General features: G+C 46.6%; 5 protein-coding genes across 11 annotated transcripts in view; 3 read left to right on the top strand and 2 right to left on the bottom strand.

Annotated features, from left to right (window-relative positions):
- Nucleotides 1-10,892: 10,892 nt before the first annotated feature.
- On the bottom strand, nucleotides 10,893-29,430 carry SKA1 (spindle and kinetochore associated complex subunit 1). Of its 2 annotated transcripts, XM_087772812.1 has the most exons (8): nucleotides 29,233-29,430; nucleotides 28,241-28,342; nucleotides 26,604-26,728; nucleotides 25,794-25,885; nucleotides 22,949-22,999; nucleotides 22,717-22,854; nucleotides 17,721-17,890; nucleotides 10,893-12,046 (listed from the first exon to the last, which is right to left on the bottom strand). In XM_087772812.1, the coding sequence occupies exons 2-8, from the start codon at nucleotides 28,326-28,328 to the stop codon at nucleotides 11,898-11,900; spliced, it is 813 nt and encodes a 270-aa protein (XP_087628938.1). In that variant the 5' UTR covers nucleotides 28,329-28,342; nucleotides 29,233-29,430; the 3' UTR covers nucleotides 10,893-11,897. The 2 variants fall into 2 exon arrangements, with proteins under 2 accessions (XP_087628938.1, XP_087628937.1); XM_087772811.1 differs by lacking the exon at nucleotides 22,949-22,999 and having other exon boundaries at nucleotides 29,233-29,428.
- Nucleotides 29,431-29,696: 266 nt separating this feature from the next.
- Nucleotides 29,697-60,459, bottom strand: LOC104010855 (tetraspanin-36). 2 transcript variants are annotated; one of them, XM_087772838.1, is made up of 7 exons: nucleotides 60,169-60,459; nucleotides 36,436-36,627; nucleotides 34,781-34,855; nucleotides 34,212-34,307; nucleotides 33,481-33,633; nucleotides 32,674-32,757; nucleotides 29,697-31,242 (listed from the first exon to the last, which is right to left on the bottom strand). In XM_087772838.1, the coding sequence occupies exons 2-7, from the start codon at nucleotides 36,556-36,558 to the stop codon at nucleotides 31,156-31,158; spliced, it is 618 nt and encodes a 205-aa protein (XP_087628964.1). In that variant the 5' UTR covers nucleotides 36,559-36,627; nucleotides 60,169-60,459; the 3' UTR covers nucleotides 29,697-31,155. The 2 variants fall into 2 exon arrangements, with proteins under 2 accessions (XP_087628964.1, XP_009461305.1); XM_009463030.2 differs by lacking the exon at nucleotides 60,169-60,459 and adding an exon at nucleotides 52,982-53,189.
- Nucleotides 60,460-60,522: 63 nt separating this feature from the next.
- CFAP53 (cilia and flagella associated protein 53) lies at nucleotides 60,523-84,633 on the top strand. Of its 3 annotated transcripts, none has more exons than XM_087772770.1 (9): nucleotides 60,523-60,635; nucleotides 61,249-61,478; nucleotides 64,068-64,241; nucleotides 71,376-71,679; nucleotides 76,193-76,411; nucleotides 77,484-77,700; nucleotides 78,218-78,320; nucleotides 79,790-82,654; nucleotides 83,357-84,633. In XM_087772770.1, the coding sequence occupies exons 1-8, from the start codon at nucleotides 60,573-60,575 to the stop codon at nucleotides 80,028-80,030; spliced, it is 1,551 nt and encodes a 516-aa protein (XP_087628896.1). In that variant the 5' UTR covers nucleotides 60,523-60,572; the 3' UTR covers nucleotides 80,031-82,654; nucleotides 83,357-84,633. The 3 variants fall into 3 exon arrangements, with proteins under 3 accessions (XP_087628896.1, XP_087628897.1, XP_087628899.1); XM_087772773.1 differs by having other exon boundaries at nucleotides 60,534-60,635; nucleotides 61,302-61,478; XM_087772771.1 differs by lacking the exon at nucleotides 79,790-82,654.
- Nucleotides 84,634-85,869: 1,236 nt separating this feature from the next.
- On the top strand, nucleotides 85,870-239,677 carry MYO5B (myosin VB). Of its 3 annotated transcripts, XM_087772767.1 has the most exons (40): nucleotides 85,870-86,090; nucleotides 116,880-116,990; nucleotides 120,727-120,898; nucleotides 123,161-123,305; nucleotides 139,134-139,290; nucleotides 141,505-141,648; nucleotides 142,601-142,682; nucleotides 146,684-146,791; nucleotides 148,981-149,090; nucleotides 150,693-150,958; nucleotides 156,768-156,849; nucleotides 158,375-158,515; nucleotides 167,112-167,234; nucleotides 168,499-168,582; nucleotides 173,947-174,096; nucleotides 174,767-174,864; nucleotides 179,394-179,480; nucleotides 188,027-188,138; nucleotides 189,367-189,578; nucleotides 192,891-193,047; nucleotides 195,280-195,519; nucleotides 200,353-200,592; nucleotides 205,312-205,396; nucleotides 206,804-206,952; nucleotides 207,756-207,875; nucleotides 209,016-209,153; nucleotides 212,640-212,702; nucleotides 218,723-218,974; nucleotides 219,803-219,900; nucleotides 225,923-226,000; nucleotides 228,603-228,801; nucleotides 229,409-229,502; nucleotides 230,699-230,842; nucleotides 231,824-231,975; nucleotides 232,312-232,401; nucleotides 234,394-234,544; nucleotides 235,680-235,965; nucleotides 237,101-237,275; nucleotides 238,519-238,599; nucleotides 239,376-239,677. In XM_087772767.1, the coding sequence occupies exons 1-40, from the start codon at nucleotides 86,064-86,066 to the stop codon at nucleotides 239,526-239,528; spliced, it is 5,556 nt and encodes a 1,851-aa protein (XP_087628893.1). In that variant the 5' UTR covers nucleotides 85,870-86,063; the 3' UTR covers nucleotides 239,529-239,677. The 3 variants fall into 3 exon arrangements, with proteins under 3 accessions (XP_087628893.1, XP_087628894.1, XP_087628895.1); XM_087772768.1 differs by lacking the exon at nucleotides 225,923-226,000 and having other exon boundaries at nucleotides 85,871-86,090; XM_087772769.1 differs by lacking the exon at nucleotides 225,923-226,000 and having other exon boundaries at nucleotides 85,872-86,090; nucleotides 218,723-218,962.
- A 5,594-nt stretch (nucleotides 239,678-245,271) lies between these two features.
- ACAA2 (acetyl-CoA acyltransferase 2) overlaps nucleotides 245,272-245,383 on the top strand; it is a 19,626-nt gene continuing 19,514 nt past the window's right edge. Inside the window, exon 1 of the mRNA XM_087772817.1 lies at nucleotides 245,272-245,368. Within this exon, the coding sequence (XP_087628943.1) occupies nucleotides 245,353-245,368 (16 nt within the window). The 5' untranslated portion in view covers nucleotides 245,272-245,352. The remainder of the gene's footprint in view (nucleotides 245,369-245,383) is intronic.

The raw sequence follows: 245,383 nt of genomic DNA, 5'->3' as shown, positions 1-245,383 counted from the left end.
GCAAGGACTACGTGATTTCACTGTGACATCTGTTTGGTGACGCACAACATGGTTCATCACCAGGAAAGGGTCTGGATCAGCCAGGGCTGCTTTTCTGTGAGTGGAAGGAGGCATCAGCCTTGGCTTACACGGCCCTGCGGAGCCTTGAAGGCATCTCCAGTGCTGGTTTAACCTCCCTCGTCCTCCCAAGCTTGCAAGATGGGCAAGACATTTCCAGCTGAAGCACAGAACCAGAATAACCAACCAGGCCACCAGTGCCAACTGGTGCCTTCGGACTGGAGAAGACTCTAGCTACCAGACAGCTTCTATGGTAGCAAGTCCTTTGGCGGCAATTGGAGCCCGGGCAGGGCAGCGGCAGCTGATGAGGCTCAACCTCTGCCAGGCCAGAGGCAAAACCTGCTCTGGGCCCAGTCACGGTGGCCCCAAGGAGGATTCGTGTGGCTCCCTTGTAGAGTAATTCTCTAACAGATGGCTGGGTGGAGAAAAATCAACATCCTCCTCCATCAGCGCCAGGTGAAAAAAACAACAGCATTACTTATCGTAAAAAAGGAAACAATTTTCTAGGGCGATTTCTCTTCCCCGAGGCGTGGGGTGAAGTGCGGCAGCGTGCGTGCAGCTCCTCGCACCCAGCCTCCATCCCAGCTCCAGCAGCAGCTCTGGAAGCCCGTCCTCCGGCACCGAGCAGCCCTGTTCCTCTCACCCGCCTGGGGGACTTTATTCCTCCAGCTGCCTTTCTGCAATGCCTGGTGTGAGCCCAGAGGCCAGGAAGCCCACTCAAACCCAGGGAAGCTTTGGATCAGCTGCCCTGTCCACCTGCTAACCTCTGCTCCAGCTCTCATCTCGGGAAGGTCAAGGTGGCCCCAGCTCCATCCACACATCCAGAGGTGCACCTCAACCCAAGCGCACAACCTGCTGCTCCGCCACCAGCCCCCAAGCAAGGCACGGCCTTTTTTTTTTTTGCATGATATGGACTGAAAACTTCCATCTGAATGACATTCACCGCCAGCACGTGGAGTCAAGCCAGCTCATCCTAACTCTTTCCTCCACTGAAGAGCCGGTTGGCATCACCAAGATGTTTTTCTGGAAACCTGCCCTGTTGTGGCACAGACTTGGGCTGGGGAGGAGAGGCAGGACGGTGCAGGAAAGGCAATGCTGAAGGTCAGGCCTTCAGCAGAAAAGAAAAATGGAAAGAAAAATCAGAAAAGAAAAATGAAGCTGGAAAGCCCAGCTGAAAAGGCAGGACGGCCTGCAGAAGGCACAGAAGACATCAAGCATCAAACCTTGGCATCGCTGTCACTGAAGCCCACCAAGTGTCAATGACAAGGCATGTGGAGGAGGAGGAGGAGGAGGAAGGTGCTGCAGGATTTCAGAGACCTCCAAGATATATGCAACAGATTAATCCGTAATTTGATGTTTTCAGCCAGGGAAAGTTTGTCTCATCAGCTGAGGAACTCCATGACCTATTTGGACACTGTCTATGTGTTTGTGGGTTGTGTGCTCCCACCTAACAGCTGAGACGAAAGCTTGGCCGCAGCAAAAGAGAATAAAAGACTATAAATGCTCCCACGGAAAAGATGACTTGAACAGGCCGAGGAACTTTGTGTCTGGGCTCTGTCGTTAATTAAGCTAATTCAGATAAGTGAGCCATTCAAGTGATATTAGGCCAGCCAAGAAAAGCCACAGCAAAATAATCAAGGCTTTAGAAGAAATGTCTTGAAAATACAGAGCAGATTTCTGATGGCTACTGTGAGCATGTACGGAGCCAGAAGGGGCCAAGGGCCTGGAAGCCCAGGACTGCTTTTGAGTCAGAGGACGGAGGATTTGGTGGCCGCGCCGAGCAAGAAAGACCCTTCAGTGGCTGGCCCTGTGTGAAGTTTGGTACAACGGCACATCCCGTCAGCCCAGTTGAGAAAATGAAATAGTTGGGCTGGAGACTTCACCCTACACCAGAGTTAGGTGTTAGGAGGTAAAACCGGCAGAAAGCAAAGGATAAGAGGTGCTGCTCAAGCCATCTTATGGTCCCTCTGTCACCTCCCTCCGTGCTCTTTGTGCCTTGAAGTGGTATTTTGTAGAGCTGGAGAAAATAGGAAATATCTTCCCCAGCCACCAAGGGAAGATCTCCCTGCACGGGCTCTGCACCCTTCACGCGGGGCAGCCCGGCTTCTCCCTGCGCTGCCAAAAAACTGAGACCTCAGCTTTGACTGGATGAAAATATCCCAGCCGAAGGCAGATGAAGGGAAATATTGAAACCGGCATCAAAAAAAGCTGCGCTACCATCACGGCAGTGGTGAGCTGAGCAACGCCTTCAAAAACCTGCGTTTTGATCTTGACCTGCTCGAAAGTCGGCTCTGCAAAGCCCAGCAGCTTTGCATTCCCCGCCACGTCTGAAGAGCGCACTTCCAGCTTTAAACAAAAGGGTGTTTTGCTGCGCTTTCTGATACTATTTTGTAGAGCATCTCTCCTATGCTCTCCTTTTCCAGGTGAGCTTCCCAAGGTTAATAAATAACATGGTCACGGGGCTAAAAAAAAACCATGCAAGGGAGCAAATCTGAAGTGCAGGTGGGAGAAACACGGATGCATGTGACTTCATGCGGGGAACGGCTCCTGCAGCATCATCTGCATGGGACTGGGAGGCAGGGAGCCACGGAGATGGTGCACTGGAAAACTTTCTCATTTTTTCCCTGCTTCTGAGCACAGACACCTCAAAGCCCCAGTCAGCCATAACCAGAAGCAGCCCAACACGGAGAAAAACCCAGAGTCACAGAAAACGCACATCCCGTGTGCTCAGATAAGGACCCAAATTAAAAGATGCCAACCATCGCTAACTGAGCAATGCTAGTGGAAGAGTGACGGCTTTCAGCCTGATGTCCTGAAGGACCATGAGTTTAGTCCATAACGTCTGGCCCTACTAATGGTGTCACCAAACCCCGTGGAGCAGAGGGGGAGGCAGATTCCTGCCAATTTCTGGCAGCAGCATCCCCAGCTGAGGAGATGCCGGGACAGGGAAGGAGAGGGGGACCGGCTTAGAGAAGAGGGCAAAACACAGGGCTTGCACCAAGCAGCGCCCAAGGCCGGGCACAAGGATGGAAGGTTTTTCTCAGCCGTGGCTGGATTTAAGCTGGATATTGGGAAATGTTTTTTTCTGTTAAGGCAGAAAGATCCAGACTTCCCAAGTCAAAGGGGCAAAGGTAAAGCCAAGTGGGTTTATCGTGGAGCTTGGCAAGTCAAGAAGCGAAAACCATCGCTCCTCGGAAAGGGATTTGCAAGGCGAGAGCTCGGGGGAGCATGGGGAGGTGGTGGCCAGGAATGAAGCACTTTGCACTGCGATCTTAACTGTAGGCTCACGGTGTGGCCTTGGGAAGTACTGTAATGCCCTGACAACCCATTTTCCTTTTGTACAATAGGGATAATAATACTAATCCATGCTTAGGAACCACTCCGGACATTAACGTTAAGGCATAATCACAAGAGAACCCCTCCTGGTTCGTGTTGCAGCACAAAATATTAATAATAGGAGCTCAGCCCATCCCAAAGCAGGAAGACGCCCCACGAGCACATCGCTGCAGGTGATGGTGCAGCCAAAGCATCTCCAGACCCCTCCAAGAGGGAGGGACAAGCAGCTGTGGGACCAGGCAGGGATGGAGGAGCCCCGGAGCCGGGCACCCACCAGCAGAGCCATCCCTTCGATGCTCTTGTACTTGATTAATAAACTAGGGGTCCCACCCCACGGGCTCGGCTTGCTCTTCGCGTTGGAGGCTGTTTAAATTTTAATTGGCGCATGCATATACATTTATACCCAACCGGCTCTGGTCTGAGATGTTGCCATGGCATCTCCCCAGCCCAAAGCACCGGCGTTCGGCTGCCGGATTATTCACGCTTGGCCCTGCTGAGCGAGAGCAGGGGGTTCGCAGCCCGGATGCACCAGCACGGGGGAAAACAGGCCTTTTTTTACATTCACAGAGCTTTAAAGAATCAGTGAAATTGCTGCTGTTCTGCCTAATTATCCACTTCATTATCAGCAGGGGAAAGCAACGCTGAAACTCCAGCAATTTCCAAATTTCCTGGTTGCTGGGAGGGGAGAAACGAGGAGCTCGGTGAGGCTGGTTCACCAGGAGAGCCCCAGCACCGGGTTTGGGATGCACCCTGCGACGAGACCCTACGGCAACTCAGCTGTAGGGTCAGCACTTCCCCAGCTGCTCATATATAAATTCCCATATATCGCCTCACCCTGGGTGCAGCCTGCGTTTCCCGGCGGGGAGCAATCCGGAGCCTTTCTCTCCTTAAGCAACCCAGTGACAACCAGAAGGAAACGCTGCTGCAAAGAATAAACAGAAAAATCAACGTATTTCCAGCTTGTAACAGTCAGCACCTTATTTAATTAAAAAACCCTATTAAGATCAGTGTGATTTCCCAGAGGGAAAAGCATTTAAATTACTTTGGTGGCTGATGCTTGCTGCAGTTTAAGGCTGACCCCCACCGCACCCGAGAATGAAGAGAGGAGGAATATTTTTAACGCTAATTCCCAGGTTACGGGGCCACCTTCGCTTTGTTGAGTCTTTCCAGGAGGCTGCATGGGCTGATAATTTACAGCCTATTTACTTGGACACATTGAAATGAGGAGCCTTTGCACCCCGTGTAAGTTTTTTAGGGTTTTAAAAGCCTTCTGACCCCTAGGATATTGCAGGAATATATTACTGGGCATTGCTAAAGAGCTAGAAAACGCTAAGTGTAATTTGGATTTAAGCTCAGCTGGAGGCATCATCTAGAAGAGCAGTTTTTTTCCCCCGTTTTCCTCACAAGGCACCTGGAGCTCTGACCAGGTAGATGACACCGTCCTGAATTACGGATTCATTTGAAGGCGAACCTGGTTTATCCACAGCGAGTGTCATCAGAAGACGTGGATTTTGGGCAAAGTATTATTTAGATATTAGAAGCTCAGATGGCAGCAGCAGGGAACGAAGGGTCCCGTTAGTATTTTATTTCATTACTTTTTTGCAAGGGTGCAAAATCAGGCCGTCAGACCCTCGCTCCAGGCTGCCAAGACGACCGACACAACCACACTCTTTCCAGATGGAAGCAGACAAGAGACTAGCAATAAACCCGCTCTTAATTAAACATTTGTCTTGCAATTACATACTTCGGAGTAATTATCACCATCAAGACAAACACCAACTGGATTACACAGAGAAGAGACAGACGGTAAAGGTTAACGGGTCTTTTTCTCCCTCCGCAGTTATTCCCGAGATCTTGCAGAGGGAAGGGCAGGACATCCGGAGAGCCGCTGCCACTACGAGGGAGGAATGAGCCCAGTCAAGGAAGAGTTGGTCTGAACTGGCAGATTTTGAAATTACAGGACAGAGAGGATGGATGACAATTTCTTTGAGGTCTTGGTCCAGGCTTGGTGCAACCTAGACCGTGGCCAACAGCCTCCAGTGGTTGTGCGTCATCCCTTTTTAGCCATCCTCACCTCCATCTTCTGGCTTCTCTTTAATTTGTCCTAAGGTGCAACCAGGACCTCACAGAGAAAGGGTCCAAGCCAATTCCCTGCTGTAATTAGCACGTTGACCGACAGCTTTCCATTTCAAACACAGAGTTCTCATTTGGTAAACCCAGTTATCTATATTTTTTTTTTAATTAGCTGGCTTTGCAATAGCCAGACATAATTGATTCCTACTTTAATCTGTGCTCTGCTGTGATCATCAGGTCTCCTCCAACATATCGCTGCTGGCCTTACCTCGATTTCTCCTTAGCACAGGTATCTCTGTCATCATCCTGAGACGTGGCACGAGGAGAAGGTGAGGCGGCCCTGTCCGGCACCCTTGGGCACATGAGCTAGGGAAGAAGAATTACCTGTAAATCAGATTTTAACAAAATTCACCAACCCAGCACCTTGAAGTTCTGGATAGTTCCTTGGATCCAGCTGTAATTGAGAAGAAGGGGACGCCCGGAGATGAGGTCTCCCTGGAGAGACCACGGCGAGAGGTAAGCAGGGAGATACTGGACGGAGATTTAACACCCGCATGTTCCCACAGCGGGTATCGCGCAACCGCAGCAACTCTGCCAGTCTTCCCGACATCCTCATGCAGCTCAAGGCTGCTCTGGCACGGCTGAAAGCATCACATAGAACCTCAGACTATTAAAACAAAATAGGAAAATATGGATTATTAACATCAAGCATTTGAATAGTTTGAATAAATCTCAGACTCGCACACCAACTGACTTGAAAAGTCACGCTTACTCACAGCCGTCTCCCCCGAAGGAACCATCCAGAAGCAAGTTGCAGATCTCTTCCCTCCTCTGAGTGAATCATGTTTCTACTTTGAAAGCAAAGGTTGCAAAGAAAAGCAACCTCGGTGCGTTCCCAAAGGTTAAGCTGATTTGCTGAGCCACAGCTGAATTATTAATGATTAGCGCTGCGGTTTCTATTACAGAATGAGCATACAGGTAGCAATCATTACGTCAGCAAATCTTTTAAGCCAGGACAGCTCACGTCTATGAAGAAGCTCGTCTGACTCCTGGCCTGCTTGGGCCACGGGGAGGTTTAATTATTTAGGTTTCTCAGCTGCTGCATAAATATCAAACATAAAACATCAGTTCATAATTGAAACGCTGCGGCTCGGCACACGGCAAGAGAAGCTGCGTCAGCAGGGAGGAGCGAGACGAGGCTGGCCAGCGCGAAGAGATACGTGGGAACGGGGGCTGAGCTGCTCCCATCAGCAAATTCCCCTTGAAATAAAAAAAAAAAAATTAATAAAAAAAAGTGAAAAAGGCAAACTTCAGAACAGATCAATCCACAAGACTTTTACTGAACACGAAAAAGCCCTAAAATGTTGTCAGGAGAGTTCAAGCAGCTCCATTTGACAAAGTGACTTAAAGGCCTGGACTTATCATCACTTCTTAGTCTCACATCTATTAAATACGAAGCACTACTAAACTGGAATAGAACAAATTTGAGAGCCATCACATTGCTATTCACCGCTTTGATATTCCACTGCTTTATTTGCATTCAGTAAATCCGTGAAGAACTGAAGAAATGGGAAAACCTATTTTCCTAGTGCAATTCTCAACAGGAGGAAGCAGAGGCTACGACCTCATACATCAAAGTGCAAATACACTTAATTGGTTTCGATCATAGCTTTCCAAAATACTTGCTCTTATTTCAGCTTTGAAAGCAGAACGTGTAGGAATAAACTTGTTCCGTGTTTCTGTCTATACATATAAAATGCATAAAAAATGCATAAGTGCTTCTGCCTATACATAAACCCCAGCATGTTTAAAGCAGTTTCATTTAAACAAGTTTTTCTGCATTTTAATTGCATCCCAATTCCCAGGAAATTCCCTGTGACACAAGTTAGCTTAATAAAAAAAAGATTTAAAAAAATTAACCATTTAATAAGAAGGCACCATTTAGTTTTTGTACTTTGCTGTGGAAAATGGTAAACCTAATTAGGAGAATATTAAGCTTTGCAGCTGCTTAAATATATATTCTCTTGGTTATCACCCGCACAGGTTCCAAATTGAGCCCAGCTCTTGTTTTTGGTTGCAGTCATGTCTTAAGGGGTCTCGTCCAGTAAGGATCAAGCACTCAAGGAAAAAAAACACGCCTATAAATGCAAAACTGGATTAGAAATAATTCTTGCTCATACGGGGCAGGGGAAGGCAAGCAGATTTGCCTGTTTTTCACGTGATTGCAACCACGATGGCGTGTCAAGATTATTTAGTCCCTTCAGCCATAGTAAGCACTGTCGTAGAGAAAAGTTTTAAACATTTTTTAATTTAATTTTTTTTAAATTAAGAGAACAATTCACTTGATTAAAGTGTGCATGGGAGAGACACCTTTCTCCACTCAGAGACATCTGTCAAAGTCCTCGATATCAATTATCTTCTTTACCCAGCATTCCCTCGCACAGTTATTCATCGGCTTTGCTCAGGATTAACTCCCTATAAGCAAAGATCCAGCATGAATGACATGAAAACGCTCATTTTCTGTTCCTCCTCGTGGGCACTATGAAAGGGAACATGTGCTCTCACAGATGGAAATCGCTGCCTCCTGAAATAACACGCAGCTAAACACCGAGCTAAATACTCACGGGTAAGAGCGCTTTGAGCATCGATTTCAACAGATAATTATTTCCATCAGTGCCTCTTCAAAAGAGGAGTTAAGGAGAACAAAAAATGCATTTTTTTAACCAACAAAACAGCAAAGCAACAGGAACAAAGAGCATTTTAAGAAGCAACTTTGCTTTGTCTCAACTTTTAAATGCATGTGTGAGTCCCCAACAGGCACAAAACCCAACCCCCCTGGGACCCCGCATGTCGCTGGCTTTCTTCTTCCAAGCGGCACAGTCGGGCAGTTCATCAGTCCTGTTCCTGCCAGGCTTTGACAACGAGAAAGCAACGTTGCGCAACGGCGTCTTTCCCGTCCTCCAAACCCCGCCACCGCGTGCAGGGCAACAGGATTCAGTTTGATTGCTGACCGTCAAGGCCAAATTTAACAGACATTTATTTATAACATCTTTCCGCCTCTGCCCAGGACGTTTACCGCATCATATCAGATGAATGCAAACATTAAGCTCCGTATTTTGTCTAGACCAGCCCAAGGAGGTAACTTTGCTCACCAAATACGTATTCATCAACCGCTTCTCCTGTTCCTTACGGCTCCCACGATGTCCGGGGCGGGTAGAGAGCAATGGGTGTGAAAGCACGAACCGAGCTGCGTCCTGAAGAGAACAGATTAAGGCTGCGGAAAGAAGACGATTCCTTTCTCGCGGATCAGGTAATTAAATTCCTGTTACCTCAGTTTTATTTCCTTGTTTTCAGAAGCTGAAATATCAGAGAAGCTGACATTTGGAAGAGTGCAAGTTAGCACTGGAAAGCTGCAAGTTAGCTATATTTTGGAGGAGTATTACATTAAACCATCTGGCAGGCCTGGCAGAAACACTGATACCTGGCACTATTGCCAATTGTACGCTGAGGAAAGACACGGGGAGCGCTAGCCAAAGAGAGAAATAAGGTAGTCATCTTTGGAGGCAACCATTTTGTCCCCAAACCACTTTGGAAACACCAAAAACTCATTCAACAGAAGAGACAGGAACTCGTTAAGCGCCTGCGACACCAGGGCGTTACGCTTTTCCAGCTCGCAAGTCAGCGTGAAGTTTTTGAGGGAGGAAGGTGGAAGGGTACAGTAAGCGACCACAATCCATGGCCAGGCTTCCTTGTGAGAAGTAAAAGAAAGAAAACAGAATGTTAGGATAGGGGATTTAAAATAATGAGCACATTTGTGAGAATCTGCCCGAGGGAAAATAGTTTAGAAAATTAAAAACTCCATAGTAACAGACTGAAAGCTGTTAACCAACATCTAATTAATCACAAACTGCAATCCCCACAACGAAACATTAAAAGGAATTACAGGCAGGAGAAAAATATTCATGCAGCAACTAAGCTTACCCAGACCAAAACAAGTACTAAGAAAAAAAAAAAAAAACAAAAAACAAAAACCCACATAGTGATGACACCTGAACAAAAAAAAAATCCCAAACTTTTGATGCAACTATCAGGACTTTACTGTGAATATGCCAAAACCAAGGTTATGTTGTATACGATCAGGTTTTGTTTTTTAATATCTAGCAGAAGGCAATCTCTAGGACCCCAGCCTCAACCTAAATATAAAAAAAAAACCCTGTTGGCAACAAGCAACCATTGGGCTGTGGTGAGCACAGTCCCATTGCACGCTGGCGCAAGCAACGCTCGGCCATTTTAGAAGCACAGGTTAGTCTTTGGCTACAGTTTGCCTTTATACCAGCTGCCAGAGGGCACGGTCACTGTGAGCTTGCCCGATTTCTATTGCTCTCGCTTCGCTCCAGCCTTTAAATCTGCTCGTGCAGATTCTGCGTCTGGACAAAAGGTCCCGCAGAGCTGCCGCAGCTGCGCGTTTCCTGTCCTTAGGGCTACACAGGGCTTTCACGATCCAAAGTCCTGCTCATTTGAACGGTGAGGAATCAGACCTTTTGAAAACAGCAACTTCTAAACAATCATTAAGAAAGGGTCTCTCATCTTTCCCTGATTATTATTATAATTAAAACATTAGAAACCTGTCTCTCAGTCTCATTTGCCCATCAATAAATTCCTTTTTAAACCCGCCGTAACCATCCCGGATACTTAGACCTCTCCTTACAACAAAGCGTTCACTTGGACACGGTTCTTTGGGGGCCGTGTGGGGCTCTTTTTGCTTCTTCCCCACCCTTTTAAAGTTAAAAGCCCAAAATAAATTGCAGAGGAAGACAAGTCAACATGCTGTAAATATTGAAAGAGCCCCACGTCCAACAGACCGACCTCCCTCTAGGGACGCCTATGCAACGGGATCTCCTCCTGGTGCAGGCTGGAGAGCTGAGGGGTCGGATGATCAGAGGAGAGCAGAAGAAAACAGAAGCTGCTGGCCAGTCTGGAGCAAGTCACCTGGAAATGTCAAAACCAAACATGAAATAAAAGGCAAGCCAGTGCAACTGCTTTATGAAGAGATTGCTTTTTATTAAATAGAAGGTTGCGAGTCCTGAATCTTGAAAGGCTCTGAAGAGTACATAAAAAGCTGGGCAAAACAAAAAGCAAGCAAACAAAAAAAAAAAATAAAAGGACCTGATGATCCATAGACCCAAACCTTTACACTTTATTTAATATAAAATAAGCTTTGCAAAAAACAGATGGACTCAACCTATGGGAACCGATTTTGCACATCCTCCCATGCTGTGTGTTTATCTGAAATATATTCCAATACGATGCAGAAGAGAGACCTCAGCTTGGATCTCAGCGTCCCAGGGCAGAAGAACAAAAACACCCCCCCCAAAACCAACCACCCTCCACACACAAAAAAAATGAGAATCTGGGATTATATAGCACTCACCAGGATCTTTTTATTGAGAAAGCTCAAAGCTCATTCAGGGTCTTTTGCTCATTAAATTGTCACCTTAACACTGACAGGGTACAAGAGGAGGTATTTTAGATTAGATGTTAGGGTAACAGCAGATACAGGCTTACGGAAGAAAAAGACCATAGCTTTTCTTATCGAAACAGTTTTGATTACCTGCAAAGTCAATATTTATCACAATAAATCACTCTGGAACTTACTACGCTACTAGGTCATTTGAAAGTAAGCTTCTATAGTAAAAACTGTGATGAGTTCAACCAGTATTTTCAAAGCGAAAGTCAACATTTTCACTTAAAAAACCCCACGGCTCCACTGTTTCAGTCTAATGGGTTGGTCTGAGGGGAAAAATCTGGCTGCATGATGAAGTATGAAAACCACATGGCTAACAGAACTACCGATCGTCAGTCTGGAAATGTTTAAACCACCTCAGATCTTCCTGTTCGAGCGACGCAGGAAACTCCAAACCATGCAATTAGGATAAGAAGAAAAAGATTAAGAAAAGGAAATCTGGAAATTGGTTTGAGGGATTAAAAAAAAGAAGAATCAAATGCTTCCTTTGAGTAGCTACAGAGCCTTAAACACAGTCTCCAACTCATAAACACAAAAGGAACATTATTAACATGCAGAGAATTTAACTTTCGAGTGCTGACCTGAAAATGTGATTAAAACCACCTGTGACCACAGGTGCGCCAATTGCCTCTCTGGTTTGCATTTGTAATTTACCAAAAGACAGTAGTTCCTCTCAAGTTTTCAAAGCAAAACTTAAATACTCAAAGGCCATTTGATATTGCCACTCCTAATTTAGGATAGACGTCTGAAAAAACACTTCTTGGTTCCCCACTGCTGCCTTTTAGAAAATAAGAGAGCTGAAGAGGAACGCCCACACATAGAATCTCTCCGCAGACAACAAAATCTCTCTGCATCTCAAAATATTTCTGCCTTCTGTATCCTGGGTAAGCAGAACATGGAAAGCTCATTAGCAGATGACGTAGCGGACAAGTCTTGAGCCACGAACTTCTCTCACTCTCTGGCAGTGACGCAGGATATTGAGGATCCTATGGAAGCGCTTGTCCACTTTCAGTTGAGTGAACTCTTTGATATCAGCCTCCACAATAAAAAATTCACCTGGAAAACAAAGAATGCCTTTGCTATAGAAATGACTATGTTGTAGGATACACTTAACATTTCACAAGTCACAATACAACCTCTTTTTAACAATTCTACACGTTGATGAAAAAATGTAATCAGTGGTAGGATGGCCTTACACTATCTCAGGAACTCTGTTCTACTTTCTAAATTTGTCACCAGAAAGAAGAATTACCAGCCTTCCCATTAAGTTCAACCACCCTGCGTCGTCCACAGGCCCCATTCAGTGAGAATCATAGAACCATAGAATGCATTGGGATGGAAGGGACCTCCAAAGCCCATCCAGTCCATCCCCCCTGCCATGGGCAGGGACATCTTCAACCAGATCAGGTTGCTCAGAGCCCCGTCCAACCTGGCCTTGAAGGTTTCCAGGGATGGGGCATCTCCCACCTCTCTGGGCAAAACCCGTTCCAGTGTTTCACCACCCTCATCGTGAAAAATTTCTTCCTTGTATCCAGTCTGAATCTCCCCTCTTTTAGTTTAAAGCCATCCCCCCATGTCCTATCACTACAAGCCCTGCTAAAAAGTCTGGCCCCATCTTTCTTGTAGGCCCCCTTTAAGCACTGAAAGGCTGCAATCCGGTCTCCCCGCAGCCTTCTCTTCTCCAGGCTGAACACCCCCAGCTCTCTCAGCCTGTCCTCACAGCAGAGGTGCTCCAGCCTCTGACCATTTTGGTGGCCTCCTCTGGCCCTGCTCCAAAGCTCCATGTCCTTCCCGTGCTGAGGACCCCCGAGCTGGACGCAGGGCTCCAGGGGGGTCTCCCCAGAGCGGAGCAGAGGGGCAGAATCCCCTCCCTCACCCTGCTGGCCACGCTGCGGGTGAGGCAGCCCAGGAGACGCTTGGCTTTCTGGGCTGCGAGAGCACATTGCCGGCTCATGTCCAGCTTTTCATCCCCCAGCACCCCCAAGTCCTTCTCCTCAGGGCTGCTCTCCATCCCTTCATCCCCCAGCCTGTACTGATACCGGGGGTTGCCCCGACCCAGGTGCAGGACCCTGCACTTGTCCTTGTTGAACCTCATGAGGTTCACACAGGCCCACCTCTCCAGCCTGTCCAGGTCCCTCTGGATGGCATCCTCCCTCAGGCATGTTGACGGCACCGCTGAGCTCGGTGTCATCCGCAAAATTGCTGAGGGTGCACTCGATCCCACTGTCTGTGTCACTGATGAAGATATTGAACAGCACTGGCCCCAGTACGGACCCCTGAGGGACACCACTCGTCACTGGTCTCCATCTGGACATCGAGCCATTGATCACTACCCTCTGGATGCGACCATCCAGCCAATTCCTTATCCACCGAACAGTCCGCCCATCAAATCCATATCCTTCCAATTTAGAGAGGAGCATATTGTGAGGGAGCGAGCTCCGGCAGTTGTCAGCTGTATCTACTACATCTCTCAAACCATCCAGGCTCCTCTATCAGGGTATAAAGTCTGTAGCAGTCCAAAACAGCACCCAGGGCCAGAGAGGAGACGTTCCGCAGATGTGCCAGAAGATGGGGGTAATAGAAAATCAGTTGACAGCACACCTTGAAGAGCCTTGATGGCTAACAGTAAACGCTTTGAGGCCTTGCCCGTAGATGTTCTGCTCTTACTGACATCCAAAGCACTGACCTGACCACAACCCAGGAGATGCCCAGGGTCTGCCCAAAGATCATAGCACAGCTTTACAGAGAAAGGAATTGGCCCTTTGCAAATAAAAGGAAGGAGCCCTGCATACATCTGAGCTATGCAGCCCACCGTTCCCATGACTTCCATCAGATTTGGAAAAGAATAATTCTTCGTTGATTAAGAAAATGCAAGGAAAAGACTAACCGCATGGAAAGGCATCCTCCCCGTGTCTCTTTAAGAAAATGGCATAGGAAGGTCCTGCATCAGAGCTGGCGGCCCATCCCTTCTCGTAGTTGATTAACTACTTTGAAAGGAAATTCTCATTATCCAGCGCTTGTAAGAAACCAAGGCCTTGACTGGAGTTAAAGCGTTTAAAATGCCCGCAACAGAACGCCAAGAGAAAGTCCCCACAAGCTAATAGCAGACACGGGGAAGGAAGGAGTTATTCTAAGGACTCCACAGCTAAATTCACCAGCTGTGACTTCACATTCAGTCTTCATATGCTGCTGAGATAGGAGATAATTATAGATCTCGTAAAATGACTGTACATTTAATACTTCCTGTAACACGGAGTAAGGTTTTAACCACGCATCTTCACAAAACCGTAAGAATGAAAAGCCATCTGAAACCAGCAACATGCTAATTCAGGTATAAGGAAGAAACGTCCAATTATCTTGAAGGAGAATAAGTAGAAGGAAATAACATATTCTTCTGTAGTGTGCTTCCAAGTCTTATGAGAAGTTGCAAGGCTAGGGGTGTTCTAGCTCGGGAAAAGAGGACAGTGTTCTCCCTCCTCCTTTTACCCTTAAAGTAAGGCAGAGGCAGCATCATCTTAGATAAGATGGAGCATCTCTTCTTGCTATTTATTGGAGAGTCCTTCCAGTGTAACTAAGGAGAAAGTAGCTGATGCTAGCTAGAAAGCTGAAGATGCCAGGAAAGCTTTTATTTATTCATTAAACAAGTACAATGGAGGTTTACACAGGCAAATCTACGTTTTTATGTAAACGCTTCATCTTTAAATTTCATCTTGTGAGTGATCTAACAGGACACGCGCTCCACTCTGAAGGAGCATCCAAGGATGCGACGGCCATTAGAACTAAGGTCCCGGAGTGCTGTTTATAGACGCAGGGTTCCTCAAAATATTGGGTTCCCCAAAATATTGCCTGTTGAAGAATAAGGGGCCACGTTTTCTCACAGGCTGGGCCTTTGAGAGTTGGTGACACAGATGTCTAAGAGGAAACAGAATCTTCCAGAGACAATAACTGTCAAAAGCTGGAGGTCTTCCCCTAGATGGGAACTATACTGGAATTTCAGAGCTTGCAACGCTGCCGAATACACATACGGATGAAAAGTAGAAAGTTTGTTTACTAGGAAAAGAAAAAAACCTGCATAACTGCTTAAAATATAACTACGGTTGGATAGAGACCATTTGCAATTTCCAGTAATAGGGCAATACCCCTAAACGGTGTTAGGAAGCCAGGGATAATCCACATACCGGTTTCACAGTATGTTATATCTGGGGGAACACTGGAATATCCTGAATCTGTGCAGAATACGATTTCTTCATATATTTGCCCAGAATTCAGGGCAGCAACGTGCAGCATAGCAGGATCTTTTTTATGAAGAAACCAGAGCTGGCTGAAGGGCAGTGGTTTGGTTGGAAACAGTAGGCCCATGCGCTAAGTAACTAGCTAAACTAACTGAATCACCTTACTGACTGGGAAGTTACCCTGATAAACCAGGCAGCATCTTTTCTCCTCTTGAAATCAGAGGAAGAGGTCGGTTGGCAATCAGCCCAGGCTGAGAAACTGTGGGAATCCTAAGCAGAGACACTCACAGCAGAAATTTAAGCAAACAAATCAATGAATGCACAACCTCGTCCTGAAAAATGCAATGGATAAAGACATTTAATCATTTTGTGCTGGCCAGATGAGAGCCATCTGACAGCCTGCCAGACCTTTTCTCTAGACTTTCTAGATGATTAGTCACAACAAACAAAAACAAAACAACCTACCACATACACACACACACACACACGCTCTCTTAGATGCTGAATGTCCTAGTTCCCTAACTGAATTTTCCAACATAAGCAAGAAAATAAAGACCATCTCTCAGGTACTTGAAGAAATTAAAAGCCTCAGTTTTTCAGACTTAAAAAAAACTCCTTTCTGGTAGAAACTTCTCTCTGACTAGTTGTAGCTTTCTCAAGTTGCTAGAACGGCTCCTTCGTTGCAGCCGAGGCTGCCGTAGATCACAGTACAGACTGAGCAGCATTCCAGGCCTAGGAAGGCCCTTCTAGAGTTTAGCCTCTCCTCTATAGCCATGGGCTCAAACTCCTTACCGTCATCCTGAGGACAGTAACAGTTAAAGCAAAAAAATACTCTTAACTTAAAAATGATGAAGCAAGTATTTTAAGAAATTCCAGATTAATACGAGCCATTGTTAGACTGAAGCAGAACTTGTCTAGAAAAAACTCCCAAACTATCCAAGGCCAAATCAGAAGTGAGTCACGTGAAGTCTAGTTGCATGCCTTTAGCATGTTTTTATTAAAGTCCTTTACAACACTGACTTTCATATGACATGTTTATCCTATAGGTCTCAAAATAAAGTGCCAGGCATCATATCAGAATTCCTTCCCTACAGAAAAGATGCATTTAGAATCTAGAAGTTAGCGCTGTTATCTCCATACCATAAATATTGAGTCTTGATCAGCAGCAAATCCAAAGGAAGGAAGAAAAAGTCGTAGTTTGTCAGAAGGTGACTCCTGAGCACCCAGTGAAGGTGCTTAGGGCAGAATGTTCTTGCATTCTGTCCAGGGCGAAAATCGAGAGGCGGGCGCCAAGGTCTTGTCAGAAAAAGAGCTCTCTTTCTATGAGACAGAAGAGAGTTTGCTCCACGCTTTATGTCTGAACTTGGAAACACGAGGGCATTCTAAGGACATCGCCAAGCTTGATACGTGCAGTACACCCCTCCAGGAATAATTACATACTTGTTCTCAAAAGGAAAGGAATGTCAAAAAGGAGATTTTAATATTAGAGATTTACTGTGCCACATATCTTTGGAAAAACAAACCTGTGAGTACAACTTGCTTTTAAATTGAGAGAGATTTTGGTGCATTTTCACTCCCCCTATGCTTTTAGGAGGAGAGAACTTTTTAAGGTTTTAAGACAGCCCTGTCTCTTCCACAAAGTCACCGCAGCATGACTGATTACCCAGATTTCCCAACTTCAGAACACATTTTTAACAGTTCGTGTCCATTCTAGCTCAAAAACGGAAAACACCGTTTATGCAGTTTGGTTATCAAACTAGGAGTTTCCAGAACTTGTAGTGATTCCGAATTAAATTTTTGCACGCTCAAAGTTTTTGCTACAACACACCGTGAAAGTGACATGTTTTCAGTGAAAATAAATAAAAAGTAACCGAATCAGTTATGGGAAAACCCTTCAGTCACAACAATAACCCTTGTTGCTACACTATAGGACTTTATCCAGAAGGGGTGACTGGATTTTTATACTGACCACCCAGTTCTGTATAGCAATAAGACACTTTTATTCCTTATGGCCTAGAATCTGATCTGGAGATGAACCTCATTTCTGTTCTCCTCCCTGTATCTCAAGGGAGAACCACAACTTTCATTGCTCCGGACTGTCGAAGCGTTGTTCGCCCCCCTGGAGCAGACAGGAATTCTTCCGGGCCAAATCTGATTTAGACTGTGGCACCCTGTGCTGGGAAGGGAGGGAAAGCCCTGCTAAGTCTACAGATTATTTTTTTTTTTCCCCCCTCTTCTCTGTCTGAGAATAAGCAATAGCAGGTTTTCTAAAATTTTTCAGGACCGATGGTTTTAAACACTCCCACAGGTTAAACCATTCCACCAAATTCCAGAGTGCCTGGATGGACTGTTTTCTGAGAATAAGATGTTATAAGTTACACCGTAACATGAAAAGCACGTGCTGTCATTAGTCATTCAATATTTTGTCTGGTATTTTTATACTTGTGCTGCAATATCCAAATGCTATGAGTTTGGTACAAGCAAATCTAAAAAAATACCTTTTGTATCCTTAGTTTCTTCTTCCAGGAATCTGTGGTAGAGATTTCTGACTGCCGTATTCATAGATTTCAAAGGCTGATGCAAGATCTTGTACTTGCCCACCACAGCCTTGTTCATATCTTGAACAACTGCATTAATCTGATCATATGTTAAACGACCTTTCATATACCTACAAATAAAAATAAAAATCAGGAACCAGAAAGTCACAAATGAAGTTCCGTGTTTATTTTGCCCTTTCATCAGCCGTAATTGAACATGCTATTCCTAGTTAGAGGCAGTTTCTTCTGCTTTGTGTTAATGAATAAACATCGTAGTTAATTTTGTTCGTTTCCTTGATTGTTTAAGAATGTTAAAAAGCCAGAAAGATGAAACATTAGGAAGTTAAATTAAGAAGTAAAAAATATCCAGTGCTTAAGCTGTAAGGAGCTTTTCAAAATGGAATAAAGGTTGCTTTTATAGCATACCACTTAAACTACAAACGCACAAAAATCAAGCAACTTTGCAGAAAACATAACACAAGCCAAAACTGAAATTAAATGTTTCTGCCTAAGAGTGCAATTTGGTTCATATCATAATCCTAAATAACCTGTATTTGATCTTACAGCCATTCCTTTGGGGTTTTTTTGGAAGAAATATCACTTTTATATTGTTTTCTCTATTTTATTGTGCAGCCTACTGAGCTAAACACAGTTCTGCACTACCAACATCCGCTTCTGAACTTTCAGAGCATTTCATAAAATGAGTACTAAAATAATAAGATCTGTTGATAACAGCCTAGAGGTACAGGAAGCACAGAAGAGAAAAACAAAGCGATGTGGAAATATTAGAACACTGGAATATTTGCAAGTCAGGCTATTCAGCATTTATAGATGTAAAGGCATGCATTCAGGGAAAAGGAAACATGCTACAAACTGAGAAGCCATTATATAAAAATGAAATCTGAAACTCATAGGACAAGCAGTAAGCTAAATATAAAACAAAACCGCAGAAAACACTGCAGTAAAAGCCAGGGCAACCTTGCAACTCGAATTAGCCTGTGATCACCATTCAGCCACTGCAACGACCCAAACTCGGCCGTTTGCATTTGGTTCGGTATCAGTTTGCAGATGTGTGGAATTGAGAAAAGCATTAAAATTCAGTTTAAGAATGAATGGGGTTCTGTAGGTCAGGACATCAGGCAGCTAAAAGCTGTGGGACAATAAGATTGAAAAGATCAACGAACAGGAAATTTTTCTCTCCTTTTAATCTGAATGGAAAAAACTCAATCTTTGGAAAACATACAAAGAATTTAAAGCACAAATAGCTAATCAATTATAAAGTCAATATTCCAAACGACAACGTGGGCAGGCATTATACAATTGCCAACTAAAAATAAGTGCTTGCTGTAGAATTTAATAATAGCCAGTCCCCACCGGGGAGACAGGTCTGCACGGGGTGCGTAAAAACTCCTGAAATCAAAGCAACTTCTCTAATTCCAGACTGAATTGCTACTAACTTATTTGTAGCCGGTTTTCAACTTTATTGATATTTTGATTAATCCAAATTCAAAGTTGGAGGTGCAGCCATTTTTATAAAAACGCTCTACTTGGCAGACATGACATCTTTTCAAATAAAAGCAGCACTACCACCCCTGAAATGCAGTCATGCTCAGCATAAACAAGTAACACAGCCTATAACCAGAGAAGGGCTTTGCCTGTATACATTAACTGCTATTTATTGCTCTCTCTGCGTCCCTTAGCCTATTTATAAAGTCACAGGGGAACATGCAGAGCTACGAAGATTAAAGCCAGAGGTATAAAATACCTATATTTAAGTTCCTATGCTCCCGCTATCAAAAGACATAAGAGTGAATACACTTAATAAAGCCAAGAGAACACCTCAGCTCATCCTGACGCAGAAACAGAGAAGCAAGATTCAGTTGCCTAAACCCCAGAACCTAACGCTCTTTGAGAGGCCCTCGGGCATCCAAGATGCTCACACAGGGCCAGCAGACGTGCTGGGGTTTACAGAAAATTCAGTAACCTGGCAGTACGTGCTAAAGCATCTGCAACGGCACCAGCCAGTTCTGCTTAGGCAACTGCGGAACACCATTAGCAGCGAGGCAGCTGAGCCCTTTTCTGGTTTTGCCGACTGTACTGACTGGGCGTTCGGCGACAAGAGTGAGAGTGGGGGCACTCGGTGAGCGCGGAGACCCCCGCGTCACAGACGCGTAAACGCAGGCACCTTAATCTGAAACTAAACTCTGTCAAGTGGAATTTTTCTTCTGTGCATAACTCAGGATCATAAAAACTCCAGCTGTTCCACAGTCTTCTCATGTTTCTATCCAGCCATGGCTAGCACACCCATAAACGCTGACCTTTATTTCAGTCCATACATACGCTAATATAAAAACAAAGTTGAGAAGTTCCAAATTCATCCATTTAATTTAGATTTAAAGTAACTCTAAAATCTGCTTCACTACACCAAAAGCAAAAACATTCAGAACTATTTTAAAAAAAAAAAACAAAAAAACCAAGTGATCCAATTTCTTTTTTTAAGCCCCAGAAGCCCTTTTCAAAACATTTTTTTTCCCCATACTATGAAAACCAAAGCACAGTGCTCTGTTCTTCAAAGAAACTAACAACATCAATATATCACATATATACCACTGGAAAAGAGATAAATCTCCTAATGGCCAGCCCTGCTCCCTCAAAAACGCTTAGGCTAAAAGAAACATATATTCTCCCAAGTTACCATCTTCTGAGACTTTAGAGTTCTAATGAATGCGCAGATTCTAAAAATATCTTACACGGTAAGAATTTTAGAGAGAGAATAAAGCCAGCATTTTCCTTTGCCTTGAATTCAAAGTTAAGTGAGACATCCACTGCGCAATTTCCTTTTTCTTCCTCCAAAAAGCGTCTTTCTGCAACAGATTCGAAGGCTAAGATAATTTGCAAGTTTTTTCCTGTGCGAGAGTATTGCATTTGATCGAGGTGCTCCGTATCCGCGCTTTAACACAGCAGGCACTTTCGTTAAATACCCGCTGCAGAGTTCTAAAAATATGAAGTCACTGAAGACTGTATATCCCTTTTAGTGCCCTAATGATGTTAGGGATAGATTCTTCTTCCCTTTCAGCACAAAGTGGGGGGAAAACCACCTAGGTTTTTCAGTTACAATCTACCACAGCTGTGGTAGGAAGGGAGAGAGGAATGAGACTCTTGGCTGATTCAAAACCCACGATACCCAGCTGGTAAGGGATTTAGAGACATATGTGGTGCATATGCACAGTTGTGCTTTATTAAGTCCCTCAGACAGGCTTAGCATAGGCACAGCGGCACGGCTCCGGGACCGGAGCTGGATAAAAATGCAGTAGTATCCTTTGGTACTATTGCCAGCAGATCCTAGAGAGATCCTTCATCAGAACCAGTGCTGATCTGGAGAACTGGGAGATGAACCTGATTCTCATTCTTCTAGGGGAATATGTTAGGAGTGAGAAAATTTGGGTCACAAACAGTTGCTGCTTAGATTTGATTAAATAGTATGTGAAACGGCAAGCTTAGCGGACTCCCCCAATCCTGTATTACAACACTGCCAGGCAACAGAAAAAAAATCGGTAGATTAATAGATCTATTTAAATTCATGGAAATCCACGGAACAAAGAGGCTTTTCCCATCTGAATAAAAATATTTCTATAGCCCCACAAGCAGAGTCTAAGATGCAACCTTTCTATAAACCAGCAATTAATATCAGAGTATCCAGCTGGCCTCTGTCCCCATTCTCCCCACCCACGAACAGCAGTGGAAAACCTTCCACTTTCAAGGATAATGGAACACTTTAAGGGGTTATCAGGGAAGATCATAGCTTTAACCGGAGGTTGAAACAACATGTGGCTGGAATGGTCTATGTCTACTCTTGCCTTAGCAGAGATAAAGACGAAAAATTCCCATGCTCCACCTTTACCTTTCCAAAATTTTATCAGGAGAGAAGTACCTAAGGGAGTAAACCCACCAAACACTAGAGATGACCTGCAGAATAAAAATACCAGGTGCGTGCACTTATAAGAAATAACCAAAAGAGTCCTTCATTATTAGCTCAACATTCAGGCTCCTCCATTTTTTGGATCGAGCAATGTGGTGGAAGAAAATGGACGTTGCTCACCTGAAAATTTTGAAAGCTATAGGAAAGATGATTTAAAAGCCTCACGTAAAACACAGACTCAAAAAAAAAAACCAAACCCATCTTATTGAAACGAGTGTTGTCAGGCAACAACCTGAATCTAGAGTCTAGATAACAATTTAGCCTTAGGCATCAACAGAATTTTCTTGGTTTTGCAGAAATACTTGTCATTGGCCCCAAAATGCCATTTAAGCAGAGTTATTCCTACATGACAGATTTCAGACAAGGGTATCTATTAATCAGGTCCTGATGGCAGGGGAAAAAACCCACAGCTTTCTATTCCAGAAATTTGGGATGTTTCAGTAGGAGGTGTTTTTTGCTTTTAACAAGTCTGATTTCTTTTCCTGTCTCAAAACAGATTGATAAGTCAAGACTTGAAGTTTTCAGAAACCAATAGTCGGGTCAAATAAAACCAGCATTTATCATTATTTTTCCTTTTAAATGTAACCATACCTTTCATCTTATGAGATGATGGCTTTTTTTTTTTTACATGTCAGTTCTCAAAACAAGAAGAGAACCCATCTGTTAGCCAGGATATTTCTGTTCATACAATTCAAGTGACTTTGGAGATCAGAGGTTTGGGTTTTAACTGATTAGTTCTGATCTTCCCAACATATACCTAAAAAAGAACCTAATTAGCTCTATTCATTTCATTTTCAGGTTTGCCAGTATTGCATATAAACTATTTGGAGCTACCATCATGATGTTGCATCCCGTGGAACATTTAAAATTTCAAAACATCTCTGTCAATCTCAGTTCTGCAAGAGCTCCCTTTCTCAAACCTACGTTTGCCACCCAAATTGGCACGACAGGGTCTAAGAAAAGCCACGCTTAACTTACGCAGGAACGCTTTCAAATTCTTCCACAGTTATTAAGGGTGCTTCTTTAATAAGTCTTGCCTCTTTTGCAGGTTTCTTTGCACGTTCGGGTTCTACGACTTTTGTTTGTTCTTCACATTTCACAGTTAGCCCAGCGATGCTGTAAAATGAAGGAATATTAAGTGTATAAATAGCAGATAAGTAGTAAGGAGAATAGCATTATATTGTGTTATCAAGTCTGCTTACGCACAGACCTAAGTTCCAACCCATCTGTTAGGCTGGATGAACACAATTCACGATCTTTCCTGAAAGAAAAATAAATAAAGCAAGCCTACTCCATTTCAAATTGCATGCTTTAGCTGACTTCATTATAGCTCTTCATTTCTCAGCTAGAGAGGCTGCTAGCAGGTGAACTGGCAGCAGCCCAAATGCAGCGCAGAGCAGTTAAGAATTCAATGTACCATTACATTTCACAGAACATGAGGCCTCGCTTTTTATCAGATGAACCACAGCACAGAGCTGCAGCCTAACAGGCGGATTTGAAATACTTCACAGCTCTTTGAAAGAAGTTCAAATCTTGGGAAGCCTGACTCATCCATTAATCTTTTGAAGCAAAGAAATTCAACACCATCCAGCAGGCTGGGATAATTTTTTTTTTTTTCGGCAAGATCCCAAAAGCTGAGGAATTTCCTGCTTTGAGTGATTATTAGAGCATTACTTTTATAAATTCACCCTTCCTCCAAACCCTCAGCTTAGAGCCTCAAACACCGAGTTATTTGCCAGCCACCCACCTAGCTGCTCTCCTACTCATCGGCAGAAGGACAGCAAAGAGGATGTATTTGGCCAAATTCACCATCCTCTGACTACCACAAGCACGTTACGGGGCCGTGATGCGCAACAGAAATCACTAAAGCAGTGCCGAGCTGACCTGTCACAAAGAACTGATCCTCTGCTTTGACCTAACCTTCCCACAAGAAGAGATCTCCGTGCGACGTGGGGCCCTACGGATGGCACAGAGGGCCGGGATTTGATGTGTCACTTGATGTGACACCCCCAAAACCCGGTGTCCCATTTCCCAGGGAAGACGGCTGCAGCGTGGAGGACAGCGAGTGCCACCTGCTGGGCTCCCCAACTGCCGTGACACAGTGACAGGGGAAGCTCTGCTTTTGGCATCTGGAAGGGAAAGGCCTTAGATACATTGAACTTGCTTTTTATTTCAGTGAGATTCTTCCGGTAAATAAGAAAAGCAAAAGCAAGAACACAGGAGAGAAACAACAGCTAAAGTTCCAGTCATCTGCGTGGGCATTCTCATTCTTTCTGAGATTTGAAGGCCTGTCTCACCAGTGTTCAGCTGCTCGCTCTGCTCTCTGCATTACTTATCTCATGAGATTCACTCAACCATCAGCTCCCCAGGCATTTTGGGACACAGAGGAACAGAAACGGAGAGGGTCAACAGAGGAAGGTTTGGGGAAAAGGACTGAAGACCCATTATCACCGATACAGATGGGTTCTGACCAATTATGGTCTGTCGGACACTGACAGAACAGCGGTTGTAAGCTGGCAGAGCACAACCTGTAGAAAACGATTAGAAAAACATGCTTAGTTTTACACATGTGGTTCTGTCTAGAAAGGGAAGGAGCAGCTAAACTTGTGTCACGATTAACTTCTTGATCAAAAGCAGGACAAGATTGGAAGTGAAACCAAGATCCCAAAGAATCTTTTTGATATCAGAGGTAATACAATCACTAAACAAGCCTCGTTTGCATATAAACAATTCCCAGAAGTGAACGTGAACTTAAGGTAAAGGTTTTTCCTAAATTAAGAAAGTAAGTTCTGAAAAGAAGGCTGAAGTCCAGTGACAATTTCTGAAGAACTTCCATTCTTTCACACATAAAAAAATAAATTCTGCAACATCTAAATCGAAAAAGAAATTGAAAAGGAACAAGATATCTCTACACACATTTTAGGAGGCTGTTTCCTAAACTGAGGGTTCATGTCTGAAGGGCAGCATTCAGAAAAAAAGCTTCTGCGCAAGTCATCTCTTTACCAGGTAAGATTAATCCAAGTTTCAGTACAAGCAGTACCTACACGGATGACAATATTGCTACGCACTAAAATTACAGTTCATTTTTCTCTTCTGTAACCTTGTTTCCACATCCTTAACCTTTTATTTTGCTGGAATACACCTGTAATGTTTTCGGCCTGAGGTTTGCGTGGCATTAGGAGCGAGACCAGGTAAAGCTGATAGATTCGGGGCACATAAAATAGACTGAGGCATTGCCTTCTGACAAGCTACAAGGGTGGAAACAAGCTCTGGGATCTGCAGATGTTAGAATCTAGAAGAGACCCCCATCTGGCACACGCTAACATCACTCAAAAATAAAAAGCAGTTCCAACAGGCCAGCGAAGGAGCTGACCACTCTGAGAAACCTCGTCGGAGTTATAAACTCTTAGAAGCCTTCTGAATAATAGCTGTCATTTCACATACTTGTGTCTCACTCTCTCACTCGAGCTACTTTATTCTGAACAGCTTCACGGTACAGCCCTCTCAAAGGCAGGTGGATGTCATTACCAGCTAAAATAAATGCCAGGCTGCTGCAGGGAAAGGAGAATAAAAATACCACAACCATAATTCAAATCCCCACAGAAATATGATTGAGTTAGAGGATTTTTTTTTTTTAATGATATTTGGAAAGGGCAGTGTTGAATTTCAGTTCTAGGGACCCGGCATTTGGATCACTAACCCACCCTTCAATCCTGACGTACCGCAGCTACCGAATCAGTGTGTTTCCAGTTCTAAAGCAAGGAACGCTCAGATTTATCGGAGAACTCGCTTTCTACTATAATTTCACACCTGCCACTGGAAGCTTCCATCTGAACAGCTCAGTATTTTATGGGTTTTTCCTGAGGGATTTGTTAGGGTGCTAGCGCAAGCCTGGTAGCAATCAGTCACGAGCAAACTCTAGAATCAATACATATAACACCCTTAGCTCCCAAAAGTTCACAGTTAATACACGGTAAAAGGAGCAGAGCTGGACAATGCTGCAGCTGGACACTGCCGGGAGCGGCCCGCTACCTCCACACTCAGGTACCACATACCAGCTCCGAGTTGGTTTAGGCAGATAGGGAGGAATGTTTTCACGGAGGTGCTGTGCTTCATTTTGCTCTCTCTCAGCAGACTTCTGGAGCTCCTGAAATTAATGTTAGACTTCATCAGAAATCTGACACTTCATGTCAAGCAAGTAGTTTACTATTAGGGCGATGCTAAAATAATTTTTTAACTGTGTCAGGTGTTGTTTGCTCTCTCCCCATCATCTTACCTCTTTACTTCCTAATTTCTCCAAAAGCAACTAGCAAAGCTCAGGAAAAAAAAAAAAAGCTAAGAGTGAGAAAACACAAGGTTAACTGTCCTTGCCCTCAAAGTGAAATTTGAGTGGGCAAGAAGTAAATCTTTAACAATATACCCTAGCAGGTCCGGGCAGGGGAACGGTGGTGGTGATGACGAGATACTACAGGAAAACTCATCTATGTTCCCCAAACAACACTTTCACAAAAGACTTAACACACAAAGGCACTGCAAACGCACGCTAAACCAACAGATAAATATTCTAATTAAATTGTTTTCATGGCTATTGCAAGGATGTAAAAATAGAACTCCTCTTTAGATCACAGTATCTATTATGATAAAGATATACTTTCAATGTGTGCAAATTTTATTTTTTTGAAGCTTAGCATTCACTATGCTGGAGAGCTGCTTAATAAACCACCAGTAAGCCCATTCTGAGCGCCAGTTCCACTTATAAGCAGCCTCACGCATCCAAACTTAGGATCTAGAAAAGAACGACTACGCGCTTATCAAAGATTCCTTTGAATCCTTCGGTATTTTATGAACAGGAAAAAAAAGATTACTTTTAGCAAATTTTTCAGTTTTTCTTGATGTTGAACTTCCGCTTCCATTTTATTCAGGAGCTCATGCAAGAGAACCTTCTCATCTCCTGTTTTACAGAGCATAGACTTGAGGGATGGTTCTTGACCTGTTAAAGAGAGAGTGTTCAGCCAAAACAAAACCAAAATCCCATTTCCCTCCCCTCCACAAGCAGTGATTATCTACTAACTCTATGCTCCCCAACCACCGTATCTTCCCAGGAGAAGCAGCAATATTCACTGGTCAAACAGTCAACCTCCTACTCCATACAGCCCACAGGGTTCAAAGCTGCTGTGGGAACAAAGGCCCCTCTCCAGCACGATGCTGGAAAGCGCTAAGCTGTACCCACTACTGCTGCAGGGGGAGGACATGGTTTTTAAACACGGCCTGACTTTCACAACTGCTTGCCTGCAGCACCCTGTTCTCCTTCATGATCTCCCTCTCTTTAGGGGAGCTAGAAAGCCACTGCCCTCTTTGGAAACGGTTATAGTTCCTCTTCAAAGAGGAGGTTAGCCTAGCTGACCCTCCCAACCGACATTTCAGTGATCCTGTGTAATGTCTATTTGTGCCTAGCAAAGGAGATGAACCTAAAACATGCAGATCCGTTTCAGTACCTCAGTTTAAGTAAGTTTGCTACCCACTGCATGTTTACATCAGAGCCAGGCACTCCTGGAATGCCAGAACAAGACACCTGTACAAACCTCCATCTGTGCCTTTGCACATTTTTGTAATTAGGCTTAACGTACTCACCAAGATATTACTTCTCCCATCTGGAGCTTTCCCCACCACGTATATAGAATATAGGGTGCATTAACCCCCAGTCTGCAAGTCCCTCAGAGGAGCATACTTTCATTTTGCTCATGTTCTCTGCTTAGCACCTGGTTCCTTGATAATGCTCCCATTTTTGAATCATAGAATGCACTGGGATGGAAGGGACGTTTAAAGGCCATCCAGTCCATCCCCCCTGCAACGGGCAGGGACATCTTCAACCAGATCGGGTTGCTCAGAGCCCCGTCCAGCCTGGCCTTGAAGGTTTCCAGGGATGGGGCATCTCCCACCTCTCTGGGCAACCTGTGCCAGTGTTTCACCACCCTCATCATAAAAAATTTCTTCCTTATATCCAGTCTGAATCTCCCCTCTTTCAGTTTAAAACCATCCCCCCTTGTCCTATCGCTACAGGCCCTACTAAAAAGTCTGTCCCCATCTTTCTTGTAGGCCCCCTTTAAGCACTGAAAGGCCGCAATCCGGTCTCCCCGCAGCCTTCTCTTCTCCAGGCTGAACACCCCCAGCTCTTTCAGCCTGTCCTCGTAGCAGAGGTGCTCCAGCCCTTGGATCGTTTCGGTGGCCTCCCCTGGCCCCGCTCCAACAGCTCCATGTCCTTCCCATGCTGAGGACCCCCGAGCTGGACGCAGGGCTCCAGGGGGGTCTCCCCAGAGCGGAGCGGAGGGGCAGAATCCCCTCCCTCGCCCTGCTGGCGACATTTTGCCCTCCTTGCTCACTTTTGTTGTTGTTCTCTATATTTTCCTTGATTTCCACTTTGTGTTACATTCCTTCTGTAATTAGAACATTCCCATTTCCTGCAAGGAGGCACAAACCAAAACCCTCTCTTCATTTTCTTTACCTATGCTTCTTAATTGAAGAGTCTTTTTAATAGTTGAAATCTTTGTGTTGATGTAAAAGCATAAATCTTCCAGGTCTGAGGACGCCATGTTCCTCTATTATACTGAAGGGAAATAAAAAAGAATGCAGTGATTTAAGACCTAAGTTGCAAACACGAAGCACACAAACAGAATTTTAAAAAGACCCTGATGCGTCAAAGAAGCAAAGGGAACTTAAATGAATCCGTAAATGTAGTAACTACCTCTTATTTTACTAAACTGAAAACAGGAAAGTGCAAAGTGACTGGCATAAGGCAAGACAAAGCAATTTCCCCGAACTCTGGAGGTAAACGTGGTGTAATATCAGTACAACGATTCCTCATGAAACTGGATAAGTCTTTATTATATTAACGTGTTCGCTACTAATGGAGTTGGAAATTTACTGCAATACACAACGAACATCTGGTTTGTATAAAGAACTGCTACAAGGCTCTCTCAGGGAGCTTGGATCAATGATCAATATTTAAAGAGGGGGTTTGGTCTTTTTTTTTTTTTTTTTTTTTTTTTAAGAAAAGACCAGTAATTAAACAAAAGAAAATGTGCACTTGCTCGCTAGCAGAGTATGGAGGCACAAAAAGTAGCATTATATATAGGTTACTCTAGCGTAAGTGTACTTATTAACTCTATTATAGAAAATAACTGATAAAAAACATTGCTGAAATAAGCCTTCCCCCACGGCAGTGTAACAACCCCTTTGCCTGGCGGCCCTTGTGTTTACAGCGCTCACTGGGCCCCCTCTGGTGGTTACCTCACACTTGAAGCTTTTATTTCGCCCTTAGTTTTAAAACGCCACGAGCGAGCACGCTTGCTTAATTAGTTATTAGAGACTTGCCGCCTCCCGCGCCTCCCGTCCCTGAGGGGAAGCCGTTACCGCCCGCCGCAGCGCCCGCCCTCCCTTCGCCCCTCACGCTCCGACCCAACGCGAGCGTTCCCTCGCCCAGCGCCCCGCTCTCACCGCCGCGACGCCCGGAGCCGGCTCGTTCGGGGCGGCGAGGGGACAAGCGGCTTCCCGTGGAGGGACCCCGACCGGCCCCGCCGTCTCTGGGCGGCAGCGCCGGTTCAAACCCGCCGCGCTCGGCCGGCCCACGGAGAGCGCAGGCGCGGGAGGCGGCCGGCGGGGAAGGCGGGAAGCGGGAGGGCGGGAGGCGGCGGTGCTGAGGGGAGAGGCCTCCCGCGGCGGTGCCGCCCCCAGGAACTGGGATTCCACCGAGAAAAAAAAAAACCCACAGCATTTATTAATTGGTTATATAAATTAAGTTTATTTCGGCATTCAAGAGAAGACAAAGCCCTCTAAAAGTTAAGTCACTTTTCAATATACACGTACTGGCATGTCTCCTAGAAATCATCATCACCCATTGCTTTTTTCCTCTGGCGGGGGGGGGGGGGAAGATAAATAAAGAGCTTACATTTACCCCAAACTCCTTTTCTTCTAATTAGCTACAAATAGAAAGGTTTATTGCTGAGGATAGAGTGCTTATCCCTCCAAATTAAAAATAAGCAAATACACTGTCGCTTTTCCACAATTCGCTTATAAAGAATAGCTCTGCGTTCCCTCCCTCCCCACATCACAGGTCTAAAAACAACCAAAAAAAAAAAAACCAAACCCTGAAGAACTGAGAAGCAGATGAACATAAATGCGTTACGGAAGGACCATTTGTAAAGCAGCGACGCAATCCAAGAAGCGACCGCATTCAGGAGACCTTTAAGGAGAAAGGAAAACTAGCAAACAAGGAGTCGCGTGATGCTGTCAGACAGTAGGTTATTGAAGTTACTCGATGCCGTCAGACAAGAGGTTATTGAAATTGCTTGGTACAAGAATGCGTCATCTTAATATTTTTAGCGGTGAAAAGCGGTCAGACCTTCAGTGGCGGCGGCACTAACCCCTCCAGCAGTCCTGTCTGCACGACCACACCGAGCCAACGTCTCCTGTGACTCCCATCTTCCAGCCCGTATTCATCTCCATAACTCTTGCAACTTCTACGTTAAACATAGTCTGTCTCAAACAAGAGAGGGTTTTTTGTGATTTGTCTGTCTGGCAAACCATAAAAGCATCAGTAAAAGGAGAAAAAAAAAATTTTCAAAAGCCCTGCTTCATAAGCAATTTTTAATGTCAAATAATAATAAAAAAAGGACCAAAAAAACAAGCCAGAGAGATGTCCCAAGCCCAAACGCTCAAAACACACATCCCCTCCTAACCTGGGATTGTTCACATTTGCTAGCTGCTTCAAAAAACAACTCAAATGCCTGTTCTAGACTTGAAACACGGGGTTGCCTTGCACGAACAACCTCTGCAGTAAACTGAATTACAACGTATGACCTTAAGAAGGAGGAAAAAAAAAACCAGAAACATCATCAGATATAGAGAAAACTTATTCTAACTCCCCATGCTTATGAAGAATATTTGAACCTGGCATTCAAAAGTTTCTGTCGCTGTTTAACCACGCCATGGGAGTCATCTGATGTTTGTGCAGACAACTGAAACCCCTCCTGCAGTTTCAATCAGTTTAGTGATTAAAAATAACATTTCTTTTGCCTGTTTTAAGGGTAGAGGAAAGACCTGCAGAAGAAAGATTCTTTCTGGAGCCTATCACACCATCTCGTGCTATATAAAGTCACAAATCCAAATCTACAACAACCTTACAGAAAGCTGTGTTATGCAAGATCGGGGTACGTTACTGTTGGGCGCTGACTATTGAAACTGCCGTTGTGCATCACACGCAAGAAACTTTCCCTAGTCAATACACAATGTTCTTTCTGTTTCATGTACATAAAATAATGTATTTAGCAAGATGGTCATAAATTCTCCTTTAGCGTCCATGTTTAGAAGTCTATTTTATCATCGGGAAGCAAAAAAAAACAAGGTGATCTTTGCATTTTATTAAGCAAACACCCCTGAGTAAAGAGGCTGATATCCACTGTCTTCTCTCTTGCAGGTAAGCACGCAGACACTCAGCATGCCGAAGAACTGGAAAAGAGAGGGAGAGAGATTTAGTTCTGCTCTATTTTGTTTCAGCCATCAGACCCAACACCTATATGTTCATTAGGCTTTTTCATCATAGCAAGGGTGTTCTTTTTGTATTAAAAAACACGTAGAAAATACATCTATAGAAAGTGATTTTTTTTTTCTTTTGCATATCAATTTCTAATAATAGTTCCAGCTCAACTTTTTCCTCCCTGGTTTCTCCCATTAATTTACACATCCACATTAATTCCTAGTTATCTTACTGTGGGAAAAAATTCAGCGAAAGCATGGGATTATTCTGGACTTAAAATGAATGCTGTAAAATATTTAAGTATATAAAATATGCAAATAAAGACAGTGCAGAATATGCTAAGGCAATCTTTAGAGGTGATCACAGGAGAGATCCTGGTGGGAGGGTTCATCACAAATAGTAACAGGACATGTAATCAGAGTGTAGAACTCATCACTTTTTTTATAGAGGGAAGGGAAATGATGGAAACGACATCGCTGAGCTGTTTAAGTCCATGAGATCAAATGCCGTGAACAAGCACCTCTCTGCTTGGGCCAAAATTAAGAAAAGGGAAGTTTAGCTAAGCCAAGTCCCAGTCCTGAGATGACATCTGGAGAGATTTTGTCTTCTGCATCGAGTTCAGGAGTGGGATGTTAAACAGTAGGTGTTCTGTACTGGCTCGGAGAGCAGATATTCAAAGAAAAAAACACTTTTCTGTTATTAAATGCTTCAAATCTCTGTCAACAAGGAACAGGTTACTGATCTTGGAGAAGAGGTACAGGGAGCAATGGCAAGCAACGGCAAACCGCCAGGCTAAAATTTACAGGTCAAATCTTCGAAGAAATGCCTACGCAACTTTGTGATGTGCCAGTTGCGAGGAGTTTTACGTCAGGGCTTTTCAAATCTAGTTTTCACCCACAGGATGATCTGGTTTCACATTTCATTTAATTCACTCTTAGAAGTCTATAAATAGCCCCTCTGGTTTCATTCCTAGTCATATTTCTAGTCCATTTTGATTCCAGGTCTCTAAGCACAGGACTATTCATTGGGTTATATCTAAAAACAAACTTCGATGAGCAATTTTTAAAATCCCAGTTAAATATAGCAAAGCTGATTGTTTTAATAAAGAATTCTAGATCTAGGCCTTGTAGCACACCCAGCTTTTTGTACTTCCTACCAAAGGACCAAGATGGATTCCCCGTTGACTTGCCATCCCGAATCCCCTACTAGCTTTTTGGATTCTTCCCCTTACCATCAGGCAGATGAAATGGGGAAAGTTAAAAGAAAACAAGTGAGGAACAGAGGACTGGGTCTACTTCAGAGCCAGGAAAAGGCTGTAGGCTAAAAGGACATGGTAGAAGAAAAAGCCCTGGAATTAAAGGATAAACTATTATTTTCCGTGAGGGAAGAGGTAAAACATTTACCTTTACAATGGCAAACCCCAGGATTACAAGCATAGCATAGCTGATAACGCTCTGCAGCCCAGACTCCAGCTCCTGGGCGCAACCCTGCCATGAAAGAGATGGGTGAAAACAAATGAGAAGATGTAATTCAGCTGGATGTTTTTTGGCTTTTTTTCCTCCCCGACACTTCAAAGGAAGCAGGACCTCATGAAGCCCGTCTAACCAACCACTGCAGGCCTGAGGGCTTCCATTCTTGTCTTCCAGACCCGATGGCTTGTCGTTCACCTCTTGCTTGGGGAGAGGCACTGACATCTGCTGCTTCTCAGAATCTCCTCTGGCTCAGGTCACTTAAAGAAGTGCCCAAAACTCAGAGCCAGGAAGACCAGCAATGGTATCTATAAAAGGCAATTTATGGGCTCGTGCCCCAGGCTGAAGAACCTGGGATGCAGTTGTCCAGATTCGCGGTCAATCCTAGCAGAGCCTCTTCCCCTACCCCAGATCTGTTTGAACAACTACGTGCCCCTACGCTCTGGCCTTGTCACGTTGCTTCCGTAGCAACACGAAATGGAGGCCTGTTACCAGCAGACAGACAAGATCAAACATCCAGACTGGTGCCCCCTCCGTCATCATCTAGGAGCTTTTATAGAATAATATGAGAAGGAAGTTAACCAGAGGAAAACCATGGGGAGAAAAGGGTTTGGGGCACAAATTGCTGGAAAGAACTGGATGAAGTTATCCTTAAACTCTGTCTAAAGTGCCTTCCTCATCGGTTCTGGCTGGCTGAGAATGATCGTGGCCCAGCTGTGAAACTGTGCCCTTTATCCTCACCCGTGTATTGAGTTCCTGCGGCTGATCCAGACGCCCTGTGCAGTTCTTCATATCTTGCCTGCAGCAGCTCAGAGGGACGCTGTTGTTACCGGTGGAATTAAACCACTGTGTTGCTGTCCAGTCGCTGTAGTTCTTTACCCCACAACAATGAAGCTGCCAAACACAGGATAGTTACGGGGATGCATGAATATATATGAACCTCAACGCTAACGTTGAGTTGAACCTCTCTTACGCATACGGGGCAAGAGCTGCCCGCAGTATGCAGCAGATTTACAAGCAGCAGTATTTCAGGCAAACAGTAGTAGATAAAATAGATCAGCTTCCCTTCATACACTATTACCTCCTTATTAGTTTATTCTTTGTGAAAGCTCTAATATTAAAGTGACAGGTTGCAGGATAGAGTCTTCTGTCATCTTTCTATTTTACGGTACAGGATTCTCAGCAGCAGTTATTCATACGTACTCATTTGTCCTGATCCAAAGGCCGCTCGTGTCAACAAGATCATTCATTTATGTGAACTTCACACCAGGAGCCTGAAAATGCCAACTCTGCAAAGTGGGGAGCACCCTCAATTGCCTTGGAGAATCAGATGCTAAACACCGCTGCGGAGCCGAGTTCCCGGACACGACCGTACTGACCCTCTTCCCCTCCCTTCCCAGCCCAAATTCCTTGGTTAGGACCCAACTGTTCTTTTCTAAATAATTCTCGGGACAATTTAAATGTTTTCTTACCTGTTCTTGCAAGTAATCCACAACAGTAGAGTCTGTATTTTTCCCGTCATACTTCTCAAAGACTGAGCTCATTGTGCCTTGCACGTCAGTTTTTACCTATTTAGAGAAGAAAAAAAAATACATATTGTTTTAACAGGAGAGCTAAGAATTTTATCTAGTGGAAACTGAAAAAGATCTGCATCCCAACTAAGTCAGGGGAAAAAAAAAATGAAAAAAAAAGAAAAATAAAGCGATGTTTTAGATAAAATGCAGGTAGCACTTAACCAGAATCACGTTCCTGGACAGAAGCTTGCCTCCCCTGATGGAAGAGCCCTCTTTTCTGAGCATCAACAACCGTTTAATCCAACTTAGAGATTGTTGCGATGCCTTCCAGGTACTTTATGTATTCGCCATGTTTCCGACAAAGGCGGATCCACATAGCGGATGGTGACATCCCTATTCCCACTTGCCCTGCAGATTTCAGGACAGGGGATGAAGTGCAAGAAAGCTGGATATACTGGAATGCTCTAACAACACAAGATCTATTCTTTACTGTTAGGTTAGTTAGGAGACGCTGATTCTTCGCTTACCCTTTCCCTGTAAACAAATCCCAGGACAAAAGCGGATACTTCTGCTATAAAGATAACCAGGATAATGGCCAAGAACTGAAATTAAAAGAGAGAGACTGTAAGGAAGAATTCCACAGCATTTGAACTCAATTGCACGTTACCCATCACGTTAATTTATGGTGCTAAGTTATCGTTAGCTGTTGTTGCCTCTCCAATTAAAATGATTTCCAGAAAATAATTCAGGCGATTACTGTGCACGGCTGGGACTATGACTGCGGTTCCACAGGATCTGTGCCCAACGCAGGCAGCCTCCTGAACGCTACCACGATGCGATCTGTGTGAAGAGCCTGTGAAACGCTTCACGAGGCAGCTGTCGAACAGGACGCTGCACGAAGAAACCAGCAGCTTAGTTAGGTACGCTGGGCACCGCTTGCTGAGCTCATATTGCCTTCAAGGCATGAGCTGGGGGTGCGAAGTCACTTAGCTTGAACTTTTCTGGGTTTTTATAAATCATTCTAGAAGAAGCGGGGGCATACTTTCAGGATTCAGAGAGCTAAAGTCAGCACAAAAATACTTTTTTTTTGTTTTCTTGCTTTGGAAATTCATATCTCCTCCTGTTCCCTCACCATCGTCCTCAAAACATGCTACTCTCCACACTCATCTCCAGCAATCATGGCCGAGCCATGGAACTGCCCACGACTGCGGGTATTTGTCTGTAGAAAGCAGCGCAACTAATAATTTAGCCTGCACCTCGCTCACCATCAATCAGTGCGTCACAGCAGAACGTAACTCCCATGATGACGCAGGGCTTCAGCAGTATATTTCAAAATAATATTTCACTTTGTTCTGTGCCTGCTGAGAGGGTCTAGCATAGTACCTCCCATACCACGCAACAGGGTGAAGAAGGGGACGTCACAACAACCCCTGGCACCGCTGCAGGCGTGGGGAGGAGTGGCTGGGAGCTGCCCGGCGGGAAAGGGCCTGGGGGTGTTGGTCGACAGCCGCCTGAACATGAGCCAGCAGTGTGCCCAGGTGGCCAAGAGGGCCAATGGCATCCTGGCTTGTATCAGGAATAGTGTGGCCAGCAGGAGCAGGGAGGTGATGGTGCCCCTGCACTGGGCACTGGTGAGGCCGCCCCTTGAATCCTGTGCTCAGCGCTGGGCCCCTCACCCCAAGAAGGCCATGGAGGGGCTGGAGCGTGGCCAGAGCAGGGCAGCGAGGCTGGGGCAGGGTCTGGAGCACAAGGCTGGGGAGGAGCGGCTGGGGGAGCTGGGGGTGCTCAGCCTGGAGAAGAGGAGGCTGAGGGGAGCCCTCATCGCTCTCTGCAACTGCCCTGAAAGGAGGCTGGAGCCGGGGGGGGTCGGTCTCTTCTCCCCAGGAACAAGCGATAGGATGAGAGGGAACGGCCTCAAGCTGCGCCAGGGCAGGTTTAGGTTGGATATTAGGAAAAACTTCTTCACGGAAAGGGCAGTCAGGCCCTGGCACAGGCTGCCCAGGGCAGGGGTTGAGTCCCCATCCCTGGAGGTATTTAAAAGCCGGGTAGATGTGGTGCTTAGGGACGTGGTTTAGTGGTGGGCTTGGCAGTGCGGGGTTAATGGTTGGACTCGATGATCTTAAGTCTTTTCCAACCTTAACGATTCTATGATTCTATGATTCTAAGAACGTGCAGCACTCACCAGCCCGAGACCAACTCGAGACTCCCGGAAGGTGGCGCAGCAGCCGATCAACCCAATGATGAACATTACCACTGCAACGCAAATAATGATGGTGGCTGGCAAGAGAGCATACTTGTCCTGCATAAAGTTGTCGTAGCTCTTGTAGGTGTTAATGACATATGCCCCAACATAGCTGAGACCAGCTGCTGCTGCCTGAAATGCAATGAAGAAAGTTATTAGCAGTTATTTATTAAGCATCTGCCCAAGAAAGTAAATATGGATCTTTTTGTAACAGTGCAATTAACATTTCAACTTCAGAAGTAATGACTACAGTATGCAAAGATCTAGGAAAAAAACCATGCTGCATCTGAAACTAGCTACCCATTCCAACTGTAAACACAGAGAAGACAAAATTCACTTCCCGTCAATCACTCCTCTACTAACGAAGCACCACTTTAGCCGAGCTGAAAGACGGGAGTCTATCGATGTGCATCAGCCAGTATATCTGCAGAAGGCCAAGTTCACGCTTCCTAGCCAAGATCACCTACGTCCCACCCAACACTGCATTTGGAGGGATCAACTTTGAAGATGATCACCATAGGGGTGGGGTGTTGGTTTTGGGCTTTTTTTTGAGAAAAACTCATCCTTTCCACTCTCACAAGAGCATTAACCACTAAGACAGGCACAAACGTTCTTGATCTCAGCAAAACACAGTCCGTCCTTTTCCTGGAGGAAAGAGATTTCTGCATCCTCTAAAATAAACTCTCCTCCAAAAGGATGTTTTGCCAGTTGAGGCCAACATACAGCGCACCAGTGACAGATGCCCAACTAGCAGCCCTGGAGACCGAAGGCTTTTATCCGCAGAACTGGGTACGGCCCTGGAAATAACACCGACGGGCTCAGCGATGCCTTGCCACCGCCTCACCAATGGCATAAAAAAAATTCTCTTAAGAGTTACAACCACTCATCCACCCTCTATAATCCTGCGGCACAAGACTACGCCTGTAAAAATGAAGCACCATCTATACTCACATTCTGGAAATTTGAGGGAAAGTCTGTTTTCAGTAGGCTACAGCTGGATTTCATCATGCAGCTTGCGAGCAGCCCCTAGTGCTACACATTTTAATTAAATCCAACACTCCTCACACTGGAGCTAAGACCTGCTAATTCCTTTACCTTGTTTAGCTCCCCCTCCAGCCAGGTCTGGCGCCTGCCCTTCAATTACCTCCAAGTGCAGGGGACGTCCTTCATTTCAGACAGCTCTCGTCTCGCATTCCTGGACGTTGCCTGTACCTCAAAATTACCGGGATCAGATGCACCAAGCGATGAAACCGGGATCAAACTAACCCTTAGAGCCATTTAGCACACGTCGTGCAAGATCCTGCTGTTTGGGGCTCAGATATGCCAGGTCCTCTCTAAAGCGAGAGATCAGGAAAAGGCATAGGATCACTGATTCTCAAGAGGTTTTTTTTCTTCTCCACATGCATTGGGTTTTCAGGTGATGCTAATGATTAAAGCAGTTCCCAAAACTTCCTTTAACTTTCTCTCTCATTGAGGAAAATCTCTTTCCCGTTTCCCTGTCTGCAGGCATACAGCGACCAGGGCTTCTTCCTCCCACCCCTTTTTTAGGGATGCAGGGAAAGGATGAGATCTCTTTGGCTCCAAGGGCACCATTCCCCTTCTCACTTCACCACCGGGAGCAACCGCACCTCTTCCTCCTCCAACACTACGCTCTTCTACTGAAAGCGGGACAGAAAAAGTCCCTGGAGCGGTGGCAGCGCTAAAGGTGGGGCTGGGGACGTGGCACCTCCATCCTGCCTTGCCTTCAATGGCACAAAAAGAGCGAGGCGTACGACTCAAAAAGTGCATCCCGTATTTCTGCCCTGGAGACCTGGATGCATGTCCGACTGTCCACCTATTCTCCATTCCGGAACAGCATCCTCTGGGCAAGGGCAGCTATGGAGAAGGAAGCAACGCTCCTGGGCTAACTATCCATCACGTGGAGAAAACGCGATTTGTCCAATATAGCCTTTATTTCTAATATTTTCTAGGATTACTGAGCACCGCGATTGGCCATGTTGGCCTCGAGCCGAGTGAAAACAACACAGAATTACTAGAAACTTTTAAGGGCTTTTTCTAGGCTCAAAACACTACAGTACAAGCAGCTCTGCTCCCAGGTTTAAGATGGAGTTTGTGTTTTAAGGTAATCTACAATACAATTAGTTTTTTCTTTTTTGTTTTTTTTTTTTTAATGTCTCATTAAAAGAAGTATCTTAATTCAGTGTTCTTCATCTGGAAGAAAGAAAAAGCCACTTTTCCATTTGCTGGACTAAAAGATGTATTTTATTTGAAACAGATGCTAAAAAAATAAGCCTAAAAAAGTTACCCAGATAGAGAGAATTCATCCAAGTTAAAATATTTCAAAGGGAAAAAAAAAGTAGCATCTCCCTGAAAGTGTCAGAGAAACTTGGAAATTCAGAGACACCCGTGAGGAAACTCTGCTTCCCACTGCCATCCCTAGAACCAAAACCAACCTACTGCAGCAAAGCCAAAGCGAGGGAGCTGTTCCTTTCCTCCGGGTGAGCTCCCTCTGGAAGGCCTGGGAGGTTTGCAGGGGAAAAAAATATGCTGCATCTATCTCGTTTATAACTTTTTCCTTATTCCTTCATAGCTTTTGTGCAGTGTTAATATCCCAAACCTAATGAACGCAGTATCCTGGCTTCTGAATCAGAGCACGGTCACTCAGGACACAAGATTCAAGATGGGATGCAGGAGCTTTTATTAACCGCAGACGTGCTCTGCTCAGCTTGGAAAGCAGCTCATAACAGTTCCTAAAAGGGTTCAGAGTTTGGCCCCTGCTCCGATGGAAGACGTGGAAAATATCCAAGTGACCACAGCAGGAACAGCGTGATGCTCTGGGTTGACTTAAAAACTTCTCCCTACTTTTGCACGGTGAAAAATATTACCTGAATAACGCCACAGTTACTGTCACAGTCATTCCATCCTGAGCGTCGCACCTGACTGCATTTGTTGCTGGGTTTTGAAGCCTTCCTGGTGAACACGGGTATGGCTGGAGAGTAATGGTGTTCTGGTTTCTCCGGTTTTGGGGAAATTTCAGGCAGGGGCACCATGACTCCCCAGCATCCGCCAAGTCATAATCCTCCACCATGAATACAGACACAACGTGGCGATGGTCCCGGCCACCGTGCCTGTACCCCAAAAATCACCTCGTCCTTGGTCTCTCTGCTGCTGCCATCACCACAAACCTAACCCAGAGCTGAGTTATGGCTTTACAAATTCCAGGCTAGAGAAAATACTCCCAGGTAGTCACCCTGAACCAAAGGTGGAGCTGGCCGCTGGCAGCACGAAGCCTCCTGCACGTGCACTTTTAAACCAGGCGCTTGCATCTGGGCACAGCCACTGATGAGAACGTTTCTCCTGAGGCCATCAGCCTTTGGTGCAGCTCAGCACCCAGGCTGGGGTGTCCCACCACAGTTGTCATCAGCCGCTGAGTGTCCACAGCCCCAAGAAAAAAAACAGAAGGACCTTGAGACCCTCAGAAAGGTTCACGATGGAGGAAGGCAGTCCCTGGGGAAATGGAGCAGGACTTGACCGCAGGAAAGGCGGCTCAGCCTGAATAGCCAGGGTACAAATAAAACATAAGCCATGTTTTTGGCAAGTAAATGAGTCATCCGCATTCAGCAGCAATATCATGTCAAAACGTGCACAGCGAAACAGCCTTGTGGCTTAATGTGTAAAAGTTAACGTGCAAAATGTGAAGTTGATCGTTTGTCATATTCAGAGAATGTAAAGCCCTGCTCTTTCATAACTCCAGTCCCAGCCTTTGCAAGTAGTTCTGTACTTCTAAAGACAGTCTAAAGACAGTCTGCTTCACAATTTAATCTTCTTCTAGGATGTTTTACACAGAAGAATCCTCCAATATTTCCATTCTACTTCTGCAAGCGATTTAGACAACGGATGCGTTCTTCACCTCTCTACTTTACGCCTGGTTTTCTACCTATTTTCAGCCTACTTAACACACAATGCAAAGGAAGCATGTGCAGGAAATGCTAAATACGAACCAACGGCGAGAAACTAAAAAACCTTGTTGATAGTAAAGGACTACCACAAATTCAACAACACATTGTGAAGCCAATTCACAGAAGCCTTATAAAGCCAGGACTAGCAAAGCTCCACAACAGTAAGCCAACATCAGAGGGTCCAGCGTTGAGTTCAAGGAGATTCTTGCCCAAATTTTAACAATGCAAATATAAACCGGCACTATCACAGCAGGTTTTATTGCGACATTCAGGATTGTCTGGGTTCTGGTCAGAGACAAAACACAGCCAGCAAGAGGTCTATTACAATTTCCGAACTTCTGCTTCCAAGCAGAAGAAGGAAGCGTAATGAGGTAAAAATAGAAGACTTTGGGTAAAGATCTAGCTTAAAGTTCACATTTGCACATTAAGTTCACATTTGCACATTACGTTCACATTTTTTCCCCACAGACTGAGATACAGCCACGACTTCACCCGTAGGTTTTAATTCAAAGTGAAGATTTTGAAGCCTGAAGAGCAGGGTCACTCAGGAGTGGAGGGCATTTCAGGGAACGATCTGTTCCCTGTTCTATTTTTGTAGATGAGTCCCAGAGCTAAACTGCGACAGCGGAGGAAAAAAATATTTCAGAACATAAATCTCTGAGCTCTCCCCTTAAGCCTTCCCAGTACTTAAGGCAAGTTCAAAATCCGATGGAGGGATTTTCCCCCAACATTGCAAAACCTTCAGCCCATTCCTAGATCTAAGATTACATTTCCCTAGAAGTATGACAAGAAACGTCCTTTGCACTGCTGAAGACAGACCTTAAGTCAAAAGTGTAAAGTACACCTGATTAAACAGGTTTCTGTTGGATCTCAAAAAAAGGAATCTTCCATAAATACTAAGGCCAGTTTAAGTAATTACTTTTGGGGAAGAAGAGATCAAATAATTCCTTCTTTATGATTAGTCCAACACCTTCTCAAACACATCTAAAATTATATACAAGGTTGGCAGAATTATTCCAAGAAATTCACACTGGAAATTGTTATTGTTCTTTACAATTTTTTTAGTCTCCTGCTTAGAAGTTTTCTTTCAGAAGAATTCAGCACAGAACAGGATCATGCGACGCACGGAGAGGCTTGGCCCAACGCAGCTGGCACAAACCCCAGCGCAGGCAACCAAGGAGCGATGCAAGGCTGATGCGGGAGAACCAGTTCACCTGGTCCGCGGGGCTGCATCGCTGCCTGCACGTCGCTGTGGTCCGCCAGCGACGGCAAGCAGAACATCCTACCCTTACCCCTTCCGCCTCAAACATCCCCAGCTGACTCACTGGGGCTTCAGGACACGCTGCTGGTATTTCTTTACAAGGCTGATGATACCCATAAAACAAGCTGAAGAGATGAGGTAAACGGAAATTTTGCAAGAAAGCCCCTTTTCACAGCTGGGCGACAGAGCTGCGACCGTCTCTGGTGTCTCACCCGTCACAGCTCGCATCATTCAAGGACCTAACACCGGAATTAGTTGCTTTTTCATATCCTCTGCCCCTGACAGAAAGCAGAGATCTTAAATGATTTGAGTGCGAACAATGAACTCCTCATTGGGGTTGAGTGAAAAGAAAGCAAAGCCGTAACAACCGGGTTTTCCCAAGCTGATGTTTGGGCAGGACCGGGGCAGGGTTACTCACCAAGTAATGAGTAACGCTCATGCACCTCTTCCATACTTAGCCCAGCCGGCTGAGCCAGGGAGGCAGGTATACAGTGATGCTCTGCTGCAGGAACGTATGTAACAACCTGGAACTCTCTCCAGCCACATAATGCACACACAGCACCATGAATATTCAGTCTTGCCCGTGAAACTAGATGGCTATGAGGAACCCGAGCTGGCTCACTGATGCAGAACAGGACAGCCATTGAAAAACAGCAGATTTTATATATTTTTAAAAAGTACAGCAAGTTTGCCAGTGACGCCAACCTGTGTGGCACTGTTGACACGCTGGAGTGACAGGATGCCATCCAGAGGAACCCTGACAGGCTGGAGAGGTGGGCCCGTGCGAACCTCATGAAGTTCCACAAGGCCAAGTGCAAGATGCTACACGCGGGTTGGGGCAATCCCAAGCACAAACACAGGCTGGGCAGAGACTGGATTGAGAGCAGCCCTGAGGAGAAGGACTTGGGGGTCTTGGTTGATGAGAAGCTCAACATGAGCCGGCAATGTGCTCTCGCAGCCCAGAAAGCCAACCGTCTCCCGGGCTGCATCCCCCGCAGCGTGGCCAGCAGGGTGAGGGAGGGGATTCTGCCCCTCTGCTCCGCTCTGGGGAGACCCCCCTGGAGCCCTGCGTCCAGCTCGGGGGTCCTCAGCACGGGAAGGACATGGAGCTGTTGGAGCGGGGCCAGGGGAGGCCACCGAAATGCTCTGAGGGTGGCACAGCTCTGGTGTGAGGACAGGCTGAGAGAGCTGGGGGTGTTCAGCCTGGAGAAGAGAAGGCTGCGGGGAGACCTGATTGCAGCCTTTCAGTACTTAAAGGGGGCTTAGAAGAAAGATGGGGACAGACTTTTTAGCAGGGCCTGTGGCTATAGGACAAGGGGGGATGGTTTTAAACTAAAAGAGGGGAGATTCAGACTGGATACAAGGAAGAAATTCTTTACTGTGAAGGTGGTGAGGCACAGGCACAGGTTGCCCAGAGAAGCTGTGGATGCCCCATCCCTGGCAGTGTTCCAGGCCAGGCTGGACGGGGCTTTGAGCAACCTGCTCTGGTGGAAGGTGTCCCTGCCCATGGCAGGGGGTTGGAACCAGGTGATCTTTCAGGTCCCTTCCATCCCAAACCGTTTTAGGATTCCACGATTTTTGCCTTGAGTCCCACCATCAGAAGGGGAATTTTTTATATGCTGATGACCATGAGCCCCTGCCCTTCTAGAGGGACTTATGGCCATGCAACTTCACGACGCTTTCTCAGTGTCACAGCCATAGAAGGGTCCCCTTAAACTTCCCTCTATACATCTGCTCTGAAAAATAATTAAAAAAGAATACAAAATTTGCATCTATCAGTCAGGCAGAACAGATACTTTTCCACCTTCCCTTCTTTATTTTAATAAGTTGACCTTACGTGGTGGCTGGGAACAGAAGTTTGCGTTCGTTTGCATGTATCAGCATAGGCTTCTTTCCTCCTCCCGCCAAACCTAAATACAATACAGTAGAAGAGCCAACCTACGAAATTAAAAGGCAGTGGTTGTTGTTTTGAGGTTTTGTGGGGTTTTTTGGAAGGTTTCTCCCAGCGTCCTCCAATTTCAGAGTGTTGATTTGATCACTTGGTCTGTTAATGTGGACCAGAATAGGATTTTCTTTTTAAAAGGCTGCTCAGTTAAACATAGAGTAACAAAGCTATAGCGTTAAAAGGAAAAGCTGATAAAGAAACCTGATAAGAACGGGTTAAATTGCAAATTCACCAAAACAAGCGTGTTCGGCAAGATGCAGCCTCTATACAGTAAAAGAACTGAGACAAGGAGACTTAAAGGAATTTCTCCCACATCAGACAGGACTTTCCCAGGGCCAGCACCAATAATCCGCCACAGCACAAAACTGGGACTGATGTGACTTTGTCCTGTATCATTAACTTTTTATGGGCAAAGAAAGATACGGTAAATAATACCGTTTAAGGAGCAATAGCAGTTGTTTTCTGCAGCAAACTATTACAAATGCATACTGGAAGAACCATCGATAGCCACACAAACACTTTCTGAACCATTCCCTTCTAGTTCTTCATTAGGCAGTCAGCTCACGGAGGTGTTTTAGTTAATTTTAAGGCTTGAAACCCACTTTTTTTCACCAGTCTCTTCGCAGAGCCGTGACTGAAGTCAAAGCACCTCACCCAACACAATACCCGATACTGATGTGTTGCCTTCACATCCAACAACTACATTCACTGGGATGCTATCACCTTTTCAGCAATTTTAATTTGCCAGAGGACGGAGTAGGATATCGTCTTCAATTATTAGTTTGCCAAGTGGTTGCCACTCCGGTGTTGTCCCTGTGCCCCCCATATCGAGAATCAAGCCCCAGCAACACTGGGCTCAATTACAGCTGCACACCCTCCCCCTTAACGCAGAAGATGCTCCTTGTCTTTGGGGTTTTTTTGTGTATAAAAAAGGTTTTCGATTTATCTTGACAGGTAAATCCTCTGCTCAAAAGGGTTTGCACGACATTTCCTCCATAAATAATTTATTTTATTAGCCAACAGCCAGCACGCATGGCAAAGGGAGTGATTATTTCTGGCTCCCTCGCTGCTTTACTGTACTACAAGTTTTATTCTTCCCATTCACCACCAGATTTTCCAGTCCTCCCTAGCTGCTGTGTTACTCCATTTCCATGGAGTCCACAGGTTTTCTAGTGACTTCAAGGGAAAACAAAGGCACTGAGCATTTCCGAGAAAGCCTTCTTCATTTTATGCTCGCTTCAACGACTTTACAACTCCTGTTTAAAGCTCCACTTAGCCCCCACGGACCACGCAGCTCCCAGACCTGACAGTCTCCCTTGGCCCGAGGCAGAGCTGGTTTTTCCCCAGCACTTAGGGCAACCCTAGCTCAGCAATTCCCATCCCACTTCCACAGATTCCTCTCCCCTTTCCTGTCTCGGATTTAAAACTCTGCCAGCTGGGAGGGACCTCCTGGCTTCGGCTACCATTTCCTACCCCGCTTACGGTATTCATTTCTCTGAACGATAAATCAATTATTGCTGCACTTGTGTGATCTGGCTTCATCCAGGACAGCGCGTGACCCTCCACCTGCGGCGCAGAGCGGCGGGCGGGCTCCTGCATGCCATCAGACGGCCACGCAGGCAACAACTGCTACGGAGGGGATGTACCCACCATGTGCTGCAGCTCCCAGCCACCGCCGGACAAGCTGGCCGTGCACCAGTGCAGTACAAGATCACAGAAGCACAGAAGGGTTGGGGTGGGAAGGGACCTCTGGAGGTCATCTGGTCCAACCCCCTGCTCAACCTAGAGCTGGCTGCCCAGGACCACGTCCAGATGGCTTTTGAGTATCTCCAAGGATGGAGACTCCACCACCTTTCTGGGCAGCGTGTGCCAGTGCTTGGTCAGCCTCCCAATGAAAAAGTGTTTCCTGATGTTCAGAGGGAACCTCCCATGTTTCAGTTTGTGCCCACTGACTTTGGTCCTGTCACTGGGCACCACTGAGAAGAGCCTGGCTCCATCCTCTTGGCACCCTCCCTTCAGGTGTTTATGTACATCAGTAAGATCCCCCTGAACCTTCTCTTCTGCAGGATGAACAGTCCCACCTCTCTCAGCCTTTCCTCACAGGAGAGATGCTCCAGTCCCTTCATCACCTTCGTTGCCCTCTCTCCAGTATGTCTGTGTCTCTTCTACTGGGGATCCCAACACTGGACCCAGCACTCCAGGCGTGGCCTCACCAGTGCTGAGCAGAGGGGAAGGACCACCTCCCTCCACCTGCGGGCAACGCTCCTCCTGATGCAGCCCAGGATACCCTCCGCCTTCTTGCAGCAAGGGCACGTTGCTGGCTCATGGTCAGCTTGGTGCCCACCAGGACCCCCAGGGCCTTTTCTGCCAAGCTGCTTTCCAGGACACGCACAGCTCTGCTCTGCTCCCCGCTGTCCTACAGGTCCTTTAGTTTCTGAGGCCTTGGAAGCCCATAGCTTCAAGTCAAAAAGCAACTTCAAAAAGCAACTGGCAATTTAAAAACCTAGCGCACACATTTCTCTGTTCCCTCAGACTCTGAAGTTGTGAAAACATTGATTTGCAAAATAATACAAAAATACTGAACTCAGCAAGTTGGCTTCAGATTGGAGCAAAAAGCACCAAAGGTGTGAGCCCCTACCGAGCTGTCCTCGATTGCCAGCAGCACCAACAGCCCCAGGAGAGCCTCAGAATCATAGAATCATAAAATCGTTCAGGTTGGAAAAGACCCTTAAGATCATCAAGTCCAACCGTTAACCCAGCACTGCCAAGGCCACCACTAAACCATGTCCTCGAGCACCACATCTGCCCTTCTTTTAAATACCTCCAGGGATGGGGACTCAGCCCCTGCCCTGGGCAGCCTGTGCCAGGGCCTGACAGCCCTTTCAGTGAAGAAGTTTTTCCTAATATCCAACCCAAACCTGCCCTGGCGCAGCTTGAGGCCGTTCCCTCTCGTCCCATCGCTTGTTCCTTGGGAGAAGAGACCGACCCCCCCCGGCTCCAGCCTCCTTCCAGGCAGTTGCAGAGAGCGATGAGGGCTCCCCTCAGCCTCCTCTTCTCCAGGCTGAGCCCCCCCAGCTCCCCCAGCCGCTCCTCATAATACTTGTGCTCCAGCCCCTGCCCCAGCCTCGCTGCCCTGCTCTGGCCACGCTCCAGCCCCTCCATGGCCTTCTTGGGGTGAGGGGCCCAGCGCTGAGCACAGCATTCGAGGGGCGGCCTCACCAGTGCCCAGTGCAGGGGCACCATCACCTCCCTGCTCCTGCTGGCCACACTATTCCTGATACAAGCCAGGATGCCATGGGCCCTCTTGGCCACCTGGGCACACTGCTGGCTCATGTTCAGGCGGCTGTCGACCAGCACCCCCAGGCCCTTTCCCGCCGGGCAGCTCCCAGCCACTCCTCCCCACGCCTGCAGCGGTGCCTGGGGTTGTTGTGCCCCAAGGGCAGGACCCTACCACTGATCTCGTGCCAGTCATTAGCCACAATTTCAAAACCTTTAAATCACAGTCTCCTCACGTGAGCTACAGCGGTGGGACCTAACCAACAAAACTGTACTGAGCCTACTTATACAAAGCCATGGGAGGCTCCTCAAAGTACGTTATATCTGAATATTCAGCTGCGATGTACAACTACGGGGCATGTTTCAGCTTGCCTTCAAAGCACGCTGCACGGCTGCTCGGTGGGTACGGTGGGAAGCGCTTGCTTTTTCCTTTTCTTCCTCAAATGAAAACAACGAGCAGCAGCCAAAAGGCTCTGAAAACCTGCGGCTCTCTTTCAGGGGGGAAAAAAAAAAGAAAAAAACAACCTAAGCCAACATCTGCTTGCAGTTTTTACATGCTGCAAACCCATGCACTCAAGAGGGGATTCTGGTTTTAGTGGGTTTGTTTTCAAGTTACATTAAATGAATGTTCTCCTTAGAGTTGTCCAAGCACGTCGTCTTCTGTTCCCCAAGCCTTCTGGGCTTATTTTCCCATCCCTAAAAGCCAGCGTGTGTCCTACAAAGCATAAGTGGTGGGATGTCCTCGTGGAGACGCTGCACACCAGTGCAAAACAAGGAATCCTGCCCCAAATCCTCTGACTTCTAATGCTTAAACCTCTGCCTTGGGGTCAGCGTGCTGCTGCTTATCAAAATCACAGAGCATCACGCACCTCTGAGGACAACAGGACCACTGTTAGGAGAAAGCAGCACCACCTTTTTCACTCTTATTCTCCCCAAATACAGACACAGGCTGCAGGGCAAGAGCCTGCTGCGAGTATAACTTCAGCATGGATGGATTTATCAGCCGCTGCCAAGCCGTGCTGGATCTGAACAGGCGGTTCAGACACAAAACACCCTCTAGTTCAATATTTGCTTTCAGAACCACCCTAGTTCCTCAATAAGCTGTTCCTGGCTCAGCCACCAGATCTTGTGACTTCCACCTCGCGAGCTACGAACCGACCAGCAAAGACGTGCACCTAAACCACAGCGGAGCTAATCCTAAAGCCTGGGGAAACTTCTCGGAGCTGGTAACGGGGCAGATGCCTCTCATCTGCCCTGAAATATTGCTTGTCACCCAGCTGAAAGGGAAGGGACGTGGGGAGCAGGGCCACGTGGTAGTTGCGTGCCTCTTCCCGTAAGGAAAAACGCAGGTTGGGATTCTCCTGACCCAAAGGGATCCTGCCAGCTCCACGGTAGAGCAAACGCACCTTGGCGGTGCCACGCTTTTGGGAAAAATGAAGGAAATGCCCAGTTCATCCATCAACTGGAGGAAAGAGCTGCTTTCTCTTCCCCCTGGATAAAGCGTCCTCAAGCTCTGAACTTCTTGCAGAGGGGTAACAAAACGGGACCTCTTGAGCAGCTGTAATTATCAGAGGCACTTCAACATCAGACCTCTGGTTTTGGAGAGCTGCAAATGAGACTTGCAGAGACCAAAGTGCGTTTAGGACTGGATCCATAGCCCCGCCATCCAACAGGAGCCTTTTCACAGCCTCAGGGACTGCTGGGGACAGTCAGACGAAGCTTGCTGCCCAGAAGCGCACAGGGAAGGGTAAAGTTGCTCACGCCATACGTGCATCACCATCTGAACACTTCCCCTTTCCTGACCACACAGCACCAACATCTTAGTTTTAATTTTGTCCGTGAGGCCCCTACACATGCAGCAAAATGCATTTTCCTGAAAGTCAGTTAAGTTCTGCTTCCTGATTCTGGCCGGAATAGTTTAAAATAAGGAGGAACTTTGCTTTTCAAGGCATGCTCAAGTGGATCACGCCAAAGCGCCCGAGCCCGGTACCAAGCCCTGCCATCAGCCCCGTTCAGTGGCCACTCCGGCTCTCACGGCTGTTTTTCCCCTCATGGTTCAGAGTTCACAGCAGAGCTAGAAACGAACCCGCTGCTTGCTGCTTCCCACCCAACGCTCCTCACGCGGGGTCAAAATGTCTCCATCCCTCCCCAGCTCATCGCCCCGTGGGTCCCGGGGACCCCACCAGTACCACGGCTCCATCAGAGGGGCAGAAAGAAGGAGCCCAAGGGGGAAGCCTGTCCTGAGCCCTTTCAGAAGTGGATGAATGACCACAGCTTCACTTGCTGGATGTGCTGAAAAAAAAAAAAAAAATAAAGCTCTTGATTAAGCAGTTTTTTCCACCACGGATGCTGCTGTGAGTCAGACCGACCCCGCAGCTGATCAGCATCGTTTCCCTCGCCCGGAGCGGGGAGGAGAGCTTCCACAGCTCTTCCATCTTCCTGTCAGGCATCGCACGCAGCGTTAAAACCCGGCAGAGCTGCCTGTCCCTCGCTGTCACGCGCAGCAGGCAGCTACAGGCAGGATTAAGGATTTGCCTAAGATCAGATGGAGGAAAGGTGAGAAACAGGTCACAGGGCTGCTGACACCCAGACCTCTAATGACTCCTTGGAGAATACCTCCATCCTTAAAAATAAATGTGTTTCTAGCACCAGTAATCTCCAACATAACCTTTACTATTCGCTACATTTTCAATTCCATTTAGGGACTAAAAAATCTTCCCATTAGGGTTTTTAATTTATTTTTTAAGTATCCATCTGATTTCTCTCTGACTGAGGCTTCAGAGCGAGCATTCCCACACCACCCATCACCAGCGTGAGGGATTTCAAACCACTCGCAAACGCAGGAACTTTTTTTACAGATAGGTTGATCCCTCCTTATTACTAAAAATGATTTAAAAGTGATACCACAGCGGTATTGTGATTGCTTGAGCTTCCAGTGGACCCTCTCACATCACTCAGCAAACCACTGGAAGGTTGAAAACAAGTAGCTTTTGGTCTTGGATGCACCAAGAGCAAAGGAGAGAGATTAAGCACAGACTCCTGGATGCCCAGACCAACCTCCTCAAAGCAGAGAGGACACTAATACCCCAAAACACATTTGATTCGTGCTCACTGGAAACTCCTGGCTCACAAATCCAACGATATTTGCAAAAACCACCTACTGTAAGGTGGAGAAGGGAGATGGGGGACAGTCGGCCACCGTGAGCTTTGCAGTGCTGGGACGTTCTCAACGGGGACCAGATGGGGATCACTCTCCTGGGCTTCTCCTCCTTGGACAGTCCTGTTGCTGTCAACAGATCAAATTCTGCTCTATCTGCACCGGTCCTGCTAAAACCACCCGGGCAACAACTTCTCTTTATCCTCCTCTCTGCTGTCAGGCAAGTGAAGCAAGGCTGGGGATGTGCCCGCCTCTGATAAAAAGTGAATGGGAAACCTGGGCAAACCTGCAGCGACGTGTAAGGTGGCCTTTTGGCGATGGAGTCCACAGGACTCCTGCTGGATGCCAAACCCTTTCGGGAAGCAGAGATCTGTTTAGTGACAAGCCAAGTCCCCTCACAAGACATTGCCAAGAACATGGGAGTCTCCTCCGACCGTTCTTCTCCCTCTTTTGGGTTACCTGAGTTAAACCAGCACCCCATCTTCACCTAGAACAGGCCAACGCCTATTTACCAAAATAACCACACACTTGGGCCTAATTAGTAGGTGCTAAAAAGCAAAATTGGAGGTGGGCAGATCTCCCTCAGCTTGAAGCACCACCCTTGGTAACTGCGTAGTTAAAACAGCTTCCATCAATGCCTGGTTTGTGGGGGTTATGCACACCCACAGCCCCCCCAATCTGCTCCCCATAGCAGAATGACCCCCAGATACGACGCTGAGCCCGGTGGGTAAGAGAGAAGTTGCTTTTTTACCTCAGTTAGGAAGCTCCTATTTGTTATTCTGCAAAATCTCTTTCTTTACTCCTGCCCTGATAACGATCAGAGATCCAAAAGAGGATTTATTGCCTTTTTTAGGACATTTCTAAGCAATAACCTCTGTTAAAGCACCCTAACTGCACTGGCTGCTGAATATACAGGTGGTGAGTGATTTTCCATAATCATTTCCAAGCTAGGCAAGATTTGCAGCATGCAATGCCTGAGCACGAATTCCTCCTTAGAGAAGTCTAATGTTCTTTGTAAATCTTGTGTTTTGATAATGATCGGGAGCCTTGTACTTGTAGAGCCCCAACTGTTGGAAATGTTCTGAAGGAGAATAAAGGAGTCGGTTCCTCCTTCCCCACCCTCCTAAAACCTGAATTCCAGGTTCTGCAGTTCTGCTGCAGGAATGCGATTGCCACACTGCAATGGTGGCGGCAACGTCTAAATGCCCCGGGCTTTGGGGCTGCGTTGCTTTTCCAGCGGCGGGGGAAGGGCTGGTCTGGGTCACCCCAAATTCAGAGGCTTCAGACATGTAGAAGGGTAATTACTGATCGTCCATGGATCCGGATGACCTAATAGCTTCAATCATGATTAGAGAGTTCCCCTCCAGCAGAAGAAAAGGTACTGGAGATACTTCTAGGAGGACATAAGGCTGTTTGGTTTTTAAAAGCCAAGCACTGCTGCTCATCTGAGGCGTACCTGAGCTGAAGCTCGGGGGATTTCCACACACACACGGTGGGATTTTCCAATGTTTCTCTGCAGGTATTTCCAAAAAAACCTCCACGTGACAAACATACGTGGTGAGAAGATCACATTACTTGAGATGCAGCAGTAAACATGGCCTCCTGCACCGTTCGGGCTAAAGATACGGGAATTACCTGGCACACGGGCAGCAATAAATTGTGCTCAGCCCCGCTAAAGGAGCCACAGGACTGGAAGGGGGCAAGCTCGTTGCTACAACCAGCAGCAAGTATTTACAAAACAGGGCACAACACCCTGCGAGACCTCAGGGTTTAATTCAAGCAGTATTTCTGTTTTGTTCCCCGCCCCAAGTAGCTTCTCTCTTTGGGAAACCTCTGGTTCTCCTCTTTAATTCTTCCTTGCTTTAGGAAAGTCCTCTGCCATCCCCGTTACCCAGCCCCGCTCAGCCGGGCGATGGGGGAAGAGCAGAGCAGGGGGTTGCCACTGGGCTGAGCCCTAACCCGGTCTGTCACCGGCACACTGAAAGCATCCCGTGTAAAACGCCATTTTGAAAATACCCAAGTGCCACAAAGCAGATGTGAACACCCAAATCACGCTACCGATACGTACGAGGTTTAACCGGGCTCCTTCTCCGAGAGCGGCACGCAAGTCCCTGGCTGATGATGGGGGGGTTACGCAAACCTCCCCGCGCAGGGGAAAAGCCCAGGACTGGTTACCAGAATCATCGCCGCCTCGTCGGAGCGGCCACCCACCCCAGGCCCCGCCGTCACCGTCGCGAGGCGGCCGTGCCGCGACCCTCCCGTGCTGAGCCCCCCAAACCAACAGGGGTTCAGCTAAAAAGTACACAACCCCACCCTCTTTTTATTTATTTTTTTGTTTTAATTGCTTGTAAGTAGTTATTGAGGAAGTGATTTGGAAAGGTGTCACTGTACCAAAAACATAGTTGGAACAAAGTTCTCAGCGTTTTACTTGCTCATTTTGCTCAACCTCGCTCCAACCCCCCCTCGCCCTGCTGCAGCCGAACAGCTCCATTTGTTTCCAATCACAAAACTGGCTTGCAGATTGCTTTAAGACACGCCTTTAAAAACCCTACTAAAAAACCCTACTACGTTAAAAACACCCTGCAAAAACCCCCAAACTCCAACACAACTTTTTTCTCAGAAACTTCAAAACCTGGACCTTCCCCTTCTTTAAAAATATATACGTAGGGTTGCCTATAGAAATGATTAAGAGTCACCTGCACACCGGTAAACTAAATGCTCGATTAACTCTGTAAACCCCGGTTAACCTGAAGACGGCCATGTCCCGCAGCACCGTCTCCCTCTGCCAGCGCCCTTCATCGCACCCAACGCCCGGGACCGCCACCCCCCCGCGGGTCAGGGTCCGCATCCCCGCACCCCCCCGGGGTCCCTGCATCCCGTGGCGGTACCCAGAAGGCGAGGCTCAGCAGCAGCAGCACGGTCTTGGAGGTGATCACGCCGCAGTCCATGTCGTGGGGTAGAAGGGGAAGCTCTGGGACAGGCGAGCGGGGACCAGCTTTGGGTCCCGCGTGGGGCCGCCCCCGTGCCCGCCCCGTCTCTTCCCACCCACGGGGGCGGCGAGTGTTTTCCCGTGGCCAACAAGGCAGCGTCCCACGCAAGGGGGTTGGAGAGCGCCAGGAACAAACGTCAAAGCAAATTATTGTTGACTTCGGTGTGGTTTGGTTTTTTTTTTTTTTTTCCTTCCTTCTGCAACTTTCAAGCTTAAACTGAGATTTTGTGAAAAGCTCTCACTGCGGCTAAAAGTTTTCCATCAAATCTGCCTTCCAGGATCGCTAACCCACAGCTGAGCGTCTCCCTTCATCCAGCACTTCTCACCCTGTTCTTGGTTTGGCACTGGGTCGTGCCCATCTTTTCAATCACACGCACCACGAATAGCGGGAATACAGCTCCAGCACTCGCCAGGACGTCCTAACCACTGAAATGCGAGGCTGAGCAGCCACAGGGAGGGGGATTTGAATCGGGAGGCTGCAGAGGGCTGCAAACGTCGTTTTATTTCCATTAAAAACAAGCCGAAGGGGTAGGGCTGGCAGGCAGGGGTTTGTTTTGCAAAGATCGCTGGCAGCCCGGACTGAGCCGAACCCAACTCTCCGCTCGGACGCAGGATGCAGCGATAACAAATTTCCCGTCTTTGCCCCTTCCTGGCGAAAATAGATGTGATCCAGTTTCCTTCGGGGGATATGGATTTTCGAGGGTTGTGCTGATGTAGCTCTCCAGCGGGAAATCACGGAAAGGGAGATCACGGACAGTCTCTACCCTCAGCCCGTGAATTTAAGGCAGGCAAAGCCGCTGCTGCTTTGAAAGGCAGCAGAAGGGCCTGTGCCGGCTGCCGAAATCACCGAAATCCCCACGCAGAAAGTGGGGTGAAGCCCATCTCCAAAATTAAATTCCTTTAAGAATAAAGATCAGCGCAAAGTCAGGCCTCGACGCCAGCGCTGACAGAGCTCCTCCTGCCAGCCAGCCTGTCTTTGCCGTGATAATTTCTATTACAGCAATAAATATGAACAAAGTGTATAATTTCTTCATTTAAAAAAAAAAATCAGCATTTTCACTTTTCCTTGCAGTGTGGCAGGCTGAAGAAAGGAAATCACCTGAAAACCATTTATCTTCATAATTTTGTGGGAATGACTGGTAATCTGGGGGAAATACTTTGAATTAGAATGAAAGGGCAAATTCCAAAGTTTCCTTTGAAATGAAATGTAAAGGAATGAAAAAAAAAACCAACCACCAAAGAAACCACCTTGCCAACCAAACCCCATCTTTCTCTAATATTTCTTTAAAGTATTGTTTCCATTTTTGTCGCTTGTCAGTTCTCTATTTTATTTAAAAATAAAATAAAGGTAGTTTCACAATGAGAAGGAAATAGCATTGTTAATCAAAACGTTACCAGCTGTATGCCGTTTCTTTCAAAGCGAAATGTTATTAAAATCAACGCCTTTAATCTGATTTTTTATTAAAGGTGGTCTAGAAAGTAACTTGCCAGAACAAGGGTGTGCCCGGAGAGACGTATCCCAACCGTCGCAAACAGCCCTGGTTATGATACTCCGCACCGCTCTCCACCAAATTAGTCTTAAAATCAAGAGATTCCTGTTGAACATGGGATTTTAAAAAAGCAGTAAGCTGGAAATTTCACGGTCAACTTTGGAAAGGAGTGGGGAAAAAAGGAAATTAAAAGTATCTAACATGATAACAGAAAGATAACCTAAAAGGAGGCTCGGTTTCCAGAGCTGCTCTCTGCCTTGGGACCTTTTGCCCTGGATTAATCGGTTGGGTTTAAGCCTGAAATTGGTTTAGGAAACACGATGGGAAAACAAGAGGTTTCCCGTTGATTTATTTATTGCATGTTTTGCAACACGTAAGCTCTGCAGTTTGCACTGGAAGCCGTAACATTTGGTAGGAAAAGGACCTTTACTTTTTCCCTTATCCACCAGGCATCAATGATGTAAAGATAAAAATTCCCTTCTGCACATCAGACCACGTATCCAAAAATATCTCTTTTTAGGTTTCTTCCCGCTAGACTAAACAACTAGTCAGCTCTGGTATTTTCCAGATCCGAATCTCTCCCATTGAGCCTCATTTTTCTTGGAAGTGTCTAAAAACGGGGAGCGTGTTCCCCGAGGCTTTGGCTGTGCCGAAGAGGAGGCCGGAGCCCTCTGGCTTCTCCCGCGGCGTTGTGGCGCTGCTGACTCACTTCCAGCTTGTGATCGTCTATTGCTGCAGATCTATTTCTGCCGAAGGAACTGCTTCCGAGCCAGCTGTTCTCCATCCGCTTCTCCCAATGATTCCTGCCAGGGTGGGCAACCCTGCCCTTGTCCTTTCTGCGCCACATCCAATTTTTCAGCCCTTTCCTCCAAATCCATTCCGAAACTCCGTCCTTACCCCAGTCCCAGCCCTCACCACCTCCACGTGCTCTCCAGATTTAAATTCTCCATTCTCTCCTCCAGGTTATTACTGAAGTTAAAACCCGCAAGAGGCAGGTGCGGAAGCCCAGGTGACAGCAAACCGTGGGTGACCGTCCCCAGGCCAGGGATGAAGCTGCCATGGGGTGCGGGGAGGTGTTGAAAGCCTGATCATATAATATTTATTGCTTCTTTCCCCACAAGGCCTGGTACCCATCACAGAAGGAAATGAGATTAAAGCGAAACCGTTTGTCCTTGACAAATCTACGTCGGCTCGTATTCATCTCTGTATTTTCTTCTTAGTTGCTTACGAACGATTTCCCGATTACTTATTCCGTGGTCTCTTTGATGTTGTTTTTCAGGAACTGAGGTTAATTGGCTTGTCATTTCCAAGCCATTCCCTTTTTTTTTGTTTTAAATGTAGCCTATATTCCCTCTTTCTCAGCCCGCCAGCACCTCACCTCCCTCCTAAAACCCCCATTGCAAACAGCTCTGAGATGGCTGGAAAACATTTTTGAAGTCCTCTAGGATGAAGTCCATCGCACAAAGTTCATTTGAGAACCATCAGTTTATAAAAGCTCAGCGTAACCTGCCCTTTCCTCGCTCTCCCGTTGACTCTAACACTTTATCCCCGCTTTCCGCTGTGCCAGCTGACGATTGCGCCGGACATTTTGGTGACCAGTGGTGCAATGGGGACAGAAAATCGGTCTCCGGGGGTTGGCATGGGAGGATGACACAGAGGCACCTTTCGTAGTACATGATCTTATTTCTCAGAATCGTTTGGATCTCTTGAAAAGACTCATGTAAAAATAACAGCAGGAAAAGTTTACAGTCCGCAGAGATAGCTTTTTAGCTAAGAACATTGAAATAATCTTTTATGGAGACCACAAAATTAGCAAAAAGTGAAGTCTGAGAAACTCAAAACTCAAATACTTTGAGTTCCTCTTTAAATACTCCAGCTGGGTCACACACTCAGTTCTTGTCCCAGTCGTGAAAAAATGTGTTTCCCAGCAACAAATATTCACATTGTCTCATTTTTACAGTAGGAAAATTGTTCCCGCACGGAGTTTAATTAGGAAGGCGAGGACTCTACATGGCTCTCCATCCCACGCCATCAGAGAACCCGCCACGGCAGCTGCACTCACTGGAGCGTTCACGTGCGAGGATTTGCAGTTTAGACCTTGCCATAGCGCTAGACATAGAATTTTGATTTCTACCATACTTCAGTACTCCGCTGAGCAGGTACTATAGATAACGCCCCGCCGACCCCGAAGCTGTGACTACAGCGATTTCAAGCCTCACGCTCTGCTCTGCTCCATCGACCCTGATTTGCTGGGAGGGAAATTTTGGCTGCCCCACTGGTCTTAACCCCACTTGTTGATCTGGTGACCGAGGACGTAGGTGATGAAACCCAGAAAGATGCCTGGTTAGGTCTTCCGTGATATTTCGTTGTAGTTACGAGGTACGGCTAAAGCAACTCAAAGATGTTTTGGTCTCTGGATCCCAGCGGCAGCAGTGAAAAGTTGGCACCTAAAACCAGATGAGGCTCCGGGACTGTGTCCAGCACAGGGCTTAAACCAGTAGCTCTAGAGGGATGGGAACACCGACAGCACTGGGTACCGGCAAGCCCGGACAGGAGGAGAGAGTCTTCTCAGAGAAACCTGGAGCATGCAGGGAGGAGAAGGAGGAGAAGCTTGCTGAGGAGAGCACTGGCAGGTCAGCTCTTGGGGCAGGGAGGTAGGGAAGGACCACAGGCAGCTTTTCAGAAAAAAGTGCAGTTTTAATGGCCGAATCCACCAAATTGGGTAAATATGCTTCTGGGGCAGCCCTAAGATACACTGTCTGTGTTCATGATGAACTTTTCATGCTGGGATTATTCACCCCTCCTTCAAGCTGTGTTCCCTTTTTGTGGTTACTCTTTGCTCTTTCAAGGTTGAGAGAAAGAAAAGAGAATAACGTCTTCTCTACTCGCCCGTGGGTGTGGAGAGAGGAGAGCAGCTGATCTTCTCTCCCACTCCCTTCCGCTCTGCAGGTCGGGGGTAAAAAAGAGCATTTGTCTGGCTCAGACGCGGTCGGGGAAGAGCTCTGATCACTGCAATTCTACATTTAAACCACGGCGACCAAGCATGACCCGTGCATGCAGCTGATAGCACCAGCCAAGGCCAAACATAGACCCATCCCATCACCTGGCTCCTTTATTCACTCAGGAAGTTCACAGATTTCTTGTTTCAGCTCCTAATATTTGAAAGCTGACCAGCGACTCCTGGGCTTGAACTCAAAAATTTCTCAGCCTTCACACAAAGCTCAGAGTTGATTAAACGTTAAGAATTACTCATCTCCAAATGATGCGCCAACACTAGAAGCTTGCGTCTTGCTGCCATGCAGTTCCATGGGGACCCGCACGGCCGCAACAGAAGCGTGTGCTTTATTACAGATAACCCCGAAGAATGCTGATAGTCAACGCTGCTTAACGATGAAACATTTGCAGGACTCAGGCTGCAGAGCTTAGTACCAGCACGAATTCAAATTAATCACGAAGGCGAGAGATGAGAGCCAAGACGTAAGGCTGCTTTCCTGGGAGAAACCGCACATTCCTGCCGCAGCTGGGGCCGCGTGGCTCTGCACCAAGACACGCGGCGCCGGCTGGCAGGTACCGGCTGCAAGACAGGGCTGAAGGAAAGGCTTTATTTTTAACTTGTATTTTTAACGTATGTTAGTATAAGTTCCGAGCTCTGCTACTCATGCGGAGCATGTCAATGGAGGCATGTTTGTGTGACTCTCCTATCCCCTTTCCTGACTCAGCCAGTCATGTGGATCTGAGCAAACAGCAAATCCTCCAAAAAAATGAATAAAAGTACCCCAAAGACATAAAAATCAGGAGTCACGATTTCCCTAAGCAAGTATTTTGAAGACTGGCTGAAGGCACTGGCAGGAAGGCTTAGAAGGGAGCATGACCAGAGGAACCTGAAACGGTCTGGAGCGTGACCGCTGAGGAAACCCCGGGGGGAATTCAGAACCAGAGAGGAACTGGCAACTTCTCAGAGCCCCAGCCTGGGAAGCCCAGGGCACCTCTGAGGGGAGAGAAGGACTTTTGATTCTGTAGAAGGAAGGGACCTGGTGCACCCAAGTGCTGGCTCACCACAAGCCCACACAAAAGGAATAGGCAGCCACTGTAGCAAAAGTTTTGTCTTTTATGAGGGGTGGGGATGACTTTGGTTCCCTTAAAATTAGTTAATTTTTCTTCTGGAAGAAAAAGTAAAGGGTTTCTTTTGTAGAAAGAGAAGGGGGAATTGTTCATCAGCTGATATCAATCAACTTCTTACGCTTCCTCGAAGAGCAGAAAGGCCCTACTGTCCTTGTTGGGTTTTCCCACCACAGATTTTGCTCTTGAAAAATGGCTCTGGTTTGTCGAGTTGCTTTAACTCATCGCGTGGCACTGTCCTTCCCCCCACTCATTCCCAGCCCTTCCCTCCTGCCAACGTTCGCGGTCTCGCCGCTGAGCCAAGGCAGATCAAACCTGAGGAGCCACATCATCCCGTTACTAGGGTTTAACTACATGAGCTGTATCTTTGTGCCGATCTGTCCGAACGGGGAGAGGAGAGGTGACTCCGTCCCTTTATGCGACCGGCTGCACTCCGCTTAAAGCGGTTTCAAACCTCAGCCCACATCTAAAGCTCTGGCAGCGACCAGGATCCCCTGTGGCACATAACTTAAGAGGGATCTGTTTTTTCATCGAGCGTTAAAGTCACAAGACATCTGTCATGCCTTTGGACTAAAATCAGCTTTTTCAGGAGGAAATCTTTTCAAAGCTGGTGGAGGGACTTCACAAAAAACATTAATAGGGAGGCTATTTATTTATTATACATAAAATGAATCTGTGGTTTTGTGTAAAAGTTAAGGCTAAGGCAACATTTCCCATTGAACGCCCCATAAAATATTAGGCAAAACTATTAAATTCAGCCCTCCCAACACTTAGATACGAGAGTTTTCAGCAGGAAAAGCCACAGTTCCCAGCAGTGAAGTTGTTTCCCTCTCCCAAACATCTCAAAGACTAAGTCACGATAGGATGACAGCGTAAGTCTCTACCGAAATAAACTTGAGATTCCAGTTCAAGCACTACCACGGTGGCATAACACGTACTCCAGAGTGTAAATGCTGTGTATCATACAGCGTGCTTTGATCAGGTGAGGATCCCATCACTGATACCTGAAGTAATTGCACTGCAAATTGCAGTGGAAGGAAAACAAGCTTTACAGTCAACTTTAAACATTGACCTTTCCTCCTCTGGATCATTTTTTCAACTCGTTATCAGCCAAGTCCTGATTATCTGCAAGAAAGCAAAGTTCTTGGCAGTATCTGTGTTCCTGGGCTTCAAAGCTTCAGCAACGGCTTTATCCTGTGACTTCTTTGGGGGCAATGAACTCGAAGCAATCGCTGATCCACAGCCAATGTTGCCTTTCCCATTTTCCTCCGCTCCGGGCAGCTCCGGAGCTCGTTGGTCGGCAGGACACGTACCACGGGAGGCCTCTACCAGGGGCCTGCCCGTCCTGACCAGAGAGCGGTGGGGTTCACACCGCGACCGCCAACCCACGGGCATGGAGAACCCATGCTCGCCATTAAAACTCGATCTTCTCTTTTATTCTCTTATTAACTCAAAACTTTTCCACTCTCGTACCCACCTGTGCCAGCCTCTGCTCTCACTAGGCGTCACCAGCACTTCCCAGCGAGGTAACGTTACGCTGTGGAGGGGCACATGGCTCTGTGGGGACATGGATGTTCTGTCACCCTCCGAGGACCTGCGGCCCCGCAGCCCAGCGCCCACACGGCTGCCTGCGGCCCGGGAGCGGGGAGGGCCAGGGCCAGGGCCGGGGCCGGGGCCGGGGCCGGGGCCGGGGCTGCCTCAGGCCGCCATGACAGCCGCCCCCCCAGCCCCACCGGCGGGCCCCCCTTCTTCCCTTCTGCGCTTGCGTCGGACGGCGTCTCCTCAGGGGCGTCCCCGACGTCATGAGGTCACTTCCGCCGCTGTTGCTGTAGCAACGGGCGGCGCGTCCAGGCGGCCCGCCTCTCTGACCGGGCCGCGGCTATGGAGGCCCGGCGGCGGTGGCGGCGGGAGGTGACCGGGCCCGTCCCGCACTCCTTGGCGCTGGTGAGGGACCGCCCCGGTGCCGGTGGAGCCCGCTCCGCTCCCGGGCGGTGCGGGGTCCTTGGGGCGGGCACCCTGAGAGGGGCCGGCGGCGGGGCGGGCTGAGGGCCTCGGCAGGACCCGCTGCCACCCGCTGCGGGTCCCTGGGGGAACCGGTCCGGCTGTACCGGTGCGGGGCGAGGTCGCTCCTTTGGGGGTACGTGGGCCACGGGTGGGTGCCGTGGGGTGCGGCGGTGTGTGAGGGGCTCCGGGCTGTGGGAGAGGGAGGTGGCTGGAGGTTACCCGCGGTGAGAACGTTTGTTTGGTGTAAACCAGACCCCAGCCATCCTCTCAGCTAAATAGGGTAAGATGTAAACCATAGCCTGGGCAACAGGCAAGTGCTGGCACCTGAAGCCATTTCATGCTCTTGTACTGGTGTCGTGAAGGCAAGGCTTGTTGGGATTTACCCTGAACTCATCATTTGGTGTTAGGTACTTATTTGGTCATGAATTCAACTAGAAAAAACAAAAAACAAACAACCCAGAGTACCTGATTATATATTTTCACCACTGACATATCAATGATCTTAAAGGTCTTTTCCAACCTAAAGGATTCTCTGACACGCTTTCTTTTACAGAGAGCTAAGCCTCCTAAAGAACAAACAAGTGAAAATTTTGTCTCGGCTCGCAGACAGAAAGAAAAGGAACTCCTGGAATATACTGGTTTCTTAAAGCTTCACAACCAGTGTCGCAGCGTCCATGAGTGGCAGCAACGCAACGAACAAAAATGGCTCCACGGCGTTGTGCAGAGAAAGGTGGATGCGACGATGCAGGAGTACCTGGCAGGGACTGATGAGAGACGAGAGAGGTAGCAAACGAGTAGCTAATACCAATATCTGCCCTACTATTTTCAACTTAACGGTACGCTTAGAGGAGCGATTATGGGGAAAACGCTCAGTTGAGCTCAGCTCTGTGCGTTACACTGTGCGTTGTGGCTTGGTATTCGTTATTCATCGTAACAGAAAGCGTAGGCGTGTTTAATTGGCAGTCAAGCAGCGATGTAGAGCAAACAGTACTCGTTACTAGTATTAGTCACCGAGCCAATCGCTAGAGATACGTATTCAAACACAGTAACTAGTACAGTTTAGGTGGCATTTAGAGCCTTGTCTGCCAAATGCAAGATAAAAGTAGTATTATAGCACTTGCATTGCTTGATTTTTAAAGAGAACGAAGAGTACGTTGATAAAAGTGTCAGAAGGTCTAATTGTTGGGTGTAACTGAGGGTTTTGTTGCAACCTCATTCATGTTTTGGTCCTACCAGTAATACTTTGCAGCACAGGCAGTTGAAGGAAACGAAAATTTGGCAGAAGTCTGTCAAAAATAGTAAAGGTGAGGCATATTACTGTCTTGTAAAGAACAGAATTGTGCTCTGCTGATCTTAGAAAAAAATCGCATGGTTTAATTTCTCAGTTACTCGTTCCTGTTAAGTGACTCTGGAGCTGTGAAGGTCATCAGTTTGGTATCGCAATCTGATGTGTCTTCATAGGACAGGAGTTGTACACCAATTGCACAGAATCATTGAGGCTGGAAGGAACGGTCTCTTCTCCCCAGTAACAAGCGATGGGACGAGAGGGAACGGCCTCAAGCTACGCCAGGGCAGGTTTAGGTTGGATATTAGGAAAAACTTCTTCACGGAAAGGGCTGTCAGGCCCTGGCCCAGGCTGCCCAGGGCAGGGGCTGAGTCCCCATCCCTGGAGGGATTTAAAAGAAGGGTAGACGTGGTGCTCGAGGACATGGTTTAGTGGTGGCCTTGGCAGTGCGGGGTTAACGGTTGGACTTGATGATCTTAAGGGTCTTTTCCAACCTTAATGGTTCTATGATTCTATGAACCTCCTGAGATAATCTAGTCCAATCAAGCAGTCACCTAGAGCAGGTTGCCCTGTCCATTTACATTTTGCTTATCTCCACACATGGAGATCCCACAACCTCTGTGGGTAACCTGTTCCAGTATTTGACGACCCTCACAGTAAAAAAAAAAAGTGTTTTCTTGTGTTCAGGTGGAATTTCACATGTTTTAATTTGCGCCCATTGCCTCTTGTTGTGTCACTGGGCACTACTGAGAAGAAGATGTCTCCCTTTTTTGCTTTCCCTCCCTTCAGGTGTTTATATACACCGCTAAGATCACCCTGAGCCTTCTCTTCTCCAGGCTGAACAGTCCCAGATCTCACAGGAGAGAGATCTTTAGGAGAGATTCTCCTTTTTAGGAGAGTTGCTCCAGTGCCCTAATCATCTTAGTGGCCCTTCACTGGGCTCGCCCCTCTAAGTCTGTATCTTGTGCTGGGGAGCCCAGAACTGGAGCCAGTGCTCCGGATGAGACCTCACCAGCGCTGAGAGGAAGGATCACCTCCCTCAACCTGCTGGCAGGTTCCCCACGCAGCCCAAGATGCTGTTGGCCGCCTTTGCCGCAAGGGTGCATTGCTGGCTTTATGTTCAGCTTGTCTGCCAGGACCTCCAGGTCCCTTTCTGCAGAGCTGTTCTCCAGCCAGTCAGTCCGCAGCGTGCACCGATGCATGGGGTTATTCCTCCCCAGGCGCAGAATTTCTGTCGAATTTCGTGGGATTTGTTCTTATTTAGCTGCTTAAGATCCCCATGCTGTGTTTGCAAGGAGACTGGGCTCAGTACGTGGTGGAGAGAGTGCAATTCAGTGTCCAGAATTAGTAGGTCTTTGGCTTTGCTACTCTAACTCCCACCAGCGGTGCCAGCATAGGTCCATAGCACTGCTGCTCATGCAGTAGCAGGGGCATCCCATTGCGTAAAAGTGAGAGTGATTTCCCAGAAGCCCGTTACATTCGGGCTGGAATTAGCGAGTTTCTGGATTCCTTAGCCCCAGGTTTCATACTGCAAGGATTAATAGAGAGGTAAATGGTGGGGTGTTTAAAAGTTGCCGATTTGACATAATTTTCTCATCAAAGGTCTTTTGGGATGAAGTGATTTATGGAGTGGTGCTAAAATAACAAAAGGTAGTTGGAGAGAAGATACAATTAGAGATGTGTAGAGAAGGGTGGTAAATACCAGGGAGGGATTACGCTAAAGGATAACAGTATACAAGATCAAATTGATATCAGCTGGTCACAAATGTAGTCTGGAAATTAGAAGAATTTGTTTAATGGGGGACTGAAGTTGTAAAGCAGCACTGGAAATGGGTTTGTAAGATAAGGAGCTTAAATTGTGCCAGGCCAGAATCACTCGTCTTGTGCTGTAAGATCCCCTCCACGGGCACAACAGGAGCAATCCCCGAGTTCAAATTTGATGTTCTCTTGGATGTTCCCTTCTTTGGCATTTGCAAGAAGCGTTGAAAGGAGCCCAGTACCCATTTTGCGCTCATAACAAATAAACTAGAACTTTATCGTTTAACAGAAGGATTGTTCTAGCTTTTGTTTAAATGTTTTCATTACAGGCTTCGTGAGCTTCTGGAGGCAGAGGAAAGTAGGTACTTGGCTGAGATGGAGTCACTTGAAGAAACAGTACTGGAGAAACAAGAGAAAATGAGGAAGCGAGCAACACTACTGAGAGAGAAGAGAGAAAAAGAAAGACAACAACTGGTGGCTGAAAAGCGAGAGCAGCAATTCAGGTATCGTAAAATAGAATTTGGGTTAAGTAAATACAAAAAGGCAATTTAACAAGAAGGTGACAATAATAAACTGAGGAAGGAAAGATGAATGTGATTGAACTGATAAAACAAAAAAAAAATTAGGGTGGTTTGGATAGAGGTGTATGAGCTTTGCTAGAAGTTGAAAGGCCTCGGCTATGTTGCATGCGGTGGAGCAGAGTATGGTCTTTTTCTGACTTTCGATGAAGGGGTGCAGCCTCTAAAAACCAGGGAGCCAAATTTGCAACGCTCAGGAAAGCATGCGAGAAAAATTTTCATTGCTAGAGATGAAGGCAACAGGTACGAAGAACTGTACTGTCTCCATTATTCGATTTAAGCGTTGAGATACCCTGAAAATATTCTTCCAAGTGTAGTATGAAACTCCTTGTCCTGTGTGAGCATCCCTGGGCTGTCAGCTGCTTTTGTAATTCCTTGTTCTGGCATACAGTTCTATTTCAGCTTTATACTATGGGAATGAAAAGGGTTCAGGGAAGGTTAATTTGGCCTAAATCATGCTAATACATCCAAGATCCTTGAAAAGTTCAGATTGTCCAAAAAGACAGTGGTTTTATTTATTGTATACTTTTCAAGAGTACCAGCTAAGGTTTTAATGCAGCCTGAAGTTCTGTGCCAAGTCTTCCTGGCTGCTGAGCTTGGCAGCCTCTTTTGAAGTCATTAAGATTTGCAGGTGTTTATCAGGCCCTGAGGCCTTGGCATGAAATCTGACTTGCTCAGTTCTTGGAAATTTGGTTTTCTGAGGAAGGGATGAAAATAATATTAATGTAATTCAATTGTAATCATTTGAAGTGTCTCTTCCCAGTCTCCCACAGTGCTATGGAAATCCACAACACCTGCTTCTCAGTGTGCTAGAGGCTGGGGATAAAAATCAACACTTGCTTTCACGAGTGCATAAACTCTAATTAACTAATTTCACAGATAAATGTTGGTTTATTGACTGAGACAGGTGGTAAGGCAGCGTATGCACTTCTAAATTCACATGCTGGTGTTAAAATATGGCCCTCGCAATTTACAGTTCCTAGTTTGCTCTCTACCCATCATACAAAGTGGTTGAAATTCATCTTTAAAGCTGTTTAGAGGAGACACTGCTGGAGTGCCTCTTATTTTTGTACTTGAGGCTTGGCTTCCATACCACGGAGAAGGGATTCAGCTTGCGATTTAGACACCTAAAGGTAGGTGTCTAAGTGTTGGTATCTTTTTATTCATTGGGAATACGGAATCGTGTTCTACTCAGCAGATCTTCATTGAGATCAGGACAGTTAAAGGAACCTAATGTCATCCTAAAGTAGGTATATACTGGTCTGCCAGTTGAACTGCACCCTAGCCTCCACTGACTGCATTGACTCGATTCCCATTGGTTAGAATGGGAATTTAGCTCACACGTTGATTTCTATTTAGATGCCTAATTTTAGATATTTTAATTGCAAAATGAGTCCCACCAATGAATCTCATCATCTGGTGATATGTACTTGGACTTTCATGCTGCCGTTGCCTGTCTTTATAATGTCTCAGGTCCTCTTTCTTCCCAGTACCACCCTATTGATCTCTGCTTCACTCAGATTTCATGGGATCATTCCCATCGTCCTTCTACATTTCCCAGTCTGCTCTTGGATCTAGGCAATATTCATACCACATAGTCTCCCATTAAAAAGTGTTGCTGGAGTTTTGCTGGTGGCGTTCTGCTGGCTGCAGTTTTTCAGAGGATTTAGAGGCAGTAAAATCCTCTTTCTTCACAGCTGTTGTGAGTGGCAGTCTTTGAGTATCTTTGCAAATGAATCTTCATCCTACAGCGCCCAGAGTCCTTCTCTTTAAGTGTCCTGACGTAATGGAAATACATTTCCATGGTCAGTTCTTCCCCCTGTTCCTCTAGCTCTGTCTTTTTCTACTTTTAAATTAAGGTCCCTGTAAAAAACAAGAACTTTAATAACACCAGCTGACGAGAGTTCACCTTGTCTGTTGATCTCTCCTTTGAAAGACAGATACCTTTCTTCATGTATATGCTTAGTAATATTTTAAAAGGGAGTCTCTACTGTGGTGATCAATTCTGATTAGATTAGTAACTTCTCATATCTGAATCTGCATGTATTTCTCATCTTTAAGTAGCCCCAAATCTGTTTTTTTTCCCCCCACGGTTAGCTGTTACTCTTCCTCCTAAACCATCCTGGTCCATGCAGAGATCTGGGAGGAGGCTTTGCTCTTCAGGAAACCAACACTTATTGAAGATCCACAACCAGAAATCTGTAATTGTGCCACAACCTGTCCTCTAGGGCAGCGGTCTCCAAACCTTTTTGATTGCGCACCCCTATCATTAAAAATTTTTTTAGCGCTCACCCCAAGGATGTTTACTTATTTATAAATTATATGCTTGTACTACTGTACATTATAAAACATAGGCAAAAATAGAAGTTAAAAGAGGGTGAGAAGAAGATGAAATAAACACTATTTTTATTTTTAATGTTATTTATTATTGGTACAAAACATATTTTCTTCCCGCACCCCAATGGATTGTCTTGCACACCCTACTTTGGAGACCGCTACTCTAGGGCACAGCCAGAGGAGCCCTGGGAGGCCGTTTCAGTAATGGGTGGATATACACATGATTTTCTGTTTCCCTTTGCCTGCGAATTTACAACCATTTTGAATGTCTTTCTGAAACCTAATACAGCCTTCTTTATATTTCTTCTAACTTTAAGCAAGGTGTTCCACTCTTTTGCAGCTATAGATTCTCAAATGTGAGGTATAGGAGCACCTATAGCGTACAGCGCTCCAGTACATCATTCCAGAGTACCACAAGGAAGCTCTTAGAATCATAGAATCGTTAAGGTTGGAAAAGACCCTTAAGATCATCGAGTCCAACCGTTAACCCCGCACTGCCAAGGCCACCACTAAACCATGTCCTCAGGCACCGCATCTACCTGGCTTTTAAATACCTCCAGGGATGGGGACTCAGCCCCCGCCCTGGGCAGCCTGTGCCAGGGCCTGACAGCCCTTTCGGGGAAGAAGTTTTTCCTAATATCCAACCTAAACCTGCCCTGGCGCAGCTTGAGGCCGTTCCCTCTTGTCCCATCGCTTGTTCCTGGGGAGAAGAGACCGACCCCCCCTGGCTCCAGCCTCCTTTCAGGCAGTTGCAGAGAGCGATGAGGGCTCCCCTCAGCCTCCTCTTCTCCAGGCTGAGCCCCCCCAGCTCCCCCAGCCGCTCCTCCCCAGCCTTGTGCTCCAGCCCCTGCCCCAGCCTCGCTGCCCTGCTCTGGCCACGCTCCAGCCCCTCCATGGCCTTCTTGGGGTGAGGGGCCCAGCGCTGAGCACAGGATTCGAGGGGCGGCCTCACCAGTGCCCAGCACAGGGGCATCGTCACCTCCCTGGTCCTGCTGGCCACACTATTCCTGATGCAAGCCAGGATGCCATACGCTCTTTTGGAGCAGTAGCCCGAGGGTACAGATTTAACAGCTTCTCAGTAGTGATCTTAGCCAGGAAAAATCCTTTATCACAAGGTGACAGAGGGCACAGTCCTTGGACCACCGGAGTCCCGCTGGAATTCATTTTCATGAAGGGCTACAACTTGTATGAAAAGATATTCAGCCAGTTTTAGCCCGAGGACATGTTCGTCATTGGCATCTTCAAAGCAACTGGCAATGTCTTAAAATTTGCATAAAACACATCTTACATCCTCTTTCTTGTGATACCATCAGAAGCATCCATACCGAGAATGTTATCATCACAGCAACTCTGTACTGCAGCCATAAAATGAATAAATAACTGGGGGACGGGGGGAATAAATGCAGTTTCTGTCTTTGGGAAGTGGCTACGTACAGGCACAATTTTAATGTTAAGAAGCTTAGGATAGCAAAGTGAGGAAGAAAAACAGCCATCTGGGGGAGCAGATGTTTATAGGTTGCGGTAAAAGCTGCTTTGAAGGAATTATTTTGATGAAATCAAGCAATTAGAGGGTTATTTTATATTAAAATTCTAACCATGCTGAACTTTTATTTAACTTCTCTTCCCCTCTGAGAATTCAATTAAATTCAGATTAGTTTATATCATGGAAAAGAATAACTAATTCTATATTCCTTCACTGCTGAGAGAACTTTGAACCCATTGTGTTAAGGTAATACAGTTATTTCTAATAGTGTAAGATTTCAAATCTTAATAATGACATGTTTCCCTCAGAACATTTGAGAAATATGTTTTTCATGAATACTAATGAGTACCGTAGTCTTTAATCACCACTAACTCCTACCCAGGCGTTGGAAGATAGATCTCCGTGTTGAAACGTAAGAAAACCGGCAATGCCGTAGTGGGTTTGTTGACCTGCTTGAAGGCAGGGGCACCTCTCGGAGCGTGCGGTGCCTCACGGCGTGCCCATCGCTGCGCTGTTCTCTGCTTTCGTTGTTGGGACGACCAGTGAATGAGCGGGCAGAAGGTTCCCATCTCACACAAGGAAGTAAAACATTTTACTTTTACCCTTTTCATTAGCCTGCACTGGAATCTGCTCCTTTGTTCCTGTATTTCCTCACCCTTCTCTTCTGAAGACCGGAGCTGAGGATGGTTCCTCATTCCAGGGACAGTTTCTCCTTTAGAGGATACAAACCCAACTCTCAGGGAAGAACGCAACGCTTGGGGAGAGGATGTGGCGTGTCCTAGGATCGGGGGAGAAAAGTGCTAAGTGTGGGAGGCTTTATCTTACGGAGACTTGATGTTGATGAAAGGGGACTCGGCAGATTACTTTTGTTCCTTCTCAGTCAGGGACAGTTAAGAGGTTAGAAATGCCTTCTGGATATCAAGTAAAATAAGAATTTTGTTTTCATGGCACTGCTGTCCCTTTTATCGTTTGTGTATAGTGCTTAGCGCCTCTCACCACTGCCTCCACGGCATTAGGTGCTTTACTAATAGAAGATGAGGACAGAGATGGCCTCGGCCCCAGAACCTTACAGCTGAAATGCGAGGCAGCAAACAGCGAATGCCGACAGGAAGAAAATGTGGTGAGACCTCTGCTTCTGCATGAAATTACAGGTCAAGCGTTGTGTTCCTTGGCTGTATCTCACTCCTGCAGCACCAAGGGAGAGCAAGGCATAGCGATCTTTCCCCTCCGCAGTTACAGCTCTGATTTTTGTACCGCTCCACTGTACGTGTGACTGGTTGGATGGCTCTCGCTGTGGCACCGAGAACAGGGTCAGGCTGGCTTTCGGCACTGTCGCTTTTTCTGTCTGTCAGCTTGTTCAGCCGGTTCTGAACTGGAGGACAGCTATTCTGGGAAACGCTCTTTGTGGTTTATAAGCTCTAAGTAATTTTTATTAGGCTGGCTTAGCGTGGAGTTTTATTGGTAAAGCTTTGGCAGATCTTCTAAGCCAACACATAATTATTACACGCTGGTAGTTGCCTCAGCCACATATTAACGATACCAGGAGCTGCGCTCATTCTGCGTTTGTTAGCAGGAGGTGAGCGGGAGGTGACGAAGGAGCAGTGTCAAGTAAAGAAACCATTATTCTGGAGCATAATCTTACTAGTTTTAGGGCAGAAATGAGTTATAGAGCAGCAGTCGCATCCTGTGTTGCTAAACTCTTTCCCTGTTTGCCTCGTGGCTAGCGGATATAGCAGCTGACCTCAGGGAGAGGCCAAATTTGCATCGTTTCTGTAGCCTCTGTGGAGGTGTGAACCCATGGCCCCAGACAGAGAATAACGCTCCTATTAATTCTATACCCAAAACCCAGGTCAGGGAATATAGATGTGGGTTTAGATGGAGACAGCAGCTATTGGACTTAGGAATCATTTGGGAAAGTGAAGGCTTTGCAAAGACAGATCCTTAGCATGAAAAAGCAAACCACCAAGTATCTTTCTTTAGTGCTGGCAAACTCAATTTTGCTTTTAAGTTTAAAAAAAAAAAAATCTTAGGCAATGGGATTCATTCATATTTTGTTTCATTGCCGTAGTTATGAAAATTAAATTACTATCGTGGAAAATGATAGTACTATGAGATAGTTGCTTGATGAATATTTAATATTTTTGCTACACAGGATTGTCCGCTAAACGTTGTATAAAGTATTTCACATTGTACAGGTAACTACTGTTGTCATGCAGTGGTTTAAGATTCAGTCAATGATATCTTATGTCTGCTGTAAATTCCCAAATAGCATTGCAATAATCTGTAGAAGATGGTTTCATCCAGCATGAAATTGTGAGATATCTTTTTACTTCACAGCATTCATGTGTGTCTATCACACGTCCTTAGAGCTTACGGATCCTCAACGCTTGTAGATCTTCACCATTGTCTGCTAGTTTCATCTTTCGATTTTATGAAAATCTATATCCCGGTTATAGAACAGAATTAAAATGCTTGTATATTGTTCAAATTAAACATCGTTTGATAGCATACGTTCATCTCGATAGTGCTTTGTTTGTAAAAATAAAAGCAGAATCTCTAAATAGTCGTGTGTTCTTCAACTGAAGATAAATATTCTGCTTATTTGCAACTCAATTGCAGTGAGTAAATGAAAACTGAAAGCTGTGTTACTTATTTGACTTTCTAGCTTCTCCAGGCTCTTATTGCAACTCTTCTGAATTATCCCACAAAACTTGATTTAAAAAAATGAATACGTTTCTAGTGGTTCCTGTTCAACTGCGTAACCTAAACTTCTGCTTGCAGAGTATTTTCTGAATATGAATGAGCTTTCAAGTGACTAGTAAACCTATTCTAAGTCTTCATTTGAATAAAGAGCAACCTACGTGTTTGAACAAGCGTAGCGTGCATGTGTTTTATATGTTAAAAGAAATTATATATATATATAAAACTGCACACAGCACGTGTTCCAACTCCATATATAAAATACACTTTGCATATATGAATATTTATATATTGTACGTGTGTATATATTTTTATAAATCAAATATAGGACCTGCTCTTCAACTGATTAAGGTCAAAATCTCCATCAAATCAGGCTCTCTGTGATTCCTTAGGCCTCCCAAGGAGTCAGTGTCAGACCGGGTGTGGAAGCTGGCATCCTGAGCCGTAGTCCTCTGAGTAGTTATGAGCCTCCATCCACCACAGATCTCCAGACTTGCTTATTATTTTGCGACTTTTCTTTTTTTAACGTTGCCTTTCAGAGAACAATGCGAGGAGCTTCGCGTACAGCAGACGAAGAAGCATCAGAAGGAATTGCGTGAAGACCAGCTGGCCCAGCTAGCTCTGAAGGAGGAATTGAAAAAGCAACAGAAGGAGGAGGAGCAGATGTTTGCAGGGCTTTGGATAGAGGAGAGGTTGGCTAAGGAAAAGCGAGAGGCGGCGGAGATGCAGAAATCAGCAGAACAGAGTCGGGAAATCCTGAATGCGCTCAGTGCCCAGGTAGCGGTGCTCAGTGCTCACAGAGAGGAGGTGAAGCGGCTGAAGGAAGAAGAGGCTCGATTGCTGGTAATTTCCATATCATTCTCAATTCAGGGTTGTGTATTAGGCCCTCCTAAAGCTAGGCTTACCAGACATTTAGATTAATCCATACCTTATTTGCATCTTCCCTGATTCCATTAGTATCTGAGACTGTCCTATTATACTAAACCTCTTTTCCAGAGCTGTGGCAAATGCATTCCTGTTTACAGAGGGAAATACATCTTTTGAAACTTAGCGTTGTAAAGGATTTTGGCATTCGAAGCCCCTCAGAGCCTTTGTGGGAAATGGAAATGTTTTGAAGCTTTTGCCAGGCATCTTTGCAATTTTCTGATTTCCAGTTTCCTGTGGGATAGCTAGAGAGTCTCGTGTCCCAGCTGTAATGCGTAATGCCAGATCTCAAACCGTGATGCATACGTTTAATCATCACGGTAAGCGCACTGGGAGGAAGCAGCAAGGGCGTGCTGCTCCCAGAAGAGAAGGCGAGCCAGGAGCCAAAGGTGACAGCAGAGCAGGGCGGTACGCTGTCCTCCCCAAAAAGAGTCCCACAGTACCCGAAAGAACGGAGCAGAGCAGGTCTGCTGACAGTAACCGGGGTCATCTAACAGTCCAAACCGCCCGGCAGGTCCGTAGCAATGAAGTCCACGATGAAGCCAGCAAGTCAAGTCAGCAGGTCTGGATCAGGATCAACCTCGGGCACAGGCGTACCTGCAACGTAGCTCATGTAGGCACCAAAGGCGAGAGACTGAGCCTAACGGCAGCTCCCAAGCGACTCCTCTCAGCCCTTTCTCATGCCGCTCTTTCCCAGCTCTGTGATCCAAGGCTCCTGCGGGGAGGTTGCAGAGCCTGTTGGTGCACTCAGGACCCTGACACATACAGGAGGAGACACATTTCTATGAAAAATCCCAACTGCTTATGCCCCAGCTGACTGAAAGAATCCACATTCTTTTTTTTTTCTTAACAAATTAGCAAGCAGCGCCTAAGCTCTCTCACCTATTAGTGCTGGCTGCTGTTGGGCGTCACATCGCGGGAGGCATTTGGCTACCTTGGCCCAACTGTTTGGCCACTACCCTCTTTTTTTTTTCCTCATCTCTCCCCAGTGTAGGCTTGCTGTAGGTGTGCTGGCTTTAGTGGGGCTTGCTAGTTCACAGTATTCTGCGTTGACTTTGTGAGTTATGGGAGACTATTTAGTTCAGACTCAGTCTTCATTTTGCAGCTGTTTACACGTAGCGATTGAATGATCGCTCAGGGTACTCTGTTAGGCACTGGAAGCTGATGCTGGCAAGATATATAGTCCACTACTTTTTAAAAATAATGACAATAATGAATCTAAAGCTCTGAAAATCCTGGCTGTGAGACAGTGGAATCCTTATTCCAAGCTAGACTGTAACGTTTCACTTACTTAAAAACATGCAGAATAAAATTATTTTCTTGTAACAACTTTTAAGGCACTGCCAAACCTCCCAGGCAAAGAACACTTCTACTTAACTGGCCTTTTCAGAAAAATGCTATTAGAGTAGAAGACTTTGTAGCTTCCCCTGGAGACAGCTGCCTCGGGCTCCGTCAAGGAGATAAATTTCTGGTAAAGTGGTTTAGTCTCTGAAAAAAAGCTTTCTTCAAAGGGTCCATAAAGGAGAGTTTCTGTATTGAATAAGGATGTAATCCTTTTTCAGCAGAAGAGGGATGTGACAGATGGCCACATTACGCGTTTTTTGGGTACAGAGTTGTCAGCCTATAATGATCAGGGGCTTCATCTGGGCGAAGGACACGCTATGGACAGCTAAGCGTCTCTCTGTATAATGGTTTCTTCTGGTTGTTGCAATGGAAATAGATTATTTAGGGAAGTGAGAAACCATATGTGTGCATCAAGATACCTCAGGCTGGATGACAAAAGAGACAGCAACTTTTGCATTAGCTTTTTCGTTAGCTGTTACCTATACTGGCTGCCTTCCTCCCCCTCTGTTTTTTCTCTCCCTTAAAGAATTGTGATACCTTGAGGTGACGGAAATACGTTATTCTGGGTGTAGTCCCACAAATGCGAGACGAGTTTCTGCCATAGCACTTTGGTCCCGGCTTGCAGGTGGATGGCTGGTAACAATTTCTTTGTACGTTTGCAATGTTGTGTTACCCCATCGTATAAACTTTCACAGAGCAAGCACCATGGATCCCGTCCTCGGCTGCTCTCATACAACTTCACTGACGTCAGAATTCAGCCAAAGACATGTGCCAGCTTGCCCAGTAGACTGCTAACTATTTCCACCTTCTTTCCTTCTTTATTGTTTGAAGATTTGTTTTTGTTTGGTTTTTTTTTATTACTTACTGGTTCAAATAATATATACTGAGTTTCAAAGCTGTTTTACCAGCTTCTGAAAGTGAATTTGGCTGTTCAGGAAGATAGCAAAGTCACCTTTGGCTTTGAAACACTGGAAGAGTCCGTGGGTGCTTTACGTCCAGCATAACAAGTTATGTTCCTTAGGAGGTGCAGCTTGTACTTCCGTATGGGGAAGATTAGACACGTTGTTTATGGCAAACCTGCTAATTCATGTTAGAATATTAATTGACATTACAAAAGAGACATTTAATTTAAAAACAGGTTAAGAAAAAACTGTGTACCTTCAAAACCTCTTACACGGTTTCCCACAGCATTCTCCTGGAGAAACTGGCTGCTCGTGCCTTGGACGGGTGTATGGTTCGCTGGGTAAAAAACTGGCTGGACGGCCGAGCCCAGAGAGTGGTGGTGAACGGAGCCAAATCCAGTTGGCGGCCGGTCACCAGTGGTGTTCCCCAGGGCTCAGTGTTGGGGCCGGTCCTGTTCAGTATCTTCATTGCTGATCTGGATGAGGGGATCGAGGGCACCCTCAGTCAGTTTGCAGATGACACCAAGTTGGGTGGAAGTGTCAATCTGCTGGAGGGCAGGAAGGCCCTGCAGAGGGACCTGGCCAGGCTGGAGCGATGGGCCCAGGCCAACGGGGTGAGGGTCAACAAGGCTCAGGGCCGGGTCCTGCCCTTGGGGCACAACAACCCCAGGCACCGCTGCAGGCGTGGGGAGGAGTGGCTGGGAGCTGCCCGGCGGGAAAGGACCTGGGGGTGCTGGTCGACAGCCGCCTGAACATGAGCCAGCAGTGTGCCCAGGTGGCCAAGAGGGCCAATGGCATCCTGGCTTGTATCAGGAACAGTGTGGCCAGCAGGAGCAGGGAGGTGATGGTGCCCCTGCACTGGGCACTGGTGAGGCCGCCCCTCGAATCCTGTGCTCAGTGCTGGGCCCCTCACCCCAAGGCGGCCATGGAGGGGCTGGAGCGTGGCCAGAGCAGGGCAGCGAGGCTGGGGCAGGGGCTGGAGCCCAAGGCTGGGGAGGAGCGGCTGGGGGAGCTGGGGGGGCTCAGCCTGGAGAAGAGGAGGCTGAGGGGAGCCCTCATCGCTCTCTGCAACTGCCTGAAAGGAGGCTGGAGCCGGGGGGGGTCGGTCTCTTCTCCCCAGGAACAAGCGATGGGACGAGAGGAAATGGCCTCAAGCTGCGCCAGGGCAGGTTTGGGTTGGATATTAGGAAAAACTTCTTCACCCAAAGGGCTGTCAGGCCCTGGCCCAGGCTGCCCAGGGAAGAGGTTGAGTCCCCATCCCTGGAGGTATTTAAAAGCCGGGTAGACGTGGTGCTTGAAGACATGGTTTAGTGGTGGCCTTGGCAGTGCTGGGTTAACGGTTGGACTCGATGATCTTAAGGGTCTTTTCCAACCTAAACGATCCTATGACTCTAGTCTGTGATTCTAAGGCAGGTGAGGCATTGTTTCTGTAGATAAGCTAATGATGGCCACGTACTGTTTTATGACTGTGAGTGCTTGTAAACTTATTCAAATGGAGGATGTTCAGGAATTATCCTAAGTTACTTTATTGATGCTGCTTTGGGCATTTTTTTTCCTTTTGGCTAAATAATCTCGAATATACATCTTGATCTATGTTTGCTATTTTTCATTGTTTCTTAAGAACTCAACTTTACTGTCCATTTTCCCGTTCTTTCCAATATAAAGTGGAATGCTTTGAAGCCACGGAAATTCAGTAACTGCCCATCAGAATATAAGGATACAATTACTTTGTGCAACCTTACGTCCACTAGAGATGCAGCGCTCTGAACATCCAGCACAGACACAGGGCAGATAATCTGTGCAGAAACAGGAGGAACACATGGCTGTGGTATCGGTTAGTGGTTGTGGCTGCGTGTGAAGACTTGGATGTAGATCATACGTGCTGCAAGGATATCGATTTCTCTAAAGAGATGACTCTGTCTATCTGCTTGAAATATCTGGAGTACATCAGGCATTCCGGTGTTTTGATATTGAAGTGCATGTAATAAAGAGAAAAATCCTGAATTCTAATGAATGATATGCTAAAATGTTCATGCTTTAACAGGTCTAATGGATGACACTAATCCTCTAATGTCAGCAAGAATATTTACCTTTGCTCTTCAGTGTTCCAATTAAACTAATTCTAGCCATCACTTAGTTTGAAGTTATGCCATGATTTTACAAGCTGGCTCTTTTTACTGTTGTAGGAAGAAGAGCAGCGACTGCTTAAGCTAGAAAAGGAACAACTTCAGATGGAGAAACTACAGAAACAGAAGGAATGCAGGGATACGCTGCTCAGTGCAGCGCAGGAGAAGAAGAATCGTCTTAATGAAGAAAAACAAAGTGAACTTGCCCTAGAGATGAAGATCTTGGAAAAATCTCTTCAGGAACCCCAGGAAGACGCTGAGGAGAAAACAAAAAGAAAAGTAAGGGCTAGAGGTGTTCACTGTGAAGTTGTGGGGCAGTACCTCATTGAGACTAATTTTGTGGCCCTTAGTGAACTGCACAGTATAAATGAGATCAGACACAAGCCCTTTTGTCTGAACAAGTTGATTCTTTTGTTGCATAGCCTGTTGCTTCTCCTCCTGCCAGCGCTTGACCTCTCTGAAGAAGCCCATTAGCTGTTAAAACCACAGTGAGTACTTTGAAGCATGCTTTGCAATCAGCCGGGCTAGACAAAAGAAGGGGGCTCTCAGGAAACCCTGGAATCTTGTCTCTCTCTGCAGATTCCATTGTGTATAAATCACCTGAGCTTTTTCATCTTTACACTGCATGGATGTAACGGCGGTTAGAAAAATGTTTTTTGTTTCGTGGACCTGATTTAGTATATATTTGTAACTGCAGAGGAAAGTAAATATTTAACTTATTCTAATTCATTAATAGTAAAAAACGTTTTTAAATCTTCAATAGCTGAATATATAGATGCAAAAGCTCATGTTAAATATCTTGGAGAGGCCATGGAACCATGGATGTGTCTGTCACTTCCTAAATTTAAAACAAGCAGATTGTCCAACTTCAGGGTGAAAATGAGTCTCAAGGTAACTTTAAGACAAAGCAGGGAGCTGCTTTCATTACTCTGCTCAGGGTATTTAGAAGCTCACGTAGGTTAGGAAAGTTGTATAAACTCACTGTTAGACCTTGGCACAAAATTTATTATTATTATTATTATATTTATAGGTCCCAAGGCTTCTCATGCAGGTGAGGGTGGAGTAGCTTGGTCAGCTGTGGAAAGTCTTTGTAAAATGTTTGTGCTGCAGGCAGCTGAGCTGCTATAGGGGAAGAGACAACTCTACATTTGTTCTGCTCTTACGCTGTTGTCCAGGCGCTGGCGACTGGCCAGGAAGAAGATTCTGCACAACTTTTTCCCAAAACAGGGTTTGGGATGGAGCTCTAGGTTCCCAGTTCTCACATTGTCCGCAAATCACCGCTTCTCTTCGTGTTTGGAAAGGCTTTTTTGAACTCTCTTACTCAGATCTGCAACTGTCTCTGTGTTTGCAGCAAGAGCTGCTCAAGGAGCAACAGACTTACCTGGCACACTTGGCTCGACAGCTGGAGGAGGAGAAACAGCGAGAAAAAGAAGTGGACAAGCTCCTCAAAGAAGAGATGGCGAAGGTTTGGGCCAAGAAGGCTGAGCAAACGCGATCAGAGAAGGAGGCTAGGAAGCAGCTACTGAAAGATGTCCTGGATAAAAGACAACTGCAGCTAGAGGAGAAGTGTAAGTAATAACAGCTCGCTGTGTGTGCACCAAACCTACTGCATGAATGCAAGTCTTGGCAAAGGCAGAGGCAGTAAAACACGCTGCTTTTGGGAAGATCATCTGGCCCAGCACGCACAGGCTGCACGGTTGAGTGGACACCAATGCCACTGTCTCTGAATCCGCTTCTGAAGCTTTACTCCTACAGGCATTCCTTACACTCATTTCCCATCACCAGAGCAAAGCCTAGTAAAGTAAGGATTGCATGAACAAGCAATCATTATTATTAATTATCTTCTTCTTCTTCTTCTTATTATTATTATTATGAAGTTCTGAATGTGAAATCTTTTTCTATTCTGAGTGGATGGAAAAACAAATAAGCTGAGAATACGCTTGCCGTTGTTTGTGTACCTCTTCAGAAGCAACAAAACTCAGACTTGCTATTTAGGCTACTTGGCTTCAATACAGTCTCGCTGTCCCTTCAAGCTTAGCAGTGCTGTTGCCTTCTAAAAGTATTTATTTATTATTTTTTTTGCAGTGCAGAGAAATGCAAAGGAACAGGAAGAACTTGTTCAAGAGAGGAAGTTATTAGCTGAAGCAATCACAGAACTCAAGCATATAGAAGAAGAAAAATATGCGAGGTATTTTTCTTTTATGCCATTGATTCACTTCACTGCAGATCAATCTTTTAAACTTGTGAGTAGGCTAATTCTCATTTTCAGGTAACTCGAAGAACACTGGGTGGGCTTTCTTCTGTTCAGAGAGGCTCTGCTCCAAACTGCTCAATAGCAGCCCTGTTATATTGCAATTGGTATTAAATCACTAATTCTGACCTCATCATACAAATAATGGTGTTTCGTTACATATCCTGGTTTTGGTCTTTTTGGACCATCATGTGACGTACACCCATCATGTTTATTAAATACATCCTCTCATACTCCGAGCTGTTATTAGGAGTGGCAGAGGTTTGGGGAGGCGGGTTAATGAAAGGATAGTTGGTTACTTACCTAGGCGAACTCGTGTGTTCAGGCTCGTTGCTAAACTCCACCCACACACATCCCTTAAACCATCAGTCAGCCAGCCACCAAAATACCAGACTACTGCACGTAACCCAGCTGCATGGGCTTCTGCTTACCGTACGGTTCCTCAGGGTGAGAATATAGTTATACGCAGTAGCTGAAACGTTCCTCTGGGTGTCATGAGAAGCCTAGGGCAAAGGGCTTTATTTCGCTTCGTTTCCGTTTTGTACTCCCGTCCTTTCTCCACACTTGTCCGTGGGAGGTGACCAAGTAGCTCCTTCCAGAGCCAGTATCTGTTGTGTTCTCCGATGGTTTTACTGGTAACGATCTCCTGGATGTGGCAGAAATCTCACCCTTCTGAGGGAAACACGCTGGGCTTCATTTGGGCTATGCTTCACTTGGCAAAGATGGCATTCCGTGGCGTCAGTACGCGCTGCGTGGTTCGGCTGTGTTGCGTTAGCGCACAAGTCTTGACTAGACCGTTGGCATTTTACGTGTCGGTGTGCCTCAGCGTGTAGGTAGGCTTCCACCGCTGCTCCAGAGGGTAGCGAAAATAATACGTGAGTCTTGAAGTAGAATGGAAGAATGATTTCTTCTGACAGCCATTTCCTAGAATATTAGTACAACGCAGCGGCGGGAGCCTGCGCCCTGCCTTCCCCGTTGGCAGTAACTTGTTATTTTCCGAATGAGGGAGTGGAGATGGGGTGTAAGGCTGCTGCAGCAATGAGCCCGAGCTAGCAAAGGGCTGAGACCCGACACGCTCATTCTCTGTCCTCTCACTGTCACCGTCAGGGGCAGGGAAGGCGTGCTGGTTACCGGGGATTGTCCTTGCTCTTTTTTTTTTTTTTTTTTTTTGTTAAGCACTGATTTGCAATCTCCTTTATAACATACAACAGAATGCAGTTCATTCTCTGAAGAACATAAGGTTAGCACGTAGCATTTGGTTAATAGAGTGGTAGTTATTCTTAACACCTAAAAAGAGTTTTGAATGGTTCTTTGGTCTAAGGTTGAATGCTAACAGATTAAATAATAATAATAAAGCTGTTTATTTTTGTTACCCACACTTCATGAATAAGCTATTTCATTTCCAGAAAAGTAAAGGAAGCAAAAGAATACCAAGAGCAACTCAGGGCTCAAATTGCCTATCGACAACAGGCCCGTGATGCTGAGGAAGAAGAGAAGCGTCGAGAATACGAATCAGGTCTAGCAGCAGAGAGAGCTTACCAAGAAAGGGTACAGGACGTTCTAGCAAGGCCTTGTGAGAAACTAGCAAAGACCCACCCTTTGAGAAGAAAACTAATGTCTAACTCTCAAGAAGACCATCTACAATGATTTTTTTAGCTCACTTGATTGCCTTAAAAACCATTTTTCTACGGGTGTTTATAACTGACTTGAGTTAGTGGACCCCTCTCCGCTGTGATGCTCAAAATATTTAACTGGCAAATACAAGAAACGTGGTATTTTTAAAGGTTATTTTTTCCCTACTGGATTTTCTTTGACAAAATGACTGATCCAAATCAAACTGTTTGACATTTTAATACAAGAATACTGTGTGTCCTCTGCAGTATAGTAATATATTATGATGTGAATGATATGCAGGCATTCTTTAAAATCTGCACAAAGAAAACTTTGTAGAAGAGTTTCAGCAAACTTTTATTAAAATGCCTTTCAAACTGCAAATATTTGCAAAACCTTTTTTGTATTTAGACAAAAAATACTTGGTGACTCATCTTTGTTTTCCTTGTTAAATATAAAACTATGAATCTATTTTACTATGGGCTAGCTAGTAAAGAGCTGTTATTGCTTTGCATATATTCTGATTGCTATTGAATGATCTGGGGAATATCGGAGTCCTGCGAGACCTCTGCTTGGAGAGATTTAATTGTGCAGGACTGAAGTCATCCTTTTCTTGCAAAAAGGGTTATTATTTATCATTTTGATGCCAACCCTGCCTCTTTGGACTGCCTTGGCTTGCCACCAGTGCCAGAGTCTGAACTCAGGGAATGGCGAGGCGGCGGAGCACCAACAGTATTTGAAGACAGAGCAACACCAAAAGCAGCCGGATGTCAACAGGAAGGTCTCAGAAGGGTTTTGGCAGTGGGGAGAGGAGGGGACACCTCCTCACTGCTCTCTCACCTCCCCATGTTAATGGCCAGATTGCCCTTCAGGCAGGAGGAGCAGTGGGTGACACAAGGAGGACAGGCGGGAGCAATCCAGCTTCTCCCTGTGGCATTGACCTCGACCAGCTCCCTGGAATGTATTTCATTCGTTTTTCCTCTGTGGTTTTAAGAGGAAGGAAGTGAAGAATCCATTTACAACCTCATATCCTTTCTCGCTCGTAGACGTTGCGGCATTCAGAAATGTTTTATCTTCTTCCTTACGTTTTTCCATCTGCGTCTTTGCTGCTGCTTCTCTGCTGATGTTTCTCTCTCTTCCTTCAGCTTTTCAGCTTCTACCATCATTCCTCCACCCCTTGCTTTTCCACCCTTTTCTTCTCCAACTTCCATCCCTCACTAAGCACTTTCTCTACCTTCTTCCTCCTCCCTACCTTCCCCTTTCAGTGTTTGGCTCCCTGCTGGCGAGTACCAGGACTCTTGCGTTTTTTCGTTGTGTGGGAGCATGAACGGACGCACAGAGAAGCTGATAAATGGCTGGGATCGGAGCCCAGGAGTCCCAGCTCCCAGGCCTCTTCGAGTGAATCGGGAATAAACTGCCTTCACAGTCGCCTCATCTTCTAGGTTTAAAGCAGACGCCAAGTTGACAAACGCTTTTTGTCTGTGGAGAAAGCTGTGCAGCTGTTTGCAAAAGGCCGGGTAGAGAAATATTAACCTGAAACAGTATCAGTGATCTTAGCAGAGCAACCCAGCTAATTATGGGTGTAAATGGCAGAAGAACCTGGCCCGAAGATGTTGCCCTGCTGAGGAGCACAGCACTGAGTGTGGTGGGGTTTTATCCTTGCTTACGGACAAAACCTCTCCGAGAGCAGCTTCCTGAGACAGCCGATGGAAGAGGGGCAAGTTCACACCATCCAGACGGAGCAGAGTGGAGCCTCTTCGTGTCTTGTTCTTGGTATCACTTGTATCCAAACAGGGTCTGTCTCCTACAGTCATCGAGAAAGGAAACACTGCAAACCAGGAGAGGCGGGTGGTTAGTCGTGACGTCTAGCCCTCGCGCAGCGCTTTTCAGCAGCCATCTCCAAAGCCACACAGAGGACTTCAGAGCCGCTCCTCCTATTTTGCAGGTGGGAAAGGCCAGCCCAGATAATGGAAATAGTTTCATCAGTTCAGAAAGCTCAGGTAGTCGTCGGTCTCTGCTCTCGCCGCCGGGTCAAATTGGCAGAATGATTAAGAGATTAATTTCCTGGTCTGCCACGGGCTCCTGGTGTGGCCCCGCGCAAGCAATGTAGATTTTTCTTTACTGCTGTGACCCCTCTTTGAAATATGAGCATAATAGCACATTCAGAATTCCAGGATTAATTAAAGCGTGTTATTAAAGGCTGTGACACTGCCGCTGGGTACACCTAATAAGAGAGACAAAAAATACCACCTTGGTGAGCTCGGTGAATTTGAGCCATCCAGAAGCACAATAAATCTTTTTTTTTAATAAAATAGTAACTCAGAAGAAGTGGCCAGAGTTATCAAGCATTTATAAAGTGTCTGAGCCCCTGCTCCTGGAGGCAAAATTCCTCTGCAATGAACGTGAAGTCTGCACAAAAAGAAGAGACTGGAAGAGGTTTGCCTTCAGCAGAAACGAATTCCCGTGGGATAACAGGCAACCAAACTCTTCCAAGAGAAAACTGGTAGTCGATGAACATGTTGCTGGGGCTGACCCCTTTGCCGTTGAGTCCTCTGTAGACTTCAGGTTGGTCTGGAAGAAAGGATACGGCTCATACCAGGCTGCTGAGCGGCTGGGTGGGTCAGCAGACTCCTTTAGAAGCATCCTCTCCATACCCCCAAGTAAGAATGATTTTCTATGTCAAGACTGAAGAATTTCCTTAATTGTGGTATCCCCCCCTGAGTGTTTGGGGGATCCTGGAGCCAAACTACCTATTAAACCAAGAGTGCAGGGACACCACCACTCCTGGTCCATGGCTGGGTGATCTCCTCCTGCACCAGGGGTGTGAGCAACCCAAAGACAAAACCACTGGCATTTAAAAACCAGGCAGTTACACCCTCTTCACTTATACAGGCACTAGAGCTTTAAAAAATATGCTTTCCTGTATTTTTTATTACATTTTTCACGTTGGTGGAGAAAGTGCAGAGGTGTGGACTGTGTCGGTGACTTGCCTGTGGCAGAGCCGGCAATGGTTGTACCCCATCACATCTTCCCGGACCCACTCCAAGGTCTGAACCCCTGGCACTCGCCAAGGCTTTAAGACTTTTCTGCATCCACCTGTCTGCTCGTAAGGGCCTTTGATGACCCCGGGACATCCCATGGTGATGCTTTTGGCCATGCGTGAGGCGTTGAGCTGGGGAGCGGTTCCTGGTGCCCTGCGGCATGGTGCTGGCTTGGTCCGTGCTCCCTGGGGCCAGGCTGGAGGCTCGCTGCAAAGCTACATCCGGCTTTGGACAGAACCAGTTTTATTTGCAGGAAAATCCTTCTTTGTTAATTATTTATTGCTTTAACACTGTGATTAATTTTTCATTACTTTAACCCAGGTAGGAACGCTTGCTGCAGAAATGGCCACTGCAACCATGGCCAGGGTACGGTGACACCGCAGCCCCAGCCAGACCCGAGGATCGTGCCCAGACGTAGCACATGGTGACTTCTGCATGGCTTCGAGGTCTTTGCGACAACTCTGCATGTAAAAATTCAGGACCTGGGGTTGTATTTAGCAACAGTCAACTCTGTCTTGATGACATTTGGAGCTATCAGAATTGATGCTCCGTATTTTTGCATTACCTGCTACCGTGCCCCGCACAGATGATGTCACATACAAGAGCCATCCAGCGAAGCACAAACCTTTCCCTGCAAACCTTTATACACATGCAGAGACTTTAAAGTCCTTTGAATTGTGCAGATATTGCCCCTAATTTTGAGGAATAAGGTTGACTCAGCTCTCATTTTACCCCCGGCCCACTGCGCTCTCAGCAGTAGATCCTGCTCCAAAGTATTTCTGCGGAGGATTTTGGGATGGGGTTATCGGTGTTAACGTTCTGCTCGTGCATCGGAATTCAACGCTGCTGCTGTAGATTGGGGGTCAGGGCATTTCACTGCAGAAATGCTGGTTTCTGCTGCCCGTCTGAATTCAACGGCAAACTCGCCTGCGCTCCTCTACCTAAATAAAACCCCAAAGCTGATGTGGAATGATGGGGTGGGTGTTGCAGAGCAGATAACTCCGCTCCTAACCTCCAGCGCCCCTCGCCGCTCCGTGCTATCGTCCGTCCGTCCACCTGTCTGTCCCTGGGGTCTCCATGTGTCATTGCAACAGAGGGACAAGGCTGGGACCCGTGAACATCTCGGGGAGCAAACGCATCTCCAACACCAGTCCTGTACTTGCAAGGAAGCCGCTGGCTCTGCTTAGAGAGGAAAAAACATGGTATTTGGTTCATTTTCACCTCTTTGATATGAATGCAAGTGCCTTTGACGTGAATGCTAAGAGGTGGTACCATAAAATTCTATTTAAGAGCCAGTGCTCGTTAAATATTATGATCCAACACAAGTTTTGATTCCCAGCAACTCAGCACTTAGGACACGCTTCAGGGATTTTGTATGTATTTTGGGGTTTTTATTTTCTAACTTTTTAGTTAAAGTTTTAGATTATGATAAATTTGATGGAAAATCACACACGGCACCAGCTGGTATTTCATGGGAACGGCTGTGCTTTGCCTCTGGGCTATCACTACTACCCAGGCTCCGCTGAAACCTTTGCTCCCGATTGCGCCGGTACTTCACGTTTTGTTTCTACAATTGATTTAATAAAAGGAGAAGAGCAAGTTTTGTTTGCCCAACAAAGCTATCTTGGAGGCTTGGCAGAGATTACGCCGTCAAATGTGTTACCCAGGGTCATTTCTAGACAGGGTGCAGATTTTTCTCCCCTTCTTTGCTCCTTCCCAAACTTCCCCCAGAGCCACCTGCAATTTATTTGGATTCACCAAGGACATCAGAGCTGGAAAAGAGAGACATCTGCGATGTTGGCTGTCCTCCCACCAAATCGGCGCTGCTCCCTACTGGGCTCTGGGGTGGCTAAGGGAAAAGATGGCAAAAGGGGGAGTTTCACCCCCAAAAAGGGGCGAGGAGCAGAGGGTGAGGTGCCACCGGCAATGGCTTTAAAGAAAGACTGCGGGTGCCCTGTGAGCAGGAGGGATCCCCGCTCACGGAGCAAACAACTGTGGCAGAGGATAAGCCCTGCTGAGCACGTTTTCTGCCTGCTTAGTTAATATGCAAAACACCTTGAATGATAATGAATAGCAATAGTGATTAATTAGGAATACTTGGCATTTGTCTCAACCTTCTCAGGCTCGAAAACCGCCTCGTAAGCATGAATTGAAGCATGGGGTGCTCCCACGGGATGGAGGGAGGCAGCGTGGCCACGGCCTGACAAGCTGGGGCTCATTTTTGCCTGTTTCTGCCCAAAAAAACAATTCCTGCCATCGGCGTGGGACGGAGCGAGGCACAAGCAGTGCCCAGGAGCCCAGTGTTGGTGGTGGGAACCCAAACCCACCTCCAGGTAGGAGAAGACAGAGGAAAAGCCTGTTCCTTGAATGGATTTGCAGTGGGCTCGTGGGGGCAAGGCTGCCGGGCCCAGGCGTCTCCTGGCCGGGGTTGCCCCGTCCAAACCCCGATATACGGGCGATCCCCAACGGGGTGGCAGAGCCCGAAACCACCCAGGGGCTCCCGCTTGGGATTTAAGGAAGGGAAAGGAAGGAGAAGAGAGGAATAAAAGGGGGAAAAAAAAGCCCCAAACCCAACAACAAACACGGTGTGCTTCAGGGCCTCTAGTGGAGGAAGCGAGGCGGCTCCTTCCCGCTGCCGGCCGGGAGGACCCTTCCCCGGGGAAGCGGCCGGGACCGGGGAGGAGAAGGAAAAATATGTGTAAAAAAGGGCTTTAAAAAAAAAAATAAAAAAATAAAAAGCGACGCAGGCAGTGAGGCAAAGCGCTGCTCCTCCCACCCGAGTCGAGCCCAGCCGAGCCGAGCCGCCCCACACCTGAGCGGGGCGCGGCGGAGGCGGAGCGGTGCCTCCTCCTCCTCCCCCTGCCCCTCGCCTCCCCGCCGCGCCGCTCCCTTCCCTTTCCCGCGCCCCGGCCGGCGGCGGCAGGTGTAAAGGTCGGTCTGTCGGTCTGTCCGTCCGTCGGTCGGTCCGGCGGCGCCGCTCGCTGCCTGCCGGCCCCATGCCCCGCGCCTAGTGCTGCCCGCCCCGGCCATGTCCGCCGCGGAGCTCTACACCAAGGTGAGCGGGGTGGCGGAGGAAGGGCGTGTGTGTCTGTGTGTGTGTGTGTGTGTCTGTGTGTGTCTTCCTTGTATTTTTGGGGGGTTGTTTCCAGTCACGGAGGGGACCCGCAACTTTCCCCGCACCCCCCCGGACGGTGCCCGGGGAGCGGCGGGACACCCCCCCCCCCCCCGCCCGCCCATCGCCTCCCCGGCGGGTACCGGGTCGGGTCCCCCCCGGGGGTGAGCGGCTCCACCCGGGATTTTGGGGGAACGACGTGGCCGGTTTTGTGCAGGGAAAGGCGAACTTCGCCCGTGGGTCGGGGTCGTGGCGGCGCTGGCCTCCGTCCTTCGTGGGGTGCGTCCCCTCAGCGGGCGAACACGCAGCTAAAACACGCTCAGCTTCCCCAAATCCTCACAGAATAATTTTTCCCCCCCCTCATATTCCTACAACACCAGGGTGGAGAGAGAGGAAAAAACAGTCTTTACAACTTCCGTAACTAACCGAAAAATGCTCCTAAGGTGCCCAGTTTCCAGTTTCTTTTTCTTTTTGCAACTCCCGAATAGGATCCCGCGGCAGGGGTGCGACCGAAGGCACCCGCTTCCTCATGGCAGCCGGGGAAGGTAACATGGCTGGTGGCCTCGCAGGGTGCCGCGCACCGCCGGGCCGGCCACCCTCCCCGTCGCTCCCGGAGGGAAACCCGGATTCGCTCCTAAAAAGTGGCCCTTGTGACAATGGGAAGCTCAGGTGGTGATTTTTAAGCCGAGTCTGGGATCTAGACAAGATATCGCTGTTTTTTATTATTCTGTGGCTGTGGGGTGCTGAGGCAAGGTGCAGGGTATTCCCGCTCCTTGGCCAAAGCAGGCTGGGGATGCACCCCGTGTGGTTTGGGGGTTTCTGCCCCCTTCCCAGGGAGAGGTTTGTGTCCGGAGAGATCTTTGCGGATTGAGTCAGCCTGAGGAAAGAGCTCCTCGCACGCAGCGGGAGATCCGCCGGGTACGGAGCGATAACTGACAGGGAGAGAGCCCTCTTCCCTGCGCTCCGCATCTTCCCGAGGCTACCCGGGAGTGCTGCGGACAGCCGGGATCCAGGGAATGTGCTTAGTAAAAGCCATCGATAACGCTAGGCAGGGGCTCATCGAGAAAAGTGCTTGGCTTCAGAACGGTTTTTGCTGAAAGACTGTGAAGTGCCAGCATCATCTACTGTAATAATGAGAATTTTAGTGTTTTAAATTCTTCCTGTGACCATGGGCAGCGCGGAGAGGTTGCCAGATTGGCACCAGCCCTCTCAAGGAACAGCTTTTTGTCTCTGTGCCAGTCTCCCGGGCTTAACTTTGCTGCAGATTTCTGTTTCTATAACTCATTTTGCAGACAGCTTTTATGTAATATTTAGGGGTTGCCACTTATTTTTTTGGCCGTTGATATCAAACGGACGCAGGATGAAGTGTGAATCTGGCAGCTCCTCCTTTGAACCTTCGCAAATTTAAGAAGCCCCGCTGGATTGAGCAGGTCTGTCCGTGAGCGGGCTGACCTCCGTCCTTCTCAGGAGCGCTTCAAAAGCAAAGCCTGAGGTTTGGAAAACCTTTTTCTCTCGGAAAATCTGAAGGGGAGCACAAGGGAAGCCGTGGCTAAACTGCTCCGCCGTGCCGACCGCAGCATCTCATCAGGCGAGTGCATGGATGCGATGGCAAGCATCCCCGGGGAGGAGGGAGGCTGGCTGCAAGGGCTGTGTTATCCGTATCGATGGGCTGGTGATAACAACCAGCTTAATTGATTCTTAACTCGGTGGGTGATCAGGTAATTAACCTGTGTTGTGTTTTTATGCTAACTTGATTAGGTTTATACTCCTGTTCATCTGAATGCCTGCTGGGGCATTGCTTGTGATCCCATTGCTGTATAGGGGTTTTTCGACGAGGCACTTGGGAAGTAATGGGGATTTGGTGACAATCTGTGCATGTCATTAATTTTTAATTTATTTTTAATAACAACAAAGGGTCTTGATAGAAGTTGGTGCTTCGCTACTGGCCCTTCTGCTGGTGTCCGTCTGTCTTGCAGGGATATTTTAGGGATACAGCTGGTGTGGTAGGCGGTGGGGCCACGGATGGTGCCTTGAACCCCTATGGGTCACCTGCGGGGCCAAGCACTGGCGTTGCAGTGAAATTTAGGACTGTCTTGCTGGGTTGTCTTCTGCATGGGGCCTCTGTGCCGGCTCTGGGCTTTGAAGCAGTAGGAAAATGTTTCCTGTGACTTTGAGTATATAAGAAAAAGAGCAAAGAAGGCTGGAAAAAAATGCAACAAACCCAACAGCTTTAAGATGCTGAGCCTGAGGGTGCAAGTTGCTGATGGAGGTCCCCAAGATGAAGCAGAAGTGTTGCTCTCTAGCCTGCTCTTGGAAAGCATTAAGGAGCATCCCGGCACTTTGGCCCTGTGGCCTGTAGCTTGGCGGGGCACTTATAGCTCATATAGGGTAGAGGCCTCTGAGAGTGTGGTGGGGAGAAGACAGCCTGCCCTGCCCTGAGCAGCTGGGTGTTGTTGCTCCCAGAAGATGTGTTAACAGAGTAACATGGGAGCCATCAGAGGAAACAAGGGGTAGAAGCACAGGAGAGCTTCAGTGGGGTGCTATGGTTCAGGAGATGGCTTTCCAAGCGCAGAGGTGGGGCCTCCTGGATAATCTTGTTGGCAGGATGGGGGTGAGGCTTTTTGAGGGAAGGCAGACGATCCGGCTCACTGGAATCAATACAGCCGTCTTGCTAAAAGCCTATCGATCCGATGTGCAGTGTTGCATTAGCGCAGCCACAAGGGTACCTCCCTTGGAGTCCTTCCTCCTCCTGGTTGAACCAGGATGAGAGAAACTGCTGGGAAGCTGCTTCGGAGCAGCTGAGTGGGACTTCTCAGGTCCTCCCACCACTCCTTCCTGCTGGGCTGTAATAGGAGCAGCTATGTGTTGTGTAGAGAGCTCTTAACTTCCACTTGATGCTTGCAGAAGATCTCCTGGGACCTTATGGGACACATAATATTTTCTTGGAGCTTAAGTTCATGCTTATTAAGCCACACTGATGAATTTGATGTGTTAGACTCAGCACTGCCCTGAGGAACACTTAAGCTGGAGAGGAACCCATCCTGGAAACACCAGCAGCTGTGAGTTGCTGGTGGAGGCCCTCTCCATGTGATGTCTCACTTGTGCCCCTTGAGGAGCAGGGATGACTGGTGTTTAATAGCCCCCATCAAACCAGATAATTAACAGCTGTGCCTAATTATGAACATGCGAGTAGTTCCAAAACTGCATCAACCTTCAAGCACGTAGGACTCCACTTGGGTAAATATTTATGGGGAGACCATTATGATAATCTCGCTCCTGATGCAGTACCTGGGGACTTTGGGATTATCTGGCTGTAGATTTTATTTTGTTGCAGAAACAAACATGAGTTTCGTGCCACTTGCATTGTAGCAGAAGAGGAGATATATGGTAAAGGGTGAAGACCTGGTCCTGGAGCCCCTGGCACCAGTGCGTGCAAGAGGAATAGGGGAGGCAGTGGCATTGAGGACTCCTGCTTGCAAAAAACCTGTCCCAGATGGAGAAGTGGTGGAGCTTTGCCTAACCTGTGTATCGCCCAGTCACCCTGTGCAAATGTCTTTCTAAGGCTGCCTGGGCCCAGTCCTGCTCCTGCCATGGGCCCAGTCCTGCTCCTGCCATGTCCCTGGGATTCCTGCTGGAGCGTGGCAGCGGTGGGACGTGCCCAGCTGCAGCGCTGCCCAGCCAAACTGGTTGCAACTGGGCAGGGGAGTTGCTCAAACCCTATTTAGCTGAAGCACGAGGCAGAGGCAGCTCCCTGCATGCAGTGCTCTTTCCTTTCTCTCCAGCCAGAGCCCTCCAAAGAAACCTGTTGGTGATGCAGCTAAGCTTCAGCCAGGGTAACTGCAGTCCAATCCCCGTAAGCCTGTGCAGACGCCGGCGTTACTCTGTAATGAGATAACGGGGATGCTCTGCTCCTCTGAGCTGGGTACTGGGCGGGATGGAGGGAGGACGTCGTTCCTGGAAGATGCCATCTCCAGCAGCGGTTTGATTTGCTGCATTAAACCGGAGATTAGACTTGTTTGCATGGCTAGCCTTCATTATTGTAAGGTGAAGCTGCTCTTATTACTAAAACAAATATAATTGCTTTTGCTTCTGGATGTTCTGCTCTCTTAAAGGTACTTCTTAATATATGTTAATTGTTAATTTAAGCGTAGCTTCTGAACCTCATGCAAAATAGTGCTTCTGCCAGGCTACGGAGTAAGCTGTCCCTTTCTGCTCCTGGGGTGTTGTGCAGCTCGAGATACGCTCTTCAGAAGGTTTGCAAGCTCTGGATGAGTAAGAAACCAGGGTATTTCTTTTCTCTTTAAATTTTTTTTTCCTCCCGTTGTGCAAAGTGACTGTTATTTGCCAAGTATTTTTTAATAGACGATAGAACTTAATGCATTAAAAGATCCTCTTCTAATGGCTAGTGTTGGTTATAGAAAACTCTCTGGTTTTCACTTGAAGTTGTTGTATTAAATAACGTAGCTGGAATGAATCGGTGGTTTTTGACCCTGGGGAGAAACTTTTTGAAAGCGAATACAGCCAGTGTGATCACACACTGATTGAGTCAATGAACTGGCATAAACCTTCTGGCATAAAACTTGCCTGAAAACGATTTATCCTTCAAGGCTCGGGGAGGATTCATCCTTAGTGGGTGCCTGGGTGCTCATTTGGGGTTGAGGAGCAGCAGGGAAGGAGAGAGAAGATTTTCTGTGTATTGTGTAGAAAAAAATTGTGGGAATAAGTGTGGGGGACAGGGAAAGTTTGGGGTTCAGCCCCAGGACATCCATGGAACCTCAGCTGCAGAGCTCCTAAACTCCTGCCTCTGCCGTTTGCAGCTGCTGTTAGGAAAAGCGGGTTATACTTGAAGGTTTTGGTTTTTTTTTTTTTAATTCTTTATTTTAGATTATGAGAATGTGTCTGGGTCATGCCACAAAGGGCAGGGACAGCTTGGAGGCCACGCTGGGATTTTTATTTAAAGATAGGGCTGTCTCGCAGAAGGAGCCGGATCCGTTGGCATCCCTGGTCTCCTCCTGAACCTACCTCGTTATTAGCTGCAGTCGCGGAGAGCAAATCATTGAAATGTAAAATATGATTGCTCTAGCCGGCTCTCTGCAGCTGGGGACCGTGCCAAGGGCATGGCCACCTCTGCAGCAGCTCGGGGACCTCCTCGGCTTCCCGGAGGTGGCACAGAGGGGATAAAAGCGGAGCCAAACTTGGGTGTTTAAATACCATTCAGTCCACTGGTTACATGGCCTTTGGTAGGTGCAAGGAAGACGAGAGATGGCCGCTGGTGGCTTTGTGGGCATTTCCCTCCCTTGGTGGGCAGGAGATGGCTGGATTTTGCCCCATGTAAGCAGGGCTTAATTAGCTTGATTCCTGCTTTATGCCTTCTTGCTGGTTGGGATTAGTCAACTTGCCTTTTTTAAAAAATATTTTTAAGAATTCCTGCCCTGATACTGTTTTAAGGGTGTGAAACTGGGGGGAAAGGGGGGGGGGTGTGAATCTCAATGCACACAAGCCGAAGTTGCAACTGTTTGCTGGGTTAACTCCAGGGTGAAGGATGGAAACCTGGGGATGGCGGCGGGTCCGGAGGCTGAGGCAGCGCGTGGCTTGTGCTGGTCTTGTGGGGTGGGATGGGATGAGTCGGTTCTACCCTTTTCTGCCCTCAAGAAGGAGTTTAACCGAGGGTATTTGTCACAGGCAGCCCGGCTGTTTTTGAGGAATGTATTTCCAAGGGAGGATTTTTCCTTCATTATTCTTCTCTGCTGCCAATAACCAGGTGTAGAAAATAATGCCCCTGAAGGTGAATGTGTGCATCCCTTCTGATGACCAAGAAAGAAGGCTATGTATATTTCTATCTGTGGGTTTTTTTTAATATATATGTTTGAAGCTGATCTCAGTTTGCTGTAGTACAATGCAGTTTTAGGCATGTTGGACTTTTAATTTACACACCAATTAGTTTGTAGCTCTGGCCAAAAAAGGAGTAGTGTACCCTTACTGTGATAGTTGTCTGGGAAGGAAACCAGAGGAGTAACCTAACTTTAGCGTGAAGGTGGACTTTGGACCTTCTGAGTTAGTCGGCGGTGTAATAAATAGCAGGTAGTGTAGGTGAAGCCCTGAGTCGGGTTTTTTTTTGTGGTGTTATTGTGTGCTCTTTGACCGGCTCTGCAAACAGAGGCATTTCGCAGCAGTTAAAGGAATATCGGCATGAACTACAGTTTGGGTCAGGAAAATCACTGCTTTTATTGCAGCAAAACCTCAAGCTTTGGCAGACACCTGAAATGTTTGCAAAATATTCTAGTGAAGAATTTGCTCTTTAGCAAAACGGAAAAAAGTCCCCGTGAACGTTCTGTGTCTTGAGTTGGTTGTGTAAAGCAATTGCCTTTGTATGCCTCTGGCCTGCTGTAAGACACATCTTGTGGCGTTGGGTTGGGTTTTGGCTTAGCCTGGTCCTCCAGAAATGAGCAGAGACTGGTCCAGAGATGGTAGCAGGGCTGGGAAGGACTGGGGGCCGGTGGGTGACAGGTTTTACGTGGCCTTCCTCGTTGAACACTCTTTAATGTGATGCCCAGGTCATGGTAGACTCATCAGTTTTACTAATGAGGCTATTATGGATTTGGTATTTCTGCTCTTTGCCTTTCCTGTGGTATCCAGAGGGTTTGGAGAGGAACATCCCTCCAGGGAAGAGCCTGCAGCCTGGAAATGTGACTTTTTTTCCAGCTCTCCTTTTGTCCCTGGTTTGTCTGTGTCCAAAGTCTTCTCCAGCCGACTGAAACCTGTGAGTCACGGGAACGGGTTAAACGTATCAAAGGCTGAACTGTAGGACTACAAGAACTATAAGCAACATAGGTCTATAAACCCTTACTATAAGGAATATAAGCCCTTAATTGCAGGGTATGGCCCCAAACCCGGAGCTTGGTGCAGGGTGGTGGGATGGTGGTGCAGTTTCTCCAGCACCGTGCGCTCCTGACCCACCGTGCCACTATCCTTCACCACTTTTAACCGAATCCCATTTGATTTAAAAAAAAAAAAAAAATTCTCCTCCATGAGCAGTTTTTTTAGTACTGGCTTTTAGCTCCCTGCGCTTGTCCATATGAAGCCGGTGATGATACCGTGTGACACGTCTTGCTGCCTTCCCCAGCTCTCTTTAGGGTGCAGAGCAGGTTGTAGGATACTGTGGCCATCTCCTCCTTAATTCAGAGCCATCACCTCCTTCAGGCCACGTTTCATGTTCCTATATGGGCATTGGTGGTGGTACCAGCGGGGTGGTTTTGTGTTGTCTGGGTGCTTGGTGTTGGTGTGCTCCAGGTGTTTGGTGGTAACGCGGCTTGACTCCTCAATAGGAGATGTGTGCCGTGTCCACCTGTCCATCCTGCTTGTTGGATGTTCCTGTTGGCTCTCATTGATCCTTCTGCCTGCGAATCTGTTTGCCACGTGCCTCTGGCTTACCTCTTCCCTGAAAACAAGTCGTCTTCATGCTTGAGGTTGACCAAGCCTTTCAGCTCAGGACAGCTTCCCATCCTGCTGAACCATGGGCCACCCCGTGGTGCCGGTGGGCTCCACGAAGGGACACGTTTCCCTCGGTGGCTCCACCGAGGTGCAGAGCCAGCGCTTAAACCCAGCTAATCCATACCTTCACCCTTCCCGTGAGTCATCGCCCAAGCTGCATTAGGATAGTCCCGCTGAGGTGCGAGGTGCTGGTAGTATGTGCTCACCACCATTTACAGGGCTGTTGGGAGCAGGATGTGTTGTGGATGAATCACGGCCGCTACTCATCAAAATGACACGTTACATCGCGGGGATGTGTCCTGGCGAGTCACCGCTCTTCAAAGAAAAAAAAAAAAGATCCTTAATATATTTAAAGATGGCTTTTAAAAATCACGGGGGATGGTGATGGGAATGTCTGGTTTCTTCTGAAAGTCCCACAAGGATGATTTCAGGTGGCTCAGGCAAACCTCCAGCTGCCAAATCCCTGAGCAGGCTGGATGCGAGAAGGCAGCCGGGGCCACTGATGTGTGTCTCAGCAAATGAGTGTTGAAAATGTTTTTTTAAAAAAAAAATAAATTAAAGCAATCTGATCCCCATGCCTGCCGCGAAGCCGGTCCTTGGTGCCATGCCCCAAGTGAGCAGAAAGTTGGCGTAAGCATATCTCAAGGCAGTGAGTGGATGCAAAAATACCGAGATGATGGAAACTATAATTTTCAATCTAATTAAGCTGAGTAACTCCCTCATGGATTTATGCTTCTTAATTACTTTGAGCTCTGATTACATGGGTGCTGTGGGTATTGCTGCTTTTTGGGCAGTGAGTGTGATGTCCAGCTGGAGTGGAGGAGTGGTACCCACCGAGTGCTTTGGGGACGGTGTGGGTCTCAAACAAGGACACTTCATCTCCTGGTGGGGTGGGGATGGAGAGCTGGAGGTGGCTTTCACGTGGCAGTACTGGACTACTGTGGTCTTGGATGGGTCCTGCCCCTACCTCCTGGTAGGACCATGTGTCCTGTTTTAGAGACAAGGTGGAGGTGCAGGAGAAGGTCCGGCTCCAGACCCACGCAGACCTCGGCGGGAGGTGGATGTATGATACCGGTGTGGCTCTCGCCGGCCTTTCCCATAGCTGTGGAGTGCCCGTTTCTTGTCTGACTGATGCTTGCTTTCACCACCATGTTTGACGGTCAGAAATAAAATAATGAAGAAAATGAAAGACCAAGTGCCACTCATCCAGTGCTCGATCAATGTCTCGTCTCACAGTGCTGTCCCCTTGCTTTCCTGTCTCCACTTGTAAGAAATCACCTCTCTGCTCGGATAGACCGTGGACACCTGCACTACCATCTTGCAGTTAATGGTACCAACAAACGAAGTTTTGGCTGAAGCAAGACCGTTAACACCACTTAAAAGCTTTTCTGGAAGCCGTGTCTGCATGGAGTGTGAACGTCTCACCCAGGGTCTGGTGGAGAGTTCCCCTCGGGGGTGTCTGCAAGGACTTCCCTACTCCAAATATTGGGTTTTTCTTCCCCAGATTCTGGCATTGCAGAGGTGCAATTTGCTTTTCCTCTCCCGTCTGGCTGTGGCAGCTGAAGTGCAGCTGGGAACGTGTTGTTTGTGGCTGGGTGGCTTTTGGGGGACCGAGGTCCCTGGGTGAGGGACTCTGCTTTTGAGCTGGACCTGCCCTTGGCTTTCCTGTAGCATGTGTTTTATGGCCCTGGGCATTATAAAGACCCTGGCCAGAGAGACAGAAAGATCACAGCTCGCTTCTGTAGACCCTAGAAATACCAAGTTTGAAATCTCTTGCTCTGCTTTCCTTCTGCTTGTTTTCTTTTGCCTTTCTAAAGCCTTTGGTTTTTGTTTGGATCCTGCCCCAGCAAGGTGATAACTTGTTCGTCCCTGTGCAGAGTGGTGAGAGGAATGCTTATGCTCTGTCTGCCCTGCTGTGGAGGATGGAGGCAGAGCTCATAAATGAATAATTAAATAATTCATTTAAAAAACAAAAAGAGAAGGAAAAAGAAAAACCTGAGTGTCTTAAGGACACAAATCTGAATTCCAGAAAATATTGATGCTCAGGGGTTAAATAAAGGGCTGGTGCTTTGGTGCAACTGGTGGCAGGAACGGCTGTGGATTTCAGCCTCGCAGCGCTGGTGCCGCCCTGGGGGTGATGTCTGCCGCCCGGCCCCTCACTGGGAGCTGCTTTGAAGCCTCGTGTGCTCTTGCCGTGCCAAAATAAACGTGGAGTCGAGGCTGTCGGAGCTAATCTTCATCCTTTCACGCTTCGCCCTCCCTGCTGCTATTTCGGTGAGTGATGGCTGTGCTCGCACCTGCTTATTTTAGGGAATTCCCTCCCTGGCCTGGGAGCACGGGGACCATCCCGTTGATGCCAGATGGACACGAGCAATGCGACCCAGCTTTGAGAAACCTGACATATCCATTTGCTTGACCATCAAGATGGATCTAAATCATCTTTAGGAACAAAAGGTGCTTGAATTTGCCTTTCAGCACCCGACACTCCGTGCTGGAGAAGATGGGATGCCTGAGGCTGCTTCGGGCTGCGCAACTCCTTGCAGCCCCCAAAGAGCGAGCTGCGAGCAGGCTTCTCCTCCCCAAGTGCTGCTGCACCAGCGCTTGCATCCCAAAGTCCAGCATCGAGCAGAAAAACTGCTGATCTTACCTAAACGCGGCCTCCCTGGGGCCCCTCTTTTTGTCCAAGGAATGTTGTGGTGCAGAAATCCCTATTTTTTTAAAGAAAAGTCTGTTCTCAGACTATAGAATATTCTATTTGGCAATGCCAAAAAGTCTGTAGACTCTCCAAGATTTCACTGTTTTCTTTTTTTTTATATTATTTTTATTTATTTTTTTAATTTTTTTGGCTGAAAAAGGTGCTGTCTCCTGGCAGTCTTTGTTCTGGTACAAAGTTTCAGCACTGGAAGGTCACGTGAAGTAAATCAGCAGAATGCAAACCCTGCTGTTACTTGCTAAACTTTGCCCGGATCTCATCTAATCGCTGACCTGAGAAGTACTTGGGAACTCCAACTCTTTTCCTATGAAGAGGGAGCTCGGCCCCAGCTCCAGTCACCGGGGCAGCGCTCGTCCCTGCTGAGCATCCTCCCGGGGTCCTGGCATCCTTCTTCTCCAAAGGATGATATTTTTGAACCCTTTGGATAATAAATCGTGCCTGAGCAACTAATTGCCATTATATCCTAATTTTAAATGATATTTTCTTTTTTGAGTAGCAGGTTTACTGTTTTTTCCCCTTTTTAGTCTCTGATGACTCTGCTTTAATATTCAATCGTTTGTGAGGTATTACCCAAATTGAGGCTGTCGCTAATCTCCAGCATGATGGTTTTTGGTGTCCCTGTGCGAAGAGCAGACTGGATGTTGTGCCTGATAGAAAATCCCCAGGACTTCAGCGTGCAGGAGTGTTTTTTTAACTGTCGGACCACGCAGTTCATTAAGTTAGTGACGTTTCATCCTTTTAGCAACTCTGAAAGCAGTTTCTTGTCTCTCGGTGTTCAGTACTAAAGGCTGAATGTTTCTGAAGGAAAAAACCTTCCAACAAAACAATTTAATTTTCCTTGGTAATATTTTGGGGACAATCTGTTGGCGACTATTTTATCCGGCATACCATCTCTCGGCTTATAACCCTCTTTGATGTGGCTCATTCAGGGGAAAAATGGCATTACACACTACCTCAATCACTCAGATGTCAAAGAGGATATCGCGTTTGACTAATCAGGGGAAATTTGGGAAGATTTAGTAATGCCAGGAGACATGACCCACTTTCAGATAAACGCTTTTCAGACGATAGAGGTTGAGCTCTATGGTGGGGGAGGGAGAAACATTCACAGGGTAGAAATAATTAATGATTGTTTATAATTTTATTTTATTTTGCTGACCCTTTCCCAGGCTTAGGATGGGTTTTCTTTCTTTTCCTGTCATTTTTATTGGGTTTCGTTGTTGTTGTATTTCTTTGGTGGGTTTTTTGTGGTTTTTTTGTTTTTTGTTTTTAAAAAAGAAAATGCTGGCACTAACTGGTTTCAACGAATCTGTGTTATTCAGAGATGACCACCCCCAGGCTGCAGATGCCTGTCACCTTTGGGGTGATGTGGTCCAGTGCAATGCAGTTCTGGTCCAGCTGTTGGTGACCAGTGCTGGCTCGTTATGGGGATGGGGAACCTGATGTGGGAGTTTGCCCTGAGTGTCCCAGCTCAGGAAGGTGTCCACCCGATGAAATGCATCTTAAATACATAAGGACAGAAGAATATTAATCCGTAAAGCCAGGTTTTTGTTTTCTTTGCACCATAAACCTTATATGCGGTTCACCCTCACTCCTGTCTTATTGGGGCCTTCTGGCCGAAACACCAACCAAAATTGCAGAGGTGTAGCACTACGATGTTGTAAAACTGTGAGAAAGCCAAACCTGATGCTTAAATTTGTACTACATAAACTTTTTCTTCAAAGACAACAAAAGCGAGCATTCTTCAAGTAGTAACCACATAATTTTCAGTGGTGCAAGTTCTGCCAAGCAACTTGTTGTGGCTGTTTCTTTGTGCAAGGTTTTGTTTTTGCAGCCGTGTGAGCTGAGCAAAACCAGCTTAGTCTCCTTAAAACTTCTTAGAACCTCTTATTAAAAATACCTTTATAATCCTTCCAGAGTATAGCAACAAAACTTCTCTCTTAATTTCATATTGGAGCTAAACTCTGGCTGTATCTTGAAATTTGGTGTGCTGGCGTGAATGTCCAACGTGATGGAGCAATGTCAGGGCCCACCTGACAGCGGGAAGATGCGCGGTGCTGCATGGGCAGGGTTTTGGGGGAAAAACTTCACCCTAGGGATGTGCTGGAACTGCTGCTGGTTTCTGGAAGGGGGTCCAAGTTTTGAACCTCTTCTTGCTATTTTTGAAAACAACCTTTCGAATGGTCATTCGGCTGTAGGTGGTTTTTAATGCACTATTTTTGCCTGCAGCCATGGATGTCGTTGCTGTGTCTTCTGCAGGGGAAAAAAAACCCCAAACCCAAGGCTCTTGTTTTCTAAGTAGTTCCCCGAATTTTGTTCTTTTTAGAGCCACGTTATAATAAGATCCAAGCATCTTTACTAAGCAGGTTAACACTTTCCCCAGGTTAAAATCTTGCTGCTTCTGCCTTTAAGCTTCGAAGCCAGTAGACTGACAGTTTTTTGAGTGCATGTCTGTTGGTAAATGCTGCTTTTACATGCTGTTAGAGTGATAGATGGAAGATAGGTAGCTCTGGCGCTTGTCTAAATAAATCCATTTCCTTCGCACATACCTCTGGGTGTTTGGTCACTGGGGTATTCATGGCGGCTCTGAACTCCAAATTATGGTTGTGCCTCGTGAAATACTCCAGTGGAATTTCTGAAGCGGATGTTGAAGTCCTGGTTGAAGTCATGCGTGATGCCGAGAGCTTGTGTGATCTTCGGGTGACTCAGGAGTGATGGTACCCGGTCAGGCAGGAAGGGGGTCTTGCCGCTTCTGTAAGCAGCAGTGATGCTGATGCCTGCCTGCTTGCTCTCACGTGCCTGGGAAGGAGCTGGAAAGTTGGGAAGAGCTAAAATCTACCTGGGATCTGGACAAACTTGTCCTTCAGTCAGGCTAAACTTCAACGCAGTTAACTTGTCTGGGAGGGAAGAGGCTGTTTTGGAAGGACTTGGCTCCACTCCTCCTGCTCACACAAAACACACGCAATTTAGCAAGTCAGGACAGAGCAAAATGCGGTGGCCAAGGCCTGAAAGAGCCAGCCTAGCAGCTGGACGTGCTGGAGATGAATGCAGATCTGAGCCGTGGTTCATAATGTGAAAGCTGAATAGCTTTTGAAACACCCCAAGAAATGGGAGAGGCCCTGGCTGCATCTGCCTTACCTGCTTTAACCCCATAAGCAGCTCTCACCCTTGTCTCTTAGGTTTTGCATGTAATTTATATCCGCTTGAAAAGTTGGCTGCTGTGTTAATACAGTTGTCCAGCGCCCGTGGTTCAGGCTTGGAGGAATCTCTTGGGAGTCATAGCGCCCATCCAAGGGATTCACGTTGGATGGCTGAGTTGGGTTGTATTAAGAATGTTTAAGTTGTTTTATGGAAGCAGGCCAGGTAAAAATGGCGACTTGGCTTTTTTCACCCTTAATTTCCAAGCAGAGCTTAAGAAAAGCTGAAGCCACCAGAGAAGCACATGTAGATCTTGTTCTCTGGTAATAAACCTGCAGCAAGGGGGTGGATGGGGCCTCCTTCATCCCATAAACATTTTCTTGATTGCGCTGGATGTGGGCAGCCAAGGCAGGTGTGAAAATATGGTAGCCACTAAGCTAGCCTTGAATATTGGTGGGGGTGGAGTGACATGTGAAATCTTGATGTCTCCCTTCAGTTACCAGATGTTGCTGATGCTGGTGGTGATGTCTTGCAGCTGCCCGCTGGAGAAGCATCCTTCTCACCAAGCACGAGCCTCGCTGAGGGCTTCTCCCATCCAGGAGGATGCTGTGAGCCTCCCAAATTAGAGCCCTGAGCTCCCCTGTACAGGATTAGCGGTTGCTGACCTCTCTACTGTTGCACGTCGCTTCCACGTGCCCGCAAAACTTCCCGCTTTGGGGGATTTAAACAGTTGCTGGGGATGTCTCTTGCATTTGATTTCTGCAGACGAGCATATGACGCTGGGGATAAATTTACTGTAGCAATAAAGCACACATTAGGAGTGATAATAAAATTTAACTGCGGTAGTCTGTCCAGTTACTGGAGCACGCCATATCCTTTTATTTTGTGACTGGGAGAGATTTGTGACTTGTTTTGCCCGGTGTCAGTGCAAACCAAGATGTGGGCTTTCTCCCGTGCATGCAGATCCTGAAGGGAGTTCAGGAGTGTCGGAGGAGCAGGGAAATCCCAGCTCATGAGCTTTCCCAGTCGGCATTTCTGGCTGGAAACAGGCAGTGGGGTATGCTGAGGTTTGGTTGTTTCTTTTCAAACAAAGCCCAGCCTTTTGACAGTGCTTTGGTGGTAGCTGACGGAGGGAAAACCTCCTCTGAGAGCAGGCTAAAATACCCTTTAAACAGGTTAAGCTGCTTTCCTATGAAAAGAGCTGTTGTGAAAACCAGTCCCTGGGGATTTCTCACCGGGCTGTCAGTGCTGGCAGCCGAAATGAGCTCAGTTTGTGGCTGTGCTGTGCCCATCGGTGACAGCCACGTTGTCCCCTGCTCGTGCATCGCTGTGGTCATCGGTGCTGTCTTTGCAGACCTTGCAAAGACTTGGGCAGCATTGTGTTTTGACTGAGGTGGTTTCTCCGAAATACATTACCCTGGAGTTCAGATCCGCATTCCCGTGGCTGGAAATGCCAGCGACGGAGGGAGCGTGGAAATATGGGGCCTTCTGCACCACCTCCGTAGCGAAATGATTGAAAGCATCAAGGAAAAGCAACAAGAGGTGAACAACAGGTTCCCCGGGCATTGGGCTGAGCCGGTTTTGCTCTGCAGCATTGCTTGGCGCGTGGCTTTCCAGCGTGGTGCAGTTAATGCTGGGGACATCCTTCAGCTTTGCATCTGGAAGTGACCCTGTTTTGCAAATACAATACAGAGAGGACAGGGGAGAGGAGGGGAAAGCAAATATTTGCATTTCTGCTGTTCAGTCCATCTCGCCGATGCTCTGATAGGACCTGCTCTCTCATTCGAGTCCCTGCTCTTACTAAAGTATTCTGAATGTACCAATTGTTTGCTGAAAGTGGGTCTTATCTCCACCGTAGCTGGGAATAGGGAAGCCGTGCTTTGGCAGCAGCTTTAATAATGCCCTAATAAGAGCTCGCTGCCGTCCTTGCAGGGCGAGCCGGCTTATCGGGGAGTGGCAGAATGAGAGGTGCTGCGGGGAGGAGGAGAACTGAAATGGTGTCAAAGACTGGTTGGTGTTTGGCAGGCGGCTTGGCTGTGGGTGGAGGAGGTGAAGAGGATGGGCATGGTCTTAAATTTGGAAAACGCCTATGCATTGCTCGTCTCCCAGGATATTGAGGAGAAGAGGCAAGGGTATGGCTTTTTTTGATCTAAATTGAATCTTGGAGACTATTGTATTTATCAAGGCGTTGGTTTGAGGTTGTTTTATTCCTTAAACATCCCATACCCAAGTTTGCTATGCTTTATTGTCATGAATTATATTCCGATAATTATGGTGGCTTGAGACTTGCATCTGATATTCTAAAATTTCCGGGGAAATAGGTATTGGAGATACCTTTGTGTTTTTAGTGGAAGAGGGAGTTGGCCCACGTGGAGAAGCTTGGGATGTGATGGAAACCGCTTTCCTCTGTTCAGCTGAGCTTTGGATAACTCTGCAGTTTTCCCACATGCTTTGGGTTCCTGCTGCTGCATCAGTGAAGCCACCGTCCCCTGTGGTTGTCCCCGAGCTCGGCCTGCCCTCCTGAGGTGGTCTGAAAAGCTGAAAGCTTGAATTTTGGCTCTTCTGACGTGGTAAGCTGATGAAAAATTCACTCCAAATTCTGATTCCTACTCCTGTGCCTTCATTTTATAAATATATATGTATATAAAAAAGTAAAAATAACCTTTTTCTCAAAATTTCTACTTAAGGACTGCCCCGAGTTTCTCAGAAATTCCATGTTAAATACCTGTTGCTTGAGGAAAGGCTTATAATTGTGCTCAAAGTGCAACAATACTTGGGTTATTTCTGATGTCACCTAGGAACGCATGACTTCCGTGTGATGCAAGCGGTAGAAAAGAAGTGACCCTTGTCTCCTCAGCCAGGTGGGGGAACCCCTTTTCAGTTCCTCCAGGAAGTTTTGATGTGTATGGAGAATAACTGAAGTTCAGATCACGAGTTTCAGTTTAATCCCGTGGTCGTGCTTGATGCTTGTTCATAACGAACAGAACTTTGCTTCTCAGTAGGTTGGGTGATGGGATCACGGCATGGGATGCCTCTTCTACAGGCAAGAGGTGCTCATAGGTCCGAAAAGCTGGCTTGATTTGGGGCAATAAATTAGAAAGCGCCTTTAACTGTCTAAGTTGAAGGTTAAAATACCTTGAACGTTTGCAGTCATGGTGCGAAGCAGGGTTAAGGTTGCTCTGGGAGTTTTCACTCTGTGTTTCTTAAGCTCTGGGAGTTCAGCTCTGTGGATCACGTTAGGCTTGGGGATAACAGGAGCATCATCTCTTTAAATTACTAATTGACTGTAATTATCCAGAAATGGAGTCATCGTTTATGCTTGGAATACATGGAAGAACACCGTCTGCTCGTCCCTTCAAAAAGGACCTGTATGTCATTTATTTATGGGCACCAGAAATAGATTATGGGATCTCTCCTGAGCACCTTCCTGGTGCCGGCCATGCTGCCGATGCCAGGGGGCTGTGGTCCCTCATCTGGTGCCATCGTGTGCCTGTGTCCTTGGCTCTCAAATGACGCCAAGCCCCCTGCAAAAGGGAGGCCCTGCAAGGCCATCTCCTGCGCTGGCGTTTGCTTAATGCTCCAGGGCTTGTGCAGCATTTAGCACCAGGTATGTGGGGGAACAGAGCTTCAAAACTCGAGTTTTAGGCAGTTGAAGAAACGTCCTGCTAAGAATATAAGCAAGCGATTTCATAGACTGGGGAGAGAAACATTGCGGCCTACTGCATCGTGTTTTGTGCCCAAAACGTTGCTTGAGGTTTTATTTAGGTTGGTGTGACTGCTTCTGACTCAACGGTTGAACATCTGCATTTATGCTGAGACCGTTTATGGGACGAGGAGCCTTCATCCAGCAAATCTTTCACTTCTGTCCAGATTTTGACCATGGCATGCGCTTGAAGATGCTGGGGGGCATCTCACCAGCAATGGCTTAAGTAGAAACGCCTGTGAAGAACATAACGTCGAGTGATTTTTGTAAATTTAATGTTGCTGTTGAGGAGGAGGTGGATGAGCGCGATCTCTTTTCTTGCAACCTGTTGAGTTGGCAGCCATTTGGCTTGCAGCAGCCTGTTTTCCCATTAGCTGCTGGTGTGGACGCATCACACTGTGAAAGGCAATGGGATTTCAAAGACTAATTGCTGTGGAACTTGAAATGAGTCCCATTAAGCAGCTATTGTCAAGGCGGGGATACTAAAGACTTCGGAAACAGTTCCTAAAATACAAATTTGGATTCATTGCGTGCCAGCTATTAGGCAGAGAAGTCTCTGCTGATCTGCACGTGAGAATTTGAGAAGGCTGGAGAGGGGGTTTGGGGGCCGTGGCGGTGAGGAGGAGCACGCCTTGCCCCCCACGACGGCCTGACTTCCCACTGCGTGTGGGCAGCCCCAACACGCTGTGCAATTTGGCGTTTCTCAGGACTGCCACATTGATATGTGCTTCACGGGTTGGGTGGCTATAAACCATCACCAGACACGGTGATCCAAACAGGGATTTTTTTTTTTTTTCTTATGAAAGCACCTAAAAATACTTCTTTGAATGTTTGCAGCAGACTGCAGTTTCTCCATAGTGTGGGACAGGGGAAAAGACCTAGCCCATGGAGGAGATGAAACGGCAACCAGCTGGAAGAAAGAGCAGTGATGAAGGGACCTGTGTTGCTTCAGCATCTCTCTGCTTTTTGTAGATCCCAGTCCCTTCTGAGCAGGGTCCTAAATCACTGCTGCCCGCATGGATGTGCACAACCACTAATTCACAGAATCATAGAATCGTCAAGGTTGGAAAAGACCCTTAAGATCATCGAGTCCAACCGTTAACCCAACAGTGCCAGGTCCATCTATACCATGTCCTCGAGCACCGTATCTATCCGTTCTTTAAATACCTCCAGGGATGGAGACTCAACCCCTGCCCTGGGCAGCCTGGGCCAGGGCCTGACAGCCCTTTGGGTGAAGAAGTTTTTCCTAATATCCAACCTAAACCTGCCCTGGTGCAGCTTGAGGCTGTTCCCTCTCGTTCTATCACTCGTTACTAGGGAGAAGAGACCGACCCCCCCCGGCTCCAGCCTCCTTCCAGGCAGTTGCAGAGAGCGATGAGGGCTCCCCTCAGCCTCCTCTTCTCCAGGCTGAGCCCCCCCAGCTCCCCCAGCCGCTCCTCCCCAGCCTTGTGCTCCAGCCCCTGCCCCAGCCTCGCTGCCCTGCTCTGGCCACGCTCCAGCCCCTCCATGGCCGCCTTGGGGTGAGGGGCCCAGCGCTGAGCACAGGATTTGAGGGGCGGCCTCACCAGTGCCCAGTGCAGGGGCACCATCACCTCCCTGCTCCTGCTGGCCACACTATTGCTGATACAAGCCAGGATGCCATTGGCCCTCTTGGCCACCTGGGCACACTGCTGGCTCATGTTCAGCGGCTGTCGACCAGCACCCCCAGGTCCTTTCCCGCCGGGCAGCTCCCAGCCACTCCTCCCCACGCCTGCAGCGGTGCCTGGGGTTGCTGTGCCCCAAGTGCAGGACCCGGCCCTGAGCCTTGTTGACCCTCACCCAGTTGGCCTGGGCCCATCGCTCCAGCCTGGCCAGGTCCCTCTGTAGGGCCTCCCTGCCCTCAGGCAGATCAACACTTCCACCCAATTCCCCCTTGGATGCCTTTGGAGGTCCCGTGGGACAAACCCATAACATGAGTGATGATGCTGTGGGTTATCTGGGGCTTCATGTGACCCAGTTTGCCCATGGTGGTGGCTGAAGCACAAGTTCAGGTGTGCCCATCTGGCCAGCGGCCTGTGAGGTTTGCCGGACTGAATATTTTGTCAGAAAGGGCAGAAACTTTTGGGCTTGTACATGATGAGCTGGGAACTGGCAGCACAGTTTGCAAAAACTTTGCTTTCACGGCAAAATAAACTGGGATAACATATTGTTTCTTCACTTTAATTTTTTTCCCCTTGTTTTATTCATCTGCCTAGTGAAGCATATAGTCATTCCCTAGAGGAGAGGGGAAAAAAAAGTCAGTGCAACGTTTGGTAGAGATGGATTTGAGTTAATGGTTTTGCCCTAACTCGAGTGAGCCACTCTCCATCTCTCAGGAGTTGTCTTCACGTACTCTTAAACCACTATATCTTCGGGGTGTATTTTCATTTGTTTTGCTGCTTTTCTACTTAATAATCCTTTTTTTCCACACTTTGGATGGTAAGAATAGGTTTAACTAGTTTTGCTTGTAATAGGTTGTAGTCCTTAAGCTGCGCTGGTGGGACCTGGTGGCTTCAAGGCAAGTGGCATCGGCTGAACTGTGACCATAAATGCGTGTCCTTCCCGAAGGGAAATGCATCCCTTGGATGGGAACTGGGTCTCTCGGTCTTGGAGCAAAACCCCTGGGGCCTGAGCTGGGGGATGTGTAGTGGGATGGAAATCCTATAGCTGGGATGTTCCTGGAATGCTGCTGGTGATGGTGGGAAGAGCTGGAGCTGAGCCTTGCCTGCATTGAAACTCTGCACCTGCTGCCTGCTCAGTGCTGCCTGTGCCCAGAGGTGGCGTGTAACCGCTTGGGAGGAATAAAGAAATGCTCCTGTAACACCGGGAGGGATGTTTAAATGAGTAAATACATCTCCTGCTGGGATATGGATGTTGTCCTATGCATCGATCCAAGAGACGCGCGACAGAGTGGTTTCGTTGTGGGGATGGGGAAGGAAGAAGTAGCAGCTGGTGGCCGTGATAGCTTTTTTTAAGTTTATTTTTATTTTCTCCTTCTGTTTGGGGTGTTTTGCTGTGCGGCCACTGCGATGTTTCATGAGAGCCGTGTTTGATCTGCGTGGGAGCGTGTGTTTGTGTGCTGCTGGGGCATCCGCCCTTCCAAGGGGAAGAGAGAACCTCGGATTTGCCTAACGCGCGGGGGACGTTGCCAAGTCGGGGAGAGTTTCAAACCAGAAGGTGAAGGCTAGAAAAGGTGCATTTGGTGGTGTGGTTATTTTACTTTTTTCTATTTTTTTTTTTTTTTTTTTTATTTTAAGTGGCAGCAGTTGCCCTTCTTGCAACCCTTCCTCGACTTGGGCAGTCTTCTGCATTTTGATCTCCTTCATCAAGCCCTTCCTGCAGAATCCAACACCGTTTTGCTAACGGCATCGCCTCCTGCGATTCAAAATTCAGGGGTTGATGGAGATGGTCTTTTTTTCCATCCTTCCTTATTTAAGCTTTCACATCCCCTACATTTATTAGAGGAAATTGTATATGGGATTTAGGGGATGGTTTTCCAGGGAGCTGCTATGTGGTATAAATAGGAGGTTGCAGGGTATCAGTGCTGGAAGATCTGGAAAGCCAAAATCTCAGTATTTTAGCTGGACAACTGAAGTTATAAGGAAATAAGGAGGAAAATGTAGCTGATTGTCTAGCCATCCTGTACCTTCCATTTTATATATTAAAAAAGAAACCACCTTTTGTTTGAGTTTCTGTGGAGATATGTTTTGAACCAATTTCAGTTTAGCGATTGCAAAATCTTGCTTATTTTCTTCGTCTCACTGGGGAGAAGAGACAAAATATATACAGTCATATAGAATAACTCATCATACAAGTGTGCATCTGAGGTCTGGCACGTGGACAGTCCTGGGAGAAGCGGAGCTGGGCGCAAGTCACGTTCCCAAAGACCTGGAAACGACTGCAATAAAATGGAAGTGCAAGAGCAGTCCTTCCCTCCAGGAGACCCTTTTTCTGCCCCCTGTTCCTAAGCAAATGGAGGTGTATGAATATTTGTTCACTGCTTCAGATATTTAATTAAAAGTTATTTATTCCAGCTTTGCTCTTGACCACTGGTGCCGTTCTCCGGACATTGAATGTCCCCTGGCTAACAAACCTTATTGCTGGAATTTTTAAATTATAACTGCTAAAACGTTGCTTACTTAAATCCTCAGTAATCAATTTGTTTTCCTTCAGTTGCTCAGCAATGAAAAGGATGCAGAGGTGGCCCAGGGGCCTTTCCAGCACACCCATCTGCTTAGAAAGGGCTGAAGAAACGCCCCATAAATACAGCTATAGGTCAGAACCCCTTTGAATTAAGCATGTATGGAGTGATGTTCCAAGAGGGTTTTTAATGCATGAGTTCTGGAGAGGTTAGGGATAACTCTACAGGTTGATTAATCCAATTACTTCTTTCTAATAAGGTTGAAAATCCAGTCGGGTGGAGAGGTTGCTTTGCAATTAAAGGTAGATCTTGGTGGTGCTGTTTGGGCATGGCAGTGCCCGGTGGGGAGGACGGCTGAGCGGACTCCGAATTTTGGAAGATGCTTGTGACACCGTGAATGCCATGTGTGTTATGGCAATTACAGCCTACAAGGGGCCGGTCTTTTTAACTTTTCCAGCTGAAATTCCTGGTGTCCCCTGGCTATGTCCTTTGGCCGGGGCTGCCCTGCCCTGTGCTGCCGAGCCTGGCTCCTCCCAGGATCATTTTAATATAAAATCATTTAATGGAGGATGGCCACAGCACTGGGGAAGGAACATGCTTACGGGTTTCCCTAAAGCATCATGAGGCTATGTTATAGATAGAGGATGGGAAAATCTGGGGTTAAAGGCCATTTTTAACTACTTACTTAAAACCCCAAAGCCATTTTTTAACTACTTTATTAGTAGTCAAATGTATATGATGTACATTAAGCGTTTTTTGGATCCAGCCTATGTTCATCAAGGTGCTGATGTGGAGGTCAGATGGAAAACGGGACCGCAAAGGCAAGATTACACCGCAGCACTGCTCAAGGTTTTGATTAATTGAGAATTAGGCAAGAGAAGGGTAATTAACACCAATCAACAGGGATTTGCAGAAAGTAGCCTGGAAGGATTTAACTTTTGCAATATGATGGGCTGTTTGGTAAAAGTCATCCTATGGAGACACTTGACCCCTGCATGGAGTTTTTAATTTAAAAAGAAAAAAAAAGTACTCTGTAAAACCCCAGTAACCCTTACTGGAATAAAAAAAGCTGGCTGCATGGCTAAGTTAGGACCATGGGTCTCATCCTGATCCCCCTTAGACAGTGGGTCAAGGATTTTTTTCTTGATCCCGTGCAATGTGGCAATTTTTTAGTCAGTGGCTTGGTAGAAAAGGTAATGAGCACCAGAGGAGCTGGGTTGGGTGGGTAGTGCTGGAGTGTGGCTGTGAGCATCCCGTGGATGCTGGACCGAGGGGAAAGATGCCTGGGAAAGGGGGTGTTGAGCCCCCTGCTCCAAACTGCTGCTGCCCTGATGCCTGCAGCTCTTCCAGGAGGAGCCACAAGTCAAGTGCATGATCATCTGGGTTGGCTTTAGCAGCGGACTTTGTGCTTCCCCAGGGACTCTGCAGTGATTTAGGGGGTTTGCAGAGCATCCCTCTTTCTGGCAACGTGGCAGAGACTGGATGGTGATGTTAAGTGTCCTGTAGAGCAAATGGTGAGTGTCTTGTAGGGCTGAGCCAGGCCTGATAGAAGAGAAATTGGGCGCTTGCTGTGGCTCGTTGGGATGGTGATCTCCTGCTACTGGTGCTCTATGGGACAGGACCTGGAGAAGGGTTTCCCACCCAGCAGACTCTTGGTGCAGCTCTCAAATGCTGGTGAATATTAAGTTTTGGAGGGTCTTTGCCAGGGTTTGTAGCAGATCATAGAATCATTCAGGTTGGAAAGGACCTCTGAGATAGAGTCCAACCGTTAATGTAACTGCCAGGTCCACCTCTACACCACGTCCTTAAGCACCACATCCACACGTCTTTTGAACGCTTCCAGGGACTGTGATTGCACCACTTCCCTGGGCAGCCTGTGCCAGTGCCTGACCACTCTCTCCATGAAGAAATTTTTCCTAATATCCAACCTAACCCTGCCCTGGCACAACTTGAGGCCGTTTCCTCTCGTCCTATTGCTTGTTCCTTGGGAGAAGAGACCGACCCCCCTGGCTCCGGCCTCCTTTCAGGTAGTTGTAGAGAGTGATGAGGGCTCCCCTCAGCCTCCTCCAGTGGAGCACATGCTTTAAATCCAGGCTTAGACCTCCAGAGGGGCAGCCCTGCCTTGCAGCCCGTGATTTCATCAGGCTCCAGGCCGCATCCTCGCAGCAGGCAGCAGCCTGCCTGTCCCGCTGCCAGCTCTCAGCCTTCTCTAGCGCTGCTTCAGAGCAACCAAAGGCGAGGGGCTCCTGTGCTCAACCTGATGCAATGCCTGAAAGGCGCCGCTGCAGAAGAAGACGGGCAGCGATGCCCCACGCGCTGCCATCTCCAATTAAACGGGCGCAGCCCGTAACATCCTGGGCTGCTGTGAGGTGGTTCGTTAGCGGCGATAATGCACATCCCCTGCGGGTGAAGTCTTGTTGACCCTGGCAGAGAGGTTTGGTTTTGTTGTTTCTTAAAGAGTAGAGGAGCAAAGTAAAAATACAAGAGTTGTTGCAGTGCCTAGGGTAAATCCCAGTCTTGCAGCCTACAAGGGGATTGCTCCCCAGCCCAGGAGAGACTACTTTTCCCCCAAAATTAAGACAGAATGGTTTGTTTGCACTGTCCCAAAGCACCTGGGGCTCTGCCTGGTTTTGCAGTGTTCGGTGACATATCGCAAGAGGGATTTTTGCATTTCAGCCCGTTGCTGCGGTGAGAGTGGGGCTGTGTGTGTGCCCGAGACCTTGGCACTGAACCCATCAGTCTTAATTAAGCCTGCAGTAATGAGCGTCGGTGAGACGCCGTGGAAGAAATGGTAGGGGCGAGGAGTTGGCTGTTAGTTACGTGTGAGACTATTGATTAGTCCTGGAAATCACGTTTAATTAAAGCAAAGCCTTCAGGATGGAAATACTGGGGGTACGCTTGGTGTTGGGGCTCGCCTGCAGCCTCGCTCTGCTCAGTGCCGGTTTTACCTCTGCTCTCGGTGAGATGAGGCTGGTGCAATGATGAACCCAAGCCTTTTTAACCCCCCCTTCGTTAGAAATGCTGCTAATGAGCCAGTGGATAAATGCTACAGACGCTTCTTGTCCGAGCAGCTGAGTACCGCTCAGCTGCTGTGACACTTTATGCAAATCATCATCTGAATTAATTTGGGCAGGGGAATAAAATTGAGCAAAAAGAAATAGAGCAGATTTAGTGCTGGTGGGAGACACGGAGCCATCCATTAGCGTGACAGCTTTTCTGGGGGGAGGAAAGTATCCCCGTACCTAGGAGGCCTCAGCAAAGCACGTGCTTCGCTAGCTCAAATCCAGTGGCCCCTGCAATGCTCTGGGATGAACAGAGATGTTCCCCAAAATTTAGGAGCCTTGCGTTGCTGGGGGCATGGTCTGGGTGTGCATTTGTGTGCTTTCCCTGGGTCTGTCTCTGTATTGATAGCCCAAGGAGGATGGGGAATATGAGGCACGGTGCAGATTATGCTCATCTGCCTTGGCTCGGCTGTTTGGGTTTGTATGTTTTTATCAGCCCTGGGAAACGCACAAATTGCTCGTTCTCATGTGGAGGAATTCGAGATGCTTCTACAGCGTGCCGCTGTCTTTCCCTTTGCATTTAACACTCTCAGCAAGTTAACATTTGCATTCCATAGCTCAAAATGATGTCTTTTGTGTTTTCTAACAAGTAAAACACAATTATTTTTGTTGCCCTACCCCTTGAGCATGATACTGGGGTCATGCGTGTCCCTTGCTGTGTGTTGAAATGTTGATTTGCCGGTTGCGACCTCTCCTTTCAGCCTTTTTGGGTTTTTATGGTGAGGAAGAAGTGGGTCTTTTCCTATTAGAGGTCTTTGCTGTGAGTGGATGCTCAATGGGCTCTTGCTGGGGATGCTGGGCTCTTGCTTGGTGTCCCAACATCGGGTACTGGTGTTGCAGAAATCAGGCAGTGGAGGGGTGTGCAGCACCGAAGCACCCCTGCCCACTCTGTACGGAGCGGTGAAACCCACTGCCATCCCCTCCTGACCCTTTTGAGGGTTTGCTGACTGGTGGTACCCAGCAGCAAAAACGGAGAAGCCAGCCTGGGGTGAGATGCAGGGGTCAGCGGGTCCCGGAGTCACGGCACAGCTTGGGAAGCTCTGACCTAAATACGGGCTTTGCTTGTCTGTCAGGCAGGGGAGAAATCACTCCTGGGATGAAAATCTCGTTCAGAGGATGGGAAAGGGAGGATTACAGTTTGCCATCTGCCCTGATGTTCAATATTGTAAATAATAATAAAAAGTTAATGATCCACAAGTCCCTTAAGAGAGGTTTTTGCCCTGCTGCTGAAGCACCTTGCCTGCGCCTTGCTGCCTCACGGGCGAAGCAGATTTTTCGTCCTGAGTCGCTGCCAAGTGGGGCAGAAGGGATTTTTAAGGCTGCAAGGCACCCTGGAGAGCCCTGGGGCCGGTGCCTTTCCATGCCCTCCTGCTGACAGCACCCATCGAGCGGCTCTTCCCAGCACCGACAAGCGCGGTGGTTTGCACAAGCACATTTAGCACAGCTCAATAACTCCATAAATAACCACCTGTTAATCGTGGGGACGTGGGATCCTGCTGTGGTAGGCATAATGCCAGTGGACGGGCAAAAATACAGCGGTGACCCCAGTTCAGCCCAGGACTGCACGCCCAGTGCAAATTAATGAAGACAAGTTCGTTTGCTTTCGTGCAGAGCTGGAAGGGGATGCTGTTAGCATCTGTGCACAGTGGCTGCAAGGGGAGTCTTCTGTTTTTTTGCTGCAAGAGCTTAAGTTATCTTTGTGGAGTTATCTTTTATAGTGGTGTAAAAAAAAAAAAGGGGGGGGGGGAAGAAAAATGACATCCCAACCCCGAATTGTGCTGGCTGGTATGACCTCTTTTAATTTAAGGTAGAGCTTGTGTTTTGCTCTTTTTATTTGGGAAAAGCAAAGTTTGGGAAAGCTTTAATTCTAGTAATAGAAGGCTTGTGAGAGCTGAAGGGTAGTTATTGGACTGTTTCAAAGTAAGCTGCTTAACCATTCACGTGCTGTATATATAAATGTAAATATTCTTTGGAAGCCGGGACTGAAGCTCGTGCTGTTTTTTTCTTTCATACGTGTTTTTGTCCTTTTCAGGAGCATCTAGTAATACTGGACCACGTTATTTCTCTGAACAATATAGAATGAGAGTGGCAATAATCCCGCTGCAAAGGGGGAAAAGTAGAGGTGTGCTTGCTTTGTGAAGAAAAATATACAGATATTTGTCCCGATCTCCGCCTCATTCTTAGTTGACATTTGTGTGTTCACCTGTGATTTTTCTAAGGTGCACATCACCGTCTCTGGTTTCTACTAAAGTCCTTTCATAAGTTTTTCTTAACCTGTGTGGAAGAACCTTGGTCCTGAGATACTATATCTTAATCTTCGTTATTGAATTCCTAATTGCCCGGCGGTCGATGTTATTGTATCACCAGCGTTGTAGGTTTTCTGCCGTGCCCTCCCTCTGGCTGCAGTCCTGTTGGAAGGATGCCCCTGGAAAAGTGCCCTTGACCCAGGAGCAATGAAAACTTCCTGGGGTCAGCTGTGAGTATTGCCATTCCTGAAATAACTCAGGGGATTAAAAAACAATAAGAATAAAGATGGATTTGCTGACTTCCAGCTTGCCTTGAAGACTGTTGCAACCACCAAACAGCCCAGACGAAGAAAAAAAATGCTTAAAAGTTAGCTATCTCAGTTTAGTTTAATGGAAAATTATACTCTTTCCTTAATTTAATGGAAGATTATACTCTGACGCTGTCGGTGTAACTCCTTCGGTGCAGACCAGCATCCCTTCCCGCTGCGCTGGAGCATCCACCGAGCACATCGCCAGGAGTTTGAGGATGGTTTGCTGGGAGTGCCTTTGGCCAGCATTGGGGGCTTTCAAACAACAAAACGAGACCTGCCTTTTCTAATGTAATGGTGGTTTTAATCTGCATCCGTAGTGGCAGCCTGCTAAGATCTAAATCAAATCAGGAGGTGGGGATTGAATTTATTAAGCTTCTGCTTAATCTGGGTGGAATAATGCAAGAGACTCTGAGAGCACCAAATCACTTTGGTTTATTGGCGATCTGGTTTAAAAAAACAAAACGGATTTAAAAAAAAACACCTTTTCTTTTTCTTGAGAGGCTGAGCATGCGGAACTATTTCCGATTAATGCTAACACCTTGTTCAGAGGCATCCTTGAGGATTAAAGGAATGCTTTTCTTTCTGCCCTCCTGGATGGAGACATTGGAGTGTCGGGAGGTTAAGTGATCTGCCCAGGGTTGCGTCTCCTGAGCCTGAAGTCAGGCTAATCCTCCGGTCCCAGTGCTTTGAGACAGACCCGCCTGCCCTTGCCCTTCATAACAAGCTCCTTCAGAAGATCAAGAGGTTGTTAAAGCTAGCGAAGCCAGGACATGGCATATAAAGTGGAATAATTATGCTAGATGTGAGCTGATGGAAGTAGAGGTTCACAAAGATGTTCTCCTCCTGCCTGGGTGGGTATCTGCCCGGGGACATGGGTTTGGTGACCTGGTACCTTTCCTCTATATTAATTTAATTGGCAAACGTACCGTGTGTGAAGCTGCTTTGGAGGGAGCGGGTTGCAGAAGTCGGAGGCAAGGGAGGCAGGCGATGCGAGCGTGGTGCTCCAGCGTGCCCTCACCGTGGGCTGCCTCCAAGCCTCGGCAGGTTTTAATTAAAGCTCGCCTTGTAAAGATCTAAGAATGACAAAGTGCTTTTATTTCAGCGCTGTACGGTTGGACATACTTGGGATTTATGGGTAAAAGGGAAGGGTTGGATACGGGTTTGTGTAGCAGCCTGCCCTGCCCGGAGGGCTGAGCACTTGCATCTCTGCTGGAGCCCAGCAAGGAGGGGAGGACAGTGAAAATGCACAACAAAAAAAAAAAATGGTGGTTCCCTTTTTGGACGTGTGTGTGCATGCACGCATGAGACGACAGCATTATAGATGCTTGGGGAATTGCATTCATAACAGCCTATTCTAACAGCCCGCAGCTATTTAGCAGGATGGGAGTGCTTGTGCTGGAGCAGCGATCGCATTTAGGATCTCCCAGCTGGGAAACGAATTACCCCCAGGGCTCCTGAGACCTTGCAGACACCTATGTCTTATTGCCTTCTGCGCTGTGCAATCCCTTGCGTACGTGCGTACGCACAAGAGTCAGGTGTATTATTAAAATTCTGTAGTTTTGTGGTCAGGGTGGCTGATGGGACGTGAAGTCTTTCATCGCCAGGTTGTAAGTCCATCCCTGGGTGGTGGATGCTGAGAGCTGCTACCCTCTGCCAGCAGTTCCCACATCTCAGCTGGGTGTTGGATGGCTCTTGGCTGTGGTTGGCGATGAATTACCGAGATGGGCTGATGTGACCTCTTACTGCTGCTGGAGGTGGACCCGAATTTCATCCACCAAAGTGTGCGCAAGCACCACCGTGGTTTTTGGGTTGCTTTGGGGTCAACGTGCCCCGCTCTGCATCCGTCTGTCCAGGCAGGTCCATGGCTCAGCCCAGCCCCGTGCGCAGGTGGACAACTTGCAGGACTCCAGCCAAAACCAGCAACGTCTTGTTTTTGAGGCTGCCTTGAGCTGGGTACATCCTGATCCCCGGCTATTTTGGGCACTTCTAGAGCGTGTTTGATCTCTCTTGTGCCAGGAGAGAGCTGGCACTGGATGAAACCACGGTGGTGGAGATGAAAAGGCCGGCAAGGCGTTTTGCAGGAGGGGTGAGAGCTGCAGGAATGGTCCGTAAAGCCCTTCCCATAGTGTCGGAGCCTGGAGAAACTGGGGCGAGGTATGAGCAGTGAGAAGGCTGAGTGATGCATCGCCAGCTGCACCCACTCCTTGTTTCACGGTCCGACCAAAGATGGGGCTCCTGGCCACGCTGCAGCGATGTTACATCTCTTGCAATGCTGCTTGCTGGCGAGGAGAGGGGAGACTGGGCTGGGGGTCCCAACCCGGCCCCTTCCTCATGGCAGGGAAAGCATTGAAGGCTTGTGGAGTGCTAGAGGTGGTGTGCTGCGAGAAGTCTATTTATTTATTTTATTTTTTTTCCCCTCCCTGATAAAACTGCTGTTCTGGCAATATATTTGTTGAGCTCCATTAACATCCAAGGGTTCCCGCTGCTGTAGCTATTGAGCAACTCTAAAAATAATTACACATGATACATATAAAAATCTATTGCTCTTCAGCTGCAGAGCAGGCTCTTAGGTGCCTGCTGCTGCTTTAACTCTTGAGACGCTCCGAGCGTTATTTGGCCGTTGTGTGCCAGGGGTTTGGCTTTAAGATGAGGGCCAAAACCATCTTTGGTGCAACGGTGCCCAACCCCTTGTGTTTTGTGTAAGAATAAGTTTACATAGCTCTTATTTCAGTCAACAGGAAGAGCTGGGGGGACACATGCCCCCCAAAATACCAATAAATAAGTGATCGTTGAAGGGTTCCTGTTGATGCTGTGTTGGCTGACCGAGTCCAACTTTAGGCTCGCTTTATGGGCCCATGTGCAGCAACAAAAGCCTGACTCAAGGTGACTCCCTGCAGAGATGGAGCAATTTTGGATTCCTTGTCAGGACCTTGCCCTGGCAGCTGCATGAGCAGGGAAACCGGTACCTGCTCCAGCAAAAAAAAACGTGGATGTAGAGAGTGAGGGAAACCCGTGCACGGAGGTCGCAGTGCTACTGCTGGGTCTGTTACCCGTTTGTCCCAACTCCTGAGGGCAAGTACTGGAGGTGTCAGCACAGCAACAGTTACTTGCTCGGCACGGAGGGGGGGATGCTTTTACACAGAGTATCTCTGCATCATAAAAACAAATTAAATCTCATTAGCAGGGGGTATCGTGGCTCCGAGTAATGCCATAATCTCGTTACGCGTGAGCGGTGGTGCTTGCTCTTGGATTTTGTCCCTTCATGGATGCTTTGGGCTGTACGGGTCCACCTCTGGGATTTCCTCTTGGAGGCACAAGGGTGGCCCAAACTTTGGATATGCTAAAAAGATTAAATGTTGCATCTAAGCATTTTTCTGGAGCCTTGAAGCCCACTTGCAGGTTCACCTGCAACCAAAGAAGTTGGCTTTGGTGTCTTCTGTGGCCTGCTTAGCTCCATGGCAGTGGGTTTGGGTTAGGGCTTGCTCTGGGGGGAGCAACCTGGCGTTTTGTGCGAAAGAAATGTGCTTTGGTGTATGGTCTGCTGGGGGGGAATTGTGTTATTTCATAAAAGCTTCTAGAAGGCTGTTTTTTTTTTTTTCCAGGGAAATTAAATTTCACATTTACCTTGAGCCTGTACCCCGCTTTGTTAGATCGGGAACAAGCCAGTGTGCACCTCGTCCAGGAGAAGCCTGATTGAAAGTCTGATTGAAAATCAGACTTCTGGTCTATAATTTACCCATAACCTAAAATTAGAATGTTTCTTTTTTGGACTGAAATAGATGGTTTAGCTGCGCTGACTTTACAATGAGTGTGGGATTGTATCCATGGTGAATTAATTTATTTATGATTTAATTTCCTGAGGTTTCCTTGTGTTTAAGCTTTTTCTTTCTTTTTTTCTCCCCTCTCCAGTACACTAGGGTTTGGATTCCTGACCCTGATGAAGTTTGGAGATCGGCAGAAATTATCAAGGATTACAAAGAGGGAGATAAAAGCCTCCATCTGAAACTTGAAGATGAAACTGTAAGCTTTTGAACGTCATTATTCTTCTCAGTAATTTAAAACTTCGAATTAATGTGTGAAGAAGTCTGAGCCATCTTATATTTTTTAGGAAGCATTTTTAAATGTGTTTTATTGCCTTAGCGCTTCCAGCTTTTCCCTGCCCGCTCCCTCCTCAGATGCTTGCATTAAAGTAGGTTGTGAGAAAAGCCCTTGACCTCTCTCATCTCTTTTCATCCTCTGGCAAAGTTGTAATAGTCCCTGATATCAGAATGAGTTTTTTTTATAGCAGCAGTATGTTAGAAATACCAGTTTATGGTTTTTGCTGCTGAACAAATTAGAAAGAGCGTGGCTGGTGGCATCTACTCAAACTTGAGTGCCGATGGAAAAACCACATAGAGCGCAGAAGTGACTGCTGTGCAACAGCTTTCTCTGTGCCTTAGTTTTCCTCTTTAAGTATAATCTTATGTAAACCCCTTTTTTCTCCCGTTTTTAAAAAACCAAAAAAGCTCTAAAAGACAAAAATGAGAAACTCATTTAAATGTAGATGTTTTTTTAGCAAGTGCTGCTTTCAAATGGACAAACAGCCCAGGCTCATGGCATGTGTGCAGCCAGCGATAAATCATTCCCAAAGCAGGATGGGGACTGGGGAAGAGCAGCTGCTTTCTGTCCCGCATGACAAGCTCACGGGGTGGGACGTCGGGTGACAGCGGGGGATTGTGGATGAAGTTAACCATGGCCTTTGAATCAGCTGCCAGATGGGGGTGGTTTGTGGGGAGGGAGCGGCCGTGCTACGTGCCTGCCACGAGGTGCGTTTCCCACACGTCGTGTCTGGTGTAGCAGGAAGAATAAATGTATTTTTCATGAAGAATTCCACCTAAGCGAGCTTTCTTTACTGGGCAGACGGGGTTTCCTTAATTGTCTAGAGGGTGATCTGCTCTGTTGCTAAAAGACTTAATAGAGGCCACTTTCTCCAAATTGAAAATGCTCCGAGGAGGGTGAGTAATTCACGTCCCCTGCCAGCCGGCCGTTTCCATGCTGTGGGGAATATTTTCACCCTGTTACTTAATGGGAAGATGGAGAACAGGAATGAGACTTGCTTGATTAGGCTGTTGATCAAAACAATTCTTCTTTCAGAGCAGCACAAGCGCAGGCGGTTTGCAGTACGTGAATGCGCCAGGTTTGTAAAGATAGTAATTCACGTTGAAATCTGCACCCAGTGCATGGTGCTGTTGGCTCTTCCCGGGTCAGCCCCGGCTGCGCATGTGGTCCTCCCCAGTTTGCTCTTCCAGCATCGAGCAGCTTTCTGAGGAGGGTGAAGGATGGATGATGCTCCTCTTGGAGATGCTTTTTTCCCCTCCTTGGTGATAAGTCTGGATGAGGAGATGCACAGATGCCACCTCGCTGTCCCTTGGAAGCACCAGGCATGTTCTTGTAGGACCATGAGTTGCTGCCCCTTGCTTCTTGGTGAGCTGTAGCCCACCCAGTAGCCCTGTGGTTGGACCTCCTGGATTCACCATCCTGTGTCTATCAGTCCCTGTTCCAAGTCGTATCAATCATCGTTTGAGCATGTCTTTTTCTCTAATGACCCTTTCACCGAAAGGGCAGTCAGGCCCTGGACCAGGCTGCCCAGGGAAGTGTTTGAGTCTCCATCCCTGGAGGTATTTAAAAGAAGGGTAGACGTGGTGCTCGAGGACGTGGTTTAGTGGTGGGCTTGGCAGTGATAGGTTAACAGTTGGACTCGATGATCTTAAGGGTCTTTTCCAACCTTAACGATTCTATGATTCTATGATGCTTCATGCTCATGATGCAAGCATGATGCTCACAACGGGCATGTTTCCACCATTCTAGTCATTCCATGCAGCGACTTGTCCCTGCCTCCCAGTGGCATCGGATGCCACAGGGATGACCCTCGTTGCAGGTTTTTTACATGTTTTTTCTCTTGCTCCTGCGGCAAGAAGACAGAACCCTTGGCGAAACCAAGCAGCAGTGCTCAAGCCTTTGGGAAAAACTGGTGATGGGTGTGAAAAGCACTACAGGCTTCAACTCTGGGACAGGTTTCCTGAGCAGCCCTAATGGGTGCCTGGGTGCAGGTGGGCACCCAACTCACCCACAGCAGCTCCTTCCTACCGCTTGTTGTGCTCAGGCTGCCAAAGTACACCTGCAAGTATTGCTGAGAGCTGCAACCTCTGTCCTTCTTTTCTGGTTGAGATCTTCAGCAGTTTTAGTACTGGGGGGGTGTTTTTTGCTCTTTAATCTGGCTATTTCCCTGCAAACCAAAGGGGCTGAGAAGTCCTGTGAGGTCTAGGCTTTTTGTACAGCTGAGTTTAGGGTCAGCAACATGAAAGTATAAGGAGATTAAAGGATTACTAGGTGTTGTAGATGGTAGCTTAATAAGCATGTCACTGTCATGGTGAAACACAGGAACGTCTCATTTTGGGGTTGTGCAAGAGACCGCTGCTTACTGTGGGTGCTCCCAGAGCCCCCCGTTTGATGCTCTTCCATATGAAACCCTGCTTAGACCCACCTCACGTTGGGCTGAAAAACTTCAGCGAAGGGGAGCAGCACACGTGTGCATCTGATGGAGATACGGAGTGTACATATCTTCGGGGGTTTTGAAGCTGTTGAAAGCCTTTTGTTCCCGACAGCCAACATGCATTAGCCAACTGTTTAGTGCTTCTCTTTTGTCCTTGCACTTTAAGTGAATTTTCATGGATTTTGTGGTTTCTGGCTGTACTCTGTATGCAAGAGTACTCCTGAATGAAGAGCTGATTTTTAAATATCACAAGGGATCCCTGGTGCGTTTGCCATTAAGATGTGAGACTGAGTGCAAACTCTTGAAAATTGGCATTGGCAACGTGGAATTGGAGTATAAAAGAAGCTGGAGGTCGTCAGATGTGCTGTGTGAGCCTGTCCTCGTGCAGTTGGGTCGGCTTTTATTGTGCTGTTTGCGATCCAGCGCCAATGTTGTGGTTGTGGTTCTGTTCTGCTTGCAAACTGGGATGCCTCCCTTCTGCTGGGAGCTGAGCATCAGGACCCCTTCCCGAGACACCCCATGGGAAGCAACATCACAGGCAACTATTTCCCCCCCGCCCCCTCACTCTTAAGGAAAAAAAAATACACTTTTTCTTTAGTTGGTGGCTCTGCTGTTCATTTGGGGATGAGCTGAAAATAGTTAGCATATGGGCAGCCGTATGCTTCAATGGCATAACCTGGCTCTTCAGATGTTGAAGCAGCAGGGACTGTGTGCTTCTCCATGTCCTTCTCTGCCTGAAAGGGTGTAAGGTTTGGAGTATAAAAGTAACTTGAATTAAAAATGAGTTGAGAAATCAGTCTGATAAGAAGAATATGGTCTCTTTTGAAATGAGGCTGCCTTTCAAAAAGCATGAAGATGTTTAGATCAGATGAAGCTGTGGTTTTCTGTTACTCGTCAGAGCTGGCTAAAGGCTATTCCTCCCAAGGCTGGCCTGAAAACAATCCAGGTATGCTCAAGTTGGTGCTTGTGGACCATCTGTGTCCCCCAGGACCATCTGTTGGCCAGCTCAAAGCTATTTACCAGGGGAATGTCCTGTCTCCTGGCAGTGTGGGACAGCAGGATCACCCAGGTCCCTATAGCATTTAGTGTAAAGGGGCTTTCATTCCAGTTAGAGCAGGAGGTGCAAGTATTGACTACATCAGGCTGAAGTTATCCTTGGATTATAAGACATTAAAGGAGCTGTTGGTTTTTGTGTTCTCACATTCCTCATGTGTATCTCTTCAGCTCTACGAGTATCCTATTGACCTCCAAGGAAATGAGTTGCCTTTCCTGCGCAATCCGGATATCCTGGTGGGAGAGAATGACCTGACGGCCCTGAGCTACCTGCACGAGCCCGCGGTCCTCCACAACCTCAAAGTCAGGTTCCTCGAGTCCAATCACATCTACACGTACTGTGGTGAGTGTCCAGGCCACACGTTCAGCTCCTGGAAAGCAGTGGGTTAGAGCATGTCCACATAGAAACCTCTTGAGATCACAAACCAGAGGCTGTGGCATGAGGAAGGTCCAGGGGCTGTGAATTTGGGGCAGGTGAGAGACACGAGTGTGTGCCAACAAGCTTTAGGTTGCAAAACCAGAGGTGATTTTTGAGGGTTGGTGCACTGCGAAGTTCCAGAGCTCACGGTCCGTGTAGGTAACTCTTGGTGGGAACGTCTTGTCAGATGAGTTTGAGGCCAACTTTGCATTTGCTTGGCAGTCTGGGGGCGGGGGGGGAAGGTAGGACCTCGCAAACAACTGGAGAACAGCAGTGTACCGGAAAGATGTGATGCAACTGAGAAATGTCCATAGTGAGTTTTCCTCCTGGAAGGCTGGGAAAAAAAAAAAAATGCTGCACTGTTGTTTCTTGCCTTTTCTTGATGATTCTGGGGTCATCTAACTCTTAAATTCGAAGCTGGAGGAGGGCAGGTATGAACTTGGGTTTGTCATTCCTAAGGAGAGCGAGCTGCCAAAACCATTCAAGACAGCAGTTACCTGTCAATGGATGTCAACAAATTGCAAACTAAAAAATAAAACAAAGAAGGCAATTCAGCCATTTTTATTCAGTTACGTTGGATAATATTGAATGTTGAACCCTCTTGAACCATCATTGCTCAAGACGGCCTTGCTAGCAGTGATGCAGACTAACGATTCTCTAAGTGACGAGTTGCAAGATTACAGTGAAATGCATGGGACTACTTGTGTGGCAGGGTTAAAGCAATTTAGGGTTGTTGAGGAAATGCTTGGCAGGAGGAGATGACTCTTTAAGGTAGCGCCCTTGAAATACGTGGCCTTAGTGGCTGGTAATAGCGGTGACTTTCCTTTAAATATTTAATGATGTGTAATGTTAGACTATTGGCATCACTTGCAGCCTTTTGCCGCTGCATGTGTGCTCCCGGTCAGATGCAAGCTTGCTTTCGTCCAAAATCAGTAAGGTGTCATTAGCGCAGCTTCTCGTGAGGGTTTATAATAATCTTGAGCACAGCATCGTGCTAATGAAAATGCATGGGTTTAGGCTTGGCTGTTTGGGCTTAGCAAGTGTAGGTCTAGCGACGAAGCGCCGTGTGAGCGCAGCGTACCCTGTGCTCTAGTTATAAAGTGGTTAAGGAGGGGAGAAAAGTGCTTATCTGGCAGCCAGTGCTGAGGCAACTACTGCCCTTCAGCTTGGCCTGCGTCGTGGCTGCAGGCGTGTTTTCAGTCGCTGAGGGAAAGAGATGCGTGACCCTAACAGAACCAAGACGCAGGAGCAGGGCACGATGAGGTGAAGCTGTTGGGTTAATATCCCGCGGAGGCAGGTGATGTGACTTGGCTGACCTTTGCCTTTTGTTCTAGTTTAAGTCACCGTATCCTGGTGTTTGCTGCAGGCTGAGAGTTCCTGGGCTCTGCTGTAATTCGAGCGTGCCCGAGCTGTGAATCGGCTGGGCTGGGAGCACGGCGCCCACTCCCGCCAGCCACGTGCTCTCCGGAGCTCCTTATAATAACAATTTATACCTGCAAAACCTGAAGGTAGTTCGGAGGTGGAACTTGTCAGTGCTTCAGTTGTGCAGGGTGCAGACCAGCTCCCTCGAGCACACAGGGGAGCACCACGCGTGGCTTTGCCTTTCATTAATTCCTGGGCTCACTGCCTCCTCCAAGCAGGCATGGCGTTCCTAGAGCTGGAGAGAAAAGCGACATTAAAGCTTTAATGCAGGCTCTGGCATTCCTTTCCTGTGAACTATGCATTTCATTTTGATTTGAGTACATTCTTTGTTATGAGCTTTTACTCGGAATTTAAGCCAGGGGAAAACCGGGGATATTTGTTTGGGTCTAGCAGAGCTTTGGTTGCATAGGAATTGCTTTTCTGAAGTGATGGCTCAGGCACTGTTCAGCTGCTCTTCTCACTCTTTCTGCAAAGTCTGGTTTCACACAATGAAGATGATTATATATTTGCTTTTCTCACCAGTTTCCTATGCCTCCTCTGTAGCTGTACTGGAGCTTATAGCCTTGCTATCAAAGCATAGCGCTTTGAAGGAGATGCGGAGATAAGAATTAGGAGTCCTTCCCCATTCCCTTCTCATCCTTTCTTTTCCTGCAAGCATGATATTTAAAAAAAATTGATTGAAACAACTAACACAAGCCCGGAAAAACCTGAAGTCTTAACTCTGTGCTTGGTTTGTAATATATCTGCCTATTTATCTGTTCTAAGGTATTGTACTCGTTGCCATCAATCCATATGAGCAGCTGCCAATCTACGAACAAGATGTCATCTACGCGTACAGCGGCCAAAACATGGGGGATATGGATCCTCACATCTTTGCGGTGGCAGAGGAAGCCTATAAGCAGATGGCCAGGTGAGTGGGCCCTCAGTCAACAGCGTCAGATCGAACTGTCAGATCAAAAGCGGGCAAATACCTGATTAAATATTGCAAGTATGCAATTAAAGTCAAGTGGTGGAAGAGTGTGAAACCTCTGGATTTTCATCTCTGCTGAGAATACGGTGTCTTCTATCGTGCCTTTCCATCCCTGAGGTGGGATGGCGTCTCCCCATCATGGTGGCTCTTCACCCATGGGTGCTGTAGCTCTGTCCTTCTACAAGACACGGTTCCTGCGGCAGCCTCCCTTGCACGGTACAGAACTGCTTTGTGCTGAAATCTCTTTGAGGTCAGGTGTTTCTCATTAATTCTGCTTACCGACTTGACCCTGTTACCGGCTGCCAAGACTGCTGGGCGGGCTGGGCTGATGGGGATCACTGCGGTCCTCAGGAACTCGTGGGTTCGGTGCAGCTGTGATTCAGAAGGGGATCCTTCTCCTGCTGCTGCTTGGATGAGTTTCCTGGAAGAAATTCAAACCGCTCTGCAAATGTCATGTTTAATAGCTTGGAGGAAACGGCATTTCAGATAATTTGGTGAGATAATCAGACTAAGCCCAGAAGTTAATGTTGGTCCTTTTCATTGAGACGCTGTGATTTTGAGGTAGGAGGTAACTCTGGTGAATACCTGGAGATAGTTGTGGGTCCTTCAAAGCAGTGTCTTCACCAGATGAGCCTGGTGTGAGTTTTACTTTCTTTATTTCTGTGTTGTGTTGCTGAGGACAGATGCAGGATTTTGTTCTTACCAGATAAGCCATGATCTAAAAGAGAATTTGAGAGGAAGCTGAAAGTTGTTGCACCGGAGATCATTTTATTGTAGTTGTCTGGACTCGCACAGCGTGTTTAGATTTCCTTGTGGATTAACTGTAATTTTTATACCGCCCCAGCAAGGGTAAGCACTGAACTGTTTACCAAGGGTTTCGACCTGTTTTCTGCTGTGTCTTAGCTGTAAGTGGTGAGTTAGGATGTGTTTCTAATCAAAGATGAGCCCCAGTTCAATCCAGAAATGCATCTGGAGGAGCACTGCCATGGGTGGAGATCAGATGGGTCGTACCCAAGCTGACTCCAGCCTGCAAGTTCAGACCTCCTGCAAGTGCTTGTGCTTTGGGCAAAACCATTTTGGGAAGAATTTAGAAATTTGGGGAGCTGTCTAGAGAAAGAGGAAGGCTTAGGACTGTGTCCTTGTTACACGAATCCAGGCTGAGCAGCAAGCTGCATGGATTTTCCTGGGCACACATCTAAAATACAAGGCAACTGCTTGCTTTTCTGCTGAAGTCCGTGCTGGGGAAGACTTGGTGCTTTCCCACATCTCTTGCCAGAGATGCTCAACTCGGTGCTCTCCTCCTTATCAGAGTAAATCTGCTTTCGACAGCCACCCATCTAATTTCTACCTGTGGATGGTAGGGAGTGCTCTGTTTGCGAGGGGACAGGGAAATAACCGCCTTCAAAGCTCTTAAACAAGACGCTCGCTATTCAGGGCTGCTCTGGTGCTCGCTGTTTCGGGCGGGTATTACGGTAATTGCAGGCTTGGATACAAAAGAGGGATTCAAATGGGGCTGAGAGGAGATTGTAATGTGGATTATAGGAATCTGCCTGGTTATTTGAAATGCGCCTTAAAATGTAGCACGCTATATTTTAAATCTGAAAGCTTCTGGGTGGACGTTGTGTTCTCCGCAGTTTGATTCAGGCTTTTCCCTCCGCAGTGCTGCAGGGAGAGTGGTGGAGCTGCTTGAGCAGGGCACATGGATGGTGTCTTTCCTGGACGATGGATGTAGTGTGTTGGACAGGACATTTTTTTACTTTTTTAAGTGAATTACTCCGTGAGATGCTCTGCTTTAGGCAATGGGAGCGCACGTGAGCGTGGTGGGACACGGGTACGTGGGCAGCTCGGCCATCAGGATGGAGGTCTGTGAGCATGTTAAACCTAAACTGCTGCAAAACCATTGCTTGTTTTGCAGCTTCTTAGCTTTTAAACAACTGCATTATGCCTGGTGTATCCTGTAAACCAGGAATAAAGCTCAAATCTGCAGTCTCAGAAGGTCAAACCTGCAATGAGAGCAGGAAACCAGTCTCTGGCTGGCCTTCTGGGTTTCTTTATTTATTTATGTAAATGTGTGCTTGTGTATGTATAGGCATATATGGGCTTACATATTTTGTAAAAAAATTGAATTGTTCATTCTAAAAACAAATAAAATGCAAATCACATCATAGAAAAGTGAGACTAATAATGCAGATGTGCATTCTGTTTGAATTTCTCTGGTTTTCTTTCAACGAGAGTGTCTTCAATGTAAGTAAGAAAATCAAACAGGTAAAACAAGCTTTCTTCATGGAAGATTGCTTGGAAACAGCTGGTGTTATTTGTAACATCACTGAGCAACAATGTGCTGAGTAAATTACTTGCTGAAGCCACTGAGCAGTTGTTCCTGCGTGAGCTTGTCTGGTGTTTGGTGGAGCGTCATCTCCAAGTTTTGCAATGAGCAGCTTCTTCATTTTCATGCTTTTATATATGTCCGTGGGATAATATTCATGCAGTTTGTGTGGCAGAGCAGAACTTGATTAGCTGGCTCGCATTAAACTGCTTCCTTGAGACCAGACACTGCACTGGGGTAATAAACTCTTCAAAAAAAGCATTGCTGAAATGGTGCTTGAGATGTTTTGGAGGCCACAGGCAAATAGCGCAAACTCGGAGCGAGTGTGTGAGCGGGCTGATGGTGCCGGCTTCTCCCTTGCTGCGGGGTTTCAAGTTGCAGCAGTCCTCTGAGGGCAAACTTTACATCCTTTTCGTGAAGACCTGGATGAGGAAGGCTGCAAGGTGGGCCATATTTTTGTAGGACAAACAGAGCAAGGACATGATCGGGAACCGTGACGTCACCTTGAATAGCTTTTCTCCAGTGCAGAAGGCAAGGTCATCTATCTATCTATCTAAAAAAATAGAATAAATATACACACATACATAATATATATTATATAAAATATATAAAATGCATAATACATGTATGTAATATATATATATATATATGTATATTTTAGCTTTATTAGTGGCCCAGAGCACACTGGGAAGACGCAGTGGAGGTGACTGAATGGGATTGAGTGGATGGCAAGGAAAAAGGGCACAAAAATCTAAGATTCTCTGTTAAATGAGGCAAAATTGGAGGCAATCAGATTTTTAATTCTCTGGACTTCTAGTATAGCATTGCCATGTAGAGACAGAGTGCTGGGGCAGAATGTAAAGACATTTGCTGGTGTACAGGCGTTAGTGACGTTGTCCTGTGCTTTCTTGCCTGCCTGGAGCTGGTGGTGTCCATGAGATGGGACTGGAGGCATCTTCACAGGTGGCTTTAAAGCTCTGCTCGATCCTGTCTAGTGTTGCCCTGTCATCAGGGAATGCCAACTGAAAAGGGAAAAAAAAAAAGGTGGGGGGGGAGAAGAAAAAGGAAAAAAAGCTGTGGGTGGGCTGGGCAAGGGGCTGCAGAGGGTATATAACATCATAGAATCATTAAGGTTGGAAAAGACCCTTAAGATCATCGAGTCTGATCCCTTTTTTTGGACAAAATATTTCACAAAGCATCTGAACGCTTATGATGGGGCCATGCGTTAAAACTCCACTTTACATGAAAGCTTCTCCCAAAGAGGATTCTTTGCTGCAAAGCAACTCGCTGCACTTGCATGTAAAACAGCTTAAAAAAAGGCAAGTGATTAAAATTCATATGTGACAGCCTCTAATTTTTCCAGTGACCAGCTCTTTAGAAACTCCCTGCATAGCTGGTGTGAGACTAAACGCGCTCAGTTCATTGAAACAATATTGTTTGAGGCAAAATACACAGCGTGGAGTTAATTTGCTCCAAGTGCCGCTACCGGAGGCGGTGGAGTCAAGTGTTGGGATGGTGGAAGGATGCATCGTTTGGTGATTGCTAATAGTTGGGGCTGTGTGGGTCGAAGCAATTTGTGCTTTGGGACATGTTGTCTGCAGGGTGACGCGACCATCTCCTCCTCTGCTCTTGGTCTCCATCCTCCTGATGCTGCCTGGTGAGGTGCATTGGGTGTTGGTGTCTTTTACGCCTTTAGGTGCTGCAGAAGGCATTTGCGCTCCTGAAAGCAGACTAAAAGCTTTGGGAGAACGTTCAGGATCCCCCGGAGAGCCAGCACAGCCGCTGGTGCCCTGGCTGCTGCTTCTTGCTTTTCTTAGAGGAACAAAAGATCCCTTGTGTGCCCAAATCCCGGCGGTGGCTCTAATTTCCTTGTGTGTCATTGCTCTGGGTAGAAGCCTGGAGTCTAGCAAAAATTCCCCTTGAAACTTTATTTCAGCCTGACCGGGAGCTTTCCACGCACGAGCAGGGGTTGTTTCTCCCTACTCGCCCCGACCCACGTTCCTCTCGATGAATATGTCCCATCAGTCATTGCCAGCTCCACGGAGGTGACCGAAGTTTGCACGGTGACAGCGCAATGCCAGCTTCTCATTCCCAGCCTTTGAGGGCTTTAGTTAGAGGTTAGATGTTCCCCTTCATATCTGCAGCCCCATTTTTCTTCTCCCCAGCTATCCTCGGACAGCTCGGCTTGACGGTGCGGTCACTGTGTTGTCTCCAGATGCTAGGCTGAGTCTGTTAGGAAAATCACTGCAGTGTGCTAAAGGAGTGGATATATTTGTGTGGCTTTTCTGTCTTTGGCCCCTATCTCTTCCTTTTTTTACTGGTTGGGTTCACTCTGGGCACAGGCCAGGACTTGTTAGTCCAAGTAAGGTCTCTTAATACCTTTGTTTTTAAAAAAAAAATTCATGCATTATACTTAATAAAATACAAAATTGAACAGCACTAGGTGATAGAGGTATGTGGTGTGGATAGCATTGCTGTGCGTGATGGGACAGGAGAGTGGGCCCTCCAAAGGCTGTCAAACGTCTTTCCAAAATGGGGGGTAAGTAGTGAGGTGGTCTTCGCTCAAATCATAAATCTAACGGCGAAAGCATCGTAAACCCCTTGCTGTATGTTCTGTGTGTTTTCCAGTTAGCACATCTGGATCTTGCCGCGATAGCAACATTATATCGTATATGCGGACCTCTTAATTAGCAGGACACATCAGCTAATAACCACAAAATAAGTGCAGTGTTCATATCTTACAATGAAAAAGATCTCGGGTAATAAAGGACTTGCAAAAGCCTCCCAAAAAGTGCGTGGACTGGGTGAAGTGCCGTCCTCTTTATTCACTTGTGCCTCCATTGGGCTGATGCTTTCACAGATGCCTTGTGTCTGTAAACCTGTTGCATGTGGTCAGACAAAAATATCTTGATCGGATCCATGTATAACTCTGCTAAACTGGAAATGCAAAACATTTTAATGTTCTCCTGCCAGGAGCAGGAAAGGGCTCTGCAAACCTTAACTGACCCTTGCAACGTTGATGGGAAAACAAGGGTCGTGGTGACCTGTTGGTTAGACTGGAGCTTCCTCCTTCCCAGCGTGAGGATCTCCTAGCAGTGGTGTTGATAGTCCTTGCAGAAGAAATAAAGTAAGAAATGCAGGAGTGATTTGGTGGATGAGTTCAGCTTCCGCGTGGCTGGGCCGCTGGTCTCACCTGCAGCTCGGTGCCGGATGACCCCCGGTGTCTGCAATTCAAACCAGGGCCAGCATCTACTGTGTGATTCCTAAATTATAAGTTAGATGGAAATAGCAGGTCTTCCCTTTTCAGCGCCACTGCCAGCATGCTGTTTCTGGCACTAAATGCTCAAAACCACCTGGACTGCAGACGGGTAACTCTATTTTGTAGTGGCTTTCCATTTTTGTTGGAAGTTAGTGCACCCAAGTCTTGCGTTGCACTGTCAAAAGCGTGTGTTGAAGTGTAAAAATCACTGTTGGCCTGCGTTAACGCAGATGATCTGTGTCTTGCGGAGATACAGGTGCCGGTGGGGCTGTACGTGGCCACGACCGCTCTCTTTTCTGCTGTGGGGTGCAACGCTGGAGCTGGAAAAGAGCAGAAATTGCAGCATCGACCCTGCCCATAACCTGATAGAGGCGGGGAGGGGTATGGGCACGGTGGTGGTGTCCTTTGATAGCACTTCAAATTTCAAGCTTTACAAGAGGATTTAAAACCATACAATGAGAGAACAGGTAGGAGTGAAAAGAGAGATTAACCCCTGACAGAGACGCAAGAGGAATCAGACTGGCACAATAAATGAGGCTGAATGCTGTGGTATATTAAAGGCAGGGAAGGGTTTAGGTCTCCCGGTGAATGAGGCTGGGTCGGGGGTTTGCAGCGAGCTGCGGGGCCGATCTGTGCTGCAGCTCAGCAGGGCTTTGCAGCAGGTACCGTCTCGAAACTAAAGCTCTAGCCTAAAAAAAGGGTCAGAAGAAAAAACACTCAATAGTCTTGAATTTAGGAAGGGGAGAAACCCAGGGGGATCTCTTTTGTTTAGAGTTAAAAGTGGGATAGGGAGGAGGGGAGAAGGTTTTGGAAGAGCTATGCCATAAACATGCCGGTGCTCAGGGTTTGCAAAAGCAGCTGGATGCAACTTCTGCAGAGGTGATACAAAGGAAAAAAAATGGGAGAGACTCGAGGTGATGTTTCCCAAGGACTGGAGGAGAGACCCTCCAGTCTTACTTGCCCTGCTATGGGAGAGGACAGAGATGCTCTGAGGGTAAGTGGCCAACTAAATGATCCTCTTTTTTTTTTAGTTTCTTTTTTTTTTTTTCTTTTTAGCAATTTGGAATGAGAACGATGCTATTTGCTAGCAGCTTTAATCATAAATGAGACATCCCTTATAGAAAAATCATAAATGGGACAGCACCGGAGAGCTTACGGTACAGAAAGGCCGGTGCCTAACTAAGAGTAATGATTGCGTGTGTGAAATATCATCGACTTGGAAGGAGTTGTCATAGGCTACACCAGACACGTAATTGCTGCTGCGATGCAGGTGAACTGTTCAAGCTCTGAGGTGTGAAAGCTGTAACACCAAATATCGTTAAACATTCAAAATGGTGTTTACAAGCACTATAATTACATCAGAGCGCAAAGACCTTGCGATTGCCCTTGCCCACCTCCCAGTCACTGCTTGCCGTCCCATGTCCTCGGTGAAGTTCTGGAGACCTCAGGATGGAGAACCCACAGCGCGCACCCAAAAGTCAATGGTCCCGTTTGTTTCTGAAAATCTTTCTGGGGTTTTCCTAATGTATATCAACTGTAATTAATTAGATGGCAGTGTAGGAGTTTTACAAGCATCGGTGGCTGATGATGGTTGAGGTGATGAAGGACCTTCTTTCTGGGACTGCCATGGGGTAGAAGAACAACTGACTTGTCCTCCTGGTGCCTGCAGAACTGAACTGCCGGGGTAGCATCATGCAACCTTAGGGAGCAGAAAGCCGCCGTGATTCTTGCCCCCACGTGATGATTTTTGGAAGGACGCAATACGAAGCCTCCTCCATCTGCAGGGCTGCAGTGTTCCGCAGGGGCCAGCCACTGCTTGCGAGTGGCTTGGGTCGGAGCCAGGGATGCTCTGTGGGTGCTATCCCAGCACAGAAAAGGGTGCAGAGAGCTAATAAAATTGGCCGGGTGTGTGTTTTCCTCTCGTTAGAAACAGCGCACAAAAGAATTGCTGACCTTGTCTTAGTGTGGCCGAGGAGCTTGTGTTCTTCCCCAACGGGGTACGCGAAGCATAAATCCCGGGAGAAGGTCATCCTGCCTGCCTGCCTGCCCTCAGGAATTGGTGGAAAGACTGGAGACAGCTCAGCATTTTGCAGAAACCTTGAGTACGCAGGATTTTCTTTGCTATCGAAGGGGGATTTCCAGCCGGCTGCACAAAGCTGTTGGGGGAGAAGGTACCTTAATGAGCTGGGACCAGTGGGCCTCCCACTGCTCTCACAGGAGGAGTAACTGGTTTGCTGGAGCATCGCATAAAAGCGCTCTGACCTCTGCAAAGACACCTTAATTGCAACGTGGTATTTGATCTCAGCGTCAGAAACGTCCAATTGATACGCGTGTTAAATAGTGTTGTACAGAGGGAAGGTAACGCTTTGTGCTGCTGGCGACCACCGCAGAAGATACGGTTAATTTGCACGTTCCCTGTTCTTTGAGCATCGTGCTGGGTGCTCATCCTTTCCCATTCAGGGCCAAACTGGTACTTTTAGGCTTTTTCCCAGTAACTGAGAGATTCAAGCCCGTAATTTCTCTCTGGCTTCTTGCTAAAACCCAGGTGTGTGTGAGCAAATGGGCTCTGAAGCTGCGCAGGATGGACCCTGGGGGGTACATCGTGCCCGATGCATCTTCTCGAGTAAGACCCTGGATGGGCTGTGCATGATCCAACATTCCCCGCGGACACCCGCAACAGCTGAGTGATGTTGCGCCAGGCTTTGGCCTCCCGTTTGCTGAAACGGGATATTGCTGTTTTCTTTCTCCAGTTCGTTGCATTAAGGTGCAATGTTATCTGTATGGTAGAGATGGTACTGGGGTGGGGAAGGGCTACAGCAGCTCTGGGGTGGTTCTGGCCAAAATGTATTTTGGAGCTGTGGTGTGGCCCATGTGGGTGTAGGTTGTTGGTGAAAAAATTCATTCTTCTCCCCCGTCAGTATAACCCACTGTATAAAAAGTTATCTACCTCCCCCCCCCCCCAACAAAAAAAGAAGGAAAAACAAAAGTTGTATAGGGTAATCCATGCTATTTATGAAAGATACAGTGTAAAAAAGATCCAGATCAATATATAGCACTTGAAAAGCCATCCTTATGTTGCTGCTGGCTTCAGCAGCTGCAGCATAAAACATGCATTTGCAGCAGATGTTTGATAATGCAAACAGAAAGCGTGCCCTTAAACACTCTTGTTCGACTGGACGCAAAGTAATATCTTCTTGGGTTTCTCTGATGGAAAAGTCTGACTACCCCAAAGTTGTGTTTTCATGTTTGCGTTGACCGACGACGCCAGGCGTGGTATTCTAAAAACCCCAATTAAAGCCAACGAGTAAAACAAGCTGCTGCTGCTGCTCTCGGCAGCGATGCTGCTCCAAATTCCAGTTATCCCACTGAAATGGGAACAATTTCTGGCTTTGGAGGCTGTTTCAGAGGTGGTTTTTCTCTGTGTTACACCGCTGCAAGACTCTGATTTTTATTTTCACAGTGTACAACTTCTGTTTATTCATTTGAAAGCAGAGTTAGACTGTCTCAGGTTTTCATTGCTGTCGTTAGCACTTGGGGGGATGCAATCCAGTGGTAATTAAATTACTGCATTTTTATATATCGCTAACGATGCAGTGCAATAGCTACGCTCATACAGAAGTGTATTAGAGCCTGTTGTGCATTGAGGCTTTATGGGTGTTCTCGTTGTGGTCAGGCTAAATTCACACTACAGTACTTAAGGCATTTTTAATCTTCAGATTGCTTTATGAATGCTAATCCTCCAAACATCCTGAAAGAAGTAGGTTAAATATGATTTCCACGGTGGAAGTTCAGAGAGACTCATTGACTTGTTCCACGACACAGAGAATTAGTGTCGGATCCGGGATTAGAGCTGGAGTAGCCCCTGATGATCATTCACAGGGTCTGGCTCTGCCTTTGTTTACTTCGGATGTTTTTCCCTCTGTGTTTTTAGTGCACCGCTGAGATCAAGATGAAGTTGTGCAGTGGTTTGCTTAAGCTGCTGGTGCCAGTGATGGGTTTCTGAAGAGATGACTATGAAAACAAGTTCTATAAGTTCTAGGTCCCTTCTCATGGCTTTAGATTATTGCTTTAAAGAAAGCTGACTTTGGAAAAATTCTGACTGTGATTTAGGTCTGGAGAACATTCGGGGAATATTTGTCTTCAGATACTCCTGCTTTCAAGCAGTGCTGATGAAGGCTGAAGATCTTAGATGTATACATGTGCACCCTATCTCTTCTTGACAGACAGAAAGGTGGTGGGAACTGGTGGTGGGAACCATCACTGTCCTTGGGTTCAACCCCTTTGCTATTGCCATGGCTTGACCATCCCCTTTCCTGCAGCGAGGAGTCTCCAGGGATGTTCAGCCCTGACTTAACCAGGTAAATTGATGGGAAATCATATATTACAGTGACTAATGACATGCCCAGGCTGAGAACTGCGTACGGAAACACTGAGCAGTGTCTCACCTCTGATTGCTCTGATGCAACCAAAATGGGTGCAGCATTTAGTACAGTTGGAGAGCTGTGTCCAGCTGGGCAGGCTGGAAGTTTGGACATTTCTGGGACACCTTTCCCAGGCTGTGTGGAGGCACCTCCGAGGGTAGCGGTATCCTCTGCATTGCTGTAGGTGAAGGACTGACTGCTTAAACAAGCAGGGAAATACGTTTCCTCGATGCAAAGGCTGGTAATTACCAGCAGCTAGTCCTAATCAGCGCAGGTATCTGTTGGAAGTGCCCTTTCTCTTTGTAGGCAACTGAGGTTTTTTTTTGCCTCGGGCAGCACCTTTAGATGTTGCCTTAATAAAAAACCTGATATCTACTGGACTTTCAGGCTAGATTTAAGGAAGAAGTGTTTTACGATGAGGGTGGTGAAACAGTGGAACAGGTTGCCCAGAGAGGTGGTGGGATACCCCATCCCTGGAAACACTCAAGGTCAGGTTGGATGGGGCTCTGAGCAACCCGATCTGGTTGAAGATGTCCCTGCCCATTGCAGGGGGGTTGGACTGGATGGCCTTGAAAAGGTCCCTTCCAACCCAAACCATTCTATGATATTTTTCACATATTGTGAAAACTCCAGTGACTGCCTTATTGGTTTAGCTGGGCTGGGCGCCTCGCCCATCTCTTGCTGTGTGTGTGGCCAAGGGTGAGAGTCTTGATGGGTATTGCTCATAACGTGACAAATGTGTGCAAAAAAAAAAAAAAGAGATGCGTTACTCACCTGCATAGCAGCTTATGAAGAGGTATTACTGCTTAAAGAGGGCACGCTGACATAGCGAAGTGAAGCAAAACATTCAGATTGCACAGACAGACGGCAGTGCATAGGTGTATGAGATGCCACCAACACTTGCAACCCTCAACTTTGGAGGTGCTGTTGCCCCTCGCGTTGAAGAAATAATCCTGGACTTTGGTCTGGTTGAGTCCCCATCCCTGGAGATATTTAAAAGCTGGGTAGGTGTGGTGCTTAGGGACATGGTTTAGTGGTGGCCTTGGCAGTGTTGGGTTAAGGGTTGGACTCGATGATCTTAAGGGTCTTTTCCAACCTAAACGATTCTGTGATTCTATGACTCCTGCGCTTTGATGGTTTTGTGTTTCTGATGGATGGAGGCTGTAGCTGAGATCATGGTATTGGTTTTCCAGGCTGTGGCTCATCTTGGAAAGCTCTAAGTGAAGAAAAAAAAGTACTGCAGACCCACGGGGGTGAAGGTTGGGGAGTTGCACCTTTAAGTGCCTCCTACCTAGTTCTGAGCTGTAGCAGTGGCGTGTGGTGGGAACAGCATCTTTGGCCACCGTTGAAGCCTAATCCACACTGCATGCCCTGCGCTGCTGGACAAGCGTGAGCATGTTGTGTGCCGGCATGCGTGCATCGCGTGAGCTGTTTGCCACGGGGAGAAGAGCACTGACGCGCGTTGTAGCAGCGTAACAAGCCATGGTGGCAGCCCTGTGGTGCCCAGGAGCCACGTAAGCCCTGGGAGGAGATGTGACAGCATTGCCGTGCTGCAGCAGAGCTAGTATTCACCCATAACGTTTCATTTTATCCAGGCTTTATTTCCATAATAATTTTCTTCTGTGCTGATGCACAGCCAAAATTGACTGTCTTTCAAGCAGCCGTGTTGCATGCCGCCCCTGCACAGTGGCCAAACATTTCAGAATTTTTTTATTCCACGCTGAATACAAACAAGTCCTGCCCGGTTTTAACCGTTTCTGTTTATTCAGCAGCCTGTTTGCTCTGTGGGGTTCATCCATCTTTCCCTGCTGGAACTAGCAGTTGGTTAACTTGTACACCAAAGAAGGGAAAGTCTCTGTAGCCTTTATTCCCAAAGGCTTTTATTCCTGAAGTTGGAAAAGAAATGTCTGAACATGCATTTTCCACAAAAAAAACAACGGAAGAGACACGTTACTGCAAACACAGGAGCTTGAGTGGCCTTGCTGTCTTGCTTGGAAGCCAGCAGCTTTCTTTTTATTTTATTTTATTAATATAATACAACTCCAGAAGTTTTCTTCTGCCATGGAGAACCCACCTGGCCCATTTCATGTAGCAGCGCGTCAGCCGTTAGGGCATATTCTTGAGAAACTCTGGAAAAATGTGACCTGGCAGAGTGGCTGCAATAGCAGTAAACGGTGTTGGCTGTGGTTTTTATCCCTAGGTTCAGCGTCCTTTGGAGAATGATGGGACTTTTAAAAAGACAAGCCAGAGGGATGAAAAAACCACGTGGGATGTGACATAAAAGGCAGTTTGTGATGGGACCTGAAGCCCGCGGAGAGTGTGGGCCTCACCCTCTTAGATGGGCTCCCCGGTGGGTTGGTCTCTGCCTCCTCCAGCCAGGCACACCCTGATAGCTGATATAGAGAAGTTATGAAAGAGGTCAAAATTGGTAACGAGAGGTCTTAATTATGAATCTGCGATAGAAAAAAAAAAAACAGGTTACAAAATATTACCTTGTACAGTGCTGACTGAATGCCAAGTAATGCATGATTCCTCTTTTTTGAGCTTTGTTGACTTCGTTCAACTGAAGAGTCTCTCCCAGACTGATGTAGTTTTCGTTTTCTGGCTTAAAGAAAAAAGAGGAGGGGAAATGTTTCTTGAAATGTGCCGCTTGGGCAGTAGCTGTCATGCTGAAAAGGATAAGCAGTAATTCTCGAGTAACTTTTATGCAAGTGCAGCTCTAAGCCAAGCTACCTTTGCATTTGCAGGGCTCCTTTTGCAGGGCTGGTGCTTGCTGGCAGAGGTCTCGGTTGTCACCTCCTTCTTCTGCTTCTCCCTCACCTCTGATGAAGGATAATCCGTTCATCCGCGCTTGCAGCCCATGCCAAAACCTCTGTCTGCCCCTTCCTTTGTGGCTGACGTGACTTTTATGCGTTGCGTCCTACTGATAGCCAATGTGGGACGTTCGCTGCCAGAGCTCAGCAAGCGGTTGTCCACAAAGATGGCCAAAGTGGACGTGAAACTCCTCACCTACTTTAACTGGCGATAAACAGTGATAAATCACTGCCATCACCTCCACCGGGAACTGCTGCTATGGGCTTATCCAGCGTACTTCTGGTTCTTCATCTTCCTTCCTCGCTGTGGAGCTGGCACTGGTTTTTCTCCGTTGGGTTCATGTGTCTGGTGGCTTGTGCTACAAAAAGAGCTTTATTGCATGCCCATGGAAGTCTAAAGGTGCGAGACCGTCATGTTGGCAGCCCCGTGCCCGGATCCTGCCAGCTGGCTGCCTGTGGGAGAGTGACGGTGGCTTTGCCAAGACGTGCGGAGGGCGCGCAGCCGTGACTTAGCAAGTCCTCGGTGAGATGTGCAGGCTGTCCCCACCCGGGATGAGTCACTGGGAACACCGGCTCCCGGTTTTTGGCTGCCTGGGTGAGGTTGTGCTTGGTTCACGGCTGGTATTTTTGCATTAACTGCCTGATAGCTGGCGTGGTTGGAGGTTCCCCTTGCCATCCTGCTGGTGGGTGCCAGGAGAGTGGTGGAGTTGGTCAGGGGATGGATTAAGATGTGCTTTATGAATCGATCCCTGAAAAATAGAAACACAGTTGGAAATCAGCTCGCCAGTTCTCTCCTGCTGGAAGTGTTGGGAAGTTGTGATTTGCACCAAAATGGTACATGTTTGACTTGACTGAGGTTTTTTTCCAAATCAATTATCTTGAGCCTAGAAGGAATTAAGATGTACACACCTGACAGTGGAGGAAAGTAATGACGTGGTGTTGCAGTGTGTTTGTATTTTTGTTGAAAGCGTAAGAGTGGTATATGGCAATCATTTCGCCTCTGTTCTCATCTCTCGCGGGTATAAACTTAAACTGAGTATCTTAAATTGAAATGTATTTTTATGGTGTTTCCTGATGTCGAGAGAACTGCAAGGTGTAAATTTATTGTTGCGCTCGTAGATAGGGTTTTGTGTGCCTGCTTTCAGCTGTGATTCATGAAAGCCAGGCAGAGTCCAGGACGTTGAATTTGGTCTTATTTAAAAAGACACTCAATTACATACTTACGGCTTACTCCAATAGCTCTGGTATTTTGGGAGCTTATATCAAATCCTGCAGTGAAAACTCTCTCCTTCCCAAAGTCTCCGGCCGAATTGCAGAGGTGCTGGGTTTGCTGTGTGCCAGCGATGCCCTGGGGAGCGGATCCCACTGCACTTGGTCCCGGTGCCGGCAGATCTTTGCCTAGAGGGATGTAACTCTCCTGAAAATGAGCTGCTTTTACTGCCTTGGCCCTTTCTCTGCCTTGCAGCTCAAGCATATTAAACTGATTAATTATTAGGATGTATCTAGCGAGTACCATGTTACGTACCCGTGGTGGGAAGAACTGGGTATTTTAATATAGCTGCGATGACTTGTGCAAGTTTTTTTGTGTGAATGATTAATTTTACAAGTAGAAGGCGGGAGTTGGATGAGTCTTGTGCTCTGTGCAAGGCTCAAAAGCTACACGAGGTGATGTACCCTCAGCTTCCCCGTGTGAAGTCCCGTGCCCTGGAGGTATCTGGTGGTCTGCCCTAGCTCTGGTGCCGTCAGCAGCCCGGAGAAGCACGACCCAGCACCAGCCCAAGGATGGGACAGTGGCATCTGCTCCCATCACGGCTGGAGAAGGGTTTGCATCAGCCTCTCGATGCCAGGATAATGCTTCCCACTCCTGCAAAGCATTTTCATACATGCAGATAAAAAGATCCAGCTTGTATTTGCTTGAATTTTGTTATCCTGGTGCTCGTACACCTGTATCCTTTTCTAAGCAAATTTGGTGCGTGCTTGGAGAGGGTAAGGCTGCGTGATCCTTCTGTTAATGAGCGAGTCCTTCTTAAAAACTACTTTGTTTTGCAAAGCTTCGGGAGCTGACCAAACTTTACTTAGTGATGTCTACCAGGAATTGCTTTTAAACTCTTTGGCCTCTTTTTTCTTACCCCTTGGTCTCAGAAGTCTCTCTGCGCTTTGGAGCAGTGACTTAGAATTTGGCAGGATTTGGGGAGGAACAGATGGTGCGAGTCTGAGGGCAGAGACGTGCTTTGTATTATTGCTGTCAAAGTTTTAGCCAGATGTTGGGATATGTATGAAAATACCGATGTTCATATAACCGCATAGGTAATCAAATGACTTCTGCTGTTTCCTAATTTTAAGGTGCTTGATTGCACAACTTCAATATTTTTAACATATTTTAAGCATAGAGGAACCTTTCTGGGTATCTGTGTTTTAATAGCTCAGGATTAGGCTACTCGAGCAAGTTTCACAACTAATTGCCCATATTTTGTTGAGCAAAATCTCAAATGCTTGAGTGAAGGTGTTGGAGGGAAAAATTAAATATATAATATTAGAAGCTGATATTCAGCCAATGCCTGTTAATAGTTCTCCAGACTAATGTCAAGCAGCAGAGGTTTGTTATTCCGACATGTAAGGAACGGGCTTCCCAACGCTGGCCTACGTGCTCCAGGGGTGAAGAAAGCAGCAGTGCTTCATGCAGGGGTTCCCGCTGTCTCTGCAAGCCCTTGGAGATGTTCTGGAGATGTTCAGAGCATCCTTTATGTTTTAGCTGAGATCCATCACAAGTGTACATAATTCACCATTACTTTGGTATAGTCCGGAATAAATCCAGCATCCGTAACGTGGGTGGTAGCAAGGCGAGGGAGAGGGAGACATGTGAAGATGGAAGATTGTTGCATGATGTGAATGAACTATTGACAAGAAAATGGGTTAATTTACAAAAGCTTTTCTTCTCTGCTGCAACAGGGATGAGAAGAACCAGTCCATCATCGTGAGCGGGGAGTCGGGTGCTGGAAAGACGGTCTCTGCCAAATACGCCATGCGCTTCTTTGCAACCGTCGGTGGTTCTGCCAGCGAGACCAATATCGAAGCCAAAGTCCTCGCGTCGAGCCCAATTATGGAGGTAAAAGCTGCATAATTTCCTTTGTCCTGCTTGCAGTGATTGCTGTGTCTCTCCAGGAGTCAGAAAAACAGCGAGAGCTGTAGGGGCTTGTGAGCCAGACCTGATTTGCAGCCTCACAGCAGTCCCGAGCTGGTCTGAAAATACAGAAATATGCCGATAGCCTCCATTTAGCCCACCCCAATCGCTCCTCTGTTTGATGGTCTTGAAGCTGAGCCTGTGTGTCCCCAGCACGGCTCCAGGAGCTGGGCTTTGACTGGGGCTCCGGAGCGGAGAGCCCGAGCGGTGCTGCCGGCACCATTAGTATTTTATCATCTTTCATCTTCTTCCTCCTCTTGCCACCGCATGGTCCCTCGTAATCTTCTTTAACTGTATAGGCATGAAGTAGAAGAGAAAGGGATTCCTTAATCTATTTAAGGTATTTCAGTACAGTTTTATTTTTGTTAATTTTCTGTTGCTATCAATCGTATAGGAGAATAACAAATCCCATTATAGGGAAATCCCTGTTCTAATGAAAAAAATTTCCTTTTACAAATATAAAAGAAAGGGAAAGCTGCTTCATTTCATTGTTCCATGACCAGATGATGAAAATAAATGTCTGAGCGCCTAAATCCCATTTTCCAGACAGATTTTGGAGTCGGAGTGCCTTCATTTGCAAAATATCCAAGTCAGCTTGAAGGCAAGATTTGGGCTTTTCCAAAGTCAGTTAAGCACTTCAGGCTTGTGTGACTTTCTTTTAAAGACAGGAGCTAGCAGTGCCGCCATAGTGGAGCATAGCATTGTTCTGCGCTTAACCTTAGGCTTAGCTTAACCTGCAGGGGGGCTTCCCACCACGGTGCCTCGTGGCTGAATTGTCTTAATAGACACGGAGGTGGTGGCTGTTGCAGGATGAAAACCAAGCCCACGCCAGCCCGAGAGGCAGCACGCGTAGTCTAGCATCGTGCTGCCCGATGTGGGGTGCAAGCTGGGATGACAAAATAAGCGACGGCGCAGGTGAGCGGTAACAAAAGCTGCGCGGGCAGAGGATGCGTGGTGATCTGCCGCAGCGTGGGCTTCACGCCGGTTTACTCCTTTCCTCACCCATGTCCTGTGCCTCTGTGAAATGTAGCGGCAGTACCTGGGAGCACTTAAAAGCATCCAAGGAAAAATTCATAGTGCGTGCTATTCTTGTATATGACCCCATAATTTTATTGCTCTCATTTTCCTGCCGGTGTTCGGTTCTGGATGTAATTTCTAAGTGCTGGGGCCAGGGAACCTGTCTGTCTTTATTGGAAATCGCTGAGAACGTTGCCCACTCAAAAACCATAAAAGAGAACTGCCCGGCTTGCAAAAAGCCCGAAGTTAAAGTGTGAAGATGGAGTGAGAGGGATGTGTGGGTCGTGAAATAGCCCTTAGCACTGAGGTGCACCGTGTTTGATGTATGATGTCCCTGGGGCAGGTATCTCCACTTTATAGGCAAGGAATTAAAGATAAGGTGATGCTCGTAATTCTATACATCACTTCTCCTGTGCTTGTCTGAGGCTCATCATCTCAGGACAGGGGAAGGGTAGTAGAAAATAAGGCTAGTGTAGTCAGGAATGGGAATATTGTCTTTTTCTGGTCCTCTTGCGTCACCACAAGTTGCTCCTTTGGCTGCTTGATGGATTCCCGTGTGTGCAGTGCTGCACCCCTGATGTTTGCCCATGGACTGGATTCACTCTTCTCCCTTCTGCCACGGCGTGTGGCAGCATTACCTGCCTGGGAGGTGATGGGTAGGTTCTGGAGAGGCACGGAGGGGCTCTGGCCATGTCACCAAATCCATGGACTGAAGCGCAAACATCTGGAGAGAGATTGCAGCTGGTTCCCTCCCTCTCGCAGGGCTTTGTCGCCCATGTCCCCTCCAGGAATGCTGCCGGTGGTGACTATTTGTGAACAGAGGTGGGGGCATCCTATAAGACAAACCAGGAGTGCTGTGGCTGTTGGGATGTAGATGATCTAATTACTGTACACATACACATTTCTGTTTATATGCATTTTTCTTCCATAAAAATCCTGGAGACACATTTTCAGTGAAGAGTCCTCCCGAAAGTCACGTTGTTGCTCTACCTTCTGCATCTGGGAAGGGGTTTTCCTCAAATCCTCTCACGACTGTTTATGTAACACTGATTACAAATTTAAATGTTTAAATAATTTTAAAAGTTAAATTAAAAAATGAATGTTTAATTTTGTTTTATGCAGGCGATTGGAAATGCTAAAACAACAAGGAATGACAACAGCAGTCGCTTTGGGAAATACATTCAGATCGGCTTCGATAAAAGATACCACATCATTGGTGCCAACATGAGGACGTACCTGTTGGAAAAATCACGAGTTGTATTCCAGGTGAGGAGTTGTGCTTTTTTTTCCTTCTTTTCTTTCTTTTGGGTGCTGTACTCTGAGAATTTAATAGTCTGGATCTTTTCTTTGAATTAAAAAAATGGCTTTAAAAGTAGCTTTCCTGGTGGACACGGCTTCCAGATGTGTCTTTCAGGCTCAGTCTTTTGCAGTTGTTCTTGACGGTCCCAACCTGGTGACCTTGTTCTGGAGGCATATGCACCTGGGAGACTCGTTAGTTGGCCTCTGTTCCCGCCGTCCGCCCAAGGCTGGAGCCCCGAGGAGAGACCTGGCCTGGCTGCTGGGCAGGGATGGAAAGCCTTTCTCTGGGCAGCTGCTGAGATTTTTACTGAACCTCATAAAAAGCTAGGAAGAATAAATTGCAGGCAACAGCCTTTTGTTCTGAAGATGGATGAGAGGCAGAAGGGCTGAGGAGGCTGATGTCTGTGCTGTGGCACATCCCGTGGGTTTCTTGTGCGGGGCTCGGAACAAGCTTTCTTGGTTTGTGCTTGAGATCTAGCTCAGAAGGACCTGCAAAACTTTTGTCCTTACACAAAAAAAAACCAAAACAAACCAACTATAAAAATCCTAAAACCAAAGAATGTTGGGAAGCCACGAGTGTAGGCCACCTCCTTTAATGTTGTTGGTTTGCAATACAGTGCTTGCTAGCTAACTTAGCCCAGTTATCCCGGAGAGGGATAAGGCGTGGAAGGTAATATAAAGTTAGTTATTTCCTTTGCAAAATGCGCAGTGTGCTTTGGTCAGGGCAAGGCTTGGGACCTCGTTTCTTCCAGGTGGCAAAAGGTCCCTGTTGTCTTGGTGGCACCAAGGGGGGGGTCTTGATGGTGGAAAGCAGGGGATGGGGTCAGGGTGGCCCCAGGCTCAGTGGGCACCAGGCTGAGGGTGGGAGCACTGCTGTAACCTCTTCTCGCCTCTGTTAACTCAGCGTTTTCCCCTGTAGGCAGAGGATGAGCGCAACTACCACATCTTCTATCAGCTTTGTGCCTCAGCGAGTCTTCCAGAATTCAAAGAGCTTGGACTAAGTAAGTACTTCTACCTCTCTGCACGCCAGCGGCGGCTGCCTGGGTTTGATGGCAACAGGAAAACATTGTGGAGTTAGAAATGCAGGTCGTCGATGAGGTCGTCTGTGCCTGCTCAGTGGGAGGAGGTAAAGGGAGATGAGCTTGAAGGGTTTCTTCTCCCCAGTGGTGCACAGGTTTGCTCGTCCCATCTCCAGGGATGTGGCACCTTGGATGAGACACCAGCCCTCGTCACCTCTGCTGTGCAGCAGCTTGCTGCATAAAGTGCGTGAAGTTTGTGTTGCGCTGGTCGGTGCTGTTAGGCTCCTGCTGGTGGGGAGGAGCTGTTGCTGGAGGTTAGCCGTGGTGGAAGAAGCCTGTGTGTGTTGTAGAAACTGCGTGCAGAACCACAGCGAACCACGTGCCGTGGTAGATGCCAGCTGATGGAGGGAGATGGTGTGTTAATGTTGTACGAAAAGATCTGGTTTTCAAATGAAGCATGAGTATGAGTTGATCTGGCCAGAGTCTTGGCAGGAGCAGTTGTGTCCTTTGAATCCATTACGTTTTTTCAACGGTTAACTCCTGGGATGTATCCTGAGTTGGTTTTTTTCCCAGGATTTGCAGCAAAACCTCTGTAAGACACCTGAATAAGAGGTTTTTCACTCGCAGCAGGGGGTGCAGAGATGTGGTGCAATTAATTTTTGATCTCGACTATTTGCTGTTGCTTAAAAAAAGAGGCTTAAAACATGCTTTTAAGTATTTAAAATGGTGAGGAAGGCAGGTTGTGATCCCAACGCAGAGCATCTCGCCGCTGCAGTCTCGCAGAGGTTTCTGTCGCAGCTACAGAAAAGTGGTAGATTGAGAGAGAGGCTTTTGGTTTCTTGGTAATTCTGGGCTTGTATTAACAACTTTTTGGGTCAGTGTAGGCACGTTGGGCATGCTTACCGAGTGCTGGTGCCGAAATGGAAGCACTCCTGTTCTTGTCCTGTTGTCACCAGTTAGCCTCGGTGCATTACCCAGCTGTAGTCCAGTGACACCAAACCAGACAACCACATCCATGAATTTTTTAAGGTATAACTTCTGAGACTGTCTAGGTATAACCTTAATGTCCATCCCAGGACGGTGGGAGGTGAAGGTTTTGCACAATTCGCTGTGCACCAGCCATAGTGTGAAACGTAGGTCGAGGCTTGTGATGGACCTGGGGTTCCTTTCGGTCTCTAAGGGTCCCAAAACGATGTCCCTCTGACAGTGGCTTCCCAGCTACCATCAAAGAGCCTGTGTTTGGTCACGTTACATGCTCACACAACCCCAGAGCTCATCTATTTGAGCACTTTCAAGAGTTTCTGCCATTGGGTTACATGCTTCGTTTTTGCAAAGATACCCTGCGTAATGATGTTGTCCGCTGGCATCTTAAAATTCAGAAATAAATTATTTCAACCCAGTCCGGGAGATGGGTTGATGTGGGAGAGCTCCGGCTGTGAAACCACCTTTCTCTTCTTGGGAACATGTGGATCAGAGGAAATCTCAGTCTTTCTTCAACACGGCTCTCTAAAAGCATCGTCTGTATTTGTGGTTGACTGGTAATAGTGAAGGCTGGGAGCTCCCGGCTCTCCGTCTGCATCATCCAGGACATCTTTATGCTGTTGTGACTGTGGCTCTCGGCTTCGGTGTCTCAAGGGAGAATGCGTAATGGCAACAGCTGGCGGTGTAGGAGGCGGTGGGTGCCAGGGCCGTTAGCCCACAAGGAAGCCTTCTTGGGTCATTTCTAATCAAAATTTTATGTTATCAGTGCGAGTCAGTCTCCAGCTGCGCTTTTCCGTGGTTGCTTGCGTGTTTGCGGTATCGCAGCGCGCGCGCGGGTATCCATACAGCCCGCTGCATTCGGGTAAAATGCAACAACGGCAAAAGAAGTGATTCTCTCCAAAATGAAAGGTGTGCGGCTTTGGTGTTTTCCTGCGCTGTCACCTTGCAATAGCTTAAAAATACCTCCCCGAAATGTTTTGCTAGCTGGCAGATGTGGTGCTGCTCGTGCGCTCGCTGGGGATGGCTTCTGGGGGACGGGGACACCAGGAGCTGCTTTTACTGGGGTGAACCAGGCTCTGCCTTGACCTGTTGCGTGACTAGTGTCAGTTTTCTGTGAGTGCAGATGTGCACAATTCACTTATTTTCCTTTCTTTCGAGGGTTTTTTTTTTCATTACCAACTTTGCTTCAGATTTACTAGCCTGTATCTTGAGATGACTACTCAAAACTCAAACTTATTTCTGCATGTGGGCTGTACTTTACCTTACCTGTCAACCTTGTCTTCCCAAGGCTTGTACAAAACAAGGGTATCTTTATGTGAAAATCTACCTTTTATTAGACAGAGAGGAGGATGTATACTTTTCCATATCAAAAGTAGGAGCTGTTGCTTCTCCTTTAGGTCTTGCACATACAAAGAATTGGTGTTACTCTCTTTTATATTGCAAAATGCTGGAAAACAAAAAGAGTCTCTAAACTTGCGTGAGCCCAGCGGAGCAAACCAGTAAGCATTGGCTTTTCAGTCAGGGCTATCCTAAAGGCTTGATTTTAAACTAGAAACTAAATATGTGACTTAAAATGTGGGAGTCGGTGTGCAAGGCAGTGCTTTTCAAAGTGTGGTGTCTAACTTAATGATACCTGGGCAGCGGTGCAAAGCGGGAATATGTTTTATTTGTTTGCAGTGAATCGAAGGGTTTCTGTGGTTATTAAAATCATTGCCCACATATTGTAATACAAATATTGGAGTCAGTTATACCAGAGATGACTTCAGGCAGAAAGAGATCCCAATGGGGATGGTTAAAATTGGAGGCTGATGCCCTGGTCCCATCGATTGCTGCCAGCCCGGGATGCATCTTGCAGGGTAACGTGCAGCAACATCAAGCTGTTAATGTGACGTGCTCCGTCACGGGCTGGGAGAGCTCCTGTCGTGCTGGGAGGACTGCGATGGACATCGGCTCTCTGACCCTTGTTCCCCATGCTCTGGCAATGAGTAGAGTTACCGAAGCGTCCGGGCCTCAGGGCTTTGTATGCCAAAAAGAATTAAATGTTTTTCTTACAGCCTGAAAGTACAGCTAATGCAAAAGCCTGTGGGAGGGCTGGGGACCTTCTGGTGGCAATGAGAGTCAAAAAACGTACAGATTGCAGTGATTTTAAAGGTTACCAGCAGGCTGATGCGGAACGCACAGTAGGCTGTTTTTCTCATTATTTTCATGATACTTGGGAAATATGTTTGTACTTGTTAACGATCTTTCTGAGCTTTTCTTGGCAAGTCTTTCCGACCGGGTTTGAACCAAGTTGAAGCCGGTGCTGAGAACTGGTTCTGGGTGGGATGGGGAGGCTGTCCACCTCCTGGGCCCCCCCAGCCCTCCCCAAGGCCGAGCCTGGCAGCCTTGGGCATGTATCTTAATGGTTTTGGCCTCAAATAAGTCCTTGTTTTAAGGAAGGGTGATTGCATGTGAAGCTTTTTAAAGCGGGTATAAATCCTTCGATCTCTTCTTGTTGTATCTGCATTTGAAATGCCTCTCGGTCTCCGTAGCTTTGCGTCGTCCCGAAATAACTTTGCTAAAGCACAGATGCTTAAATGGAGTAATGCTGGCACTGCGAGTGTTTCTCCATTCCCTTTGCTCCCTGGGTTTAAGGCGTTATGTTGAAAAGGTGTTAAAATGCCTGAATCGGTTGAGGGTACGTAAAACAGGAGAAAAAAATGGGAAGTAGTAACCTCAATATTTGAAGTAATACGCGCCTGTGCAATAGAGCAGTTATTCGAGTCCCAAATATACCACAGCTCTGCCCTGGTTGAATTTGCTTTGCATGGGGAAGGGGTTTCATCACTGCAAGGAGTAGTTACAGTCACTTATCAAGGTTATACTTCATCCATTTCTAAGTAAACCATAGCTTAGAGGAGGCGGGTGCCCTTTGGGAATGAGCAGGGTAGGGGACAGGGAGCATCCCAGTGCACGCAAAGCTACTGCTTGCTGATGCAATTCTTCTGTTTCTTCTCTCCTAGCCTGCGCCGAAGACTTTTTCTACACTTCTCAGGGAGGTGACACGTCTATAGATGGCGTGGACGACGCTGATGACTTTGAGAAAACCAGGCACGCCTTCACCCTGCTTGGTAAGGGTCTGCTCTGCTTGGAGGCTTCCCAGCAGAAGTCTCTTGAAATGTTTTTCAGTATTTTGCCTGAATTCTATGGCTCTCCTGTAACACTAAGAGGTATAAATCCAGCTTCCTATTGACCTAGTTGGCTCTACCCTGTTCTTTAGTGTGAGCTGCAGAAGTGTTTCTTAGAGCTATCTGCGAAGCAGCAGTGAAATGGAGGAGGACACTGAATTGAAGAGAAACCAAAATAAACGATTCTGGAGTCAAAGCTGTGCTGCAGCTTCGACTTGCTGGTTTTTTACCCTATTTACAAGCAGGAAAAGAGCAATTACTCTGCAGTTCAATCTGTATTTGGGTTGAGGGTGATGTCACTTCTCGGATCATCACAGTATTGTACCAAGCAGCTGATTCCTGGGAATACTGAGCTGAGTACATCCCTGCTGTGCAGAGTCCACGTTTGCGTGGCCAACTGCAAAATCTACCGCTGCAACAACCACCCGTGCGCGCTGCGGTTACACAGCGCCATAGCCTGCCTGCAGCAGCGACTGTTTGAAAGGAAAAACAATTTTTGCAGGGGAAAACTTTCTCGGAGTTTATTAATATTTATCTGAAGCCAAGTTTTTAAATCCCGGTAAGTCTCGGTGCCTTTCCATTGCATTTCATATGTTGGGAGAGGAGCTCGTGACGCAATTGGCAGCCAGCTGTGAAATCCCTCCCGAGCAGCTGTATCGCAGCCACCGCGCTGTGCCGGCAGCAAGTGTGGGGACTCATTTCAAGTGTTAGAACTGCAGGTGCCTCTCCCAAAGTTGTCTTCTTTGTGTTTTAGATGGGTCTGATCTCTTTTTTTAATTTGGGGTGACAGCGGAGTTTTGTCTTTACCTTCCTCTTGTCCAGCTTGTATGACTCCTAACTAAGTACTCTAAAAAATATGACCCGCTGGTTGCTCCAAACTTGTCCACGTGACTGTAATCCCCAGGGAACTCCCTCTCCATCCCCTGGCCGCGTGTAGTCTCTCTTTGGTCCCTTTCTCTGTCCCCCCAAGCAGACCCCCTGTCTCCTTGCTGGTCCCTATGAAGCGTCTTCCTCTGCTGCCAGTTTGATGATGTTTTCCTCCTCTTCACATGCTTCCTCTGGCTCTGCCTTTCTTCGTTTTCCTTCAGTATTTCCCAGCTCTGTCTGCTTCTGTTCAGGGCCTGGTGAAATTGCTACTACGCTTTCTAGTCTTGCCTTTTTATGTATAACAAGAAGTCAGATTTATCTGCAAATTCCCACCCTAGCCAGCCTTAACTCCAATTAAGAGCGCCAAGTAACAGCAGAGCATTGCTCCTTTTAGTAACCTTGAAACATTTCTCGCTGTGCTGATAACAGAAAAGTCCCAAGAGAGAGAAAGGGAAGCTCTTGATAATTCAAAAACCAGCAGGTGATGTCTCAGACCTTGGGTGGATAATTAGGACACCAGCACTGAACACAAAAGGGGCACAGAAACCCAGTTGGGATGTAAAAAGGCAAGATACGACAAGAAAGCTGTGTGCAGGCTGCTGCTGAGCAAAGCTCCTGCTAGGAATGCCTGCAAAAACCTGCCGGAAAAATAGGTAAAGCAATAACATTTTACGCTGCCAGTGAAGACCCACGACACGTAGCTCCTGTTGAGACACTGGGGACCGTAAGACAGAGCTTCACATCACCTCCCTGGTGACTTGCTGTAGCACCAGTCTGGAGACGTTGTGCATCATGCGCACGGCTTTAATTTCCCCTTCTGTTTGTGGGACACTGGCACTAAGTTGTAATTTCTGTGCTTCAGTTGTCAGTGAGATCTCGCTGTTGGAGTACGATCGCAGAGAAGCAACTCCTTGTTCTATAAAAGCCGCAGAGCCCCTATAGCTCTGATCCCGTTTGATCAGTATGGAGTAGCATCCTTGATTTCGTGCGCATTCACAATAGTATTAAACCCATCTGTGATAAAATTGCTTTGATGCAATCATTAGGGGTAACAAAATAACATGAGGAGCTCCTCTCGCCGTCTCAGCTGTCATTTTTGAGCGATGACTTCACTGACACTTTATGGTGAGTTTATTGGGAGAGGTCTGACAACTCTGACAACCGACAGCCTGGGAAGGGAATCAAACACCGCAAGCGTTTTCAAACGAACGGAAAATTGCAGTTTGTTTTCTGTTGTGAAAATCAGCTATCAATTGTTCCCGTAGGAGTGAAGGAGTCTCATCAGATGACCATTTTTAGGATAATTGCTGCCATTCTGCACCTCGGGAACCTGGAAATCCAAGGGGAACGAGACGGCGATGCCTGTAGCGTATCGGTAGGTCACCAGCAAGAGTGGGGCGCGTGAGGAGCTTTGTATGCTCATAAATCGGGCCACGTTGGATATGTTGAGCTTCGCAGCAGTATCCTTTGGTAGAAAGCCCTTTTCCTCCTGGTTTTCTCTGCTTTTTTTTGAAAACACATCATAATTTCCTAGTTGCTTTGTTTTTCCTGGAAGATAGCGCATTATTTCTCCTCTCTAGCCAGCCCATAAGTGAAATGATTCAAAGGTCGCTTCCCACCTTAAGTCCCAACCCATCTTTAACTCTTCGTGCTTTCTTAAAAGACTCGGTGCACAGAGTATTGGGGGAACGGTGACTCCCACCAGCAGAAGGTGTGATGCTCTACAACTGATTTACTACAGGCAAAGCCATGAGGCTGCTGCTCGTAATGTGGCCATCCAGTATTCAAAGGAGCACTGCACAGTTAATTAGCAAGAATAAATAAGACTAAAGATGCCTTAGTGGTGGTTTTTCCGTTTCTGTGTTTGTTCGGGGGGGGGGGGGGGGGGGGGAAGTGATTGTATGGAAAATACTGTCCTGTCAATTATTGTTGCATCCCAGACGGGGTTGTTTGTTCCTAATTAAAGTATTAAAATGCGTTCTGCACATGCTTTTAGTGGTCCCTTTGAGATAACGTGGTGTGCAATTAGTTGGATGCTGGGGGTAATTTACTTGGTATTTGGCAACGTGGATATATAAAAGTGGTCTGCTCTGACAACGTTGAGTTCTGTAATGGAGTTCGTGTTGTTTAATTACCTTCAGATGTAATTGCGTGGTATTAAATCAAATCTGTTATGACTTTGAATCTCTGTTCAAAAAGGTATCAGAGCAAAAAAGCATCCCAGAGGTCTTTTAAAATGCATTTTTCTCTCCATCCCCAAACCCACCCAGCTTCTATACAAGCATGTGTCTAACTGGAAACAATTTACTTTTTAGATATGTTTTATTACACTGAGGAAAGGGAAATTGATTTCTCATTGTCCAAAAGGCAGTGCCTGCTATCTTAGCATAATAGAGACTCAGAACTGCCTTGTCTTAGTTTGAGGCGGAAAAAATACAGTGCACTAGAGAAAATGAAGTTCACATTTCATTTTATCGATTATGCAAAACACAGCGCCTTCTGGTAATGCACGTTTTGCAACTTCGTTATTCAAAATGGGGTTAGTTTTTAAAAGGCATGGTGTAATGGCATACCCTAAGCTTTAACTTGAGGCTTGGTCGAGGTTGCTCTGAAGGAGCGTGTAGCTGCAGCTCAAGGAGGAGTAAAGCGGGAGAGTGCTCTTTTCTGTTGGCAATCACTGTGGAAATCTGCTCTTTATGAAGTTCAAGACCTTAAGGATAGGCAGAGCAGAGGAAAGCCACAGGGTGTCCCACCATTTAGAGCTCCATGTGAGCGGTTTCATCCATGTCCATGAAGACCAGCGCAACTGGATGAGTGCTCATCACTTCTCTCTTTCCTATCAACCACAGAGATACACAGTATTTCCCTACGTAGGCACAAAATGCTGCTGATTTCTTGCACTAATCTGGCAACTCTGTATTGAAACTCCAGTTCTGGAATGTCACCACCTGCTGACTTTGCTTCTTGTTACCCCCAGAGCGAGGACGAGCACTTGAACAACTTCTGCGGCTTGCTGGGTGTGGAGCACAGCCAGATGCAGCACTGGCTTTGCCATCGCAAGCTCGTCACCATGGCCGAGACCTACGTGAAGAACATGTCTGTGCAGCAAGTGGTGAACGCCAGGAACGCCCTGGCCAAGCACATCTACGCCCAGCTCTTCAACTGGATCGTGCAGCACATCAACAAGGCCCTGCACACCACCATCAAGCAGCACTCCTTCATCGGCGTGCTCGATATCTACGGGTAGGCACGCTTTCTGCTTCTGGGATTTACCTCCCGTGCTGTTCCCATTTGGGATTTCTGTCCCAGATGCTGTTTAAAGCCTCAAGCTTAAAGATGAGCTAGGGGTAAAGGTGCAGATGTGGAGACCAAAGACTGCCTTGGCTCTGCTGGGGGTTGCTGTGGGGTCTGAGGAAACTACTTTGCCTCTTCAGCTGTGAAACCGCTGCGGCAGGGCCCTTGTGCAGCGAGAGCTTTTGGAGGACTTCGGGAACCTGCGGCGCGGGGGTAAGGTGCAAAAAGCTCTGGCGTAACCGAGGGTAAGGCTTGCAGCCTGCAACCTCGGGGGCAACGAGCTGCTTTCAATTCGGACTGGGTACCAGTTACTGTCTGATCTGTCGTCCTGGCACGTGAGCGCTGGTAGAAGAGAGATGTGAGAGTTGTACGTGAAGAGTTCATTTGAGCTGAAGTGCTGCAAAGAAGCAGAAGACGGAGGAGAAAGGAGGGCGTTGTGTCAGTTGTGGGGTGGAAAAGGGAAGAGGTCGTCTGGGTTTGTTTTCTTCCCCTCCCCTCTTTCAACACTGTCCCTTTTCTGCCTCTTTGGGGGGCAAGGACAAGGGAAAAGTGGAACAGCAGTGACCTGCTGTGCTCCCTTTAATGTACTAAAGTACTTTGTTGCTCCTGTTTCAGAGGGGAAGGTGGGATGGACAAGTGGTAGCTGCTCCAGGAACCAGTCCCTGACGCAGTGCAGTCACCGTGCTTGCGCAATCCCAAACCTGGTGTAACGGCAGGCTCCTCGTAAGGTCTGTCAGATCTAGGTGAACCTGAAGTTCAGAATGAAATCCTGCCAAAGTGGTTCTGGGTCAGCTGCAGAAAGCTTTTATGGCTATAATACCTACACAGTTACTGGAATTGGATCTTGTGTATAAAACCTCCCACGGGGTTTCTACAGCTACTGGTGTTTGGGATGTTGATTTTAACATCCACTGGACAGCCACGGCAGCAGAAAGGATGCCAGAAGTCAGTGCTGGAGCATCGGCGTAGCCCATTGCCTGCTCATCTCCATCAGTGACTGCTGCCATACAGCAAGGTTTACAGGAACACTTGTACCAAGTATGCTAAGAGTACAGTCCTCTTTGGTTTGGGATTTTAATGGGGTGGTTTGAGATGGTGAGGTTGCTGTCAGACGTTTGCAAGTGTCTGGGCTCTCCTAGGTATATAGCACAGGACCTGAAGATCTTAAATAACCAGATGGGATTGGCCCAGTCTGGTTTGAAGACTGTATGAGGTGGAAAAGCTGTTTCTTAGAATCATAGAATCATTTAGGTTGGAAAAGACCCTTAAGATCATCAAGTCCAACCGTTAACCTATCACTGCCAAGCCCCCCACTAAACCATGTCCTCAAGCACCACATCTACCCGGCCTTTAAATACCTCCAGGGATGGGGTGTTATCTTATCAGTGTCCCTACAAATAGAGACTTCTGCAGGCTGGAATATGATAAATAAAGCTTTGAGATGGAGCTTTGTGGGTGATAGCAGGTCAATGCAGAAAGCTGGACATCTGAGTCACAAAATCAGACACGGTCTTTCAGAAATCTTAATAAAAAGGAGACTTGAGGATAACGCTTATGAAAGATTAAGCTGGGCTTGAAAACCTGTTAGTGTGGAAGAAAAAACCTCCCTTAGCTGCAGGTCTCCTGTGCGTCACATCCAGCGCGTGGGCCAGCTGATGCTTTTACAGCACTGGTGTCACCGCAGAGTACAGCAGGTTTGTTTTTTTTTCCACAGGGACCTACAAGTCCTATTGAAAGAGGCAGGTTTGCAGGGGACGAGTGTCCGCACTCGGGGCCATAACACTGGTGTATGAGTCCGGTCTCCTAAAAGGACTGTAAATCCCTTTCAGAAGAGGGTATTGCTGTCTAAATGCTGAGTAATTAACCATGCAGGGACTTTGGGTGCTGGCAACCTGAGTCTCTGCAGTCCTTGAAAGTGGTTTGGTTCCCTAAAACTCAGGTTATTTGGGAGTTTTAATGCCTTCTGCCAAATACTGGATTTTTTTTTTTTTTCTCCAGTGTCTGTTGTTTTTCCTTTTCCTCTGGGAGAGGGATTAAGCTCGAAAGGCAGGGAGCCTGCACGCAGCCTCCGCCACACGTCCCTGTCATCCCGAGAGCACCTCTGTCCTGGCGTTCCTGGAGGTGGTCTGTCCCCATGGGTGGGATTCCTAGGGACGGGTTCCAAGCCGAGGGTGCAGAGGCTGTGGGGTTTGTCTCCTAATTCTCTGATGCTCGACTCCGCCTCCTTAATTCTCTGTTGGTATTGGGGTGAGAGGGTGCAGCATGAAAAACCTTTATGTAGTTATTGAAAGTGCATCATTTGCTATAGTAGCAATACGTCAATCCATCCGAAGAGCGGATTCATGTGGCGTTCCTGGACTTGGTGAGGATCATAGAATCATTTAGGTTGGAAAAGACCTCTGAGATCATCGAGTCCAACCGTTAACCCAGCACTGCCAAGGCCACCACTAAACCATGTCCTCGAGCACCACGTCTACCCTTCTTTTAAATACCTCCAGGGATGGGGACTCAACCCCTGCCCTGGGCAGCCTGGGCCAGGGCCTGACAGCCCTTTCGGTGAAGAGTTTTTCCTAATACCCAACCTAACCCTGCCCTGGCGCAGCTTGAGGCCGTTCCCTCTCGTCCCATCGCTTGTTCCTGGGGAGAAGAGACCGACCCCCCCTGGCTCCAGCCTCCTTTCAGGCAGTTGCAGAGAGCGATGAGGGCTCCCCTCAGCCTCCTCTTCTCCAGGCTGAGCCCCCCCAGCTCCCCCAGCCGCTCCTCCCCAGCCTTGTGCTCCAGCCCCTGCCCCAGCCTCGCTGCCCTGCTCTGGCCACGCTCCGGCCCCTCCATGGCCTTCTTGGGGTGAGGGGCCCAGCGCTGAGCACAGCATTCGAGGGGCGGCCTCACCAGTGCCCAGTGCAGGGGCACCATCACCTCCCTGGTCCTGCTGGCCACACTGTTCCTGATACAAGCCAGGATGCTGTTGCCCTTCATTCCACTCCCTGTCCCTGTCTTCTAGCTCAGGGGGCTGGGTACCCCGAGAACAACTTGTCTGACTATTAAAGACTGAGGCAAAGAAGGCATTAAGTACCTCAGCCTTTTCCTTGTCCTCTGTCACTATGTTTCCCCCTGCATCCAATAAAGGATGGAGATTCCCCTTAGCTCTCCTTTTGTTGCTAATGTATTTGTAGAAACATTTTTTTATTGTCTTTTACAGCAGTAGCCAGGTTAAGTTCCAGTTGAGCTTTGGCCCTTCTACTTTTCTCCCTAAATAACCTCACGACATCCTTGCAGTCCTCCTGAGTCGCCTGCCCCTTCTTCCAAAGGTCATAAGCTCTCCTTTTTTTCCTGAGTTCCAGCCGAAGCTCTCTGTTCAGCCAGGCTGGTTTTCCCCCCGCCAGCTCGTCGTTCGGCACATGGGGACAGCCTGCTCCTGCGCCTTTAAGATTTTCTTCTTGAAGAATGTCCGGCTTTCCTGGACTGGATGGCTTATTTTCCCTCTCTTTGCCATGTGAAGTGTGAACACCCAGGCGGCCAGCTGTATGCTGGATTTATTTATGAACTTTAAATATTTTAGTATCAATTCCGATGCTGCAGTGGTTTTAGGAGATGCAAGTCATGCAGCAGAGTAGGGAACAGGATAAAAGCCCAAAGCAGCGTTTGCCCCACAATGTCCACTTGTGAGAGCTGTCTCCAAGCTGGGATGTGCCTTCCCGGGAGCCGCGGTGATTGGTTGGAGTGCTGAATATGAATATTTTTTGCACCAAGATATAGTGCGCTAAAATGAATAGAAACCAAACGGCCACTGGTTTGCTTTTCCCATTAAGATGTCTTCTTAGTGCAGTCGCTTTGGGCGGGCAGGACCTCCTGGCGAGGACACACATGGAGCTGGCGACCAAACTGCTCCATCAATTAGCAAATTGTGCTGGCAGAGTCTCTTAATTAGCGACTCCGCAAAATCTCCCTTGGAGTTGATGTACAGCTGCTCTGCCCCCGGCCGGCACTCACCGAGAGGTTCATAAATCACATCTGGTGTCTCTGAAATGGAAAAAGTTTCCACTCTGATAGCTTTTCCTCTTGTACCGCCGCTCTCGTGTTTTTCTATCTAGCTTGCCGTGCTTCTCCATCTCCATTTTCATTAAACCTTTTCTTGCCCTGCTGCTCTGATAGTGAAACTGCAGGAATTGGTATTTCCAAGGAGACCCTTTAGTTGCAAGAGCTGAAGGCGCCGATCTGCTTGGCACAACGGCCGTGGAACCAAGATCAAGCACAGTGGGAGCTCTTCAAGGACATGTTCATCACTGAGGCTCTGGCCACGTGTTTAATATAAACATTTGTTGGTCCCAGACACCAGATTTTGACACATTAAAGATTTTAAAGCTCGGTTCTTGGGACGGGGAGGGATTGAGCATCCTCTGCTTGGCACGGGTTGCGTCAGCTCCAGCGGCAACGCCGGCCCCATGTTTGGTTTCCCGGTCCTCCATTTCTTTGAGGGCTGCTGGGAAGATAAAAGCACAAAAGCGGTTCCTTTCTCCCGTTCCCCCTTTTCTATTTCCATTGCCTTTCCCTAAGGGCTCGGGCATTTTGTATGGTGAAGCCATTACCACCTGGCAATACCTGGGGAGTAATGGATAACAACCAGGTAGTTTTCAGAAAGTACTAGAAATACTGATTTTGGGGGGAAAAAAAGGGCTTCATTTGTTTTGTGCTTTAAGACTATTCTGCCAGCTCCTACAGCACCTATTACCCAAGCGATTATTTCACTGCGCGTTTATCATTATGGCAGCTTATTCATTAAGCACAGGGAGCTTTGCCACTTCTTCCCTTAGTTTAATCCTTACAGTCATGTGTCAAAGACTTTTTTTCTCCCTCTTCCAACTGTGCCTTCAAAATAGAAATATAAATAACATAATTCCCTGTGATAGCTGAAAAATGCCTTTTTTAAGAGCAAGGCTCACTCCCTCTGCCTGTCCCTTGGCGTCGTGTGCTTCAGCCTCGACCACCCCGCGGGCTCGGTTGGCTTTTTGCTGCTTGCCTGTAGTTTGTGTTACTAAAACTGCATATTTTTTCTTTTCTAATTGTGACTAGGATGCCAGCTTTGAGCTCGGTTTGGAGTTGGCCAGTGGCCTGTGGAGGGGTGGGTGATGTTTCTGCAAGGAGAGCTTTTGAAGCCCTGATGAAGAGGGGAATCACCGAGACCGACACCAAACACCCTCGAAGGGGTGTGTTGGAATTGGAGCTGAAAGCACTATTTCTCCCTCTGCCTCCACGAAGTCCCTTGCTCATGTGTATCTAATTTTTGTGCTATCAGGGATGCAATACAGAGGCTATAATTATGAATTTAATACCTTCTTTTTCTGCTCTATTGAATTGCATTAAAAATACCGTGTTGGGTCTTTTAAGAGAGCAGCTACTGTGTCTCCATCACTTTTGCAGTGAATATATTTGGACTTAATATTTCATAATATTTTTCCCCAAGAGAGGCTGTTACATTTTTCGTCTCAGACAGCACTACTGGCTGATGGGCAGGAAGCTACCGTCGTACCGAATCTCTCATTCGTGCGTAGCAGAAGAGACCTCTTGATTCCCTTGAGTTGTGGCAAGGAAAGATAGACGTTTTGGGGAATGAGGAGGAAAGCGTAGATCTGGGATAGGAGAAATGCAAAGAGACGGTTGAATAACTGGTGTTCCCCGTCACACAGATGACACCGTTGCAGAGAAAAGTAGACTTTGAGACGAAGCAACGCTTAATGCTGATTTATTCATTGCTTTGCAGGTTTGAAACTTTTGAAGTGAATAGCTTTGAACAGTTTTGTATCAACTATGCCAACGAAAAGCTCCAGCAGCAGTTCAACTCGGTAAGGTCAGCTTGGAAACGTTCCAGAAAACTTAGCAGAAAATGTATTAAGGAGGGATTATTGTGTGTGTGGCTTCTGCTTAATGGCATTTACCTGCAGCCTGGCCGGATCGCGTGGCCGGCACGAATGGAGTCCTTGAGATACCATCTCTCCCGGGCAATGATTGTGCACTGCAATTGCACTAAATATTCATATCAAGCTCAAAATGTTGCTTGGTTGATTGATGCGCTTGAGACTGGAAGCAGGGTTGCGAATGGTTTTGAGTAAGTAGAAAGTTTGCCAATTTTTTTTTTTTTTTTTTTGCATAGTTTCAGTCCTAAACCGAAACCTGGATGGTCTTGTGCAGAGTCCTGATTGCCAGTGTGAGACAAAGCATGGGTGGAAACCTGCCCATTAAGTGTGACTTAAACCTCTGCAATGAAAACTCTGTATTAAATAGCAGGATTGGACACACTCCCTGTTTTTTCACTTGGACGTGCCTCACAAAAACCTGAGAATCTTCTGGTTTATTAGATATAAGCCCTTACCTGCACTGGAAATGAAACCAGTAAGGGGTCGTCTTCTGCTTGTGTTGTAAGCAGGGAAAAAATTACTATTAGTTTCAGGATACAAAGGAAAACTTGTTAAATTTGAGCAGCCAAGTACTGTGGAGTAGTTTGGCACTTTGAAACCGTATCATATGCGTGGACATGAACATATGCAGTATATCTAATGTATCAGATCGCTGCTGCTAAAAATGAAAAGTAAATTATGGATTGTATTTGCACTATTCATATCTTAGTATGTCCAACTATCACTTCTGAAGCTTATAAATTCAAACTCTGAGATGACACGTTTGAAGAGATTTTAAAAAGCTATCTTTGAAGAAAAAAGTGCATTTGAAAAATCATTTTTTAATATGCTTAGAGTATCTCAGAAATAGCCAGAGACAATTTATCTGCTTGGGCAGAGGTCTGAGATATATAAGCCATGCAAATTTTTTTTTTTTTTTTTTAATAAGAATCTACAATAGACATGTTCCTGAGTCAGTCAGATACGGCTGCTGATACCTCTTCTAGGACGATGGGTGCTCTTTGTGAAGCTCTGCTCACAGATGGGGGCACACGTGCTCAGCCCTGGCTTGCCTCCCAGCTTGTGAACCTGCTGCAGGTCACTGGTTTAATCAGCAGAGCACCAAAGGAGAGAGGGTTTTTTCTCAGCCCAAGAGATATATATATCATTGCCATTTCAATATATGGCTTCCACCTCAATGTAGTGACAGCTTCAGTCATTTCCTAGTGAAAGTCATTTAAAGGCTTTTTTTTATTTTTTCCCCCTGTCCCGTGGTTTTTTAGTGTAAAGCTTTTGTTTTGCTTGCCAGAAGCTAGATTGTGTAAATGGCAGAGCCTGTACAAGCTGTACGGAGGGCACCTAAAGCTTCTACGGCTTCTGGACGCGCTGAGGGGACAAGTGGGTGAACAGAAAGGGGCTGACGCTGTGCTGACTGGAGCCACAGTCAGTAACTCTGCTGTTTTTCCACTCTCAGCATGTGTTTAAGCTGGAACAAGAAGAGTACATGAAGGAGGGAATCCCTTGGACTCTCATAGACTTCTACGATAACCAGCCCTGCATAGACCTTATAGAGGCGAAACTTGGTATCTTGGACCTACTGGATGAAGAGTGCAAGGTAAAGAGGAGCACCCACCTTTTCGCTGGCATTTTTATTTTTATAAAAGGTTAAAGAATGGGTTTTAACCTGTGGTAGTTTTCAAGAGGGTAAACATCTCCTTTCATGTGCGTTGCTAGCGTAGACTGTTGGCATTTGCTTTGCTTTAGGACCATTCAGAACCTCCTTGGCAGATGTTTGCTGCCAACCTGGGTACCTGCGCCTCACAGCGTATTGCCAGAGCTCACGTTTCTGGTCTGACTGCGTGTGGGGATACCCGTTGCTTGTGACTTTTGATTTCTTCAGTGTTATCCAGGAGCTGGAGTTCCTCCCTGTCTCAAGCCTTGTTTTGTCCCAAGGGAAACCAGAGTCCTCTTGCGATAGCTGTTTGGGGTAAAGTTGATTGCATGTAGCGTACAGACTTCAGATGCTGGAATTTGTGTTTCAGTGGCGCTTGGCATATAGAAAAAAGCATGTCTGGGAGGGCCTCCTGTTTGGTTAACCTTGGAGCGTCAAGGGACATCAGCCACATAATGAGGATTTGCTGAAGTCGGTGCCAAGTTCTGACTGACTTCAGGCCTGGATTTCACACAAGTTTTGCAGAAGACCAAAATTGCATGTCCCTTCTGCTCCTTTGAGATAGAGAAGCAGGAGCCAGGGATGACCTGTAGAAGTGTCTTCAGTTGTGTAGGCTTCTTGTTTAGCCATTCCTTCAGCATTCTTCTGTTGGGGTTTGGAATTGTGTCTTCCCTCAGCTTTTCTGAGTTTTGGGTTTGTGGTTGGTTGCGTTGGTTTGGTTGTTTTAAACCAAGCTTGTGATGTTGGGAGAGTAGTTTGCTGTCTTTTACCATCTGTCTCTCACAACAGCCTAAATTAAATCTTGCTTAAAAGTTGAGTAGAAATGCCAGAACAGGAACCCTTCATTAAAATCCATGAGAAAGGTTGGACTCCTTGTTCAGTCATGAATTATCAAATATAGGAACAAGGAACGTAAGATGGGAGATTTTCTTGGGAAGCCGGGATGCCTGTTTGAAGGTCTTTGGCGGGAAGAGGAGGTGGAAAGTCCACAGTTTTTAGGTACGGTCATCTCAACAGGAGAGCTCAGAGTGATGCTGCGATGAAAAGGGCTCCTACACTGGGCAGCGCAGCTCGTATCCCTTCCAGTTCTGGTGTCTGCACAGCAATGATGATGAGGAAATACTGGAGAGAGTGTGGTCAGAACAGGGCTCTCGGACATTGTGATACAGAGGATAAAGAAACTTGAGCGCTGCACGTGAGTGGTTGTGATAGTCAGTGGGAGGGATTTCAGACCCTTTGACACAAAAAATCCCAAGCATGCACGCAATAGCTAGAAGTTGAAGTTAGACTCAACCATGAAATAAGCCTTTTCAAATGCTGAGAAGAGCCTGGTGGAAGGGGATGGTGACTGCCTCCCTGCTGGATGTGGCTGCCTTGTGGAGCCTCAGGCTGGTTTTGCTATGGGGTGATCAAGTTGTCTTTGGGAAGAGTTTCTGTCGAGACTTGGATATATTCTGTGCCAGGAAATGTCTTACTGGTTGTGGAAGGGCTTTGAGGGTTTTTGAACGAGGGCAGGAAAGGGCGAGGCAATGGGTGGTGGGAGAGCTGCAGCAGGGAAGGGGCCCCTCACCAGGATAGCCAAGGTGATGAGAAGGACACAAGGAATTCTCGTTGGCTCTGTGGGATACGTGGGTATGGGACAGGTCTAGTGGCCCGAGGGCGGGAATGTCACGTTGCATCAGAGGGAAAGGTTTTGGATCCAGTATTTAGACTAGTGTCCCTGTTGGGATTTAAGGAGATGTATGACTTGTCTGGAAGCGAGGTGACCTGTCAAGTGGCTGCTCTCCTCCATGCGACAGGGCTGTCTTCCCAGGCACAACGAGGCTGTCCCAACCTGCACGTCCCACGAGCTCAGCCCTCGTCTGGGGTACAGACGCTATCTCTTTGCGATGAGCCAGAGTTGCGGCTTTGCCCTTTTCAAATCCAGTCTTGGGAAGGCTCCTTACGATTGAGAACAAATTAAACTTAATTTGATGCCCTTAAAATAGCATCTTAGCCAGTGCTGGCTCAGAAGGAGGTCAGATTATTTGCTTGATATTCAGCACCATTTCATTTAGTCTCTGTGCTATTAAGCCTGTTAAATTCTTCAGGCTTGAACCGCCTCCCGGGTGTTGTGAAGACCGTAAGGAAAGTTTCCCTCATGCCATATTAGCTGATAACACCCTTTGCTCCTCTCTGAAGCACCTGGCACTGGTTGCTGCTGGTGACATTGCGTTAGACGGAACAATTGCTATGGAACAGCAGGAATACGGCCAACTTTGCTGTAGATCTGCCTGGTAATACTTTTTTCATCCATGCTTTTTTGGACCAAAAAAATGAAACACAGGATCTATTCCCCCCTACATCAAATGCCAATTATCTGAGTATTTACCTGTCAGTGGGGAATGCTGTCATTAGTCACAGGCCCTTATTATGGGCCCCCTAATCAGCTCTTTTATAATAACCTGCAAGTGTTCTCCAGCTTTATGAAAATTTCAGCAAAGCCTGTCAAACTGAAAGCACCGGTTTAGGGATTAAAACCCTCACCCCCGCATCACCAGCGGTAGCGTTTCACCTCTCGGGGAGAGGCGGCCACGGTGGGCGCGGGACCACAATAGAGTAATTGCAAGTCGTCTCGTTAGCACGTACAACGGTGGATAAATATACTCCGGGGCTTGAAATGGCATCGAGGGGGTCCTGTCAACATAATGAAACATTAGCGCAAATGTGGAGGGTTTGTCGCTAACATTCTCGCTTCACAGAATGGATTTTTTTTTTAATCTTTAATGTGAGGTTGGGGAGGGTGTGGTTGGGTACGTGCTGAAGCGGTTCAGCTAACGAAGGTCATAGACCTTTGGTGCATAATGAGAGTCTTGTCACCGTTTAGAGAAGAAGGGAACCAGACAGGGTTGAAATGAGAATCGGCAATGAAAGAGAGGGCTCTTGAATTGAGATTGGAGTTTTAAGGGCTAAACCTGTCTCATGAAAGCAGATGATAAAAACCTTAGCTCTGAAAAAAGAGGGCTTTAGGAGACGTTTGGGTTTGGGGGTTTTTAAACAGCTTTGAGGTCTTAGGAGTTGGAAGCTGTTGTAGAATTACTAAGGTTGGAGGGGGCTTCTGGAGGTCATTTGGTCCAGCCTCCAGTTACGTCCCTGGTCTGCCCAGGAGGCCCTGTAATCTCTGCAGGACCTTATGTCATCTGCTAAGTGATCTTGGAGTCCTCAAAGAGCCTTTTCCCCATTCTGGATTGTCACCTGCCTGGATCTGGAGCTTTTAGGACCTCTTTATTTTGCTTTGACCTAAAAAGATGCCAGAGAAACAGCAAGAGTTCATGTCCCACGCACAGGAATGGCCTTGGCCAGAAACCAAGGCCACCGCGACAGGCGCAACATTCAAGTGTTGTAGCACAAACTGATGAGCCTGAAGAGGAGGGAAAGGGGAGAAGGGCATCCAGGAGAACCTCCCTCCTGGTGAGCTGTGAAATGCAGAGGGAGTCACCATAAGGCCAACAGTGGTGGTGGGAAATAATATGGGATAAGACCAGAGCCCTTGAGGAGAGCAAGGAGAGCAACGTAGAGCCCATCAGAAGAGACAGGTGTTAAGGAGGGAGGCTGTCTTCCGAAAATCCAGTTGTGGGAAGTTGGGAGGGTGTGTGGAAGACTTGCTTGGATGTCTGGGATGGCTTTAGGGTATGGTTGGTCTTGTTATAGAGGGAATGACTTTGGCAGAGGGGACAGCAGACTTCCTAGGAAGACTTTGAAGGCTTTGCGGTTGGAGGGAACGCTTGGAGAGCAACTTCAGTGCTCTGGAGAGGAGGAGCCAGTTGGGGTTGGTTTTTCAAGGGCCTTAAATTATCCTCAGAGGAAACTGAAGTCCCTAAGAAAGGCAGTCATCTCTCTTTGTCAAAGCCGGATGAGGTGTCCTGATTTTCAGGCTGAAATTGCTTGCTCTGTGTGAATGCTGCATATCTTCCGTACACTTCCCGAGTGTCATTTGGGAGTACAGTCTGAAGTTGCTGCGGATATCCAGGTTTCTCCGTAAGGTGTCCTGCTGCCTGGCTGCTTTCTTGCTTTTGCCTATCTTGGGATGGGAGTGGGAATGGAAAAATTAATGAAAAAAATTTTCTGTTAGCATGAAGTGCATCTAAACGGGTTTGCTCAAGAACGGGCTGGTTGGAAGTGTTGATGTGTCAATCACGGCATTGTTGTCTGAGATTTATTATGGATCTTAGTGAAATTCTTTCTGCTGAGGAGCAATGTGACCCTGAGGCTGCCAAAGGGGGATGTGTCTAACCAAACCCACGAGTTCCCTCATGTTCTCAAACTCTCTCACGGATCCGTTTTGTGTTTTATGGCACGTTGCCATCGCGTTACGCTGTTAATGTGCCAAATGCATTTTCTAACACTGTTCGAAAGATGCTCTATAACCTTTCCTGTGTCCTTCTGTCAAGTGCCAGAAATAATGAAGTCTGCTACTAGCAGACCGGTTTTCAATCCCGCTTGTCTCTGTGCATCTCTTGTGAACTTGGCTATCTGAGCAAATGTGTTGTCCTTGTCTGGATTCATTAGTTTTTTTGAACATCAGAAATCAGCATGGTGCCTTCCTATGCCACGTGGTCCTGTCCGGGGGGATTTCTGCTCCACGAGCAGATACACGGAGGTTGGACCTCTGGGCTTTCCTTTCGGGCGGACCGCCTAATCCGACGGCAGAATAACTTCGTCTACGTCACGCTGTCAGCTTTTATGACTTTAAAGTCAGGCACATCACTTGCAGTGGAACGTGTCTCTGGAGTGTGGAGGAAGCCCAAGCTCTTTTCAGGCTTTAACATATATTGGAGTGACGAGGAGAAAAGAAATGAAAATTTAAATAGCTCCTTCTGTGTTTTCAGAGGGTTGACTTTTAGATCATTAGGTTTGAATGGACCTTCACTGCTTATCCTGTTAATTGTCCTTCTGTTGGAGGTGATGGTGGAGGGAATCTCACCCTTTAGTCCAAACAGCTCCAAACATCTCCTCGGCTGTCTGCTGGTCGTGGTGGATGCTTGACCCTGGGACGCTTCTGATACAAAGGCAGTGGACTCGAGCCTAGGGGCTGACCCTGGCTGCGCCGGGTAGGTTTGATTTTGGTTGCAGTAGCTCCCAGCAGCTGAGAGGACAGCGTATGGAGATGGGAGGTGACCCTGGCCGGGATTACGCTGCCCGGCTGATTTTATGCAGAGCGGTGGGCAGAGGAACAGTGAGGACAGACGAGCAGAAGCAGTGACCTTGTGAAATTACTGGTCTAAGGTTTTTCCTGTTTAGAGATTTCCATACAATGCTTGCAAGGCAGTCGACTTCCCTCTAAGTCCTTCCCCTAAAAAGGTCCTGCACTGATGAGATAGTCTCTAAATAACTTTCTCACTGGCTCTAAAGGCCTTAAACTGCCAAGCCAATACAAAAAGCTCTTATAATAGTACAGATAACGGCCCTGTTAGTTTTTATCTCCAGGAGTTGGTCCCTATCAGGTGCTTCTCAGGCAGCTAAAAATACCCAGGCTGCACAGCGATGAGCAGGGAGTGGTGCGGGTACGGCGAAACCCTCTTTCTGGGAGGCAGGAGCGACGCCTTTGAAGTTCAACTCTGAGATAAGCAGGTTTTTCAGCAAAGTGGATGGCCTAAAAGCTAAAAGAGAGCCTGGTGCAGGATAAATCTGCAGCATCAGGCACCTCAGGTGGCTGCGGTGCTTTTGCTCTGCACCCGCAACTCAGTCCCGAACAGGAGAGACCTAACGATCGCTCTGGAGAGAGTGTTTTCATCAGTTATATTTCATATTTATATGTAAAAAAGAAACCCATCTGCATTTCTATAACCCCAGAGTTTAAATATGCATGTCTATCTTGCGTAAATATGTATATAATTGCATAAATATGTATAATTTAATATTTATATATAATCTATATTATTTCTATGTGTATCCATAATTGGCTACGCTTACAACAGCAAAATATAAAATAGTCCTGGGATAGCACGGCTTGCATGAGCGGCTGCTGCATTGAATTCAGCCACTTCTTCCACTTAACAGGAGTGGGCAGGAGCAGTTTAGCCCCATGTCCAGAACCCTTCTGGCACGTTTTGGCTTGCTGCTGTGAAATCAAAGGCTGGTTCAGAGCAGCGTAAAAAAATATTCATCATCTGTCTCAAGTTTTCCTTCGTACTGTTTTACTTCTTACTTTGGCCGGTTAGCAAAGAGGGTCCTAAACGTACCCTAAAAAACTGAGGCTTTATGGGAATTGTAATCATGAGAGTATCAGAAGTTACAAAATATTGTCATATGCTGCTATACAGCTACGGAATCATGGAACCGTTAAGGTTGGAAAAGACCTCTGAGATCATCAAGTCCAACCGTTAACCTAACTGCCAGGCCCACCTCTACCCCACGTCCCTAAGCACCACATCAACACGTTTTTGAACGCTTCCAGGGACTATGATTGCACCACTTCCCTGGGCAGCCTGTGCCCGTGCCTGACCGCTCTCTCTGTGAAGAAGTTTTTCCTAATATCCAACCTAAACCTGCCGTGGCACAGCTTGAGGCCGTTCCCTCTCGTCCCATCGCTTGTTCCTGGGGAGAAGAGACCGACCCCCCCCGGCTCCAGCCTCCTTTCAGGCAGTTGCAGAGAGCGATGAGGGCTCCCCTCAGCCTCCTCTTCTCCAGGCTGAGCCCCCCCAGCTCCCCCAGCCGCTCCTCCCCAGCCTTGTGCTCCAGCCCCTGCCCCAGCCTCGCTGCCCTGCTCTGGCCACGCTCCAGCCCCTCCATGGCCGCCTTGGGGTGAGGGGCCCAGCGCTGAGCACAGCATTCGAGGGGCGGCCTCACCAGTGCCCAGTGCAGGGGCACCATCACCTCCATGGTCCTGCTGGCCACACCGTTCCTGATACAAGCCAGGATGCCATGGGCCCTCTTGGCCACCTGGGCACACTGCTGGCTCATGTTCAGGCGGCTGTCGACCAGCACCCCCAGGCCCTTTCCCGCCGGGCAGCTCCCAGCCACTCCTCCCCACGCCTGCAGCGGTGCCTGGGGTTGTTGTGCCCCAAGGGCAGGACCCGGCCCTGAGCCTTGTTGACCCTCACCCCGTTGGCCTGGGCCCATCGCTCCAGCCTGGCCAGGTCCCTCTGCAGGGCCTTCCTGCCCTCCAGCAGATCGACACTTCCACCCAACTTGGTGTCATCTGCAAACTGACTGAGGGTGCCCTCGATCCCCTCATCCAGATCAGCAATGAAGATATTGAACAGGACCGGCCCCAACACTGAGCCCTGGGGAACACCACTGGTGACCGGCCGCCAACTGGATTTGGCTCCGTTCACCACCACTCTCTGGGCTCGGCCGTCCGGCCAGTTTTTAACCCAGCGTAGAGTGCACCCATCCAAGCCGTGAGCAGCCAGCTTCTCCAGGAGAATGCTGTGGGAGACTGTGTCAAAGGCCTTACTAAAGTCCAAGTAGACAACATCCACAGCCTTCCCCTCATCCACCAAGCGGGTCACCTTGTCATAGAAGGAGATCAGGTTGGTCAAGCAGGACCTGCCCTTCATGAACCCATGCTGGCTGGGCCTGATCCCCTGGTTGTCCCACACGTGCTGCGTATGGGCTTATAAAATAATAAAACAAAAGCTGTGTTGTTTTTTTTTTTCCATAGTCTTGGCAATATATTGCATTAACTCAAGTTTACAATGATTTAGTGGGTAAAAATTGCAGGTGCTGAGTAGGAAAGTAAGCTCAACCCCTCCTTGTAACTTCTGATTTGTGAAAAGTAGCCCATTCCCTTGCTGCACAGGTAGCATACCATGGCCGAATCCTTTCAAGGGCAGATCCATGTAAGACTTGCACCCTGATTTTGGTGGAAATAGGGTGCAGAAGGAGGGTTTGGCATCCAGGAGATTCCTGGCACAAGGGGCTGGATGCATGGGAGGGGGACACAGGAATCATTGGACTGCGGTAGGACAGGTATGTGGGTCTGAAGTCCCAACCCTGGGGGCAGCTGAGGTTAATGCATCCCGTGTTTGGGATCCAAGTGACCCCACCCCAAGCCTGCTGGGAGGCAGAGATTTCTTAAGAATTATCGTTTTATTATTATTTTAATATTTTAAAATTATCATTTTATTATCATTATTATTTTAAATTAAATAGAACCTGTTGATTGTTGTCTCAGGTGGCAGTTAGTGAAACTATTTGGTCGCCAAAAATTGCATTAAAAAAGTAATGTTGGTGCCTGAGCAATTAATGTAACTTAAGTGCAAAAACACTTCTTTAATTAATTTTTTTTTTCCTGCAAGAGCTGTTCTGGCTGTTGGAGCAGAGCCAGCATTCAAGTGTTTTTCACTGGAAATTATATTTTAGTGTGTTTGTCAAGAATATACATGAAAATAAAATAGCGCATGCTCCTAGGACTGGGGGGTGGAATTTGTTTTTCAAATATTCCTGTAGCCCACGTGGGCTATAGGAAGCCCACAAGGAAGGTTCCTCCAAAACCTTCCCACACCACCTTTGCATACCTGACCACATCTTTTTGGTCCATTTTCTCCTCGTCCAGGTTCCCAAAGGCACCGACCAGAACTGGGCACAGAAGCTGTACGACCGGCACGCCAGCAGCCAGCACTTCCAGAAGCCTCGCATGTCCAACACCTCCTTCATCGTCGTGCACTTCGCCGATAAGGTAACCGGGCGCCTATCGCGTGCGCTGGGACTTGAATGCAGAAATGGGAAACGCATGGAGGGAAGGAAGAGCCACTCGAAGGAAAATTAGTTTATAGTACGGGCAAACTGCTTTTTGGTGATAGGGATGCCTGGTTGGCAGTAATCTCGGTTGGGCGCTCAGATCTAGATCAGCTTGGAGGACTTGAGCCTCCAAACTATTACGCTAAGCTTTAAATAGTTGTGCTTTCTTGAGTAGAGAAAAATCCTCTTTCTCAAAGCTGTGGTGAAATGAATTTCTGTAAGGGCAGCTTCACTGCAAATATATTGGAAAAGGGAATTATTTTTGAAGAGCAGGAGATGCAAGCGTCAGCACAGCACGTGGGGAGGAACACGTGAGAGGAGACCCTGGGTTGATCCCACCCTTTTGAGGCAGAAGATGCCAACTGTGGGTTCTAAATCCCAGTGCCTGGTGCTGTAGGGTCTCATCCATGGGCTCCAGCTTCACTGAAACCCTGATGTGAGAGGCGTCACTCATAGCAAATAATCTTAAAACCTTGCAGTTTTAAGACACATTGGTTAGAAAGGAAAATGTATGCCAACCTGTGGACGTGTCCAAGGAGCCAGATGACTTGCAGGGGCTGCGATCCCATACAGGTGCTTCTCCTAACCAGGTTTGTCCTGGATGCAAGCAGCACTTTCCATGGCAGAGGCTGATACTCACCTTTCCTTAGGCTCGTGATTTTGCACGCATATCCCTCAGAAATTATATTCCTTTGCAAGCTTTGCCTTTTGTGAGCAGTTATTTCAGCCAACTTCAGATGTAAAAAATAAAACAGAATTTTCATCTGCCCTCTCAAAAGTCTTCCTTTGCACCTTGACTCTCTGCAACGAGACCTACAAAACAAGAGACCTACAAGAGATGTAGTCAGGAGATCTTTTGAGGTTTATTGATTAGCTTACAAGGAGTTGAGGAGTGAACAAAAGAGCATGTAGAGGGACTGATTGCATTTTTACCCCTGGTTTCCATGGAAGTGCAGTTGGGTCCCATACAGAGCAGCTTAATGACTAAGAAACAATTTGTGTTTGTGTCAAGGATTTTGCTTTCATTCAGATTCACTTTCTTTTATAAAAAGTGACCTTTAAATTCCAGTTGTTCCCCCCACTTCTCCCTCTCAGGGTTTTTTAAGGTGAGTTCCAACAGTTAGGGGAGTGGTGGGACACAGCACCTTCTCCCTGTTCGGTTGGTCTTTACCCTCTGGGCTTTTTCCTTTGTCTCCTGCTAGGTGGAGTACCAGTGTGAGGGATTTCTGGAGAAGAACAGGGACACCGTGTACGAGGAACAGATCAACATCCTGAAAGCCAGCAAGGTAAAAGCAAGGAGTCGGGAGATAATTAGCACCGCCGCCTTCTGAAGTGTGAGCTTCATGCTTGTGTTCCTGTGCCATGCCGCAGCGTGTCGTGTAGGCAAAAGTGGTTGGAGGCAGCTACGTGAACAGCAGCAAAAAAAGGAAATAAATGGGAGGAGGGAATAAGTGGGGAGAGGAGGGATGAGGCTCCTGGGGGCTATGGTTGCACCCAGGTGTGGATGTGCGTGGTCCTCTCCTTTCCTCCACCCTGTGTTGGTGTCCCGTTGAGGTGCATCAGAAAAATCCTTTCCTCTTCTTTTTTTGGTCACCGAGAGGAAAAATCAGGAACAGCCAGGTATGGGGCAGTGTAAATCCCACTTAACTCTTGCTCGGAGCTCCCCACCCATCACCTGGTACCGAAGGTGTTCTCAAAAGCATGCGGAGCTACAGGTGATCCTGGGATTAAAAGCCATGGTCAGCAGTGTAGTTTGTATATTGTGGGTAGCACTGCTGACCCTACCACCCTTCTGTCCAAAAATGGCTGTTCTCCTCAGCGAGAGTCCATCATACTTGGCACTGCAACTTCTAATTACTTAAATAATTAGTATGCAAAAAATAGGATTAATATACAATGCTGGAAATCTAACATGAACTCTGAGACATTCCAGCTGCTGCTAGAGTTATTTTACACTGCTGCCAATATGTAATATTAACAAATTAACGGACACTGATGATCACGCTTGCTCTTGCTCCTGTATTAAAAGACTTGTGCTGTGTACCTTTCCTCTCCCGAGTATTGTCAAAATGACTTGTGAGCACCTCATTGCATCAGAGCCAACAGAGACGTATTCACTGACCTCAAATACCAAGTCTCCTGGTAAAAAGCTTTTTGGCACCTGTGGTTTAAAGTCTCCATTAGTCCCGAGGGCTGTGAACTCGGTGGGCTGTTGGAAGCAGGAAAGCAGTAGCTGTGAGAGAAAACCTCTGCAGGCTACGGCGTGGATCGTGCCTGCAGTAAATGAGCGCTTGGCAAGGGGGCTTCAAGTTGGAGACTTTACAGTTGCATGTATGAACTGAGCAGATTTTGCACTGACTTCCAATACTGCACTTTTCTTCTCCATGAGCATGCATCTGCATTTGGGTGCGTCGGCTTAAACGTGTCAGTAACAGAGACATCTAAGGAATTTCAAGTCCTTGTTGTTTAAAACCAGACCAAAAGTTCCTCCCTGCAACCTTGAGTCTTTTATTGTCAATTAAGGAGTTGAGACTTTAAACTACCTTAAGCCTTCCAGGGGCAGCTGGAAGTTCATATGAAAATGCAGCCCTGCAAAGTCCAACAACACCATCCAGAAGCCAAAATTGAGACTGCATGACTCTGGCTCACCGTTGTTTCCACCAGACTTTGTGTGTGGTGTAGGGAAGGAATAAATCTGCTTTTCTCCAAACCATTTCAAAGCCTCGCCTGGCATGGGCCAGCGTGTTAACTTGCATTTTTTTTTTTTTTTTTTTTGCATTACAAATTTTGAATCCCCCCTGCGTATTGCAAACAGATGCGTCGCATATCCAGGTTTCTCCTCTTTATGCCTCCCTCCCTTGGGTTTATGGCTGGGTGTGACCCTCCGAATGCCGCCCTAAATAAGGAGCGTGATGAGGGGGAAGGGAGAAAGTATGATTTTTAGGAGCATTTTGGTCCTTGCCAAAGTAAGAGAGATGAGAACGGGAAATCAATTGAGTGTTGTCAGTGGCTTGCCCTCCATCTAAGCAATGAATTCACACGAAGATGGCAAGATGTGCAGTTTTCTCATCCATGCGGGTAGTTGTGAGGCTAATAATTGTGAAGCTAGGCTTTAATAATGCCCAAATCAAGATCTCTATGCGTTTGGGAAGCTCACAGCTTTCCCAGGGTAAAAACTGGCCATGATTAGAGCTTATTAGAAACACCAGGTAACCTACAGGAATAATTGATGCTCTATGATGAATTATTTAGCCAGTGCTGAACTTGCTGTTGGAGGTAGCGCTGCAGAACTGGCGATGTCCGATAGGGATTTCTGTTTGACTTCTCCCTGTAGGTGCAGAGGAGACCTGTAACTCGTCAGGGGTAGTGTGTTGTAGAGGGGGGAGGATGGTGCCACCTGCAAATCATTCCTTAAAAAAAGAAATGAAAAAAAATGCAGAAATGGCTTTATTAACAGCATCACCTCCTCTTCTCTCTCTCTCTCACATATAAGGACCATAATATAATATCAAAGCGGGCTGGACTTTAGTTTAATAGCAATAAAAACCAAACCCTGCTCCTCGCAACTGGTTTGCTTGGCCTTAAAACATGGAGTTTCTTAAGCCATTAATGTGTACACCTCAGGACCAAAGATTTGGGCTTACTTGGCCTGCAAACTAAGCTACTGCTCCTTGGGATCGGGTGTTAGGACCTTACGAATTCACGGTGGTGGCTCTGTAGGTGACACCAATGTCTGCATTTGTGATCCAGCTTAAAACATTCTCAAACGCTCTCAGCTCTGAGAAGCTTTGGGTGATGTTTTGATGAACTTCTGCCTTTGAGCCATTTCTTTAAAGGTGTGGGAGCGGTGGGTGCCATCAGCCCGTGCCGACGCTGTGCTGTCCTGGGAGGAAGAGCAATGCTTCCCTTGGTGGGAACATCCTCACCCTCCTCCTGCAAAGCCTCCACAACCTGATCTTCTGCTTCTGCTTTCCCTAACCCTGTTCGCCAGCACATTCGTTTATCCTGATTTTTTTGTTGCCTGTCACCTGCCATGTGCCCTCCATGGGTATAAACAAATAAATTTGTTTTTCTTTTGCTGTAAAAATCAACCCGGTTTCTCTGAACCAAAAAAAGCAGCAGTGGCAATGGTGAGTCTGCCACTCAAACGTGCTAATTTGACTAAAACTTAAATTTGTGCTGCAAAAGGCTGTGCCACGAGGAGATTGTCCTGTACTCGGGATCAGGCCTGTGTTCCTCTTTGCATTCCCACTAAGGTGATACACAGGGCAAGGGGGAACGCTGTCAATTTAACACGGCGAGGACTTAAAGACCTCTCCGTCAGCAAGTGCGTTGCTGACGAAGCGCTCCCACCAAGGCAGAATTGCCTTCTGCTAATTAGAATGCAATTACTGCTGTCAACAAGGTGGTGAAAGAGACTTTATAAAGCAGCTAATTAGGTTTGTTAGCGCTGGTCAGCTAAAACATTTGAGGGCTGATGTTCTTTGAATTATGGAAACCGATTTGAATACTGATTGAAAGCATATGGGCATGCTGTTAAGATATTATATTCCAGTTCTCTATAATTACAAATAATGCACCGATGGTTTCGACTCTGCCCGTTGGAAAGGAGGGATCCGTCCTTCTCACTTACCCCCAGCATCCATGGAATAGATCCTGGGCTGCCACAGACGGTCCCAGTTACGCCAGTGTTGCTTTAAGCAAGCTGAAAGCTCACCTCTGAGATTCTTGTCGAGCGTTTGTGCAGGAGCAAGCACTCTTTATTAATAGCAAGCGGATGGAGGGGTCGATGGCACTCCCAGCTATCCGTTGAGAAGATATTTTGAAATCTGAAATGACAGCCGGGGGGGTGTCACCGCATTGTCAGGCGTGAGACAGTAAAGCGGAGCCTGTGGTGGATGTCTTCCAGCATCAAGCACCTGCCACCCAAACAGCCCGTGTTTGCAGGAGGCAAAGCACCCGTGACAGTGCCATGTCATCAAAGTGCAACAGCTGTCAGGGTGTCTTTTTTTGGGACAGAGGGTTAGGCAAAGAAGGTGCAAGACTTTATTCTTGTAGGAGTTGAGTGAGCTGCACAGGCTGCCCAGGGAAGTGGTTGAGTCCCCATCCCTGGAGGTATTTAAAAGCCCGTGAGATGTGGTGCTTAGGGACATGGTTTAGTGGTGGGCTTGGCAGTCCTGGGTTAACAGTTGGACTTTGATGGTCTTAAAGGTTTTTTCCAACCTAGACGATCCTATGATTCTATGAAAAGCTGTGAGTATGAAGCAGATCCGTAGCAGGCGCTGTCTTGGACCCTGCAAGCCATTTCCTAACGTAATGCAAACAGTTTCATTTCCACAGTGGTGTTGAGGCTGTCATGCTAGCAAGCTGTGCGAACAACCTGCAGGACCGGGGCTGGAAATACTCCTGTCTCAGTCCAGGGATGTGACAGAGAGCCAGGCAGCCCTTTACGGCACGGGGCTGTCCATTAATGTCCATAAAGTGGTAAACCCCTGCACTCTTCTTGGGATCTTATTAGAAATACACCCAAGCTCGGCTTTCAGAGGAGCCTGGGATGGAGGGAAGAGCACCATGCAGTGTCCCGCTGCCTCGTCTCGGTGTTTTCGTGTGGACGTGTTGGGCATGGTGTGCCATGGACAAGGGAAGCGTGATGCTGGTGCCCTCTCCCATGGATGCTCCAGAGCGGGCGTTGCTGGTGATGTCCGTGCTGCTGGGGCGGCATCGCGGGTGCTTTGGCAGTGTTGCCGGTGATAAGTGAAATCCCACCTGGTGACAGTGGTTCTTACATTTAAGAATTTACTGTTTGAATGTAAGCACAGCTGTGGTGGAAACCAGTGTGGGTGCATAGCTGGATTCAAGATGTGAAAATTTAACGGCTCTGCTAAACAGACCAGATTTATTGCGACTTAGTATTCAAGTTCCCCAGCCTAATGCAAATTTGAACACCCTGCCCCTTAAAAAAAAATAAAAATAGCGTTAACTGCGTTTGCCAGCTCACCTGTTCTGCTGTTTATGAAGCAGAAAGGTTGCTGCTGGCTTGCCAGAAACCCCAGACTTCAGAGATCTGAGGAGCTAAATGTGGTGCTTTCAGGGCTGCCGAATGGCGGTCCTGCTGTCGCCTTGCTCGTTTGCGCTGAAATGCAGGTAATTAGTGAGGAAGTGCTGGTGTCTCTTAATTGTTTGGAAAAGCCAGGGGTGGCTCCGTGGCTGTGGTGAGAGCAGGTTGCTGCCTGTCCTCATGTGGAGACCCCATTCCTGTGGGATATGCTGTGTGGGCAGCATCCCTGCTGCCATCGGGACTGAATGAGTAGCTCAAAACGAAGCCTGGGAGCAAGAGTCACTTCACGTTCAGGAGGTTTTGTGCCTTGAACAACATGTCAGTGATGTAGCCTTTCAGCTAGCCATCCTCTTTTTTCACTTGTTTGATTTAATGTGCATATTTCAAGGTTTGATGAACTACAAAACAGAATGGCCCATGGTCCTGCTGACGTGGGTTATGTAGGCAATGCTTCTTGATTTCACTTTATTCCCCTTTTTTCCCCTTCTTGCTTTAAGATGAGGAAAAAATGACCAGAACGATGTGACTTGGATGGGTTCATTCAGCAAAGAGCAGGGCCAGAAGTACTCAGATATGTTGTCTTTCGTTCTAGTATCAAATGGTAGCAGACTTATTCCAAGATGAGAAGGATGCTGCACCCACCGCTTCCATGGGAAAGGGAACATCCAAAATCAGCGTCCGTTCTGCCAGGCCAGTGATCAAAGCTGCCAATAAGGAGCACAAGAAAACAGTGGGGCACCAGGTAACGTATGACATGAGCGAATCAGTTGACGGTAGGGGAATGGGGCAAGTGAATCCAGATACATTTTTACAGTTCAGATCTTGTTTCTTCAGTTTGAAGCAGAGATAAGTAAAAAGTTATTGTGGGGGGAAGTGGGAAGACCTTTCCATGACCCATGTTGAGGATGGGAACAGTTTGGCTGTTGCATTTTGGACATCTCCTAGCAGTGTCTTTGGAAGAGCAGGCTCAAGTAGTTTTGACTGGAAGGAGTTGAGACATGGTCTAAGGAGGGTGGAGGCCACTCTGGGCTTCACCGGACTGTATCCCAATGTACTATGGTGCTCATAAATTGAAACAACTTGAGAAAAAGAGCATTTTTTCCCCTGTGTGGGCAGTCAAGCAGTGCAACAGGGGCCCAGAGAGGCTGTGCTTTCTCCACCTTTGGAGATTTTCAAGACCCAACTGGATAAAGCCCCAAACAAACACTTATTGCTGTTGTACATCATTGAGCTGGAAGCCCTCAAGCCATCAGTGTCTCCTCTGAATTGCTCCTGCATGAGCTGGGCTGACGGGGAGGTTCACGCTATGTCACATCCAGAGGCTGGCACCGCAGGTGGCTTCTTGCCTGCCAACTTGGGCGTGTGGTACAGCACCTTCATCCCTCCTCAAAACGACTGGTTTTGTCTTTCAGTTCCGCAACTCGCTGCATTTGCTCATGGAGACTCTGGATGCCACGACCCCGCACTATGTGCGTTGCATCAAGCCAAACGACGAGAAGCTCCCTTTTAAGTAAGTGGGCTTTCAGATGAGCAAACGTGTTTGGCATTATAGCAACAGAGGGCGGTTGGGACTTTTCCTGTTGCTAAAGAGATTGCCCCTCTTGTGATGCTGTTCCCCTAACTGGAAGGTCCCCGTAGTCTGCTGGAGTCACTTCTCCTGGGTTTCATTGTGTGGTTTTTGTGCCCCTGAAACGAAGACTAATGCACGTCCTAGTAATTCGTAGATATACTCTGCTAACACTGAGCATCCTTGCTTTGCAATAATAGGGTCTTTGTACAATTTCATCTTAGAATTGCTTTGATTTAAATGGTTATAGTACTAAATAGTAAAAAGTAGCAGAGAAAGAAATTAAAAAGTGGAGATAAGCGGTGTGCTTGTAAAATGAACAAAAATGTCTTGGTGCTTCCAGAATCAATGTGAAAAAAGTAAAGACGTGACTTTTATCAACTTCAGGCAGGTTTCCAGGTGAGTGAACAGCTGAAGCAAAAAGCCAGTCTTGATCTTCCTCTGTAGTTCAGAGGTGTATCGCAAGCTGTGAACGTTGCAACCGAAAAGCTGTTAGCCTTCTTTGACCTCTTGGATAATGTGTTCCTGTCCAATTTTGTTCCCTGTAACTCCAAGAAAGCTTGGCCATTAGTATGCAGGGACCTCATAGATCTTGCTGTGATGTCTTCTAAAGGCTCTGGCATAAACTGCATGTGGTGACATTTAAGAAAGCAGAGTTATAACTGTGACCTGTAAGCAGGGAGGCATTGCCCTCCAGCTGATCCAATGCAGTCTGAGCGCTCCCGGTGAGCACGGTGCCACTTCAGAGTGCAGAAACGGCTCCAACAGCGTCCTGCAAAGGAGGATGAAGCATCCGTAAACAGGCTCACCCTTGGTCGTGACATGCTGGTGGCTATGTATGAACCAGAAAGCTTCACCAGCTTGGCTCTTCTCCCCCTGCAGACAGCAAAGCGAACAGTATTGACGGTTAGAAGACATTCAGGAGCTGGCTTATATTTAGCTGATTCATTAGATGATTTGTTAACAGCTCTGGAGAAGGCTATGTTGGCTGGCTGTGCTGGGACGGCAGTTTCTGTGGTCTGCTGTATCTGTTTAAAAGACAGGTAGACGTGGTGCTCGAGGACATGGTTTAGTGGTGGGCTTGGCACAGGTTAACGGTTGGACTCGATGATCTTAAGGGTCTTTTCCAACCTTAACGATTCCATGATTCTATGGTTCTATTTCACGTACCATTTTGTAGGTGCTGGAGATGCTCAGGGCCTCGATCTCTTGTTGCCTATTGCAGAGGTCATGCATTGAAATGAAATTCAGGATTGCACTTTTTGTTTGACTGCTTTGTTTAGATAAAGCACAGAAGTATTTTCTAACTTTCTGTAGTGGAAGTGGTAGATGCTCTGCATGGTGAAATGGCTTCACCTTTCCAAAGGGTGTTTCCAAGACTCCATGTCCCTACTTGGCTCTGCTTTCAGCTCATCCATCTTCACTTCTTTGCCTTTAACTTTGCAATTCAGTTTTTCATGTGATGCTCAGGATGCAGTTAATATTGTTTTGTAAATGTGCAAGCTCCTGGTTGTAAAGGTGCAGTAATTATCTAAATGAACCCAGTTGTACTTCTAAGGTGTTATGGGTAGCAAATACCAGCAGGACAATTCTGCCCGTGCCTGCCCGCGGTCTGAGTGATGACTCGGTCCGATGCGACGCTCCCCATCTGGCGAATGTCAGAGTTGTCAAAGCTTGGGATTTTGAGAGCAAAGGGCAAACAAAAGGAGACACAAGAATGGTTCTGGAGGAGCAGCGTGCAGGTGTCTGTCTGCAGGCGGCGGCATTGCAGGAGTCACCGTGGGCTGGAAACAACAGGAGGGTGCTTTGGGTTGGGGTGGTGGTGTTGCATCCCCATCTACGAGCCAGGAAGCAGTGGTTCGGGTGTCGTGTACTGGGGCTTCTTCTGCCAGAGGTTATCTCCCTCCTCGCCCATCATGGATTGCTTAATTGAAATTGTGGTCTGGGAATCTTGGTCAGTGTTGATCGTGCTGCCACCATCTTGAGGAATTGAATAAAGTCCACTTGCTTATATGTAAAACTCGGGTCTGGAGAATACTGGGATGGCTGTAAAGGATTCTGCACTTCAGAGGCACTTGTGCTGAAAAATCCACAGTGCCAGAAGGCATTAATGAAATGAAACAACAGAGGCACTGCTCTGGGTTAGCGTTGAAGTGGTATCTTGTAGCATGCAGAACACTCGGTGTTATGTTCATTGTTCAGCGAAAAAACACGGACCTTTTTGTCTTCCTAAACCATAACAGTTTTCAGCTCGCAAGAACATTACATTTTTGCTACAATGAGATGTTTAGCCTGGAGAAGTGACCTAATAGCAGCCTCCCAGTACTTACAGGAGCTACCAAGATGATGAAGCTGTGCTCTTCACAGCAGTGTGTGGTGGGAGGACAGGAGTCAACGGCCACAAATTAACATGAGAGGTTCAGATTGAAGATAAGGAAACTTTTTTTTTTTCATCCCCCCCCTGGGGACAGTCTATCAGTGGAGCAGGCTGCCCAAGAGAGGCTTTGCCACCTCCATCTTTGGAGGTTTTCAGCCCTTGACTGAATAAAGCCTTGAGCTATGGGTTTGCCCCCATAGCTGCCCCAGCTTTTAAACCTAGGAGGTTGGACTAGAGACCTTCTAAAGTCTCTTGCAACCTACGTTACTCTCATTCCTACTTTACATCTTGGTTCCAAGGTAAGGTTTGTTTCTTAGGGAGGTGAGGGGTGTCAGCCTGGAGGAAGCGTTGGCACCATGCAAGTGATATTTGCTGCATCTGAGGTTGATCCCTCATGGAGAAGACTTCAAAGAGAGAGGTGCGAGGGGAATGCCTGACTTCAGCTTGTACCTTTGACAATTTTCCTTCCAAATTCTGTTTCAGGCAGGGTTTGTGATCTCTTACCTGAGTTTCCAGGCCAAAAGCAAGTTGCTAGGTGCTTCTACCATGGCAAGGAAAAGGAGCTCATAATAATGTGTATTCTCTCCACTAGAGAGGGTCTTGGCTTTCCATGCTGATAAATCACTGCAGCCACTCTGGTGATTGCATTTCACCCCTGCTGAGCGGGGCTTGGTCACGCTGCGGAAAGTTCCCTGTGTGTACAACGTACATTGCCCTGGGGTCTTCCAGGACTGAAGCTTCCCCGTCCATCTAGCAGTCCTGTTTATTATTTATTGTTATGGAAATGGTACCCTCGTGGATTTTTCCTTGAAGTGAGTGACAGCCAAGACTGATTTTCCACCCTGCATCATGGTTGCAGTGTTGTAGTGAATAATTTGCTGTAGACTTGACAGGTCCAGGGAATTTAAAAACGCACAAAGTAGCGGGGGCCTATTTCTTATGCTGCTTTTGCACAGCAGAGGCGAAGCAGAATTATTCACGCACTCTTGACCTGCGGGTATAAATACTTCGGGCTTTCAGGAAGGGACAAGCAGGTACCTGAGAAGGTTTAGTTCCTCAGCCTTGTTCTGGAAGCCTAATGCAGCTGTGGACATCTGCATCGTACGAGTCCAAGCTTGATCCATTGACCTCTTCCAGGGTCCAGCATCTCGAGCTGGAGAGCTGGGACCTCTCTGTGCATTTGGTGTCAGGGGTGGAAGGAGGGAGAAATGATGGGGGATGCTGGTACCTGCCCTCTGTGCAAAGATAGACCGATCCAAAAGCGGGTTCATGCCAGGAGCCAAAGAGAGCACAGCCCAAGTATTCAGCTGGAAGTTGGCGCAAAGTTTTTCAGCACAAGTTGCTGATGGAAATGAGATGCCAGTGATGAGGGATAATGCCTGCTAGGAAGAGGAGGGCGGACAGCTGAGAGCAGAAATACCTTGAATTTCCACATGACGCCTACCAAAGCCCTTAGTCTGGAACATGAGCACTGCTGTTTTAGTAAACTTAACGGTCTGCAAACCTGTGGGACCTGTTAATTACTCAGTTTTGATATGGAAGTTAATATATCAGATTTATTTTGCTGTTGAATTGGATTTCTTTCTGGAAATATGTTATTGCCCTTATAGCTGCAGAAGTAATCCTGTCTGGTTCATCAGGCAGCTTGTGATGGGGTAGCCTGTTCTCTTCTTTATCGTAATTGTGTTGCTTTACGTAGCTGGGCAGGTTATGGCTGTGAAGACTAATTGCAACAGATTGTCATCTTGTCCCAGGAGCACCGCTTGGCATTGATAGTAGGGCAATAGCAAGGTCCGGCGCACTTGAAAAACACGACATCTCGTGACGTGAAGAGAAAACGTGCGACGTCTGTGCAGCCTGTTCCCAAAGCAAGGCATGGGATTTGTGGTTATACTGAGGTTTGCAAGGGAATGGCCATGGACAAAAGCTATCCATGGATGTATGGTTTTCTTCAGCCCCTATACTAATGATGAGAGCAGAGCTTTTTTCCACAATTCGGAAGCTAATTCCTGTCCCCAAAAGAGTCACTGTCAGGTGGGTTGATGATGCGGGTTCATTCTCACTGTGTTAATCTCTATCCTAAATATAATTGCAGATTTGATCCGAAGAGAGCGGTGCAGCAGCTGAGAGCTTGTGGAGTGCTGGAGACTATCCGCATAAGTGCAGCTGGCTTCCCATCCAGGTACCGTGCTGGGAATTTGGCGCGGTGTTGTGCTTTACTCAGCAGGTTCATTATCTGGGGCGAGGGAGGGAGAAAAAAACCACCAGAGTTCTCGGGGCAAACAGGGTTTATTTAGGTTGGTTTGTATGCAGGACAGATTTTTCCCCTTTTTCTATTTTTTTTTCATTTTGCAAAACTCGCTCTAGGTCCTGGGTTCCTCAAATCTAAGAGATTTCTTATGAAGCGATGAGCTGCAAAGCGAGGCTGCCGGAGGCTGTGTTGTGTTGCGTCCAGCGTTTCAGCTGGTGCTTTCAGTATGGTCCTGAGAAGTAATTTGCTGGGGTGAAACCTCCAAAAATGCTGGTGCATGGCAGATAAAGGAATCCAGCTTTGATCCCATGCAAAGCAAGTAGCAAAATAACAGCTCTATATCCTCTACACCCATCTTGCCTGAAAGCAAGCATTGCCCTAGAAGACTTCTTCCCTGCTTGCCTCAAGCTCCCCGTACAAAAGCTCCTTGCACTGTACGCTTTGCTTTCCTTTTTTTTTTTTTTTTCCTTCTGGCTTCAGACACCTGCTGCAATAGCAATTTCAGCCAAAAATTTTTTGATTATACTTGCAGAGAAAGAAAATAAGGGTTGTAAATTATTATTGCAGACTTTCACACCGCAGATCCAAAGCATACTAGGCTTCAAACTCTTGCATCTTAAAAAGGAAAGGTTATGGGTGGTGTGGCTCTTGCTGATTGTGACACAAAATTCAAAAGAGGTTTTTAGGGCCTAATAAATCAGAAAACGTAAACTATAAATAAGCCCTGAAGATGACGAGCAAATAATTCTAAAGATGCATCAATTGCGTTTTAGTGCCAAGCAGCTTTGTGCTAATGTCAGCATAGCCATCGGCCTTTTTATGTGGAACAAAGGAGTTATAAATACGCTCAGTAAAGAGTCGGCTAAGCGTGATCTTGAACGCCATGAGAAACTCCCTGTCCTGGTTTTTGGGGAGGAGCGTGCTGCCTATCAGTTGCTCTCATCTCTTGTGAAGCTGCAAAGAGCCTCTGAAAATTGGTGGCAGCTTCAGTGCGTCGACATGAGATGGTTCTGCTGCACTTAGCCCATGTAAAACCTCTGCTGGCCAGTGACCTCCACGGACAGGCAAAAACTGGCAATGGGGATCTCCCTGGCTGGCTGAGCTCGACTCCTTAAGAAAGAAAAAAGGGAAAGAAGGAAAAAAGGGAAAAAAGAAAAACACAGAAACCAATTTCTCTCTTTTCTCTGCCAGTGTAGGAGGGTGAATGGAGATTTGGGCCCTCCTGTTGGGGGTCTGGCCCTGTTAGAAGACCCAGCACCACCTTTGGCTCCCATCTCTGCAGTCTTCAAGGCATTTGTGGAAGTAACTGTTAAAAAGTTGCGCCTCAATCTCTAAGCCACAGGGGAAAATTAAAAACCAGCTCACGGGTCAGGTCTTTTATTATCTTCTTAAAGTAGCTGCAGGGCCAAATCCATCTGTCTGTCCTCTTGCACTGAAAGCCCTAGAGCAGTGAAACAGCCGTGGTTTCATTTGGCAGAGGCCACCAAAAGGCAGTTTTATGCTCACTAAGCAAGTGGTCGTGCTCCCCAGTGTAGTGGGTGCTCCTGGCTCTGCGGTTGTGGGTCCCAGGAGAGGTCTGGGAAGCTCCGACTTGAGAGTTCCCCATGAGTTTTGCTACTGGTCTTAGCATAGCTGCAGGGATACCCTTTTCCTCTCCATTCATAATTTTCCTAAAGACTTGTAGCATTTTTTTCTCTCTGCTCACTTAACTCTGCAGTTTAGACCCTACGACACTAAAATCAATGTCTAATTAATAACTGGGACGGGGAACAGAGGGGAGAAACCACTGCAGCACCTGGAGACCAGCCAAGATCTATTTACGGCAAATAATTGACCGGTGCGAAGACCGCACCATCCTGAAAAACTCAAAAGCGATGCTTTCAGCTCTGCTTGCATGCTTTTGGTTATGAGGTCTTTTTTCCCAGGGCACTAAGAATACAAAACTCTTCCATCACTGCAACTTGTCAGCTTTTGTTCTTCCTCCAGGGGAAAAAAAAAAAAGGGTGCAAATAGCTATTTCAGCCTTTCAGAGTGACCTTCTCCAGTTCGGTGTTTGGGATGCTTCAAGGACAGATTTTTGTTATTTTAATGTTTCTAGAAGATAACTGTATACAGCAACAGCTCTGCATGAAATAAGATGCTCACTTTGGGTTTTGACAGTTCTTCACCCTCCTTGGTCATAAAATTCCTGTCTTGAAAGGCCAGATCCAGGAGTTGGGCAACATCGTTGAAAGATTGTGAATAAACTGTATATTTGAATTGGCTTTATAAACCAGCTTGGGAAAAGCTGCTTCCACAGGATCTTACTCAGTGGGAAATGTAATAGGCGTTTTAGTTCTTTCTGAGTTTTTACATTCATGAGATGTCTCAGTTTTCATCGCAATGAGCATTGATTATTCTTCCATAGTTCCTTACATTTTGAGATAAGTTGGTTTATAATGGTTGATTAAGGATCACCCAAAAAAGGAGGATCATTGCTTTAAATTTAAACCCTGTGTGAAAGCTAGAAATTTAAACCACTTAAAATAATCATGCAAGACTTGATCTTTGCGAGTTTTGTTTCACTTGGGTGTAAGCGATTTACCTTTAGAGCAAGAGGGAATTTTCAAAATGTTTTCTCTCGAGAGGAGTTTTATTATAGAAACAAGAGAAAACATTTATTTTCCTCCTGTAGTATTTAGATCTGAGTATTTTCCAGCACACTGTGACAAGAGTAACTTCTGAGAATGGTGTGGCTTTGGGTCAGAGAAGCTGCCTTCTGCTGTTATTTCATGCTTCTCTATCACAGTTACTTTATGGGCTGAAGAATTGAATGTTTTGAGGCTTCGATAATTTTTTTACCTAGTTCCTTTAAGAAAAAAAACAGTTTTAAAATAGTTTTTAGTGTTCTTGAACCCAGGTAAGACGTGGTATGTTCCCACTGGAAGATGAAGCCTCGCACTCCTCACTTTGGGTCCGCCTGGCTTTATTTTATCAGTTCCATGGTACGCTGCACTCCGCCGCTATCTCGAGTGAATTGAAAATGTATCATTTGGTTTGAAATGTTACGCAGCAGTTAAGAAATGTGTTTGTTAGTACGTACATAAATGATTGTGATAAATGGACCGTCTTAAATGTGTAGATAGTAAATCTATCATCAGCTTCCGCGGGTAAAGCATGGAAGATGTCTCTGTACTATAAAACCATTCATCTTCTTTGTAGAAACTGGCTACGTAAAGATCAGTCTGTAGAGAATTAATTGGTGCAGATCTCCATTAATAACAAACTACTCTTTAAAACAAGTTTTTAACTTGGATTTTGTCAAAACTTTACATTTTTCTTCTTGCTGGTTCTGGTGGTTTCCAGTCAGTGGTACCACAGCAGCGGTCTCCCACCACGCAGTTGCTCTGAATAACGCTGTCCTTGCAGTCTCTCCGAAATACTCTTATTGTAGTTGTTATGTACGAAATTTATTGTTTCAGTATTTTTGGCATTTAGCTGCTTCCTCTGGTCGCTGGAGCTGACTGTCAGATGTATCAGTTCGGTATGAAATCACAGCTGCTAAACTCCATAAACATTAAACATTGATAATTGAAATGTATCATGGGCATCCTTATCAAATAATTTTTTTTATAATGTGCCTTTAGCTGTCTTGCAGTCAGGGAAACAAAACCTATAAATGACTTTGGCTACCAGCAGTTCTGTTTGCCCACTCCCCCCATTCCCAACAAAGGTAATAGGTAAATAGAGGGGTTTTTTTTCCCCCCTCATTGTGCTCTTTGAATATATTCCAGATAATTTCAAGCCATGCCAGCTTGCATATTGTAGAGCTAATTGAAAGGCAAATCTGTTCTGCTGCAGTAAACAAGGCAAAGAAATTTTCTCCCTGAGCCGCAGTTTCTGAAATAATTTTATGTCAAAACTTGGCTCAAATATTCAACCTGCGTGCCCCCAAACAGGCTTCAGCTCTTATAGAAAGATCAATATAGTCCAGCTCCTTACTGCTTAAAATATTGATCCCTTCAGGGGACGGTACCACATGGTGCTGGCAGGATTTCTTACGTGAAGCCGGGTTTGCTCAGCGGACGGTTGCTGGGATGGTCTTGGATGATGGGGGGCAATGAATTTATTTACCCTTAATGGAGCGATTTTGCATTCAGTAATTTTATGGTTAAGTCATAAAAGCTTCGAGCTCTTATTATATTCCTCCTTGCAGCTCTTCATTCAGTGCTGCTGAAATAGCATTGCTGTAATCAACCCTAAAACAATAGGTTGGAGATATTTCGGGCAATTGCTGACTGCTTGGAGAGATGCTTTTCAGAGGCTTCCTCAGGAGTCAGAATTTCACCGCCGGTTCCTTATCCGAGCCCTCCCTTTAATTACGAGGTTGTAATAAATCCAGCTGGCTCTGCAGCACGAGGGCTGCTCTCGGCTTCATAGCCCTGCGATTTTGGGCAGGAGCAGCCCCTTTGCTTTGCACCCGGTTGTAGTTTTGTGTAAAACATCCAAATCTCGTTTTTTTAAACCACAGATACAAGGCTTAATTTGTGGCGTGTGTTATGCCTCATTCCCTCTGTCTAATTCCTGTAGATGACAAAGAAATTGCTGGGTTGATCAAGTCTCCTGCTCCTGGCCGAGCCCTTGAGCATCCTCCTTGCTGCTCAAGCCCAAGGAGGGTTTTTTTCACAGGCATAAGTTATTTTCCGGTGTCCTTCCATTCCTTTTATTGCCTTTTCCCTTTAGTGGCCTGTGCTGACTTCAAAGCAAAATTTTGATATTTAAGGTTGGTTGTGTTTGATCTCAGCCCTGAGATTATTATTTTTTTGGAGGGGAAGTTTGAGTAGTACCTGTCCAGTCCATTGTGTCTTCTTCTCCCTCCTTCTCATTTGTGCAGGTACAAAAATCCTCCTGGTTACAGCTCTTCACCTACAACACCCCTCTGGATCTTATAACTTGATAAAGATAAGGAATTGTATTTATTTAGCGGCCCTTGGTGGTTTCCAGCTCCTAGCAATGAGGCGTGCCTATGTTGTGTGGCAGCATCCTGAAAACCTGAGGTCTGCTTTTAATTTCATACCTGTTAACAAGTTGAACTGAGGTATAATCTTCCCATAATCTATCCTGACCTGCTAAGCTGTGGGGTAACATGGCACGTCTTTTGTCTCGTGCTGGCAATCGCTTTGCCGTCTAGCAGGAGGGAAATAAGTTTTCTCTTTTTTCCTTTTCTCTGCTGAAGATGCAGATGTTGAACCTAAAAAAAAGACATATATGTGCAGAAGACTGAAAGAAAAAAAAAAAAAGGAAGCATGTATGAACCAAATCACTGAACTTCAGTATTTCTGCACCAGGGAGATCTCCCTTGTAGGGTTAGGGCATCATGTTTGTTTCTCTCAAAGCACATAGTTGTAATGTAATTTTATACTGCTTTGAACCTGAAGTGGTTTAACCAGGCCTGTTATATTAAACCTTAGTGCTTTAATTGTTCCTTTTTCTTGGGAGGATCCTGTAACAGCACCTATGAACCCCTGCAGCTTGCTTTTGCTTGTGAACTGGGACTGCAAATATTCCAGTGAAACTCCTGATGGACCAGCTGAGCCCCCGGCGCGGCAGAGCTTTTGTCTTGATGTTCTCTGGACAATAATACAAGCAGTGTGATCTCAAGACTGTCATCTCCTGCTAAATCAGCGAGGATGGCGAGAGCGGCCTCGCTGCAGCAAGGGTGAAGCGGTGTTGTGCCGTGGAGGTGCGGCGTTTGGCTGTGAACCTCTGGGAGATGTGGATAGAGGACTACGGATGCCACCAGCCCAGCAAAACACCCCGACAGCAATCAGTGAGCATATTCTGTGCCACTTCCCATGTCTCATATGAGACTTAATCCTAATAAGTGAGTTGTCTGTGTTAAAGCTGGACTCAAATGGAAACAAGCAGAAATCAGTTTTTACCACCACGCGAAATGAGAGTGACAGGCTCTGAAGAAAGACCCTTTATGTAGTGACTTATGATCTATTTTTAAGGAATTTCTGCAGGTGTCTGACTCTGGTTTGAAAGCAGCTGCGGGATCTCTGTCTCGGTGAGGGAAGATGATGGATTTTGCTGCTGCCTGCCCAGCTTGGACCCGTGCCCTCAGTTACGCGTGTTGCTTCTTAGCCATCTGCTCTTTGCCGGAGGAGCCCGGGTGGCACCTGCAAGATGATTTCTTCCTCCGAATAGCAGCAGTTAATAATATCAGCTCCTAAACTGACTCTGGCAGGTTAACGGGAATACTCCCTCCTTCTCTTTTCTCCCTCCCCAAGCTCTCCCTGGCTTAAATAATACCTGAGCCAGGCAGGAGGTCTCCAGCGTCGCGCGCTTGGCTGCGTGCCTTGGGCACTGCGTGCTCTGCTTCTCCTATCGGGTTTGATTTGGAGCTGCGTAAAGCCTCAGACGTGCTTAAAACGAAAACGGGTTTTATTTGCACAAAGCAAAATGTTTAAGGTGTGGGTACAAAATAGGAAATGTAATTATAAAATGAAGGCATTTAGAAAGCAAAGGGGAAGCAAGTTTAAGCTTAAATCCTACATGACACGAGCCTGTAGTCTTGCAATAATCTTTATGTTGAGTTTTGCTGTACCTCACCGCAGAGAGCGCTCCCCATAGCAGGTATCTTATTTTTTTTTAGTGATAATCCAGGACTTTTGGTCATTTGAGCGTGGGCAGCCTCGGCTGTCCAGCCCCAGGACTAGCCCATCTAGATAAGGATGAAATGTTCACTAAATCTGGCTACTCCAGAGCTACTCTGAGCAATCTGAGCATGGGAAATCCCCTCATCACAATTTCCTTCTTGCTCTTGTCTTCAGGAGCCCTTCGTCTTACCGTTTGCTTCAGGAACAACGTTAAGGACTCTTTTCTAGTTTTTGCTATTCCCATATTCTTTGCAAAAGGTGTCCAGGGTGCAATGTGTCCGTGCAGGAATTGCATGGCAATTCCCAGTCCTTAGCAGTCCTTTTTTTTTTTTTTTTTTCTTTTTTTCCCTTCCTTCTCATTGGAAACATTTTCTTCTACTGTGTTCTGTTAGAGTATTGCTTTGAATCAAACTGGCTTTCCTCCCCTGCAGCATTTTCTGAACTGATGTGAAACTGTGTTGGTCACGTATTTTGAAATAAGTGTTATATTTCTGGTATGCCTCTCTTGCCAAACATCCCAGCTTCCAGCCTTCAAGAAGTTCTGTTAGAGATGAAGTATTTTATAGAGACGGCAGCCTTGAACATGGGAGGTGCTCAGGTGGTGGGATGTTTTACCCAGCCCCACCACTGCAAACTGGCCAAGCGTAAGGACCCATCACAAGCATTCTTCTGGCCCTTTGCAATTTATTTTGCCTTTCTTCCTGCCTCTCTTAATCTCTGGAAGTGGAAAACTGGGAAGAATTGGGTGTAATAACAGAAAAATAAAGGCAGGCATGGGGCTGCTGGGCTGAGGAGAAGAGGTTTCTGTACGGCTGCTGTTCATACAGCGTGTGTATTCTCATTTTGGTGCTCCTGTGCTCTGCCAGAACATTTGTGAGGGTGCGGGTCAGGCTCACAGATGGTTTCACTGAGCGAGAGCAGAAATCAAAATCTCTGCAAACCTCTCCCATCTTCCTTTGACGTTTGTTATGCATATTTTTTTGAAATAACGATGGCCGTACTTGACAGTGCTGGAAATGCCTAGAGTTTTAATTAAAAACCTCAGGTTTTGAGAGGTCCATAACTCACTGTGTTAATTTGGAGAAGCCTGAAACTTGGCAGATGCTGAACCAATTTCAGGATCCAGTCTGCAGGCTCCGCATCTAACAGCGGCGGCAGGAGATGATATTTCCTAGCAGTAAGATACAGTGCTTTAATTCCTTCAATTATCATTGCGTGTATGGAAACTTCACTGCTGGTGACAGTGAGGCATCTTCCAAATGGCTGCTTTGTCTTTTCAGAGTCCCAAGGATTTTGTGTTTGTTTTAAGGGTCTCGGCTGCAGACCTCAACGTGGAGCGATTAGTGAGTTAATTGATTCAAATTAATATTCAACAGAGGTTGGAAAAGCAAAATAAGGAAGAGTTTCTAGTTGATTCATTCTCTAGCATCTTATCAAGATTGGTTTTTTAAATTTTTTTGGCCAAATTGGGAGATCCCTGATCTCTTCAAAATTAACATATCCTTTCCGAAGGGAACAGCGTTGTTGCATTTGGCTGGTAAACTGCAGCAGCTTGGGAAGCACATCAGGAGGAGTGAAAACAAGGTGATCCATGGCCTTTCTGTTCCAGGCTAGAAATGCACTGATAAGGTCATTCAGTGGCAGGGGAGGGCTGACTGGGGGTCAGGTTTGGGGTGACCTAGCTCCTTTCAGGTGGCTTCAATCCATGCTGTGAAGTGGTCAGAGGTCCCTCAGTACGAGAGTTTCATATTTTGACTCGTCTATGACACCAAACACTTTATTTTAAGGAAATAATGCCCAGCATGCAGACTAATCCTGTGTATGCTTTGCTTTCAGGTGGTCCTACCACGACTTTTTCAATAGGTATCGTGTTCTTATGAAAAAGAGAGACCTCTCTAAGAACGACAAGAAGCAGATCTGTCAGACCCTGTTGGAAGACCTCATTAAGGTGAGTTGGGACCAAATCTTTGGCAATGACTTTTACAGCACGGAAGCTTGTGGCTTTGATATGATCTGAATTGCTCTTCTGCTGCTCGTGCAGGTGCTTATTCAGCCTAGGCAGCCAGGGGCTTTTTCCAAAATGAGATAGTCTCGCAAGGAGGTAGGCAGAGCAAGCGTGGCGTGGGATCTCTTGATTGCAGTCAAGCTGAACATACCATTTCAGTGCTGGTGAAGCCCAGAGTTTCTTATCACCGACTGTACGTGAACAACTGGCCATCTCCAGAAAACTCATCCCTCCAACCCCTCCTGCGTTTTGGGTAGCCATAGTTGGAGCTCCTTTTAGAGGTCCAGCTTTAGATACTGTGTACAACGTCATGGACCTTAGTCAAAATTGGTTCTGTCACGCCATCATTAAATGTCTTTTTGTCCAAATGAGTAAGAGAAAAATGCAATAATTGCCCTGTCTTGATGTGTGGGAGACTTTTAATGGCCACTGATATCTAGAAAAAGCATCCTGTAGACTGGGACTTTTTCCCCTTATATGTATACGCAAATAAGAAGTCTTTGCCACCCCCCCTTACCAAAACCTGACTACTCAGTCTCGTGCATCATTTTTAAATTGCAAGTGTGCACGCAAAGGTTTCTTCCTGTTGTCTTGCTGTTGAGGAGCCCAGAATGTGCACAGCGTCTTAGCCAGGTTTTAATTTTTGATCCTTGTTTTCCTCATGGGATTTTGAAGAATTTACTCAATTGGGTTCCTCTTTGCAAAAGCTGTTCTCCTTATGCACCAAGCGTTTGTCTTAGGTGCACAGCCACTTGCAGTGCATGTATGACTTTGCAGATGTAAGCCTCAGTCTTTTCAAGAAAGAAATCTTTTCTTGAAGTCCTCTGGCGTTGCATTGCTCTGTTTAACTTAACAAACAAGCAAGCCCAAAACCACCCCCCACCCCCCAGAAAACCCCCCAAAACCCCACCAACCAACCAAAAAACATTCAAAATTTGTATAAATATATGGAACTTAAGACTGAATCCTAGTGCTGCTTTCCACAATGGAAGCTCGAGTAGTTTGGAGTCTAATACTATTTTCACCACCCAGTTAAGAAGAGATGTGAGCTGAGCTGATAAATTTGATTCAAAGTGTTTTTTTTAATTTGTATCTACTGAGCAACATAGACTGAAAAAAAAAACAACTGTTTGCCTGAATTAAATTTAGTTTCCTTTATGCTTTTGAAAAGGATCCAGACAGGTTCCAGTTTGGACGTACCAAGATCTTTTTCCGTGCAGGCCAGGTGGCATATCTGGAGAAACTGCGAGCAGATAAGTTCAGAGCTGCCACAATCATAATTCAGAAGACGGTGCGGGGCTGGCTGCAGAGGGTCAAGTACAAAAGGCTGAGACAAGCTGCAGTCGTCATCCAGCGCTACACGCGTGGGCACCTGGCACGGAGGTGGGTCCTAGGAAATCCGCTGAGGAAGGGCTAGCTGGGAGGTCAAGTGGAAGAACACTTCTGGGCACTTATATTCTCAATCCGTTCCGTTTTGTAGACCTTATACTTGGGGGTTTCACAGGAGAAACATTGAAAATGCTCTGCATGGGGAGTTGCCTTTCAGCCCCGTGAAAACAAGACCTGTTTTGTGCACATAGGTACCACTAGAGTGAAAGTTTCTGTGCTGAAATCAGGACTCGTTCCTGGCCCCTCTCTCCAGCTTCATTCGGGGGCAAGAGATCAAAATTCTTTGTCTCTATTTGATTTCATATCTGTATTGATTTGATTTCTAGGTGCTGGGCCAGGGTTAGGGCATAGGCAGCTAGGCTGTAATCAGATGACTAAAGTACTTTGAGATATTTAGGTGAAAGTGTTTCACAGAACTAATATTTTTCTGGGACTACCTCTGGCAAAGGGCGTTTGAATCAGCTAGTAAGCATTTAGCTAGTCGGTATGTGCTCCTTTTCTGCAGGGACCAGATTTGTGCCTCCTTGGTATCCAAGGGGAGTTCTCAGAATTGATTCGCTGTATCCTTTGTAATGCGAAAAATCACTCCAAATCGCTGGCGGTGGGGCTATTTACATAGAATAATTGAGCTCAATGTTTAACTCTCTGTGTGCAGGAACCGCAAGCTTCCTCGTGTCGGTGGCTTGCTGGGATTTCTGTAGATAATGCTGCACTGGAGAGCGGGCTGCTGGTAGCAGATGTGGGGTGGGTGTGAGGGAGCAGTAAAGAAACGTCATAGCATCCCAACACACAGGTCACCTTGCATCTTGTGTCCCTTATTCATGTCAAACACTGCTGTTCTCCTGCATTTAGCCAAACTGGCTTCAGGCACTTTGCAGATAGAAACAAGGAGTAGATTTGGGTCCTTTCAGCTTTGTTTCCCTTCTTGTTTTTGGCTTAGAGTAGTTGTGGTGTGTTAGCTCTGTTGCTTGGTTTTGAGCAGCAATGTTCTCCCGGGCTCTGAGTTAGCATCCGCCCATCAGAAGTGCTGCTACCTAATCTGCAGCCCAATTAACCCTGCTTGTGCTTTGCTCCTGATTGCTGGGACAATGTTGATTTCTATCAATTATTGAAGCAACCAAGGGTGAAGAACTTCCATGTTCCTTCCAAGCATTCCCTCTAAATCATTTTGTATTTTGGAAAAACATCAGAGATGCTAACTGAACCTGTGGTATTATTTGCTCTTGTGAAAGGGATTGGCCTCTTGGAGAATCCCGGGATGAGAAGGTCTCAAATGAGCAAAGCTGGGCAGTTTGGTGATTTTTATTTAAAACTGGCGGCAGATTTTTCTTGTCCCCAGAGGTCCATGTACTTCTCTAGGTTCGTGGCTGCAGGTCCCTCTCAGCAGTCTTACAGCTCACTTGAAGACAAGGCAAAATGAGACTTACAGAATCATAGAATCGTTAAGGTTGGAAAAGACCCCTAAAATCATCAAGTCCAAACGTTAACCCAGCACTGCCAAGGCCACCACTAAACCATGTCCCTAAACACCACGTCTACCCGGCTTTTAAATACCTCCAGGGATGGGGACTCAACCCCTGCCTTGGGCAGAAGAGGCCGACCCCCCCGGCTCCAGCCTCCTTTCAGGCAGTTGCAGAGAGCGATGAGGGCTCCCCTCAGCCTCCTCTTCTCCAGGCTGAGCCCCCCCAGCTCCCCCAGCCGCTCCTCCCCAGCCTTGTGCTCCAGCCCCTGCCCCAGCCTCGCTGCCCTGCTCTGGCCACGCTCCAGCCCCTCCATGGCCTTCTTGGGGTGAGGGGCCCAGCGCTGAGCACAGGATTTGAGGGGCGGCCTCACCAGTGCCCAGTGCAGGGGCACCATCACCTCCCTGCTCCTGCTGGCCACACTGTTCCTGATACAAGCCAGGATGCCATGGACCCTCTTGGCCACCTGAGCACACTGCTGGCTCATGTTCAGGCGGCTGTCGACCAACACCCCCAGGCCCTTTCCCGCCGGGCAGCTCCCAGCCACTCCTCCCCACGCCTGCAGCGGTGCCTGGGGTTGTTGTGCCCCAAGGGCAGGACCCGGCCCTGAGCCTTGCTGACCCTCACCCAGTTGGCCTGGGCCCATCGCTCCAGCCTGGCCAGGTCCCTCTGTAGGGCCTTCCTGCCCTCCAGCAGATCAATGCTCCCACCCAACTTGGTGTCATATCTGAAGTCGGTGATTAGCCTCTCTGGTGGGCTTTTCACGCACACCTACAGACTTGGACTCTATATTTACCTTTGCATCAGCCAACCATCCCTCTGAGGAGGGGAGGAGGAATCCCCGGTGATGTCAAAGTGATGGGGTATGAGCTAAAAGAGAGGCTGGAAGCAGATGTGCAGAAACCACCTGCTGCAGGTTTTCTTCAACGTGATTTTTCAGTTCACCTCTTTGTGCTGATTTCATAGGGATGGATGGCATCTGAATAACTGCTTTCTCCTCTTTTTGGAAACAGACCATCCCTTGTCCTCTTTAGTAAGCTCTGGTTCAGTGAGTCCTAATGAGAAACCATCATCCTTGACGAAGGGAATATGTAAGCCAATCCAATATGGCTCTTCTAGTTTTGATATGCTTTTCATAAAATAAAGAAGTGGATCAAATATCTTACATAAGGCTTCATGCTGAGAGCAATAAACGAATCATAAATTCAGCAAAACAAGCTAATTATCAAATTAAATGGAGGCTTTATGGGCATTTATTAACCTGTGTAACAGCAAATTGAACGTGAATTCAGTTGGAGAACTGGAGCAACATGGCGCAGAATTGACCACATCCCTCATTATTTACTCTCTGTGAATTGCTTGGGGCTCCGCTCGTGAATGTTGCCAAACCAGTGCACACTGGTTTAAATGGCAAATCAATTTGTGGCCATTTTCACTGAGTCGGTAGATACCCCGTGCGACGCTTGCTTTTTATAGTTAGGGAAGAGATGGAGCCAACCTGGGCGTTGCTTGGCTCAGGTACATAAGACAGAGAGTTCAAATCAAGGGAAAAGCTGGAAAATATTTGCTTTTACTGCTGTTTAGGAATAATGAGGTGTGTTGATTCCTGGTTCCAGTGCTCCTGGGTGCCATGCACACTGTCTGATTGCACACATGTTCCCATTATTTTAACGGAGCCATGCTATCAGCTTCTCTTTTCTTAGCCCTACTGCTGGGATGGTCTTTCTTGAATACCGTCAAGCTACTTTTGGACAAAAGGTTTTTCTCTCTGTTCAATTTAAAACTTATTGCGACAGAAAGAAGGGGAGTTTAGTTTTCCTGCTAACGTTTTTACTGTGCTTTGCAGACTTGCCGAGCACCTGAGGAGGACGAGAGCTGCCATCATCTTCCAGAAGCAGTACCGAATGCTGCGGATCCTCCGAGCTTTCCAGAGGGTCCGCAACGCAACCGTCACCATTCAGGCTTTTGCTCGGGGCATGTTTGTCAGGAGGATTTATCGCAAGGTATGACTCCACGGAGTGTCTTTGCGTTAGGAAAGAGTAGGAAGAGCCTTTATATTTACGTCCGCTGGCATAGCACGACAATGTATTTATTGTGGCCGTTTTGATGTTTTACGAAGCTGACTGCCTCTGGTGTTTCCGCAGAGCACACGGTGGCAGCGAGCGTTGCCATTTAAAGCTGTGCAAGCAAAAATGATTTTGGCAGCAGCACCTCAGCGGAGCAGCTAAATGAAGTTAGTCATTCAGATGCCGAAAGGCATTGTGGAAATCTGGAAATGTCATTTGATCTAACCCATACTCCGCAAAAACCACCCTGGCAAACTGAATTTGTGTCTGAGCCGTACTGCAGGTGCCATTTCCAGTATGGTAGGAAGACCAGTAGGGTCTGTCATGAAAGGCATCAAGTCATTATTGATATAAATCCCTCTTTAATTAGTTCTCTTCATCAGCTTTCTGTGTTAAACCAGGAGCTGAAAGCAAGGAAGTAAAGGTTTGATAACAGTAAGTGATACAGTGAGAAATTGTCTGTCAGGAAACTGAGAACAGCTCTGGGGAATCTTCTGTCCACTCTTCAGATCCAGCCTTACTTTGGTAGTCACCTAAATTTATGCCTAATGGGTGGTCATGGGGGTACGCTAGGAAGTCAGAGGCTTGATGAGCCAGGTGGGGAGAGCCTGCTCCTGGAGATGATGGAGGTTTACTTGGACACCTGGTGACCCACCAGAGAGATCAGGGTTGTCCACGGAAACAGAGCAGCTGGATGCTGCTGGTGATCAGGAATTTGTGCTGCCACTGCTTTTTCAGCATCTGTTTTTTAAATCGGAAGCCTCTGCAGGGGAGGCAGCTGGTCGAGCATTTAAACTCTCTGAGATTCAAGGCAACCCAAAATCGTAACAAGGTGTAGAAGTTGGCTGAAGGTCAGGCCTCTCGAATCTGAACATCCTTAATCTCTGGAGCACTGGGATATAGGTGTTGGATATAGGTGTCGGTTAGCAACAGATGCAGGGCTGCAGGTGATGCTCCATGGGGTCAGGGCATGCCCAGCGCCCACCAAGACTTTGCTGTAAGACTGAAATAGGTCCCCAAGGCAATGCAGTAGAGTTTCTTCTAGCTCTTCAGGCACCCCCAGCTTTCTCCCTCCATAAGAGTTCACACAATCCTTTTATTCTGAATTAAAATTTGCAAGTGCAAAGAAAGCCTTAGGGTGAAACAAAAGATTTGTGAGAAGCTGATACAATACTGTTTCTGATACAACTTATCCCAAACTAATAACAGCAAAGCGTCTTGTAATCTTTAAATTCTCCTGGTATTTCTTTCCTCAGCATAGATCAACATAAGAAAGTTATTAACAGCATGCTGGTTGTATCTCTAATATGTAAGCCTTCAGTTTTAGAGGAAGGAATTGAACTGCCACCTACTGAAAACATTGCTGTAAATTTGGGGGGAGAAATCCAATGCAAAAGTGCCAGAAGTTCACAAAACCAGATATAAGTTTCTTAAAAATGGAATCATACAAGAGAACTGGCTGCAGACTGTAGTGAAAGGACTCCAGGGTTTGATTTGAAGGTTATCCATATGATAAGAAATCCCACCAGGACAGCATTTATCTGCAGTATAAATTATCATAATGCAGGGGTGGAACACAGGCAAAAAAAAATAATCTAAAAACCTGTTCTGGTGTGAGTTATCTCTGATGCTGAAGGGACAGTAAGTTTATTGCTAAGTGTTGGTGTGTCTGTTAAGAGCTATTTATTCTGCTAGCTATGGATCTTGTGGATCTGAATACTATTCCAAGGTGCAATGTATGTTCTGTTCCATGAAGTATGTCAGCCCAGATGTCTCCTGTCCCCGTGGAGTCTCCTAGGCACCAGCTCAGGAGCATATCCCCTCTTGTTTCACTGGCCAAGCAGATGTTGCCTCTTTTTAGAGAGCAGCATGGTTCCTAAGAGAGGACTGCATGTGCCCTGGCTGCATCAGTTCAGTGCAGTGACCAGAGAAACCCCCCAGGAGCGTTGAAATACCCCTTCCCGTCTATAAAAGAGGATGCAAAATGACAGCCTCTATCTCCAGCCATCACCCCCTGCACCTACCAGGACGCTCCTGCTTGGAGGAGAAGCCCTTTCGAAGGCAGATTGGGAAGTGTCGAGTGCCAGGTTGCAACCAAACCAAGGCTGCTGCTACCTTTGCGGGTGACTTTTGTCCCTTGATTGTCCCGTTTCTGCCCATGTTTTGTAGATCCTTGCGGAGCATAAGGCCACCATCCTCCAGAAGTACGCCCGCGGCTGGCTGGCCCGCACTCGCTTCCACCGGGTCAGGGGTGCCACCATCACCCTGCAGTGCTACTACCGGCGCATGAAGGCCAGGCAGGAGCTGAAGGCGCTGAAGATCGAGGCCCGCTCAGCACAGCACCTGAAGAAGCTCAACATTGGCATGGAGAACAAGGTGGTCCAGCTTCAAAGGAAGATTGATGAGCAGGTACGTGCTGAGCTGCACTGGGACAAGTGTGGTCCTGCTTCTGCTTTGCCTCTCTTGTGCTGTCCTTTCTGGGAAGGTTTTTATCTTCCCGTGACATCCGAGAAGGATGTCATGGTGGTGGCAGACTTCTGCTGCTGCTGGCCAGACGCTTGTAAGGGTGGGACACCACCATGGAAGGGCAGATGCACTTGGATCTTGCGTCTCCACCTTTCTGTCTGAAGAGCTTGCTGCAAAAGCTGCATTGTAATTGTGAGAACTGCGCAGGAGGAGAACTCCTCCTCAGAGGAGGAAGATAAAACAGCAATTTTGAAAGCTGTTGCTTGAAAAACCAAGCCAGCTCCACGTGAGATCCCTATGTCAAAGAGGCTTTGGCCGTTATGCTTTCTGCTTTGCAAGCACTAAGGATGCAGAGCCTCTGCCACAGTCCCCTGTACTGAACCATGTGTCTTGTGAGTTACATTACCTGGAAGGTAAAAGGTAAATTGGATAAATACTCACTTTGCAAAGTAGTTTGAGCAGGTAGGTGTAGGTGATAGATGCCTGTGTGGATGGCTTGATGGTCTTACTGTGACTGCTTGATCACAGAGAGGTCTTCATCAAGTGTCATTAATGAGCTGCAAAATAGTTGTTTGATTAAACATGTAGAAGGAGGGTTTTCCCACTTACTAACGCGAGTGTGCAAGTTACTCTGATAAATACCCTCTATATTGCTTCCAGTGCTGTACAAGGACTTTAGGGAGGAATATAAGAAATACTGAGTAGACCCAGTTGTGTCTACTAATTTCAGTGGGGAAATTCATATCCACCTCTATCCTTAAACTGTCCTTTTGCAGGCAGGGGAAACATTCTCTATAAGTCAGGATACCTACATACTTGTAGCACCAGTTATTAGCAATTGCAGTTTATCATTCTCTTTGGGATGTTGTCAGGAACGCTTATACACCACACGCGGTTTCCTCGCAGCCTTAAATCTCTCCCATCCCTGTATGATGGGAGAGGTCCTGCCATGAAGAAGATGAGAAATGACTGCGTTGGCTCAGACACTGCCGAGTCAAGACACCCGGGGAGTTGCATTACTACTGGCCACTTTCATTGCTGTATTAATTGGCTGCAAAGCGTGCACCGCGGTAGAGTCTGACTTCTAAACCGTGGTGTTTAATTTTAAAATGCCTTCTTGCATGCTTGGATTTTGCAGACCAACCGTAGCTTAGGAACGGAAAACCTTAGCCATAAGGTTTTCTATGTATTTATATATGGGAAACCTGTTTGATGTGACCCTTCATCTGGAGGGTATTTGGTGGAATTAATGAGGACGAGTCATTTCAGGTCCATGTATTTGGGCTGAACTCGTGCAATGAGCATGAACGTCTGTGTTAGGTCTGGTGGACTTGGCAGTGGAGCAGCAATATTGATTTTTTTTTTTTTTTTTTTACAATTCCTTGCCATTTACTGCTAGGAAAAGTGTGGGGGTGGAACAATAAAGAAAAAAACAATCTTTGGTTAATGTTGGCTTTCCTGTTGTGGATTATGAAAGAAGCAGAAGCTGCTACTTTGGGGAAGGAGACGTGGAGAGCTTTTAAGTAGGCAGAAATAACGGGCTGGAGCTCGCCTTGATCACCCTCGGTCTCTGCGCAGACCGTTTTGAAGGAGATACTTTGCTTTCTGTGTAACTCGTGCAGGAAAGGATCGCTGCTCGGTATTATTCATGGTAGTCTGTCCAGTGAGCTAATTTTAGCCACCGTTTCAGGACTGACAGGTTTCCCTGGGATGCTCTGGATGTGCTAATGAGCACCGTTGCGGTGGACTTTCTTTTCAATGCACTGGATTTTTTTCTGGCAGCAGTGAGTTTGTTGCATCATGTTTTCCTTGAAGTGTCTTGATATCAGTCCTTGCTAATCTATAAACATGACCTTTTAAAATGCCAATTAACTTTTTAAGGAAAAAAAACAAATCGCAGGTAACCCTAGAGAGCTGCAGTTGTATCGTTTTCTGACTAGCCGTGGAAGAACATGTTTCCATTTCTGCTACTTTAGCTCATGCATGAACAGAGGGATGCAATACTCCGTGTGCCCCCGAGGAAGAGATCTTCCTTTGAAAATGTTAAAACCTGTTATCGTATGTCAGCCTCAGCTCGCATGCTCTAGCATCCGTAACTGGGCCTATTTAATTCAGTTGCTAAATCAGGTGAGGGATTTTTTGCACACACAAGAAAGTTTTGTATCTGTTTTGCTGTGAAATATCCACACTGGACCACTTTTTTCTATCCATATTGGACCCCTTTCTTCTTTTTTTTTTTTTTTTGTCCTTTTCAGTTAAGTGAGGTTTTTTTTTTAGATGTGTATGTTGTAGCTGCCTGAGGCGCTTTTAAGGCTGTTACCAAATTCAGTGTGATGTGTTCATGCAGCCAATATTTAGGCTCACAGTGAGCTCCCTACGCTGTTTCTGCAAGCGGCAGTATCTCTGCGAGCATTTATTGTGAATAAAACTAGATTGGGTAACAGTAGCGATAAAGTTGTTGTCTCTGCCCTTTGTAGAAGAATAAACTCTAGATTGGTTCACAGAGCCTGGGTTGAAACTGGGGCTGTCGCAGCTCTGCTGGGCTGGATAAGGATTTAAAATAAAGCAAGTTCAAGTTTAACAGGGTCTGTTGAGCAATCTCTGGTTGCAGTGAGGACCAGCTGTTTCGCTACGGGACAGTAAATGCTCTCTCATGTCTCTAGTAGCTAACAACAAGAAAAAGCATTCCTGTGCGTTTTATCTTATATCTGGATTGAAGTCTCAGTTGGCTGGTGTGTAAAATTGTATACGTAAACCTTGGGACACAAAGCCATAAAATGTCGTGTTGGAGAATGAGCAGAGACTGGGGGAAACCTTTGCAGGCGGGGGAAGCAGCAGTGATTTGTGAACCGGAGTGATTATTACCATTCTCCGTAGGCAAAGCTTCTCTCTCCAAACATATCTCTTTGGAAATGGCTTTGGTCATGCAGAAATGTTAATTCCTTAATACCGCACGAACGCTGAATTTTGATGTTCGCTAATAATTCATTACAAAGGAGCAAAGGAAAAGGTGTTCGTGTCCCTCGTTTACTTGTTTCTCCATTTTGAGATGTGTGTTAATCTTGCTTCGGAGTGTTGAGACTGCAGTGAGAGAGGCGTGCTTTGGGAGATCACCTAGAGAGGAGCCAAAAGGACGATCAGTGCGATGGTGGAAGAAATGATCCTACGGGCCACATTGGGAACCTAGAAGAGACTAATTCGAAGTATGGGTGGGGATTTTGGTATCCACCAACTCACCATGCATTTGTACAGGGGTCTCTTGGGTCTAGAAGAACCTGTGTAGACCTAGAAGATAAAATTCTCTACTTTCATGGTATTTTTTTTCTTTTTCGGGCTATAAGGTTCTTTGAAAACTCTGTTGTACAGGAGCTAATGGGAGCCTTTGGCCCTGTTACGGACATCGATCATACTTCTTTGCATTGAAATTTATTTTTTTTCTTGCTTACTTGATTCTGGTGAACATCTTAGAGGAAGAAGTTGCATCTCAGGATCTGTGACTTTGCACCTTTACTGCTTATCCTGATGAGTCAAAAGTTGTGTATCAGGACTTCCCTACTCCACTGACTTTTTAAAATGATACATTTGCATCTTTTAAGACTTTTGTCTTCTTGTCTTGTTCACCTCAAGCTTTTCTTAGCCTCCACATGAACTAAAAACTTCTGGATGGAAGGAGCAGTTTCTCCTGAGCTGGTGTGACTCTGTTGACTAAAGCTCTGAGAAACAGCAAAAGGCTAAGTTGCAGATGACCAAGACTCTCATCTGGTCTTGCCAAAATATTTGGCAAGACAACAATCTCTTGCAAAATATTTTCCATTTTATATTTGGAAAGACCAAAACTGATACTTCTGATGCTCAAGTGAAATATTGACCAAAGGCCCATTTAAGAAAGGAAAGCTTTTTGGATCTTTTGTACAGTGAGTGATATGAACCCAGATCTTTAAAGCTGTATCGAAAGCTTTCAAAAAGGAAACTTTAAAAGCCAGACTACATTTTAAATTTCAAAACAGTTCTTTTGCTGTCATGATTATCTACTTAGTGTTAGCAAAGCTACATGGCGGATTCTTCAGTGAAGCTCTTGGTCTGTTGTGAATTTGTTGTCGTTTCTGGGGCTGGCTAATAATGATGATGTTTTATTAGTCACGATATAGTTCCCATTGACTTTGATTCGAACCACAAAAATCAAAGCTGCTGACTTTTCAGGTCTCAAAACTTGGGAGCAAATCATTGCTAAGTGCTTTAAAAGAGAAAATCTAAGCAAATAAAAAGATGGATTGAGCCGGCACATGACTGAAAGCTGGGGTTTAGGGAGCTCTTTGTGCTCAGGGCTGCAGTTACGCTACGGCGCATTGTCACCCCAGGCTCCTGCACGCATAGGAATCAGGAATAAAAGGATAAACCGCAAACCCAGTGTTGCAAACCAAAAGAATTGCAAGCCAGTTGCATTAAGCAACATTGTTTGGAAGCTGTAATAGAAGTGTAGGCTTTTTGGTTTGGTTGCCAGTGCTGTCGCATGTTGTTTGCCTTTGCTTCAAGTATAACATCAATTTAACAAATGCTCGTATAATCATTACCAAAATATTACTGAGTTTTTGTCACAGTTTTGAAATTGTTTTTAGCTTTATAAGCTGTATTAGCATATGCATGGAAATGTTCATTATTGGAAGTTTGTTACCCACCATGCTCAAGGATTTTTGACGGTTACTTTTGTAGCGCATCAGTGCATGCATTGATCTTGCTCATGGTCCAATTTTCTTCTTTTTGGGATGTTGGCTGCAGAACAAGGAATACAAACTTCTGAACGAGCAGCTCTCTACGCTCGCATCTGCCCACTCCTCCGAGGTGGAAAAGCTGAAGAAGGAACTGATGCAATATCAGCAGAGCCACCGGGGTGATGGCAACCAGCTTGTCAGCTTGCAAGAAGAGATGCAGCACCTCCAGCTGGAGCTTGAAAAAGCTCACGGTGAGAGGAAGGTCGTGGAAGACAGCTACGTTAAGGAGAAAGACCTACTGAGAAAGGTATGTGTATTTGTCACGTCTCATGTTGTGTAGGTGCTCGTGCGGGTGAAAGCTCGCTCTTCACAAGTCTGAAGGGGAAAAACTTAATTTCTATTCTTTAATTATATATTTTTTTTTTCTTTTTGTCACTGAATGCCCCTAGAATTTGCCTTTTAAGCAGGTCATGGGGCAGCAAGGGCAGGTGGACATCCCTGCAGGAGCAGCGACTGTCTCCTATCAGGAGGGTGCCCCGTCTTGATGCCTTTTGCACCGCCAACCATGAAGAAATTCCCCAAACCCAGACCTGTCTGAAATGAGGGCACTTAATAACCAAGGATATGCCAGAGTTTCATGTATATACAGTGATTCCTCATGGCGTGTAATGCAAAATATTGGAGAAGGCTGTCGTAGATGCTGTAAATATTAGGAAGATGTCCTTCCTCAGCCCAGCTGCGTATGGGACGTGAGAGCTCGGTTTCTGCCATGCGGTCTTTGGCTGTCACAGCTGGTCACAGCAGCTGGTGGTGTAGCTACGTGCAGAGTATGACCTGTGTGGGGACCAACTCGTCCCTCCCACGCAGAGGCACTGCTCCAACACCAGCTAGGCTGGTTGTTACAAGCCTTTATAGGGTTTGGAGCTGCGATGTAGACTAAACCTTTTTGTTTTCTTCCCCTCCTTCATGCAAACTCCTACACTTTCTGGATCTCGAGGCGAAGGTGGCCCAATGCTGCCACCGTTGTACAAGAAAGTGTTCTAGTGGCAGAAAGAGACTTTAAAGTGTGAATTTTTTTTGCAAATAGTAAAAATGGACATTTTACACTGAATTTCTTTGGTCAGGTTCATTCTGAATAACCTTCACACCCATGCTCATAACCTGAGGCACTAAGGTATGGGTTCAGACTGCTCAGGTTAAGTCCGTGATCTTCCTTCTTCTGCACTGGTGGTTGAAATGGTGCCTTTGGTCCTGCTATTGGAAGGAACTTACGGCTTTTCTGCTCAATGCATTGCATAGAAAAAGCTATTTTGCAGCTGTTACTGTAGAATAGCACTTTTTGGGTGACAACCTGAAGATGAGTTGCTTGTGGAGATAAAAAAGAGGGTCTGGGATTAGCTGCGTTTTAATTATGGTGAAAGAGTGCCCAGATGAAGCTCTTCTAGGGCACTTCACTCGGCAGCACCTGCCTTGGCCAACCTCCCCTTGTGGGTGAGCCCTCAGATGGTGGGTTTGGGTGAGAAGCTGTGGGGATTGTGTGGTTAGGATAACTTAATCTGAACAACTAGCAGAGCTAAAATGCATTTTTGAGTGTGCTTCTCAAAAGGGCGTTCAGCCTGTATGTGTGTTGTCTCTCGGCTGGACCAAGAGCTGTCAGAAAAGCAGTTACTCCGCTCTTTGCACGGGTATTGCACCCACACAGGGACGTATGGAGTCAGTGCTTTTCTTTTCTCCAGCACCAAATTAGAAGATCCCTTTTGGCAGAGGGCTCAGTTCATTAGCTGGCTGCAGTACAGGCTTTTAGAGCCTGAAAGGATGCTTTATTTTGAAGGTGATGCAGCTGGGGAAAAAACTGCTTCTCTTTGTTCTTGATTGCAAATCCCCTTTGAGCACTCAGAAGAAGGGTTGATTTAATGACTGAAGAAATGCTTTCAAAAAGCATGAAAACAAAGCAAAAGCTTTCCCTTGTTGTAGACTTGCTTGCAGCAGAGCAAATACTATGTACTTTACCATGACAATAAATGGTTTAATTATAAAACATAGCATTTCTATGGAGCAGTGCAGGCTCCCATTTCTGACATTAGCTTTCAATTGCTCCCTTTGATTCCTCGTCAGTGGGAAGATGGAAAAGACCTGTTTCCTTCCTGGAAACGTTCATTTAGCCAAAACACTTTCCATGAAAAATTTTGGCAGAGATTTTTGAGTAGTTCTAATAACTATCAAAAGCGTGGGGAGTGTTGTGAAACTGAATTCAGGTGCGAGAAGCGCTTTTCACCTTCAATAGCAAGACTACAGCGTGGTTGTGGTGGGATGTCCTCGCTCTGGAGATGATACCCAAAGTCATCAGACACTTCTGAGTGAGATTGAGGTGACAGCCTTGACTTTATGGACTTGAGCGGGGTTGCAGCTTCTGCAAATCCATATTAGTTATGATTTTGTTACTGAAAAAATGTCCTTTAATCTCTTCCTTACAGCTTTTCTCTCCAACTACTTAATTTTAGAATAGCTCTTCTTATTCCATTTGTGATAAAGTTTAAAACATCAGATCTGGCTGAGAACCAACAGCTCTTCTTAGGGCTTTTGGTAGCACCTAATCTTCTCATTTGGTGAGTTAGGACGATTTAAAGCCTTGCCAGGACTTTTATTAGGAAAATCCTAAATGCCATCATCTTTTCCTCACAAGATTAGGGGAGGACCGGAGCCAGATCTCATGAGCAGGTGGTTCCAGTGTAACACTTAAATAAGGGCTGAAGCCATCGTGAGTGCTCACAGCTCAACATCTTCCATAGAAAACCTTCAAAGCAGGTGCTGTTGCCCTTGAAGCACCTTCAAAGATGTTTCCTATAGAAAGATGAGCACGAGGTACAAAAGGTACCAGCGTAGGTACCAGAAATGGGGTTTGTGCTGCTTGGCTGTGGTGGAACCTGCTCTTCTTGCCTCTACCCGTGTTTAATGGACTGTTTTCAGTCTCATTGCGTTTCTGTAAACACAAATATTGAATTTCAGCTTGTTTCTGTTTCGTATGGAAACAGGAGTGCGATAAAGAAGCTCAATCGCTGAAGATCATATCTTAAAAATATCTATATCCAATCTGGATTAGAAATTTTTAAACCTGGGAATAATTATTGCGGATTCTACCAAGCCTTTCAGTTCTAAAATATCCCCCCAGTGCAGCTGGAAATACTCCAAATTTTTGTCTAGTTTTGTTTTCCAACCATTGTATCTTTGTTTTCTGGGCAGAGGAGTTCGTTATCAGCACGCATTAAAGAGCACTAGTGAAATAATCCCATCGCTCCTAATCTTTTCCCTGATGGGATAAACGAATGGAGTTCCTTGCTGTCCCATTGCAGAGCAGGTTTTCCTTCCCTTCTATCACTCTTGTGGCTCTTCTCTAATATTTTTAAGAATTCTTCCTAACTTGAAGACGCTAGTGCTGATCTAATGGCTGCGCATCTGCTCTGATGTTTATTAGAAGTGATGTACAAATGAAGGTATGTAGTTGGTTTTAGTACAGACTATTAAAATCATGGCTCAGGCCAGAGCATTTAAAACACCAGTAGCTCTGTGTACTTCAGATTGTGTTTTCTTCACTTTCTGGTTGTATTTCCAGTGTCCAACTTTCCTACTATGTATAGAGATGCAGAAGATTATCGTCCTGTGCAGACAGCTGGAGTAAATGAACAGATTGGAGAGCGAGGGGTAGTGGGATCTTCCAGTTTCTGTGCACGGGATATGACTGCTTCAGTCGTGAATTACAGTAAAATACATGTTGTGCTTTTACCCTCACCGTTATTATGCATCTGGCATATGCAGTATTTGATAAAATACCTTGATTTGAGGATGTTTGTGTGGAAGACTGAAGTCTGTGCTAGGAAAGCATGCCAGCTGGGCTGCCTATAAATTTTATCGAGTAGTGACAGCAAAATTATTATTCTTGGGCACGGAGAACTTTTATTATGGTGTGTACAGTGTTGTTTATCTTCGAGATCCTTCTGCTGTGTGTAGCTGTTTTCTAAGCCATGGCTACAGGATGCGATGGAGCGGGCACAGGGAATGATATTCCGCTGGGATGATGTGACAGTTTGTTCTCCTACCTGACAGCAACAGATTCATCCCACTTAACCGTAGCAGCATATTTCACTTGATAATGTGATGGTTTTGTGTTTTGAGATAACGCTGTTGAATGCATCAAAATTCCTGAGGATGAACAAAATTACAGGATAGGTTGCTGTCAGCGTCAGTCCAGCCTTGCTGTTGTGACAAGTGGCCTTGCTTCCCTTCGCTTTTAATAAAGAGGTAGTTAAAAAAGAATACTATTTTGTAGGATTTAGTTTCTGGTTTCATTAATTTTTTGCTAGGCAGTGTTTGGTGTTAATATATGCTCCTGTTGTATTTACTAAAGGCCCTGGTACACACTGTGCATTGCTGTACTAGAGGTTCTGTAGTACTGTGAAGCATTAAAGCGACTATAATCTGATTACATGAGGTGGGTACAATACACATGAAGTTAAAAAAGCTTGAACTATTTAGTATTAGTCTTCCATGGTGCTGACATTAACTGTGTCTATCTTAACTACTTAAGTGCCACGTTGCCTGAAACCATCGGCAGATTTTTTTTTCCCCCCAGCAGCAGTCAGTGCTATGACTTGAAGATAGCAACGAAGCCCATTGAGATGTGGAAATAAACCTCTGATTTGCTGACCTGATCACTTGTAAGAGTTTCACTCCTGCAGATCGTGGTCGCCAAGACCAGTTGCTCAGTATTTTGTAAGCTTCTGCTAAAAACATTAATTTAAGGGAGAAATGCACTCCGGCAAAGAAAAGTTCCTCTCTGTTGTTGCAGCGCAGTTCTCCTACGCTTCAACTCCTGATGTACAAAGGATAACTGGCAAAGCACAAGGGGATAGATCTTTTAAAAAGCAAAGAAAGCCCTAACAAAGCTCCCCGTCTCCAGCCAGGTGAAATGTAATCCCTCTGCAGAGGCTCTGACCTGCGGCAAGCAGTAATTCTTTGCCTTGTTTCGTAGCGCATATCCGACTTGGAAGAAGAAAACGCTCTCCTGAAGCAGGAAAAAGAGGAGCTTAACAGCAGGATCCTGTGTCAATCTGAAGGTAAGAAAAAAATGCTTATAGCATTGTAATGCCTCCACTAAACGAGAAGCTTAGCTGTTCTCCCCTGAAATTTGTTTTTCCTGAGTGCTTTGTTATTAGCCCCTACCTTGAAAAGTGCTCATCTTCCCACCCACCTTTCCTGGTGTTTTTTGTTGTTGTTTTTGCTGTGCAGATCATTCTGTTTGTGCTGTCCTGCTGGTGGATGGCAAGACAGAGGCTGGTTTAATTGGTGAAATATGGAATAAAGTACCCAAAAGGGCTTTTTAGTTCAGTTACGTTTGCAGTATTTACTCCGGGTGATGTGGCAGGCAGCGAGGCTCCTAGAGCTGGAAGGTGGAGAATAACAGTGTCCCAGGATTGATGAATAAAGGATCCAAGGAACAGCACAGTTAACAGTATTGAGCTGTGACAGAGGGATTCTCTAATGTGACAGGAGTCTGTGGGTGTTTTTTAAAGCAGGGACTTAGATGGCGAGATGTACATAAAGGAAAGCAATCTGGGAAAATCCCAAGCCACGAAAGAAACTCTCATGCGTGTATTGAGCTTTTTTCTTTTTTATCATCCTTTTCAGCTTTGATTTTGTTGCAGGATTTACAATGAGCATCATGCATCATTCTGTCGATGTATCTGTCACTTGTGAAGTACCCCTTGCTCGCAGCCCGATGCAAAATAAAGGAATGAAAATAACATGTTAAAAAGAAACTTGCATCAAATATTTCTTTCTCTCTTATGCGATGCTTTTGGAGCATTGAAGCTTGGGGAAAGCAAGTTCTGTTTGGTGTTCACTGATTTAAAAGGACACGTGGACTATATTTGACTGGTTTCTCAAAGAGGCGAGGAACCGAATTTGCTTCCAAAAGGGAGCTTTTAACAAATAAATGAATTTATTGGATGATTTCAACCGCTGTGGTCTTATCATGGGAAATAGTTGATGATGACATGAGAAAGAGATGCTGCTGTTGATTTGCTCCCATGCCAAATCTGGTGGTGGGACACAGGCAGAGAAGTCTTTAAATGCAGCGAGTACCACTTCTTAAACATAAATATATTTCCATACTGTGCTGGTCTTTTCTTAAGTAAGTGGGTTTATGGCTGGAGCTGGCACAGCTGAGTTAAGCGTAATAGATCTGATGGTTTGTAAGGTGCTGGAGATTTTTCTGTAACTCAAATGGCAGAGGACTCCGCTCTCTGAGCAGAACAACTCAAGCTGTTCCAAATGGCAAGGAGACAGATCTGGATTATAATAGTCTCTAAATATTAGAGAATGCTTATATGTATTTTAAAGGTTCTTGGCAGGGAGCATTTTGTTAATTAGTCATTGTTATTGCACATATTTACAAGAAGTTCACTTCAGAGATGAAGATCATAATTTCTTTTCCTTTTATTTTTTTCTCCCTTATTTTAAAGATGAATTTGCACGAAACACGGTGGAGGAAAATATCCAGATGAAGAAAGAGCTGGAAGAAGAGAGGTCTCGGTATCAGAACCTGGTAAAAGAGTATTCGAGGCTGGAGCAGAGATATGACAACTTGCGGGATGAAATGACTATTATAAAGGTAATGAAACTGAAATGATCCCTATTCTGTTGTGTCCTGGACATGATGCTGGTGGCTGGATAACGTGGCTCACTCATCCTCAAAACACTTAACAGAACTGACGTTATCGTGCAGTTTGTGCTTGATATTTCTAAGACTGAACTTCTACACAGAAGCCAAACAATATGCGTGCCTTGAAAAAGGAGCCTGATCTTTCACGCTTCTCAGTTAAGATACTTAGAGATATCTGTGAATCTCGGCAAAAGTTGGTTCATGCTTCTTGTTTTGCTTTTCGTTTCAGTGATGGTCACATGTAGGTGGTGGATTAAAAACCAAAACCCCTCAAAATCCCAACAACATGGTTTCAAAATTTCAAAAGCCAAAGTTTTTAGGTTCACCTTTGCTAAAGTCTTAGAAGAACTGTTGAAAAGTAGATAATTGTTACAGTGCTGCTGGATTTAGGTGGAAGGTTGAGTGTTTAAAGGGAGCCCCAGGCGGTGCTGTGAACAGCGTAATCTTGAGCTCAGATTTACATGTTTGTACTTCACAGGCATCTGGTGTCATGAAGAGCCTTTAATTCATGCAGAATTTTTCAGCTGCGCTTCTGTACCACTTCACAATTTTAAACTATTCCCTTGTGTTAATAGGAATGTTATGGCAGGGCATAAGAACTAGAAAATGAAATTCACTATAAGGTGACAGTCAAGCCTTTTGTAAAGGTAACCTTAATATATAGACATATATTTGCTCTAAGAAACAATGCTTCACGAGGAATCCTTCCTTCAACACTGAATGTATTATGTATCTGCATCGTTCCTTGGCAGCAAGCACCGGGGCACAGAAGGAACCCATCCAACCAGAGCAGTTTGGAGTCTGATTCCAATTATCCATCCATATCAACCTCTGAGATAGGAGACACCGAGGATGTCATACAACAAGTGGAGGTACAGTCAATCGGGCAGGCTCGGGGGGAGGAGGCGAGCCCTGCTCTGCAGGGATGATGGACGTGGGTCTTAGGAATAGGAGGTATGCAGGTTGGACTATAAGGTGTGACGGATGAAATTCATTTCGTGCTACAGAAATAAGTCATTAATTGTGTGAGAGGGATTGCAGGGTTGCGGTGCTATGGCAAATGCTTACTTGTTTGTGGCACCAGGCTTAAATAGGGCTCTAAAAATAATAAAGTGGTGACTTTTGGCCATGCCAGCTTAAAGACTGATGAAAATTCATCAAAGTGCTCAGCATTGTTACATGTAGTTATTCCTAGCACCGATGGCAATGACTGTATAGTGATCCTTCTCCACAAGGATACCGAAGTTCATTACCCCCTTGCCCCGAGCATTTTCATTCCAATGTGTCTTCACGCGTGCTTTGCTGGCCAGCACAGCCCCTCTCATCAACAGTCTCGTAATGCAGAAAAGAGCAGCATAAATTATTCCCTGGCTATCAAGAATCGCATGCAAAAGGGAAACGTGTTTTGCTGACGTTTGCTAGAATAGGCTGCTTTTCAAACTCCGCTTTCATGACTCGAGAGCGTGCGTGGATGATGAACGTTCCTAGGATCTGCCACCCCACTGGCAGGACCGTATTTTTTGGTCCCACGTAGCACGCCTGCAGAAACCCCCACTTCCCTTCGCTGGCTGCTGCGTTACGTTGCTTTAATATTTCTGAACTGCTCTGAGAGCATTTGCTGAAGTCAAAGTAATCAGTATTGGCCATGCTTTAATGTAAAGTATTCTAGGTGAAGCCAATTAAAAAAAAACAACTAATAAATACTTGGCTAGAAGTGACTCAGTAGGGTATTTTTAATGTTCTTAGCTGTGGCCCCAATCAGCCTGCTTATCTCTTGGGCTGTTAAACATTCAGTGATTTATTAAAATGAGTCAACTGTTTATTGACATTAAAAATAGGTGCTTAAAATGGGGGTTTGGTCTTTGAAAGCACCTGCCTTTCTTGGGATGCTCCTGTTACCGGCTGTGGCTGGGGTCGGTGCTGATGTACAGTCAGGGCGTATCTGGTACTGTACGTGGTTATAGAATCTGACTGAGGTCTTCTCCTTTTTCCACTCCCCTGTTTTTCTCCAGGAGGTCGGGATGGAGAAAGCCGCCATGGACATGAGCCTCTTCCTGAAGCTACAGAAGCGAGTGAGGGAGCTCGAGCAGGAGAGGAAGAAGCTGCAAACCCAGCTGGAGAAAAAGGAGCAAGAGAGCAAGAAATCCCAGGTAAGAGATGGCTTTTTCTCAATACTAGTATTTCATGTTGGTAACTGACTTTCCTTGATTGCCTGAGGACACACGATGTAGGAATTGAGGTTTGCGAGTGACAAGTTCAAGTTAAGAGGCAGCAAATCCAGCTGGGAAGTGGGGAGAAACTTTTTTGGCAATTGGACAGAACTGGTTTGTTTTTTTCCTTTCGTATTTTAAATAAACTGGTTAGATTTAGGACAGTATTTTAAGTATCTTGAAAGCAATGAAATGTAGAATCAATTTTGGCACGTTTTATTCTGCATGCACTGATCCCATTTTCTTCTCTCTTGAGAAATGTGAATTGTGGAGTCTTGTTAGCAAAGGTCAGAACAAGGAAGGGTAACATGAGGGCAGGAAGGCCCTGCAGAGGGACCTGGCCAGGCTGGAGCGATGGGCCCAGGCCAACTGGGTGAGGGTCAACAAGGCTCAGGGCCGGGTCCTGCCCTTGGGGCACAACAACCCCAGGCACCGCTGCAGGCGTGGGGAGGAGTGGCTGGGAGCTGCCCGGCGGGAAAGGACCTGGGGGTGTTGGTCGACAGCTGCCTGAACATGAGCCAGCAGTGTGCCCAGGTGGCCAAGAGGGCCCATGGCATCCTGGCTTCTATCAGGAATAGTGTGGCCAGCAGGAGCAGGGAGGTGATAGTGCCCCTGTGCTGGGCACTGGGGAGGCCGCCCCTCGAATGCTGTGCTCAGCGCTGGGCCCCTCACCCCAAGAAGGCCATGGAGGGGCTGGAGCGTGGCCAGAGCAGGGCAGCGAGGCTGGGGCAGGGGCTGGAGCACAAGGCTGGGGAGGAGCGGCTGGGGGAGCTGGGGGGGCTCAGCCTGGAGAAGAGGAGGCTGAGGGGAGCCCTCATCGCTCTCTGCAACTGCCTGAAAGGAGGCTGGAGCCGGGGGGGTCGGTCTCTTCTCCCCAGGAACAAGCGATAGGATGAGAGCGAATGGCCTCAAGCTGTGCCAGGGCAGGTTTGGGTTGGATATTAGGAAAAACTTCTTCCCCGGAAGGTCTGTCAGGCCCTGGCACAGGCTGCCCAGGGCAGTGGTTGAGTCTCCATCCCTGGAGGTATTTAAAGGACGGGTAGATGTGGTGCTCAGGGACATGGTTTAGTGGTGGGCTTGGCAGTGCTGGGTTAATGGTTGGACTTGATGATCTTAAAGGTCTTTTCCAACCTGAACGATTCTATGATTCTATTTGGAAGATTGCAGATGGACATGATGCTGCAGCCTGATGGACACAGATACCACCTTTCGGCTGGATCAAACCTAGAGGCATGTCAGTGCTCAGGAGCTGTGAAGAGAAAGGCCTTGGTACCCCACATCTCCACATGTCTTTGGGTTGATTTGGGTTATTTAAATGCTTCTTGGCAGTCCTGGCTTCCCCCTATCCTGCAGTGTGTGGTGTGAGCTGATAAGCACTTCACAAACGTGTCAGGCTTGTGTCCTCACTTTGGTATTGTTATAATCTCTGTGGTTTGTTTTTTTTCCCTCCCAGTAATGGTCATATAGGAATGTAGCTTAAAAAACGGTATGGTAAATCAGAAAGAGCAAGGTAGATATTAGAAGAATGGGTTCTTCCTTTCCATTGCAGTGCAGGGATATTCCTTTGATATATTCTTTTTTCCTTGTGGAAAAATATCTTCCTACAGTTGGGGTTGTTTGCTTGGAAGTAATTAAAAAAAAAAAAATTTAAAAAATTAAGATTACTGACAGCATAGTGATAACTTAAGAGACAGCAGTCCATCCAGACTTGCAACTGGAATCTGAAAATACAGCTCTCTAGCTGCCAGTGAGCTGATGTTTAGCATGGGGGGCTTTTAACAGAATCATAGAATCACAGAACGCTTTGGGATGGAAGGGACCTCTAAAGCCCATCCAGTCCATCCCCCCTGCAACGGGCAGGGACATCTTCAACCAGATCAGGTTGCTCAGAGCCCCGTCCAACCTGGCCTTGAAGGTTTCCAAGGATGGGGCATCTACCACCTCTCTGGGCAAAACCCGTTCCAGTGTTTCACCACCCTCATTGTAAAAAATTTCTTCCTTATATCCAGTCTGAATCTCCCCTCTTTTAGTTTAAAACCATCCCCCCTTGTCCTATTGCTACAGGCCCTGCTAAAAAGTCTGTCCCCATCTTTCTTCTAAGCCCCCTTTAAGTACTGAAAGGCCGCAATCAGGTCTCCCCGCAGCCTTCTCTTCTCCAGGCTGAACAACCCCAGATCTCAGCCTGTCCTCACAGCAGAGCTGTGCCACCCTCGGAGCATTTCGGTGGCCTCCCCTGGCCCCGCTCCAACAGCTCCATGTCCTTCCCGTGCTGAGGACCCCCGAGCTGGACGCAGGGCTCCAGGGGGGTCTCCCCAGAGCGGAGCAGAGGGGCAGAATCCCCTCCCTCGCCCTGCTGGCCACGCTGCGGGGGATGCAGCCCGGGAGACGGTTGGCTTTCTGGGCTGCGAGAGCACATTGCCGGCTCATGTTGAGCTTCTCATCAACCAAGACCCCCAAGTCCTTCTCCTCAGGGCTGCTCTCCATCCCTTCACCCCCCAGCCTGTACTGATACCAGGGGTTGCCCCGACCCAGGTGCAGGACCTTGCACTTGGCCGTGTTGAACCTCATGAGGTTGACACAGGCCCACCTCTCCAGCCTGCCCAGGTCCCTCTGGATGCCATCGCGTCCCTCAGGTGTGTCGACTGCTGAGCACTTGGTGTCATCTGCAAACTTGCTGAGGGTGCACTCGATCCCGCTGTCTGTGTCATTGATGAAGATGTCTTGCAGATGTCTTGTGTACCTTTTACCCTGTAACTGAGGCTTTGTGACTTGTACAGAGGCCAGAGTGTGGGAGACGATGCCTGCCATGATACAGCAGTGCTGTGTGCCTGGTGTCGTGAAGCAGTAAAGATGCTCTTCTATAAAATGCTGAGCAAATGCCATCACTCTTGGTTTCATAATTGAAATTTCTGGGGCTGTTGTTGCTTTGTTTGGGAATTTTGTTTATCTCTCTCCGGCCTGAGATCCATTTGTCTGTTGACAAATGCAATAAGAGGCTCAACAAAATCATCAACTGTAATTATTTACGTGCTCCGCCAGATATTCTTACAGATCACCTCTAGCAATTTGCAGGAAACACATGAAATAGGAAACTTTCCCAGCCTCTCATCATGGCCGCAGCGGCAAATGAAAAACCTGCTTCCCCACTGCTGTGTTGAAGATTGTTCCCCTAATGACTGTCATTGTTCAAAAGCTGCAGTGAGCCACAGTTGTCAAGATATTAATGAGAGATTAAACCATTTTCTCCTGAAGCAGCCCCTGCCCCACTACGTTTTGTTGTACTCCGTCTAATGGCAATTAATAACATTGTTATGGTTGAGCTGCGGCAGGGCTGGCTGTTGATCGAGGCATGCCTAACCATCCTGTGCCATGGGTCAGTTCCTCTGGCTGCTTTTAAATATTAGTTTATCTCTTTAATCCATGCAGGTAATTGAAATGAAGACTGAAGTGACTTCGGACCATGAAGATTTTGCATACAACAGTCTGAAGGTGAGTGAGGAGCTCCTGCTTAGTGCTGTAACCTGTTGCATGGCTCCAACAGCCCTAACAAATTGTCTGAACCTGGTAATAACCCTAAACCTCCTGTAATTGATTCTGACTATTAGAGATAGCAGTTTGAAAGCTGTAGCTCTCCATCAGCTCCTGGGCCTGGGGTGGGCTCACAGATGTTCTCTCTGGGGCAACATCTGTTGTGCCTGTTTGAGTCTTCCACGGCGGTAACAAGCCCACTTATGGTGAATCAGGGTGCTTTTTCCACTGCACACTTTCCCACTGGGACTTTTTTGGGTTTCCTTTGACATGACACTGCAGGTCTCAGCAGTTTGCACCCCGTAGGGTTGAACTCTTGCAGCTGAAGCCCAATGGGTTTCTTGTTCCAGGCTCCAGCTTTGCTTCTTGTCTGCTTTCCTTGCATTCCCAAGGTGCCACTCAGGATAAAACCAAATAAATCTGCTGCGTGGATTGCAGTAATAGCCTCCATCTCCCAGCAGCAGTGCTGGTTGACCATAGTCATCTTGTGTCTTCCCAGCTATTACCCTACCCTGCAATTCTTCTTGTTCCTAAGCTCTAAATCCTTATAGTTCTGCCTCCACCATTTTCTTCCTACAACATATAGAGCAACTGAAGCTTGCTAAGCTCCTGTCGTGGCTTGTGTGGGTTGTGTCCTCCTGCTCTAACTGTACCCAAATGCTCTGGTCTTGACTGTTAGGCCAATTCTTATGTCCTGCTCATCCTCAGAAAACCAGTTTCTAGGATAGGCTCTGTAAGGGAATTTTTTGGTTTTTTTTCAGTGCAGGCCTACATTTCAGATGCTCCTTCTCTCCCTGTCCCCTTAACAAATATTGCAATGCAACTGAGAAATCCAGAGGAACATATGTTACCCAGGATAACATCATACTAAACCACCTGATGGTAGTAATACCAATTTTTGCTGTCTGTATCATGTCCTCAGAAGAATGCAAAAAAGCAGAAATTCAAGATGGAAAGGATGTATGTTCAGCCCTCACTAAGACCATACCTCTTAGCAGTAGCTTTTTCTGGCACTTAGTCCATCCAGTTTTTAGTCTCTAAGCATGACATCTGTGTTGCCCAAGTGTCCTCCAGTTGGTTAAACGTGGCTATGGAAGTTTTAAGTTTCTTGACCTTGTAAAGCAAAGCGAAGCTGCAGTTTGGAAGGGGAAAACCCAGCAGATGAGAACTGCCACCTTCTTAAACAGCTTCTGCAGTTCTGACTTCTGTGTGAGTGCACAAATTGTGTTTTCTTCAAGTTTTAACCCAGGAAGTTCAGAATGAAAATATTAGTTTTGGGTTTTCCTACTTTCTACGTTCCTAACATAATAACATACATAGTCCTACATATCTAACAAACCTTAATAACTCTCTGTTAATACCATTTCATAGCAATAGGTAGCACGTGTTACAAAAGAGCAGGGTTCCTTAACCTTCAGCCTAAAAGAGGTGGAAAATGAACTTACAAGGAAACACATCTCAGAGTTAGTTTTTAGCGGTGTCGCACTGCAAGAGGTTCTTTTTAAGGATCTCCAGCACAAGGTTCTTGCTGGAGTTGCAAGAAAATGAGCTGAGGGTTGCAACGAGGACCAGCCAGGTCTATGAGTTTGCTTTAATGCAGTGCAGACCTGCACAGACCACCTGTAGCACGCGATATTTTGGGTACTGGCACGTTGGGTGACTGTCAGTCTAGGAAGAGCTCAGGTCCCTGTGAAAAGCAAGGAGGAATTGCTTCAAACACCATAGTGAGAGGCAACCCGTAGCCCTAAAGGAGAGGATTTTGCATCCCTGTAGGTGGCTTGGCCTGAGAGGAACCATTGAAAAAGAGAGACAACTACAGCTCACTGGTGTTTTCCCCACTTCTGAATATAGGACACTGCCCGAAGTCTCCATCTGCAATGAAAGAGTGACTTACTGCTGATTTTGAGTGCTGCTTTTCCCTCCTTTCCCCGTGACAGCTGTTTCTGTAACTATAACAAAGCTCTTCCTCTCTACTTCTGCTAATTTGTATCTCAAATATTTATACTATCTCTGGCTCCTTCAAGAGTCTTGTGTAATTAGATTTATTTTTCCTTTTTGCCAGCTTAAAAAGTCTTTAACTTGGGAAATGAGGCTGAGCTGTCTAAAAGCTTTCACCTAGCAAACTCTTCCTGTGGATGCTCTTGAATGGTCCATGAGATAGCAGCTTATGGAGGAGGAAGGGATTTGGGCTTTGATGCACCACTGATGCGCTGTCTTTGGGAAACTGAGACTCCTTCGCCAATTTAGAAAGGTTTCAGAAGGTTTTAGAAGGTGGCTGCGATGAATTTTCAGAAACCAGTATATTTCCCTGAAATGAATATGAATTTTGACCTAGGTGAGGTGTGAAGACTGTTACTGGTGCAGCTGAACAGCTCATTGTGGTGTAGGAGTGTTGAATGGGGGAAGAGATGCTTGGATAAGGTCACGGATGACCCCGGGTATGGTTTTGGATAAATATGAGTATAAATATATAAATACAATCAACAGTACAAATGTAAATATATTTATAAGTATATGCATTATTTTAAAATAATGCATACAAATAATACTTTGGGTAGTGCAATAAATACGGTTATTGCTGAAGAGCAGGTTTTGTTGGGGGTTAAGGATGTTTCTGTTAAGTACTTTGCGACCTGAGTTTTGGCTGCCTTCTGTTCACTTTTGGGTCTCGTTCAAGATGTTCTTGAGATGCACAGCCCCTCGAGCAGGACAATACGAGGTGTGGATGTTAGTGGGTGGCCACGCAGCCTTGGGTTTTTCAACCAGCACATGGTCTGCTACTTCCTAAGTGTCTACTGTCATCCAGCGTTGTGTCTCGGTGTAATTATCCCGTACTGTCACGGCACCCACGATGGCGGGGGTTTGCCTTTGGGATTAGCTTTTGGTGAGGAGCTTGGTTTTGGTGCGGATTTTGATGGAGGGAAGCGAGTGAGGCACAGCCCTTCTTTAGTGAGGCTCATTTGGATAAGGGTTGGTTGTTTCTTTTTGTAACACTGCAAAGAAATGTGAGAAACTTGGGCTAACACTGATACATTTACAGCAGGCATAAATTATATGTCCTTTGTAATGGATAAATAGAGTTTTCAGTAGATGTTGTCCCAAAATACGCCCAGCCAGGTGTTTGGTTAGCCATGATGCAGGGCTGGGGGGATGTGAAACATCTCCCTGGTGGGAGACACGTCCCTGAGTCACGCCTGTACAACAAAAAAATTCCCCAGTGAAAAATGTATTTTCCGGCTTGTTTTTTCAGGCTGGGAAAGCGGGATTGGGAATGAAAGCACCGAGGGGTCCGTGCCCTGACTCGGTGTTCCTAGCAGGAGGACAATGCATAATCTGATTTCTCGCTCTTCACGTAGCTGGGATGTTTGCTTCATCCCTTAGACTTGGAAGCTCATCATGAAACGAGCTTCTAGAGGATTTTATTTTCTTTCCCTATCGAGTACCAGGAACAGAAGAGAGGGCAGATTCCTGGCATGGCAGTGCTAAGCCCCTTCCTAAAAAGCGAGGCTATTTCCATCACTGTCAGTGCTTGGGTACCCCTTTCACACCTCCGTAACGCTGTACGTGTGGGACAAGTGTGAGTTCAAGTTCAGGATGTTCTGACTGTATAACTTGTCAAATAAATCAGCACTTTTGGACTGTGCAGAAGGAAGAGCATTTCTCACAGCGCAAGTAGAAATCTCCCTTTGCACATTCAGACCATTTTATTTTAGCTTCTCTTCTGTCATCACTGATACTAGTGCAAAAAGGGTGTACAGGCTGGGGACAAGAGGTGTCTCGCCCATGTCTATGGATATTTTAACCTTGCTCCATGCCCAAAATCTACCAAGAAAGGAGTAGGGAATTAATTTAATGGTAAACTCTGAAAGGAGTCCAGGGCATGAGCTCTTGGAGCAGGGTTGTTGGTTATAACTTTCTTTCCTGATCTTCCTGGCTTCATTTCTAACCAGAGCAGAGCTTGGTACGACCAGTCCCTGGAGTTAGCAGTGTGGCTGACCCATGTAAAAAAAAGAAAAGAACAGGAGGAAAAAAGGAGGAAAAAAAAAAAGGGGGGGGGGGGGGGGGGGGAATGAAAAGCAGGGGTCTTATCCAGCAAGTAACAAAAATCACACAAGAGCCATTTGTGTAGAAAAGCACTTAATCGCTTTCTTCTTGCCCTTCACCTGTCTCTGAGCATGATCAGAAAAGAGTGGAAAGCAAGTCGATGCTTTAGCCACGCAGCAAAAAGAGTTAAACCCAGTTTGGTATCAATTCCCCACCACACGCACACTTTGCAAACTCTTGTTTTCAAAACCAGTTCTAGAAAAGCCAGTGTCTCATACGCTCCCTCTGCTGAGCTGTGGTTAATGTGGATGTGGAGGAATTGCCGGATCAAATGCATTTCTTATCCTCTTTTTTTTTTTTTTAATGACAGATGGTATAACGTACCTGACTGTGCTCTGTTACTGATGGTGTTTGCTCAGCTCAGAGTATGTCCAGATGCCAGATCAGCTATTCTGTTCACACCTCTGCTGTGATAAGGCATACTATTTATAATTTGTAAGGATTTATAATTATAACACCCGTTTCCTATGGAAACGAGGTTTACGCAGCTGTGCTAGCTACACGCTGTATAAATTGTATAAATTGCCCCCATCCCCCCCAGGCATTTTCGGATTCGTTAGCTTGCCTCAGCCAAAGGTGATAATGAAGCAGATATCCCAGAGATAAGAGGGATCATGCAAGAAAGCTGTGGAAAGGGTCAAAAGGCAGCGGGGAGAGAGAAGCACCTGGATCTCAGTGGGGAAAGAGCTTGTGCTGTTGTAGATGCTAGAGAATCCCCATGGATGGGGGTCAGGCCCTAGGAAAGAGCTGACCCCAAATCAGCCAGACGCTACATTTTGTCAGCTCGCTTTCAGATGTCTCTGGTTTTGCCATGCGGTAGTTGGATATGGATCCCGTTGGGTTTTGGAGTTGTCCGAGAGGCCTGGGTGCACGGGGACAGGAGGGAGCAGTCCTGGGTGCCACCATGCAGCAGCTGGCGATGGAGGATCCGGTGCAAAGAGAAGGTGGGTAGTTGGGATCCAGGCTGTCAGCTGGACGCCAGGAGTTTGGCTCCCTCCCCGTCTGTGACCCATAGGAAGGACTGCACCATCCGCAGGAGCTAAGGTGCTCTTGACCCAGCTGGGATGCTCCAGGTGGGTTTTTGGTGCTGGCAAAGAGCTGCCAAATGTGGCGTTACCATCTGCAAACAAAGCTTCATGGTGAAATACTGAAATAAAGGCTGTCTCAGCTGCCGGAGTTTTATTCTTCTGTCTTCTACTGTCACGCAAAAGCAAATAAGCCCTTCAGTTGTCTCAGCAAACACGGTGGTGCTCGTGCATCGTTATTCAGGAGAAGCAGTTGGCGTCAAACTTGTACGGTATTGCCCCTGCCTGTCAAATGCCAGCAGCTGAGGAGACGTCAGGGCAAGGAAATCCTCCAGCTGCAAATGTGGCACTGGGGTAGGGGAATTACAAAATGTATGAGAAAAGAAGCTGGAGCGGGAATTCACACAGCCGTAGCTCAACTAACAGGACGTCATGATGAAGGGGCGTGTAAATTGGCATCTCCCAGCTTATCTAATGAATACGAAAGATGAGCTCAACATAGTGGGGTTTGTGGTGATTTCTCGATTGAGGAGGAAAAGGGGTGGAGAAGAAACAAATGTGTTTGGCTTCTCTAACGCCTTGCTTTTGTGTTTAAAAATAGTGTCACCAAATAAAAAAATCTCCCCTGTGTCACCCTGTAGCGTCGTTATTAAATGGCAACAGGCTACTGATTACAGCAGAAATCGTTTCTGAGCCGCGCAGGCTGGACGGGCAGCAAAATCCAGATCCTGGCATGAATTGATCATTCGGCTGTGATCATCGATAATTGAGTTACCTTAGAGGCGTCTCAGAAAAGGATGAGGCACTGCAAGACAGTTTATCTAAACTGGTTAATGGCTTGGTATTTTCCAGAGGCAAGAGCTGGAGTCGGAGAATAAGAAGCTGAAAAATGAACTTAATGAGCTGAGGAAGGCTATTGCAGACCGAGCAACCCAGAACAACTCATCCAACGATATTCAGGACAGTTATAACCTCTTACTGAATCAGCTGAAATCGGCCAACGAGGAGTTGGAAGTGCGGAAGGAAGAGGTGCTCATCCTGAGGACGCAGATTATGAAGGCAGCCCAGCAAAAAGAGACAGGCAAAAACATGGTAATTGAGAGGGTAATGGATTTTCTTTTCCTTTTTCCTGTTCTGTTGCTGAAAATTCACCGCCTGCTTGAGCGATGCCATTTTTCCTTTGGTAGGCTCTGGGTGGCAGGATGGCACGGGGAGGTTATAGGAGGTTCTGCAGGGTTATAGGAGGTTCTGCCTATGGATAAGATACAGTCCATGACATCATTTCAGACGGCCCAGGACTATATGTCCGGTGGTGGTCTGTAGTGCTGTAAGGTGCTTGACCCCAGACCTGATGAGGTCTAGCCAACCCACACCAAAGAACAACTTCTCCAGCCCTGCGCCAAGGTGTGGTGGTCTGAGATGGTTCCCGGTGGTGTTTTGTGACAACTGCCTTATTCTGCAAGGAAATGGGATTGGGAAAAAGAGCTTCTGGACCTGATTCTGCTCATTTGATGCTGGTGCGGCTGTAGTGTGTTTCTACTGGTGTGTAGGCAAGAAGAGAGCCTGTCCCATCACAGTCGTTCGAGGGCTTTTTGTTTAGAGCCTGTTCTGATGGAAGAGTACGTTTTCTGAAAACTCTCACTTGGGCTTTTGAATTCACTGCCTTATCATTCCTCGAGGTTTTGGTATGTTTTGTATTTCAGACCACACACCCTCCTTTATCTCCCTCCCACGTTCATGCACCCTGCTTCCATCTCCTAATCTCTGCTGCCGTCTGTTTGCATGCCTGTGCATTCATAGAAACTCTCTAGTCTGATGGGTGCCCCAAGGAAGCTCTATTAAGCATGGTTGGGAGTTGTTTGGTATCAAGAACTTCGAAAGAGAGGAGATGTGCAGGATGTCATGCTGCTGTGTTTTGCATATTGAATTTAGGAAAGCATCACCACCAATGCCAGCTGGCCCAACAGTGACAAGCACATCGATCAGGAGGACGCGATTGAAGCCTACCAGGGGATGTGCGAGACGAACCGGTAAGTGTGGCCCAAATTCTTCCAGCAGCAGGGAGGGGCTGACCAAAGTGTGAGAGATGGGATCCAGACCAAAATTAACAACATGTTTTAGAGAGTTACCAGCTTCTGGATTGTGTTCTGGACCTTGGGTCAAGGACGGCCCGTAAAGATGGGACCAAAGATGCAGGTGAGGAGCCCTCATCTTTGGGGCAGCGCGTCCCCAAGGGAGGGGAGATACTGGGCAGGTAGAAAAGCCAACATGGAAGTGGGCAAAACTGGATTTTGACTTTGCTTCCAGTCTGTAAATAGTAGCAAGACTAGGGTTTGGGATCTATTTAAGAGTTACTTATTGCAAGTAAGTCCTCATGCTGTGCAGGGAAGACAGCACGGTTCCCCTCTCGTTTTCCCAGAGGCAAAAGCCCGTGATGGTGAACGGAGCTAACGAACACACGCTGTATTCTCTGGCAACACCCGCATTGTTGGTTTTCTTGGATCTAAACCGAGAGTCGGGAACATTTGTTTTATTACAGGTTTCCCATAGCAAGGGTTAATATTGTGAACATGTGTCTGTCCTTCTAGTAACAATGGGCTTATATTGCGAGGCATTAAATCAATCCTTGCAGCTATCCAGGAGGACATCAAATAAAAAAGTAGTCTCTTGCAAGAAGACAAAATTACATGGATTAAACAGCAAGATAATATGTTAAGTAAGTATTTACTTTATTGGAAGGAAGTTGAATGTTCGTCTTTTCCCTTGACACAGAGAGATGTTTGAGGCTTTTTTCCTAAATAATTTGCATTCAGCAAGGTAGTCAGAAGATTGTGGATTAATGGCTTTTAATAACCCAGTATACTTTGGCACTTTGTAAACTGGTTGCAGAAGGTTGTTAGCAGTCCAGGCTGGGAAAGACCATGACTTAATTAGGACTTTATTCGTACCTGTATGAATATGAGCAAAGACACACCATCTTTGAATACAGTATGAAAAATTGTGAAGAGTTGCTTAACGCTTTCAGAACTGAACGGCCAAGAAGGTGCAGTGGGAAATCCATGTGCCCGGATTGATGTGCAAAAATTCGATGTATATATAGCTGTGCGGTCAACTTTGGTCATCATGTCTGTGCTGTATGTCCCCCAAATTCCTCCCATAATATGGGCTGGATTTTCTGAATTTGCATCTATTTTACTTCTTGGGAAAGCCCTAGGAGAACCTGTGGAGATCGCTCCAGTTACTCTGTGCGAGTACAAAGATGGGCTTGCTCGAAGAGCTGGGTTCCACGTGCATTGCATTTAAACATAGCTTAAAACCCTGATGGGTGGACTGAGGCTCTGCCCACAGTAGTAATTCCCGCTTTCACTTTAGCCTGGGCACCTGGAGGAGTGGGGAGTGTTGGGATCCAGGATTTTCATGCCAGTGGTTTCTCACCTGAGCATCATGTCTGGCTGGATCGGAACCAGTGTTTGGCTTTTTTCAATTGGTTGCCATTGAATATTTGCTTTTCTGAAGTGAACTTGCTGATGAAATTTCTGCCCCTCCTGCAGTAGAGGTGACGCGATTGATTTAATCATCATCTCTTTGTCGGTAAATCAATGGGGCTCGGTGGGCTTCCTACTGCAAGGTGTGGTTTTTGGTCACTTAATTCTGTGGATTTTCTCTTATTTCCTTCCAACTTTCTTCTGGAGCTGTGGGCACTGGTATGGGATGTGAAATCCCATTGTCAGGCACAGCTTTAATCACTCCCTAAACTGCATTTTCCACTGTGCATGTGTAGGGATGATTAGTTTTGTGTTCAGGTGTTGGTGAAAGAGTTGGAGTCAAAATAAGAGTTGCTGCTTTCACAGGGCATGTGTCCGACCTGTACGTATGGGTTGTATCACTGGTTCCCAATAGTAATGGATTATGGGCCATCCTGGAGCTTCCACTTTCAACCTGCTGGGAGACTCCGGTCCTTCTTCAGCCGTTCTGGTTTCCAGACTTAACAACATCTGCAGGGAGGATGGAATCACACAGGGAAATCATCAAAAATGTTGCAATGATCTCATTTTCCACAGTGTATAAATCTCTTTCCTTGCAATTGCACAGGTGAGCTGCAATTGAAAAACTTCATGTGGTCAGGCCCTTGGTGGTTTTTGGCCTTTTGAGATTTGGGAGGGGAAATCTGCAGGCTCCAGGCTCAGTTTCCCATCACCTCTCTTGTCTGCCTCTCGTATGAAGCTTGGCTGGAGCTTGGCTCTTGCAATACAGTAGCAGTAGCTCTACGTACCATCGCCCTGATTATCTGCAGTGATTTATCCAGTAGCTCGTTAATCACCACCAGCTTCCCTGTTATATGGTTCCCTGTGCATTTGTTTGTATATTGGGTTGGTTTATAAACTGTAGGCTGGAGTCGATGGCGATAAAACAGATAAAAACAAACGCTCGGGGAGCATGGATTATTGGATTTGTCGATATAAATTAACATTTCCTCCCCCCAGCACAAATTTGTATTCGTACTTACGCAGCTCTATACCCAAGGGTGTCAGCATGAGAAATAAAACTCCTTTCTCTTTCTAATCTTGATCAATAAATATTTTAATGGAAAGCTTTTCTGGTGGGATTGCAATTCTGAAGTGGGATTAATAAGCAAGAGCCACTTTTTCTCCCACCTGCGCTGCAGGGAGCACTCCCATTTCTCTTTACCCTGATACCTCTCATTCTGTTGGCTCTTTCTAACCGAGACGGATGCTCTTCCATCGGTCCAGTCTGAGCGATACGGTAAAGCCATGTCCACCCACGGGTCACTCCTAGCTTGAAGTCATCGTGTCTTAGCTATTTAAGCTGGGGATGGAGCATGGCTTTATTTTGGTGGGAGACAGACCTTTTGTTCACTCTATGTCTATATAATCCAGGACTTTGAAATACAGCAGGAGGAAAACTGGAAAATCTTCCAGGTGCTGCTAACCCTGCCCACGTAGCGATTTTCTTTCTCCACGCCGCTCTCGGGGGAAAGCCCTTTGATGCCAGGTCAAGGGGAAGTTTGAATTAAAAGCAGCCCTTTATAAATGCAGTGAACTCAGGTTTTTTTCCTTTTTTTTTTTTCCTCGCTCTTGCTGACTTTCAGCTGCTAAAGAGAAAAGCATCGAGTTAGTTTCCAGCTAATTTTCTGCTTCAATAACTGAACGTAAAGCTAAGTAGGCTCTTTGTTCCCTGTTTCAGTTCTTGGGATCTCCCTTTCAAGCTTGTTTGATCTTGGTGGAAATGTAGAGTCAACAAAAAACCAGGTGACGATGTTAGAGTTAATAACCTGGCAGCTCAAAGCAGCTCAGGCTTCGTCTTTGAAATTAACTTCTGTGATAACTTCCAAGTGGTTTCTGTAGAGTACATGGCTTTTTTTTTTTTTTTCCTGCTGGGTAAGGCCCAGCTGCAGTGCAAAGCGAAGGGCCGAAGCTGGAGGATGCTTTTGCGGCTGGAAGAGGCCATCCCATGGAAAAGGCTCATATCTCTGTTTACCACTCTCCAACGTGTCTCTTCTTATCACTGCTTCCCACCCTGTCATATATCTAATCTGTGATGTGCATGAGTTTTCCCTTTAATTAAACAAAAAGGCGTATCTGTGTTTGAAAATGAAATGCCCCTTCTTCTTTATTAAGAGACGATAATTATCTGAAGATGCTAAAATTAACAGCTCTGGGGTTTGGTGTATGTGCACCTCCTTTAAGCTCCTTGGAGGAGGGCAGGGAGGTGTTTGAGCAGGAATTTCTCTCCCTTTCATGAAGGCAGGTTGCCAACTGCGGGTCGCCAGCTGCTCCCCCAGACCTGTACCTCCAAGATAAGGATAAAGGAGAAATGAGGTTTTGTGAATCGTGTCCTTTCAACTCATTTCAGGCTTGTTTGAGAGGATTTACCCAGCATTTTAGGAACTTATTTTGGCACATACTCATTAATCTAATTAGCTAGAATGGACCCCCTTTTGACTTTTAATGTCTTGGTCAATATGAACTTCTGGGGGAAGGGAAGCTCAGTGATTTCTGATGAACACGGACTGAATGCTAATTTCCCAGGGCAGTTTTATCTTCGTGTAATGGTACCCCCTCGAGCTGCTTTCCTCATTTACCACAATGCATGTGATTCAAAAATAGCTTTCCTTCCTTTTGTAAAGGAGGTTGTCCAGGAAAATGCATCTCTTAAAAATGCTGCTCATCATGTGAGATTTCCCAGGTTACTGACGTGTAATAAATAGGGTTTTTTCTTGGTTTTCAGTGCCTAAGTACATGTTCTCTTAAGATTATCTGAACCAAAAAAAAGGCCTTACTAACAAATTTACCCAAATCAGACCAATAAACCTCCCTCTATCTGTCAGCCTACAGACCCTTTTGGAAGCCTGCTATGTATGGGGAAAAATAAGGTTTTCAGCTCAATTCATATGTAGGGCTTTAGCAGATGATTTTCTTTTCCAAATGTTAATGCCTGAAATGTTTGCTGCCTTTGCGAAATGCCGTGCTCGTACAGCAGGATGGAAGGGATGAAGAAGCTGTTTGCAGCGGTGAGGCACCTCTTGAGTCCTTTCGTGGTAGTGATGCAACACCCCGGTTCTCACTGCTTTCCTCTTGTGAAAATGTGTGCTTTTCCACTTCAATATGCAGAGCTTTCCTTGCCAGGGAATGGCATCTGCTACACCTCTCTTCAAAACAGGAGATGCATAGTGGCTTGGTTCTTTTTTTCTCTGAAAGTTTAATGATATATTAAGTGATTTGTTGTTGTTGTTGTTGTTATTTTTTTAATTATTATTTCTAAAAAGAAAAACTGTTTTCGAACTCACATCGAAGCCAAGTAAAATCTCGCTGCAGCAAGTGTTCCTGGACAGGTTGACCAGCTTACATCACTCATTTGTAATGTGTTCAACACCTCATTAAAGAAGATAAATGAGTTTCCTGCCTTTTATAACTTAAAAAAAACCCCAACAACCAACTGTTAAAAGGAAACTTTTTAGTATTAAAGTGAGATAAGACTTTTCTGGGTGTTTTTCTGCCTGGATGGATACAGAGGAGATTTGATCTCATATGGATGTAAGGAAACAAACATCCGAGGGGTGTTTGGACCGAAGGTTGCTCTGAGGAAAGGCTGATGTGTTTGACTTGATGATTGAGGAGACCCTTGACTGAATTAGAAGGAAGAGAATTTATTTCAGGCCAGTGGAAATCGTTGCAGAAGGAAGGAAATGGAGAAACTTGTCTTAAAAATGTCTTATCAGTGAGATGTGCCAGAGCGCAGGTCTGGAAGAGGAGCGAACTGTTCCAAACTATCCATATGCAGTAAACAGCGGGGTTGGGTTATGTTTGCACTGTGGGTTGGAAGCGCGTGTGGGCTGTTCCAGCTCAAAAATAGTTAATTTTTTTAGGGGGGAAGCAAAGAAGCCTGTTGGGAGCTGCTAAGGATCGCCCTGTGCTTTTCATTTTACCCCATCTGTGTTTGGACAGCTCTTCCTTACCTTTTGTGCTGGCTTCTGCTCTCTCATTTATCCTTCGTGGTCCTTGTTTCTTCTCCCTGGTTTTTAAGCATAAGGTTTTCAGGAGGATTTGAGCCAGCTGGCGCGGCGTGGGCTTGCCAGCTTTTCCTTGCAATCATACGGCAAACAGTTTAGCCATACAGAAGTGAAAACTCAGGTTCTGACGTCCAGGAGTTGAGCTTTTTGGTAAAACCAGTAACATCTCGGGAATGATGATAACCTGCCAGGAGGTTGGACTGGGTGACCTGCCATGGTCCCTTCTGACCCGAATGATTTTGGGTTCCTGTGTTGGCTGTGGTGGGTCAGGGAGGAAAGGGCCGCACGAGGACACGTTTCACAGCTGGGAGGGGAGGAGAAGCTTCACTAGCCCGGGGTATCGTACCGGGCACGGTTCTCCTTCACCATGGTGGAAAAGGAAATACAATGTAATGAAAGTGTGCTTTAAAAAATGAATAAAATTAAATTAATAAGGGTTCTGCACCTTTTCCCCTTCTATTGCAATTGACCTTTTGTCTTTCTCTGTCCTCTTCTTTCCTTTTTCTGTCCTTTATTTCTAGCAAGACTGAGGACTGGGGGTATCTCAATGAAGATGGAGAGCTCGGCTTGGCTTATCAAGGTTTAAAGCAAGTTGCCAGGTCAAACACTTTCTTTTTTCCCTGCTGCTTCTTCTCCCCTCTCTCCCTTTTGCTTGCTTTTTTGTTTCTTTCTCTTGCTCTGCTCTTGTCCTGTTGTCCTCTGTAGGACGTGTTGTCCTCTATAGGACCTGTTGTCCTCTCTGGGAGCAGCCGGAGGTAGGATATCCAAACTAGAGGAACTGAGACCCTCCTCTAATTTTTAGAGGAGTCGTTGCAATTCTGATGGGGCATTGCTGATGGTGGCTGTTGTCTCTAATGCCTGAGCTGTGATTCAGTAAGAATTACGTTACATTAATGGGAAATTGTGTGCTAAAGGTGTTGGGAAGCTGTAATCTCCAGGAAGCAAAAAACCCCCAACACATTTTAGATGTGTTTTTCCGAATTGCGCTAAGATACAGCACCTCCCTAAAGAGTTTTCTCCCAATCTTGACATGTCAGAAGCGGAGTCCCTGTGCTTGTATTGCGATGCCATCTGCTTTGCATGCTCCCGGGGATTGTGCACTCCCATCCATGCATTGCCTATAGGTATAAGGAGGAAGGTGCAAAGAAACACAAATGCAGATTAAAGCAAGGCAGAAGGACTCCTGGATTCTTCTCCTGGTTCAACCCGGTGCTTGGAAAAGCCAATAATTAAATGTTAATCAGGCTGTGCTCTCCTGCAGGGTGGTTATGAGGCCCCAATATATATCATTTGTATACCAGATATGAAACGAGCTGATTAAGGACACTATAGAGAGGAAAAGTTAAAATAATCTTTTGTATAAAGTAGTCTAAAGCGGTCACATCTAGAGGGATCAGAGCAGAACCAGAAAATAACAGGAAAAATACCGAGGATGTTTCGTCCGTTTTTCAAAGCAATGTAGGAACCCAAGTTTGTAGAAGGAGCATGTTTTCCTGAGGGCGGCTCACGGTTAATCCGAACCCACATGGAGAAATAAAATGAAAATTAAGTACTTAATACATATTTCATGGTGGGCCTGTATTTTCCAAGCCTATTAAGAGTATAACTCCTGACAACATGATTACGAGGCCGCTTGGTTATTACCCGTGTTTCTATAGTTGGAAAATATCCTTTTCTATCTTTTGCTGGAAAATGGGAGTAGAGATTGCGTTGTTTAGATCTTCTAAAAACAACAAAAATACAAACTCGGGAATGATTAATGCTTTTCATCCGGAAATCTTCTATAGAAAGCATGTGTTCTTTTATAGAGTAGCCCAGGAGAGCACATCCATGAGCTACAGCAAGGACATGGGCTTGGTTGTCCCCCTGGGTTGTTCCTCCTCTTTGCCACCATCGCCCTGTGTAGTCTGAGACTAATACTTTGAAATTTCTGGCTTGATGCCCCTCCTTCAGAGTCCTCATACCTTCTGGAGTCACTTATTTAGGTCGTCTTGAAAGAGCTGGTGGACTCATGAGGAGATTTCCATTTAGCAGAGGGTGGGCAATACCCTTAAAAATAAATTATCGTCCCACTTGCCAAGTTTGTCAGCAAATCCCCATCAGCAAGGGTGCACACAGGAGGGTGGTTAACATCTCAGTGATGAATCAGCCTTCCACTGGATTAATGAAGGCATTCCAGTTTAGCAAATGGCTGGATAACGCATTAACTAAATGCCTTACTAACCCTTTAGCTCAGCGTTTCCCCCCCGGGGTTGTCCTCGTGCACAGGCTCGGGGCAGGGCTGGAAGGAGACCTGGTGTAAGGGAAAGGAGGGTAGGAGAGGGTGGCAGGACCAGTTATGAGAGGAAAAAGTGGGGTGCCCACCTAAAAGTGGGAGAAGGGCTGGTTTTGGTGACTTTTGTCAGCTGTGTATCATGGCATTAGTATTTGTATGTCACGGAGTGCAAGGAAACAAGTCTTTTTACCCGCTGCTGAAGAGTCCTGGTGAAGCCAGCAGCGATAATGAAAGCAGGAACTCATCGAGATGACAGAAAATTGCCTTGTGCATAGTTTTCTGCAGGTAGTTTATGAATGAAAATTGAGGTATAAATGAATATACTTCTTCTTAAGCAAGGATAAATAGCAGCTCTACAAACAACTAGAAGGAATGAAGCGTTTCAGCTTCTGCCTTTCTTGAAACTCCCGGCAGTAGCAAGCGAAGCCTGTGGCAGTCCAGCTGAACGGAGCCATTTGCAAGACATACAGTCCAGTTTGCGGGAGTTAGAACTGATGTTTGAAAGAGGAGGAGCAGAAGAACAAATGCCCTTCAAGCTGAGCTTTTGAAAAACCTGCGGGTGTTGATCTGCACTGCTTTCTTGCCATGCATTTGCTTTTTGCTAATGGGAAGAGTAAAGGAACCCAAATTTGTGATACAGTTGCAGAAAGAAGGGAGCTCTTAGATTATTTCCCCCCCTTTATTTTAAAAAAGCCCAAACTTTTGATCTCACGTCTCTGATTTCAAAAGTATTTAATCTGCAGTATAACAAATGACAGACTAATGTGGCAACGATAGCTGTAGCACCCCTTTGCGTGTGTCGGTGTTACAGGGAGGTTGATCAGGAACATCTCCCATGTCGGCTGACTTTGAAGGATCTAAACTCAGACAGTGGTTACTGCCATGATGCCAAGATCGCAGGCTGATCGGTGTGGTCCTTTTCTCAGGTTACTGGAAGCACAGCTCCAGGATCAGAGAAGAGAGCATGAGGAGGAGGTAGAAGCTCTGAAAAACCAGGTGGATGCAATGAAAGAAGAGATGGAGAAACAGCAGCAGGCTTTCCTGCAGACCCTGCAGCTGTCTCCGGAGGCCCAGGTGGAGTTTGGACTTCAGCAAGAAATTACACGTCTCACCAATGAAAATCTGGTAAGAGGCTATACTGAAAACACAACCTAAGGAAGAGGGGCAAAAAAACAGGTTGAGAGAAAGCAGATAGGAAATGTGAAGGGGAGGAGAAGGCACTGGGGTCTCTTCCACCTCTCCTAAACTCTCTGCAAGATCCTTCAGCATCTCCCACTGGTGTGGGGAGCAGTTGCCGTTCAAAATCTGGCCTGGCTGATCGTAAATTTTCCCCTTCTCACCTCCTCTACCTGTGTTTCGAGGTCTGCACTGGCCCCTCCTAAGTTCAGGTGAGGGCTTGTTACCTTTCTCAACAACTCTAGTATCTGAATATCTCAAATATGATTAACAGCCAGGAGTAAAATGCTTTGGGTGGTGTGTTGTGAGTATCGCCTGCTGCGGGCTACTTCTAGAAAAAGCAGGTGCACGATGTCCGCAGTCTTTGCGGTGTAGGTAAGGATCTCTCTGAGCAACCCAGAAATAACACAGGTCGTCTTGTACCAAGATGCTCACCCCGTGCAGCAGTGGTACGTAGACCAGGCTGCCGAGTGACTCCAGCCTCAAACTCACCCCAGATGAGTTGTTCTTGCGTTTAATTTTCTTTTTTTAACCCAATGCATCTTCTCTTTTTCAGGATCTTAAAGAATTGCTAGAGAAGTTGGAAAAGAATGAAAAGAAGCTGAAGAAGCAGCTGAAGATTTACATGAAGAAGGTCCAAGATTTTGAAGGTGACTTGGCTGTCGGTAGATGTTGGGGTGGGGGAACAGCACTCTGGTTTCACTCCTTTAGCCAGCCTTGGTGAGCTGCAGATTTTTCTCTTTTTCTTCCTATCAAAGTAAGACTTTGCTCATTCTGGCACACTGAACTAGCCCTGAGCTCATCGTTGGCGTGACAGCAGGGAACCGAAAGTCAAAATGAAGCTCCTGGGTCGTGCTTAGGCTGCCTTTGAGCAAGTACAGCTGCACAGCTGTAGCATTAGCTTGTTAACGTGGTTGAATGTGGTAAACTTGGAAGAGGGCCCATGACGTGATGATGGAGGGCGAGTGTTTGCCCGAGGTGTTGGTCTGACGCGTGGTGTACCAGGGTTTGGAGGGTATTCAAGAAACCTTTTTCCTTTCATTGCTGTCAATGCTGTGACCCAAGCAGAAATATAGAAACCAGTGGCTAGCAGGTAACTGCTCTGTTCCGGCAATTTTGAGGAGGATTAAAACCATTTAGGATTAAAATATATATGTATATTCTGCTTTACCAGAAAACATGTCAAATGTGACATCTGTGTTGTATAGAAGGAGCTTCCCCTTCTCCGGAGATGCCATGATTAATCACATAACCTTGTTCTCATGAGCTAATTTCTGTAAACTAGGCATTAAGTGAAATTAAGCTGAATAACTGGAGGGTTTCCATGGCTTGCACAGCTGGTCTCCGTCAGCGTCATCTGCATGCAGCAGGCTGCTGTTTACTGTGGTACTTGCAGACTGGTCTCTTCTGTTTTATTAAACTTTTATGGAAGCACAATGCTCAATGGTGTGCCACCGCCGTTCTTCAGCTTTACAGCCAGCCAGAAGATGTGATGCTTAGGTATTTTTTCATTGCCTGACTATTTTTTTTTCCCCTCTGTGAAAATGATACACTAAAAAGCTTCCCGTAGGGTTACTACCTTCTAGCCTGTGGTTCCTTGGAAAATAAAAAATGACTTCATCTCTTCCTCTTAGGTCTAACTTTTGCACTCTGTTTCAATCAGAGTCAGAACTACTGCTGACCGGTAATTCACGACCTGGTTCTTTATATTTTTATAAGTCTGTCGAAGCTGATGACATTATTGGAAACTTAACATATAACGCTTTGACCTGGTGTCTGCTCTGAGAAGGACATGAATAGTTCTCCATCATCAGATCCCACCTTTCATCCCCTTTTCTCTCCACAGCATCCCAAGCCGTGGTACCGGCGGAGAGGAGGTGGCACGAGCGCAACATGCAAGTTGCTGTCCAGAGAAAGGAGAAAGATTTTCAGGGCATGTTGGAATATTATAAAGAAGACGAGCCACTCCTCATCCGAAACCTCATTACAGGTGAGGAACTTGCTCTGCTCCTGTGCCTGGCTCCTTCTTCTCTTGCCGGGGAGAGTTTGTAAACTTGAGATCTCAAGAGAGACAAATAGATCTTCTCAAATTAATCCCTCCTGGGGCTGCACGTTTATGGTGATGGTGGTTTTGGTAGGTAAAGCAGCACAGCACTAAGCAGATAGACCAGCATGGATATAATTCTTTAGGGTGAGCAAAAAATGGGAGATGCATAAAAGGAGGCTGCAGTTTTTAGAGCAGGCAGTAACTTGCTGAGTTTCATACGATGTGGTAGTAGGCAGGGAGAGGATAGCAAGGGATAGACCCCGGGGATTTTGCACGGCAATGGAACAAAGGTAGTTTGATTTATGAGATAACAACAGATAACAGATAATAAACTTGTGAGCTTTCTTACACTGGAAGGTCTGATCAGAATTGCTGCCAGCATCCCCTTATTCAACGCCGTTAGAAAAGTCATGCTTCCCTGGCTAAGTGTTAGTAATTACCGTCGCGCTTTAACCCCAGCAGAACCTAGTGAGGATCTAAAAAGAGCAGTGCTAGCCCATTGCTGTGGTCTTTGAAGTTCCCCTAATCAGACAGGCTCTTCCTTCAGAGGCTGCAAATTCCCGCAGCTACCGTTAGGATTCCGTATCTTGAGGGAAAGAGTGATTTACTGAGTCGTGAATTCAGAGGAGGGGTTTATAACCTGTGGGAGGTAGTCCTGAAAGCTTCGGGGAGCTTTCCTAAGGTGATTTGTGTGCTGCTTGAGTAGGCTTTTACGTGGTAAAGAAGATCTAGTGCCACCTGTGCCTATCTGCGCATCCCTAAAGCGTAATGTAAAGTTGCCAAAATCTCCCCTTCCCCAGGGCTTGCGGGGAGAGGGGTTTGCCTGGGTATGTCTCCACCTCTGGTGTTCCTTGTTTCACCTGGCAGTTGGTGAATTTTAAGAGGATTTTTTTAAAATAAAAAAACCGAACCCAAACCTTCTAGATCTCAAGCCCCAGGCAGTGTCTGCTACTGTTCCCTGCCTTCCCGCCTACATCCTCTACATGTGCATCAGACACGCGGATTACATCAACGACGACCAGAAAGTGCACTCCTTGCTCACCTCCACCATCAACGGCATTAAGAAAGTGCTGAAGGTAGGCGTCCGCTTTCTCTTGTCGTGGGGTTGAGATGGTGTAAGATGGTTATAACCACGTCAAAGTGTGTGATATTCAGCACTTGCAGTGATTTTCAAACCCAATCACTCTTACAGTTTCCCTTTTTAGAAGAACAAGGAGAATTATGGTATTAGCAGTAAAATTGTTTGCATTTACAGATAAAAAACGTTTGCAGGGAACAAATGGCTAATACTGCCCGTCTGCAGAGAGGGAGCTTCCTGATCTAGGTGGGGCAGCTCCAAATCACTTTATCCTGCTGTGCCAGCTTCCCCCACCAAAGGAGGGGTCTCACGTGTTTTAATTTTGCTCCTCCAGAAACACAACGATGATTTTCAGATGACGTCGTTTTGGCTGGCAAATACCTGTCGCCTCCTGCACTGTTTAAAGCAGTACAGTGGAGATGCGGTAAGAAACTCGTTGCTGATCTTGAGTACGTTGGCCTTCCTCCAGGAAGGGTCTTCAGGTCTCCTGGGCCTGGTGGCTTCCCTCTGGCTATGACATGGGGTCATCTCTGACGTTCCTCCTTCGTTCATTTGGATATAACATGAGGCAGCTCCTCCCAGAGGTTCATGGGGCGTTGCACCGAGACAAGACATTTGAGAACTGAAACCAGGACCCTTGCAACACAACGTGCCACAGAATATTTTGAATTTCGTAGCCAACCATGCACTTTGATTTGCCTGAACGAGGGATTTCCTTCTGGTAGGCTGTTTTGAAGGCTGTTCCCCTGGTTTTAGTAGGTCCCACAGCTTTTCATTAAGCGAGATTTTTAGATGGGGAAAACTGTTCCAAATCTTGAGATTTTATTCTGAATGTTTCTACTGATTTTTTTCCTATTCTGTTCAACTAGTTCAGAATAACCACGCTTTGCGAGAGCAAAAATGCATACTCATAATGTAAGATTTCAGAAGGAATTCCTCTCATTTCTTGCCACCTCAGTAATATTTCATAACTTGAAATAAGTTCTATTATAGCTTATCCCCTCTGACAAAATTAGATCATCACAGTCCTCTTAGTACATTACATGCTGCCATCCTTACAGTCATATGTTCTGGGTATTAAAATGTTCAACAGAGCCAAATTATGTTGTTTCTCATTTAGTCTTGATTTGTGTTAGATATATTGTGCAATCAAGCTTTAAGAATAAATAAAAATTTCCATGGAATCAAATTAACCATTCAGGTCATTCACAGGATAATGACTGGTACGTAAAACCTCAGTGTTGGACTTTCAAGATTTAAATGAAAAAGAAAAAAGAAAAATAATTTAGATACTGCTTACTAATAGTTATGCTCCTGTTTGCCCTCTTCTGCATTTAAAAAAATCCTCCCCAGAAAACCGGCAGGGTAAAAAAAAAAAAAAAAACAAACTTAAATTTCACATTCTTTGCCATGATTTACTGTGTTAAAGGAACCAGCTATTTGCAAATTCAGTTGATCATTTGATGCAGAAAAACAGAGGGGAAAAATCATTCTGAGCAGTTTCCATTATCTTCAGTTTAAAATCCAACCTGTTTTTAAGAAAAGAGGTTTAAAAGAAAAAAAAAACAAACCAACAAATTAAATGCAGTCTTGCAGTGGAAAGAGCACGACCCTTTTTCATTAGTCAGGAAAAATGAGAAATTCTGACGTCAACTCAAACTGTACATGTTGTATTTTTGCATTTTGCTAGTCAGCAAACAACAAAAAAAGTTGCATCGTTCTCATTTTGACGCCAAATTGATAAGACCGTATGAACAGGCAATTAAGGCATCTGTGTTAATTACAAAATTAAGCTAGATCACATTTTCTTCTGCCAGCAAGACTGGCAATGATGTCTGAGCCCAGAACTCAGGGCTTACAGCATCCGTTTGCAGGATCAGAGATCAGCTGCTTCTTCAGCAAAAGGCAGGGAATAAATTCAATTACTTGGAGAGAATTCCAAACTTCAGATCAGTTTAAAATGTTGTCAGAGGATAGAGCATGTGGTTATCTTATTTTTTTTCCATTTTCTAATATCTTAATCTCAAAATATTTGGTTTCCCGTAAATAATTGCAACTCGCGAGGATAAACAAATAGCTAAAAAAAGTTTCTCAGGGACTGAAATGTCGTTTTCTAGTTCATATCTATATTGCAATTAATGCAAATGTTGCTCCTTGCTAAAGCTAAAATGAAAAACTTACTGCGTAGCGATGCTTTTCTTCAAAAAGCAGCCCTCTAGTAATAATTTACGAACAAATGGCTGAGTAAATCGAAGGTGATTCATGCATCTTGATCCTTTCTATAATAAAAATGTACTTTGGTAACATCTGCATATATTGTACTCTAAGGGTGGGGTTTTTTTTTAATACAGTGATTTTACTGGACTATAAATAGGTGGAATAATGAAACCAGGTGTTTTAATCTCCTCCTGTTCAGGGTTTCATGACACAAAACACGCCTAAGCAGAACGAGCACTGTCTGAAGAACTTTGACCTGACCGAGTACCGCCAGGTGCTGAGCCACCTCTCCATCCAGATCTACCAGCAGCTCATTAAGATAGCAGAGGGCATACTCCAACCCATGATCGGTAAGTTCACAGACCTTTAGCTTTTAGGAGGGTGGTTTTTTTGCTGTAGTTATCTACTCTTGAGTGTTTTTCAGACCTTTGTACGGTGCTAGCGTGACTTCTCCCCAAAGGAAAAGCCTGCAGGTGGTGGAGAGGCATGTTTTACACAAAAAAAGTCTTGGTTTGGAGCAGGTCCTCGTGTTGGCAGTGACCTGGAGTTAGGGAGGCAGACCTGGAAGAGTTTTTATATTCCCCCATGATAGAAACTAATAGGGATGAGGTTTTTTTCCCCCCCATAATAGAAGATACCTCCTTCCTTTCTGTTGGGGAGGTAGCGACAGAGGCGAGGTGGTGCTGGTGGGTCCGTAGGAACAGCGTTCCCCTCCAGACCAGGTTCACGGTTAAGCTTTTTATGGGTGAAAAGGCGCATTATGAGGGAGGAGAGAATGGAGAAGAAGAGACTAATAAAGAACTTGCTTTGCAAAAGTGAGTCAGCACGAGAAGAGTGACCTCCTCGGCTAAATCTGTCCTCCTTGCTAAGCTAACTGAGGGGTTGTTCTCAGTGCTTTATAATTTCTAGCTGCCAGTATTTTCCTTGAGCTCCCAGCGTGGACTCCTCTGTATCTGGAACTCTTTCCCTTTATCCTCCAAATGCCATTGCACAAATTCTGGCTGCATCCGACGGCATCACCTCCTGCTCCTTGCAGAAAGTTGTCCTGTTCCTCTATCAGTTAGTCAGGCTGTAAGAATTTTATTACTTTTAATCTATCTTCATTTATCCCAATCCTTTGAGCCAATTAATCACTTCAACTGCAAAATTTAAGGCTCTGTGGTGGGTATAGAGGGAGAATTGATTACAGCTCAAAGGAGAGGTGTTCCCAGTTTCTGCAGCATGGTGAATGATTTCTGTGTAGTAACACCAAGCGGAAAAAGAAGTGTGAACTTGCAGATATTCTATATGCATATCCTATCTAACTAATGTTAGCACGAGCAATTCATGGATCTGTGCTCCTTTTCAGACCTCCCACCATCCATCGCCTTGCATCACTTTGACACTGCTGCATGTTTATGGCTGCCCAAGAAGGAGCATTTCTTACCTCCAGTGACTAACAGGTGGATGCAGGCTTTTTTAGCTCATTTTTTCCCCCTTTTTCAGTGTCTGCGGTGCTGGAAAATGAGAGCATCCAGGGGCTTTCTGGTGTCAAACCGATGGGCTACAGGAATCGCTCCTCCAGCATGGCAGACGGCGACAGCTCCTACAGCTTAGAAGCAATCATTCGCCAGCTGAACGCGTTCCACAGCATCATGTGTGACCAGGGTCTGGACCCAGAGATCGTGCAGCAGGTCTTCAAGCAGCTCTTCTACATGATCAACGCGGTCGCCCTGAACAACCTCCTGCTGAGGAAGGATGTCTGCTCGTGGAGCACGGGCATGCAGCTGAGGTGGGATGGGGGCTTGGGGCAGGGATGTGCTTAAGGAAGTTTTGTTCCTTTTATAGGGTGGTGGAAAATAGGAAAATGAAATGCAGTGGTGTAAGTAAGGGGAGAAATAGTTTGGATTCAGCAGGAGACCGATACAGTGGCAGTTAAAGCTGACCCCCATTGAGTAATGCCTGTGCAACGCAGTTTGCTGTGCTGTTTGTGAATTAAATGCGCCTTGCAGTAATTCTCTCTGGGGTGGGCTTTCTCCGCCCTTGCCTCACCCGCCCTGAGCAGGAAGGCTGCGCAGCCCAAAGATTACACCAGCTGATGTAGGATGGATTGAACGTCGGGATGGAGACGTCTCCGTGGTTCCCTCCTCCTGCCGTGTCTGCTGGTAGTAACGTAACAAGTGGTGTAGTGTCGAAGGCTCTGATTCTGCAGGTGGATCTTAAAGACAAACCCCTGGTGCTGTGTGAAGCGCCTCTGGTGAGCTGCAGGCAAGCGGCGGCACGGATGTCTGCTGGGCTGGGGTCAGGGGCCCACGTGCCCCGTCGCTGTCTTAGCGTAGTGTTGTAATAAGGATTGAAATTTGAAAGGACAGCTAGTGCAAACCTGCCGGAAAGGGGTGATGGCTATTTATCAGCCCTGGCATAAAACTATCAACTTATTTCTTGGTGTAAATGATTTAAACCTTCCTTTTGCTACCCTCTCCCCTTCCCGTGGTGGATCCTTTGCGTGTTCCCCTTGAGCCTGGGAGCGGGCACAGGCAAAGGCATTTTTTGTGTAGATATTTTCAAAGCTACGCAGGTGCCTTGCAGGATTTTGTTAGCATTTAAAAGCTTGTTAAAAGCTTAATTTTAATTGACTTTTGAAACTTGAACGTATCGGAATGCTGTAGAAAAGCACATCCCTTGTGCTGTTCAGCTGTTACACGGCTCATCTATTTCTAAGGTACACGGAGTATAAATTTTGCTTTGAGTTGTTGAGTATTAAGCTTTGGTCTGGTTGTCTCTTGCCATGTGTATCACAAATATGCATCACAAAAAGCCACGTACACCAGCACTGCAACATACCTTGAGTCTCGTAGAGGATTTTTGAGATGCTACGTCTTATCTCGCGGCTCTCAGCGCACGTCTTATCTTGGCTGCTTACCCAGGTTTAACATAAGCCAGCTGGAGGAATGGCTGCGTGGGAAAAATCTGCAGCAGAGTGGAGCGGCACAAACTTTGGAGCCCTTGATTCAGGCGGCACAGCTTCTGCAGCTGAAAAAGAAAACCTCAGAAGATGCGGAGGCCATCTGCTCCTTGTGCACGTCGCTCACGACGCAGCAGGTAGGGAGCAGGGCAGAGATTTACACCAGAGGGTACTCATAATTAAAGGAGTGGGAAAGGGTGGTCTCCCGGTGGCAGCTCTTCTGTGCCCAGACTCAGTGTGCCGTTCCCATGGTGGGGACAACTCGTCCTTTTCAGGACTGACGTTTGGTATTGACCCCTGTCAGAGGCGGTCGTCGTGGCCGCTCCTCTTACAGTGCTGCTGATGGTGCTGGAGCTCCAGCAGAAACGTTCAAAGGTGAAACCCAGCCCTGAGGAGTTCATGGTATAAGTCAGACACTTGGGATTTTCATAGAATCATAGAATCACAGAATTGTTAAGGTTGGAAAAGACCCTTAACATCATTGAGACCAACCGTTAACCCAGCACTGCCAAGGCCACCACTAAACCATGTCGTCAAGCACATCTCCCCGGCTTTTAAATACCTCCAGGGATGGGGACTCAGCCCCTGCCCTGGGCAGCCTGGGCCAGGGCCTGACAGCCCTTTGGGTGAAGAAGTTTTTCCTACCATCCAACCTAAACCTCCCCTGGCGCAGCTTGAGGGCATTTCCTCTTGTCCTAAATTTTAAATTTTAAACCCACCTGTTGTCTTTTGCCAGGGTCTAACCTGGCTAGGTCTGCAGGATGCCCAGCAAGGACTCCTATTTGGGGCAGGAGGTTGAGAACTGCCCACCTAGGCTGGCTGGATCCGACCTTGAACTTTGAAACTCTGCTCCAGGAGGATATAAACCCATGTTCTTTGCTGCTGGATTGCCTGGCCTTAATTTGATGATGTCATAGCAAGGGAGAAGCAAGAGGTGTGAGCTGGTCTCCAGTGATTCTTGAGGATCCCTTCTCCTCTATCTCCATCTCCCCGTCTAGAACGTGTTCTTGAGGGGTGGTAGGGGAGGAGCAGGAGTGAGGTAGCATGAGGAGCAGTGTTGTAGAGGTGACGTCAGAAGTACTGGGAAGTGGTCAGCCATGTCACCATGTGCCAACCAAGCGGAGTCCCAGTACAAATTTGATGTTCGAGTCTATTCCCAGTTTACAAATGTTGCCGTAAGTGGCTTTGACAGGTCCATAGATGTTTACCATACCTTACAGCAGGCAAAGGAACACCAGGATGATATTGGTGCCACTTCTGCTTCTCAGTAGCGTCACAGGAGACTTGTAGCCATATCAAGACAAAACGTTAGCGGTGCTTTGCATTCTGGAGAAGTCTGGCTTGTCGTGACTGTCTGCAATCCTGTTTTGTTTTCAACAGATTGTAAAGATACTTAATCTCTACACTCCTGTGAATGAGTTTGAAGAACGTGTGACAGTAGCTTTCATAAGAGACATACAGGTAAATTAAAGGGCTGTAAAGTGGAGGAAAGTACTAATGACATCTGTATTAAATCATTACTAACCCAGGCATTTTGTAATAGGCATGCTGCTGCATGTTGTCCTGAATTCAGTGCTCTGCGTGTGCACACGCTTGCTTGCGGCGTGCAGCTGCAGAGATAACCGGGCTGTTCATCGCAAAGAGCAAGAAGCCGCTAAGTTCCCAGCTCAGCTAACGCAACGCTCTTTAGTAGCAACGCGGCTCCAAAGTAAGGTTGCAGGAGTCAGCGAAGCATCGGTGAAATGGAGTTAACTTCTGAGGTGCGAGGCAGAAATTGGCAACTAAAGGAAAAATTAAATAAATGAAAACCCAAACTTCTTTTAATGCTCGCAAGGAGGAGGCAGGAAATGGAAACAGAAAGGTGTTCAACTGCTCCTAGAATGCGTCCCCATCACTGAGCAGCTGAATCAAAAGTGGTCTGCCGGTATCATGCAGTGCTGCTTTTGCCATGCAAGGGGGTCATGTTGTTTCCGAGTCCTGTGTCTTGCTTCGTGGTCATGTAGAAAATGTAGCCAGGTTTTTCTGAAGCAGTGTTTCCTAGAGTCTGTTTAGAAGTTCCTGTAAATATTTGCTCAGAGGAAGGCTGCTGCAATAGAGAACAAAATAGTTCTCACCGCTTTTTGCAATATCTCTAAAACTGCGTACATTCTCAAACCTTTGATGATGATAAACGTGAGAAATGCAAAGGAAAGGCAACAACTGATAGTGAATTTGTTTTCTTCTCCCGCACCTCACAGACGCACTTGCAAGAGCGAAATGACCCTCCGCAGCTGCTGTTAGACTTCAAGCACATGTTCCCGGTTTTGTTTCCGTTCAACCCCTCCTCCATAACCATGGACTCGATTCATCTCCCTGCTTCTCTCAACTTGGAATTCCTCAATAAAGTCTGAAGAAAGTATAATTGAGCCCACCGCTCCTACCCAGAGACCTCCAGCGAAGAAAGAAAAATCACAAAAGGAATTTAAGGAGCTCTTTAAATATGGACCAAACAGGTTTATGGAAGAACCAACACACAGTAATAAATGGATGCTAAACTGTACAGTAAAAAAGAGACTGATCTGTATGTGATTTTTTTGTTAATTTGCAGCTCAGAATAAGGATACTTGAAATGTAGATTTATTTTTTACTGCTTGATTTTACGTTGACGTAGTTCAAAGCCCATAATCATCTCCAAAAGCCACTAACAAAAAAAGAATGGTGAGTGGGAGACAACTTACTCCGATCTTCATAGGTGTCCATGAAGAAATGAGAGTTAAAAACAAAATCTGAGACACTTACGCTGCCTTGAAGGACATGTAATTTGTCTAGTAGCTAGGTGGTTTTGTATGTATTAACAACGGGAGATGCCATTCTGCCTCTTGTTCTTGCTAGCAGCTGTCACGATAGCGAGTTCAGAAAGTAAATTGCAGAAGGTGCAATACGGATTTATCGTGCCGGTTAAGGTAACGGGCTTGGACGCTGCCTGTTTCCACTGATGTGGAATTTGCCACAAACTCTGTGTTTGAGAAATGCTCTTGCTCCTCCTAACTACATCCAGTTCATCTGCTTCATGGGAATTCAAATAAATTGGCAGTTTGGGCTTTCTTCCATTACCAAATTTACATTATAGCGACTTGCAAAGGTTTTGTCCTAGCGAAATAATCTCGAGACAAGGGACTGCCTTAGGCCTCCCGCTTCTAGTATAGACGAGCATCGTCCTCATCCCTACTGTTGGCTTTCCCTGTGCTTTTAAAAGTCAAAAACTTCCATGCAGTGGCTATCGAGGTTCTTCGACCTCTTACGTGGCCTGTATCAGAATCTCACGCAGAGATAAGACGTGCTAAGGCAGCCCAGTTTAATCATCGGGTCCCCAGTCCTACTTACATTCAGTGGGTTAGTCCTAGCAGTCCATGGAAAAATTCTCTTCAGTTCAATAGCCATCCGAAATTTTACCGGTCGTGCAAATACAGGGCTTAGACAAATGAAGAATACTTTAAAAAAAAGAAAAAAAAAAAAAAGAAAAAAAAAGTTTAAAACAAAAGGGAATGGATAAGGAAGGAAATGTTTTAACACAAAAAAACGGTAAGATAGCATGTGAGTAACGTAAGCCATTTCTTTAAGAGTGAACGCAAACTCTTTCTCTACAACAACCTTAAACGAATAATTGCAATCAATTCAAATTCTGTTAGGATTTTTTTTTTTTTTACCTAACTTATAAATTAAAACAAACCAACCCTCTGACCTCACCAGGTAGATGTTGAAAGGGGCCAGCCACTTCCAAAAGCGGCCATTGACTTTTCTCGGCTGCTCTCCTTGCTGAGAAAGGGAAAAGGTGGGTTCCCGAGGCTGAGCCGTGCAACGATCCCGGCGGTGATCGCTCTGCAAACCGTTCGGAGCGGCGACGCTTCTGCCGTAGCTCAGCGTGCCGAAACGCGGCGAGGACGTTTGGCAGCAGCGAAAGCCTCGCTCATCCTAGCGCCGTCAGCGTTGTTTTGGCCTTTCCGCTTCCCTAACGGTCTTGTCTACGTCGATCTTAACCTGCTTTTGCGGTCGCGGTTCCTGAAGTCTCAACAATTCCGTGATGCTTTCCGAAAACCTCTCTGCATCTGACTCCTTTGAGTGGGTGTAAATCATACCCAAACAGCAAATTTATCATCAGGTACCCTGGCTGCTCAGAGGATTGAAATAGAATGCGAAGCCTCTTAAAGATACACTAAATCCCGCCATGCTGCAGTCACCTTTTTAGATAAGGAGTGTGTTTTGATCTACACATCCTGTATATAATCTGTGTATATACAAACTGTATTAGTCCTGTATGTACTATATATGTATATTACTATCCAAAAGCACATTTTTAAAGGAAAAGTTGAGTGCTGTGAAGAATTATATTGGTCTGTGCCGGTGGGTAAATACCTTGTTTCAAACGGACGATGGTTTAGTACGGCTGTTACCAGCGGAGGACAGACTTAAGGCCATTCCCTAGGGAGAATTTCTCTTTTCCTCTAACCGTCACCTAACTAATTAGAGAAGAAAATGCATTGCTTGTATAGTACCGGCGCTGCCTCCAAACTACAGTCCTTGAGCATTTGCATCTACTGCGTATATTCAGTAGTGCCTTCATCTCCCCTTCGTATACGCTGAGGGTAACGCCGCCATTTTGCTGTCTCTGCCCAGCAAGCTCTTCTGTCACCTGCTCATCTACAATATTTTTATTTATTGTACCTACCTCTTGTCACGTTTTGCGACTGAATGTTTTTGCAGTGCTCGGAATTAAATTTTTTAATTGTATCTTATCCCCTTTTTTCCACGCTATATAGGAGTCATCGCAGTTTAAAAATAAAAAAATGATTCCAAGCGGAAATCAGTCTTTCTGTAAGGCGGTTTTAACATAGAGCTATTCCTCAGAATTCGTCTTAGGGCAGCGGTTTCCTCTCAGGCTCTTCAGGTCTCTACCTCTCTCTGATGTAAATTATTCAGAGTACAATTCCCAACAGATCGATCGAACCAACGCTTATCGTTCAGGCTAAGTGACAGGTTGCTGCAGACTCCTCTTCCGCAACGGTTTTGTTGCCGATCGCGATGATAAAACGTGGTTAACGGTCTTCTAGGGGATAATGGTCTTTCACTGGCATTTTCAGGGTCATAATTTATACGTACAACAAAGACTTTCTTAAAAACTCTTGGCATGTATAGATGGGAACTGGGATTTAATGTCTCAATCTGTGGTAATGTAGTTTATCCACTAAAATCCATCTGGAAGAGGACTCTGTATGAAATATCTTTAATATGTGTTATCTTTTCTGTTAGCAATTTTTTAAAATTTGGTTTTAAATGTTGATTTTGTTAAACGGCTGTGCTCAAGCATGCCTTTCTTTCCTCAGATTGGCACTTCTTTATTTAGAAAGCAAATTGAACACAAAGCATGGCTTTGAGAAAGCTGGCTCTTTTCCAGATCTGTCTTTATTTTTAAATATTGATTATTAAGTTGCGCATTATCCTACTGCGTGCCTTTAGCTGTTACTAAGGTAACTGACTTCTCAACCGCTGTTCCTCTGAAACAAGCGTTAAAACGTGGGAATATTTTTATTGTTCTGTCATAAAAAGTTGTCTGTAGATTTGTAAGTCTGCTTATAAAATCTCACTCTGAGGTCTGCAAAAACACTTTGAAATTCCTAGGTAAAAACCAATACTAACCCATACTGATTTTTGCATGTATAATGTATCTCAGAAAAGCACTATTGGGAATAAAAAAAAAACCAAACCAAAAATACCCCCCCCCAAAAACAACCAAATCACACAAACCAACACTTCAAACGCGAGTTCAGGCATATGCTGACCTACGAAAAGCATCCAGGACAACGTACCCGCTTCATTTTCACCAAAAACTTGCTTCTTTTTTTTTTCTTCTTTTTTTCTTTTATTGGCATTTTGTAGCTGAGGTTGCTTATCTTTTGGCTGGTAAAGCTGTTGTAGTAGTTGCCTGTAGAAAAGAACATTAGACCTCAAGGCTGAATTTATGCAATCCTACATCGTAAACATTTTTTTGCTCATACAACTTATTCCGCTGTTATCTAAAAGGATTTCTTGTGTGAGTGAAAGAGTAACGCGATGCGGGCGTGTTGCGGAATTTAAGCGTTCATAGTGGCTACCTTTCCCGACACCGCAACTTCAACACCGAAATCACAACGCTACTTAAAGTCTTTGCAAGATATGACCCTCCATTTTGTGCGAGTTGCAAAAGATACCCGTGACAAAGACGCGCTTGAAACAACAGGTCCTTTTCCTCCATTTTCCACAGTAAATGACCAAAACTGTACAAACTTACTCTTTCAGACCATATTTAACTGAAAAATTAGCATTTTGCCATTGCATATAACCTCATTGAAATGAATTGCATGAACTGCCATGAACCATTTCCTCCAACTTTATTGATGCACATATATTACAGACATAAATTGATTTATTTTTTTCCTGAAAGAAGCTGCAGCGATGTAGATGTTAAGTAAAACAAACCAGAGGGCATATTCCCCAGTGAGCATACAATTTATTTCAAAATGTAAATGCCAGTGGACAAAACTTTTCAAATTCAGTTGAAATTAGAAAAAAAATATCAAAAAACGTGCTGCTACAGTGCAATGTCTATTTTGTTTTGCGGTTTTTTTTTGGGAGGGGGCTGAAGTCTCATTACCTTAACAAGCAGAAGGTATAGCTGCTCTCAAAGAAGTGGAATGATATACAGGAGTGAATACTGTAGATGAAATACTACTGCTTATAAAATATTTTTCCATTTTGAACAAATCTGTAAACTACACCTTTGTTTATAGGAAAATGCTTGTAATAGTCACTGTAATATTCAGCTGTGGATAAAAAAAAAAAAATTTGTGAAATAAACACTTTTGAAGAAATTGTGAGTTTTGGTCAAACACAGGAATGTAAAAAATACACTTTTCAATATTTTCTTCTATATATTAGAAACCTTTCTATTTAAAAGTTACGAAGTACTCCACAAACACAAATGAACAGTCTCAAAAGCTTTTACTTAAGACTTTGAAAGGTTTAGAAGTTACAACTTCATTTCAGAGGTGCTTGAATAGTGTGAGCTAATTAAAAATCCATTGAGTGTAGAATCTTACAGCCTTGCAGACCGTTGCAAATGAACGCAGTGCCAGCCCTCGTGCATGTGCTTAAATGAGATAAGGTTAAATCAATGGCAGAGAGAGAAAAAATAGAGGAATAGTGCTTTTTTGAAATACAAAGTTGCGTGTCGCTGCCCATTCGCTCATCTCTAGATTCATGGGATCGTTGGAGTTATGGAGGGAAAGCAGTTGAGAGATTTTTCGAATCAAAGATGGGCTTCTTCACAGAAAAACATTTTTTCTTCTAGAAAATTTCTAAAACTTAAATTGCATCAACGGAGGGAGACGGCAATTTTTATTTGTACACGAAATATTTTTCCCGATCCCCCCATCTTCTGCCTGAAGAACTGAAAACCTACAGTTTTTATGCACGTAAACCGTACCTCAACATGCATTTTTCAACCACCAAAACTCTGAAAGGTGTTTTTTGGGGATCCCAGCCGGGAGGTTGCAAGGGGCAGGGGACGTGGGGGGCAAGTCCCGAAAGGATAAAGCTTGGAAAGAGGGGCAGCGCCGGGTCAGCCACGGACCGCCAGGCCCCTCAGGCCTGCAGGCCGCCATTAGAACCCCAGGCGAGGCGCTCAGCGGGGTGGCTGCGCCCCGGGAGGGCGGGGAGCTGCCCTCCGGGCTCCCGGGGCCGCCCCTCTCCGCCGCCCGCGGGTCCCGGGTACCTTCCCCAGCACAAGTTTCCTCAGCGGTGCCGCGGGACCCGGGGTGCGGGGCGGCAGCGGAGCGCGGCGGGGCGGCCCCGGGCCGGGCCGGGCCTGGCGGGGGGGAGCGGGGAGGAGCGGGGAGGAGCGGGCCCGCTCCGCCCGCCGCCGCTGTTGCCGAGGCAACGCCGTTTCCTCCGCCGCCGATTCGCCAAACCCGCGCCGCCCTTTTCCAGGGGCGGACAGCGAGGAAGGAGAAATCAAACGAAGTAGAAACAAAATTAAAAAAAAAAAAAAAGCAAAACCAGGAATTTTTAAATAAATTTAAAAGCGCCGCCTGCGCGTGCCTCCGCCCCCAGCGTGGCGAATGTGCGGCGGGTGAGGCGCAGGCGAGGGGCCGGGCGCGGCAGGCGGCGGCGCGGCGCGGCGCGGAGCGGAGCGGGGCGGCCATGGCGCTCCTGCGGGGTGAGGCTCCTGCCA

Source organism: Nipponia nippon, unplaced genomic scaffold, assembly GCF_047370975.1.
Source record: "Nipponia nippon isolate SJK-2023a ecotype South Korea unplaced genomic scaffold, ASM4737097v1 scaffold_37, whole genome shotgun sequence".
In the NCBI taxonomy this organism is placed as follows: domain Eukaryota; kingdom Metazoa; phylum Chordata; class Aves; order Pelecaniformes; family Threskiornithidae; genus Nipponia; species Nipponia nippon.
Note: the sequence above shows the minus strand (reverse complement) of the source record. Positions and strands in the feature narration are given on the sequence as shown.

Bases quoted from the DNA above. Each gene is read 5' to 3' on its own strand.
- LOC104010855 (XM_009463030.2), bottom strand. From the start codon at position 53,041: ATGGACTGCGGCGTGATCACCTCCAAGACCGTGCTGCTGCTGCTGAGC. The intron at 33,634-34,211 runs GTAAGAAAACAT...TGTGTTTGGCAG, and splicing joins TGGATTACTTGCAAGAACAG to CTTCATTGTTGTGGGGTAAA. The intron at 32,758-33,480 runs GTGAGGATAAAG...CTTTCATGGCAG, and splicing joins CGCAGGAACTCAATACACGG to GGTTGCGCCCAGGAGCTGGA.
- CFAP53 (XM_087772770.1), top strand. From the start codon at position 60,573: ATGGAGGCCCGGCGGCGGTGGCGGCGGGAGGTGACCGGGCCCGTCCCG. The intron at 64,242-71,375 runs GTATCGTAAAAT...GTTGCCTTTCAG, and splicing joins AAGCGAGAGCAGCAATTCAG to AGAACAATGCGAGGAGCTTC. The intron at 71,680-76,192 runs GTAATTTCCATA...TTACTGTTGTAG, and splicing joins AAGAAGAGGCTCGATTGCTG to GAAGAAGAGCAGCGACTGCT.
- SKA1 (XM_087772812.1), bottom strand. From the start codon at position 28,328: ATGGCGTCCTCAGACCTGGAAGATTTATGCTTTTACATCAACACAAAG. The intron at 22,855-22,948 runs GTCTGTGCGTAA...TTCATTTTACAG, and splicing joins ACAGATGGGTTGGAACTTAG to CATCGCTGGGCTAACTGTGA. The intron at 17,891-22,716 runs GTAAGTTAAGCG...TTTTATTTGTAG, and splicing joins GAATTTGAAAGCGTTCCTGC to GTATATGAAAGGTCGTTTAA.
- MYO5B (XM_087772767.1), top strand. From the start codon at position 86,064: ATGTCCGCCGCGGAGCTCTACACCAAG. The intron at 116,991-120,726 runs GTAAGCTTTTGA...GTATCTCTTCAG, and splicing joins TGAAACTTGAAGATGAAACT to CTCTACGAGTATCCTATTGA. The intron at 235,966-237,100 runs GTGGGATGGGGG...CTGCTTACCCAG, and splicing joins AGCACGGGCATGCAGCTGAG to GTTTAACATAAGCCAGCTGG.